At 37.6% G+C, this 288,358-nt stretch overlaps 2 protein-coding genes across 4 annotated transcripts; one reads left to right on the top strand and one right to left on the bottom strand.

Annotated features, from left to right (window-relative positions):
• Positions 1-28,769: 28,769 nt before the first annotated feature.
• CERK (ceramide kinase) lies at positions 28,770-70,168 on the bottom strand. Of its 2 annotated transcripts, none has more exons than XM_065858681.2 (13): positions 69,952-70,168; positions 61,671-61,784; positions 60,530-60,652; positions 58,637-58,762; positions 58,051-58,114; positions 54,413-54,558; positions 44,660-44,734; positions 42,758-42,910; positions 41,662-41,767; positions 38,925-38,995; positions 34,370-34,575; positions 32,417-32,625; positions 28,770-31,499 (listed from the first exon to the last, which is right to left on the bottom strand). In XM_065858681.2, exons 1-13 carry the CDS (start codon positions 70,088-70,090, stop codon positions 31,400-31,402), a joined length of 1,632 nt encoding a protein of 543 aa, XP_065714753.2. In that variant the 5' UTR covers positions 70,091-70,168; the 3' UTR covers positions 28,770-31,399. The 2 variants fall into 2 exon arrangements, with proteins under 2 accessions (XP_065714753.2, XP_071659512.1); XM_071803411.1 differs by lacking the exon at positions 69,952-70,168 and adding an exon at positions 68,591-68,701.
• A 28,195-nt stretch (positions 70,169-98,363) lies between these two features.
• Positions 98,364-262,315, top strand: TBC1D22A (TBC1 domain family member 22A). 2 transcript variants are annotated; one of them, XM_065854259.2, is made up of 13 exons: positions 98,365-98,550; positions 100,286-100,342; positions 102,451-102,791; positions 104,256-104,435; positions 121,754-121,824; positions 127,160-127,288; positions 128,637-128,699; positions 136,680-136,794; positions 163,599-163,708; positions 175,103-175,178; positions 190,478-190,605; positions 225,467-225,562; positions 259,048-262,315. In XM_065854259.2, exons 1-13 carry the CDS (start codon positions 98,489-98,491, stop codon positions 259,174-259,176), a joined length of 1,557 nt encoding a protein of 518 aa, XP_065710331.1. In that variant the 5' UTR covers positions 98,365-98,488; the 3' UTR covers positions 259,177-262,315. The 2 variants fall into 2 exon arrangements, with proteins under 2 accessions (XP_065710340.1, XP_065710331.1); XM_065854268.2 differs by lacking the exon at positions 225,467-225,562 and having other exon boundaries at positions 98,364-98,550.
• The last annotated feature ends 26,043 nt before the right edge of the window (positions 262,316-288,358 follow it).

Raw genomic sequence — 288,358 nt, 5'->3', positions numbered from 1 at the left:
AAACAGGTACAAGAAATGATGATTGGGAACTGGGAAGGCCATCACAAATGAAGATCACATAAAGAAAATGAGAAGAAACATATACTATCATCAGTAGTACAAGACTAGTAGAAAGTTTCGTGTCAGTGGTATGTACTGTTGCAAATGAGAATGTATACAAAGATGAAGGTGCCAGGCTCATAGCTCAGTAAGAGCAAATACACGACAAAAACATCTCCAATGACAGTGGGAGCAGACAGCATGGGTTTGCCAAGGGGAAGTCATACTTGACCAATTTGATAACCTTCTGTGATGACATGACTGGCCTGGTAGAGGAGGGAAGAGCATTGGATATTGTCTACCTGGACTTCAGTGAGGCTTTGAACACTGTCTGCTGTAAGATCCTCCTAAAGAAGCTGATGAGGTACGGGCTGGATAAGCACAGCACAGTACTTAATCTCTGGGAAGATAATAATTGGTGGTCATACACACATTGCTACGGATATAACTTCAATACTCAGTCACAAGAGATGATCCATGGTTGGCTGATTATAAGATAATTCGGTTAAAACTTCTATTAAAAAAGATGGGTTTGTATGTGTTTTGAATTTAAAATTTTAAATCACGCAAATCAGCAAGAACAACACAATCTTTCTTTTCCAGGATATGAGGAACAAATCAGTGAAGCAAAAGTCCTGCATTTATTCGAAGCACAACACCCAAGCAATTTTTAAGGATTATTCAAGTAATCTCAGATACATTCTCAATACATATAGGAAAGCAGGATCCATTCAGATTAGTGTATTTTGCTACTGTATCATTTTTCTCATACACAGATAGCTATCATCCCCATAAATGCCTGAAAATAGTTTTATTTAAACCTGTGCATATCCAGTTTCACCAAGAAGTTCTGCCCTCTGATAAACTTTGTCCAACCTGCATTCCATATCTATTAAAGAAAGATTGTAATATATCCATCTTTCGGAGGAAAAAATAGGTTTCATTTTCTACACTGTACCATGAAGTGCCGTAAGTTTCTTCTGCTGACTGCAACTGCAGTACAGATGGATTTTCCATTCTGTGTCCAAAGGACCCCATACCTCCAGGCTTGATCTGCTGTATTTGGGGAGATGATGGCTGGCCAGGCTGACACCCTACTTACATAAACATCCATCTTCTCAGCCTCTGTTGCGTCTGCAGCTTGTGCTGCAGGTTCCCAGCAACGGGCTTTGCTCCGGAGATCCCTGTTGGCTTTACATGCCCTTGGCCCAGCTCTGTGTCCTGCCCTGGAACTCCAGCAGTGCCCATGCCTGTACTGGGTGCCAAGATGCTCCCTGATCTGCACCCTGACTTCGGCTTTACACGCTGAGCTGGGGAGCACCAAAGCCTCAGTAATTTCATTGCTTCTTAAATAGCAGCCATTTATTGCTCACTTTTCTCCCTGCCTGGTATTTTAAAAAGCAGGAATGAGGCGAGCTATAGAGTTTTATAGCATTAAGTAAATGGAAAGACAGATTGATTTACTTTTCCTACAATACAATGTTTTAGTCTTTTCAAATCAGAATGAATTTCCCTCTTAAAAACTGTTTTAAGTTGTCAAGCAGGAGTAGGGTAGGAAAGCCTTCTTCAGAAAATTTAGATATTGAAATTATTATCTCTTTGTACTGTCTGGCATATATAATTTAATTGTTTATGAATAGTAGAAACATATAAATAGACCTCATACCTGAAAGTCTTCGGATTGCCTTGCAAAATATAACTGCAGAATACACCAGAAACTAAAGTTATAAACCAAAATATGTGTAGAGCTGGAAAACACTTCAGCAAAATCCTAAACTTCCTCAGAACAGAAATCTCTAAACACACAAAATTGCACCTAGATTTATACTTATTCATGAAAGGCATATTCACTGAGTTTCCATTTGGAGTGGAGATGTAAAAACAAACAAACAAACAAAACCAAAAAACAACCAGACAAAAAAAACCCCAAAAACCAAACCCAACAAAACCACCGAGAAAGTTGACTTCTTAAGAAATGTTACAGGAGTTGCACCTGTACAGCTCAGAGTGCCTCGGTGCTGTGCCCAGAAGTGGCTGTTGCCACTGCAGACCCCAGGAGACAGTCGCGGTCCCGGTGGCCCCCACCACCAGGCATCTCCGAGAGCAGGCACAGCAACTTGGGCAGCCAGGAGAGCCAGAGCTGGGCACATCCCAGCCTGGAAGGACATGAGAATACATTACACCTTCCCACATCTGTGTGTTCACCACCTCTCTTCACAGTTTAACAAACCTGATGGGGAGGGTTTTTTTTTATTTTGAGAGATTTCTAACATAGCCTCATGGAAAGCAGCATTGCAAGCTCCCTGAGACGAGGGGGGCAGAGCAGTGCCAGGGGTGTTCAGGGCAGCACATCTCTTGCAGGAACCAGGCAAAGGACATTCAGTTAGGGTGAATTATATTCCAGACGCAAATGGTCTCACTGAAGGACGAGCACCTTCTCACAGCAGTGCTGTTGCTGAGATGCATGCATCAAACCTGACTGCATAAAACCCTCCTCAGAGATTTGTCTGACTTAAGCCTCCCAGTGAACCTGCTGGGTTTTGTTCATTCCCAGTTTCTATAAATGAAACTACTGCTCTTGCAATCGAAGACATGCGGGTGTCAGACAGTGTGTCTCATCTCTGCAGGGGGAACAGACAGACAAGAACAATCCTTAAGCGTTTGTGGAAATTATGTACATACATCATCCATGCGCCAGTGGGACAAAACACCTCACCTTCCTCCTTCCTGCAATTGCTCATACTAATGCTTCCCAAGACTGATGTTCACTGTAATTACCATTAAGGCATCACCAATGTAAGAACAACTGAAAAGTGTACATGACCCTTCAAATAAAGACGGGTTTGAGATATGGCAGGACATTATGGAACTAATTTTCACAGAAAGAATTAAAAAAAAAACATAAACAAAAACTAGGAATATTTTTGCTACAAGACTGGACAGTCGCACGACATAAATCTTTGCTTTTGGTAAGTAACCTGGAGTAAAATAGCAGAATGGGCAAAGTGTGGATCGCCCATGTTTTGGTACATCACTGAGTTGTAATCACTTCACCCAGGCTGTTAAAGCCAGTCCTGCAGATTGCCATGTCTCAGAATGGAGAACAGATCGCCATTATCAGCAGACAACTTTATTTTTTCAGAATTAGATTCTACATGGGTGAACAGAGAATAGCAGGAGGGGAAGACAGTCATTTTTACAGATGTCATTTTTGGAATATGCCTGCTGACACTTCAATAGAGGTTTGAGGCAGTGCAGCCTTAATTTAAAGAAACAGCAAGTTCAACTCCCCTTTGAGGCTGGAAGTGGATTTGTTCATTTCATTAAGCAGCAGAGCTTGTTTGACAAGTAAGTGAAGTCTGTCTGCAGTAACAACTAATCAGGATTATCGTGTTCCTGGGGAGAAGATCCAGGTTGTGCTGAAAGCTATTTTCCTGGTGTTTGTGTCCACATGCACTTAAAGACATATGTTAGGTAATAGGCTGGACCTTTGAGACAACCCCATGGATGACAATAATGAGAAGTACTTTATTGCTTTGCCACACGTCAGACTCAGGGTAGGAATTACAGTTTTCTAAATCACAGTAGTTACCCTGCAGGGCAAAGAATAAGTGGAGCCACAGTGCGCTGCTGTTAAACACGCGGGTGGCACAGGGCAGATCAGGGTTCAGCAGAGACAAAAGGCGTGAGGACAATAGCTCTGCAGCGTGGAGAGACGCTGCCCTCGAAGTAAACCCAGAGAATGCTGGATTAGGCACCATTAATCATCCTGCACCCTCTCTACGCTCCTGTGATACCCTGCAAGCAAGTCAGAGGGCAGCTGGATAAGTAAGGAAGATTTTGCGTTTCATGTGCATGGGTCTGATTGTCCTTTCTCAGAGAGACTGGCCAAACACACAGTGGCTTTCTTGACCTTCCTCCAGCACCAAGTGGCTAAATCATCTCCTTCAAGCCAAACATGGGCTCAGCACAGGCTGGTGGATACAGAGGTGGACAGCTGGCAAAACCTTGTGAAGCATTTTCCTGCGCTGCACAGCACCACTGGCCACACTGGATATCAGAGATACGGACTGCTCTGTGCTTTTGGTAGTTGGTGTGTATCCGGTCTAGTTCTCACTGCTGTGGGGGACATCACCACCTCTTCTGCACAGTTTGACCATGCTTTTAACCCACAGCAGCTGCCTTTCTGCAGCACAGAGAAGTTACTTTCTGAAGATGCTGAAAGCACAGCCTGGACTATCCAGGCTTTATTCCAGCCCTGTGACTTCCTGGGGGCTGTTGGCTCCAGCACTTTGTTCTTCCAGCTCAGGGCAGCCCTGATCATTAGCAGTGACAACATTATCTGTCAAGCATTTCTGCATCTCTTTCTCCAAGCAACTGCAGTTCCAAAAGGAGCAAGTGTTTAAATTTGTGTTAGCTTCATGTTAGCCGCTGGGAGGTGAAAACCTACTGGCAATCTGGTTCTATTCCATCTTGATCACTTTCATGAATGCAGTTAGAGAGTAAATTTACATTAAAATATAGGGTATTGCACCACCCATTGATGCTGATTGCTCCTAGAAACTTGTCATGCTGTGTACGTTTGAAATATAGTGTGTGTTTGATGAGAGTTGGGCCTTGCTCCTTGCTGGCAGCCCCAGTCGCCCATGGATGCTGCGGGAAGTGCACCAGCCCCGGGCTTATCAGCGCTGTGCACATCCCATCAAACAGCAACAACATCAGCCTTTCTGTGCACGTGCCTTAATGACTGCCACCAGCATGGTCCTGTGATAGAATCTGGAAAACAGCTCTATACTGTGAAAACTAGCACAAACTTGGATCCTTTTTCCCTGTCCTATCCATTCTTTGGTCCCGTGGCGTACTGGAATTGAATCACAGAATATTTTTGAGGACCGATAAAATCCTGGTAGCCAGATTTAATCCAAATCATAAGCTAAGGCAGGGAGAAAAAACACAGTTAGGATTTATATATATATAGATATATATGTGTGTGTGTGTGTGTGTATATGTGTGTATATATATATATAGGATGTATAAATAGAATTTATATATATATATATAGGATTTATATATAGGATATAGAATATATAGGATATAGGATATATATATATATTTTGTTTCTAGATCAGCAAAAAGTACATATGAAAAAGGCCACCTCTCAGAAGTGGAGGACGAACAGTCAAGTATTCAAATTAAAATGCACAGTCACGCTAGCAAAGCTAATTATAGGAGAGCTCCTGGCCATTATGGGTCACACGAGGAGTCATGTACGTAAGGCATCCACTCTGCTAAACACAACCTGAAGGTTTTGAAGGGAAATAAAACTGAATTTAGTGAAAACTAAGGAGAAAAAAAAAAGCGGGGGACTGAGAGTACAGTCTCCTCTTAACTAGCTTAAAGTTATAGTGAATTACAGGCTAGTTCATTTCCTGAATTAATGGTTTTTATTTTCTGAGTGTCCATCTCGATGGATCATGAGGCTTTTCTCCAATGCTAATTTTTCTATGGTAAAGATTAGGATGTATGCAGCGTTGGAAAGTATACAAAATGTGTATTTGACAAAAATCTTAGCATGAGAGCAATTTCATCTTAGTTCTCACATATAGATTCACCTTTTCCACAACTTGTTAGTTAATGTAAAACAACGTTCAGGTTACTTTAATTCCAACCTTGCCAAAATGAAAGCAGTCGAGCCATCACAGACTTTTCAGAGGAGGATATTTCCTTCTATTCTAAGTATTTGAACATTTAAGATGTTCCTTTTAAGTACTTTTTAGCTGTAATTGATGCACTACTTTGGAGGAGTTGTTCACTGCTGACCATAATGCTGGTTCTGATCCATCCAGCATACAGTTTTGTTCACAAAAATGTTGCTGTCAACTAGTATTTAGTATCTCAGATTCAGTGAAATTTGGATTGATATGAGGATGTGGAACTGAAGCCAGTGCTGAGATGCTGACAGAAGGTCTCTTCCTCCCAATGTATGGGGAAGGGACACCCACTCCCATCCTCTGGGCCCTCCCCAGGCCTTGGCACTGCCAGATACAACATATCCCACTGGCAGCATGGGTGTGTTGTGTGTGCGCAAGTATCAATATTATGTGCTGCACTGTAGACATCTTTCTCTGAAGAAAGATGGACATAGCAAATGTGACAGACAGATACTCCTCAAGTTGCTTCATGCATTGTGGGAAGGCTTTTGGGTTTCACACTGCTGAGTGACATATAAGACCTGATATAGAGCAAAACAGATACTGAAATGTACTGTCTGTGAACACCCACATCAGATTTAATAACTGGAGAGTTTACAGAAAGCACAAGGAAGGGGGAATTTTGCCAAAGTAAATTCACTAGAACATGACATAAAGACTTTCCATAGGAAAGAATAACACTTCAATATTTTCTATCTGTAGAAATGGCTGAATCTTCATCCCATCCAAATTAGCGAACCCAAGTACTAAGGAACACCAGATCCTGACAGAATCCAGCCTTATGCCGCATCACTTAGGAAAAGTAGTGGCCTTGCATTGCTGTCACTTCCAGCCCTATGCCAGGAGCTGTCTGCAGATTTCTGTCTACGCTGCACACTGAGGATAAGTCATGTTAAGGAGTTTCTTTTGGCATTCAGAAGTTTTCGACACAAACAGGAGGAGCAGGGCCTCCAATAAGTGCGATTCAGAAGAGGTCCATGTGGGACCATACAGATGTTTATCTTGTCGTGTACAGGTTCTGGCAGTTTGTAAGCAGGTATGACCCACGGGTGACAGTAATACAAATGGAAGAGCTGTCGGTGGGTCTCTTTTGTAACATACTTTGAAGACGTGACTTCCATGCATCTCATCTTCAGCTTGTGTGTTGTGGTCCCATGTCAATATTTTGTCCGTCTCTTTAAAAAAAAATAAAATAAAAAAAAATCAAAGCTTATTTTCCTCCATTTGAAAGAATAATAAAAAAATAGATTCTCTTTTGTCTTTAAACTCATCCTTATCTCCCACTTTAGAGGTGTTTGGGTCTCTTTTGTGCAGATGCTTTCCACAGTAGTCTGGTGCATCATGATCTAAGAGCCAGCATCCAAACAGAGATGAAAGGCTCATCCGCTTTAATCAGACCATCTCCCGAAATTGCAGCCCCGTTCACTCTCTGGCAGAAACAGCAGGGATCACGACGTGATCTGCAGCCAGTTCCCATTGCGTAGCACACGGCTAACCTAAGGGACTGCTGCAGAAAGCTGCAGCCTTCCCCTGCGACCTGCTTCATCCGGATGAAGAAGAGCTTGGGGGAAGGAGGGAAGGTCACCACGTTAACACAGTTCAGTAGCTCTAAATGAACTGGAATTTGCAAGCAGTGTTTTAGATTTTGGGGTGTCAATCAGCAACAAGATGGAAACCAGACACCAGGAAATTAATATTGAGGAGACTAAATTTTTTCTGAAAAGATCAGAGGTGGAAATATCCTCAGTTAAAGTACAGGAGGAAGAGGTAATAAAGCGATGTCTTTCAAAGGTTGGATTCTACCCTACTATTCATAAAAAGATGTCATCTATGGTTTTCATATATTTTTTCCTTACATGTTTATTCATAATTTTTATCTTATTGTACTGAATGAGGAGAGAAGATGAACATGATACCAGCTGTGCACAGAGCACTTAAAAAATGTTGCTTACCTGAAGAAAAAAAATAGCTATCCTTCAGTCTGCTTTGTATTTGTTTAGCACTCTGGAGCCCAGGTCCTGACTGGAGTTTCTATATAATTTTGTTCTGATTATTACTATTACTGTATTCATTGAAATTATTAATAATAACTACACAGAATCATCCCAGGTTGTTTTCATCCCAATCCTGCCATAACCATCCTGAATTCCATAGGGTATTTGTGTTTCTCATTTTTAACACAATTAGGTTCATTTCCAAAATTTGGATCTGGAACTACTTCCTTTTTCATACAGTTTCTCACATTAAAAGTAGGCCTATTAAGAAATGGGAATCAGGCGTTGTTATCAATTCATGTACATATATTTTTTTTCAAATTAAATGCATCATTTATATATTCACAGACAGAATTTTCTACCAAAATATTACAAGTAGCATCTACAGAGTCCTTACACATTTTGTTATGCATAAAGCACTCCTACCATGCAGTGACACTGAATGTTTTGGGTACCAACAGAAAGCATCTTGCCCATGACACCTGACTGTCATGTTGTCGTGAAAAATATCCGCATGGTACTATGAATATATTTATGCGTGGTTTATTTTAGGAGCTAGGGTGACAAACTGATGTTCTTATTTTGCACTCTAAAATGAGGAGTTCTGTGCTTTAAGAAAACAAAGAGAGGAAAATATTTTTATATCCCATATAGCATTGCTTCCGTTTTATAAGCAAAATGTGTTTATTTTTCATTGCAGTTCTATGGACCCCAGGAAAATCTTTTAACCTTGCAGCTCTTTACAGTATTGCACATTAAAGCTGTCAGAAACCAAACTAATTAAACTGAAAAGCTGCTCACTTCTCTTTCTGTGTAAGGTTAAAAAAAATACAATTACTGGTGAAATTAGGGCACTGAGCAGAATTTAAAACTATGTGCAGCCTAGAAGCATTATGAATATGAAATCTTTGTTGTACAAATTATAGTTTGCACGCAGACCTAGGCGCCAACCTACCTAGGAAGATGATGACAAATTATAAAGAACTTCAAGGAGAAAAAAATGCCGAACATAAGGGGTATAGCAGATGATTCACAGAGAAACACCGTTAGAGCTAAATATTTTAAAATGCCCCACACAGTGTCCAGAACTGCTATAACTGTCTACACGTGCTTGAAAGGTACAAACAATGAGGCATTAGGAAGATTGTTTAGAGCTCTTCTGAGGGGTATAATTGCATATAAAGGTAGGAAACTGAGCAAACAGAGATTTGAGTTGACTATCTAGCCAAAATTTTAACAAGAGTGTCTAATAGACTGTGAAATACCTTCCCAAGAAAAGTGTTAGAAGTCAAATCCCTAAAATGATTTAAAGCAGACCAGACACATCACATGGTAGTATAATGGATGGAGAATATAGAAGCAGCTCGCTGTGTAATTCTAGGTTTTGGTTTACATCATCCCTCTGCTCCTGGCCGATTTTGGCCGCCTCCCTCACCGCGGTCGTGCTGTGGGTGCAGCACCCACTGCCGGCCCTGAGCTGCACCCTGCCGCACCGGTGGGGAAGGGGAGGCACATCGAACATACCGGCCAAAGAAGATGACTCTGTTGCTTAAGTATTAGCTAATTGAGTGGAATATGTGTAAGGGCAGCCTGTGTACTTCACTGTAGGCTGAGCATTGGTAGCGTAGTCCTTACACTGCCAAGTAGAGTCGTGCCTGAGAGGCGCTGAGGATTTGGCCCCCCCGGCTCACCAGGTACTCTGTGGTTGATGGACACCCCTCAGCTGTCAGCTGTGCTGCTGTGGCTTCTGCTTTCTTCTTATGGTCTCCCCCACCTATTAACATGGGGTTACATATGCGCAAAGCAAACAACAAGGCTCACGAAATCAGTGTAAAAATGTCAATCTGAAGTTTACCAGGAGTTCTCTGTGTTAATAGTTCCTGTGCTCTATTCCTGCAGTCTGCTGCACAGAAAGTTTTTCAGTGGAAATACATGGTGTGATATTGCATGCATTGCATGTTACAGAAATTAAAGTTTGTATTTGTGAATGCCCCAAGGATTTGGTTATACCTATTCCTAGATGGCTTTTTTTTCTTTTTCCCCAAGAATGTTCTTTCCATTGAAATGTACGGGACAGAGGGGGAAAGATTTGGAGACAGAGCACCCTGGAATCCTCCATCAGTTAAGCAGGACTTCTGCTGGAACAGTGGCATTAGTAGCAGCAGCAACAGTGCAAATAGATCTTTGCGATAAATGGAAACCATTAATCTATGGTTAAGAGACAGAGTAAGGAGACCATGAGATGGACTCATGGTTTCCCCTCAGGTTATTCAATGAGGTTTTGAGTTAATTTCTTATTTCCCTCTAATTTTGTGCTCTTTTATCTGTGAAACAGGGTAGTAATATATATTTGCTGTATGAGACTGACATGGGTCTGCAGCAATTTCACAACTCTTTAAAACCCTCTGGCAATAAGGTTCTCAGCAGCACAGGCTGAAGAGCAGCGCCAGCACTGGCTGGCAGCACCGGTGTGATGCTGGACCTGGCAAACCATGCTGGGAAGTAAATTTTCATCCTTGAAAGCAGCAGGATACACCTGGCAAGAGCTGTTTAGCCAACAAAAATTTGATGTGGTTGAGTTAGCTGACATGCAGCTAAAAAGACATGAACCAAAAAATGTATTAAGTACTTAGTCTTGAACCTTAGGATAATCTTTGTCATACAAAGTAGTTATCTCCTTTTGCACTAACTCTTTTGATCTAAGCTTGATAAAAACATGATGTGTCAAATTCGAAACAGAACAGCCAAATAAATCAGTGACAGCAGCTGTGAAAAGCAGGCAGTATGACTGGGTTTCATTATGAACCTCCAATCACAAGACCTGATCAATTTTGTCTAAAACCAGGAATACAAACCCAACTTTCAAGTCACTCATAAGAATGAACTTCCTCGTGACCCTGTCAGCCAGAAAATGTGTAGGAATGCTGAGACCTTCTCTACAGATGATCGATACTTGATAAATATGCACAGACATTGGAAATAATTGCCTAGGCTCTAGTGTGCCATTATGTATTTGCAAAACTAGCTATAGGAAATGTAAACCAGTGGGAGAACAAATTAGGGAGAACATTATCATGAAAAGCAGTCTGTTCACATAGATAAAGCAAAGGTACCAAGGGTTGGGCTATGCTTACACGTGCAAAAAATCTGGAGAAATGACTGTTCAATATTACATTCTACATCTTTACTTTTTTAATATTATAACAACTTAGTAGTTTCATTACCCAAAGTTAAAAACCTAGATGTATTCTATATGCATTTAGCACTCAGAATAAAAGCTACCACAAAAAGGAATTTCTCCCATTTCACCCTGACCATCGGTGGGAATCTGCCTCAGCCGATGAGTAAGAGAGCCAGTGGGTATCCCAAGCTCCGCAGTAGAAGCACATACTAGCAGGGTAAACAAATAACAAATACAGCAATTGAGCTCTATTGGGTGTGATTTGGGGTGGGGATTGTGTTGTCCAGCCTCATGAAGTCCTGACCCACTGAAATCCTTTTGGCACTGCTGTAATGACTAATTAATAGTTATTCAAACCCTGCCTGACTGCTAAATCTATCAGCAAAAATTAGCAAAGTGACTGGAGGAAGAAAGTGAGTGTTTTTAGAAATGAAAACCATTTTTTTGCTGAGTGCCCTGGGACCTGTGTGCTGAAGGGAGAGACCAAGCATCGGCTCGGCCATGGTTCTGCACCCCACGAGTTCAGCATCACAGATGGAGTGACCCTGGGGACATGGGACATAGGGAGGGAAGACGTGCTGCTCAACTGCTTCAGATCAGTCTGCCCAGAACTGTCCTCTGTTGAGGTTGTATTTGCTACCTCTCCCAGTTCTTCGAAATTCCATTGACAGAGCTCACACACAGACCTGTGAGTTGTGATATAGAGAGGTGAATTTTGGGATGGGATGTTAAATTACAGTGATACATTATATTTGAATTTATCATACACCTTTGACCATTTTATCTGCTTCTGAAACAAAATCACCTAGCATTTAATTCAACAGTCCCCAAATCAGAACAGCTCCCTATAGTTAATATTTCGGCTTTCTCGTTTCAGATGTGGGGTTTCTCCTAAAATGACACCTATGTGAGCTATTGGAAAGGTAAAAATCAGTGCTACTACAGTGACAAATTTTGCCTAGAAATGTCAGAGCTTTAATGCCCCATACATACTATATTGGGTATGACTAGAAATGGAAACCTTTATGCCAATGGAAAGGAAAAATGCCCAGTCTCCCAGATCTAGAAGGCTTTGAGATGTCTGACCGTTAAAGTATGAATTATTTCAGAGCATATAAAACCTATTTTTGAAATGTTACGGCTACTTCTGGTCTCAAAATATCCAGACTAGTATTCATGAGATCTGTTGGCTTTGAGAGGGGAAGATATGAAAAATATACCTCCAAAACTTTTAAGTAGGTTGTTTAAAGTTTGCTTTCTCATTGGTTGGTTGTTTCACTGTAACAAGCTCATGGACTGACTCAGTTCTCAGAACCACAGGAACAAAACTGAGGAGGAATGTCCTGATTTTTGCCTGAAGCAAAGAAATAACAGAAGATGCACTGATGTTGCTTCCCCAGATAGCACAAAATTGCTGAGCTGTTCTTCTAGACTTCCGAAATATGCATTCTGTATAAAGTAGAACAGCCCATAATGCTCTAGAATTAAATTCCAATTTTTGTATTTTGAGTATGGTTTGTCTCAGGTTTATTAGGAAGAAGGAAAGAAGATAAGGGAATATTGCCCCTCCATTAGCACCCGCACATGTGCCTCTTCCCCAATTAGATTATGGTGAATTTCTACTCACATAAACATGGGCAAACTTGCTGTAAAGATCTGCATGTCTCAGTGCTTTTCAGAATTCATCAGTAAGCACAAGCAGTAGATAGCAGGTCGAACAAGTAGAAAATATTTCACAATGGTGTATGTTAGTATCAACTAGAGATGAATTAATCAGCTGGTGAGGTGTTGCTTGTTTTTTTCCAAATAATGTGACATTTTAACTTGCCAGTGTCTTGCTACCAACCTCCTTATGAATGTATGGCCATTTCTTGTTCTTACAATCTTGCTCCACATCAGGAATATTGTTCCAGGATCTTTGAAATATGGTGTGTTTCTTTTCCTCTGCTGAACAATTTTATTGCTCTGTCTGCCCTGTGCCCAGCAGCAAAAATTAGGTCAGTTCCTTCTATACACTGAGGGCAAACTAATGCGATATTAAACAAAATTCATACACCAAAGAAAAACGGGAAAACATAACTGTACATGGTGGCAGACTGTTATGTTGTGATTTATCTGGACTAGAACCATCAAGCCAGTCTACCTTGCAGTATCATACCACAGCAGCTGTCAGATCACCCTGTCTGCCTCCGCTACTTAATCAAGCATGAGTCAGTGAGACCATTTGGATGGTTAAGGCACAGACATGACTGTGTGAAGATCAGAGGAGCACATCAGGCCTAAAGGGTTTGGACAGGGATGCACCCTGATGCCTTTTTGGATGCAACCCCTGGCTGTCTCTGCTGCAGAACCATCACTTCACCTTAGCGACAAGCATCTACCCCATGTAACTCCTCGCTTTCGAAGGTAGTCTTCTGTGACAGAGAGAGGCTGTGTATAATGGCATTTCTGCTGCACATTGCTGCACTTTACATGTCTTCCCAGATATTTGTGATGTCCCAAATGACAGGTGTGTGTCCTAATGAGTTCTACCAGGGGCATGAATTAGTGGATGAGGAAGCCTGCAGCAGTGGAAGCATCTGGTAGGAAGAAAAAACACTGCCTTGTACTCTGTCAAGTGTAATTAGAGTTGCCAGTTGTCATTGCTGCTAGCATTTCATTAAGTAAGCTTCTCTGATGAGAAACTATCTGACAAAAGTCAAAGCCACATAAACTTATGAACAACATAATTAGAAAATAGTCTTATTATTGAACAAGCATGTTGGAGTCCAATATGATCTCACCATCTTCTTTTAGATATACCACAGATGGAGGGTGCAATGCTTTGTGTCGAAGGTAGGTATTTGAAGATGTTTCTGATTTAGTAGAGTGATACAAAATATATTGAAAACACAATACAAATGTAAACTGCATTTAGCAAAATATAGCAATTGCTATACACAGTTCAGTCACAATACCAATGTAATTCCCATTACCAGTCTCTATAGTCTGCTCACTGTCATGATGGGGGACGTTCCCAGCCACCGAGAAGGAATGTGTGGGCTGAAGCTAGTTCAAAGCTATTTCTCTCTTTGAAATGCTTGTGCTAGATGTCTATTTTGTATACCCTGTGTGAGCCTTTTTCCACTGGTGGGGCCTGTTGTTCAGTCTCAAGCCATCAGCCTTATTAAAGAAGAGGAAAGGATTTCAGCAAGTTGCAAAAAAGTCACATTAACAATGCACTCAGAATAATTTGCTTTCAACAGCAAGTATTGGGGGAGGTTGGCGATAAGTGTTCTGCAGTCTAATTAAGAAGGATAAACATTTGTTGTCTTTAATTGTGTCTGGCAACATATTTAATTTCCCCCTCCCAGAGCGCAGCACAGAGGGGCCCTCGCAATCCGCACCCCAGCACTCTGAAGAGCTCACGCTGGGAGAGGAGCAGCGCAACACATCCAGCTGCTGCAAACTGCATCTCAGCTGCTGTTTTAAATTATTCCAGTGTCATAATCCTTCCTTTAATTAATTATATGTGTTGCTTTGTTATTACAATAGTGTGTCATTTTATAATTTTTTTTCCATGACCTACCACTTGAAAGTGTTTAGAAAAAAAACCCCACAACAAAACGAAACAAACAAACAAAAAAACCAACCCAACCTGAAAAGAAAATATTATGTGTTTTCTTGACTAATTTAAATGGCAATTCTCACAAAACACAGCTCACAGCTGGACACCTGCATGCCCAGTACAGCCTATGTCCAATGAGGTGCTTGTCTTCATTTTGAAAAGTGGCTTAAACATCCAGTGGGAGACAGAAAGCATAAGCAAAAACCTTTGAGCACAGGGTTTAAGGAAGGGGAACAAATTAAAAAGATGCTTTGAAAGAGATGGCTGTGGAGAAAATGCGCATTAGCCAGACACAAACTGTACTCAAGTAATAGACTCCCATAATAATCACAGAAAACAGCAGCACTCCACACCCCCGTGAAGCTGTGGGAAGTAACACCGACATCTGGCTTGTGAGGTCAAAACATGCACATGAAATGGTTTTTTAAGAACAGGAATAGAGTAGTGAAAATTGATGAGCTGAAATGACATAATATATCCTAAAACAAGGAGTAAAATCCTGACCCTTTTGCCTTTAAGTGGCCAAGTCCCCTCAAGACATCATAGACTGTCATAGAAAGAATTATTTGCCCAATTTGTAAGACCTCACGGAATCAATAAAAGCCTGTGATATTTGTAATATTTTTGAGAGACTATAATTCTGCTGTGCTCCTCCTAAGGGCAGACTTGTCCCAGGCGGGGTATGTGCCAGGCTGATGCTGATACCTTCCTATGGTACAGCTGGGGCTGGCAGCACCTCTGAGCTGCACCCTTCGGCCTCATGCAGCTCTTTGAGCTATGGGCAAGTTTTCACAGCCATTCCATCAAGCCATATTGGCAGTGAAAAAAATAACACAAGCATTCTACTCTGTACATTAATTACTTTTTAAAGTAATATAAGCAAATTAATACACTAGTAAAGACTGTCTTTTCTGGAATAAAAGACACAGAGAAAAACGGCCTAAGTATATTGAGAGTATTATTCATTGTGTATGGACCCAGTGACTGATTTTCATCTGCCTTAGTTTAGGTTCCTAAAGTAGACTAAACTTGTCCCTCTGGGCATGACTCTAGATTTAGTTACGATGTGATTGCTGAAGACCACAGATGTAATTCCCCTGGATTGCTGACTCCCAAGATGTCTCGGCACTCATTTCAGGCAACTCAGACCCATTTAGGCTCATTTGCCCGCCAGCACCCTCATGCCCAAGGGGCCATCACAAGAGGTCCCATCCATCACCCGCACTCTCCCCGCTGCCTTTCCCCAGCCTGACGCACAGACCTGCTCCTCCCCACCACGAGTGCCCAACAGGCAGCAGAGGGGCACAGCGCAATGGAAATGGGGCTGACCACAGACCTGAAAGCCGAGCTGTAGTTGTCCTATGTTGGAAAGCCCATTGATGTTGACTCTAGCCAGTACTCATACGTTTTGTCTGAAAACCTGTAAGAACCTTGGAGTCACCCTGCTTAACAGTATCATTAGTTTTTTGCTTCGTCATTGTTCACCATTCTGATTTTGGGGGTTGGTTTTTCTTGCTTGTTTTAGATGTTGGCATGAGAAGATGACAATAATATAGTCTTATGTATTTAATAACATTTTGTAGATGATTTATTTCATGTACATTATTTACTTCTAGCTCAAAGAATATATTCATTATTTAGTGTGGCAAGAATTGAGTGTCAAAATGCCTGCGGTAAGCATGAATTATAAATTGATCTGGATATATACAGATTTTGTCCTTATGAGTTGCGCTTTTAAGACTTTCCCTCAGTGAGTTGTTTGTCAATACGATCCTGATTCACATCAGTAATCAACTATCAGTCCAGGTCGATGCTCTCCCAATGACAGGGCATCTTGCTTTCAGTTCTGTGGTTCTGCTTTCCTTGCTCCAGCATCAGGGACCAGCTCCATCCAGGAATATATGTACTACCTGTCCAGGGGCCATGGCCATGCACAGCAGCCACCAATGGTCTCATTTCTTACCTACTTGCTCTGGAAAGTGCAGCACCAAAGCTTGTGGTCCGTGCTGACTGCTAGGAGGGGAGCTGCTGTCGTCACTCTCTGCTGAAAAGGTGCAGGGGCTCTCACAGATGTTCCAGAGCCCTGCCAGTGCAGGGGTCCCCTAGCAGCCTACCCAAGCGTAGGGGAAACTGTCTGGTAGAAATTTGGCAGAGGTGGGAGATGTTACCTCTCGGAGAGACAAGCTGCTGGTCAGTCAGGCATATCTTGCCCTTGTGCAAGGCAGAAGCTCTATAGTTCCTGTTGAACTTGTAATTTCTCTGTCTGTTGCTCTCCTGCACGCTCTGTGACTCCCTCCAACAGTTGTCAGACCACACCTGGAGTACCATGTCCACTTCTGCTCCCCACAATTCATGAAAGATGTGGACAGACTGGAGAGGGTCCCAAGGAGGGCCGTGAAGATGATGAAAGGTCTGGAGAACCTGCCTTTTGAGGAACAACTGAAGGAGTTGATTTTTTTCTACCCAGAGAAGGCTCATGAGGCTCATCACAGTATTCCAGTACTTAAAGGGCAGCTACAAAGAGGATGAAGGTTCTCTCTTCACTTGGAGAAGACAGGGAGCAACAGGTACAAGCTTCACCAGGAGAGGTTTCACCTCAACATATGAAATACATTTTTTACAGTGAGAACAATCATTCACTGTAACAACCTTCACAGAGACATGGTAAAGTCCCTATCACTGGAGGTTTTCAAGTTATGATTGGACAGGATGACAGATAATCTTATGGGCTCCCTTTCCCAAAAAAGGCTGGATCAGATGATCTTTCAAGGTCACTTCCAACCTGAGCTGTTCTATGACTCTGTGATGATTGTCCTGTATGACAACAGCTTTTCCAGACAAAGTTCTGCTGTCTTAATGATAGGATCATAATCATATGCATTCATGTCCTGCTTCAACTTTGAATATAACCATCTAGCTGTTGCGTTTGTATTTTCTCACAAATGGTGAATGGTAAGGGAGTGTTGGCCAGGTGATGCAGCTGCTTCTGAGATGGTGGGACTGGTGAGAGCCACAGAAAAAACAGCTTAGCACTCCTTAAGAGGAGGCATTTTTCAAACCCAGGAAACCACACAGACTTTTAAACATCGGTCGCTTGATACAGCTCAAAGTAATTGCTCTGTTGCTGAAACACAAAATTGTTCTCTAGGGATGATAGTGTTCTTTAGTTAAAATCCCAGCAAAATAAATAATTCACTTTTCTAGAAGAAAGCCAAAATGTCATTTAGAGCTGAGCAATCATTCTTTAAAGGCAGCACTTGACTGGTATGGCTACAGAAACAACACTCTTCTCAGGAAGGAGCTTCTGTGGTTATTATCGTAATTCGTGCGGGTCCAGCTGCCTTGCCAGCAGAATGCGGAACAGCTTTAATCACAGGTTTACACTAATGTGGCAGATATTTACGACAAGAACAGCGGTGTCAACTGTGTCACATGCTGTTAAAAAAAACTCAAAAAACCTCAAAAAAAAAGCTGACAGATGGATTTAAAAAAACACAAAAACCTCACAATAAAAACTGCACAAAACAAACAAACAAAGAAAAAAAGAGTTTCCTCTGAAGGTGCTGAAGTAATTTCAGAAAAAAAATAAAAAGAGCAAAATTAAATTTAATCCAACTATTTGAATGAAAAATTGCAGCTAGGGAAGCCTCCTGGGGTTGCAAAGAACATGATTATATTGTCAGGTGTGTCAAAGGGAGATTAGATGGAGACACTGTAATGGCAGGGAAGAAGCAGGGAAGATCCTTCCTTTCTGTTCTCTGTTGTTATAGCATCCCAGCAATGTCATCTCCCACTCGACGGGGCCAAGTGACATCCCCTGACTGGTTTCTGCCACCCTCAGGTTTACATCGATGAGAACACTAGATTCCTCAGAAAGAGGGAAAATACTCAGAAATGGTAAGAAGCCACCTAATGACTTCATCTTCTGAACCTGCTCCTAAAACAACAGCTCTGGGTGTGATGAAGGGACATGGGCTGGCACTGGCTGTCCCCGTGGGGTGGTGTGATGGGGGCCACAGGGGGCTGCGCTTGGCTGTTGTGTCTCCCCTTGTCTCCTTGCCTTGGTCCTGGGGGTGGGATCACCTCACCCTCCAGGTGCTGGCAGGGACAGTTGGTGTCCGAGGGGCAGGGCTACAGCGAGGACATCTCTCACAGGGAAATACATCCTGTTCCTCTGTGTCTGCTCTACAAAACGTTAAGGCTAACGTGCATCGGGTGAAGGCGGGGCTAACCAGTTTGACTTATACGATATATGCAGTCATAATCCATGCTAAAAGACTTAGCACATTAAAAGGGACAGGTAGAGAGATGATCAGACAGCCTGTGTTAATCTTAAATTACAAAAAAAAATAATAACTTGTCTCCTTTGTTGTTTCTGTATTTTTAATGGCAAAATTAATATGGGGAAGCAGGAAAATGAAAGAGGCTCATCACTTAGTGCCATGCATTAAATGTTATCATTCAAGAGTGTTGTACACAGAAGACAGCAAATATTGTAGATATGTCAGGGATGATTCAATGTAACTGAAATAACTTGAGAACATAAGCTCTCCTTCACCACTGACAGAATAGCTAGACGTCTTTGATTTAGTTCATGCTGCTGTGCTGTGTCGCTCTGCTTTGTAAGTCTGCACTTTTTCTGTTAACTCCTCAATTCAACCTTACAATTGGGAATTCAGATAACACAGCCTTTCACTTCTGATCTTAGCTGAATACCAATGCCATAATTTTATGCTTCCTTGCTTTCTCTACTCCCTGACCTTTCATGTTTCTTGAGGGACATCTCATTTCCTCTAGCTTTCAAACACCTTAACACTTACTTCTTCATATTGGTGATACAATTAAGTACACATCCTTAATTGAGTTACAAGCAAATACATAGAATAATAACAGGGTGTTTATCTTTGTCAACCCTAGACAGGTAATTAAATAGTCTCCTTCACACTCTTCTAGGCAAACACAACCCTTTAAACTGATATGCCACCTTTACATAATGTCAATAGACCATCCTCTCCTCTGTTTAGCTGGGCTTGTGTATTCAATAAAAAATGCAAATTTGCTTTACTCAAGACCCATCTGGAAATGAACCTAAGCCTCCTATTAGTGTAGTTCCTCTGGTTCAGAGTATACTGAAGTAGAATAAAAAGTTACTTCTCTGCTAGAGCTGAGAGAAAATGGCTCCAGAGGTCACACCAGGGTTGCACAGCCTGTTCATAGTTTTGGTGAAATCCTTCCCGCTATGTGCTTGGATTAAGCATGTATATCAGCTAAGCGGAACAGCAGATCTTCACCTCTGATAAACTGATGTGGTTCTGTTTAAAATCAAAGGAGCTACATCCTCAGCTGACTGAGGATGTAGCTGACCTGCCACTTGTGTCTTGGCCCTTCGCCCTTCAGAAGAGGAGGAAACCCTCTGGTCTTCAGCATGGCACCTCCAAAGGCTCTGTGGGACAGCAGCTGAATTTCAAAACCTTTACGTAAGGTTGTTGAAGAGGAATGGTGACATATCAAAGGCTCCAAAGTGCAGTCAGTTTGGATTTTGTAATCAACATGCCACCGGTCGAGCTTCCAGTATGCCCTGGAATACACAACAGGCAGAGGTCTGGCTTCGGTTTATGCTTTGTCGTGTATCATTCTCCTGCTGTGCACCCCAGGGCAGAGGGATCGGTGCTTGCTCCTGCCACCTTTTTGGTAGCACCGTATTTTCTATCATCATTTTCCACTGCAGACCCCAGGGATCTTAATACTCCCAAACTTAAAAGATGTCCATGTGCAGCGCAGACTACACAGCCCTTCTGGCCATAGGAACAGCCATTTTCCTTTTTAGAGCTTATGGTTTCTGATGAAATCCGGTTACAAACATTAGGATGCCCTTCAATCAAGTGTTGTGTGGATTATGGATCCCCTTGTAAACAAGCCAGCTCATAGCAATAAATGCTATGAACATTTGCACTGAAATCACTCTATCCTATTTTCTGCAAAATTGCTTTTACACATATATCATTGGTCTGTTATACAGGAGAAAACATGTAGAGCATAAATACTGACCTTTATATTGTCCATACTTGTACATGCTAAAGAAATCATTATTTTTTAGAGGCTTTCAATAAAGATGGCTGTTGGAAGGTTAAAAGTGGGAACAAACATCTTAGCAGCGCCACATAGTACTTCTGTTTCCTTGGAGATTCCTTTAAATGTAGAAATAAGTAAGAAAAGCTCACTGTTCAGAGCAACTTGCTTTTTTTAACCCAGTCTTTTAGACAGAAAATAACTATGAATACAACAGTGCCTTACCCCAACTGTGATGTTACGTAGCCTCATGTAAGCGATACTCGGCATTTATACGTTCCCTTGGAGAATATGCACTTATTTGTAATTTAATTCCATATAACGAATAGTAATTTCCTATTGCGATTGTCATTCATTTATTATGCATCAATATTTCCCCTTGATAAAAGGAGTTTTGAAGAATTTTCAAATAGGCAGAAAAGCAGTCACAAAACCGCAAACCCAGAGCTGATTAGTATGGCTTGAATATACAGTAACGTAAAACACTTGGGTGCCCAAGGACGTGTCCAGATGCCAAACATCTCTTCTACAGAAATGTATACGGAAATCCCTAGTTTCAAGTGCAAGTCTGCATCCCAAAATCAAGCAGAAAAATTCCAGAAGAGAAATAACATAGAGAAGAACTTGAAAGCACATGTGCTGGAGCAGTAGGCAGCCAGACCAAGGGACTACCAAAGGTGGAACAAAGGAGATCAAAGGAACAGAGAGAAATGTCATTGGGTCAGTACTACAGGTACCACACCTGAACTCCAGACAGACTCACTGAAAGAAAGCAATGGGAATAGTAAGAGGTCAGGACAGCAATGAGGAAGGGAGGAAGAGAAAATCTGGCAGAGCTGAGGGCATGTGTCGGGGTACACTGGCTAAGGCAGGGGAAACGCTGGAGGAGAAGAGGAGCACCCAGAAATGCTCTGCAGCCATAAACGGAGCAAACAGGGCTGAGTGCAAGAGCCAGGAACTGGCAGGGAGGGGAAAACCCACACCAGATCTTGTCACGTTTGCCCCAGCCTCCCATGTGCCGTGTGGCACTGACTGGAAATGATACCTGATACGGTCTGTCCTTGCAGGCTATCACCTAAGAGATACGGAAGCTTATTTTCTTTATTTATGACATCCTTCCACTCTTGCTTAGAGCAGAGTACAGTGTACTCTTGTTCACTAAGAACTAGAACTACCTGAGACCTGTTGGAATCAAATATTTACGCCACCTTTACTCATTGTGCACAACTCAGGCAAATTCTTCTGAGCTGAGAAACTGGTACATGAACAGATTCTAAGGGTCCCAGTTGCTAAAATTTGCAACTATTCTTTTCCTCTATTTGACCCATGTTTCCACCCTTTTTAATGAAGATATTGTTCAAATTGTTCTGTTTGAGACAAAAAACAACTGTGTGGCATCTGTCACTGTTTGACCACCATGAATCCTGTAAAGGAAATTAAAAGCAGGAATTACCAGTCTGAAGCAACACACACTTTGAGCTGCAGCATGTTGCCGCAGATCTCATCTGTAGAGAACCAGAGGTAATGGATTTGCCAGACCACCTTAAAAATGAATGCTGTATTCTGAAATGTAGAGTTCTTTTCAGGAGAAACAATTTTCAGTAGAGGGAGCTGCAGGACCAAGCCAGACTTAAAACACTGAATAGCAGTTACTGCAGTAAGGCAGATAAAAAAAATATTTACATTTACATGCAGAATTATTAAACAGTTTACCAGAGAGCTTATTATCATAAAACGATTTAAACTTTAGAACTCACCACTGCAGCTTAGGATATGGAGAAAACAAGTGGCGTATGTAACTATATGTAAAGGCATGTTTGATGTTTCACTGAAAAATAATTTTCTGTTTTCCTGAATTAATAGGCACTGATTTGTGATACAAAGACTCCAAAACCAAAACAAAGCTATATTTCTTTCCTTACTGGAAGTTAGTGGCAATATGCCCGATATGGTAACTGTAGACTGCAGGTTGAGAGATTTAATCAACGTGCACATCACAGAGCAACAGGCAGAGTTATCTGTGCTGTCTCCATCCTGCTGTATTTGTATGCAAAATGATCTACTTCTACCCAAAGGCAAATCTTGTGCGTGTGCAATTTTCTTTAGATGTGTCATTTTCAAGCATTATCGTTTAGACTCAACATACACTAACCCTTTTTTCTCGACACTGCTCTACCAACACTGTGCCCTTTACAGATGTTTAGCATCCCTCCGTGTTGGTGACCCGTCTCTGTACCGACACCACTGTGTCACCAGTGTCAGCCAAGATTGAAAAACCAAGACTTTGACAGGTGCCTGAACAGAAGAAAATTAAGTTACAACAAAATATCTGATGTTATTTACAGGTCTCAGACTACATCCAAGAATGTGTCTGAGATTTCTATTTAGAGTTGAGCACCTCCTCTGGTGGACCTGCATGAACAGGCCTTGAAAACACAGTTTTGTCAGAATTCATCAGGTCAAATTACTCCAAAATACAGGCGAAAACATGCTGCAATACTGGGACAGCACCAGGAGGGCTGCTCTTCACTCCCTCCTGACAGCTGCTTCATCGCAATGGGCCTCTCCATGCCACCTGGCATGTGACACAAACCCAAAGAACAAGACTCTGTTCCTCCATCTCAACTCTTCTGCACCACATAGACCCTACGGCCCTATATAAAAGATTCTAACATGGTAAACTCTCAGTATTGATATTCTTCCCATTCATCAGTAAATTGTAACAAGCTGGTACTCACGTGAGGAAACGCAAAAGAGCAAATAGGAGGCTGGAGAGAACTTTAGGTAGGAGATCCACCACACTGAGTGCCCCAGCGCATCTCAGGAGTCGAGCTGCCTTAGCCGTTTCTTAAACAAGGAAGGATGGCTTAGGGGCTGTAGGCCATCACTCACAAGATCAGGCTTGCTGTGTCTTAGAGATCTGGGACCTGAATTAGGACCTCTCGGTTTTCTGACACAGCGTAACCACCCACAAGTGGTTAATTTTCAGACCTTCGGCCAAGAGCTGTCACAAGATCTGGAGTGTCAGTGCACTCTGCCGTCTCCTCTAATTTGTATAACCTGTTCTGTTTGTTCCTTGTTGATTGTTGCTCCCAGTGGCATTTCTGCATTCTGGAGGTGCAGCATGACTTGTGTCAGAGCCATCAATGAGACACACATCCTAACCTAAGGTTCTTTGCGAGGCATACTCCACAGCAGTGCTCCTGATGGCTACAGGCCACTTCTGCTCATCAGTGTTGGCTGCACAGCCATGGCGGACACATCTTTCTTCTGCTACATACCAGGGCTTCCCAGCACATATTTCACACAGAATCACACAATGTTAGGGATTGGAAGTGACCTCAAAAGATCATCTGGTCCGTATGAGAGACAACACCTGCATGGCTATTAACACCACCTCCTCTTCTGCTAAAATGTTTGTGGCCTTAGCTCAACGATAGCAGCAACCTCGTTTCCTGACAGACATCTTCTGATTGTACCTTCACTCAGCCCCCAGCCCGTTGGTACTGCCATCAGTTCAATATCAATAGAAAGGGCACTGCAGGGCTCATTGTGATCTGACGTGTGCTTCCCAGTCTTTACAAAGACAGCAGAGATGCATTCCCACCTAAGTGGCTTTAGCACAAACCTTAAAACCACAGGCACTGTAATTCCTTTCAGACACTACCTTGCACTGAGAGCACAGGGAGGCATTTGTCGCTCTACAGGAAGCTCTGGCCAGCCCTGACAGGTGTGTGCTGTGTCCTGGGACCACAAGGAATTCTAATACAACCATATGAGCTTTTGAAAGGATTCAGCATTCATTTCCTTAGTCCCAACCCATGCCAAGCAGAGGAAGGGCTTCTGGTATCTCAGTAGCCTTTGTTGAAAGGCAGGAATCAGAAACCCTGGCAGAAATCAGTACAAACAGCAGCAACCTCTTGCATGTATAATATCAGATGCATTGTGTCAGGCTCTTCCTGTAAGGGACAGGGTGAATGAACAACACTTTCCTCACCTCTTTTTTCCTCCTGCTCCAATGGAAAAAATGGAGCACAGTCTACTTTGGTAATAAATTCCTGCTTTGCTTTTTTTTCACAGTAGCGTTACAGGACAGATTTATCCCAGACTGGTGAAATTTCCTACAACAAAGGAAGGCAGGGCAGACAGCCATGGCCTTCAGTCCCAACACTGGTAATTTACACAAGGTGCAGTACAATGTTTTGTTGAGTAGGAGGGTGAGTGTGGACTGCCGAGTCTGCACAGCCACAGCTCTCGTGATATCCCTGTTCTCCTCATCCCCCTTCTGCACTGGTCCATCCAGAGGAAGCATCACTCACTGCCTGCTCTTCCCACTGAAACCACCCCAGGACGGACTCCTCTGAGCAGGGACAGCAGCAGCCCTGTGCTTCCTCCCGCTCTCAGCTTCCTCCATTCTGTAAACACTTTCATATCTGTAAACCCTTTCATGTAGGAAAAAATACAAACTCTTTTGTTAGCTCTGTGCCCACACACAGAGAAGAGCAAACACCACAATCTGTCCTTTTCATGAGGGAATACACCTGTGTTTACTCTTTCTTTATCCTGCTACAAATGTATTGAGGATTTTTTAAATAATTTTACTGGGAAATTGCAACTAAAGCAACACCTGAGTGTCCAGGTTTTGCCTGCTTTCCCTATAAAATTCGAGAATTACAAGACAAAATGGAAATGACAGACTCCAACCACCTGAGAGCTACTTATTGAGTTGATTCTTGGGCTAGGGGCAGGGCAGCAGTGGAACCCTCAGAGTAATTACTTATCTGATAGGTATCGCTAAGGGGAAATATCTCCTCCAAATGCATTCATCAGAGCTTCAGAGAACACTCTGTGAAAACATGATATCTCAGAACTACCAGTATCTGATTTGATTGAAGACTTTATGCAGATGCATATTCCTTTTTCAGAGTAATCCTGTCAACACCACTCTATAGAGTCCCTTCTTCGGTGTAAACAGAAACCAGCTTCAAACAGTTTTTCTTTATATCGATATGTGCTCAAATATTGTGGGTTTTTTTCCTTCTCTGTCTGAATATTAATAATGTTCAGTCAAAGAAGAGAAAACTGAGAGGGAACACACACACAGAGGTAGGGAATTTCCCTGGAGGGAATGAGCCTTTCTCTGTGCCCGCTGTGGACAGAGCAAGCAAGCTTAGGCACAGCAAGGGAGATTCAGCTAAACAAGTAACCAAAGTTTTCTAACTCTAAAAACCTTTAAGCAATCTGTTTTGGTGGCTGAATTGCTATGCAGAATATGCATCACGGAGGGCTCGGAACAGGTTACACAAGCTGCTGCAGGCAATTGCTTTCTCCAGGAACACTCCCTGATGCAGCCAGGTCTGCGGGGCAGACCCTTCACTGGTGTGAATGACTGTCCCACCTCCTGAACCTCAGCAGCACTGAAGTATTAACCCAGCATTTCTTCTTACTGCCTAGTCTCCACTTTCCTAAAATACAGCTGCCAAATATTAACATGAAAAACAAATATTCTGCAGATTAAATTGAACAGCCATTCCGGAATACCATGCATTGCTACAAGAAGTTGCTTTTACAGTTGTTCTGTAACACCTCTCCTAGTGATGCTGCTATTTCGGCAAAGTTTGGGAGTAGTGATACGGAACAGGACCCAATATTTCTTCCAGAAATACGTTTTCACAGCAGTAATAAAGCTTTTATTGTCTGCCAGCTGTTAAAAGTCAAACATCTAGCAATCTACTCAAGCCTTTAGTGCCAGCTTTTCTGTGCAGTTAAGTACGACTGGATGATGCTTTCCAGCAAAATAATAATAATTAAAAAAAAAAATCTGTATTTCGTTTTCCTATTTCTTCTTTTTCTTCTTTTTGAAATTTGTTTTGCAGTTGTTCTCTTTCATCTTTTTCAGGATTTGGTCTCCGTGGATTTTTTTAATTCGCATCACTTCTGTTATTTTTGTACTTTTCCTTTATGAATAATTATTTTTCCTCTTCTATTTTTTCCTGTTCTACACTATTGAAGCAACACTACATGCAAAAATTAAAAGAGAAAAAAACCTCTCTTTTGATTTTATTCCTATGAAATAAAACACAAAGCTGCAGTCCAGGTGAAATAGCTGCCAACAAGAGCAAGTTACCCTTTCAGACATGTGGGAGTCTTAAAGGAGCAAAGACCTTTTGAGAACCACCTCTTGTTGGCAATTTCAGTAGGTACATGTTAGAAATTGTTGCTAAATAGCAGGGAATGGAATAAAAAAAATTGTTAATCCTCTCATTGCAGAGGATTTGGAAGGCATGACTGATTGCAGAATAAGTGCCCCACTCCCTTCCAATTAACAGGACTAGTCACACATTCATTAAGAGCAGGCATAAGGCTTTGCAAGATGTATGTCGTGTGCATGTCAGTGAGCACGACAGAAGTCTGGGGAGACTGGCACTTCATTATGGACAGGATTAATTTACTGAAACTTAAAACACCAGTTAGAATCTATTAAATTTACTTAACTATCCTGTTGAAAATTTGAAATAAGAGCAATGTGACTAATGAGAATAAAAATGATTAATTCCTATTATTCATTTACTTCATAGGGATTAAGGCAGCAGTTCAGGGAAATAACAGTGGAATTGCAAGACCGGTTTCTGGGGAAATTTCTGATTCTACATTCCATACTCCTGTTTATGAAGAACCATCATTTTCTTATAAGAAGCCATCAGGTGTCTACCCAGCTTATCTGTCTCTCTGCAGCAGCAGCAGGATGGGGGAGAAAATATGGTGAAAAACCCATGGGTCAAATAAGGACAGGGAGATCACTCAGCAACTGCAGTCAGGGGCAAAATAGACTCAACTTGGTGAAGATTAATTTATTGCTGATTAATGACAGAGAAGACAGACAGAATTAAAACCAAAACTAAACTCACCTCCTCCGCTCAACCCTGGTTTCTTCCCAGGTCCAACTTCACTCCTGACTCTTCTGCCTCCTCTCTCCATTTTGATCCGTGCAGACGATTGGGAAATTGGGTTTGTGGTCAGTTCATAACACTTGGTCTCCCCCTACTCCCTTCTCCTTCATGAACTTCACTCCCTTTGTTCCCCCATGGGCCACAGCTCCTGCCAGAAAATCTGCTTCTGCACACTCTCCCCTCATCTGCAGCTCCTGCCAGGAAACTTGCTCCAGCATAGGATCTCCATGAACTGCAGCTTCCTTCAGGGAACCCTCACCTGCTCTGCCATGGTGTCCTCCATTGGCTACAGGGCAGGTAGCTGCTCCACCATGGACCTCCATGGGCTACAGGGGGACAACCTACTTCACCATGGTCCTCTCCACAAGCTTCTCTGCGATGGTGCTTAGAGCATTTCCTCCTCCTTCACTGACCTTGGTGTCTGCAGGGCTGTTTCTCTCTTCCCTCCCCTCCCCTCACTCCTCTCTCACAGCTGCTGTGCAGCATTTTTTACCCTTTCTTGAACATCGCAGAAGTGCTACCAACCCTCACTGATGGGCTTGGCCTCAGCCAGCAGCAGGTCAGTCTCAGAGCCAGCTGGAACTGGCTCTGTCTGACATGGGGCAGCTTTTAGCTTCTTCTCACAGAAGCCATCCCTGCAGCCCCCCAGCTATCAAGCTACTGGCCACACAAACCCAACACACACCCAAGGAAAGTATCTTCAGTGATGAAAAGCGTTTCTCCTGCTGCACCCACAGTTCATCTATAACTGACATGTTTTATTTCTTATTGGAATACGTACTGCATCCATAGTAACTATTGCAGTGAAATTCTAAAGACCCATCTATTTAATATCTACTACCTAGAATATATTATATATTCATGCTTCTTAGAATGTTAGCTTTGACTTTTTGTAGTTTAGGTTTTTCCATAATCAGTAACTCTAAATACTTACATTATAACCAAGTTTCTTCTCCTCCCTTCAATCTTTATCTTGGTAGAGTAGCTTAGTTTTCGTGGAAATCCAGCTTCACTGGTTGCTTTCCTTCAACCCTGAGTGTTTGTCCACACTCACACTTGCAACAAAGTTGAGCTTCCATTTGCGTTGACCACATGGACTACTTCACCCAATTTCAATCTGTCCACATTGACTACACTAAGCCAATTACCTTTGTTTGGTAGAAATCTGACAACAGATATTTTCCAAATCAAGTAGCGAAAAGAAGAAAACCACCGTAATGTTGTACAATGTAATTTTATTTTTTCAATGAAATGCCCTAGCGTCATAAAACAAACACGTTTTCTAATCTTGAAGCCAGCAAGATTGTGAAAAAAAGAAAAATCGAACTTGGTTTTCCTATACATAATTTCCATACTGAGACTACATTTAGAGAAAAAAAAAATAGAATTAAAATGTAAGCAGACATTACTTATGCAGCTCTCGCCTTAAAAATAAACTGGACATCATACAACTCACATATGGTGCTTTGCTAGTATAATATGCTACAAATAGAATTATTCAAATGCAACTATGCAGCTTTTCTATTTTGTTATGTTGCAACACCTTTGTTATTTTCTTCACACTTCATTACCATACTATAGAACAATCTTTTCTCCTTTTCCAGTGGCTCGTTTCTTGGAAAGGGGGCATTCACTGAGGTTGTCTTTGGAAATGCCAAGCACTCAGTTTTAGATGTTAAAAATATTCAAAGCATTTCAACATACATCCATAACTAGATTAAGCCTCCATTTTTCAAGTAAGGCTCTCGGGACTTGCTAGTAAGCTAATGGAAAGAGCTGGTCAGTATTTACTCCTGTTCTCATTTATGAGAATGAGATGTGGACAGCTGTAATGCCTCCGAAATGCCCTCACCTGCTGGAGAGCTGAGGCTGCACCATCGGATCCTGCACAAGATTTACAGCACCTTGAAGCCTGGGTTGTCTCACAGTATTCATGGACAGACCAAAATAACTGTAGAACATCTTAAACAAATGACACGTTCAAAAAAATATTTGCCTTTGTAGAACTGCATAATCTCATTTTCAATGAGGTTCTTAGGTCAGAGGTACTATTGCACTTATTAAACATGGCTTTAAAAATACAGTATATATAACACTTATGTTACAAAAGTTTGAAAAACATTGGATCAATCAACACTTCATTGCATTAATATGGAAAGTAAAAGCAGTACTTTTGGAAAAGTATTTAAGTATTTCCCTGAAATACCATATAACCAAAAACAGATCCGAAACTTTTTATGACTGTACTTTAAGCAAATATAATTTGCAAGTGCTTTTTGTCATATAGAGCAGTATGAATAACACTTTGTAGCAAAGATACCGCACACCACTTTGATTTTACACAAAACTGGAATGTAAATAATTTAAATTAAACAAAAAAAATTGGCCACGTATAACAATTTTCAAGTGCTTCAGTAATAAACTGGCCAATCACCACAGTTTACATAAAGCAAATACGAGAGACATGAAATTAATACAAGCTGAATGACAGAAATGCCCATACATATGCATGAACAGAGAATCATTAGCTGTTCAGACACAAAAACCCCTCTGATGCAATGAGTTTTAAAGTGAACTGCACACTTAAGAAAAGACAGAAGAGAGCAGGGGCTAACTTCACATCCTTAAACAAGCATAAATACATATGAGAAAAGCGAAACTTAGCCCCAAGCCTACACAGAGAATGTGTGTGTCACAACACACAAATCCATACACAAATAATCATTGCACAGCTACACATGATAGTCTGAAGTTTTTTTTGCTATAAAAACAAGTCAGCACAGTGAATTTGTGATTTATCAGATGCCAGTTTCTTCCCTTGACTTCACAAAATAATTTTTTTTCATATTTAGTTAAACATTATTCAAAAAACTGTCAATCATCAAATCATATTTTTAAACTTAATATTCCGACAACTTATTTTGCAAAGACATTTTAACATATGTAGTGTAACCTGCAAAGACTTGTGTACTGAAGAGGGAAGCTTTTCATATGTTAATTTTAGATATTTTGAAAAATTTAAAAGTTGCTGGTGTTTCAGAAGATATTTATGTTTTCCTTTGCCTGAGCCTTCCTGGTATTATAAGCATCCCTGCAAGTTGCTTGCAAGACATTTCTGTTTCTGTGTGTGGTATTTGGTATCATCCCAACAGTCATAAAACCCTTTAGAATCCCAAAAAGCATCATGCAAGGAAGCCTTTATAAAGAGAATGTACAGGATAAGGTATGATCTGTATACAGATGTGCTTTTATTTTTCAAAGTACTTCTAAACTCTTACTGTTATTACTTAAAGCCAGGAATGTGTGTTTGAATTGCATTGATAAGTTGCAAGGAATAGTTAGAACTACAAAATGAAGGTATTTTAAAAAAAAAGAAGATGCAAATGACAACACTGTTGTGATCCAGCATTTAAGCCACATGCAACTACGTAACACTCCCAGGAGATAATACCTTCTCAGACACTGAAAATACCTTGTCTTAATATGTTGGTTTGATGACAACGCGAAGTCCGATGTTTTATAACATTTAGATATTATTGTAACACCTGCTAAATTAGCTCTCTAGAAAAGCACAGAGAATTTATCAGTCATTGTGAATACATATATACATACAGCAATACTCTCTTCTAATATAACTTAGATTACACTGCTCCAAGATATATTTTAATGACTACAATGTTTTTTTTTTTTAAAAAAGAGACACAATGCAATAAGATGTCTAAAATGATACTGAAGCCATTAAAAAAAAAAATCTAAAATTTTAAAATACTTGTCAATTTGACCAAAATGCATATTTACTCAAATTCCTTGAGCTTCTTTTTTAGTTCTCCCCATTGGAGGAACAATGTCTATAGTAACTGTTCAACACTACTCTGGCTGCAGGCAGCTTCATCTTTACAGTTTTCCTCGATTCCCCTTGCAAATAGTTTCATTAGCTGGCAGTGAACCCTGAAAAATATGGGAATCAGTTAATAAGAAATAAATTACTTCTACATGTTTAATTCTAATAATCCATGAATTTCAATCAGTTGAACAAAGTTCCTTGCTCCAGACTGCAGAAACTGTGTTCTCAATCTTGATACAATCTTCCCCTGCAAAGAATGCTGGATACTTTCACACATCCATCACTCCTGGTCTTTTCCACACGGAAGTTCTACGGGGCACTGAGATGTTATACAGCTGATGATACACAATATAAAATATTTATAAAAATCGCTTTGGACTGCCAAGTGATTATGTCTTAACAGAATACACTTGCATGTAAATATTTTGTATTGTGTTTCTGGTTCCGTTTGTTTTAAAAACAAGATATAAAAACAATCAACCAAAAAAAAAACCAAAGGGACAAAAAGCCCTTCAAATTTCACAAACCTCTATTCAGTTCTAATTTGATTATCCACACAACTGCAAACCTCTTTCTCCATATGCCAAGACTGGAGATAAGACTCTGTTCTGTGTGGCAAAAACACAAACTATGGGACATACTCAGTATTTCTTTAAGACAAAAATGCTTAGTTAAGCTTAAATTTAAGAGGAAAAGCTATTGCTCAGAGTACTGAGGTAGTCCACTCAAAAAAGAATTCTCCCAACACCACCTTCACTTTCAATACTTCAAGCACATAATATCAGTACCTAAGAAGTAAGTAGGACTTCAAAGGTGAGGCCACCCACCTATCTCAGTCAGAGTGACCATTTACAATATACATGGTTGCAGTATTCTCTGGAAAGGACTCAAAATTAACAAACAAACAAAAAAAATTATTATCAGAAGACTCAAATTTGCTATGGGGAGGCATCTTTTGGGGATGTCTTTATAAGCATCTTAATATATTTTATGGTACATGGAGAGAAATATCAATGCTTACCTCACTTCAATAGCTGAACTGTCCAGAGTTTCTCCATCACAATTCCAGGTGCTATTAGCAATATTACAGCAACAGGCTGGATGATCTCTGCAGAACTGGCCAAAACGTTTCTTTCCTATGTCTGTGACACTGCTCTCGTTGTCATCCGAAAGCTTAGATGTAAATTGAAAACTCTTCACCCGATGAACATCTACAAATGAGAAGTCAAACTACAACGAAAAAATAAATCAAACCAGGCAATTACAACTAGTTCAATACATTTAATGTGTAAAGCAACTCAGCATGCAGCATTTTGTATTCAAGAAAGTCTGTCTACTCCAATTTTCTAGAGAAGCTTACCTGCGATATAGAGTGAGTTTTGTTTTAAAAAACTGCAGAAGTCAGAAATAACAAAGCAAAACCAGAACTTAACTTTTCAATGGTCCTCTTCAACTAGCTGCAATAATGCCACTTCACGGATAATTACATAACATGTTCTGAGATTACGAGTAAAGGGGTACAAAAACTATTACAAATACCCTAGAAAAACTATTATAACATGGAATAAAAGTCAAAAAGGTTTGGATTGGATCTTGGTACCATCCTCAGGACCTGTTCAACTACAGTCCTTAAGACACATGGGCTTTTTTGAAAGCTTTCTGCTTCTGCATTTGGAACAATGCCCTGAAGGTGAGAATTCCATGGCAATGTGATCACATTACAGAGCTGGCTGTACACAAAAATAAGAGTAGAAGGCAATATCATTATATTCCAACAAAATTAAAAATATAGGTGTCAATCTCCACACTTGGAAGCAGTGGTTCACAGGTACGAGGAGGCTCACTAAGCAGCGTGTCAGTCCAAACAGCTTCATTGCCAACTGGTATCCACAGCTGCACAGAGCCACCTATGAACGCTCTCATGTCTCAAATCTCAGCAGAATGTAGTCTCTTGATAGATGTTAAAGCCAATTTGAAAGGTACCTAGGGAAGGCTTCATATAATCAAAAATATCAAGAGAACAGTGAGCGTGAGTGAGAACGGGTGAAGGGAAGGAGACTGAGAATAGCAGGAAGGAGGAATACAGACACACACATGGTGTCCCAGGGAATGGTCATGAGGAAATACAGGAAAGAGAGTCTATACTAATTCTTCTACAGAGGAGGAAGGATAGCATCATAAACAAGTGAGATTTATTATTGCTTCTATAACTAGATATGACATTAGCCCATTGTTCAGATAATTTCCAGAACATTTTAATAATATCAGGTTGTGACAAATATTAAATGTGTATATTCACAGCCATAGCTCTGGTTTCAACAGATACTCCAATCCAAAGCAGACAGCAATCTCCCCTCGTAGTTTATCCTGACAGCTACAACATATGCAAGGAATAATTTTGAAGCTCAATGTATAAAGCTCATATATCCTGGTCACATATATGTATTACCATTCTGCTAAAAGCCTTCAGTCTACAATCAACCCGCAGTTCTGGTAATTTTCTTATAAACCGCATTTTTATAGAGTTGACAAAAAGTGATTTATTATTCTTCACTACATCTTCTACCTCAGCTGCATTATACTGCCATGAGCAGTTTTTCCTGACAAATACATGGGAGCACAGCTGTATTTGAATCACTTTGAATACTGTCCAAACAGTAAATATATAGAAAATGTTATGAAACAGAATTCAATTAGCAAAAGCGGAATTTTGTTAGAATGCCATGGCCAGAGACATGACTTAGCTGTCTTTTTTTTTTAAATGGCACACATGCTGAGATTTTATTACCCAGAATGTATAAACTTAAAAACCAAAACCAAACAAGCCCAGAACCAAACCAAAACACAAACTAAAAACCCATACACAAATAAAAAAACTCAAAACTGCTTTGTAGATGTTCTTTTTGTCATATAAGAATATCAATATGTACAACAGTTTGACTCTGGAGAATTCAGTGTCAAAGGGAATACACACCTGATCATCTTGGTTTGTATGTCTGACAAGATACCGTAGAAAATCAAATCTGGAGCATTTACGAACTAGAATGAGGTCAGCTGAACCATCTGCCAGATGAGCTGCTGGTGAAAGACCTTTTGGACTTCGTGGACAGGCACAGCTCATATTCACTGCATTGATGGCCAGAAATTTCCCTTTAATAACCTTCCATTCTTCTTCATCTTCTGAAACAGATCAATAAAAGTGTGGAGATACATTATTATTCGATCCACTCAAACAAGAGAACATTAAAAAGCAATAATTCTTGGCAACTTCAAAGTTTTTATTGGGCATATCCAGGCACTGTCAATAAATATCTAAAATAAACTGCATTTTAAAAAAAAATTTTAAAAATCTATTTTTCATATCCTAACAGAGAAAGTTGTTTTCTCTCTTCACAGACTGTGATTGTTCACAAAGGTGTTCACCATTTCTGACATACATAGGTAAAATTCAGGATTGATGCTATTTGGGTAAAGCCACAAAGCCTTAGGTAGGGTAAAGTCAGAGGCAAGTTACAACTCTTGAAGTGTGAAAGTTCAGGGGGATTTTAAACTTTGAATTTCATTCTTGCTCTTCAACACGTTAATCTCAAACAATGACGCAGAGCTATTAGGATTTGGTTTTCCAACCAATATTCCTCTTCTGCCTTAATGCCACAATTTATATTTGAAAAAAAAAAAAAAAGACAAAAAGGGAAGAGATAACTCAGGGTTCAGCAAAGACCAGCAGGCAGCAGATCAGGAGTCTGTTTCCACTGCAACCTCAAATGTCTGAAGATTAATAATATTAACAGAGTTGAACTTTCCTGTGTGTAAATTTTCAGAGATTTCTGGAAAATAGTACAAAAGTCTGCTTTCAACAACGTGAAACCTGTCTGCTAGAGTTTAGACATAGAATGAGCTTAAATGTGTGATGGTATAAATACAACCAACAGGCAGAGGAATTTTCTGGAACACAAACACTGGCAGGCACTGCACAGAGTTTTCATCTAAACTGTATTTCCTTGAACATGGACAAAAACAGATAAATGCCTTTGCATTTTTAGATTACACATAATCACCTTCCTGACTACAATAAGAAAAAGCCATAAAGTAGCCGTAACGCTCCTTTTCTCCTGCCAATACAAGTGGACTCAGACATTTCAAATGAACAACTTCACAGAAGTTAGGATTGCAGAACAGTCTACGGAGATACACATGATTGTAAGACTGGAGTTCAGGAGTGAAATGCTGCTGTTGATAAAAGGGGTACAATTAAGGAATGAACAAAAATTAATAAAGTTTGTTTATACAAGCTTGTTAAAGTTTGATCATCAAACCACAGCAACATAGAGATTGAGGCATATTAACTTAAAAATCTAATATTATTCAGTTCCCCACATTTGGCTTAAATGTAGTTATTTTCAAGGTGCTTCTTTGGCGGAACAATAGGTGACATATAAGTCTGAAATTCTGATATCCTTTACTATCTTAGTTCTAGAAACTTCATGTTTACTTTAGAGAATCATTATTACAATCGTCCAGGTAATTCTGGACCTGAAGTCCATGAAGTATAAATTTTCAATTGAACTCCTCCAAGCTTTATACATCAGAAAAAAAAAAAAAAAAAAAAAGGAAAAAGAAGAAAAAGGTATTTGGAAAATATTCTATAGTTCTTTTTTGCTTTTTGAACTTTTCTAGCTTCCTTGAATTTTTATTCATTGGAACTTATTATCCACTCTTCCAGTAACAGAACCAAGAAAAACAGATATCCAAGAAAAATTGGGTAGGACTATAATGTGACAAAAGACCTAAAGGAGAATTTAAAAATTGTTATTTTTTTCCATCCAGACTATCCTCTCTATATCCTGATAAACAAAACAGTAATAATAAGAAAAAAAGCAGCTCTTAAATTCAACATTTTCACATCATTTACCAGAGTGGTTATTGTTTGCTTTACAGCTGATCTTTTTATGTTGCTTTCAAACACGGCATTACAGAAAGAAATAATTTAAATCAGGTTCAAAATGTGTATTTTAAGAGATATGAGAAAGACTTAAATGTCAAACTGCAGAATGACTTTGTTCAGGCTGGAGGGAAATTATGAGGCCCTGCTCCTAGATGAAGGTACCTGAACACAACATAGAAACTACTGGAACTGGAAACATCTGTGTCCAGAACTATACAAGTTCTTATTTACAAGAAAACCAGGCATCTTCGAGTACGTAAAGAACAAAATAAAACCAACACCCTTTACCACTAAATCTTTTCATTGTTTATCTGAGAAGCATTAATAATTTTGTCTATAGTGTGTGTAGATGTATGTTAACTTTTGACATATGCTCACTGTAATAAGACTCGAATCACTTAAGGTAGAATGCTTATATATGTTACTATTACAGACTGTTTTCACCTGGTGGAAAAGTACTATCCAGTACAAACTTCAGCATGTTACTCAAAAAAGCTTCATTGTTCAAGCAAGAACGAAGTCAGGGTCTTCATCACATTTTAAATGACCAACTGTTTTCATAACCATTCTGCAGGGTGTATCACTGTAATAGCACAAATTATTTGCCCAAAATGTCTTTCATACAGAGCGACTAGAAGCACAGAGAGCATAAAGAGCATTTATTTCAACTGTCTGTTGTATATATACACACTGCAAGTTGCTGAAATCAGCATAAAGTACCAACACTCAAAGTTTACTGAGCACATGCACACAGACTACTGCACAACACAAATAAACATGTTCAGCCACAGTCAGTGCAAGCATCCTTCTAAACTCATCTGAACTATATACAAACCAAGTAGGCACAGAGAAAGAGTCAGCCAACGAACCCTGCTGAGTTAAAAGCTTATCTGAGATGGTGATATAAAATCCTTTTTCTTGCAAAGCGAGAGTAGCTGATTGTCATCATTTGCTTACCAGTAGTGCATGGAAAAGAGACTGGACTGTAAAGAAAGCCAGCTACCAGAAGTAAAATGGATTGAAGTAAACAATATCCTATATAATCAGCTGCTTAATGTCTTGTGCAATGCTGGCTAAAGCAGTCTTGATTGCTCACTAACCTGTGGCTTTCTTCTGCTTTTGCTCCTTTGCTGGATCAAAGCTAATAAAATGGCAGATTAAAACAAACAAACAACCCACCCAAACACACACACACAAAACTAAAAAAACCCCATCAAACAAACAAAAAATAACACAAAAGAAAAGAGTTGGCGATTTCTAACTACAGCTTTTTCTTACTAAACAAAAAAAACCAAACCACTTACTATCAGATTTAGCTCCTAAGAAAATACTATGTAAACCAATTTCTTTAGCTGAATCTGGGCATAAATTAAAACAACTCAAGAAATACTTCAATCTGGCCATCTGTTGATAGTATCAAAGATCAGAGAGCAGTATCTGGGATGAAAGCACTAGGTATAAACATGTGTAACAGGAACTGAAGTTGTCACAGAAATCTATACACAGCCTTTATGCTACCAATTAATCTCTATAGTATGATGATACTCCTTTTGCTAACAAATGTCTAGAAACTGGCAGAGATACTGTGCAAAATAATTGTAATTATAAAATAATCTAGGAACAGTGCTTGTGTCAAGAAAATTATGGTTTTATGCACTGGTATCTACAAGAAGGAAAAGAAAAGGAAAGCACAAGCAGAAACACCCAGAAGCAGGCAGCCCGGGAAGGATGAAGGCTGCCTGGTGTTTAAGAGGGTTTTTTCCAAGACCATGAACTGAGACCAGAGGCAAAACTCGGCCAAATGAATCTGTATATCTTACTCCAGCAAGGCCTCCAGCCAATCAATAGCAGTGCTTCCCATTGGGATGTGGTCATTTGACATGAAGAGATGTAACTAGGAGGAAGACTGCACAGGATCCACAATACTAACAGTTGTTTTAACTAAAGGAAGGAAAAGTTATGCCCATTAAAATGAAAAAAAAAATCCATGGAAGTGTGCTCAGGGGATGGAATAAGGAAGAAAAAGAGTATAAGGAGAGCTTAACTTGAGAAAGAGGAGAAAAATCTCATGTATTATATCATTTATAGTGAGTATTAGTGGGGTATTGTAAAGAAATACTGAAGTCCACTAGACAGGTTATTAGTTGTCCTAGTTCGCTGCCTCATAAGTATTTAATAAACAGCTTTACCTAGGGTGACTTTTGTCCTAACAAAGACAGATTTTTAATCCTGATCTATTCTGAAAGTTATCTTAATGAACTCTTCCCTTCTGTACTACCTCACAGCTTATCAGTTAAGTACTTCTCACAATAAAAACCACAGAGTCCTAGTTCACAGAATATATCTTTCTCAAAGAAACACAACATATTGAAATATACAAATAATTAGTATAATTTTATCAGAATTTTCTGAGGTTTGGGTGGAGACATCTTAAATATTTTTCACATATTTACATGTATTTGCCTTAAAGAAACAATAAATGATCTAGTAACTTTTAAAAAACCTCACACACTTAAACAAATATATTCTGAAAACTTAGTATTTTGTATAACACTACACCATCTTCCTTTTTATGACAAATTACCTTCATATTTTAATCCACATTCCTTCTGTTGTTCTGCCAGCTGTTGCTCGCTTTTCTTGCAAATGTAACACCTGAAAACAAAAATACCACTCAGTTCCTGAAAACCAAACCATTATTCACTTAAACATTTTTGTTTTACCCAATCATTACAGGACCTTCCGCCACCACAAGATGCAGCACAGCACTGACAGCCCTGACGAGGGAGGAATCATGAGAGCCCTGCAGACAGCACAGGTACTGCTGTACGGTGCTGACGATGACTGGATCTCAGAAATAACAGCATCACAGAGCCATAAGTTCACATGGGTTGGAAGGGACCTCTAATATAGTCCAAGTATCTGCTCAAAGCAGGTATTGTAGGATCAGGATGTCTGGACTCTTGTTCACTCAAGTTCTGAGTATCTGCAAGGGTAGAGTCCAGAAGACCTCTGGGCAACCTGCTCCTATATTTGACTGCTGAAACAGTGAGAGACACTGACATAGTGGTGCCAGTCCTTCATCTCAAAAGTGCTGAGTACAGGGGGAAAATCGCTTCTCTTGACCTGTTGGCTTCTCTTTTGCATAGAAAGCCCAATATATGGTTGGCCTTCTTTCCTCAACGACATACTGCTGATTCAGGTGCAGCTGCTGTTCATCAGGCAGAGCTGCCTTCTAGCCAGTCAGTGTCCAGTCAGTACTGCTGCATGGGACTACTCCACCCCATGTACATGACATTTGCCTCTCCTAAACTTCAGGAGGTTCCTATCAGCCATTTCTTCAGCCAGCCAAGGTCCCTCTGAATAGCAGCCCTGACTTTCAACATGTAACCCACTCCTCAAAGTCTGGTATCATCTATAAAACCACTGTGAGGGAACTCTCTGCCACCATCCTAGTCATTAATAAACATGTCGCACAGTATTAGCCCCAGTATTGATCCCTTAGGGACACCATTAGTAATTGGTTGCCAGCGGGACTCAGTACAACCTTTCTAGGGAGTCTAGCCAGTTTTCCACTATGCATTTATTTTGTTTATACCTAATCAATTTGGTTTTAAGAATACTACAAGAAACAGTACCAGAGGCCTTGCTAAAGTATGTAGCATCCACTGTTTCCCCCTTATACACGGGCCTGGGGACATGTAAGGCCTGGAAGCAGACTGCGTCAGTGAAAACTGGGGAAAAGGAGGCATGTCCCAGCCTTTTCCATATCTTTTTATCACTGGGTTCCCCATACCACTAAGCAGCAGGACCACAGTTCCTTTGGCATTTTTGGCATAACGATCTAACCCCTTCGTAAGAAGTAACACCTTTCACATCCCTCACGGATTTCAGCTCCATCTGAGCTTTGGCTTTCTCGGTTCCACCCCTGAACAGTTAGGCAATGTCTCCGTACTCCTCCAAAGTAACCCATTCCACTTCCACCTTCGCTACTTATCCTTGCTCATCCATGTTGGCTTTCTATCATGCTTACTCAAAGCTTCTGTATATCAGAATGGACTGCTCCTGTGATCTGAGGAGGTACCAACCAAGTCTCCTGGGCCTCTGTCCTCCAGGGAAGTCTCCCAGGGATCTTCCCATTCCCAAGATTCCAGAATAAACCAAAATCTGCTCTCAAAGTACATTGCAATTCTAATTTTTGTCTTGCTCACTTCTCTCAGGATTTTAAATTCTGTAAGCTCACAGTCACTGCTGCCAAGACTGCCCTCAACCGTCACATCCTTCATTTTCCTTTTCTGTAACAAGACCAGCAGAGCATTTCTGCTCGTCAACTTGTCAATCAACTGCATGATCACTGTCATCACCACACTCCAGGATTCTCCTGAACTGCTTGTGCCCAGCCTTATTGCCCTTCCAGCAATTATCAGGATGTATAAAATCCCCCATGAGGCTCCAGGCACTCTTTCCTCCCTGAGTGAGACCTGGATGACAGCTTTCTCCCTCTGGAGCTTTGCCTGCATCAAGGCACCTGATGGATCAGGATAGTTGCTCCAGCTAGTGCTGAAGACTGTGATCTGTAGCATGTCACAGCAGTATTACAGTAGAGCCTTAATAAATTCCATGTAGTTCCTGGCCAAATTTTCTGGCTCCTCTGTATCCTGCTGTGACAACTACTATATCTCTGACAGCTTCATATATAAAGAAGAAAAAGAATAAATAATGGTGCATAACTTCAAGCAGGTGAAAGCAAAGAGAAAAGAAGGAACCTTGGAGATTAAGGTAGGCCCTCTGAAGAAATAAGTGAAGAATATCACAGAATTTATATAACATAGTTATAATCTATCGAAAAGGACTAAATAGGTTGGTTCCTGAAAGGACCTATCCTCAGGACAAGCCATGCCAGCTGTTGTCATGGCACTAAAATAATTTCTAACATTGCTAGGTCCAATTACAATGTGAACATTTGAGATTTTTTGAATAATTATTCCCATTTGTAGAAGTTATGAGGTATCCGGACTTTTCATGTATCAGTAGTAACACAGCATAGTACCCTCAGCATCTTGTAACTGGCTATTATGCTGTTATACTTTGTTTCATTTCAAATTGGGGGAGAGGAGACATAAGCTCACAAAATTTTATTACATTTTTGTTTACTAACCTGATGAGGTGTTCTTTTTAATGAGTAAATAAACTTTTTAAAAAGCTCATCTCCTTCAGCGTAAGCGTTTTGATGTTAAAACAAACATTTCTGTGACTTCAGTTCATGTACAGGCCTTTTCAAATAGTTCACATCAAATATCTGGAGATAATCATTAGCCTACCCTGTTCTGCAGCTATCTTTATCTCGTGGAGATCCCAATGCGTGTTTTGCTGGTTGAAAAGAAATTGTTCCTTCATAGTAATGATGAGAAAGAAAAGTCTTGAAGCCTACATAAGAAAAAAAAGGAATAGGTAGCATTAAGTCATTATAAATCCACATTGCTTAACAGCTCTGCATACACCCATGGATTGTTCCTCTCCTTCCTTCTCTAAGGATTGCAAAACCATAGTTGCTCTCCTCAAGCTCACAGCTCTTTGTGTTATGATGTCTTAGTCAGTAGAAGACAAGGAAATAACCCCCCCAACTGTAACATTTGCAATAGTGCCATTACTTGGCTTGACATCTTTAAGACACAACTAAAAATTTTAGCTGTATGTCAATGCTGAATCTTAATATTAGTCTACAGCACCCTGCTTTTTTATCTTCTTTCCCTAACACAAAACAAATCAAAGGTGGCAAAAAATACCTTCCAGTAACATAGCATTTGTCCAAATACTAGCTCACTACAATAAACCACTCAGTACTTTCTACAATCAGTGCTGGAAAAAGGACAAAATTGACAATTCACTCCATCAGTTGAATGTCCAGGAGAAAGGAGTGCCTATCACTGACTGAAAATAAAGTAAAAATTACTATCACAGAAAAAAATATTACTTTTTAGAAAGCTAAAACTAGTTGACATAACATGACACATTTCTATTAACAGAACAGCACTAGCAATTTTAGTAATAAAAAAAACCTTATTAAACAAATTTGAATTAGGGTTGCTTTCAACATAATTTATAACAGTTAAATATAAACTTCTTAGCTCTTTATATAGCCCATAAAATAATTAAAATATTAACTATCAGTTAATTTGTTAACTGTGCTATGTAGTCAAATTCAACACAACTTTAATAAGCTTGTTATGTTATCCCCCAAGTCATGGAGCTTTACATAATGTGATCCACTGTACCTGGTACCACAAGGAGTTTAAAATCAGGTTCAGTTTGCCTCTTATGTTCAAAAGCGTCAGAGCAGCTTGGTTTGGAGAAAGTATATCAACTGCTCCAATACATCTACATGCTGACAAAATAATTTAATAATTACATAATTACCTGAGTAGTCGTATCTCATGGGACCCATCCACCGTTTTTTTTCACTATCTTTTAATATATCACCATAAAAACCGTAACCCAGCAATGATACAGAGTACTTCAAAAATGTATTCTTATGATGTACTGAAGAGACATCCAGAGGCTGACAGTCACCTATGAAGATTAGAAGAGTAAGGTTTTTTTAAGGCTTGTTTTATTTGCAGTTGGAAACTTGAAAGTGCCTTTGCCATTACAGAATCTTTAAAAATGAAATTTAAAAATATATGTTGTATTTATGTCATAATATGTCATATATCCATATATATTTCATATACATGCAGAAAGGGGATTTTTTTCTTTAATACTAATTTCATTTAATATTTAAAAAGCATTAAGCACTACCTGAAAAGTCTGTATGCTAAATATAAATAATGAAGAATTTACACTCATTTACCGTGTAGCAGTAGGAGGGGATGTTATAGAACAGATCAATGTAGTATCTGTACATCTGCCAGATACTACTTAATCCTATGTGAGTGTATGTCACACTACCAGAGGATAATCCCAGGTGAAAGGAGTCTTAGGATGTTTCTCATCAAATTTTCCACTCAAAGTAAGTTCAGCTATGAGATCAGATCAAGTTACTCAGAGCTTATTCAGTCAAGTCCTGAAAATCCAGAAGAACAGAGAGCGCACCACCTCTCTGATGTCCTCATAGTGTAAGCTTTGGAGCAGCTGTAGGTTTGGGGAGGTTTGGGGTGGTGGTGTTCTTTTTTGCTTGTTTGGTTTTTCGTATGGTTTGCCTTTTTTTTCCCTTTCACTTTTTGCCCATTGTCTCTCATCCTTCCACCACAGACTACTGTGAAGAACCCTTTACGTGAGAAACACTCATAAAAATCTAAACACATGTGTATATATGCACATTTAATAATCCAGCTTAAATACTGTAATGTACTAAATTCATATCTCTCTCTAATCCTAGTCCAATGGCCTACACTCTACATATGATGAGCAGATCTAACCAAAGGTTAGCAAGCAAGAAGCACATCTGTAAACCTCTGCAACACCAGCTCCTAAAACTGAAAATGTTAAGCTCTCAGTAACAAGTCATAGTGAAATAATTGTCCCTTGGAAATTCTATCCTTTATGCTTACACAACATCATTATAACTGAGGAGTATCTTGCACAATTTTCCAAATTCAGTATTAAGAACTGGGTGACAGATTCTTCAGTGTGTGGCAAGATAGGATGGACATCACAAATCACAATGCACTGAACATGCCAAGCTGTCTCCTTCAGCCCCCATGCAGTTCAGGGACTCCATTACCAGAGGACTTAGAGAAGCGGCAATGCCATCATCCCTACTGATGGCAACATATCAAAAAGCACCTGTTGAAGAGTAGTTATTTTCTTCCCTAGTTTCTCCTCAAATATATGACTTAGAGATAGTAAAAATGGGGAATTATAGGCTAATTCCAGTCAAGCAGAAGTCTTACCTCTAATTGGGCATGCAAGTATTGAATTGCACAGGACAATTGGGCAAGTACTACAAAATACTGCTATTCAGGTGTACATGTGCTCATCATAGCTGTCTCTGAGGGAGAGATATATGGTCCAACAACTTACGCTGCTTATTGTATTTTACTGCTATCTTCAAAAGCATGTCAGAATGCATGAAAACTTAAGCACCAGATATAAAATTTCAAAACATTATGATCCCTTGAAAACAATGAATTACAGTAAACAATTTTAACCTCCTGGATTTCAACCAGAGATTTAAACCCCAGACAAAAACTCCATATTTCAACTCAATCATTATCTTTAAATTATATTTCACAAACATATAGAAAGAACTAAATGGAATTACTGTGTTGGGCTGTTTTAATAATTTTCATAACAAAAGAGCAAACTATGACCACCCACCTACAATAATATGAAGAGCTGATGTTACTGGATCAGAAATGCCAACCGTTGAATAGCATATGCAATCTGTTGATCCTGAAAAATAAAAAAACCCCACGCTAATTTATATCTTTTCAAAACAAGTATTACTGGCACGGTCCTGCAAATAAAAGCCTTATGTTCCTTTGGCCCACCCCCTTCTATTTTATGGAATAAAGTAAATGTAAGGATAAAAATATTGTTATTTAAATTCTAACATTTCTCCTTACCAGCAACAAGCAGAATTTCTGTCTCTCCATACAAAGTACAAAAATTTTCACTATATAAGCGATAAATATATATTAGTTAGTGAAGGGAAATAAGTTAATTCACATGAAAAATTTCAGAATTACATTACAGCTTTTATACAAATTAATGATGAAAGAGAAGGAAGGCATACACTGATTCTCCTTTGCTCAAGATTTCTTACTCATTAACATCTCACAAAAGGAAGTTGACTGATTTCTTGCTTTTTGGGGCACTGATCTAAATTCCAGACTACCAATATTGCCTGCTCGTCCAGCTGCATCTTAAACCAGAAACTCCTGCTTAGTTCTATTATTTGAAAATTAGTAAACACTTACTTTGAGGAATTAGTTTATAGACAGGGATCAAAGTGAATAGAAACATGCCCTTGCAGTTTTGAGCAAAATATCTACCAGAAGAAAGAGAAGCTTTAGGTTTCACCTATATTCTGTCTTTGTTACTAACTGCCTTCAGCCCATTCCTTACTCAGTATGTCCACTCAGAATTTTAAGTGCTGTTTATAGACAGGCAATTCTCCCTGATACCTCTTAAGAATAAATAAATAAATGAATAAAAATCTAAGAGCCTAATGTAGGATTCTGAATCCCACTCTGCAGCAGGGACTTGAAAGTTAGAGCGAGACATACCAAAGCATTTTGTTGCAGCACCTAACTCCACATTTATCTTGTAGTTTCTTCCATCCTTTCCCTGAAATTGAATTCCTTTAAAGTCAAGGCTAGATATCTGAAAACAAAAACTTAACTTTGTCCACATATGTTCTCAGTTTTCCTACTGATACACTAGATTTAGTGTATCAGATACAGAGTACTTCATTTCTCAGGCCTAATCAAATTGAAATAAGACAACTAAAAATGGATGAATGAGCAACCACTATTTGAAATCCCATTTTGGTTCTTTCGCACTTTGAAAGCATTGATGGTATGTCAACAGGATCCAAGAAAATCCTTTCCCCTCCAACTCGCTTCTCAGGAAATGGACACCGCCTCCCTTACCAGTGAAGGACATGAGAGAAGCTTCTACCAAGTAAACACTACACAGAAGCCTGTCACAGTGAACAAGCAGCAGCTCTGGAAGCCAATTAAAGAGAATATAAATATAACAGAACTGCAGAACAAAAGAACGTGACTAGACAGATCTGTCTCTGCAAGGCCAAGGTTCAAGATGGCAGAAGCGTACCATTGCAAGCACATGCCATTGCACAGGCAACGGGACTCCAGTTTCTCTCAGTATCATAACAAAGATACACAAATGATGTTACCAAGCCACATTTGGAGTTCTATAGCAGAAAATACTAAGTTGAGTTCAGATACTTAAGCTATGCTCTACTGCCAGTTTTTTTCAGCTTAATTTTGCCCCCTACACTCATGAATTTCAGTTAGGTAGAAAATTCTCACTACTTTTGAAAAGAAAAACAAACAAAAAATAGCCACTAAAAGATCTGACCTTAACTTTTACTGCTGAATGTATGAGCTCAACATTCCATGCAACCTTTCTCATTTCTTCAAGACTTGTTTACATTCTGCTGCTAGAATTACCTTTGTCCCACTTGCCCTGATGTAAACAGAGCTTCCAAGTAGTCTTAGACTATAGTGGGAGAAGAAGAGGGGCATTCACAAGCTACATTTTAACACCAGAGGCTTATCTCCTAGTACTCTTCTGTAGTCAATTAAAGGCTGATTTATCTGTTGGGCAATTTTATAGAACTCATTTTCATTTCCATTCATTACTAGCAAGGGAGGGCTAAAATTAGATCTGAAGTCTGAAATTAATTCTGAGATTCTAAAACAGGAGACTGGGGAAGACACCAACAGTGTTTACCAAATGTCAAATCATCCCTTTCTCATACATGCCAGTGGAGTGCTAACTAAAACAGTGTAATAGTGTTGGATTTTTTTCTCTCTCAGAGATAGTAGTATGGAGCAACAAAACCAGTATCATTCCTTCATACATTGCAAGGGAATATAACTGGGCATAACACCACACCGAGCATGAACCTAATGGTAGTAGTTTAAAGGTCACAAAAATGTTCATGATGCCTAAGGATTTGAACCACTTTGAATACTTCACAACCAAACAAGAATTCTAGACTATTAAGTGGGTCTTGAATAGACTTGGCATCTACTACTGACAAAACAGCACTCCAAGTAGATACACACGCAAACCCCACCAAAATCAGGCTTATTTCCTCAGTATAAATCTGATATGGAAATCAGGATTAGAATGTAAATATAGCTTGACTAATATCCCTTGATTAACAGCTTAGAACTGCCAGAGCACTCAATTTGGGCAAGCAGTTTCCCTAGAATATGACTCTTAACTAATGTTATGTGGTGGATACTGTTTGTTCTGGTTAAACCAACAGAAAAATTATACACATACTCTGCCAGATTTTCTTTGGGGATTTTTAAGGGCAATGGCCTGAGTGAAAGAAAATAAAAGAGGCTTTTATGGGTTGCACAGAACTACATGCAAACATGACGAAAGTAGCAGACTGCTTCTTAACTGAGCCCAAATTCATTAAAAAAGAAAGATCTTTAGCATAGAAACTAATCTTTACATCGGTGTGCTGGAAGAGAAGATCAGCATGTAAGGGAATAATTAAGTTTCAGGTTAAGACACTTAGAAGTAGCTACATAGTTTGCAGTGTTACATGTACATATGTCAAAGCTTCCACTCAAGCAGATCTTGCCAGGAATGGTGACAGCAGCCCAAGCTGGATTCAAGGTACTCACACACAGGCCCCATTTGAAGGGCCTTAGGAAAGAAGACAGGCAGATGCAACACAAGATCTACAGGCTTTACTGACCATATTGACCAAATGCATCCTGGCTATAACTTGAGTTTACATGCCCATCTCACCCACAGACACCACAAAAGAAGCATGAACTTTCAAATATCAAATTGAAACTTACCTGAAGGAGACTAACTTTGTTAACTAAACTGGCACCAAACACCAGTGTTCAAGTGCTGCAGATCGCTCTGCCTGGTTTCCACCTGCTGCTCTAGCACTACAGCTGCCTTGCACAGGGGTCACACGTCTCTGCGCTGGTGACACCACACCACCACCTGCAGACAGCTGAATCCCAAACTAAATGTCTGAAATCTCCCAGCTAAAGAAAGCTCTCACACCAGATATGTTGATACTGAGAGCCTACTGAAAATATGATGTGTGTAGAGGGCACATCAACCAGTCTTTGCTAAAATAATTACTTTGAATCTTTACCATACATTATGCACACTAGAGCTCTGTTTCCTCACCCATTTCCCCCAAAGTCTGTTTGCTATTAGGAGGTACCTCACAGCCATATAGTTGTTATATAGGTAAGTTCTTCTATGGTCTTTCCCTACCCAAATTTACACACTCTCACTTTGTAAATACATAAATTTAATGATTTAAAATTTATCAAGGAAATCCTTTTAATTAATCACAAGGAGAAATGATCAAGATATGTATTTAAATATTAAAGAGTATGTGCTCCCCATAAAACATATTTGCTAAAACAAGATTAAATAAACCAAAGTGATGGACTGCACTAGATAGAACACAATGCAGCTAAATCACCAGATTTCCCCTTCGCAGGCAAATATTGCTGGATATTTGTGAGTAGACAAGTCATGCAGAGAAGTGCTCAGACACCGCCTCACAAGTTTTAAATTGGTCACAGAATCACCAAAGCAATAAGCAAAACCAGCTGTTTCTCTGGTTGTATGGAAGAGTTCATGCCATTGATTCCAAGGACCAAAAAAAAGTGCTAGAAAAATGCTTCGATTACTAACTTACAACTAAGTTTTCTTAAACCAAAACACATATGCCTTGCCCAATAAGTATTCACTTTTGTGCTTCTACTGCTGGAAAACTAAACTCCTAAGAACTGGAAGTACTAAACTAAGCAGATGACAGAAGCAACAATCAGCTAGATGTTGATCCAACAGAAAAGAGTGAATTTAACAAAGAAACTTTTAGTGCTCAAGAGCACTGTTCCATGTGAGATAACCTTGACGGGCAGGTGCTCCCACAGCACACATAAAATCCTCAGGAACAATTAGTATGGCAACAGGATTCTGTACTGCAAACAGGCAGAATAACAACTTCAGTGGGGATCCCATAAGTTTGTAGTATTTTTGTGAAGTCACAATTCATGCAGTCACCAAGAATCACATAAAAGTTTGGGTTGGAAGGGATCTTCAAATGTCACCTAGTCCAACCCCTCTGCAATGAGCAGGGACATCTTCAACCAGATCAGGTTGCTCAGAGCCTCAGCCAGCCTGGCCTTGAATGTCCTTCCACCTCTCTGGGCAACCTGGGCCAGTGTTTCACCACCCCCATTGTAAAAAATTTCTTCCTCATGTCTAGCCTGAATCTCCTGTCTTTTAGTTTAAGACCATTACCCCTTGTCCTATCACAACAGACCCTGCTAAAATGTTTGTCCCCATCTCTCTTATAGGCCCCTTTGAAGTATTGAAAGGCCATAATAAGGTCTCCCTGGAACTTTCTCCAGGCTGAACAACCCCAACTCTCTCAGCTTGTCCTCATAGGAGAGCTGTTCAGGTCCTCTGATCATCTTTGGAGACCCTCCTCTGGACCTTCTCCAACAGCTCCATGTCTTCCCTGTACTAAGGGCTCCAGACCTTGACACAATACTCCAGGTGGGGCTTCAGGAGAGCAGAGTACAGGGGCAGAATCACCTCCCTTGACCTGATGGTCACACTCCTTCTGATGCAGTCCAAGTTAATTGGCCTTCTGGGCTTCAAGTGCACATTGCTGGGTCATGTCCAATCTCTCATCCACCAGTGACTCCAAGTCCTTCTCCACAAGGCTGCTCTCAATCCATTCATTCACCAGCCTGTATTGGATACTGGGGGTTCCTGCAACCCAGGTGGAGGACCTTGTACTTGGCCTTGTTGAACCTTATGAGCTTCACATGGGCCCACTTCAAGCTTGTCCAAGTCCCTCTGGATGGCATCCCCTCTCCTCAGGTGTGTAAACTGCACCATTCAGCTTGGTGTCATCTGCAACCTTGCTGAGGGTACATTTGATACCACTGTCTATGTCACTGGAATCAAGTTTAACATCTGCACAGACTGGCTTAAAAAGGAACAGTTCAGAAATAATTTGGTCTGGGTTTTCTTGGTAGATAAACACTTCAGCATAAGTTCAGTACTACAGTACAACACAAATGGATTAATACAATAATGGGAAATCTAAGAGATGAGATTAACATCACAGGAAAAAATAATCTTGACTTAGTTGTCTTCATAGCAGACCCACCAAAGTAAATGCAATGTTTAGCTCCTAGACTGTCATTTCCAGAAGTATAACGGATTTAAAATGCTGAAGAAGGAACACAAAATGTTGCACTTCAGATTTCAAACTGGGCATACTGAACCTTGAAATGAGATACTAACTAAACCACAAAGATCATTATATAGTACAAACATTTTAACAGAGAAGGTTGTGGACATATCACTTGGAATCATTAAAAAAGAATTAGATAGCTTTTAATGTGATGCTTTAACACATTTTCTAAGAGAAATTTTACAGCCTAGATGACAGTAGCATAAAAGTCCAGTCACGCTTCATGATTTTACTTGTATCTGTTTTTTAAGTTTGTGAATGAATCCTCCACCTTTTTTCTATACCACTTTCACATAAGCAGCCTGTGCAGTCTTTAGGATTCTCAACTTCTACAGCTGCACACCAACAAATATAACCATACTGCATCCTTCATGACTAGACATTACAGAGTTCATACCTTGATCACAACAGTGAGAGGGATCTGGACACATTAGAAGCCTAAATCACTATAGCAATTAACACTTTGTATCTACACTTCATCTTCCTCAGGGCTTGGAAGATGCTTCCCCTATCCCCAGGGTAAGCTGGTGGCCTTGGTTTTTAAAAGAATACATACATTAATTTTATGCCACAGTGCAGAGTGAAGTAGGATTTTTTTTTTCTACCTGCTGAGATGATAAGAGTATTTAATCTAATCCATTCCTTTTCACTAAAGAGTCCTCCGACAGCAGTTGACAGCTTTGAACTCCTGTTATATGCCAAGTTTCGTATGAAGAACAAATTACTTTGGCTTACTCCAGAGGGTATAATTTTAAATCTAAAACATCTGGATGAAACCTCAGTGCCACATGTCATGAGAGAAATCATTCTCTTATTCACTTCTGTGGAGGCATACTACCACTGAATACAGGGAGAAACCACGCTGAACGCACTTTTAAGGCTACGTGGCACTAGGAGGAAGTAATATAATAACTGATCAGAAGCTTTTGTAGGTACGCTGACTTGTAGTCACCGCATTGCAGTAGAAAACTTTGTCAGGTTGCTACAACCTCTAAGTATGCTATTTTAAATGGATTTGCTGTTAAGAAATCAGTCAGTTTACACTGGCAGATATGAAGAATGGCTGCAACTAAGAGAAATTCAGAAGTTAAAACTGTCTTTTGAGTAGAATCACCTGTATTCATGTTAATAAAAACACAAGTTATTCCATAAAAATGTACCATAAAGCATAAAATATATTTTTAACCAGAAGACACTAAGAAAAATGACTGGAAATATACTGGAAACAGACACATCTGCTCAGAAACAAAAACCAAAACAGGGGGTAAAGCAAAGGCTTGCTCCAGAAAGTTACAATCATGATTTACAAGTAGCATCCAACATTAAAAAACAAAGGAGCCTGTACAATGGGATTCTTCTACCTATGAAACAAAACTGATTACTCAAAAATGGTCATATAGATGAGTGTTTTAACATTAAATCTTTCATTTGCAATTTCAAAGGTTTGTACAATTAAATTGAGAGTTTCTAAGCAAAGATAAGTCTGCCGAATTGAGTATTAGTTTGAATACAGACACTGTTTTATCACAACCACAAACCACAATCTGCCACATTTCTGTTAACGTAGCTTGGCATTAGGAACTAAATGATAAAAAAGGCAAAAAACCACTGATTCAGTGTCAACTATCCCCATGCCCCTGTCCTCACTGAGACAACTGTCTCCATGTATCAGAGGACAGAATGAGCTTTAAAACTTTTTCTCTAGACTATGGGTAGTATATGTTTTCAGTATCTATTAACGAGTTCCTAGGATTTAAAGAAAAAGGTTAGTGATAAATAACTAAAAAGAGCATAATGGATGAAGCTTTCTAGATGCATGATTTATATTTCATTATTCCTTGTGACTTGCTGTATTTCAAGACCGTAAGTTTAGTTTAAAAAAGTATCTTTAAGGATCTCACTTATTTCAGAATAAAGTTCTCACACTAGTCTGGGAACTAGGGAATCTGTTGGGGTCAATATATGGTCAGAGCTCCACTACATCAAGCAAAAATGAACAGAGAACTGCTTCACCCAGGGCTGGAAAAAACCCCTCTTGCTGCCTTCCTGACCACCCTGAGATGCATGGATTCGGCTGTTTCATACACAAGTTAAGGTCCCTGTGATGTCTACCTGTGTTAAGAAAGTGTTAAGATTTGTTCAGTGATTTGACACTCTTTTTCAGGAAGTAATCACTTCTCCATATTTTCAGTAATGAATGATTTTAAACATTGTACAAAATACAAACAGATCAAGATATTTATTATCCTCTGCACTTCCAAAAACCTAATTTTTGGATATCAAGACCAGCTTCCTTATATACCATTGCAAATAACTTGAGGGATCTGAATAATGACTTGGAGAAAATGTTTGAATCAAAGCACTGATTACAAGGGTGTACCTTACATTAGTTCAAGGAATGGAGCATGCAGTATACATTCAAATAGTAAACAACTACAGCGGACAAAACAACAACCAAAACATTAAAGGATGTAAGAGAAAAAAATGACTTGACATGTTAGCAATACTAAAATAACAGTGAAGATCATACTTTTTGGTGGCAATTGGAAAAAATGCATTAAGAAATTGTCAAAAAAAGCAAGGTTAACCTTCCAGTTTTAACATGCTTACAGTTAATTGCCTAAGGACAAAGAAACAGCTCTTAATATGGAGATCCAGTCTTTTTAAATTGTATCTTCTTATGGTCACTAACATCACCAGAAGGGAAAAACTTCTGAAACCAACCAGGTAAGCAAAAACCTTCAGTCTGAGAAATTTGCCCAAATAAGGAAAACAAATGGTAAACCACTTCAAATTCTCTTCTGTGAAGTTCATTATACAAACTGATTTTAATGCAAAACTTTAACAAATAAAGGCACAATATACTTAAATATAGCAAGTCTGTTACACAGAACCCTTAATGCAATAGCTGAAGAGAATGCAAAACCATAAAGGGATATTCACACTGCAACTTCTAGATATCTGACCCTTATTGCACTGCAAGAAGAAAGGGTTAAGCTTCTTCCAAGCAACGAGGTTGTTTGGGTTTGGATGCATTCTTCAAAAAGATATAACGAGTATAAAAAGCCTGAGAGTAAAAATACATTATATCACTTGATGTATTTTTATAACCTGTGCTAAATTTTATCAAAGTCTGTGGTTTAGTTCTAGTCAGCAGCTCATAATGTTTACTTCATATTCCTGTTCTTTAATGCAAATTTCAAGCATTTGACAAGAGAAAGAGAACAGCACAGAAAAGACACTGAACTGTTCATTTGTCTTTTCACACAGTCCTCAACACTGCAGATGCTATTAAAGAGTCTCAACACTGAATCTAGCCTTGGAAGAAAGATTCATCTTGGAAGTCCACTTTTGAAAGAATCTTGGGGATCAACTGGGTCAGGTAGCAGCTGGAACACTAGATTTAACAGCAAGATTGATCCAAAGAGTGACTATGGTCAATAAAAAAAGTAAGTTTATGACCAAAGACCTGAATTCCAAGAAAAACTTATCTCAAATGTCTCTCAATGACAATAGTCAGGATTGCCTGAACAAGTGGCTGACTTTGAGAACCATGAAGATACAGCAGCTCTAAAAGGGGGCAGAAAGTGCAAATTGGTCTGGAACCTGAGGACTGTTCCTCAGTTGTAGGTACCCATGATGACAACTGGAGACAGAAGGAAAAAATATTTTTAAAGGAGAAATTTTAGCATTTATTTGGCGTTTGCCAGACCAGTGGGAGGTTACATTACAATTCTAACTATATTTGTGGAGCATGTGGAACTGGAAAAATATATATCAGGTATCTAAGTTTCACGCATTAATGTATTCAGATGGGCAAGATTATTACTGTCACCATCTTATCTGCTAGTAACACATAATAAGCCGCAACAGAAAAGTAATTAAATTCTGAAGTTGCACATTAAGATTTGATTTCCCTTACAATGTACCCTTCCCAAACAAAATCACATGTGATCAATAACTATACCGGGATATAAACAGCTTTATCCAGGTATCTTCATGGAATATTTTTGCTCATATCTTACACTTAAGCCTAAATTCAAGAAATTATGAGTCAGGAGAAGTTGCAAGAATAAATAAATAAAGTAAACTGAAAGTTAACCCTTTCTTACCAGCAGGAATTATGCCAATCCTTATATTGCATTGGACTAATGGTGCTTTGGGATTATTTTGGTCTATGCCAGAGTCCTTCTGCATTCTTCCAATGAGACCATGCATCACTTCACTGAACATGCCGTCCCCACCAACACAAACAACACTGCCAGGAAACACAAATTAGAATGCACACTAACAGTCAATAAACAACACAGCAAGTATTCTACTTAGGGTATGCACTGGGCACATCAAAAATAGTTGTTCTATTTTCCCCCTCTATTTTTACAGACTATAGTAGTCTACAGTAAACGTCACAATAAACAGAAGGAAATGAGAAAAAAAAAAAAAAATCAAGTTACACAACCGCAATTGCACCTAGACATACATGTCTGTAACATCAGAAAAGAAAAAAGTTGGAATGCAAAAAACCCCTCTTTATCCTCTATTGCTGTATGCAGACAAGACAAACAGCAGCAGAAATCTGCTATACAAGGAAAACACTAAACAGGACTTTACAAACATCTTTCTCAGTAAACAAAATGGAAGTAAGGTACCTTTACTGAAAAGGGAAAAGTTAATATTGGTGGCTTCAGGCAGAAGTATGCTTCACACTATTAATTTAATAGGGATATACATTATATGAAAGTCAAAAACCAGAAGAGTGCATGCTAGCATGCTCTTCCGAACATGCTGAGACCCCACGTAACAGACAGAAGTCACGTATATCTACATAATCATTCATAATGAAACACAGAGTTCTAAATGTTGCCAGATGCAAAACTTTGTTTTGCAAAGTTAATTCAGGTCAGAGTTGGTGCAGCAGCTGCACAGATCCTCAGCATGTTAAAGCTCAGCAGAGAGTCCACAGCCAAGCAAATACTAGGAAGAGACTGTTTTACAGCAGCGTACATTCCATGCACAATGATCAAATGCACAGCCTGAACTACAAATATAAATATTCTTTAACTGGAAAGCTAAACCGAATACACTTTAAAGGAACATATGACAAATCCAAAGTTATGCATGTGGTCCCAAGCATACATGTTCAGGACTGTTTACTGTTAATCTACATAAATCGTTTCGATTACATAAACTAATACTTACTCTTCCATATAGTCAGCAACAGATATTGCAGAATGACCACGTATTTCATAGGACAAGTTAGTTTATTTAATTTTTAAGTATTGATGATTTAAATTATTTATTATATTTTCATCAGAAGGAAGCTTGAAAAATAACATTAATTTTTCTATGAATGGAGAAGAGAGTCTTAAAAACATACATTGTCCAACTCTAAGTCAAGACCTAAGAGACTGGGAGAGAAGGGAGAAAGGGATGTTTGGTTTTCATTTTCTTAATGAATTTCTCAATAGTTTAACTACATAATTCAACTTCAGCCCATCTCATCTTTCTCTGCAGACTCTAAGAAAGAAGTGGACCAAAATTTCCACATCAGTTCAAGATCAATGTTGTCTCAGTAGTGTTCTATTTATAATAAATACTCAGAAACAACAATGACGTAAATGTCTATACCTATCATGGGTAAATATGGACAGATTAAGAAGTTCACATACACAATATCAGCATGATAAATTCATTGCAAACATCAGATGACCAATATTCGAGTCACAGTGAAGAATTACTGTAAGAGAGATCTTCTTAGAGCAATTCTTTTATTTGGGGTTTATTTTTCTAATGGACCAGCATTTAACTTTTTTGACAGACGATAACAGTGAACTATATATGCTAAAGGACTTCAGGAAAAGCAAGCCCACAAGACAAATGAATATTAAAAGAACTATGGTCCCTTCTAATCTCAACCATTCTATGAACTAATTCAAGAACTTGGGGGGAAAAAACAACTTGAAACAGTTTTACAAAGGTTTGTGCAACCAGTATATGGAAAAGGAACCACAGCGATCCATACACGTCAGACTTATTCTAAACACGGTCATTACCTGTACAGTATTACAGCATGCTCTAGTTGTTCTGCACAATAATGTAGAAAAATCTGCTATATGGTAAGTGACTAAATATTTTAAGTAAATGTATTGAAAGAGCAGCTGTTCTGTCACTGAGCTATTGCATTGGTACTCTCACCATAAGAAATTCTTATGAGGGGAAAAGGGAAGAACAAGCAGGAAACACGCACAAGAGAAGTTTAAACAAGCTGTCTCAAGTAAATACACTTGGAAAGCAGTGAAGCACTTATCACTGTGAAGCCTGTATCTAGTTCCAAAATCACAGGCATGGTTTTGCCAAATAGGGAGTCTGAAGATTAAATGAAGAAACTCAATGAATGGAGGAAAAGCCACTTATTAGAACCAATCTAAGAGGACAGGTGAACAATTAGATGTAGGAATCCAAAAAAGCTTTTCCTGTATATAAGGACAGTCAATCAAACTTGAAGAAACACATGAATTTTATGCAGTTCAACCATTTTAAAAAAATCTTCCATATAGCCATTGGATCTGTTATTTAAAATGCATTATTAATACAAGAACTGCCTTCTAGCATCACTGTTCATCAAAGAAACAGACTTGTATGCTTGCTTTGCTTTTCTGCTCTGTATCAGAATTTAACCAACTGTCAGTATTATCTCTTTCAATCACTTAAGTCAAATTAGAAGTAAAAAAATCTTCACTAATCAGGTTTTTCTAGGACCCCAGTTTCCCTTCCTCACACTTCTGCAAAACTCAGAAAAATCCCAATACAGACAAAACTCCTGATTTAAGGGTACCACATTTTAAAGCAGGTGATGTCTTGGAATTCGACCTGCAAATATAGTTTCTCACTACCACGATTTGTCAAAATGATGCCCTCACTCAACATATATAATGCATATAGATCTGCTCCTCAGCAAAAGTACTGTGAAGATATATGTTGTTTTTGTAACTCAGTTTAAATGTACCTGTCAACAAGCACAACAAGATGCTATTTTAAAATACTGTAGTTATGATTGTTTACCTCAAGAGGCTCTGCATACATTTTCGTCATTTTCCAGGTGTGTAACTTGTTTCATGTCATGAACTGGAAACTGGAATGACTAATTTATTAAAACATTCCGCTTCTACAGCAGAATTAATAATGGAATGTGATTTTACCATTCAGTTAGGTCGTCCTTTAAAACAGTAATTCCACAACAGAAGAAACACAAACGAAGCCAAATGATGTAGCCACTATTTGTACATTCCTACATAGCAAAAGGAACTATCTGAAACATTTCTAAACACTTAATGGTTTCTGTACACAGTCTGACTGCTACCAATGCAGTGTTCTGGACTCATGTATATTCAAGATCACCTATTTTACAAAACATTTCAGGGTTGCTTTCAAGCTATCACAGAATGCTCAGCTACTGGAGGAGCAGAAGTAATCTTACAGTCATCTTACGAACACAAATCTCATGCAGACATAGTTATGCTACACTTGAATATATTGTATATTGAATAGGTTTCCTGAAACGGTTTAGTTTTCCTTTGATAGTCCTAAATGTGGATCCCCTAGGAGAAGTAACATGCTCCAGAACTTTGAGCTGGTGCACAAAATGTACCAGCAACGAATGCTACTATTTTAAATTAGAGACAGGAACAGACAGATTACAGAATATATCAGCTAGAAAGGGGAAAAAAAACCCACAAGTGAAGCTACTTACCCATCGTATTTATTAATATTAACTTCCAATAAATTGTCCTTGGCATGATTAGCATGTTCAGTTACTATGAAGAAATAAACACATTAAAAATTACTACTACGACAATACTATTATAAAATGGTATATAATACACAATTTTAAAAGTGTTATTATTAATTCATTAGTAACCTTGATTCTATTACCAATATGACCATAAAACAGTCTGCCCGCAAAACTAATTTCAAAATATTTTATGCCAAGGAGAGAATTGAGAGAGCCATGCATTGCAGTATATATAGAAAAATATTTCACTAAAAAAATTGTACAAATGAACAATTTGTTTTAACAGCAAAACTGAAAAAGAAGAGAAGACAGTATCTAACAAAGGAAGAGCTCAAATAGCTCATAAGTAGCTGAAATTCTAATTTAGTAAGCAGAAAAATGATATAGGTAGCCAGATAACTGACCTTATGCCATTCCCTTTTTATCACTTAGTTTAATTTCCTTAGTTAGAAAAGGTGAGTAACAGAAAGAACTTAAGCTACTCAGATATGTTTTAAAGAGTTCATATTGTGTTTATTAAGAAATTAAAATACTCATTACTCACTAACAACATCAGTGGAGATAGAAGCCAGACTGAACAGTGGAGCAACTTTCTGTTCATAAATCCGTTTCCCTTGTCGTTTTCCTCCATATGGATTAATATACACAAGCAACTGCTTTGGTCTAGACTCTGCAGTAAGGAAAAATATTAGAGTACACTGCTTTTGTACACAACACAGAAATTCAAGAAGCTATACAAAAACAAACCTATAAACATCAAAGTGCATACAGCATACAAGCCTTTTATAACTCCATAACTCTTTATCAAAGAGCTATAAAAGCCTGCTTGATCCATCCTCTTTATTATACTGAATACACTGACAGCATTGAACAAACTGGTAGTAGGACAGTAGGTGAAATTCAGAATAATTTTATCTGACTCTATGTCTCACATTCTTATGTATACTATTCTCACAGTACCTTCCCACTAAATTACATTAGTACCACAGACACACAAGACAAAAGACACTACAGCCAGGAACAGTTGGAAAGGAACTTTTGAGTGAAGCATACATAGAAATACTATTACATTCATGTATTTAAACAATGTAACTGCTTTAGTAACACAGTTAAAATACATTTCCTTCCTGTGTTAAAGACACAATAAGAATACCTCACAAAACTACACGCTGCACAGCAAGTGCTTGCCTTTTAGTGTAACCCCTCCCCGCTAGAAAAAACTTGATATCGCTACCTCAATTTTCTTCAAATAGTCATGGATTTACACTGGTGATGGCAATGAAAACAACTGTTACATCTCTGTACTAACATATACGCAAACAGTAATGTTTACTGCACTTAGAGCCTTCCTTTTTCACATAGAACACAAAGACCTGTTATAACATTTGCACTTCCTCGGATGGCATTCTTTTAAAAGGAAATAATTAAAAGAATTACTAGATCAGCACAATTGCATTATAAATCCATCGAAGCTAGGCTGCTACCTTTTCTGAAATAGTTTGTTATCAACAGAATGAACACCTGCACTCAAACCCAGATGACTGCCCAGGCCACATCTCTCACAGGTGTAGTGAATGGGTCTAAAAACCCCAGTTTTTGAAATATGTTATTGGAAGCTACATACCTCCTGTAACATATATAAAACAAAAACATTAGTCAGATGCATGCTTCCAATGCCTGTTCAGAACTTTTTTTGTTAAATATCACCTGTGCTGTAAATAGGACCTGCTGTTATCCCCACCCCTGCTCAGACACAGTGGGATTGCACCCTGCAGGGTGAGGGCACCGCAGTGCTACGGTCATCCCTGACCTCCCTTCTGTCATGGAGCTGTTCTGCTCCTGCTGCTCCCTGACATCCATCAAGGCATCTCTTTCAGGAATAATTCCTGCAAAACTACTGCCAGCCTTCCAAGAGGAAGAGGTCTAGAGTCACAGAAATTATTAGTGGGAACTATTACTGTGCAAGGAACACTGCTGATAAGAGAGACTAGAAAGGTTAAACAGACACACAGAAAGCCACCCATAAATTTCACAATTGCTACTATCCTTGTCCTCAGACCTCCAGAGTATCTCAGATCTCTGAGCATGCATCTGCCCTTTACTTTCCCCAAAGCTACAGTCATTTAAAGCCTCTGCTAAGCTTCTAATGTGTCACTAATTTGTGAAAAGAATTTACATCTGGGCAAAATTTTAAGACACCTGTAGTCCTGAGTGATTAAACATTCAGTACAACTCAGTGAATACACAAGATACAAAAAGTACTGATAAGAAGGATGAGACACCTCATCTCTCAGTTCCCTCAACTTTTCAACATAAGCTGCTATTAACAGTTCAGAAAAACAAATACATTAAAACAACAGATATATCAAAATACTGTTAATTGATATACACGCCCGTAAAATGATGCTGCAAATGTTAGTAGTTTAGTCAAACTTACTCTGCATTTCAAGTAGTTCTTTCAGTGCCTGTATCCACTGATTACACAAGTGCTCATCAACACACCAAAATGTCACATCACTGCACCGCCAGCGGTGATTTCGGGCTTTCTTCACATAGTAGACTATTCAAATTAAAACAAAAAAAAAAAAAAAAAAGAAACATGAGACAGTTCTATGAAATGACAAATGCATTTCTGAGAGAGCTCCAAAATATCTACCTTTGGAAAAAAGTGGTAGTTAAGCCTCACTACACATTTCTGCAAATGACAGCAGCATTTGGAGCATGAACAGGACATTCGTAAAAAGTCAAAATTAAAACAAATGAAAACACTTGCTTCAGGTCATTACCTTACAGCAGATACCCAAACTTCTTTTCAAACTAAATACAATCCATTTTCCATAAGCTGATTGTAGACATATAGAAGTTCGCTAAACTTATATATTATTTCATCCATATTAAAGTCTGCAGCATCTACATAATATAAAAAGCCATAAGCTTACGAGGGTAAGCCAAACCTTTACATCATTTCCCCTGTAATCAGTGGGGTGAATTTAATTTCACACAGCTGAAATTTTAGAGTCTTCTTGTGCATTAAGAATGGTGATGGTAAGACAGAAGCATCGTTACCTTTCCATCTACAGTATCACCAATCATTGTTACTGAAGGACTAACATTGAGAAAAGTACTCCACAACATAAATGCACACATACTGATGGTTAAGGATAATTTTAATACAAACAAAGAAAAATGCCACAAACATTTAGAAGTAATTTTTCCAGTCTCTCTCAATTTTCTACTTGAGTAGTAGAAAGCAAGTGTCCTCCTGCAGTCATTCAGCAGCAGAAATGTAAGACATTAGTTAGACCTTCATTAAATAACTAAAACTAGCATATGTTCTTAAAGAAAGAGGTTTATTTTTCAAAATAAGTATATTTAAATGTAAACTGGCAGATCTCTGGTGGAGGTTTTTTGTTTGGTTGGTTTTGTGGGTTTTTTGTTTGGTTTTTGGTTTTGTTTGTTTGTTGTGGTGGGGGGGTGTTGTTTTTTAATGCATCATTTCTGTTAAAAAAATTCTGAAGATTCTTTTTGAGTCTGTCCTAAAGTACCTCCAAAAAAGTAATAAGCACAAGCATGCTTACCCGTGAAAGCATGTGGCTTTGCCATTTTTTGCCATTTGCCAGTATTACGTTGCTTCTTGTTTAGTTCAGTTTCTTCTACAGCAATGATCTCAGAGGTTGGCACAAAACAGTTTTCTGTATGAACACAAGATCTTACACATTAACATCTTAAAACAGCAGCAGAATAATTATTTCTACGTATAATAAGATATAGACATACAATCAGAGTAGGGGCTCAATAAGCACAACCAAGAACATATGTAGAAATAGTTTTCCTTTTCCCTTAAGTCAAAGCACATAATCCATAACCACCTATGAACTACCCAAAATACATTTTAAATGTCTCTGATCTCTCAGAAAATTAGGTATTACAAGTATGAAAACATTTTTGTATGAGCCAAAATTCAGCAACACTGATTTCAGAGTAATGAAATTGCCCCTTCAATGGCGCCTAGTCCAGATATTTGACAGTGAATAGCACAAGCTATTTCAAAGAACGTGCAACTAAATCTAGTGCAGAGAGACTACAGAGGCTATTTGTTACTCTCAAGTAAGTAGCTGCCTTATGAATGAAGAGCATTCACATGAATCCTTAAGCTTTCAAATCCCACATGTAGATGAGGTTCTTAGGGACATGGTTTAGCGTTGCATTAATGGTTGGACCCAATGATCTTGAGGGTCTCTTCCAAATAAAATGGTTCTATGATTGCCAAGTCAACCCCTAAACCATGTCCCTAAGAACCTCATCTAAATGCCTTTTAAACACCTCCAGGGACGGTGATTCCACCACTACCCTGGGCAGCCTGTTCCAATGCCCGACAATCCTTTCCATGATGAAATTTTTCATAATATACAACCTAGACCTCCCCTGGCACAACCTGAGGCCATTTCCTCTCATCCCATCACCTGTCACTTGGGAGAAGAGACCAACACCCTCCATGCTACACCCTCCTTTCAGGTAGTTGTAGACAGCAATAAGATCTCCCCTCAGCCTCCTGTTCTCCAGGCTGAACAGCCCCAGTTCCCTCAGCCGCTCCTCATCACACTTGTGCTCCAGGCCCCTCACCAGCTTCATTGACTTTCTCTGGACACACTCCAGCACCCCAATGTCTTTCTTGCAGTGGGAGGCCCACATATTAAATAGTTTATATTAACAACCTTAGACCTTTAGACCAATTCTATTAAGCTCTCCTAATTCTTCAGATGTATTCTCCCTCTGACAGTCACAAGACTGGAAGTTCTGCTTTTCCAGCAAATCTCTTCACAGACGCAGCAAAAAAAGCAAAGAGTATTTTAGTTAAACATATGCATTTTCTAATCTTAAGGCACAAAAGTTAAATACCTGGAAAAAAATCAACCAACAAAAAACCCAAAAACAAACAAACAAACAAAAAACAACAAAAAAATCACAACAACAAACAGATTCCTGTAAAAAAAAAAAAAAAAAAAAAAGAAATAAAAGCGAAAAACAGGGTGATCCCACCTTCCCTCTGTAAATCTTTGGGTTTGGTAAAAGTCTGATAAGTTTCTGAACTATGAATACCAGCTATGCTGATTGCAGCCCTCAGTACTACTTGGCACTGTACAAGTATCAAGTAACCCCACCCCCTGATAATATACTACAATCTTAAAGCAGCCAAAAAAATACACTACCTAATACCAGAATTGCTTAGGGCCAGAAAGATGCTAATCTGTCTCAAATACAAACATGTTATTCAGAACATTCCCTACAGCTTATAAAAACAAACCTAAATGCAGTGGTATTTGTGTTTGAATAGAACTCCAGAATATGTCCATCTAAATAGGACTATCACTATTTGACTTAGTGTTATACAGTGTACTACTTAATCAGAAAGCAAATCAACTACTTACTCCCACCCTTCCCCCTTTTTCCCAGAAGGAAGAAGTTTCCAATGTGAAGAAATCAAATAGAGACCTTCAATACAAGCAGCACAATCCTGCTACTATAAATATAATGCTGTCATCTGCCATTTAATCACCAATACTTACTCCATAAAAATAAGCAGAAAGACTATCCCACCCTCTTTTAAGAGGTCAACAGGGTTCACATATGTATTAATTACAGTCCTTTCATACACCTACTTTTGTACCATTTACCCTATTATCAAGTAGTATGAGCCATTTCTTCCACTGATGTAGCATAAAGGTGTTCCCTCATAAAGCCTTTTATGATTTCTCCAAAATTACTGAAAATCTTATTGCCACATACACAAAAAAAATAATGGTACTCACATGACCACTACTAGATCAACATCAATGAAAAAAACTTAACTACGGGCTCAGACCATACGAAACAAATAATTTTACTTTGCTCAGTGCAATATGCTCAACCGAGTAGCACAAAACAGCTCCTAGACAAAATTCCAGGTAAAATTTTTGAATGTACCCATCTAGATTCAAGAGACTGAATTTTGAGTTCAGAAATATTGAAGTAGTTATCAATTTTCTTAAGCTTAATCTCGAAGATCTTCGCATATTTATGTTTTCATGTCTCACCTTGTTCAATGTCTAGCATACATGACACACTAAAGACAATGAGTTGGCCATCCAGAGCAGCTGGACAAAGTGGCATGGCAAAAAAAAAAAAAAAAAGGAACAAACCAAAACCAAAGCAAACAACAAAACCAAACCAAACACCCAACCAAACAACAAAAAGGCAAGCCAAACACACAATGGACAGGAGACAGTCTCCCCAGCCCACTGGCTGTGCCAGTCAACACTCCTGGGTCACAGCACTCTTACAGCCTTAACAGATGCTCTTCTTGAAGTGCAAACTGACAAATCAGCAAAATACTGTGTTAGACACATACTACTTTTCCCCACATTAAGCAAGTGGGAGGAAGAAAAAAAAAAAATCCCAAACCACAAAAATCCACACAGCAACAAGGTAAGCATGCTAACAGCAGGCTTGCTTTGTGAAAAATGTAGCCAACAGCTGTGCAGTATGTTTTTCTGCGTTAAGAAAGGCTTTTTGATGCGTCATTGCTGTCTGCCACTCCCACATAACACTTCCTGAGTTTACAAGCAAACTCACTCAGAATTCAAGTCAAGATTTGTTCATTTATCACTGCCAGCTACATATCCTACATGTCAAATCCCCCTCTCAGTAATATGTTAGCTCAAACCAATAGCACACAAACATTGCTGGTCACATAATCTGGTTTATACTTAATTTTAAGCTCAGGCCCATGGATGCAGTGTCATTCAGAATTAATTTAAATTGCTAGTATACTCTTGTGACTGAAAAATATTAACAACTAAAAAGCTGCAGTTCAGATTTAAAGTATTTTTTCCAGCACTTTGAAAACTAGATTAATGTTACAGGCCACATGTACAGTAAGTTATCTTGTACTAAGTTTAAACTTTGCCTTCACCTAAAATCAAGAAAACAAGCATGTTTTCTATCAGAAAGTACACTGCGTTATATTGATCATGGACTACAGAAAGCTCTGTCAAATAAAGATCAGAATAAGAGAAGATGGTGGATAGGGATATAGAGCAGAATTGCAGAGAATTCATATCCTGGGGGAAGGGGATGAAAAAGGGCATCATGAATAAATTACTTAATTCAAAACTAGTAGAAGAGTCACAGAAACATCTGAAGGCCATGATCTCATAATACACACCTATGTATAGAAAAATTGGCTTTTTTTAAAAAAAGGAAATCTTCAAGTACTTCGTAAATCAACAGAAAATAGATCAGTTCCTCATATGATCAGACACACAGTTGTTACTTCACATTACATATCACCTTGGATCAATTTGCAGATTTAAGTCATACTATTGTTTTCCTTTTTTTTTTTAATTTCCAAATTAAAGCTTTTCAACTCAACTATGAATATTTCAGTGCTAAAGTAAGAAATAAGATGCACTTCTTCATCTTGAGGGGGTGAAAAAAACCACCACCACCAAAGAGGTGTATCCTGAAAAGCATGCATCGTTTAATGTAGTGTGCATCTATATTTGAATGTATGCATCTTCCAGAAGACACATTCCAAAGACACAATGCTTTATACAGCTGTTATGCACCACATCCTACTGATTCAATGCAGTCAGTGGAAATGTCTAGAGAAAAGCACGGTACAGCTTTCCATGCACGCCCACTGCCAATTGGGAATGACTGATGAAAAATGACCTTGACTAAGGATGCGCCAACACACTGCAGGTGCTGGACAGGCCTTGTTTCCAAACTGAGCATTCTTCAGAATCCACAACACCAAAATGGCATCAGTCTTGTGAACACTAGTACTGAGGCTTCCTCAGGAGGTTGTTTTGGGGAGAAAGCTGGAAAAGACACACTGAGGGAGGAGAATTCTGAAGGGAGAAACAGAAGGATTAAAAGAAAGTGCACACAGTATGTGAAGGCACACAGTTTGCTGTCTAGTTTGATCATGCTCCTTATACTTCTACTTTAAAAACTCAACAAACAAACAAACAAACAAAACCCAACAACAACAACAACAAAAACCCAACCACAACACCAAGAGAATCTCATTCTGTCTTTGTAATGCCTCAGTACCAGGCACAAAACAATCTTAGCCTATACTTCTAAAATACCTGTAAGTACATATGTACAATATATAATCTGGTAAGAAATTTGATACAGAAAGTTTTATCCTCTGTTACTAGAGAGAAACCTGATCAATATGAGGAAATGATAAAAAAAAAAATTACCTGCCCAGCTCTGCATACACTATTTATGACTAACAACTAAATCTCATGAAGAATGTTACAACGCTGAAAAATAATGTTCTTGAGAACATTTGAAGATGAAGACATGCCTAGGAAAAAAGGGACATAGCTAAAAGTAACCACGAAACACATGAAAAATTTCAGACAAAAATTTTCCCTCTAAATTCAAACAAGTCTAATGAACCAAAGAATGTGAAATGGGAACCTCATTACAATGAAGACAGAGCTTGAAAATATGGTGCCGTTAAACAAGGTCTAACAATAGGAAGGAAAGTCAACAGTATTTAAGATTTACTGTTTTAAAAACATGCCACAACTTGAACAAACATGTTGTTGTTGTTGGTATCTTTTTAATGATAGCATTAAAAACAATTATCCTGAATCAATACCACTTTATTCACAAAATGTATTTTGGCAGAATGGGGTTTAAAAATGTGTATATATTTTAATATCATTGTACAAAGATGATAAAACACAAAAATCTCACCATACTCTGGACAACTATATTTGCCTGGACAATAGGAAACAGTAGAGATTGTCCTATCTATTCCTGAATTTGGATACAACAGGGAGAGAGAGATATTTCAACACTACCTAGTTCCCTACCTGTCAAAATCTGAAAACCTTGACAAAGTCTATACCAAGCAATTTTTACTTATGTAACTAAATCCAAGACAGTAACAAATACTCAGAAAATAAGCAGCCCTCACTGAGTTTTTTCAGTTTAAAGACAATCATTCACTGGAATAACTATCTACAAAACAAAAAATATAGCACTTTTATACTGCATAATTAAGTCTGTATTTAGGCATAATGCAGAGTAGTCACGTAGTCACAGGCTAAATGGTAGAAAGATACCAATCTTGGTCAAGCAACTCCTCTGAAATTATATGCTTCTAACCATCTTCCATACTATAAAGTTTATTCATATCCTGTCATGTATGCTGTCATATTTCCAAAATAATTGTAGAGAACACCATGAGCCATCCCAGGTCTTAAAAGAACTTAAAGACAACAGGACAGCAGTAATACAAAACTGTCATGGTACTGAAGCACAAGTGCAGGCAACACACGAAATAATCAGTGTGTTAAGGTGGGGTACATCATCTACTGAATTGCTCTCTACATAAATTATACCTGTGCCTCCAGAATGCTTAGGTATGTATTTTTTTTTTCTCCCACCCTCCCTTTTCTCTTCTGATTCCATATCATATTCTCCAAAATCTTGTAAATAGTCATGCTACAGGATGGCAGCCACACTCAGGAACCAGATCTGTCTCCTCAGGAATCTCCAACTGGGTACTGCTTCAGAAACTGCCTCAAGAAGAGTTTGGTTTACTGTGTCCCGCTCTCCTTCCACAACTCCCAGAATTCTGACATTCACTTCGGAACATGCTTCAGGACATGTTCCTACTTGGTTTGGCCCACCAGGAGAAAGTCAAGAAAACTTTCAACTTAGAAGTTGTAAAAACAATTGTAAGAAGTTGTAAACTTTAGAGTGCTAGTAAAAGAGCTAGTGTAATTTTGTGGCACTCTTGCATGGTCTAAAAGAAGTCATCATACAGTCAAGTGAGCTCCCATTGAACTTGTTCCAGCCTACAGAGCAGTCAACTAGTAACCAGGCAAAGGCATTTTTAGAAGGATTTTACACAATTCAAAAAAAAAAACCAACCTCTCCAAAACAGGGGCTACTTTACCTAGTGGGAGCAATTGTCCCAAAAGGCTTTGAAAGTTTATATTTTAAATTTAAGATCCAGACACTTTTATCTAGATTGATTTTATTTCATTTTGAAAAGTATGCAGCTTATTTGTCACACCGATATCTTAATCTTTGCAGAATTAAAGAAATAATTTGTCTTCAATGTCTTAAGTACATTTATCTGCACATCTGAAGTAAGGGCAGGAATTTTCAAATACTTTTTTTCAGCAGTACTGCTGATAAAAACTGTATTATGTCAAATTGTATTCACACAATAACAGGGGAAGGATAACAAACTCTGGTTTTATGCTATCATGAATAAGAAGAGATGTACTTGAAACATGACCAGTTCTCAGTTATGCAAACTACATCAAATTCTTACCATTCTTTTTGAGTTCTCCTCACTCACCTTTTTTTTTTTTTTTCCAGAAAGCCTCAGGCCAATAAGATATTACGATAAAAATCAGGAAAATATTTAAAGAAAGGTAGATGGTAAGAAGGGAAGAACTATTTATGTTTGGGAACTTGCCTGGGACTGGAGACATCTCTATTCAAACCTTTCTCAGATAAACTTCTAGTCAACCTTTCTATTATCAGTTTTATTTGTCTCAGTTCCTCCAACCTCTAAAGTGAGGATGACAGCAGTTTTCCACTCTAACAGCAGCTGCTGTGAAAAGAAGGACATTACACATTTTCAGATGTTCACATACCATGCTAATAAGGCTATATTAAAAATGGGAATAATTACTATATAAAAACCCCAAGGTCAAAGACACTGATAAAGTATCACCTAAAGTGTAGGAGAAAGCTTAATATACTTCATGTACAGACATTTTTAGAAGTTACTCTGAAATTTTGTCAGGTATTTTCAGCAGTAACCTCTCCTGCTTGCAGTTTTGTAACTCATCACTATTCTAATTGCACAAAAGGTGAACTATAAACAGCTTTGTTACCCCATTACAAGCTAACTCGCAAAAGTTAAACTTTCTTTGGAAATATCCATGAAGCCCTTCAGAAAGCAAAGGGCTTTTAAAAAAAACCCTTTATTTGAAAAAAAAAAAAAAGCCAGAAACACTGCCTCAGTACAACAGTGGTTTTTAACCACAAGTCATGTAACCAAAAAAAAAGAAGCTGCTTTTAATGTTCTGCAAGTCTGTTATGTCTTGCTACGATTAATTTAAATACAGTGCGTCAAATTACATGTTGATACCTACTCACAGTGCCAAGAAACAATGGGGTTCATCTAAACAAATCAAGCTGCAGGGACGCTTTTCCTCCCTTTGTTATCAGAGGGACTCTCTCAAGAGATGCAATAGACAACTTGCTGCCCTCGCACGCAGTGTGTGCAGCTCTCTGTGAACAGCTTTCACCTTTGTTTCCAAACGCACAAGCCGATTACCGGCTGATAGTTCAGCACAGCCGCTGTCTGCCCGTGCCCGTCCCGGCACAGCTTCGGCTCCGGCTCCATCTGCCCCGCTCCCGAGGACCCGGCGCTCCCACACCGCCCGTACCTGTGTGTGACTGAACAGCCCTCCGCCTTCCACCCTCGGACTCTGAACCCCAGAGGCTGCTGCGCTCCCTTCTTAAGGTGAAACGGCGCTCGAGTACGGGAAATACTCAGCGCCGACAGCCGGCTCTGACCGCCCAGCGCACTCTAAGCCGAGAGCCGCCCGCCGCCGTGAGACCCGGCTCCGGCAGCGCCCGGCGGGCGCAGTGCCGGCTGCAGGCCGCCCCCGCCAGCATCCCCGCCGAGGCTGCCCTACCCCGCGCCGCAGCGAGCGCCTTTCCTCCGCCGCCGAGGACAAAAGGCCCCTCAGGCGGCCCCGGCCCGCCGCGATGCCGCGGCAGGTGCCTGCCCGCTCCGCCCAGCCCGGCCGCCGTTCCACTCACCGCTGCCGCGGCGCGGCGGGCGGGGGTCGCGCCAGGCGATTCCCCCCCGCTCCTCGTCTAAGGTGACCTCGCAGGAGCGCTGCCCCAGCCCCAGCGAGGAAACCAGCCGGGGCCGCCGGCCGCCTGGGAGCTGCTCCATGGCCGCCGAGAGCCCGGGCCCGCCGCAGCCCGCTACCGTATGGCCCAGCTGAGCGGGCGGGCGGCCGGCGCGGGGCGAGCCCGGCAGCGAACGGCGCGCGCCGCTACCCGGCCTGTGCCCCGCGCGGGGCGCAGCGTCACCGCCTACGCCAGCGCCGCCGGGGCGGGGCCTGCGGGGGCCGCGGCTCCCGGCGCGGCGCTGGGGGCGGGGACGTGACCGGGGCAGCCCGGGACAGCGAGGCTGGGCAGCGGGCGCCCTTGGCGGCCCCCGCGGACGGGCTGCCCGGGGCGCAGAGGGGGCGAAGGGTCCGCCCGCCCGGGCCGCTTTGTCCCCTCACTCCGCTGCGGGAGACACGTGCTCGGCCAGCGCGGGGAGACCCGGCAACACGGGCATGGTCCAGTGCAGGGAAACTGCGGTTCACACCGCGACGGGCGCGGGTTGCTTTCGTGGGTTGTTGGTTTGTTTGTTTTTCCGGGAGGATCGAGCACCCATCACAGTGGTGATGAACTCTTCCCTTATTAAGACAGTGAATATGTAATAAATACCTCTACCAGAAGTGTCTTGTACTACAAACCTCTTGCTCTAACCTTTCCTTATTTTCCATAAGAACATTTTGGGTTTGCCTTGAAGATACTGGCAATAATTCACTATAGGTAAACGTTTAATTCTTTACTGTCTTTATTCCATGGTGTCCCTGAACCTCATGACTATACAACCATCAGCATCCTACCCAAAGTACAGGCCAGAGAGAGCGGAAGTCACTTTGCTTCTGACCTTAGTCCAAACTTACCGGTTTTGAGTATTTCCAATAGAGCTTAGAGAAAATTGTCAGTGGTCTGTTCTTACCTGAGTCCAGCCTGGAGCCAGTTCACTGCTTCACAAAGGTGATACAGGAACACTCCAGCTGGCTTTGCTCAGAACCAGTGCAGGTCTAAAAATCTTCTGTACTTGAGCCCTGCTCTGAACCTTGTCGTGTTCTCACATTTCATTTTCTGAAAACAAATGAGCTGCGCGCTGTCCAGGTTATGCGTTCAAAACAGTCTTCCTGCACTGTGAGTACTTGTCATCATCTTGATTATGAAACATCCTTCCCTCTGGCCTTGAAAAACACGATGTTGCCACCTTTACTGTCGAAAGTATCCAGGTATGCTGCACTTCCACAATTCAAAGAACACTTTGCTTCTGTCACTTGTGTTGTCCTTTACATTTCTGAATCCTTCTCTCCACAAACACCTGTAAAGCTCTTTATATTGAGACTTAAAGTTTGTTGCAAAAGTCTGATTGTGAGCATTAGTCTGCCAAATCCACTGCTGAGCAGTGATTAGTGTTTGCAGTTCTTTGCATTTTGCCAGCTACATCATCTGTTATCATCCCTCTTACACTTGGATGGTAAGACCCCTGGGCCATGAACATCTCTTTGTTTTGGGTTGTACCATATCTAGCACTTTTCATTTCCACTGTTTGTAACCACTTCCGCAAGCCAAAAGAGCTGCATGGAAGCCGCAGCCCAGTGCTGGTACTGACAGTGCAACTGAGACTTTTGGTGTTGACCCCCTCAGACATGCTCCAGGAGCTAATGGATCACTGATATAAAGCTGTATTCTCAAAAATATTACACAAGGGTACTTATTTTTCATTCCTCCACTGGGAAAATTAGATCTGATCTTTTACAGCCTACAGTCACCTGAATCAATAATCTTATGCTGTCATCCCTGCTGGCTGAAGAAATAAAATGTTCATTCTTTTTACCACTCTTGCCTACCATTATTTCCTTTTATTCTTATTAATTTGACAAGTCTTTGGCTTAGCTAAGGCTAAGGCTTTCAACTGTAAAACACAGAATTGATAAAATATTCTCTGGTCTGTTAGAAGCCTATGAAGGTGTACTAGAACTACTAGCAGCAATGACATTTCCCCATCCACATTTCTTATTTGTTTGGATAAGGAGAAGCCACTTATTTCTTCCTTGCACAACATTTTAGCGTAACAGTGTTTTGGTCCATGGTTTGCGATCCTCCATGCTACTAAAGGAATGTCTTGCAGGAGTTCTTACCAGTGCTGCGTTCGATCTGCTCTAGCAATTTCTGGTAGTGCCCTGAATATCAACATGTAATTCTGTCCCTAGAAAGTTGAGATCAAATTTGAGCCAACACAGTATTTTTTTTCAGTCAGTATCAGTACTATATTATTTTCTTTCCTGACTCTAACAGAGAAAGAATTTCTAAAAGATGACTGACTTGGTAGGCTAAAGCACACACATGTCAATTACTGTTTTACTGCATATTACATAAACCTTTAATTACCACTGAGGGGACAGAACTGCAGATGCAGCAATGCCAGTAAACTGCAGGATTTATAGCCTAAAATCCTGGTGCTAAAGATGGCTGATGACAGGGCTCCACCCTCAGAAATGGCATGGTTGTAAAAGCACTTCACTTTGTTCACAGGTCCACAGAGGCCACAGGAAGGGTTGTAATTGTAGTTAACTTGGGAACAATAATTCATCATGTAACAAGTACAATCCACAATGTCAAATGGGAAGACTGCAGAAAGGTAACACAACTTAAAATGTTTATCTCTATGACTCATTTACTACCTATCTAGCAAACAATATAACTTTTAAAGGCAACTTTCTCTCCTCACTGTCTGATTTTATAATAGGTCATTCATCTCAAATGCCATCAAGCCAAGTGGTGCAGCTGATACTCTGAGGGATGGGGTGCCATCCAGAGGGACTTGGACAAGCTCAAGAAGTGGGCTCATGTGAACCTCATGAGGTTCAAGAAGGCCAAGAGCAAGGTCTTGCACCTGAGTTGGGGCCACCGCCAGTATCAGTACAGGCTGGGGGATGAAGGGACTGAGAGCAGCCCTGCTGAAAAGGACTTGGGGGTGCTGGTGGACAAAAGATTTGACATTACCCAGCAATGGGCACTTTGCAGCCCAGAAGGCCAATCGTGTCTTGGATTGCATCAAAAGGAGCATAGCCAGAAGGTTAAGGAAAGTGATTCTGCACCTCTGCTCCGCTCTGGTGAGACCCCACTTGGAATGTTGTGTCCAGCTCTGAAGCCCTCAGCACAGCAAAGACATGGGCCTGTTGGAGAGGGGCCAGAGGTGGCCACAAAAATGACCAGAGGGCTGAACAGCTCTCCTGTGAGGACAGGCTGAGAGAGTTGAGGTTGTTCAGCCTGGAGAAGAGAAAGCTCCAGGGAGACCTTATTGTGGCCTTTCAAAACTTCAAAGGGCCCTATAAGAAGGATGGGAACAGACGTTTTAGAAGGATCTGTTATGACAGGACAAGGGGTAATGCTTTTAAACTGGAAGAGAGGAGATTCAGGCTAGACATGAGGAAGAAATTTATTACAATGAGGGTGGTGAAACACTGGCCCAGGTTGCCCAGAGAGGTGGCAGATGACCCATCCCTGGAGACATTCAAGGCCAGGCTGGACGGGGCTCTGAGCAACCTGATCTAGTTGAAGATGTCCCTGCTCATTGCAGGGGGTTGGACTAGATGACATTTGAAGATTCCTTCCAACCCAAGCTATTCTATGATTCTATGAAAAAGTACTTCCAGGAACTTTATGTTGTAGTGAACAGGATCATTACATGATAATGTAGGCAATCAGTTAAGGAAGACATCTAAACAGGTACATCTTTTTAACCAACAGCATCACCTGTATTACCAAAATATTGTTTTAAATCATTACAAACTTGAGCCATCTCTCTTCCAAATCTTTTGCAGGTGTACTTCTTCATTAGAACCCTACAACTAACTTTTTCCACAGTAAAAATCAAGCATGCACTTGTAGTACCTTAGCAGAAGTAGAAAGTATTGTGTATCCCAACTTGTCTAAGAGAGTAAATCTAAAGTGAAAAAAATTAAAATATCTCAACCAAAGTGAAAGCAGGATAATACCCACATAAATACTCTGAAGAACAAAGAAGAATTATATTCCACCATATTTTTGCCACCCTACTCAGTGCTGTGTTGGAAGTTTAGAGTGAACCACAGATTTTTACCAAGAACTCTGGAAAACACAGGTAGTCACAGAGACAGGATGGAGTCCTTCAGCTGCTATGCCCTGTGCTTCCAGGGAGATGGCTCCAGGCTGAAGGACTCCTCCATGTCCCAAGGAACATCTGCAGTGGTGCTCAGTCCCACCAAGGGAAGAGAAGGAAGTTCAAGATCAGTGAAGATGTTCCTAATATTGTCCCTTGAACATGTATGTGAGAACCAGCTGTGGTCTTGTCCACATGACAGCTAGTGCAGAACTGAAACTTTAAAATCATTGCTTAGGAATTTAAAACTGGAAGTAAAGTCAAGAAAAGGGTTTTACTTCCCTCCCTCCCTCCCTCTCCCCATCTTTTTTTACTACCCTTTGATAACTACAAAGTATTTATGTTCTTCCACAGAAAAAATGCCCCAAGAAAATTTATAGACAGCTGCTCGGGAATTATAAAAAAAGAATATCTCAGTGCATCTCAGGCAAACTGAAGTACTTACACATGAATCAAATTCTTTTCTCAAGTACACACACACAAGTCCCATTAGAACAGTGTAAATACACTCTGAGGCCAAATTTGGCAACAGAAATACTTTTGGAAAATGGAAACTAACTGACAAAGATAATAGAACAGAGGAAAATAATTCATTTTAAATATCAAAATACTGACTAATGTTTTAATTCCTTTTCCACTTATCAGCAAACAAAGACGAAAGTATGAGTGGAATATTCTTGCTGCTGATGGAAAGAATTACATCACCTTCTCTAGAAAAATACCTGAGCTATTTTAAAACATTTCTTTTACCATAAAAGTTTAAATTACAGTTATTGTTGGAAATGATCTGGAAAAAACCCAAAAACAAAACAGTTTAAAGACCTGTCAGAAAGGATGATTGCAGACCTTTCTTTATTCACTTGAGCCAAATGGTAATTGAGAGAAAGTTGTCGATATACTGGAGAGTGAGGGAATGGATGCAGAAGATACTTCGTTTTCTTGTGAGGAGAAATGTTTTGTATTGTTCCTGAACCACTGAAGTTTACAGAATCCTTCCTTTCTTCCAAAGTTCTAACCTACCTCCATTTTCTCTCTATAAACTCCTTCTCACTTGGAAAAATACTGAGTATGATGTGTTTCAAGCTGTCATAGCTGTGGCTCCCACCTACAGATATACACAGAACTATTGATTTGTATTTCTTTGTTTAGATTCTTATTCCTATTTTAATTTTTAGCCTCAACTGGAGTCCCTGAGGAGCTGTGAGACTCCCCTCTCATGCAACTGCATCCTTTTGAGAAACAACAAAATTAAAAGTTTCCCATCCAACAGAATGATAAAGTTCTCTGGCAGTGTGCAACTTTGGTCTTAAATTGATAAGTTGTTGTAATTAGTTGAAAAGGCCAGGAACCACTGTTCTTTCTTCTACTTTAAGAGATCAGTTCAGGAATCTGAGATTTGTTGTCTTGATGGTCTTGAGTGGAACAGGGTGTGTAGGGGGGTGTATGAAAAATGTTGGCTCAACTCTGGTAAGAATTCTTGAATAGGTCTTTCCCTGCAGTACTTATAGGCAGAACTGCTGGAAACATCCAGAAGTCTCTCTCTTCTGTCCACCATTCAACTACATCATTTGTTCTAATAAAATAATATATTTTTATCTGCAAGCTATGCTTTGCTGATATTTTCAGCTCAAAGCTGCTGAAAAATTGTATTTTACTAGGCCCGTGCAGACCTTGCCTGGAGCATGCCCACGTGTTTGGGGTTTTTTTGTTTGGGTTTTTTATTTGTTTGGGTTTTTGTTTGGTTGGTTTGATTTTGGTTTGGGTTTTTTGTTTGTTTGGGGTTTTGTTTGTTGGGGATTTGTTTGTTTGTTTGTTTGTGGTTTTTTGTTTAGTTTGATTTTGGTTTGGTTTTGGTTTGGGTTGGTTTTTTGTTTGTTTGGGTTTTTGTTTGGTGTTTTTTGTGGGTTTTTGTTTTGTTTTGTTTTTGCAAAAGGATGCATATGGATGAGTTCTGAAGAAGAGTTCTAAGAGACAGTAACACTGGGTACGCAGACAGTTTTTTTCAGTTCAAACTACGTATAGTGCTCAATAGTGACCTCCATCATCTATACTAACTCTTATACTTACTGAGTGTAAGAACAGTTAGATTTTTCTGAAGGTTTAGAACTCTGCCTGGAGGGTTTTTTTACACAATTTCATGGCTGGTGCTAGCCACCAGCATGACCCTATTGACAAATTCCAAGCTATGCAATAAAAGAGCTTCAGGATGAAAGAACTGTTAACATAGAAATTCTTACCATCAACAAAGCAACATTTTTTTCCTAACTCATTTTTATACCCCTAAGTGGAGCCATTTTAACTGGACTGTTTATTCCCAGAGTGGTTCACTGATGCTCTGCTTCACCAGGCAGAGCTCCAATCTATACCAGGGCTCTTCTAACTTATTCCAGACAGTGTGGCCTTCATCACCCAAAGAATAAAGTAAGGTTATTCTTCTATTTAAGACGGAGAGACATATTTTAATGCTACTTTTAGCAGAACGCACTGTAAAACTACTAATCAATGCTCAAGGTAAAAGAAGAGGAAAGCATAGAAAAAAAAATCACATAGACTATGGAGGCAGTAGAAACAGTCCCTTTCCAAAGAGAATATAAACCAAATCAGCAGTGAGATTCTCTGAAACAGAAGAGGGAAATCTGGAGAGTATATTTATCAGACTTAATCAACTAATGAAATAATTTAAAAATAAAACAACCTCATAGAATTGTAGAATATCCTGAGTTGGAAGGGGCCCACAAGGATCATCGAGTCCAGCTCCTGTCCCTGCATATGACAACCCCACAGTTCACACCATGTGTCTGAGGGTGTTGTCCAGTCTCTTCTTGAACACTGTCAGGCCTGGGGCTGTGACACCTCCCTGGGGAGTCTGTTCCAGTGCTCCAGCACCCTCTGGGGGAAGAACCTTTTCCTCATGTCCAACCTAAACCTCCCCTGGCACATCTTCCTGCCATTCCCTCGGGTCCTATCTGTGGTCACCAGAGAGAAGAGATCAGTGCTTACCCTTCCTCCTCCCCTTGTGAGGAAGCTGTAGACCATGATCAGGTCTCCCCTTAGTTTTCTCTTCTCTAGGCTGAGCAAACCAAGTGACTTAAACCACTCATCATATGGCTTCCCCTCAAAACCTTTCACCAACTTCGTAGCCCTGTTCTGGACACTCTCCAACAGCTTTATATCCTTTTTATCCTGTGGTGCCCAGACCTGCACCCAGTGCTGCAGGTGAGGCTGCACCAGTGCAGAGCTGAGCGGGACAATCCCCTCCCTGCCCAGCTGGCAATGCTGTGCTGGATGCACCCAGGACACTGTTGACCCTCTTGGCTGCCAGGGCTGCTGTTGGCTTATGTTCAACTTGCCATTGACCAGAACACACAGATCCCTCCCCAAAGAGCTGCTTTCCAGCATCTCATCCCCAGTCTGTACATACAGCCAGGGCTGCCGTGTTCCAGGTGCAAAATCCAGCACTTGCCTTGTTGAACTTCATGTGGTTGGTGATTGCCCAGTTCTCCAATTTGTCCAGATCCCTCTGCAGGGCCTCTCTGCCCTCAAGAGTGTCAACAGCTCCCTCCAGTTTCGTGTCATCAGTGAACTTCCTAAGCAATCCCTCACGTCCTGAGTCTAAGTCATTTATAAAGACATTGAAGACTGCGAGTCCTAAGACAGATCCCTGCGGAACACACTAGTGACTGGTCACCAACCTGACGTAACCCCATTTACTAGGACCCTTTGAGCCCAGCCTGCAAGCCACTTGCTCACCCACAGTATCTCAACACAGAAACCATTACACTGGAAAATAAAATTTACTTCCTTCAGTTCTAGATATCCTTATAAATGACAGAGGAACTAAATAAAAATACAGATAACCAGATTATTAACATAAACAAATAAGGACATATGAGATGCACAGCCCAATTATTTATCGTGACACTCCAGCTATTACTTAAGATATGCTTAGTTAGACTAATTAAGCTAGCACAATAAAATAGATAAAGTACCTGCTTATACAATCATAGAAGTGTCTCTGTAAGTACTAACTATGGTCATTATCTTCTTACATAAAATAAAATAAAATAAAATAAAATAAAATAAAATAAAATAAAATAAAATAAAAAGAAATAGAAATAGAAATTATCTGAGCAGCAATATCATCCAAGAAACTAAAATCACTTCTTTGTTTCCCAGAATCAGTGAACATATCTGTAGTCTCCCAATGTTAATAACTTGAAAAAACAGAAACAACATGAAAATCAGAATGTATCTGTGAAGATAGCTACTAGGATTAAATCTCTAGCTGATATACATTGAATCAGATGAAACAGAAACGTAGTTTATATTATTATTTTAAATATATTCTGTTTATTTTTTTTCTTATCGCTGAGGAAATGACACTGATATGTGATTTCTGACTAAAAAGATAATCACGTCTGTAATCACAGGTAGATTGAGCTCACATAGAAGCTAGTGAAATATCTAATTGACAGTTACCAAAAAGTCCTCCTGGTCCTTTAATTACATTTGGAAGGTTCTTCAATTTTGTAATCAATTTTTGTCTTTGGGAAATTTTCACCTATCAAATGTACCCTCAAACAGAAACATTCACACCAGTCTTCTTGGAAGACATCTACTTTTGACCTGATATTCATAAGCTCATGGGTTTTTTTAGTACCTCTACAAAACTATGAATTACTGCAGTTAAAGATAGATCTTGAGGTTCATCCTTTTAGAATAGCAAGAGATGTTCTAAGACACAGCCACTTTTTACAAGATAGCAGAGTTATTATCTGAGGAAGAAGGATGCTCAAAAGGGCAAAGACATTTGACTAAACTAAACTAAATTGAAGCATTAAACTCTCTCTTTCTTGTGAATACTGTCTTTTTAAAGTCAAGTAGCATTAGATCATGGATCTGACTTTCCTGAAAGTCCATGTTGAAAAATTCATGATTTATACTTGAGAATTATGGTTTCATATTTTCATTCAAACTATTCCACCAATTCAGTTTCAGTAGGAAAAAATCCACAACGTCCTACACAACAACTTTATCAGTACAAAAATAACTCAGAAAAGATAAAAGTATATGAAATAAAAAAAAAGTATAGATTTTTTCAGTCTTATCAATCTTTGGACACAGTCTCATCAGTCTTGTTATTCATTCACTATATAATTGGAAAGTTCACAGGAGCGTAAATTTATATTTTAATAATTTCTGCCTTTACAAAGACAAAGATCCTGGTTGTAGATTATTTTAAAGTTGGATTTGTCAATTTAAGGTAGAAGAAGGAAGGTTTTTTTGGTCTTTAAATGTCAGTTAATTGTTTCCTTGAAACTGTTTTAATTAGCTCATGTGATTTAATTAACAATGCTGCTCTCCATGGTTAGTACAATATTTTAAAAGTACAATATAAAACTAAAGTAAATGCTTACAAATGCAGGTGAAGTTCTCTTTCAAAAACTGAGACTCTGAATGATCAGATCAAAGATGGATTGAAGCAGTTTGTCTGAATAGAGTAATTTTCACTTTGATTGTTTTGCAGCTGACTGCTGTAGTAGAGATGATGACAGCTGGTATGAAGCTGTCTGAATCAGTGATACTAGAATGCAAATACATGCCAATACTTTGCATAAAATCCACAACGCAGAGCTATTTCTGCACTATGCCTTTTGACATCTCAGCATGCGTGTTGACTTGAATTGGCGTCTTTCCTTTTTGATTTTCTGGTATCAAAATTAAATGGAACACTAAGAACAGAATGTAAAATCAGACAGAGATACCCAAAAAAAGAGGGCAATGGTGAACAAAGCGGATCTTTTCATAACTGAAGTTAAACATTTAAGTCTAGCAAACAAATATATTTAAGGAAATTTGTTGTGAATGTCTTCATAGTTGTTCAAAGGGATGCCAGTCATCCTGGGGATAGTTCTGAATATGCTGAAAAGAAAATTCAAAGACTGAGGAGTAGCCTGATAAACACTTGCAAACTATTTGTCCTGCTAGGTGGCAGTGACTGAATAATTTAGAGCACACCATTTTATGGGATGCACACTCAGAGTTGACTAGTCGACATGTCATTCTAAATACAACTCGTAGAATTTGTAGATTTTGATGAAAGTGATACATTTTCAAAAGATTGCATAGGGTTTCAGTCAAACAGCTCATTTAGTCAGAACTATGAATCAAACTTCACTGCAGTGCTTTGAAAAATCAATCACCTCCAAACCATCTCCAGACAGTTTAATGCAGATAGTTTTGTGAAAATCATGACTCTGAAAGACATAATTCTACATCACTCTGGCTACAAAATGACAATAAGGAGTAATCAATGTTTTGTAAAAGAACCTGAGTGCAAAGGAACCATTCAAACCTATTGCTTTTATGGTTGTGTCTGTAAGAGGAAAAAGGATTACATTGTTAGTTACATTGTTAGTGGCAGATTCTTTGCCTTGATTAGAAAAGGAAATGCAATAATAAGACTTGAACTAATAACACATCCATACTAGATTTAGCTGTGAGAAACTTCCTCCTCTGTCACCGTGGGATGGGTGTACAATAAACCTACGAAGGGCTGGAACAGCAACTGTAAAGGAAACCAGAGAAGTAGTATTGAGTTGAAATAATAATTCTGTCAAAAATGGACATGTAGGAAATTTCATTCCTCTTGCTTTTTTGAGCAAATTTGAAGATTGTGACTAAAATTCTTAGGACAGAAGCTAATGTAATGGTTTGTGTATCTTTCACAGTCAGCAATCACTGGCTACTGAGAAAACATGTGTGTTACTCACTATACCATATGGTTGGTAATCTCAACATCACAAATCGTTCTGGTTTTGGAAGGAAGCAGTTTGAAACACTGTGGGATAGAACATGAAGTGGGGAGAGAGAAATAGAGAAGTGTGCTATGGATTGTCTCAGTAAAAAACAGAAGCACAACTAAGGCTTAACAGAAGCTACCAGCACCTAAGTACAAACAGGACAAGCATGGGAGGAGACAAAAACCTACATTTTCCCTTTTATACCTGCACAAAAGCCCCTACTCACAATGCCCTCTTTCAGAAAACAAGCAACGTTGGATGCGGTGGTTTAGAGAAACACATAGCAGGCTCGACAGCAACATAGCTCGAAGTTGGGTTAAAACACAGAAACTGTTCCTATGTAACTGAATCAATGCTAACACGGTGCTCTGAAAACTATCAGATAAAAAGCAACAGGAGTAATGGCAAAATAAAACTGAAGAAGAACATCAGTTCCTTTCACTCTCTGAAGACACCATAACTACAAAGTATACAGGTATGCATGCAGCTATGCATGTACAGCCAGGTGAAATACATTTACCTGAATGTCCAAATCACTGGGTAATAATGATGCTAACACCTTTTCCACTGCTACACACCTCAGAGTAATTAAAGTATAGTGCAGCTAGTCTTCTTCATCTTTGCAACTTAACTTACTACTCCGAAAAATCTTAAAAATTTCTCTTTCCTATGTTCTTCTATCTGGTAACCCATGTAGCTGTATAGAGAGTATGATACATGAGTATAAATAACGCTTGCTCCACAGAAAGTGAGATACAGCCTAAAAAGACTTGTAGAGTATTGCCTCTTAAGATTAGTTTCAAACGTATGAATAAGTAGCTTCTGCTTTGGGAAGGCACAGACGCCTGTGGGTAAAGCAGACTTAAAGTCACCACCATCACTCCCTATCCCTGTTCCACATTCTGGACAAAAAAAATGGCATGTTTGCATCCAAGCCATGGAAGCCATTAGATTTCTGTCCTAGTCTGATCTGTGGAGTTTGTTGTTCAAAGCTCTATTTTTTCATATTTTTTTTTTTTGTTGTTTAGCAGACAGCTGGGTGCTGAAAGCTCATTGTTATCCAGTTGCTGAAAATGAAGTGCCAAGAGCCAATCGAGAGGCCTTTGGGTAGCCAAAATGTTTGTCTGGGACAGACAGATATGACACAGGGCTTCAGAAAAGAACCACATCCTCTGAAGCAGCAGCTGGTAGCTAGGGTGGATACCCTGCAGCTAATCTACATCTAAAATATCACTAAATGACTAGGTTTAGGCAATTGAATGTCACTCCCCATGTCTAATAACACTCTCTGGCATGGAGACCTCAGCATTTTGTCACCTAAATCCAGGGATTAATGTCTTAGCCAAGGGAACTTCTAATAATTTAGGCACGTATTCTCCCCTACTAGAAGTGCAGTCAGTAGATAGAAGCGAGTGGTGCTAAGGGTCCTTATCTCTCCATTATATGAGGCTCAGGAGGTTCACCCTGATTTAGATGTCAACTAGTTTGTCTATCTTTAAGAAGTCATGGAGATTGGGGGATATCCCAGAAGGCTGGAAAAAAGCTAATGCCACCTCCATCTACAAGAAGGCCTTAAAGGGGGTCTATCACAAGTCAAATGAAGCACATGGCTGGGAAAAGCCAACGCAGATTCACCAAGGACAAATCGTGCTTGACAAACCTGATCATCTTCTACAACAAAGTTGCCTTCTTGGTTGATGTGGGGTGAATGGTGGACATTGTCTACCTGGACTTCTCCAAGGCTTTTGGTATGGTTTTCCATGACCTCCTCCTAGAGAAACCATTATATTATGATCTAAACATATGGTCTGTGCCGTGTGTGGGGAACTGGCTGGTGGGCTGTAGCCATAGAGTTGTGGTAAATGTCTCCTTTTCAAACCAGCAACCTATCATGAATGGGGTCCCCCAGGGATCAATATTGGACCCAACACTGTCTAATGTCTACATAAGTGACCTGGATGGTGGGATCAAATGTACCCTGATTAATTTGTAGATGACACCACACTGAGTGAGGAAGCAGACACTTCAGAAGAAAGAGCCACCTTGCAGGAAAACCTGTATAGGCTGGAAGAGTGGGATAGCAAGAACCTTATGAAGTTCAACAAGGACAAGTGTAAGGTCTTGCACCTGGGAAAACATAATCCAGAAGTGCAACACTGACTAACATCTACTCGGCTGGGGAGTAGATTTCTGGAAAACTGCCTGGGGGTTTTGGTGGTCAGCAAGCTCGACATAAGTGAACAGAGTGCTGCTGTGTTTCAATAGTTTTGCGATGATGCAGCTATTACCATGCCTCAGTAAATCTTGTATTAACCCATTTGGGATTTAATCTACAGAGACAGCCCCTACAGCATCAGTATTTGGCTGGGTAACTTATTATTTGTTCTCCTCCAATCCACCAGTAATATAACACATACTACTTATTTGTTCACTTCTACAAATGATCTCTAACAACACCGTATTTAAATAGCATAGAATCTCTGATTCCCTTAATAACTATTTTTGATTGAAAAATATAATTGACAGCTAGTGAAATGGCAGTTCTGTGAAATCAGAATCATGTTCATCATTATCATGGTTCGGGGTCAAAGATGTTGTTGCCATAAGGAGGGAGGTGTTAACACACCAACACCTGTAACTACTTTTAACCCTGTGTGGAAGACTCCTCTTTTTGGTTTAGGAATCCAGGAGCATTAGCTGGCAGGGTGTGTTCAGTCCAATGTTCTTCTAAAACATCTCTGAAGTATGATCTTACCATTCATCCTCCCTTTTATGTGTTCCAGCTCACTGTATGGGAATTGCTTGGTCACTTAGGCATAGCCTATCCAAACCACATCTATCACCCAGTGCTGCCAGGACGTGGTTATTAAGGTCTCAATAAGCATTCAATCAATTTGACTAAAACCAAGAAGGTAGAATATTATTTCATTACAAGCAGGCAGTTTTCCATAAGCAGAAATCCATGGGTGGATGCATCTTCTGTGGAAAATCTCTGACACATTCAGGAGCACGGTAAGCAGAGAAGTACTGTGTCACTTTAATTTGGTGAAGGAGCTACTTTCATGCTGATGCAATAGCTAAACTGCATCAGCACATCAAATTTCCAGTTTATTTCTACCCATGAATTTGGAAGGCATAATGTATTTTCCTCTTCAGCACATAATCTTTTGTTTTTCTTGCAGTCATCAATATTTGAAAGCTGACAGCAGAAAATCAGCTTGCAAACTAAATATCTTGTTTAGAGCAGGCTACTAGCGAATGATCAAATCCTACATGAGTTTTTGTAGCCTGGAATAGTTCAGAAGTAAATGCTGTTGATTGTTTTAGGGCACCGCCTAGCACAAATGCACGAAACAGCACGAACAATGCAGTCCCCAAGATATAATCTTATTTGTTACTATTTGTTGTGGGGAAATGGTTGGCTCAGAATTCCATTGACCTTTACAGCACCTGAGGGAAGCTCTCTCCGACAGCCAGGTCCTTCCATCATGCTTCAAAATCCAGCTCACTTCTGAGTGTTCAAAAGCTTTCATCAAATTAATCAATGTTCAACAGACTGTAAGATTTTTCTCTTGGGTGCAAAATGATGCAACTTTAAGAACAGTTTCATGGCTTGTTGGAACATGTTTCAATTACAGAAGCTTTTTTACTACAATATTCCAGGACATTGAATGTAAATATTTTTTGATCATTATACTTCTTCATTCCTCAGGCTGCAGTGCAGTTGACCTCTCTATATGGTTGGGCACTAGTTTGAATGACAGCACTGCAGTTGCCATGAGAAGTTGGGGGGAATCCTACCTTTGACAGCCATAATTATTTTGAACAAATGTAGAAAGTGCTGGGCCTAACAACTTTGCAGTTTACAATCAACTTTTCCACCCTTTACTGGCTTTGTCATGCGTTAACCCCTATAACGCCCTGCGCTCTGCTTAGAAGAAACATATTAGAAGCACCAAACTGGTGAAAAATTACTAATCAGGAAAGAAAGTTGGTTTTACTTGATTAACACTTTTTTATTAATTATGTATTAATCTACATGTAGTATGTGCTGTTTAAAGAGATTAAAATCTGCCTCTTACATTAAAATACAATTTTCAGCTACAGATTTTTCAGCCTGCTTCTGTAGGGCCACTGGAATAAAAAGAGGAATGTAAGAGATGATATTTCTGAAAATTCTATTGTGAAAAACCAATCATTTGCTGCCTTGATATTAAAAATGTAGCAAAGAGGAACAGAAGCACTGCATGTCACTCAGTGAAGATGACTTCTATATTAAAGCCTTGGGAAGAAATTAATCATTGCTGTAAGTGGGCAGAACACAGCTGGGAGTGGCTGAATTGTGTTTGCAACCAAGGCAAGCTGAACAGCACTCTGTGAAGCAGCTCAGCTGGATTCCCGAGCAGTGAGAGGCTGCTAACCATCAGCCTTTAAAAACACCGCAGTCGTGAAATCCCACCAAATGGCTGCAAGAAAGTGTTTGGTCTCAGGCCCAGTGGGAATTTCCTCAGATTTCAAATAGTGGGGCCATATGCCAAGATCCCTGCAGCACTGCTTAGCTCAAAAGTAAACAGCTGAATATATTTGGCACAGTTTTTACAACTGCTGCTCAAGTAGCTTCATAGGGGTTTGTATGGGAGCAGTATCATAGCACTGGAATTAGGAAGAATCCTTTTTTAAGCCAATATTCTTTTGCTAAAACTCCAGAAGGTGTGTACAGGGAAGATATGAATTGACAAAAAAAGGCAGAATTTTTTTACTTAAGCAGAAATCAGCCCTAAAATTGTCCACTTATTCATAAGGGCAATACTTCTGAGTGTGGGTTAGAGTAGGAAGTGCTTTTCAAAATTTGAGGACTGTTTTTCTCCTTTTCCAGATTATCATTTTTCAACAATAATCTTAATGTTGTCAGTGTTACAGTTACTTTAATACACAGACTTAGCCTCCTAATACACTGCTACTGTCAGAGTACGTAGGTTCCAAAAACACAGATTCACATCAACATCCCAGTGGTTGTGCTGACATGAAAATCATCAGGTTCAAACATCATGCCAGAACTGTTTGGTTTTCAGCTGACTGACACCTGGACATGCTGCAAATGATAATTTACTTGATCTTCAAGAATGAGATTGCCAGAACATTACAGCACTGAGTAATACCAACTCACCTGCTCCAACAGCTGTTTGGCTGGCGGACTCCAGGGAGACCTCTTATCATAATCTCATAATGAGGTATTAATAGCAACCTCAGAGGAAGCTGCTTGTTCTTTCTTGAAGAGAAATTATCAGTAACTGCAAAACCGCCTTTATTGTAGTGTACAGGATGGAAATGCTGGTGACAAGGAGAACATTCCCTGGATCCTCCTCTGCAGGTGGGAAGGCACTCCTGAGCTATGTGCTTCCTTTGACAGGAAAAGTCGTATGTTGAAAGTTCAATACTTTGCCAACAGAAAAGTGAAACCAAGACAGTGGGCTTTGATGATACTTTCATACGAGGGATAGTAAGAAGAAATTTTACTTTTGCCTGCTTAAGTGAGAAAAAGCATTGATCCTGTACAAAATGATAGTGAGAGCCACTTACATGATGATGCTACAATGATTTATTTTAATTGAATAATAGAGGACAAAGGAAATAGACTAATTGTACCAGAAAAGGACCAAGTCACAGAGTCCACTCCTCTCTCAAAAGCACACAAGGCTGTTCTCTCTTGTAGCTGCTATAAAAGTTCTTAAGAGTATTTCAAAGAAAAAAAAGTCTTTGTTCAAGTCTTAGAAACCGTAATATCTGCATCTGGACTGTTTATAAATATAAGTATTTCTCAGAGCAGTGTGAAACCTTACCACCTAGGTTCAGTGCCTCTCAGACATTTTATATGTATATACTGAGACCTACCTGCCAGGGAAAAATCTATAGCAATGCAGTTAGATGAGCAGGTGGCAACAGAAAAAAAGGCTCCATGGAAGAATAAACATTCAGAGAACCACAGATGCCTCTTGCTGGCTGACTTCTCCAGGACTTCTAGGCCTACAAAAGATCTCTGAGATATTGATCCTTTTTGCTTGGTATGAAAGAGCTGAACAATCCCACTGAAGTTCACGGGAGCTGACGGATGCTATGAAAGGCTTTTCACAACAGCACTGACAAAGTTGTTTGCCTGTTTCTTCCAAGAGAGGAAAAGATCATATGGCTTCACTGTTGAAAGAAACAGCAAACAAACACTGAGCAATTCTTTTAAGGTGAAATAAGTATTCAGCTGCTCTTGCCTTCCAGACATAGAGAACTCCATCGTTTCCATATGAAAAGCAAGTTCTGCATTGTTTAGGTTTGAAGAAAATAAGATGAAGCAACATTTTTGTTAATAAATCTGAAGCTTTACAATCCAAATGTTATAATCAATGTTTCAGTAGTGGTATATAATAGTTAAATTAAACAAGAATGGACATGAATTCTTCAAGATTTTCAGCACCCCAGAACACAAGGAAGAATCAGGGAGCATTTTTGACAAATTAGACCTAAACAAGTATGATAGAAATGATTTGACATTGCTAAGCTTGCCCTCTGTTAAGGTAAATGTCTGTTTATATGCTAACACCAATGAGCAACTTCTCTCTATTAAAACAATTTGAAGTCATTAAATAATACACTAGGTACTGTGTTTTTACCAACCAGCATACAAACAGAAAACTAATGTCAAAAGTGATGTGCACATCCATATACCATGAAAAGATGCTGACCCCTCCCTTCTTCCTCTTCCTTATTTCTTAAGATTATTAGATTAATTATTTTCCCTTTCAATGTAAAAAGGAAAAACCTTCACAACAATAATGATTTGTCTTTGGGCATCTAAATCCTCAAAGTGATTTACTTAGGACTTGAGCATCAGGAAGGTTAAATGAAGCTGCAGTTTCTGGTAAGGTAGTGTTTTCCCCTTAAATGCCAGGCTGTTCATATGGAGCTACAGGACTTCCATACAGCCTTCCTGCTAAAGCCATCTCTGGCTGCATGAAGAGGATAGAAAGAGTCCGGTTTGGCCAGCTCTTTTAAAAAAATCCATTTTATTCACCAGTTGCATAATCCTTGACTGTTATATGCTGGTTGTGATATTATCCAAAGCAATGTTGGTTTAGCACCCTGAACAACACTTGTTTCTCAGTGGAGAGCTGAGCTTGTTTCAGCAGAGACCCCTTTAGCTCTGACTGTCCCACCTGTCTCACGAGTTGACCCAGAGGCATGGGCCTGTCCTGGTTTGTCTCTCTGGAGATGCTGGGGCAGCTGGGCTGATGGCACTGCCGCCTGGCTGGGCGCGGATGGAAGGACGGCAGCACCACGTCCTTCAGCAGTCAAGCCCCCGTGGGGCTGCCAGCCCTCACACCCCAACGCAACGCAGTGCTCCCAGGGCTGTGCCATCATATGGACTACATGCTAGAGATCTCTGGTGTCAGCAGCTGGAAGAAAGCGAAAATCCTTTCCTTCCCTACTGAATTAATTGTTGGTATGTGGAGTAGTTCTTTCTCAACGAGAGTATGCTATTCAAATGGCTGAAAGGCTGAAGCCTAATGTGGGCAGAAGGTGCAATTTTTCTTGTTATCTGAGGTTGGCAGACACGTATTTACAGATGAATCAACTCAGTTTCCTAGGCAGAGAGACAAATCAAGTCCCTAGAGCTTCATACCATGGGATATGCTTTATAAAGTGTTCCAAGTAGTCCTTTATCAAATAACACCGTGGTTTTGAGCCAGTAGCTCCTCATCAAAGTATTGATCCTTTCCTGGCATCGCAACAACTTGTTGAGCTGATGACACAAGGTTTCCAGTGGAGCCAAGGGCATCTCAGCCCCTCTCCAGACATGCTGGAGCACATTGAAAAGAGCAACGAGATGCTGAGTGCTGATGAATAGCCCTTTGCTGTCAAGAAAGGAGAACCTGAATACAAACAAGGATTTATTAACATAAATTCTTTTTTTTTTTTCACATTTTGAGATGAGTGAAAACAAAAGCACATAAGCTTCAAGCTTCAACCCAGCTTATAAAACACAACAGAAGATTTCCTAAGGTAAATTAGATACTGAAAGGTTACTGAACAACAAGGGCGCTGTGGGAAACCTCATGGCCAAACCCAGAGCCTACTGAAAGCAGTTTTATCCTGGATCCATAATTTCTAAGCACTAGATGAAAACTGACTGCTGTTTCTCTACCATAACAATTTTCTCATTAATTTTACTGGTTTTGAACATACTGCCAACTATTAGCACTGAAATAAAGTGCATTTTTTCTTCTATTGCATAGTGCGTAAAGACAGAAAACTGGAATACTATAAAGAAGTCATATAGGTGCTGCCATGGTGATTTATTCCTTCACTGCTCCCAGATGTTCATACTTCAACTGGCTAATTATTCAAGAGCTATGTAGAAATTGCCTGAGTTAGTTTTTCCTAAGGAAAATACCCTAATTCAGACCCCCTCTCACAAGGCATGTTACAGGAGCCAACCCTCCTGACTTTTTAATGAATAGAGACACATTTCCAGTTTAGATCTCAGCCAGACTGAAAACTATGCAGAGTTGGCTCTTTTTGTTCACATACACAACCATAGGAAAGTTCATTTTTAGGCAGAGCAATTTAATACATTTGTTCCATTAAATTCTCTCTTGCCACAAGGAAAAAAAGATCACCATTCTTCATGATACTCCAACAAAACCACATTTTAATTTGATTTTTTATATAAGACTAAACATTTGTATCTAATGTGCATCCATATATTATAGACACATGGTATGTCTAAAGCAATGTAATGTAACTGTATCTCTATTGCAGAGAGTTTAAGTAATACAAGCCAAAAAATACATGAATAATAAAATCAATTTGGAAGGGAGTAGCTTGAGAACAATCCATGGGTTGCATAGCCCAAGGTACTGTTATGATCATCTGCTCTGATTTGGTGTACAAAGAACACAGATTTTTCACACAGTAAAAACCTCAATCAACCCAAATGAATTGCAGCTGAAGTACAGCATATTTTTCAGCAAGACATTCTGTCTTGATTTAAAGAAATACATTTATGGGCAAGCTCCTATATCCTCTACCCAATGATGGAATTCCTTATCTTCACTCTTCGGATAGTATTTCCCCTTAACTTCTAGCATTAATTTCGAATCATTAAATCATTAACTGGGAACTGGTACAAACAGAAGAGTACCACATATAAATTGATTTAAATCAAAGACAATAAAAATGGTATGGTATCAGCTTGATAATAATAATATTAATAATTCTAGTATTATTATAAATGTTAGAACAAGAATACAGTATGACATGAACCACAAATTTAAAGTAGTTGTCATGCAGTACTAAAAAAACTTGGTTTTTTTCTTCAGTATAATTAGTTTTCTTTTGTTGTGTTTTAAAAAAAAAAGACAGGTTTGTCTGGTAGAAACTGATCCATTCTTCTCTCGGCTATATTAGCTGGTCTAATATAAAACACTATCTCCTTGTACAAATGCTTCCTCTCACAAAACACAGCCATAAAGGAGAAAACACAGAAGTTTTCTAGCTTCTTCAGTATTTCAATATTGTTCCTGCTTTGCAGCCCATGGTTGATTTTGAGTTAGAGGCATTTTTGAAAAATTACGCATAACATATTTATTTCCTCTGGCTACTTGTGAAATCTTATTTTAATGACCATGCATACTAGAATTATTACCACTAGACTTCAGGATTTCAGTAGAAGAGATTAATCCTTTGAGCTCTTTCTATTTAAAATGGCTTCCACTTCCAAGGAGCTGCCTGTGATTGCCTTATCATTTTCTCTTCAAAACTCAGGGACTCTAGTGGTTTGACATCAGTATTCTTAGTTCATTTCTGGCACTAAGATTGCCAGTTCTGAAACAACTGTCAGGACCATTCAAGTGAAATTGCAAATTTTCATTTCAAGGTTTAGAAGCTAAGCTGTTCTTTTTTTTTATTACTTTACAACACGATGCTCCATGCTGTGTTATAAAAGAAAGTGATCTGAATAGCGAAATACTTCATTCTCACTTTTTAGCCTGAGTTTTCTTTTTTTTCCCCTTAGTTGAAAAACTTGTACTATTTCTACCCCTTTCCCAAAAGTGACAAGGTCTAAAAAGAACAAAACTATGCAAGTTTTGATTTTTTTCCAAATGCATCAAAATTCTTACATTTGGGAAAATATTTATCGTCTTCACCGAATGAGTACTTCCTAAATCCAAATCACCAACAGACTATGACTCTTGGATAAGGAGCAGAAGCAGTTTAAATCAAATGTATATTAAAATTCTTTGTTATATCTATAGTATCTTTTTGCCCAAATATTTGGAGTGGTTCTCATTTCCTTTGCAATATAATTTTGCTTATGTCTCTGTGATCAAGATGCCAGCCCCTTTGTTGCTAAATCATAAGCCTTCCCTACACTCTCACCAGCAAAATGGGTAGCTCAGCCAACAGCATTGCCACAGGAACATTCACTCTTTTTGGCTGAAAATCGTGCTAAAAAGATCCCGTTACTAGAACTCCAACTGCAGTGTCTTCAATATACTCTTCACTCATTTACATTTGCTCTTATTCATATGAGAGCACACACAAACCACAGAAAGCGCAATATGAAAATTCAAGTACTAAAGAACGGTTAATGACATCTGATACAGACATACCTCTAAAGCAGCCAAATTACTTTCCTCTTAAAGAAAAAGAAAACATGATTTGATACAACTCACTTGAATAGTAATGATAATGTATTATACTGAAGATATTTTTGGAAATGATATCTATGCAAGAGTCTGCAAGGCCAAACATGAATTTATATTCTATCCTGTATCTGTCATTCACCTTACACTACCTGAACTCAGTCTGCCACTAATCCTTTTCTACAGAAACTGTATTAATAAGATTTCCAAATCGAAAATATGTGGAACACTAAAAGGGAAGGGAAGAAGGCTGTTTTCATTTTAAGGATACATTTCAACTGCCAGGCAGAGAAACTCAGAAACAGATTAAAAATCAAATAGTGAAACTTAATCACCTTCTAATATACATTTGGATCAAAGAGAAATGAATTGGGAGAGAAATGAGGTGGAATAGCATGGTAAAGGCTTTGCTGTCCTCAAGAAACACCAACAAAAACTAATCCCTCACACAGACACAAATGACATGAAAAAGACACTAATGGTGCTGTTAAGGCATGAAAAGGGAAGTCAGTGATAGACTTAAACTAGATACAGAGATACAAGGAGAAACCACTAATGGAATTTCAAAAAGCACTGGTGATGGAGCTGGATGGTCAAAGATATGACTAGAGCAAAAACAAACCAAAAAACAAACAAACAAATCAACCAACCCTGCAGCTGTCAGTCATGAAGATTGTCAGAAAAAAAATGTACGCTCTCAGGATAAACTGTAGATGCCAATTAACGCACCTCTTCATGTGTTCTAACACCTGAAAATATTTGCTGAAGATAATCTATCAAAATTTCTGTGTAGTGTCATGTCCCCAATCTTCTTACACAGGTGGGAGGACCTAAAGACTGACTTCTAAATAGCTTTTTTTGACCAAAAATGGAAGGCGCCAAGAACATGATTGATGCTAGTGGCATGCCAAATGGAATGTCTCTGTGCTGAATGTATCTACTGAGAAACTTTATTTAGAACAACGTATCTTTTATAGACTTTTATAAGTCTGGAGTTTCTAACACTGAAGAAGGCTCAAAGATCTACATACAAGTTTACCAGAGGTTGTTACAATCCAAAGGTCAAAGCAAGTCAGAATCACAGTCACAGCAGAAGCAGGATAAGTCAAAAGTAAATAATGCTGAGAAATACAACTCCCCATGTCTGGTGCATTGCCTGAAATTTGAGATCAGCTTGTCCTGTAGAAACGAAATGGCCAGAACAGAGAGGCTGGACCAAACCACTTAAATCTGCTGTTCAGTTCTGTTTCAGAGTAACAAGACACTTCGTTTCAAGTATTTTCTCTGAAAAATTCAGTAATACAAACTTTGAAAAGAAGATGAGTATGGCTGTTCTAAAAAGAAACCTGGGGGATCTGAGAGCCCTACTCACTCTTGTATTACGTGCCCAAATCTGGTTTAGCACTCCAGTTAATTACAGATTTTTTTAATGCCAAGTTGTGGATTCAGAAGGTCCAGACACCTATCTTTTCAATTCTGTCAAATTTCATGACCAGTTTTGAGATAAAAGCAATAGTAGACACTTTTACTATTTGTTATGACTGATAAACAAGTGGTTCTGTGTCTGTTCCAAGAAATTGCCTACCCTTGCTGACTTCAGATAAATGGTATTACCTACTTTCTCATCATGCCACAACTTGATGTAGGTTTTCTGGCACCTCTAAAGCTTTCCCAGTAACTCAAGAAGAACTTTTAGCCTCAGGAAAAATCAACTAATGCTACAATGACTTTTGTCTGCACCTTGTTCTGATGGCAAGTGAAGTTTAGAAACTTATACAAATTGTATAAAGAAAATGTCTATCAGCAATGAACAGAAGACAATTATCATTGTTCAGAGCCAAACATGCACTGATTTATTTCTCCATGTTTGAAGTGCTGTCATGCTGCAATGCTATGTTTAAACCTTCCCCGTGTGTGCTGAAAGCCTAATAACATGGAATTTCAAGGAACTAGAAGTGTGTTAGAAAGAGGACCTGTTGCTTTTGCCAACTTCCCTGTCTTCTACCCAAGACTTTCACTTGGAAAATGTCCCTCTTCCTCTGAGTCATTTAAGTCTCAACTGCATATTGTATCAGACTTCAGGAAAGAGCAGTTCCCTCCACTGGACGGCTGGTAAGCCGCGCTCCTCAGACGCAGAGTGTTTGCTGCAGGCTACACCCAACAGACAGTGCCAGATGGTCAGTTGAGGCTGTGATGCAGATAAAAATAAAACTAAAAACTTTCATCTAAAAATGCATGAAATACAAACATTAGTGCTGTTACTAATATTTAAGTGAAAGACAACTTTCGAAAACTACCCACATTGATCACTCTTCTAAAAAGAGAAACAAGAGACAAATACATTTACCCAGAAACAACACATATTTATTTATGCTCTTTTCTGTTTCACAGTTTTCTTTCATGTTACTGAATACAGAGCGTGAGTGTGCACAATTCCACGCATATGCACTACCAGTATAGGTGCATTTTGGCAAGTCTGCTGTTATTTTCAAAATCTTGTTCGATTCATGTGCAATAGAGAAGGCCACTTACAGAGAAAAAGTTACAAAATGCTATGATGACTGTTCATCTGCAATGATGACTCCTCCTGGTCATTACTCTCTCATGTTGATTCCTTCCTCACTTTTTTCTCTCAAATTTTCTGGACAAAAATGCCCTGCACTGCAAGAGCCGTTGTGACTATGTGATTTGCTGAACCATGTATAACCTCTTTCAATCTAGCTATTGGCTGTCTCTCTTTTTTAACATCCCTTTGTTCTTTTTTCCATTTTTCTACATGACTGCTTCTCCCATTTATCTTACCTTGCCTTGTATCTTTTTGTCACCAAGTACAGTATCTTCAGGGATTCTTGTCTTCCCTAGTAGAAGTGGCTCTCTGTTTGTACTACCCTTTTCTTTTTTTATAGAAAGCTGGTTTTGGACTAGCTTGCTTTGCAACGTCACTCGCTTTGCTCAATTTTATTTTATTGCTTCTTCTATGATATTTACAATAAAGTAGATGGATGCGATGGCTCGGTAGAAAAGCATGTGCATGGTCCAAACAGAAACAGTGATCAGCCACCAGAGAAAGCCCTGTATGCTACATTGAGAAGCATTTCTATCAGTTTGTTAAATCAGTGAAAATGTGCAGAAACTAATACTTTAAAATGGAAGTGGCTCATTGCAAGTTTTTTCCCTATTAATTAAAGCAAACAAAAAAAATGCATATAGAGAAATGTAGTCTTGTCAGCTTGTAGAATAAGTCAGTTTAAACCACACCTCACAGTTGCATCTACATTACAGTGTGTTGCTGACACTGCGATGTAAGGATAAGCATGAAAAAGCACACTCCCTCCCCAGCTTACACAACTATATCAGCACATCCTCCTGGTGTGAGTGTAGCTGTTAGCAGGGGAGTGATGTTGTCAGCTTAGTTAATTATGTTTAGTATCGGTCTATAGTTCCCTATGCATCAGGAAACCTTTTCCCAAAATACACTGCACCTCCACAGAAAAGTCTACCTGTGTAACCATAGCAGCACAGCTATAATAGAAGAAGCTCTCTAGAGAAGATGAGCTAAAAAACAACTTGGTATAACTGAATGTCCAGTGAAACATATGGCATATAGAGCTTGCCAGCTATCACACTATATAAACATCTCAGTGTCTACTGTGTTCAAAACATTGCCCGTGCAAGCTATAACACTCCTAATTTTGATCAGCCAAGAACATGGCTACATTTCTACAGAAACTTTCTGGGCATCCTCAGTAGCTTTTACCAACTGTACACACTGTCTCTATTCTGAAAAATGCCCAAGAAAAATAAAAGCCAAGAGAAAAGAAAAAAGAAAATCTCACAGCTCACAAACTTCTCATCAGCTCAATACATTATTTGTCCATTCTGGCAAAGGACCTCTTCCTAACTATAAATTCTTGCACACAACTTTGCATGGAACAAAACAAATACTACGGTATGCCTTTCAATGTTTCTTGTTGCTCCAAACTAACAAAAATTCATATGCAATTCGTAACTGAAATATTATTGCAAGTTTATACTGCAATCCCAGTAGGGCAGAGCTTTGTTAATACAACTGCGTGGGCTCTGAAATAGCTGGTTTGGGTATTTGAAGCAGCGAAACCACAGTCAAGCACAACTCAAGATCATTAACCAATTTCCCAAGTGCTTATTTAGATTACTGGGAGTGTCTGAAGCCTGTACTAATCAGCTGCAGGAGGCGGGTCCCAGTGGTGACTGCAGGTCCTCACGCTCGCACCTGAACACTTGCAGGACTTCTCAAGCACAACAGAGAGGCTGACAGTGGGACCTGTGCATGTCCTCAGCTGCCCATGTTACGTGTCTGTAACCAGAAAAGTTCATCAGGAACACTGCAAAAACACATATTCAGACCACCTTTTTCTTCCAAGTACTGTACAGCTGTGAACATACCTTCTTACAAAATGCTATTAATATAATTTTATAAGTCCTTTTTGAGGACACGCTCTTTGTGTTTGGATCCTCTTAAGCAATAGGCATAAATAATTGTACCTAAATTACCTGATGAGGTCTTGAAAAGTTCCTCCTACCAAATCGTTTCCATCTCCAGAACCTTGTCAACACAGGTTTGTGCCAGGGATAAAATAAAACACAGAAGAAGTAAAAAATATAAAATTGAATGGAAAGGGAATTAAGATAGTGTCCTTGCCTCCTCGAATGTTGACAACAGAGTGGGCCCAGTCCAGCTCCTGGTGACTTCACCAAGAGCACTGGCAGCAGCACTGACAGAGATTGGGTGACTGTGCACTTCCAGTTCTTCTTCATACAAATGTAGCCCCATTTGCAGGTCAGCCTTATTGACGTGAATGAATCAATGCAAGAGTTATTTGTTTTTGGAATAAAATTCTGCACCACACTAAGGCTTAAGCATAATAGAACATATGCTGAATATCATGAAAACTAAATCAAACAGTTAAGTCTGTACTGACTTTATTACGTTATTCAATGAACCCTCCACTTCTAAAATGAACCAGAAGTTCCACACAGCTGCATGAGGCTGACACAAAAGTTAAATGGTGTTAGTTCAGGGTTAAGCCAACTTCTACAAGGATGACAGATGTCTTAGGCTATCTAGCCTAAAGCTAATTGTTTCCCTTTGATGATTATCAACAATGAACAAATAAAAAGAACAAATATAGTTCCAACATCCACATTAATGCTAATGATAGAATATATATTTACATTTCCATTTAATCTCTTTTTTGACTCTCGCAAAAGCAAGTACCTCCTTTTTTGTATTCTAAGAGCATCAGGTGTAATTTAAACTTACCTAGCTAAGACCAATCAAAGTTCCACTCATGACCTCGCAGGTTTCATTTTCACTTTAGCTAATAGATTCAGCTCATACTACTTTATGTTTCTTGTGTATTCTATTAAAGTTGCTGATATTCAAGGTCACAATGCCTTACAACAAGCTTATAGGCCCAGAATCCGTAAGAGGGATCCTCTTTAAAGGACATAAGTAGAGAAGATTATACCATCTATAGCATATTTATCTAAAGGTAGCATTGAAACTACTGGGACATGCAGCTTGCACTCACGGACTGCGATCTGTGAAATATTTTATTTTTGTCACTTCTCAGAAGGTAACTGCTAAAGGAAATCACAAAGCAGGCAGAAAACGTCATTCTTTTTTATTGTTAATAAATAACTTACAGATGAAATACATACTAAAAAACGTTGAATTGCAGGTCAGGTATTGTACCACATGCTATTTTTTGAGTTAATTGTAGCAGAATAATCAATGAACAATCTTTTTACATATTTAGTCTTGCATTAGGATGCAGCAAAACCACTCTGTAAGTCAGCATTGTCTTCTCAGGAGCCATACTCCAAAGAGTAAGGCAAAACCATAACTATTTTGTTTGTAGAAGTGATGTATCCTTGGATCAGAATTGCTGAGAACGCTACAGACACATATGAAGACCCTCAATCTTATGTAATTTCAAAGCAAATAAACAAAGTGGATACAATGATAGGATGAGCTCAACCTTCAGGAGAAACTTAAAGCTGACAGAGATTAAAGTTTACCCTCCCCCCACCCCCCCGCCCCAAGTAACCGGGTAAATAATTGTAAAAAAAAATAAAGTGAAAAAATCCAATGTATTTTGTTATAAAACTATTTTAGTTCTAATTTGAGTGAAGTCTGTCCTCTTCAGTTGTCACCTTCCACTGACACGGCAAGTTCTGCATTTCTTTCTGAAGAGTACTCTGAATTACCCTTTATGGTCAAACGAAAACGGATTAAAGCCTGAAAACATCACACCCAGAGCACCATAAAGTAAAAACTGGCTTTACAGGAATACTTCAGTTAAGCACAGACAGGAACCAAGAGTGTGTCTCTGTACCACTCCAGGCTGGCACCTCACACGTCACAGCCCGGCCAGAGAAGGCCGAGATTCCGGCAGCCTCAGCCGGGGCTCACACAGCGCCCACAGGTCCCGACCGAGGCTCCGGGCACCGCCCCTGCCAGCCACTTCCTCGCCGCCCCGCTGCCCACCCCACGTTCCCGTGTCCACAGCGGGACGAGCGTAAGGAGCCGCCGCCGGCACCACAGCCCGCTCCATTCCGAGCTCCCGCCCCATCCAACACTCCCGCGCCGCGATTGGTCCAACCTGACCCACCCGGCAGGACTCTCACTTCTGGTTGGCTAAACTCTCCGGGCCATCTGAGGGGCGAATAAGGAGCGGCGTTGTTTCTTGGTGCCAAGATGGCGGCGCTCAGTCCCGTTCCTGTGGAAGGGAATGGGGGGAGTGAAGCCTGAGGGAGCGGGCTGGGGCCGCGGGTAAGGGGATGAGGTGACGACCGCCATGGCGAGCGACGGGGCCAGGAAGCAGTTCTGGAAGCGGAGCGGCGCGAAAGTGCCGGGCAGGTGAGAGGAGCTGAGGCCCGCGGAAGGAGGACGCTCCGCGGGCCCGTCCCGCCGCCGGCCGGGGCGCAGGACGGTGGGGTGAGCGTCCGGTTGCTGGTGCCTCTCTGCAGGGAGCGGCTCTGCCCGGGCCCGCCGGCGCCGTGGGGCCTGTCTCGCTTCAGGGGTCTCTCCAACACCGTGTTCCTGCCGCTGAGTTCAGTGGATCCTCGTCGGTCCGGCCCGTGCCCCGCTCAGGGAGCGTGTCCGGCCGGTCAGTGCTCGCAGTCAGGAGATCGGTGCGGGGTCTCCCAGTCCCGCCCTCGGTTGTGCCTCATTAACGCGGTGCCCGGAGCACTTCGGTGCCTCCAGCCGAAGGTGTCTGGTGGTCTCAGTTAGTTATAACTTCTATCAGAAAAGCTGTTAAGTAATGATCTGAACGTGCGTTAGCCAGTGTGATGTCATCATCAAAAGAGTTAATGTGATTTTGGGGATGTGTTCCCTGAAAAATTTGGGATGGGAGAATGTGTTTGTAGCTCTTAGCAATGATACTGGTTGTGAAGTTTTGTGACTTGATGTAACTTATGATATTTTTCAAATACTATGCAGGAAACGGCATTTTATAGGCATGTAACATATTTTAATTTCTGCTTGATATTTCAAAATATTATTAATTTCTCAACTGTTTTCCTGAAGTGTGAACAGCAAACCCAGTCATTGGATCATTGCTTTGAGCTACAAACACGTTCTCCAATCAAAATATTCTATGGAATATATCCTCCAGGTTACATTAAGGTTCTTGATCATTACGTCAGATGATTATTTAACAATGAAATTCTCTGCTCCCATCCCTATACTGTTTTCACAAAACAGTAGTTCCATTCCTTATGTGTTTTTTTTTTTTTTTTTTTTTTTTTGTAAGAATAATGCATATCCTAGTTCTCGGAGAACAGTAACTCTGTACTTAATCCATTTACTGTAATCTGGCAAAATAATTTTGCTCATCATTTAAATTCTTCCATTCTCAGTTAACCATAAGCACTAATTAGTGATGGTTTTGTGGCTCTAGTTATAAACTCTGTCAGTCCACCTGTTGTCTTTCTGAACTTCTCATTTTGTAACTTTGCTGAGTCCTTTGGGGGTAAAATGCTTTTGAACTTCCTTGATTACACTGGGTCTATGAATAGTTGTGGTTAATTAACTTGGAGGCAACTGTGGGCCTGTGGAAAAACAAGGACACTGTGGAGAATGTGCTTTGGATTCTTTTTTTTTTTCTTTTAATGTCATGGAGAGGATTGTTGTTGCTTTGTGTTTGCGTGGATTCCTATAGTGATAATTTGTCGAGTGTTGGAAGGAAAAGGCAGATTCTGCCCATATGCCAAAACAGAAAGTGACACCTGACCCTCACGTGAGCGTGGAGCAGGACAGTGCATAGACTTGACTGTGGAGCATATGGCGTACAGGCATGTAGAAAGACTGGTGGTGGACTGACTGCTTGATTTGCTTGGAATTGTATAAATATTGATAGAGTTTATAAATCATCACTCTTATCTTTAGGGCTAATTTAACTGCTGTTAGTACTGTCCTAGTAGTATAACTCCAAGTCTGCTTCAGCTTTGTTATTTTTAGTGGTATGTAGAATTCTTTGAAATGAAAAACTGCTGGAACATTTCAGCTCTGTTTATTACTGACTATGTATTTGAAACACAGAAAAACCCCAAATGTATTATTTTTGTAATAACTCTTTCTTTTCCTTTAGTATTCAACATGTGTATGGAGCTCAGCATCCGCCTTTTGATCCATTATTACATGGAACGTAAGTTAACCTAATATTTGAATATTCCAGAGAATTTGGATCTCTTCTGCCTTCTCTCACTTCTTTCTTTCCTGTTGGCTCTACAGCTTATTGTTAGTCTTCCTTTTACAATTTTTTGTCATAATCTTGACTTCTCTATTATAATGTCTCTTTTGTGACTTCCTGATGCTTACCATGTTGGGAGAAATGGATCTGCTGTTCAGATGTAGATTGCCAACCTTTATAATCTGTTTGCAGTGCCTTATAAATTGGAAATTGTGTGATAAATACTAAACTTAATTTAGCAGATGAAGCTTACCATTCAGGTGTAAGTGGCTTTCCTGCCTGCATCATTCTATTGATGGGCTGCCTTTATTTGTCTGTCTAAAAGAGAAGCAGGTCAGGTTGTGGTATAGATCATTTTGAGGGAAAGGTGGGCACTTTGCTTATGAGTGAGAAGACAATAAATAGGGTAGATTTTACAGTGATTTAAGAGTTAGGTAATGGTTACTGGATATCAGAAAACAATGTACATGAAACTGGCAGCGTTGTTAAACATCATTAGTAAACAAATAAATTTCATGGTGAGAACCCACAACTAATGCAAATGAATGATTTCAATCTCCTTCCAGCTGGGGTGTTTAGAAAAATGCTGCATTCTTATGAATAGTGCTTTTTGTATCTTGCTTTTTTTTTTTTTGAGTTTGTTTTAAGTATTGTCAAGGACAAAGTTGTTTCTGGTTTCCTGGTAGATTTCAAAGCTGCTTTGAAACCAGCTTTGCTGTTACAATGTTGGGGTATGTGAGAATTTTGGTAATATTGTATGACTAGTGAAATCAATGGCCCAAAGTGATAGTGATAGGGACAGAAAATAATGGTGGAAGGAAAAATATTGGCTTGAAAGGAGGTCATACTTTGGGTGGATTTTTTTTATCCAAGGGTGGTTTGAAATGGCACCAGAAGTAAACATGTGCTAGTTAATTTTCAGTTGATAGTGAGTTGAGGGGAGTTGGAATGTGTGACTTGAAGGAAAAGGGATGGGATGAATTGGTTCAAAATGAGGAGTTGAAAAGAGAGACCCTGTAACAAAGGCTAGAAGCTTATTGCTTGTAATTATGACAAAAGAGGAAAAATACCTTGATGTTTTAGACAATGATAAGTTGGGCAAATGTGTTAATGTTGTAGCATCTGTTAGGAAGGATGCTCCCTGTAATGCATGACAGAAACATTAATGACATTGTATGAAGACTGTATGGGAACGTTTTCTGATTTCTAATTCTGACTGCCTTAACAGAACAAAATTAAACTAGTACAGGTGGAAAGACAGGGATGGTCAGAAAGGGCAATTAACTTAATGGCATTAACTATTTTTGTTTTGGGAACAGGCTGGGAAACCTAATTTAACTGAAATCTGAAGGGAGATGTGATTGCTCTGCAGATACTTGCTTCATCTCTCATACTGCATGTTGGCAGGGACAAAAGGTTAGGAGCTGATCAGGGTACAAATAGACCAGTAACTACAGAAAATATCTTGTCTATGAGAAGGTTGAAGTTCTGAAGCTGATATGTGCTTGAGTGCCTGAATGGTGAGGGATTATACATCTAATGAGTTTTAAGGTGAGACTTGATTTGTTTATGATGGTGATGGTATTATGTGATTGCTTATGATGACTTGGGAGTAGACCTGATGGCTTGATTACTGCTTGTGTGTTGTTATGCAGGAATTACATTGAAAGGCCTGAAATCTCTACAGAAGTACATTCAGCAAGAGAAGTGCAATGTGTCCTGTCTATCTTATAAAGTATTCCAGTAGTATTAATTTTATTTTTATTTGTGTTTTTTTTTTTTTTTAAACTTGAAGACAAGGGGAGGAAGGATTTGTTCAGCTTCTATTCAAAGCCAAGAAGAGTCAGTGTTTGCCTGCCCTTTTTCTCAGACATTCAGCTGTATGTTGCCAGAGTGGATGTAGCAGTAACATGAGTAGAGGGAGAAAAATATTTGCTACCTATATAATGTCAAGCATGGACTGTTGTTTTTTGGCTCTATCCATAGCATTTTACTTACTCTATTATTAGTTCTATTAATATAATTTGTGTGGTGTTTTTTGGTGTTGTTTTTTTTTTTAACAGCTTGATAAAACCAGGTTCAAAGCCACCTACAACTCCAGTGAAACTAAAGAAAGTCAGCACCTTCCAAGAATTCGAAAGTAACACAAGTGATGCTTGGGATCTTGGGGATGATGATGATGAACTCTTAGCAATAGCCGCTGAAAACTTAAATACAGAAGTGGTCATGGAAACGGCTCACAAAGTAATTCAAAATCACAGCAAGTTACAGGAACAGCATAAATTTCAGGAAGAGCATCTACAGGAAGAAAAACAAGTAGAATCTGCAGAGCTGACTTCGATTAAGTATGTTGATAATAGGCTTGTTAAATCAGTCAGTGAAGGTCATACATCAGGTTCATCAGGTATGTTAAAAGCTGAAAAAGATGTTGAAAGTCAAATGAGTAGAGCCATAATATTTGTCCTTTAAGACACTAACCCCTTCCCAACCTTTTCTTAATACCACAGGAAAATATTATTGATACTGATTTATTTGAGACAGAGACTGCGTGCTAGGTTAAACTGTCACAGGTGTGTGAGGGAAGAATAATTAAACTTTTTTGTTTTCAACCTGAGTGTATATGTAGTTTTGGAAAAACGTTGCATTATTGAATGTGTTTTAATGGTTAAGTGCACCAAGATGTATGCAATTAACAGTATTCCTACTATTGTGAAAAATTGTTATTAAAATGCTACTACGTAAAGTATATTGAAAAACTGAATAAAACAATGAGTGTTGACAGGGAAATTCATCCACATGTCATCTGGTTTGTGGTTTATGCGTGAACTTTAACCAAGAAACCAATTGCAGTGATTTTTTCAGTCCATTTTTGTTTTCTTATGAATGGTGAGAGAGATTGAAACAGCCTGCAGTAGCACAGAGATTTTAGAAATCAATTTGCTTTGTTGATATGATCTGTAATTGATGTGTTTTAATTGTGTGTCATGGTTTAACCCGGGCTAGCAGTACAACCGTGATAGCTGCTCGCTTTTCCCCTTCCCCGGCCCACCCCGCAACAGGGAAGAGAATCAAAAGGGAAGTGAGAAACTAGGATTGAGAGAAACACAGTTTATTAAAGTGGAAAAATACCAATATACTACTAGTAAATACATATAAAAAATAGAAATAAAAGATACTCAAGGCAATTCCTCATGAACTCTGTCCACAACTGAGCAGCCAGTCCTAGCAAGCCACACCTGGTCCTAAAGCCGATCCCAGAGAGAAAAAAAGGGAGGAAAAAGGCAGAAGAGCCCAGAGGCCTCTGTAGGATGGCAAAAGGCCAGGCTAAACATCCTGACTGAACTCCTCCGGCTTGACAGCAAGAGCAAACCAGAAGACCTCACTCTTATATCTGAAACATGATGTTAATGGAATGGAATACTCTCATTGATCAGGCTGGGTGTCAGTCAAGCTCTGCCCTGTCCATGCCCCCCCTTCCTTGATGCCTCACACCTGTTAGCAGAGTGCTCAGAATGTCCTTGGCTCTTGGACCAGGGCAATTAAAAACATTAACTCTGTGCTGGGGTGCTATCTGCTTGTTCTCAAACTAAGTCCAAATAATGAGCATACTAGCTATGAAAAAGAAAGGTTTTGAACTGCATGAACAAAATTAACCGATTTTCAGTCAAACCAGCACATTGTGGAATAGTGCTTGGAAGAGAGATGGTCCTCCTGCTAAATCCAAATCATTTGAAGTCCAAACTTGTGCTATGCTTGAGCTTACGTTTCTCTAAAACATCACTCTATTTTAAATTTACGAATGAAATTCAAGGTATTAGCAGCCTTCTGGCTAGTTGAGGCTAACTGTTCTGCGGCTTTTTCTTTTCAGATAATGTCAGTGAAAGTTCTTCCATGCAGAGATCACAGTCCCTTCCACAAACTTGCACGCCTCCCTTGGTGAGTGGAACGGTGGACTTCAATGCCTCAGTTACTCCTGCATTAACTGAAAGAGAAGCATCCCGATTAGACAAATTTAAGCAGCTACTTGCTGGCCCCAATACAGATCTTGGTGAGTATTTCTTATAGGAGCTATGAATTACATCTAAATTATTCTGTAACTGGAAAATTGCCCTGTTTGGTGTATTCTTCTGCCTGATAGTTTGGATAGGATCTTGCAAAAGAAAGACAAAATATAGTTGAATACTTGCAGTATTCATGCTTGTAATTGCAATCTGCATACATGCTACTAATAAATAGTGTTAGATGGCTTTTTGTTCTTTTCTCACATTATTTCTTCCTACTGGACTAGTCTCTAGAGGAAAAAAAAAAACAAAGTATAATTAGCTGTGTTTAGTGTTAATGCTTCATAAATGTAACAGCATGCAGTATAAGAATTACTCTCATGCTTAAAAATGTGAATGTGAAAAAAGATGAGGCGTGGAAATATTACTGCTTCTCAGTGAGTGTTCTTCATGTTCACAGGCTGATACAGTAGTTCTGTGCCTCATCCGTGAAAGCTGACAACATGTTAATGTGAAAACAAATGTATTGTCAGATAACTTGACTGTTCCCTTTGTGCACTGGATTGTAACTGCTGAATAGTAAATACAAGTGCTGAGAGGGTATCGCAGAATCAAATGGCTTTGTATCTCAAGTGAAAATCTGGAGCAAGTAGAAATAGTACACTGCGTTTGGAGAACTTGGCTGGTCACTTACAAGGAGGAGTTTATGTCAAAATAATTATTAAACAAAATCAGCTTTGAGTTAGACTGTTCTGGTAGATATCTACAGGAAATGCATGGAAGGAAGTAGAAACTGCATGTTTTCACTTCTTGAATTGATGCTTTCCTGCCTTGCGGTGGTCATGAGACTTCTTCAGTATAATATGGTCCAAGTTGTGGCTTTTTTTTTTTTTTAACTTCTGAGCTGTGTCTTGCTGTGAGATTGATTTTTAACAAAGTAGAACCACGGAAACAGTACTAACTGGATAATACTTAACACTTCAATGTCTTATAGGACTTTTCTTATACACCTGTGAATAAACTCTGAGGTGCTAAAACAAATTACATGTTTTATAGAAGTTTGAAAATGGCAATCAAATATCACTTTTTTTTCCCTTTGATCCAACATATGTTATTAGCTTTGTGATTATGACTGACTTGAAAGCTCACATTACACTTAAGAATGTTGTAATGGCAGAATCTGTGTTGCGTAGGATTGCAAAGTCAGAGGGAAGACAAAGTTTAGTTTAAACCTGCCCTTTTCATTTTTGCTGTCTAATTAGATGAGAATTAATTTTCCAGTGAATCAAATGTAAAAATTCACATAAAATATTTTGGGAGTGAAAGAAAATTTCTACTCTTATTGGAAGTGCAGTCACCCTGACTCTTCTGAGAGTTTACTCAATATTATTTAAACAAACTGTTTTTTTTCTCTGTTGAATTTTCTAAATCTCACATTGAAATATACATAGGAATACAAAATTTGAGTATGCTGCTCATATCTAACAAGCTTTCAATATTATTTCTTGTAGATGTCACTAAATAATACCTCTCTACAGGAAGCTTGTTTTTGTCTCGCATTGTAAACTGTAATGAGTATGGAATTGGGAGTTGTGTGAATTAGAATTTTAAGTTCTTTTTTTGACTTTTGTATCTGGGGTATATTCAGTAGCATTTCCTAATAAATATTTAAGTAATTAATAATTTTTTCTGAGCGAAAGAAACAATTCGGTCACATGCAAATTCTTGCTGATCGTGAAGCTATTAGTAGTAGAACATGTGTGATGGTAGGGCTCGGACTACATTATATGTATATTTAAGGAATATGTGTGTATATGCATATAATGTAGACAAACTTATTTATGCAGATGACCATATTTACAGATCATCAGAATTTGGTGTGTGCATGTGTGTATACATTTTTGTGAGTGCTTTGGTATAGCTCCATGTTACAGTGGAGACAGTTTAAAAAGGAATAATGATTTAATGACAGCAGTATCTTGGGAAACTGGTGTGTTTTCTGTGTGGTGTTTGTTGTTGGTGTGTGGTGTTTTTGTTGTTGTTATCATTTAGAGTAATACTGAAAATTGACTAATGTGGAAGTAGCTAACAGGGTCCAAGTAGTAGTGATTGGTAGTGAGTAAAGAAGGGACAGGTAGCTGTTCTGTTGCAACTGGCTTGTTGCGTGTGATGTGGGGTGCGTGGATCTTTGTTCTGTGTTAGATCCACAGATAGTTGGATCTTGTTTGTCATGGTGAATTTATGTAGTGGGTAGTAGTCTTGGAGACATTTTAGCAAATATTTGTTCATTTCTGTAGTGTTGGTTTTGCTCAGAAGTAATAGTAGCAGGAATATTGCTGTTGACTTTGTTTTCTTGATATAGTTTTGCGTATTGTTGAAAGGGATTATGTAACAGGTCCTTTCAAGCAATATAAAAATAAGTTAATCTGTGGAACTGAAACAATGTCATGCACATTTTCAACTCGAGGCTTTTCTATTATCATAATATGAGAAATCAACATAGGCTGAAACCACAAAGTAATACAAATAACCTTGAAATCCTTTCAGTCACACTTGAATAATGATTATCCTATTAAGACAGTGTAAAATGCAATGTTAGTCTTGTCTCTCAACTAGAGTTGAAAGAGTGTGTTCTTTCCAAAGAAAACTGCTCAAAAGTTTATGTATATAAATTTGGAAGGGAAAGTTATTTTAGCTATTGAAATCCACTAGTGGATTTTGGAGTTGGGTTTGGGCGATAGGTTGGATATTGTGAAGTTGTGGAAAATCGGTAGGTTCTGTCAACCCCATCAAATTATACACTGAGCAAAATAACATACTCGCTATTGTCTGCAATTGGTATATGAATCCACTGGTAAACATGACATAAATATATAATGACAGAACCATTCTTGAGGTTTCTGTGAGCAGTTTTATCCAGCAGATGCTTATATACACAAATAGTTGTTGGAGCAAGGCACAATCTAAGAACACAAACTAGGAAAGATAAAAAAACCAAACCCTAGAATTCTCAGAATATGAAAGAATTAATTGTTTTAGGTTACTTAACTCTTATTTATGAATAAAGAGCCTATTTCCATTGCTCAAAAGTGCCCCTAACTAATTTTTTTAATGCTTTGTAGAGGTGAACTATTAAACCCACTCTTGTAATTTGTAATTGCCCTTGTAGTTTTTTCTGAGTCTTCCCTTGAGCACTCCTAACACACTTTACTTTTCCATCCTGCAGGCATTTTTGTTGTTTGCCTGATAAACAGATGCAAATAATATGCCTTATTTCCATTTGGCACTTTTTATTTGACTATTGCTATGCTGTTATTACCTCTAATATAAATGCAGAAAGTATAATGTGAATTGGATGTCAAGAGTAGTTAGCTATATGAAAAAAAACCCAGTTGCTATAGAAATGTTACTTCTAGGTACGTGATTTGTGCTGCAGGAGACAGGTATTCAAGAGTAGTAATATTTTCAATATATATTCAAGTAGTAATATAATGCAAAGAATGGGGAGATAATCTCATAGAGTTAAAATTGCATAATGAAGGCTGCTAAACAAGCTGAACCATGTCATGGCAAGAAATGTGGGAACAAACTGTTGTAAGAAGCAGTTTTGGTTGGAGAGGGGCTGACCCCTGTCGATTAGATGATATTGCGGAATACTGGGCGCCCATTCAGGAGGTGGGACACGACTGGAGGCCGTGGTACAGCTGCCTTTGGTGGATAACTCTAGAGCAGACTGTGTGGCCCCTGTGTCTGCATAGCCTCCTGCTTCTGGTACTGCATGCCAGGTTTTTTGGAGAGGACAATTTATACCAGTAGTTTTGTGCAATCAACCTGTGCTTGCGCTTGCCTTGCAGTCAATTTGGCATAGGTTTACTTCGTTTCAGACCTTGTCTTTCCTTGTAATGGACCTTGGGTTATGGGATGAAGATGGGCTCTGTGCTTGCAGAGTGCTTTGCAAACAACTGGTTGCTTGAAGAGGAGGGGACGGGACTTAAAGCAGTGTAGGGAGAGTGTCTCTCAACAGATTGCTGTTTGCTTATTTAAAAGGACCAGTAATCTGATGGCAAAAAATATTTCTGTAATTTTATAGGAATTACAAACGGTGTAATTGATTATTTTATAACAATAGCTGGTTGACTCTGTGTGCTATATAGAAGAATTCTAGGGTGGTTCTCTAGAAATGAAACTTAGAAAAAAAAACTTATTAGATGTGTCCCTTTTTTTCCACCACAGTGGTGACCCCTATTGTTACAGCAACTTGAAAAGCAGGATTTTCTGGTTTGTGCTAAGTTTATACATTCTAGATGTATATTAAACCTGATTAACATAGTAATTATCTTTTATTTATGGTTCATAAAAACAGTAGTCTGTAACAGCAATCTGTTACATATTTTAAAACTGTTTGTCAAAATGGTGTTATTGACAATTTTCAGTAACTTTACAAAATGTACTAATTAAATCAACTTGATTAATTTTGTTCCAAGCCTCATTAATTTGTCGGCACTGAACGGCATAGTGATTTATCTCTATGGTCCTAGTCCATCCGTGTCATTTAAAATTTTACTGTCCCCTACAGTTTTGAATTGTCTGTAGTTGATCATGGTGGTGCTCATTTTTCCAATTTGCTGATATATAGTATACAGCGAACGTGTCCTACTGCTGCTTCATGTGACGTGCCATTAGTCATATCTATCTTTTCGACTATTATCACTGAAAGGTGTCCTCTCTGATTCCTGTTCTGCTCTGGTTAGCTTGTTATCTGCAAAGCATGCTTGCCTTTTCTGCTAATAAACAAGACTAACAAAAAAAGGTCAATACCAGTAGGCTTTGTAACATTTGTTAACATTAAAAATCTTCTGGAAGAAGTCAGTGCTAGATATCCATAAGTTATTCCTTATATTAATTGCTTTTTGCTGCATTAGTATTTTGTCTTCCTCTTTTCTATGGCTTGGTCTCATAACATGTGGTTTCAAGTAATACTTGGTATTTTTCTGATTTTAGTAGGATTTTTCAATTTAAAGGTATTAATGTATTATTTGTCATTGTAACTGGGTGCTAATAGGTTCTTGAAACAATTTTGAGAGGGAGGATTTTGCGTAGTCTCTGGAGCATGTATTTCTTTTGTAAAGATATTTGATATAGTAGTTGTTGCATTACATAAGTGTTGACAGTTTTAACTAGTGTGCTCTGTAGTGGACCAGTCTTTAAATTTACTTTTTAGTAAATTTTTTGTTTTCTCCTGCTTTTTTTTTTTTTCTCTGTTTTCTGCACCTTCTTTGATTTCAAACTTTTTTCAGTTCCCCTTTTATGCCCTTATTTCCTAGTATTTAAAATACCAGTTTAAATAAGTGATTTAGTAATTTGGGACTGTAGCTCCTGAAAGGCGCACTTGTTGTTAGCATAGGTATTAGTGGAAAGTATTTTTTTTTTTTGCTAAGTTTACATTTTCAAAGAAAAAAAGTAGGAAGTGTTATTACAGAAATTATAGAAATTACAAAGCACGTAATATCATACTATATCATAACAGTAGCTGTTTGCCTCTGTGCGTTATAGTAGCATTCTAGGTGTTTTTTTAAGAAATGAAATTAATTTTATTTTCTGAATGAAGATTAGAAAGAAAACATATGTTGCAAAAGTTGCAAAAAAGTTGTAGCTATTTGCTATACTGTTGATGCTGGGTAGATAGATGGCAAACTTTTATTAAAATGTGTCTGTCAAAAATGAATCGCGGGAAGTTAGAAGAATTCCATGATTGGAGACTGGTTACGGTACAGGGTCATATTAAAGGTACTAAATATGGCAGTAATTGTAACTTTTTTCTTTCCTTCAACTTTATTTTCAAGATTATCCATGCAAACAAACCAGAGTAAAACCCCTTTTGTATTATGGTACTTGTAGTTTAATTTGAGTCATTTACATCTTATGCTTTTTCAGTGACTTTAATTTTTACATCCATGGCTAGAGAAGAATATAGATCAATATAAATTGCAGCAGCATAGCTGAAGTCCGTAGAGAGCATTCTAGGTTAAAACTGTTGATCTGAACACCACTCAAAAAGAAATGTGCTGTTATTACAGTCTTTAAACTCCCGTGCTATAGTCATGACAGTAGGTTCCTTTCAACAAGATGTGAAGTTCTAAACTAATTCTGTTTCCAACCAGGTCTGGATGTAGAGCATTACACTGGGACTGTAACTTCAGATGATTGAGGGATCACTGTTTAAAAAAACCAAAAAACCAAACAAACCAAACAAACAAAAAAAAAAGCAAACCTAAAATTATCATAAATTCCCGTGTACACATGAGATTACCTTGGTAGCTACCACTAACTGATCATTGAAAAAACTGATAATTGGACAACATTCTACTACAAACTGCAAGATTAATTTATTTATTTTTAATGTTGGATAAACTTTTAGCAGAGTTTTTTGGTGACCCCATACTGCTTATTATATTGATTTGTGATCAGCTGTTCAAAAATAGTCTTTAAGCCTTAGCCACATGATGAACAATACACTTCAGAGGAGGGATATCTAATCTGGGTGAGCTGGGGGAAGGAAAGGTACTATATGATCAAGTATTCTTGCAGTTTTTCCATTTTGTGGTTGCAGTGGGGGGGAGCGGGTGGTGTCTGTGGTGTGTGTGGTTTTTTTTGTGTTGTTTTTTTTTTTTTCTTCAGTGTGCTGTCTCTTGTTCTTTCCTCATAGCATCATGGAAGCTGAATTTACGCAGACACTATATGCAAGCTGCAGTATTATAGTAGAAGAGATTTGGATGAGAAGTTTAGTGCTCACTGTGGTTGCTGTAGACTCCGAGGGCGCAGCCTCACCTGCTGCCCTGCACCATTGTGCAGGTGATGCAGCAGGGAGGAACTTGGCTGGTAATGTCACCAACAAGGCTGTTGAGAACTTTGAACTTTGTAGGGGCCCTGGAGCTTTGGAGCATCAAGATTAACAGATTGCGTGTTGTAATGAGTGGCACGTCCTGCTTGGAAGGCAGTTAATCAAGACTCTAGGAAGTATAAGTCATCATGTCTTATTGCCACCATCTCTTCCACTGTTAAACTGGAAAGTCTTTTGCCATGAAGTGTGTCAAATTCAAACATAGCTCTAAAGAGGCATCCTTTGAAATTGTAACTTGAAAGTTCAGATTTAGAAAATGCCTAGAAGACAGAATTGTTATTAATTTTCCTGATTGCAAGATATAACTGAAGAATTGCCTTAAAAAATACTTTTATTGCAATCAAGTCTTGCATATAAATTTTTTTAGTATGTGCACTGCTTTTTCAATATGAAAGCCTAATGCCTGTTAGGATAGTTACGTTATGCTGCTGTAGATTAAAGGTAGAACCACTGTAGTGGTTTAAGTTTGAGAAGTACATGGAAGAGAGCTTATATATGAGAAGTTTTTTCTGTGAAAACGTACTTCCAAAGTTTGAGTCTTGCGTTTATATTTAGAAGGAAGTCCAGAACTGGAAGGTGTATGTACTTATTGCCTGGGAAGATAATCATAGTGGAGCACTTTTAGCAAGTGATAGGACGAGAGGAAATGGCCTCAAGTTGCACCAGGGGAGATTTAGATAGACTATTAGGAAAAAATTCTTCACAGAAAGGGTTGTCAGGCACTGGAACAGGCTACCCAGGGAAGTGGTGGAGTCACTATCCCTGGAGGTGTTTAAAAGGTGTTTAGATGAGGTTCTTAGGGATATGGCTTAGTGCTGGAGATTGGTTATGGTTGGACTCCGTGATACTGAGGGTCTCTTCCAACCAAAATGATTCTATGATTCTATATTTTGCTGTGTCTGTTTGTGCTGTGCTGCCTTCCTGATACTGATTATTGGTTAGATAGGCACTTGTGTGTATTTCAACAACACTGGACATTTGGAGATGTAATGCATGCTCACAGTTAACCAAGAAAACCTTATGTGGGTTAGAAGTTATGGGCTAACCATTCATGGGATTTTGATGTAATGGTGGGAAATTAGGGAAAACTTTTTAAACCTTATTTTGAATGTTTAAAAACATGTAGCCCTTACTGTTATAATTATGAGTCTTTACTCTGATGACTGTGGTGGAAATATTCTGGTCAGACATAGATGAGGTTCTTTCACAGCCAAGTGTTTGTTCCTTCTTAATTCTGACAAATAAAATGAAAGTAAAAGGAATTTGCATTGTACAACCTGCAGTTTTTCATTTTTTGTGAACCGTGAGCTATGTTCAGCTTCTTCACCTCCCTAAGTGCTTGATGACAAACTGAAATTCAGCTTTGTGTTCTGTCATTTTCAAATCCATGAAACATTTAGGAGGAATGCGCTCCAGTCCCAGTAGCCTTCTTGCTTTGAGTTGCTTGGCAGACTTTAACTCTCCTTGGAGGCAGGAAACACTGAAATGTCAGATGCTTGAAAGTGACAAAGAGTTATTTGTGTTAATATGAACAGAAAGATCCAAATTCAGTAATTGAATGGCAATCTGTAAACTATTTTGGATGACCAATTCAATTCACTCACTTTACAAGATTGCCTGATTTTTGACTTTATTTTTTTAATTTTATTTTTCCCAAGCTCAACTTTGCTTATGGAGGAAATGATCCAAGAGCAGAACTGTAGTTCTTTACATGCATTCCATGTGAAATTCTTTGCTGGATCAGGATCCTCTTTATTCTGTATCTTATCATGGAGTTTATCAGCACCTTTCCTCCTAAGCCAAAGATACTGAGGGAAACTATAAAAAGAAAGGAAATATTTGCTTTACTTATGTGCTAAATCAACATACATTGTAGGTAGATTTACTGTGGTGTGGTGCTGTGTGTGTTTTGTTTGGTTTTGTGGTCTTGTGTGTGTGTGGGTTTTTTGTTGTTTGTGGTTGTGTGTTGTTTTGTTTTTTAATAGGGCAAGCTCTCTAGCGGTAGCTCTTGTGAATAACTGCATGAATTTTGTTTCTGGGTAATCTAGGCATGTATCTATTAATCCTCATGATTTTAGTTGTGTGTTTCTTGTACTATAGCTATACAATGAAGGACCAATGTCATATTGCATTTTTGAATGTAGATATTGCAATGTTGTTTTTTTTTTGAAGTCTGCTTATTTAGTATGTTTTGTAGGAGGCTTTTCTTAATAATATCAAGCTTTAATATTAAGTAAATTTTTGCCTTGCTTATTTGTTTCAAATGCATGTGATTTTTTTTGTTCTTTAAAAAGGTATGACGAGATGCAACACAGCTGATATTGTCCAAAAGTAAATAATTATTACTTGGCTGTTGGCTTAAAAATTGGTCAACAGACTGCAAAATTCCATCTTCTCCCTAAACAGGAGAAATAAATACTGTCTGTTATTTCTCAATAGGTGGGGAAAATTCTGTCCTTTTATTGGTACTATGTTATTTCCTAATTTCTCTATTTCTGTATAGAGAGAGACCTTTGTTCTTCTTGGAAAGTTTGTTAGAGGCTGTTTCAATAGCTTTAAGGTAAAAATAAAAACAGTTGATGGTGCACAGAACTGAATGTTGTGGAAGAACTGTGAAGAACTATAATACCATTTAAAATCTTCTGCTGGCATATGTGTTCTCCATAACTTACTTTCCGAATTTACATTGGTAACTTCACTTATTGCAATTTTTTTCTTAGTGGTTTTGTTAATCTTCCTTTTTGCCTTAGTTTTCCTAATCTTCTGTTCACTTGCTTTCTCACACCTTCCAACAGCCACCTCATCTACTTGTGCTTCTCCAGCTTTCTGTGTGAGTTGCGGACAAGGTGAATTTCCTGCTCTTTTCTAGCAAAGGTCCTCAAAAGTGTCTTACCCTGTGTTTACAACATTGGATTGGACTTTCTGTTTTCTGCATGCATTCCAAATAACTCTTCGTTCCATTGAGAAGATTAAGGGCAGTGTTTGCTTGGAAAAAAAAAAAAAAATTGATGAAGTGCCTAACAGAGCTATTATTCATTTTGGAAACCAGTTGCTGTGGTTGCCATAGTAATACCAAGCTCTGTATTAAAGTGATTTTCTATACGTACTGCCTGCATTGTAACGTGCTGTTGGGGGAGCTGCAGTTCTATGAATCTATGCTCTTGAAAGAGTTTTCCAGCTTTATATAGTTAAATTATCCAAGGAATTTGTTATAGGAACATAAACCACGTAAATCTAGTTTATCATATCTATCGTGGAGTTGTTCATGCAGCCCATCACTTCGTGTAGCCATTTATAGTAATCTCAATGAAATAACAGCTGTATTAAAAATGAATAATGCATACAGAGAAGTTTTGAACTCGTTTAATATTTCTTGACTTATTTTTTATTTATTTGTAACTGATAGAATGATGAGCTTGTAGTTGCAAGAAAAATACTTGTAGACTCGGTTGTTTCCCCTCATGTGTTTTAGGTGTAATGGGTAATAGCTCATGGGGTTAGAAAGCTGGTAATTTAATGGCATGTTTTCTTTGTAGAAAGCCCCATGAAATATTTATGGAATATGAAGAATCTACTACAGTAAAAGGATACTATACTAAGATTTCTTTTAGAAATAGCTTTAAAATTCTTCAGAGAGAAGAAAAGTATAACAATGTATTGTAGTAAACCAGATAAAACATATTTTTCCAAAATTAAATATATTATTTTGAAGCATTTGCATACCACATTGTTCCTTCATAATATCATTCTAACCCAACAGTAAATGCAAAAATAAACACTGTCTGCCAAGCAGAAGTGACAGGTGGCTAGTGCTATCAAATGGAGAAATTTGTGATCTAACATCTATGGAAATTTATAAATATTCTGATACTTCTTGATCACAGAATTAGGTAAAATAGTGAGACATCTGAAAGACAGAGTAGCAATTGGGGTTCAAAGTGTTACTTTAGAAAGTATCCTTTCAATCTGGGACAAGGTTTGTAGACAAGTTTTTACAAATACTGTTCTTGGATCTGGCTGATTTCAGTTCTGAATCAGTAGGTTAAATTTAGTTCTGTGTTTGCATTTCAGCAAGTGATCATCTCTGTGATAAGAATGTTTTAGAACTGCTCATATTCAAAATAATTGTTCTGGAATCTTAAGAAAAAACTAATTAAGTTGAAGCAAGGATATTTTTGAAGTACTGTCTTGATTGAAAATGTGCGTCTGATTTGTAGGTGGCATTAAAACTCCTTTGTAGAAATCCTGTGCTGGGGAGCATGTTTTCCAGCTCTTAACTAGGACATTAATTCCTTGGGAAATCCACAAGGGGAAAGAGTTAGTAGAATGACAATAAATTGAAATTATGCTTTGACTAGGGAAAATGTAACATTTCAACCAATGACAACTGGTTTAATGGTTAATTAGGTATTAAATAGAGGACAAGTTTCAAATATAAGTGCAAATATATTTCCTTGGTATTCCTGAAGTCTTTGAGGATGGGTTTCCTCTGATGTCTTGATTTAAAGTGTTGCAAACTATAGGGTAGACACATGTAGTCCAACAGATTCTTACAAGACAGATTTCTATGTACTATTACATTTGATGCAGTAAAAATTAATAAACTTACTGTGTGGTTGTATTTGTAACCTGCACAGCAGAAATGTTCTAGCCTTGGATGTTTACTTACCCTTAATTTCATTCTTTCCTCTTTGGCTTTATTAAAAACAAAATCAAGAACACTGTGGTAGCCAAGGACTAATTGGGGGGAAATAAGACATGTCCACAGCATTACAGGTGAATATTAAAAAAAAAAAAAGACAAACAAAACAACCACACAAAAAACCCCAAAAACCAAAACCACAAGAAAATAAACAAAACGCAAAGCAAACAAAACCAAAAATCCCATACCTCCCCCCCCAAAAAAAGACCCCAGCACTTCAATAATACAAGTCTTTTCTTCAGAATTGTTATCAAGGGGTATTGGCCAAGACAGTGTTGTGACTGACAACTAGGGAGAGCAAAGCTGGGAACTGCAGGTGAGCATTTATTTGGAATAAAAACTAAAATTCAACCTTTTTTGAATATAAAATATTAGCCATTCCTATTGCTGTGTAGGCATTCATAGTGATCAATGTAGAGGAAGTCAGGAGTCAACAAGAATTCTTCTATTTTCCCAATGCTAGTTGTATGTGGATAGGGTGCTCTAGGAATGTTCCCCTCAAAGAAGTAATATCAAGTAAATTGGGTTTTGTATTAATCCTTTGCCTTAATTATTAATAAGAATAGATGAGTCAAAAAACTATAGCCTACACCTAGACTCTTCATTTTGACCATTGGATACCTTTTCTTCAGTTGATGTTGTATATACAAATTTTTAATGGTTCTTTTATATTCTACTGATCTTCCTTACTAAAGATGACCTGGAGTAAGAATAAAGTGGTCTGGTGTTACTGATGAGCGAAAGGTGCTTGTAACACTTTCACTTGTTGGAAATGTGTCAGAGAGGCTTGTACATTGTGTGTTGACAGCAAGTAATAGATGTTAGGTTTATATACTGTAATATACAGTATATGGTTTCCCTTCTTTTGGATGTTATACTAAACTTTATACTAAAATAGAATAAAGAACTCAAAATGCAAGGGCAAGCAATAAGAGTCAAACAGCTGGGGTATTTTGGCATGCATACAGCTCCAGGTGCATCAGCTGCCTTTCAGTCTACCTGCTTCATCTTAGCAAGTTGTTTTTTGGCATCTCTTGCCATTAGTTGGCATTCACCCTTTTGTTTTGCGAATGTGTTGAAATAGTCATACGTGTTGGGGGGAAGACAAAAAACTTTCAGGAAAGGAAGGAAACTAAAACTTCTGCTGGTGGACAGGTTGAAGAGATGACAGATTTTTGCATATAGGAGGCTGACAGAAGTTGGAAAAGTAGTGTTGCTTTTTCCAGCTCCTCTCTGCTGCTTTTTGAAGATGCAGTATCTGTGGATGTAGATGAGAACTATCCAGTCTCTTTGAAGCTGTGAGATGAGTTCCAGCTTTGGAGTTTATGTGGGTTTCAGGAACCATGTGAGGCTGGTGACAACTTTTAAGGCCAGGTACTCAGGTGTGTACAGATAAACGTGAGGAATTCTTCCTTGGATGCCAGAAAGGGTTCTGTATCAGATGTTGTGTGAGCTGACATCTTGTCCTGATATTTTTTTTTTAATTTTATCATGGCAAGGCTGTTTATAAGAGCAGCGTGCCATACCTGTTATCTAACAGTGTTTTGTCAAGTGTCTCATTTGCTTCTGTTTCTTGGAAAGATGCTGTTTTTAGGGCTCTAATCTTAACTATTTCTTCTTTATGTGACATCTTTGTGCATTTATTTGCTCTTAAGTCAAGCTTCTGACCTCTGGCAGGCATTTCATATGTTTTTGCAGCTCTTCTGTGTTCTCAACAAATTCATGTCTACCTGCTTGCTCCCTTGAGCATGCTGTGTGTTTCATATTGGTCCAATATGAACCTTTTTAAAAAAAGTCTTATGTGTTATGTGGACAAGATTCAGCTTTAAATGGGTTTTCTCTTACAAGGTACTGTAGAATATGAACATATGTAGCACTTCTGAAAGCAAAAACAGAAACAAAAGCCTTGAGAAAGTTCAGAAGGATCCTTTATGACTTGACAACAGAGGAGGTTATTAAATACAATAGGAGGTTATTAAATACAATCTAAAAGGTCAAGTTCTGTGTCAAATAAGGAGAGTAGAACAGAATATGAATCCTTTTGGGCTAAATGCATAGAAGCACTTCTAAAAGACAGTTTGAGAAACAACTTGCCAAAGTATAAAAACTAGTGTTAAATGCTTATTATCAAATATCCTGGGAGAAGGAGCATTGCCGAAGGTTCTGTAGGCCAATCCAGCAGACAATTCACGTGTAAAAAGAGCACCCAGAGATAAGACTTCGGCAGAGAAACATAATTCATTATTTAGTTTGTGTTCACCATTCAATAATGTAGGGAGGTATTCATGCCCAAATCCTGCATTATGGAGAATTAGTCAATGGATCTGTTTCAAGTAAGTATTACGTTGTAAAACAAACATGTTTTGTCCTTGGTGTACATTTCCATGTCCAGTGCTGAGATTTTTTTTTTTTTCCAAAAAGAGCAGTTCTTTGAAACCCAGTCTTGTAAGGTATTATGTTATTGCTTGGAATTATAGGACAGCTGAAGCTATGCCTAATTAAAGGAAGTTTGTTAGTTGGAGAGTAGTGGCAGGAATGAAAACTGATTTCTCTTGAAACTTGCTGAAATAAAACATTATTCCTTCTATTTCTTTAATTTTCAAATAATGATTCCTTAGTTCAGTAAGTCCTACAAGTAGAGTTTTCATTTGAAATAGTGTCATAATTGAAGTTTTATTTGTCAAAACTGCCTGGTCCTGAATGTAGAAGGAAAGCTTGGCTCTATCACAGGATAGAAAACTTTCTTAGAATAAGGTATATTCCAATTTGATGGTTCCTGTCTTTGGCCTTAAATGAGTTACTTCAGAGTAAGTGGAAGTCTTGTCCTGTATGATTTGTTGCTGATTTAATTGTATGCTTCTCATTTCTGATTCTGACAATAAATTTGCATCTTTTCCTGTTTTATGCATGGGTGTGTGCTTTTCTGTCTTTTTTGTTTACATGAGTTGTTTTGTAGAGTTTGCTGGGTTCTGCAGTTGATGTTACTTGAAAGTAAAGAAAGTAGTTTGAGTTGTAACTTATTTTCTGTTTTCTGTGTATACTATGCTTATTACATAGATATAAATGGTGTGTTTTTGTGTAACAGTAGCCAAAACTTGAAGCTTTAGCAAAATGATTGTGTAGGGAAGTAATAAACTAGTGTGCAAGATGTCTCCTTTCAGCTGGATGATCAGTGACACAAGTAGATCAGACCCGGTAAACCAGACTTGTTCGTCAATCCTGCAGAAGGACTAGTGGAGCGGTATAGTGCACACTTGCCTTTGAAGACTTGAGGCCTTTGGTGTTATTAATCCAACACTGGAGCTGAGGTGGAGGAGAAATACATATATAATTTGTAGATGAGTTTACTTAAGGCGGATGTTATCTCTTTTTAAAAAACATATTCATTAACTATACAAAATACCATTTTTTTTTTCTGGTGTTGTTCATATTATATGCTTACTTTGCCTTTACTTGTTCTGACAGATTCCTGCCTTTTTGGCTTTTAGAAGAATATAACCAGTGATGTTCTTCTGATACAGTGCTTGCTAGCTTGGGGATTCACTTGACATGGAATCATGGGTGGAATTGAAGCTTGTTGCAGATGTGTCAGGGCTGCAGGCAAAAATCTAGGCTGCTGACTGCCCTGCTGGGAAGCTGAGTGAACTCCCCGGGGTGTGGAGAGCTACTAGAGGCGACTTGAGAAATCGCTGAACGTACCGAACAACAGCGTGAGGAGCTGACAGACGTTATAGACAGCAACTGATGCAATGCTTGGATTTCATGAGTAGTGAAGGGAGAGTTGTGTGGGAAATTCCAGGAGGTGCCCTTGCATGGGGGAGAGCACTGGGGCTGCTTAGGTAGGTGCTGCGTTACAAGCACAACAGCGCCTGGGTAAACATTTTGGAAATACCAAATTCGGATATAGTTTTAACATTAGAATATAGTTCTCATATTAGAATTGTATGTTGTCTGCTTTTGTACATTAGAAAACTGTAATTGCTTGTAAATCAGATAAATGGATCCATCTTCTGCTTGCTTTGGGAAAATTGCTGAAGTTTCTATGACCTAAAAATGTAACATATGAATGTATAAATTTACCTTTTAGTTGCAACAGTGTTGTTGATCTCAGATATGTATTATGAAGCTGGCTGTTGCTGTTCTTTGGAATGCAATGATTTTGTTTTAACTCAAACTCCTTGGATAAATGTCTAAGGCCAAATATCCAGATCTCTTATAGATGATCATTTAATGCCAGTATAACATAATTTCTGTGTTCTTCATTCTGTTGCTCACCATCTCTCTCCCCATCATGAAAAACTAGTTCCTCAAAGCTATTACTCTAGAGAACCAATTTTCAGGAGGCAAAAACCCCATTATAAATAGTAATGTACTCAGACTTTTGTTCTGTTTTGAAGTAGCAGACTGTTATTAATTTTTCTTGATGTAAAAAAAAATAATAAAAATCTTATTTCTTGGTTTTCACTTCAGCATCTGCTCTTCTTTGACACTCCTTAGTGAAACCTGTTCCTGTCCAGCTGTGTTCTGTACCTCAGCCTTGCACTGTGTCATGGCACAGCTGTTTGCATGTGGTTTTTGTCACAGATACTCTTGTGTCTTTTTTAGAATCCATTAGTGCCTTTTTTCCAGTGTTCATGACATCCTGTAGCTCTTTGGCTTTACAACTACTCTGTTTTCTGTCTTTGGTGTATCAGCAGCCAGTCTCTCTGCTGTTGCACTTAATGCATTTCGGTGTCCCAGACTGGGTTTTAATTGTGAGTGGGCAGTCCTGGGTGCCATTTTCTGTTTAGTGTCAATGAAATTCAGGAGTCAGTTATTTAATATTGGAGATTTTTAATTTCTTATTACATCTCTTTCCTGTTGAATCCCTCATGTTTACAGTGACAGCGCAGTCATGATGAAGCGTATTTGTTGTGCCAGCCTGATATGTAGTTCAATTGAAACTTCACCCTCTTTCTTATTCAGTGTTTTTAGTCTGCACAAGTTCTGTTTTCATTGCGTCGTTGAGACTTCACACTGGTCTCCAGTAGTATTGTATTTTTCTAACATTACCGATCTTTTGATCGTCCTATATTCTTCCAGTACTTATCAACTCTTCGAGATGACAAATAAGGGAGGAATTTATTGGGATATCACAGAGTTCTTTGGAGTTGTGTATAAGCATGTTTTTGTACTTCTCCCACCCAGGCTCCTTGAGTGTGCACAAGTACTGTGAGCTTCTGAATGTTTTTTGAAAGCACGTGCTTATGCTGCTGCTATTTTGCATAAACTCTAGTATATTACAACTGCTTTTCCAGACCTTGTATATTGTGTACCTTTCACATGTATCTCAAAAAGCCCTGGAAGCATAATATATTTCAGTAGTAAGTTGCCAAGTGAGAGAAAAATTCTGTAGCAATGAAGACAAAAAGGCAGGGGATTAAACTCTGAATTTAGACATAAAATATCATTCTGAATCTGTAACTCATTTTTAGTTAAGACCTGTGTAAGCGTATTTTACATTGTCTGAGCATCTCTTGCATGTTAATACAAGGCATGTATACTAAAAAGTAGTTACCTTGTTGCACTCAGTAGGTATTACCATATGTATAGTGATTATTCAGTATTTTATTAATTTGGTAGAATTGCTATGTAATTCTGATTCCATTGGAGTTTACAAGAAGAGACATCATTGTTGTAAACATCTGTGTGCTAATTTGAATCTGTGTATACTGGTTGATAGTAGTTTCCCTAGTTTTCACAAAATACTTCTCTTTTAATAGAAGAATTACGGAAATTGAGTTGGTCTGGCATTCCCAAACGGGTTCGTCCAGTTGCATGGAAGCTTCTTTCTGTAAGTTGTATTTTTTTTCTTCTTCCTTTGTATTTAGTAGTAATATTTTTTTCAAGCATTGCAAATAATTTTGCCTGAGTTCTAATCCATCAGTTATACTTGAAAACATTGTCTTGTTACTGAATTGTAATGAAAGATTTGTGTTGTTTTTTTCTTTTCCTTCAATTTCAAGATTAATTGTCAAACTGAAAGGAGGAGAATAAGTAGTAGTAGTAAATCATGTCAGCTGTATATCTTCATTTTTCAGCCTAGCTTTCTATGAAAGAAAGGCTTATGTGATAACACTGCCCTCTTTCAACCGGTTTTGATGGAATGGTGGAGAGTTCAAAGACAAGTACGTTCTTACAGTTTTCTGGAAAATAGGCACACAGTAGAGGAAATGCAGCCTCTTGGTGTCCTATGAAAGGCTTCATTCTAACTTCACATTACAGTGACTACAAGAAGGGATTAAGACTGTACTGAGGAAAAGCTGTGATAGGATCTCAGGGTTTTTTTGACCATTTTTTTCTGTAATGGTTAAAGACAAACAAATGTGAACCATCGTGGTGAGTTACTTTGTGGCATTGGCTCTCCTGATGTCAGATGGGTGAGTCGCTTCAGGGAGACAAGCTCATTATAAAGCTAATAGCTTTTTTAGTGTGAGCTTTTAGGCTGCCTGAGCTTTCTGAACTTTGCCTGGTGGTCAGAGGATTTTGCAGCAGCAGTAGTGTTGGGAGTAGGTTGACTGAGATATCATGGAACAGCACACGGAGATGTTTCAGTGGGGCAGCAGAGACAGGTTCACAGGAATATGGGTTTCACTGGGTTTGATGTTACGGAACTGGATTTTTGAAATTTTGGTGTTTACACTAAATTGAAAAAGGTATGTCTGCAAAAATAAAATGTATTCCTCACAGGAATATTTTTTTTATGTCAATCTTTTCAACTATAATAGTTGTGATGCAAATGGTTGCACGTTTTAGCTGTTGTTTGTCTGCCTGTGGTTCGCAGAAGAACTTGTGAAGATGTTTGTATTAAAAAGAAGCAAAAATCTCATGCTGTCTACTCTCCAGAGGCTGTGAAAGACACTTTATCAGCAAATCTTCATGCATTTAAGAACTGTTTAAAATTCTGAGTTATACACACAACAGTTTAACACTATTGAATTTTTCAGAGAGTAGACTTAAATAGCTTTGCTTTTTACAGAATAATCCAGCAGGGAATGTGAAGTATTTGCTTCAGATTGAGACTGATTTCCAGTGACTGAGAGTCTCTCTTGCTGATGAGTTCTACTAAATTTGCAGCTTAGTTACTTCTAATGCTAAATGCAGATGCAGCTTCTAAATATCTTACTGTAACTGAAATTACACATGCAGTGTACAATTTATTTTAGTTCTGTTTCCAAAGTTGTCTCAAATTTTTGTAATGAAAAGAGCATTTCTTTTTTTTTAATCTTGAAGTTTAAGTGTTTTAAAACAGGCATCCTAAAGTCAAAAAATTATGGCAAACTCAAAATTGAAACACAGTAAGTGATAGTATAAGGATAGGTTAAGTTCTGAATCAGAGGACTAAAACTGAGGTTAAGAGGATTGGAATTATGCAAAAGTTAACTGCAGTTCACTTCCCTGCTTTCAGGTAAGAGCATGCACTTTACATGAGCTTCAGCTTTGTTCCCTAAGTTGATATTAGTTTAGTTTTTCTGAGGTTCCCAGTCTAGAGAAATTCTTAAGTGTAGAGTTTCCTTAATCTGTTCTTGTAACCACTCCAGATTGGGATCCATTTCAGTTTAATTCTTATCTGTCCCTGTCTTGCCGTACCTCTGCAAAGAAACCATCTTCAGGTTATTTTGCTTTTACTTTAAGAATTAAGTGGCTTTTTTTTTTTTTTTTTTTACTTTGATGAGAGACTTTCAAAAGAGTGTGTGGCTTTCTTTTTTTCTTTTGTTACCAAATAGCAGTATTTTTAGAGTTTCTAGCTTTTCTTATGTAATTCTTACCATGATATTTCCATGATATTTTATCCCCAAGTGGTCCTCAGCATGTTTTGGAAACCCAAAGATGTGTCATTTAGCAATCAATACTTTTGTATACTGTAAGGCAGCAGCTTGTTTCACCTTCTTTCCGAAGTGGGGAAAAAGTGCTTTGAGTGTTTATGGTCATAAACTCTGAGGCTTTTTTCTAATGGCAGTTTTTAAGGCACATCAGTTTTTTTAAACATATTACCTACTGCTAATCTATGTCTCAGGCAAGAGGGGGTAATGTGATAATCTTTTGTGCTTTAAGGTCTGCTGGGAGCTATTGGGGAAATAAGTGTCTAAAAGCAAAACTATTTTGGTTAAAGATCAGTTGCAAAACCAAAAAAGACGAGAAACCTAAAGAAACCAAAGCACAGTTCAGAGCTAAACCGGGACTCAATGTTTTGGAATTGTTCAGCAGTCTTACTTAAAAAGCCCAAACTGTGACTTATTTGGGGAACTGAGTACAATTAGTAGTATTGGAGGTGGAAGGTGATTGTCTTGTTTGTAAAATCGGCAGTGAAGCTGTAATTTCTAAAATATTTAAAAAATTGAATAGTTGAGACTTATTATATCGTCAGAAGGTTAATAATTTTAACATGTTTGATGCGTACAGCTGGCAACTGAGCCCCACGCAGCTGCTCGCTCGTGCCCCCGGTGAGATGGGGAAGAGAATCAGAAGGGTAAAAGTGAGAAAACTTGTGGGTTGAGGTCAAGACAGTTTAATAAGCAAAACAAACACTGTGTGCATAAGCAAAGCAAAATAAGGAATTAATTCACTCTCTCCCACAGGCAGGCAGGTGCTCAGCATCCCCAGGACAGCAGGGCTTTATCACACGTAACAGTTACTTGGGAAGACAAATGCTACCACTCAGAATGTCTCCGCACTTCCTCCTTCTCCCCCCAGCTTTACATGCTGATCATGACATCATATGGTGTGGAATATCCGTTTGGTCACTGGGGTCACCTGTCCCAGCTGTGTCCCCTCCCAGCTTCTTGTGCACCCCCAGCCCATTTGCTGGTGGGGTGGTGTGAGGAGCAGAAAAGGCCTTGACCCTGTGTTAGTGCTGCTCAGCGGTAGCTGAAACATCCCTGTTATCAACATTGGTCTCATACCAAATCTGAACCACAGGACTATACCAGCTACAGTGAAGAAAATTAACTTTATCCCAGCCAAAGCCACAAGAGTATGTCTGCTGGTAACAGTACATTAAAAAATTACATGATTTATTTTTAAAACATAGCAAAAAAACATAGGTATACTTTACCTGAACAGCAAGCAGAATTTTTCTGGTTCACTTCTCTTTTGAATAACAGAACTAAAGATATGATTGCAAAAGCCTTTGGAGGAAATTAATGAGTAAATGGATTAAAGTCCCCACCAATTTATTTCCTGATGATATGTTCAAACCTTTCCAACTTTTAAAAAGAACCTAATTTATAAAGTGAACAGGAAACAAGACATGTCCAACTGAAAGATTACTTCAGTGGTTGAAACTGAGTAATGGCAAAAAGACTTGCTGAGAAAATATTGGTATCCTTTGAACAATCACATTTGATCTCACAAATGAATTCTTTTCTAATGGAACTAAGATATCCTACAGGAAAAAAAAAAGACAAAAACCTCGCAACTGTTGAGAATAAACGTGAGGCAGAATTCAATATTTAACTGAATACAAAACTGTAGGACAGGATATTAAATGTCAGACTGAGTCTTGAGGCAAAAGTTAAGCTGGTGCAATTAAAAGTAGCTGGAACCAGATGCAAGTCAGTACATCTTAAAAGAGATGGTTTTGCCAAAGCAAGTATGTGTTAAGGTATTTGGAATGCAATATGGTTTGTACTTATTCTGTTGTCATCTTACACTAAGAAATTAAAATATATGGGAGTAACACTTTAAATTGTTCTTATGTAGAGATATTTTCAAAAATCTCTTGATGTTTCAGTGTGGTGAGTATTTCTTATTTTTCCCTAAAAATTAAATAAAACAAGTTATAGAAATGGGATATGATGTTGGAGTATTGCAGGAGAGCAGTGAAACCTATGTACTTTTACTTTTATTCTGTAGTTAACAATTTTAACATATTAGGTTTATCCCTTACATTTTTGCTTGTAGTGCTTAGGAGTGAATAAGAAAGCTGTTTTTGTAGTTAAATGCACGGAATTTGGGTTAGTTATGGGATATTGGTGTAAATTATTTGAAATAAAGCTGCTTATAAAAATGCATTAACTATTTCTGAATGTTCAGGAAACTTTTTGGTAGCCAGATACTTGAATAATGCTGTTTCTAGTAAGTGTACCTTATATATAAACTCAACATTTCATAAAAATCTTTATTTCTTTCCATACTATTTCTGCATTTTATAACCTGAGCCGCTTTTTTTTTTTTAAATGGAAAGTAGCCTGAGATGCCAGAAATGGGGATCAAACTGGACAAAAGAAGGAAATGAGAATGGAATTTTTTTTGGGGGGTGGGGGGGTGGGGGAATGGGGATTTTCAGATCTATGAATGAGTTCAATGAAGAACCATTCAGATACCCTTTGTACTTAATACAACAGTGTACAATCCTGCATATCTGACACAGGACTTCCTTAGTATGTCCATACCATACGGAAAATAAGATAATATTCATAAATAGCTTTTGGGAAACAACTAAAGAAATGTGTAGTTAGTGTTCTTATATCTAAGATCACAGTCACTGCTGGTGTTGAGTCGTTTTCTATAATGAAACTTTTAATAACCTGTTGAGGTGAAATGAAAGCTTGAAATTATTTTTTCTCATTGGAAACAGTGAAATAAAGTAGCTGGAATATTTTTAAAGCTTTTGAATTAACACACCATTGTATTACAAGTTTAACCATAATTTAAATATATTTGCTCATGTATATCATTCCTACTTGAAGGTAACTGAAATAATATGCATTTTGTTTAAAAACTTAAGAAAATGGCTCCAATCATGGCCACATGGGAATGCAGTAATTAATGAACTTGTATAGAATTACATTTATCTGAACTTATTTGAGGTTTTCTCTCGGAAGGAATACAGAATCTTAGAATTCTGGGTGAGAAATTGCTTTTTAAAGGTGGAAAAGCGTCAAACTTTTTTTTTTTTTAAAAAAAGGTGATTTTAATAAGATGTTTGTATCTGAACTTTTGTATCAGTTGGAATGATTAGAAAACTGATTTACTAAAAAATTATTCAGATCCACGTAGGACTGCATGGCACTATGTCAGTTTATTAGGTTTTCTGTCACATGTAATCAAATGCCAGTGGTGCTTTTTGTAAAGCAGAGAGTAATATCCTTTATTTCATTGTTTGGTTTTTTTTTTTTTTTCCCCAGGGCTATCTTCCTGCAAATGTGGACCGAAGAGAAAGCACTTTAAAAAGAAAACGCAAAGAGTATTTTGCATTTGTTGAACAATACTATGACTCCAGAAATGATGAAAATCACCAAGACACCTATAGACAGGTAGAACACCTTTTGAAGTGACTTTTACGTACAGGTGCAGCAATTAGAAATGATGCACACTGAGACGCAAAGACGCACAGACACAGAGTTCTTATTAGCAGAGAGAGCAGAGCCAGGCAGAACTGAACCCTCTTTTATTAACAGTTCTCAGTTTATATGTTTACAGATACAGGGCTGGACTGAGAGGTTAGACAGTTTTTTCAAAAAATGTTATTCTAAACACACAACACTCATGTTGTGACTGTTTTCGGTCACGTTCCCATGTATATCTTGTGGCCGGTGTTCCAACTCAGTCATTCACATGCCCAGACCCAACATTCACACATCGTACGTAGGGTGGCGGTTTTCTGACCCAAGATACTATTCTCACTGGCCTGGGCTATCACTCCTTACACTCATAAAAAACATACTTCTGTATAATCTGTCCAAGGCCTGTTAGTTGGAACTGCTGTTCCCACAACAGGACATCTGCTAAAGAACTTGAATATATTATTTTTTAAGTTTGCTACGGTTTTTCTCTATTTCCTCAGTCATCTTTGGTAGATAGCTCTCCAGTCATTTTCCCACATTCCAGAAGTGAAAATATGAAATATTTTGGTCTGAAATGCAAAATTAGTGGATTTCTTTTAATATTGGCTTTAGTCATGCCATGTGACACTGCCATTTGGTGTTGCCATGATTTTCCATTTAAGAATAGTAGGGTTTTCAGGGTTTTCAAGTCTTTCATCTCCTGCTCAGACCCTCCTTCAGAGGAGTGAGGATGGTACAGGGCAAGTGTAGCAGTTACTGTTTCTTACAGGCTCCATACTTCTGCTGAAGAAGTCAAAACTTTGTCTGATGTGCAATAAACACAGGCATGTCAGACTTTCTTGCCCACCCAGATAAGCACATAACTTTTCTTCAAGTTTGTATTAAAATGAATAGTTTGTATCACCACGTGTAGACTAAGCAATCCTACTTTAGCCTTCCTTAGGGTAGAAGCAGCTGAGATCTTTCTTTCAGCATCAAGCATGGTCTTTAGTAGCAGGAAGTATATGTGATAGTGTCAACTGAATATGACTTTACAGAAGCAGTATTATATATTTACTCATAATTACCCTGAGGTAATGAGTATTGCCAATATGACTATAATTTGCAAACAATCAAAATGTTATATAAGGATCCTAAAATGTGAAAACAAAGTGTGTTAAAGATTTGGCTGTATGTTTTGAAATACAGTGAATCCATGTTATTCTAAAAATAGCAATACAATGGGATTGTAACTAATACTGTAAAACCATAGTGTAGTTTTAACTGTGTTGTTTAAAAAGTGTTGGTTCCTCTTACAGTGTTCTTTTTGTCTAATTAGATCCACATAGATATCCCACGCATGAGTCCTGAAGTTTTAAGGCTGCAGCCTAAAGTAACAGAGGTAAGAATATCTAAAGAATTTTTTTAGAAATATTTTTTTAATGAATCTGATATCATGGCATTGGTTATTAACGAATTTGACAAGACTTGCTATTTTGCCTTCAGAACTAGCTTTTGAAAGTCGGAAAACAAAGGATATTTAAGTATAGACTAAAAATGTGTTACTGTTCAGCTCAGGGCCTGCAGCTAAACAGGAAACAACCTCTTTCTTTTGCCTTTCCTGCCCTGGGGAGAAGGAAGGGAAAAGGAGGAAAGACTCATAGGTTGAAATGGAAACAGTTTTAATAGAACAATAATAGAAGAGTGAATAATCAGCTATAATAAAATACGCGAAGTTATATAAATGTCCAGAGCAATACTTGGCTGCTGGAATGTGTGCTCCCAGCACTAGAAGGTGGATGCTGTGAGCACAGCGAGTCCAGTAAAACACAAAGATCCCAGCGGGCATAGGAAAGTCATGGGAGTCAGACACTGGCAGCAAGAGCAGGAGCTGGACCCCTCACAGACAGTGGCCATTGAAGAAGGGCCATCCACAGCAATGTCCCACTTATATATGGAGCATAACATTGATGGTATGGAATAAATTGTTGATTAACCTGGATTTCAGTGTAGGTGCTGTCGTGTTACCTCACACCTGTAGCAGGACAATTGAGGAAGACCTTTGTCCCCTTGGCAACAACCAAGATAGGAATGAGTTCTTGCATTGTTTTCATGCTAAATCCCAAACACTGGAAAGCTACTGGAAGGAAACATCAACTATTTCCCAGGGTGCTCTCTCATTCTTCTTACAATAAATCCAAACCGAAAGACCATGCTAGATGCTAAAAAGAGGAGATACTAACTGCATGGAAAGGTACCCATTACAGTGTAAATATAAATAGTAAAAGGAAAGGCATCTCCTTCATTTCCTGCGTAGAGTCTGTCATTTTTTATTTGATTCTTAAGGTTGTTTTTTCCCTTTTTTACTTTTTATTTATGTTGTTAATATGTTTTTGAAGTAATCTAAGCATCGTTCCCATGGTTCTATGCATTTTTCAAAATTATTCAAGGTCTGGAAGTTCTAATCACAGTCTTCCACGTGGGAAATTCTCTTTTTGTGTAGTTATAGCATGACTGGCTTGTGTTCCTTACTTGATTTTGCTTCTTTGTAAGTTTTATATGTTGAGTACACTATTTTAATTCTTTTACCACTGTAGTAGGTACACATCAATTAATGATAAATATGTTAATCAAATTGGTCTATATTGTTGGGTAATTGAATCCCATGGGAACTTCTCTTTGTAAAGTATATAGGTTGTAAATAGGACAAATGATGTGAACCATCTTCTTTCAATTATGTCTCTTAATCCTTCAATTTATTCTTCTTTCTAACAACTCTAGTTAGATCTTCAAATATACTTCCATGTAGGTTCCCTTGGTATTGTGTTAAACACACAAAACATCTTCTGATAGTTGGTTAGATGGTATGAGAAGTTAAATTCAGTTAAAAATCTTTCATTTGTTTTTCTACTTTTGCAATTATTTGTTTAATGTGAATGTTTCTCCACGTGTGCTGGAGAAGTCAGTTTGGAGAAATAGCTTAGTACAGTTTTTTTGAAAGAAAATGGTATAAGAATACTGCTTTCCGTCTGTGTTCTGCACAGTGGTGGTTTACTTGGGCTTTTCTAGGGATGAATTGAAGAGTGAAGTAAGAAAAGTAAAGGGACAAGAAGGGAAACAATAGCAGCAAGAAATAAACTACTAAAGAAATTAATAAGATTGGTGTCAGCATTGTAGCTAAAAATGAGCCAGTAAATGAAATTAGAGATGAGTATTATTTAATGTAAAAATGGCTACAGAAAGAAGAACACTCAAATACCTGTAAGAGGAAAGAAATACTTGAACTGTATCAGCAATAGTCTCTTAAATAGTTTGAAGATGTATTTGCATTCAACATGAAGTGGTGGCTTTTGGGGGATGGATTTTTTTTACTTGCATTGCATGATTAAACTGTTGTTAAGGTTTCAATGTTGATCACCTGTTCTCAAATGAATATGACTGGTTCAGGTGTTGTCCTGGTTTCAACTGGGATATGGTTAATTTTCTTCCTACTAGTTGGTATAGTGCTGTACAATGATTGTGTTTTTGTAGTTCTTCGTTTGGGTGAATATACCCCTAAATGATGATTTTTTCCTCCTGTGTTTTAATGAAGGAGAAATTAGAAGCTGTTTAACTTCAAATGGTGTAAGAGTTCACGTATATTCTTTTTTTTTTAAAGGGAGATGGAAAAGTACAAAGCACTTAAGATTGAGTGCTAGGTGGTGTATTTAATTCAAAATTAGCTGAACAATTGTGAAAACAACTTTAAAATAGAAGTTCCAGGTAAACATCTTCGGTAGAACATGCTGAGTATCCTTTCTTTTAACCAAATCATTTGGATGAGATGTCAAGTAGCTTAATACAAGTGATATCAAGACAGACAATGTTTGGAGAATATTTTGAAGTGTTATTTAGTAAAATAATTGTCAGAAATAGAAATAGTAGGATCTCGGACTGGTTTTATATTTTATTGGGTTATGCATGAGGCAAGATACATTTATATGACTGCTTTTAAGAGATGGTTAATATGTTTCTTTAGGATAGATGCAAACTTGATAATAGTTTGTAGGAACATAACTTTGTATTTACCACAGATAATACAGTTAGAAATGCTATAGTAAACTTCTATTGATAAAGAAGATATAGCCAAGGTTTTCCAACATTTGAAATGTGTTTTTTGTTAAATACTTAGTGTATTGGGGAAACAGTCCTATAATAAGACATTGAAAAGAATTCAAGTTACAGGATAGTTACAGGCCCTTTTTGGTTCAATGATAAATTTAGAGCTAAAGAGTTTATTTGAGAATTTGGAGAGTATATGAATGTGAAAAAGATATTAATGCAGTATTTTAACAAGCATTCACAGTTGAAAGGAGATTAATTATAATTCAGCTATTAAAAAAAATCTGAAAATAGGCTGTTTTAATGAAAACGCTGACAATCAATGCTCCCAGAATAAAACACTTCCCTTATTATTGCTTGGGAATAATTAAAATGAAAAGGAAATACTGCGTCTAGGTAACTTGTTGCTTGGTAAAATCTGGTATGTCAGTAGAACTCCAGTAACAACTATTCAAGCTTGATTCTGGCATGCAGTTTCAGTGAGTTTTGTGGGATCATTAAACATGTGAAATTATTTACCTCTTTTGCCCTTTTAGTTATCTTTTGGCAGATAACGACATTGCTCAGGTACCATATTCATTTAATGTGATTTACTGAGATCTCATTTGGAAATATTTTTTTTATTATGTCAGCGTTGTCTTCTTTTCTAGTTATTTGTTAAACTTGTCCAAAGGTGTGTTTTTGTAATGCTTCATTAGAGAAGTGCATTTAAACATTGCCTTAAAATATACTTTAAATCCCCTCTTTTTAGAACCTTGCTCATGCAAATAACAGAGAATTACTCCTGAAATTAGTTTAGCCTGTTGCATACAGCTCAACATCACTGCTTACCAGTCATACTTATGTCTCTTTGGTTTGAATGTTTAGTATATTGGGGCACATAACAGTTGCAATTGAGCTACATGAAGCAGATGGACACGCTTCTCATCAGGGTGATCAAGGCATTGTACAGCTAGATTGCTGCTGCTTCCTGTTTAGAAAACAAACAAACAAAAAAACAATAACAGCAACAAAAAAACCCCGCAGAACTGAAAAACAACCCACCCAAAACCCCAACATGACAAAACCCAGTCTCCTACACCCCTTCCCCCAAATATCCATACTCTATCCTACCCATCTTTCCTACTCCAACCCCTTTTTTCTTCCCTAGTGAGTAGTAAGGAAATGGATGGAAAAATGATATAAAGGTTAGAGGGAGGACACATGACAGCTGATTAACACACACACACAAGAGTAAAACAAATGCATATTTTAATGATATTCTGTTAATTGAGAGGGGGTGGTCTTGAGTTACAGAAGAATAAGAATGTGAGTGGGTAGCAGCAGTAAGTGGGATAAGGGGAAATCTGGGAAGATCCATCAGTACCCTGAACTTTACAGAGTTGCAGGATCTTCATGTGTTAGGTGTTGGTAGAGCCCCACTGCTCTCCTGATGAGCCAGATGGGCTTCTGGGAGGGTGGGCTGCCATGTCATGCTTTCTGTTGATCTAAGAGAGCCAAACCCAGCTTCCTCAATGTCATCTTAGAAAGATGAGTGCAAATGGCATGGGAGGTTCGTAACATCCAACTTCTCCCATGTTTCTTCCTCTCGCTTTCTGAGTGTTTGAAGCCCTACCCTAGCACGGCCTCATCCTCCTGGGGCTCAATGCAGATGGGCCCTTGCTTTGTTCCTAGAGCTGACCCCTTTTAGGCAGTGGGAAGATGTCACTGGGTCCAGATGAACAAAGGTCACCTCCCTTTCTTGAGGTGAGATGGATCTAAGAGCTAAAGGGAATCAGCGTATGGGTCACAGGCAGGTTTCAAAAGGTGGCACAGTGTGCAAGACTGTTATGGTGGGTATTAAGATGTTTTTATGTACATATCTATTTTTGATGCTGCAGAGATTTAGAATGATAATACAGCTACTAGAAGAATGTTACTTAGAATGAGGTGAAGAGATTGTAGGTGACAGAGTTGAAAAAATTGCCAGTCAAAAGATCAGCAACATAATACGTGGATAAACCTCTCAAGGACTTCTGATTTTGATTTCCACACGTTGGTGTTCCAGGCTTTTTGTTCTTCTTGGTGGTATCTGAGTCTGTTCCCAAAGGGTTTTTCATTAGAGTTGATAAAGCTGCTTTAATTTCTTAACTGAACTTGGAATTTGATTTTTGTAATAAAATGCTTCATTTTAGATAAAGGTGTTTTGAACCTGAGGCAAAACAAGCTCATTATATGTTCCTTTTAAAAATCAGTTTAAAGTATTTAGTTATTTACGGAAGCGTTATAGATTTGAGGAGGGAGGAAGAAAAGTTGGCATGAAGACTTAAAGAACTGAGAATAAATAAATAGCGGCCCTCAAAGAGAAGGAAAGAGGAGTTGGAGTCAAATTCATTTTAAAGACTGATGACTGTAAATGTAGATTAATACATTTGATTAGTTGATGTGGAGTAGTCTGTAACTTATTAAAAATGTCTGCTTTTAACTGAGTTTTGTTGAAATGGTTAGTACATGGCTGTGTATTTCCCATCTAAACTTGCATTATATGGGAGAAATATCAAGGGAACAACACAATTTAAAAATAGTTCAAGTTTTTAATCTTTTTTTTTTTTCCTTGCTACTTAAAGAGACAAAAAACAGATTTTTCAAAAGCTTTCATGATTAAACCTTTGGAGGTTTTGAAGTTCCTCTGAGGTGGCTAAATTGCAAGAAATTGAGAATCTACATTTAAGCTAATGGATTCTTCTCTTTATATGAATATAGTTCTTACTATTAGCATGAATGAAAATTGAATCCAAAGAAGAATAATTGATTGGTAATGACATCTCATGAAATTTGGTGGTTCAAAGTAGAAAAGTAATTCCAGTTTCTGTTGCTGGTTTGGAAATCAAGAAGGAAACCTTTTGGGAAAGTGACCTTTTTAATGAGCCCTATTTGAACACAGCAATGAATGCTCTATAGAAACTTAAATCAGTCTGCCTTTCAGGTATTCAGTGCTCATTTTTTTTCAATTCAGAACAGTAAACGAAATTTTATGAAAATGGATATGAAATTGAAAGCGCTATTTCAGTGTGTATTCGTTGAACTTTTGATTAGATGCTTTTGGGAATATTCAATCTGATGTGCCAATCACTGAGTGATACTTCCAGCTCAATAATATTAAAAAAACCCCGATACCCAAACAAAAGACCCAACCACAACCCACCTCTGCATCTTAGCTTTTGTACCTGGATTTTTAAAGTACTCCAAAATCCATAGGCATCTCATTTTGCAGTGCAAACTATAGATATTACCAAGTTCTGAGGAAAGGGAAGGTGGGTGGTACAATTTTTGGGGTTATTTGGCTTGAGACATTCCTTGATAGAAAGAGCTATTTTTGTAGTTTTTACAGTGGGTATTTTGATAGCTGTTAAGTACTGAATTACTATTTTGTTTTCTCACTGTGCGTATTTTGTAAACCCATTGCACCAGGAGGTTTTTGTTTAGTCTAGTGCATAACAGTATTCTACCTTTGGCAATTACTATTTAAATAGGTTTTTCTGGTCACCTGATATGTGTTTTCAAGAAAGTTGTTTATATTTGCAGTGTGTTAAACATGTCTTTTATTTGAAGCTAAACACAGGAATGATAACTGATGATACTGAAACTCTAATGCTACTGAAACTAGAAATGGCAACGGACAGAAGCAGGAAGGATGGCTGTGTATTACCTAACCTAGATAGGTTTGCAGTTTTCCAATAATAGGAAAAATATGGCAAACAACTGTAATTTCATAAAGGTATAATTTTGTAAAATCTAAAAGCCAGCTGTAAATGGCAGAACTTAAGGTCTTTATCCAGTTGTTGATGATGAAACTCCACTGACTATTGCCGGATGGGCAGAGGTTGGTGTTTTTTCAGTTCAGTATGTGGTGCATATTTTAACACATGAGGTGACAGGACTAGCACGAAGAAGAATTTATAGATAAAAGAATAAGCATCTTGACTAATGAAATCAAGAGGGTTTTATGGAGAATTTGCTAGATTGGATACCTTCCTTCCTGCCTAATCTTTGCCACTAAACTGAAACAATACTGAGCAAAACCTGAATCTTAATTGTGGCTGTAACGGATCAGACATGAGCCAAATTAAGACTTGTGTTTCAGTGCCCACCAAAGCTTTTCATATTTATTGTTGCTGACAGTCTCTCTTGTGGTGTGAGTTTCCAGCATGCCATGGAAACAAATCCTGGAGATTAAGGAAAGCTGATACTCAGAAGAAGCCCATGGGAGAAGGGTGGATATTGATGTTTGGGACTCATTTTCAAAGCAGAATGTACAAATGTGTCTCAGGTTTGGGCAGCAAATGTGGAAGCCTGTGATGGGATTCTCAAGCACCCAGATGCGAGTTACATATGCTTAGACCTTTCCTTACTTGAAAATGACTGTAAGAGGGCTTTTGATCTGAAGATTTTATTTAAACTGGAATTAGAATAGCAAATTTCTTAATCTAGCAAAAACCTGAAGTCAGATTGAATAAAAATAGTACAGGCTTCAAAAACCAAACTTCCACTTCCCATTGTGTCCTTTCAGGGCTTTCTTGAAGCCTGAGCATTCATATACTTCTGGGGTTGCAGCAAGCTCTGCCATCTCCTTAGGTCCTTATAAAGTCTCTCTTTTTATATTATTACAGTATTGAGGTCCACTCTTAGGAGCAACATAGTCCTTTGATTTGAGCTGATGGTTGATAGTTACCTTGTTTCTGCATTTCCTCATCTATTTTTTTTCAGGTTTTTTTTAACCAGTATACATGCTTCTGAAGTGTAAACCCCCACACTGCAGCGTTAGGCAAGCTTAACTATTATGGAATGTCTTTTTATGGGCACCTTGTTACAAATTCTAAGCTATTTGAAGTACTATTTTCTGTTATTTAGGAATAAATAGAATACTGTATTGATAAAACAGTTCTTACGTAGAGGTGGAAAATCATAGGAAGGTTATTTAATATTTTGGTCTCTTGAGGAAAGGAATTTTATATTATTGGAAAAGATCCAGTGAATATGTGCTACTTTGCTGTAAAGACTGTAACTGAATTATATATTAGGTTGTTAATAGCCTGAAAATGCTTCTTTTTGAAGAAGCGAGAAGCTTACTTAGCACTGGAACTTAATTATGAATACCAGTGTTCATTTGTGCTTTCATATGCTTATTTTTGTTGTAGTAACTCTGATATTAATTTTATCCTTGTATAATTTTCAAGTGTCTTGTTTAAAATGTGTTCCTCATTTGATAAATTATCTGATAGTTTCTTTAACTCTTTTTCAGATCTTTGAAAGGATTTTGTTTATCTGGGCAATACGTCATCCAGCCAGTGGATATGTTCAGGGCATAAATGATCTTGTTACTCCTTTTTTTGTAGTCTTCGTTTGTGAATATATAGGTAAGATTTGTCTTAATACTAAATTATGGATTGGTACTGGTTTTGGAACAGCGTCGTGATTTTAATCTGAGTAACAATTTGGATTAGCTAATCAAAGCATGATTGAATACATGAATTTTGTAATTATAAATCTGTGTAGTTCTATTTAAGTATATGCTGAGAAGCGTTCAGACTGTAAGTAGTCAATGGAGTTAAGGAATCTTTCAGATTCTTATTCTAAACAAACTCCCTCACCAACAAAAAGCAACCAAACAAAACTCTCTGTAGAAGTTGCAGACAGCATTCCTGTTTGTCTGAGCTGAAAGCAGAGGAAAGAAGTACAATCTAGCACTTGGTTTCATCTTGATTTCTAGATAAGTGTTTACCGCTCCTGATGCTCTTTTCTTCATAGGTGGTTGTAGTCTCCCTTTCTCTCTTTTTTCCTTCTAATTCACCTTATTTTATGAAAACTTTAAATTGTACATATAAAATAAGTTGGGTTTGTTTGTTTTTAAACAGCTGCTCAACCCAATCAGCAACAATCAAAAAAAACCCCACACCAAAACGAGAGAAAAAACCAAAATGCGTCCAACAAGGAAAACTTTTACATGAGCTGTGAGGAAATTAGAGGGAACCTATTGAACTGGATCTGTGGCTGAAAAAATGGCAACCTTGAATTAGGGTCTGAAAATTAAGTCAGCAGTAATCAAGTTTCTCTGATTAAGAGCTTTGCTTTCCTGGGGCTCACAGCACTACTAACAATAGTAGCATGAACAGCTGTATTTTTGTTGTGTTTACGGCCTTATATGTGAATGTGCTTTTTGAGAACTTCTATTTGGCAAACTCTGTTAGTTAAATGCTTGTCTCTTACTACAATGCATTTAATATCTTTAATTTATATATTGGTATTTAAGTCTTAAACATTAAGAGTATGGTTTATCATTAACAATAATTTGTTAATAATTGGAGTATAACTATGGATATAAAAGGTAAGGTTAAATAGTAAAAATGGCAGTGTTAATCTGTCTTGAATTAAAACTATTTTCCTTGTGTTTCTGTTTGTCAAGCACACAGAAAATGGAAATGCACAATGCTTATATGTGAACTTGAACATTGTGTCGTCTGGCTACTTCAGTGCAGGTGTTGTATATAGTGGATTCTTCCTCCCTTCTCTATGCAAGACATGCATTGGTGTCTTAATCAATACTGACTAGATGTAGTGAAGGGCAGATTATCCTTGAGCAGATGATAGACTACCCATTTACTCATTTGCATGGCAACACCTCTGTTGCTTTGTTCATTTCTTGTTTCAGAGGGGGACATTTCATTGCTAAGCAACTAATGAGAACTGCTGTGTTCTCCCTAATCATCTCTTAAATAGGGTAGAGGCCTACTCCTGAGAGTACTTGCACTTTCTGCCTTTTACTCCCTCATTTGACAGATAATGAAAATCTTCTTAATGATCCTACAACAGTAGGGTCTCTAGTAGACTTTAGGGTTGTTAATTGAAATAAGAAGTTCAAATGAGATGTGATTAGAGAATTGATATTCCACGTTAAATAGACCATTTAATTAATATGGTAAATAAGTTTGTCTTTACCACCAACTTACATTTAGGGACCCTGGTGATCATTAATGTGTTTGTCAGTATTTTTTGTATTGGAGAGCTTAAGTGTTCCAGTAGGTGTCCAGTGAAGAAAGACAAAACTCAAAAACTAACCACCATAAAAGATATTTTCCAACTGAAAATCTATGAATCTCAAAAACCTGTATTTTAAAAACTCATTTTAAACCCAGTGTCTAAATAATAAGATAAATACTGAAATGAAGGTATTTTCTTCAGTATGTAGTAATGGTCCTGGCTAAGTGCTAACAGCAATTATTTTTCCCAGTGACACGTAAAGACTTCAAGATTTCTCTTTAAATAGATTTTTTTTTTTTAATTTGAGTCTGTCTAATAAATTGAAGTAACACTGGGTGATGCATTCAAGTTAGAATGAACAAGAGTGTCTATTTTACTTAAACTTGAAATAGGGATATTAAATTTGTGAACTACTTCAGAAATCCTGAGTTCTAAAATAAAATCATGGAGAGATTCAAAACTTGGTCTGTGAATTGTGCTTAAGCAATTTAGGTAGAAATAAATGCAGAATTGCAGAAGTTTCCTAGCAAAAATAATTAAGCTAATAGTGTATTTAATATTTACTCTACCAGTACTCTGTAATTAACTTGGATTTTTACTCCAGATCTTATTTCTTTCTCTGATTTTAAGTGAAAATTGGCTTGTACCGTAAGTTGTTTTAGCTATTGTTTTCTTTTAACTATTGATTTTTATATTTTTCTTAGTTTTTTTTGAAACCTTTGTGTTGCTGTTCTGAGTCACGTCCTGATTCATGCCATTGAATGCGATAATGCCTTTTATTTTAGGTTCTATAATAAAAGAGGTCTGAAAGGTTTATGAAAGAGTAATAATAAATTATTATCGTTAGCAGTGCCATTAATAATCTGTGCTGATTAGGTCATCTGACGGTAAATCCTGATAGTGATTACACACAGTTGCAGTTTTGTCAAATATTCTGATGGGGGATCAAGTACATCTGCCACAGAAAGCCATGTTTATTTTAGTTTTATGACAACTGAGAGAGCCCTTAATCCTTGATTTTGCATTACAAGTGTGTGACATGTTTGTCCTAGCGACAGGAGTGTTTGCGCTCTCCTAAAGATATCTAAAAACCTTTTGGAGTAGTGGTGTTAAAGAACTTTTGAAGATACAAATGGCATCTGAAGAAGTGATAATTTACTTGCGTGGTAACATTTTGTTTCATTCAAATCTGAATGTCGAAAAGTAGATTTGTGGGTCTTTTCTAAGTTCCAAAGTCGTGGATGTTTTGATGGTTTAGTATGGATCAAGGTACCTCATTTTAGCACATAGATTCACACATTTAGAATAGGTTGAGTGACTAAATGTAGGAATTGAATATGTTAAATGTTGAGAGCATTCTTTCAACCTTTCCAGCAGTGTAGGTATGATGAAAATGTAATTTGGTTATGTCTCATTAGTTCTCTACTCTGAAATAAAACCAGAATACTGTAACATTTACAGCAAGATAAAACTTGGTTGCCAAACCAAGCCAGGAGAGGCACAACCGCGATTAAAGAAAATTTTGGAGGGGGTAGGTACTGGCCCCTGCTCAAATACTGTAGACTCAGGTTAGGATTTTTGATCTAAATTAGGAAGAGGGGGAATTTAAACCTTGGGTTTCTCATACAAGGTGATTGTGTAGGTCAATATCAACTTTTTTTTTTCCTCCATGAAAAGTGCTGGATGTCTGTAATCTTATTCTGCCAGAATATAACTGCTTCTTTGGAATTTCAAATGGTAGTGTACAAGAGGACTATCTTGTGCTTATGTGTAACCTCCCACATGACATAGCACTGTTATAACGTGTTTTTAAAACAAATTCCTAATTCCTTGTGGGACAGTTTTCTTGAAAACTGTGTCCTTGTAGGATATTTATGTAGAAATTAATCTTGTCCATATAGATGAAATTCCAGAAGCATTTTTGGTGTTAAGATACACAGTGTGACTGTTTACTCTTTGCTGATTTTATATGGACAAGAACATTTTGCACTGAATCGCTAGTCCTATGTCAAGTTGCCACACACGTTACTCCCTGTTGCTCTGAGTTCCCGTTGATCTACATAATTTCCAAATATTAAGTTGTGCTGCACACTTTCTTGTGGTTTCTTGTTAATGGAGTTGGCTACACTTCTCTGCATCTGCATTTCAGTAATTCACCAGGCCTTATGTGTGTACTTAGAACTACAGAGCGGACTTGGATTTATTCACCATCCAGAGAGATGAAAGCTCAAGAAAAGCACCATCATAATAAAGCTGCATGTCCGCCCATGGCCAAGTGGGATCACCCCTGGCAGTGTTGGATCAAGAGGAAATTAGTAGTTAATAGGAAGTCAAGGTCAGAAAACTAACACTATAGCACTTCATCTTATGTTAGATAAAGAATGTCAAGAAAAATGAAGCTGCTGAAGATGGGAATGGTGATTGAGATACTGTCTGCAGCCTTCTTGCAGTAGAGGAGCTTGAGACAATTTGAGGATGCTTACAAGAACCCATGGACTATAAACTTTGGGAAGAGGGGTCTTACCCTTGTGAGTGTTTTTCTTGTGATCTTAAATTCTTTTGTAGAAGGCATTAAATGCAACTTCTATTACCTCTTGTTTTCATAAATTGATACTGCCATGGCTTTAAGGAATAGTTATTCCATGCTCAAATCTTAATAGGATTGGGATGAGATTAAGTCTCAGACCAGTGTTCGTGTGACAACAAAGTTTTTTGGTCCTGGAAAAGCTGGTCTGTCTGTAGCTCCCTCGCTTCCCTTTCTTTCCATTCCCTCACATGTCACAGGAAGTCTCCCTGTCCTTAAAGTGAAAATTCATATTGGTTATTGCCTTCTTTTCTTCCTTTTCAGCATATCTTCTGCAAATTCCATTTAAAACTATTTGAGGTCTTTTTTCGTTTGTTTTTTTTTTGTGTTTTTTTTTTCCTTTGTAGTTTGTTGAATGCTGTATCTAAAATTATTTCCGTTGTATAGCTGGAGTAATGTTTCAGAGCATTGTGTCATGGCTGTATCTGAGGTAATTCATCACTATTTATAAAAGATGAAAAAGTTATCCATTTAGTAGAGGTTTCTTCTTTAGAAAGAGTTGTAGTTTATATACAGTAAGTAGATTTGATTTCTGAATTTGTGAAATTCATTAAAATTGAATTTCAGAGTGATGAAGCATAAGCCAGAGAGCACAGAGTATTAACCCACTGACTCTCTCTAGAGAGCTGCTTGAAGACTTTTCTAATACTTCCAGGGTTAGAAGCTAAAATTTTGTGTAGTGTGCATTATTTCCTTTACAAGACCAAGGTGAAGTCTTGAGATTAGTCCTGCTATTAAATACCCAGGCCTTTCTTATTCAGTTCCACCAATTCAATTGAAGTCCTTGGAAAATTTTGAGTAGGGGTCATGCATGGGGCTTTTGAGGAGATAAAGTGGAAAAGATTTAACACGTTTGCAGTTCTTCTACTTAGAAGATACTGAGTGAAACTGAGGGAATGACAAATTGTTTTGAGAAAATGAAAGTTGAACAAGGAGCTATAACTAGATTAACTGGATGCTTCTCTGCTTCCCAGGGCCCTCATGTGGTTGGAGACTGATAAAATCATCCCTGTTGTCTTCTGGTTTAACAGGAAAGACACACTGGAAAATCTCCCAGGGTAGCATACCCAGGAATGTGAGGGATTTCTTCAGTTAGAGAGATACAAAGATTTTATTTGTGATTTTATGCTTTTGAACTTTTCTGATAGGTTTTTACAAAATATAATGCAAAGATTTTGTTTTAATGCTTTTTTGTTCAAATAAATACATGGTTTTGAACAATATTGTATTAATGATTTTACTTACAGATTTGTTTGAAATGATTCATGAAACTTCTACAAATCAAATCCACATAAAAGCACCAACATAAAGCATAGCTGACATTTTAATGTTTTCTGGCAAGTTGTAAAAGTATGAAGAAAATATTTGCCCAGTTTAAAAACCACTGTAAAAATTGCGTGAAAAAAATATTCAAAATAATTAAAATCAGTCTATCACATTAAAATTCAATGCCACAAGTTCCATTTGATCACAATAAATTTTTTCTCCTCAATGCAAATCAGCACTAATGCAATTTTCACATACAGAGGTTATATCAGTATTTCCATGATGCTTTACAGTAGTAGTACTCTTGACATTAGTGCAGTTGACCGAAATTCTGACAAACATGAACAAAGTTCATGAAATATTCTTTTGAGAACTGGAATATTATTATCTATGTGATTTGGGTGGACAAGAAATGAAGAAAGCTTAAACAAAAGTGTTTTGAATGAAAGTCTTGAAAATACTAAAGGCCCAATTCCATCTTCTACATAAGTCCAAAGACATGAAATGCATTCCTCTGTGAAAGTTCTGCAACAGAGATGGGCCACTCAGTGATCTGCAACTTTTGACTTACCTGTCAATTGCCTTTAAAGAACTCTTAGCTTTCTCATACTATGAAACCGTATACACGTACATATATGTAAAACTAGATCATGATGCGGTAATTTTTCAGAATTATCTTACCTTGCTGTGAAATAACCACTGTTCACTTTTTCATTTTCTAGAAGTGTTCCCCTGCACTCACCCTTTTGATGTGCCAATCTGTTGTCCAGTGGAAGTATTTTGACAGTTGTGCAGAGTAGCTGAGGAGAGGGAGGACTCTGAGTAAGAGTGTGTTAATTTGCTTTTACACATGGATGCCTGCTTTAGACCATGGAGAAAGTGAAGAAGGTCCACAAGTAAGTGAAGCTGTCTTGTGCCCATCCACAGTGCAGAGGACTCAGTACTTCTGTATCAGCCTTGTGTGCTGGGTGACAGTGTTGGTTCTAATCGCAGTAGGAAAGCAGCTGGAAATGATAGGCGCTTAAAGTCTGTTGAGGTGTTTCTTAACTCATTAGTAAATAGAGTCTGTGGAACTAAATGATTTTATCCTGTTTATTTCTTATGTTTTGCCTTGTTCTACTTTATTTAGGAGCTCCCTGAGACCCTCTTACAGGTCTCATTTCCTCCTTATGTCTATTGTTTTATACTACCTATCAGACTCCTCAGTTGGAATTCAAACATTCTTTTCATGTGGAAAGTACTAATTGCCCTATTTTTAAGTCACTGCAATTCTTAGACTCTGTTTATAGCCTTGATATAAGTGATCTTTGTGAAGAAGTGGTGGATTGTGAGAATTTGTAATGACTTTAAAATACGTGCATATCCCTCTGTAATTCAGAAGGCGTTCTTTCTTTTTCTGATTTAAATATTTTTTGATTGTTGTATTGATAAAAATGACAAAGCTCCAGATAAATTACATTGCATCAAAGGAGATAAAAATGCAGATCTAAATTTTGGTGCTTTAAAAAAACCCTTAGCACTCTTTTGAAGCATTTGACTAGATTGTATTTTTGAATTGTTCATTTGCTTTTATATATGTCTCACTTAAGAAAAACGAACCATTCACAATGTCTGAGTACTTTTCTTTATTAAAGTATAATGTAGTTTTTCAGGCCTAATTGGGCAAAGAAATCTTAGTATTTTACATCCTTCTATCCACTTTAATCAAGAAGGAGAATCCATGTGAGAATAACTAGCAGTGAATTGTTTGAATCGTTTGTCAGCTAGCAGTGCGTGCCATAGTGTACTCCTGTGTCTAAGGCTGGTTAATAAAGCAGTATATTTGGAGGCACTGCAAACAGAACTGTAAGGAAAACATGGAGAGTATTAAGAGGACATCTCGTGCTTAGTTTATGAAGGGTTAGGCAGAGAGCGTGAAGGAGGGCAAATGCCTGCAGGACTTGTGGGATGCGGGAGAATTGATTAATGGGGGCCAGTGAACTATAAATGACCTTTAATATTTTGATTTTTTTTTTGTGTGGTTGTTTTCATATTTATTTTAATTATCAACCTGGACAAATTTCATCCTTATCTTTGAGAATGACTTGTTGAAATATTAATTTTTTTAGTTTCAGTTTGGCTAATTCTGTAATCTAATACTTTGTTCTGGCTTAGAGTTATAGAACTATTTCAATTAAGGAAATATAGTTATAATAGTCAAAGCCCTAATGACTATCGCTGAGCTTTACCCAGGTATGCACTTAGTGTGTGGTTTGTCAGCAATAGAGTTTATTCCCTGCTGTTTTTCCCTAGTTGCTTAACCTACTGGAAGTCAGTGGTGGCATTCGGTATCAAACATATGAGTGAATTTGTCTGCATAAGCTCTCTCTTAACCTGCTTTGGTCAAAATGAGGTGATTTACTTATTTAATTAGCGGATTTTTAGCTAATTGTACCAACCCAATTAGTGCTACGGGTGTTTCTTGGAGTAAAGTAACCTTCAGAAGGTGTTAATAATGAGCAGCTGAGCACACATCTACAAGTAACTATTTGGTGTAATTGGGTGATGGTATATTGCTGCATATATTTGAGTCGTTAATGTATTTGATTCCCAGCAAGGGCCTGGAACTGTGGGAGCTGGATTACTCTGTGCTGTAGAATTCATCTTCTTTCAGATCCTATTTGCTGTTTGCAGAGGTCAGCGCACTCTGCCTGGCCTGGCTTCATTTCTCTGCTCTTTAACAGTGGAGCTGCATATCTGAGTATTTCCAAATCCATTTTAGTTGAAGAGAGGCATTTGCTTGAAGAGAGGGTTTGCTTGCCATGTGCTTAGATCACACAGCTGAACCAGGGCTTGCTGCTGTCAACATGGGTGGCTTTACTTTGTCATTCCCAACCCCAAACACACGTTCCTGTCCTCTCTCTTTGGCCAGCATTGGCTTTTCTCTGCCACAGCGGATCAGTTCAGCTAAACCGGCAGGAAATTAGTGCCATAATAAAATTAAAAAAGTAATTTTCAGCTCTGACCTCGGGGATCAGAGATGAATGTCAGTTCTGGTGTGGGGATAGGAGTGTGTTAGGGAGGGAGGGAGTAGTAAGGTCTAAGTCTAATACCAGGTAGCTCTTAGACTGCTTTAGCTGTATTATTAAACTGCACCCTTGTGATAAGTCTTTGTGGATTCCACCTTTTTTTCGCTTTGCAAGTTAGAGAACACTTACAAAAGCATCTCAACAGACAGAAGTAGGGTATGGTAACTTCCTTTTCTTGTACTTTTACTTTCTAATATCACCCTTTCTAATTGCCCTGATTTCTTATAATAGTACTGTTTTACAAAATCAATCCTTTACTACTTCTGTGTTTGAGTTTTGATTTCACTCTTTCCAATATACTGTCAAATTTCCAAGCTAATTATCTGAAATGTTGGATGCATGGTTGCAGCCAATAGACTTCTTGGAGAAAGATTCAAGACTAACTGAACAAGTTTTCATCAATGATTGTGGTAACCAAGCACTGTGAATATAAGTTTTCTAGTTACCAGTTTCAACTTTAATGGTAACTTCTTAAAAAAAAAAAAGCTGCACAAACTTTTTTAGGCTATGTTGCCTTTCTTTGCCTATCATATGTGTAATTGTTTTTAACGTTACTTCTGTCATGTTTTCTGTATTCTGAATGTTTTTTGAAGTAGTTCCATAGATCATTATAACCAAATTTGTATCATATTGATGGGCTGGAGAAAATAGCATCTTCATGACTGCCATTGAGACAAAATTAAGTTGTTGAAAATCCGTTTGCGTAACCACACAAATTGCAGATTGGAAATTCTTATTCTCATGAACTGGCACGTATTGCGTGTTTGAATAAAGTGTGGGCTGTGATAAAATGTTGTCTTTAGTTTCATTACAGGAGTAGAGCAATGATAGTGCTGAGCATTTAGCTCATAAACGTGTGTTAGTAGAGAAAGCAGGATGTATCCTCAGCTTCACTATCTGCTAGGGAAAAGATAAGTTATTTTAACTAAAATATTTCTGTGGATACTTTAAAAAAGGTTTCTATCTATTTGAAGTGGAAGACGTCTAATTAAAGTTAGGTTTCTCTGGCTGCCGCTAGCAATTGCTGTCACAAGTGAAAAAGAGATATTGAGATTATCCTAGTTAGTATATCTAACAGCTTAATTGCCTGTTATTTTTAATTCTCTGAGAGAAAATTAATATTTTGAGTAACGGTATTAATTGCTCGTAGGGTCTTATGAGTTTGTTTTTTTTTTTTTTTAAAGAAAAGGAAAGGAAAAAAATAACCCTGAAACTTTAGGTCTGTTAGACTTTCAGATGTTTTTAGGCTTTTAAATAGTCCTCAATGAAAGGACAATACGTAACTAAAGCATAGATTCTTGTGTGTTAATGCGGAATAGAAGAACAAAACCAAAATGGTACGTGAATTATATGCCTGTGGGGGAAGAAAAATCATTAACAGGGAGTCTGTTTTGTGTTGATATGAAGCTTAAAATATTTGCAATTCTATATGTTAGTAGAGTCAGGGATGTCAGGATTCAGCTCACAAAGCCAAAGCACCAGGTGTGTTTTAAGTGCTATAACATAGAGGAGGAAAAGCTCAAAACCCAGAACCTGTTGGAAAATAAAGTAATAATACTTCACTTTTACTAGTATATGAACTTCTCTGTTGTATTTATTCAATCTCTAGCTGTCACTGTTTGCATCTAATTTGGAACAGTTTGCTTTCTGTTTTCAAAGTGTAAAGTAGACTCTACTAAATCTTCATAAAATTGTTGCATCATTTTATAACATTACTATTTGCAATCTAGATATTCATGGTACTTTTTGACTAATCAAAAAAATTTTCAGGTAAAGCTTTCTCTGAGTTTTATGTTTCTGAGTTGTTATATAGTCAAGATACTTTTGTGGGCAAATTATCAAAATATAATTCAAGATGACAGTTTGGTTTAAATTTTTTCTCATGAGCTTTTGATAAATAAGAGAGGTACGTATTTGCTGAAATTGTTTTTCTTCTTACTTTGGAAAGTATTTGCTCTATTCTTTGGCATTATACTAATTTCACAGTGTCCTAGAGCAAACTAATATATTTGTTTAAAACCAGTCCTTCATTGTAATCTCCCTGATTTGTCTGATGCAATTTGAGCCAATTTTTATAAATATAGACAAGTAAAAGGAAAGATACTTTCAGCTATTGAAAGCTATTAGTGGCTTTTGTTGTTCAGAGTCAAATTAAATATGGTAATACGAGGAACAGAAAAGTTAGACAAAATGGTAAGTAATAGATTTGTACCAAGTGTATGCTTGAGGTTACTTGGGTAGTTCAGATTTAAAAAAGTAAATGGTTTCTTGCACATATACTTTCACAGGAAAACAATTTTACACTAATATGTAGCTTTTCCTTTCTCTGGGAGAAGAGATAATAAAATTCTGTGATCCCCTTCCCCTTCCCCTTCCCCTTCCCCTTCCCCTTCCCCTTCCCCTTCCCCTTCCCCTTCCCCTTCCCCTTCCCCTTCCCCTTCCCCTTCCCCTTCCCCTTCCCCTTCCCCTTCCCCTTCCCCTTCCCCTTCCCCTTCCCCTTCCCCTTCCCCTTCCCCTTCCCCTTCCCCTTCCCCTTCCCCTGAATAAAAGGAAGGGACTTTCATGTAATTAAGAAAAAAATATCTGAGTGGTTCAGACTTGTCATATTAGAAAATACTCTTCCTTTTTCAGAGCAGCATCAATGTACTAAGTTGGTGTGCTCTGAGTCCCAAAGCTGTCACTTTAACCTACCTAAACAAGTATTTCAAAGCAGTGATATATCTGATTATCATACTGCAGTATCTTCATTGGAAGTGGAGTAAGGAACAGTTTCTGTGTTTTTGATGTGTGTTCTGGTGACAAGCTTTAAAAAAAAGTATTTGAAGGAATTAAGAAAGATTGACTATGGATAAAAGCTGTAAGAGCGACTCTTGAAGAAGCAAACACTAGCTCAAAGATTAAAATAAGTGTCAGATGGAGGATTTATCAGACTTAACAATTTCTGTTGGCTGGAAGTAATTACTTCCAGGTACCACTGCTTGAATTCATTGTTTTTATCTTAAAAATGCTGCTGTATGTAACTGGCTTTCTTGTTAAATAGAGAATTAAAGAAAATATTTGATCTTTGTTAGCATAAGATAGTAACTGAAAAAATGACAATTACCATTCCATTTTTTTTGAATCATTTATGTCCACAGGCATAGAATTACCTTCATCTTCCTACTCTTCCTAACATAATATCTTGTTGTAGTACAAAAAGTTATTAGGGGCAGTCAGCATGGCTTTACTAAGGGTAAGTCATGCTTGACCAACCTCATAGCCTTTTATGAGAATGTAACAAGGTGGATGGATGATGGCAGAGCGGTGGATGTGGTCTACCTTGACTTCAATAAAGCCTTTGACACAGTCACAATCTCCCATAGCATCCTAGTTGCTAAATTGAGGACGTGTGGTCTGGACAATAGAGTAGTGAGGTGGGTTGCAAACTGGCTTAAGGAGAGAAGCCAGAGAGTGGTGGTCAATGGGACAGTTGGAGGCCAGTATCTAGTGGAGTGCCTCAGGGATCGGTACTGGGGCCAATATTATTCAATATATTCATTAACGATTTGAACAAGGGAATGGAGTGTACTATCAGCAAGTTTGCTGATGACACTAAGCTGGGAGGAGTGGCTGACACGCCAGAAGGCTGTGCTGCCATCCAGAGGGACCTGGACAGGCTGGAGAGTTGGGCGGGGAATAATCTGATGAAATTTAACAAGGGAAAGTGTAGAGTCCTGCATCTGGGCAGGAACAATCCCATGTTCCAGTATAGGCTGGGGAATGACCTATTAGAGAGCAGTGTAGGGGAAAGGGACCTGGTGGTCCTGGTGGACAGCAGGATGACCATGAACCAGCACTGTGCCCTTGTGGCCAGGAAGGCCAATGGCATCCTGTGGTGTATTAGAAGGGGGGTGGATAGTAGGTTGAGAGAGGTCTTCCTTCCCCTCTATTCTGCCCTGGTGAGACCCCATCTGGAGTATTGTGTCCAGTTTTGGGCCCCTCAGTTCCAGAAGGACAGGGAACTGCTGGAGAGAGTCCAGTGTAGGGCAACAAAGATGATGGAGTGGAGCATCTCCCTTATGAAGAAAGGCTGAGGGAGCTGGGTCTCTTTAGTTTGGAGGAGACTAAGGGGGGACCTTATTAATGTTTATAAGTATATAAAAGGTGAGTGCCATGAGGATGGAGCCAGGCTCTTTTTGGTGGCAAACAATGATAGGACAAGGGGTAATGGGATCAAGCTGGAACACGAGAGGTTCCACTTAAATTTGAGAAGAAACTTCTCAGTGAGGGTGACAGAACACTGGAACAGGCTGCCCAAGGAGGTTTTGGAGTCTCCTTCCCTGAAGACATTCAAAGCCTGCCTGGACATGTTCCTGTGCAACCTCATCTAGGTGTTCCTGCTCCAGCAGGAGGATTGGACTAGATGATCTTCTGAGGTCCCTTCCAATCCCAAACGTACTGTGATTTCTCTTGGCGCAAAAATAACCGGATTCTGTTTCCTTAATTTTAACATCTTCCTGTTATCTGTTCTTCTGTTCTGTACATTATTGTGGCTGGAGGTATCTGCAGGTGGGGTTTGAGGTTTTGGGTTTTGTGGTGTGTAGTTACGTTATGATGTATGGCCTCGCCTCCACTTATTGTTCATAATAAAACTGTGGTGTAAAGGCTTTTTTGAAAAGCAGAGTCAAAATATGAAAATAGAAAGGAATTTGAGCCCAGGAAGTTTCGGATGACTATTGTGGCTTTTCTCTTCAGAGGAATAGCAAGGTAGGGACTTAAAGGTTAGTAATAAAAATTTCTTCAATCATATCGGTGCGAGGAAGCCGATCAGAGTCAAAGTCTGAGAGGGGTGTGAAAGGAAAGCTCTGATGTGTCACTGTGAAGCGTAGGGGAGCTGTGTGGGTTCTTTCCTTAGATGTTTCCTGTGAAGAAATGTTCCAGACCCTCTCTTATGGACAGAATCAGAGGAATTCTTTTGAAGTTTTGCTATAAGAGATGTATGGAACAAATCCCTAAATTAATAAGAAATTTCTGAGGTAAATGGGACTAATAAAAAATTTAGAACAGAATTAATCTTTCTGTAATATGGCCATATCTCTTTGTAGACCATGAAAGCAGCTTTTGTGTCTGTAAACTTGTCTTGTGTTCTTCTCCCTAATAAATGAGCTCGTGTGACAAGGTACCTGTTCATCCTGCAAACCCTGCTTTGCTGCTTTAGACACACTGAGAGATTCATCCAGGTTGAGTTACTCAGTGTGCAACCTTCTGTGTTTTACTAGAGGAAGTCTTCAAGACTTCTAAGTTTCATTAATTTAATTTTATATGGTGTTTAAACACATGAGTTATAAATATGCTGAGGTAACTTAATTATACTATTTTGACCTCTATTTCTGCTGACTGGTGAGCAGAATTGCTTCTTAGACTGCAAGTTGTTTCTGCTGTCTCTGTTCTTCCTGAAAGTTTATTCCAGATCATTTTACTACTACCAGGCATTTCCGTTCTCTCCAAGAAAGAATGTGAGGCCATAACAATCGCTCAATTTTTCTATGCAATTTTTTATTTTAAAGCAATGTTTACTGTGAAGCTGGTGATACCCTGCAACAGGCTGCTCAGAGAAGCTGTGGATGCCCCATCCCTGACAGTGTTCAAGGTCAGGTTGGATAGGGCTGTGAGCAACCTGGTCTAGTGGAAGGTGTCCCTGGTCATTGCAGGGGGTTTAGAACTAGATGATCTTTAAAATCCCTTTCAACCTAAACCATCCTCCGATTCTATACTGTTGTTCAGGTGGAGATCCATGATTCTGCTTGTGTTCTGCTTTAAATACCTTGGGTAGTTTAGAGGCTTAATATGGATTTTTTTTTTTCCCCTGGCCTACAGTTATGGGTCTAACTGTACTCTATCTTAAATATTATTTTACATTTTCATAAGAAAAAACAAGCTCAAAAATTTGCTGGTAGTAGTCAGAATAAGTAAGTCAGAACTAGTCCTTTCTGTTGATTTCTAAGTATTTGAGGTTTTTAAATTTGTCTGCTAAATCACAGTATGTTTGTATTATTCAGGTATTTACTTCTAGCTCTTCTATTTGGTGGGGTTTTTTGTTGTTTTTGTTTGGTAGTTTTTGTGTGTGTTTTTTTTTTTCTTCTCTCTGAGGGGTGCTAAAGAGCACTTCAGGAAAAAGGATTTTTATTCCCTATGTATGCAACAAAAGAAAAAATCTGCTGCCAAAAGTCCTATTGTAATACATAGACCGATGTGTTTAAGTGTATAAATATGATTACTGATGAAGATTTTCAATATTTTAAAAGTTTGTTTTGCATTTGTATGTGTATTGCTATTTTTTTAAATGCATCTGTCTGAAGAAGACATGATGGTTAAAGCGCACTCTTATAATTAAAGAAATTAAATTAATTTGATAATATGGATGTTACCTTAATAATGTATTTCTGTTAAGTTTGACATACGTTTTGTGGTTTATATTGTCTCAGTTTTGAAGGCAATTAAGAAACTAATAGACTTGCATTGTGAGGAAGTCTGGAGAGATCAGTGAAAGGTGTTTTATTTGAAACTACGAGGTGAAAATCTTGAGTCACGGGAATAAATGGAAAACAAGATCTTGAATTATGGTAGGAACAGTAAAATGAAATTGAAGAGAAACCAAAAGATTTCTGCAGGTGTAAAAATGAACGAACTGTGAAGAAGGCAAAGCTTAATTACAATTAATGTAACTAGGGGAGAGACAAGTATTCCGAAGGGAGCTGCATATTTTAGTTCTGGCTTGTGCATTCGTTTTACTCTCCCCATGGTTTCCATACAGTTATAATGAATGTTCATCTTTCTATAGTGAAGCAGCACAGAGGTGGTTGTACTTTCAGATCTAAATCTCCTCGAGCATGCTTTCCAGCAGACTGGGAAATTACTTTAATGGCTTTTGGCATCCAAATATCATGACTATGTGTGTTTATTAGGAAGTAATTCACAGGAAGAAAAGCTAAAAGAGAAAAAATTACTTTAGTAATGATAACATGCTGTATAAATGTCAGGGCTGTAACATTCAAATACTGTTGTATAGATCAGTAGCATCTCAAGCTCTAAGAGAAGGTTTTTGACTTAGGTGTATCAGCACTTTAAACATAGTTGTAAACAGCTTTTTTGTCTTATTTTCAGGGAGGTATGTAGTTAGTTACAGATTTCAAACCAATTCAGATACAGTTGTCAGAAGCTTGTATGCTGAAACTTAAATTTGTATAGGCTTTGCTTGTAGTGGAAACGCAAACTTTTTTTAATCATAGTAGTTATAAAGGAATTGGGCCTTTTCATCAATATGGGATTTTTTTTGCTTGTTTTTAATTTGGAAATCTGAATTTTTAAATTTCAGCTTTAAGTTATGGGAAACTAATCACAAAGCAGAAGTAAAAAATTAATTACTTAAGCACAATAACCAAAAAAAAAGGAGAAAATGTATAGGTTTTTTGGCAAAACAGTTTTTCTTCTGTATATTTTAATTGCCTTATTTCATAGAAATTGAAAATATTTAATGCTTTTATAACACATTAGTTTTAATACAAACCAATACTTTCAAAAAATGTATTGACTTATGAGTTGTTTTGTCATCAAAGACATTTCTGAACTGATTTGCAAGCTCTGTCTTTAGTTAATATGACATAAGAGTTTATTACAGTGCATCTCCAATTTAAACACACTACCTTTATTACTGTAACATAAGGGAAGAAAAATAAAGAAACCATACACTTACTTTTGAGCAGATGGAGCAGGTTTTTTTTTCCGAGAGGTTCTACCACGTGATATGGTTATTTCTTTATCCTAATGATAAATATACTATGTGAAAATATGACAATCTTATGAATAAAGCAAGCTTTGTAGCTTTATTTGCCATGGGTGCATATATAGCTGTTTCATTGAGAAATTGTAAATCACAGCAGATTAAGATAGTTAAGGATTCCTCTCAACAGCTGAGCAATGTTAAGTAGTCTTGCCTGTGCAGTCACAGCCCATTCTCCTCAAAAATGCTTCTTTTAATTCAATATATGCAATTCAAGCCAAAAAGTGCAAAGAATGGATGATACTTCTGTTGTAAATAAGGCAAGAAGTCTGTAAAGTGCATTCCTTCCTTATTAGCTGTGAATGACATGGGAGGTTACAAAATAAGGAAGCATGTCATTTTGATTAAGAAATTTGACCAATATTGCGTAGTTTGGATTTGCATCAAACTGCCATGATCATAGGCTTGTGTGTACGATGTCCCTGAAGAACACTTCTTTCCCCTGCCATCCATTTTTCTTGGAGAATGTATTTAGTTATTCAGTTCAATGACAGTAATAGGTTCAAATAAAAATTTCTTCATGAGTGGATGATTTTATGCTTATACAGTTACTGTCATGTAAATGTTTGCTGAGCTTACTTGACAGTGGTGAATTTTTCAGTTTTTCATCACTGAAAAAATTAAATTTCTGGATTTTTTTTTTTACAATTCATTTATTTAACTACAATTTCCTGGATATTTTTTCTTTTATATTTATCGAAGTAAAAATTAAAACTTTTGCCAGGTTAACTTATGCATGTAATGTTTATTAAACATTACTGTTTATGGGATTGTTCAAGTGAGTTAATGCAAGACAATTTTTTTTTATTTGTAGTTTCAGGTAAGAAGTATTACTTTTTAGTACTTCTAAAATTCACCATTGTAGATACACAGACTTTTTTTAACCTTTTCAATTCATTTTTGCCTTTAATGCAGCTGTTTTTTTCCCCTGTCCAATAAATAATTCCTTTCAAAATCTACGTTCATTTATAGATTCATTTTGAAGGCTCTTCCATTTAAAAAAAACATACAGTGCCAGAGTGACTGTCTCTATAATAGCCCTGTTTTCAATCTCAGACCTTAACCCAGGCCAGGCCTGTGTTCCTGAGACTTGCTTTAGACTTGTTGGACCATCCCGTGGTTTGTTCTTACCTCATACTAGCTCTTTGTGCACTGCTTGTTTGTGTATATGCACATGCATGTGCTTGATGCTTTAAAAAAATTATATGATAAGCACAAACTAGATAATTAAAAAATGTGGTTTGGGAGACATCTTCAAGCTTTAATCTTCCATTTCCTATTCTCTGAGCACCTTTTGGATTTCTCAGGAAACTCACTTATCAGGCATTGGAAGAAAATGCTCATCAGCATCCTGTGTTCATCATGCACATTTGATGCTAATTACTACTCCTGTAATTTGGTATCACATGCACTACCTCACTCTGGCAATCTGTTTTGGATGAGAGCAGCAAACCTCTTGAAGTGATTACCCCGAGAAGAATTTGTGCTGAGTGTTGTGTTCTTCATTGTTGCTGAAATACATTTTTAAGAAGAGCTGTCATATGCTTTGAAGACTCCTGTTTCACAGTAGTGTCATACTCAAATATGTGGCTTGTACCTTTTTTTCCTAAATGTAAGCTGAATTTATTGGCCAGATTTCTCACCTGTGTAAGAGTTTACCAGTCTTGTGTTTGACATCGTGCGAATTCCATGGTTCAAAGACCTGTTGGTGCCAACTGGTTTACTTAGTTCTCTTTCCTACCGTATTTTGGTGGTAGAATTGTTGAAGTATTAAAGATATCTTTCATCTTTATCGTATCTGAGTTGTTGAACTGTAATCTCACTTGTCTGCTGCCCAGGGGGAACTGATGTCTTTTGTTTCAATTTACAACATGAGCTGAGAACTTGCCTATTTTTCAAGTAAATGTATCACTCTTAAAACCAGGCCTGTTTCTGTGTAGATATGTGCAGTGGGTTATTAATAGGAATTAAGGGCGAGTTCTGGACTGCTTAGTGTGTGGGGAGAAAAAAAAAAACATTAAAATCTAGTCTAGAAAAAGCCTGAGTAGAAAATATTACTGGTAAGCGTGTAGGCCTGATAAAGGAAGTCTCTCAATGATTTACTCATTACAGCTATGCAGAATCTGGAATTAGAGAATATGTATATGAAGTTTTTACTCTTTTGTGATAGAACAAATTGAGAGTACTTGCAGGGTCATAGATTAATTGTGAGGAACATAAAAATTAGGTCAAACTAATCAAGTTTACACTGTTTTTGTTGATGGTCATTTACCTTGTTCTTCAGGTCAAAGGAGATTATAACATTCTCATTGTGCAGTAAAATTATGTAGAGAATCAGTATTAATAAAATAAAATTAATAATGTTTAAAACATCATTCTTATACTTGATGTATAATGAAATATTTCTCGCTTCCTGTTGCATATTAAGGAAATTGTGGCAGATCAACTGAAAACAAGTGTAAGATTATTAACAGTGTTAGACAAGTCAACAATACATTGTGTGTGAGAGAACATGACTGGTAATAGGGGAATATTTGAATTGCAATAAGGTCATGTTTACCTAAGCCTGGGCTAATGAGATGATAGAGGGTTTTTTTTTGGTTTTGGTTTTTCAATTGTATGTTTGTGATTGCAGTATCACAATGAAAGGGTAGTTTTAATTTGGTGATTAATCCTTAACAGCTCAAAAGCTATTTCTGTCAGATAAATATCTAATTAGGAGTCTTTCATTGAGAGATATTGATGTGGTTATATACATATTTAATTAGGTATTTGTTATTGAAAGAATTTACATTCAAATGCTCTATTATGTTCTGATCTTCTTAGAAAAACATTGCCTTAGTGCAGCAGTGACTGAATACCTGTTTCACAGGGCTTTTTGAAAACTGAGTTTGAAGTGGAATATGTAACATCTTCTAGATGTGGAAATATTGCTGTGCACCACTGTGTGCAATCATTTGCTTATAGTTTCTATATTTAGCTGGTAGCTTTTCGGTTAGGTCTGTCTGAAGATACAACTTCTTAAGCAGATTACAACAAACTAAACTTTGTACGGACAAGTACCTGTGTCAGAATGGTTTCCTTGCACCTCTGCAAGAACTGACTTGAAATATGTGGTAATACTTTTTATATGTTAGATGAGAAATACATTTACACAAATTAGTGCTAATAAAAGAACAATTTTAAGATGTTCAGAGAATTAACCTTCCTAATATTTATATGTAATATTTTGTATATTGGATGTATGTAAGAACAATCATATTTTATAGATCATATTTCACTCTGTTTTGGGCTTCAGCCCAGGATCTTTTTTAGACCACCATTCCTTTCATCCCCTACCTCCCACTCCAGTGAATTCATACGAATTTTGTCTGATTCTGAGTGCTGAGAAACCATTTCAAGATAAAAAAACTAAAAACATGAATAAGCCAATTGAATGTCTATTTCTTTAAAAATTAGTTTTCTTTGAAAGAATGTAAGCTATATTTAACAGAGGTATTTTTGTATGAGCTTGCTTAGTGTAATGATGTAGTAGAACTATCAGTTTTTTTAAATTTAATTCCCACTTTATCAAGACTGAGAATTGATGTTGGTGTAATAAACAGGTTTAGCAAAATTCTGAATGCAGGTTGCCTTTTTCTTTGCATTTGAAAGCATAGTTGGACACAGGTGGGTATTTGGATGCATTGAGAGGGCTGCTGGTTACTGTAGCAATACCATTAACCTGTTTTAATAATGTAATGTGTTTTCAGTATTTTATTTTTATTTTAGGACATGATTTCTTCATAAATCATTTTTGAAATAAAAAATTTGCAGCTCTTTAGTGAAAAAAATGGTGTTGAATGATTCCATCTTTCTGTAATGGCAGATGTTTTTACCCATGATCTGTACTGAAAAGGTGAAATTCAAGTATTTTTGCAAGAAATCAAATGCATCTAAAAGAGCAGGTAGAAGCTTAATTTTGACGTTTTGAACAACTTCCACCAAAATCAACTAGGCTTAATCTCATATTAAAAGCTGTTTTTAATGGAGGCAAGCTGTTAGCTTCTGTTTATCGTGTTTATTTTCTACTGTCATTGGAAAAATAAATCTGTAAGTAGTTGTAAGTAATTTTTTTTTTTTTTTCAAGTTATCCTTATGTGTTTGCCTTTGGGAGTTGATCCAGTTAAAGCTGTTTAGAGAAAGTCGCTCATTCTTCTTGCACTGTGGGAAGCTGCAGCCCCTACACTGGGAATGAGCGAAGAGCAGCTCATACCTTGCTTACAGCAATGCACATATTCAGATCATCAAATCATTGACTCCATGCTACAGCAGTTTTCCTCTAGGCAACTATTTTGCTGTCTTCTACAATTACATAGATAACACGATAAAGATCTCCACAGGAAACTGAAGAAAATGAGAAACGTTGCTGTGAGACTTTGTAATCAGGAAATTTTATGCAGTGATCTTTTTTCCCCCAGATATTGAAACATGTACACACTGGCCTGCTGCTTTCCCCCATATTCTTGCTATTTAATCTTTATATCACTGTCCATTCAGATTTCATTCATTGGAAATAAATGTAAAGTTATCTAAAACCAGAATTTGCAATTCTGTTTTCAAGCACAAGTCTTAAATTGAAATAAGATCTAATGTACTTTTGAGACAGTTATTTTTGCTTCTTCTGTTGTTTGTCCTGAAATCCCTTCTGCTCTTTCTTTTCTAAATATCTCCAGTGTGTTTATTGCTTCATCTAAGTAAGAAAAAACGACAAAAAAAGAGTAACACAGAACTTGATTGATTTTTTTTTTTTTTTTTCTACATGGAAAAAGAAGCACTTTGCACTATGGCACTGTGTGCCTACACAAATAAATGAATAAACAGTAAAAAAGTAAACTATTATTTTCCACATTATTTTGCCAATCAGATGTTCCTTAATTGGAGCTTGTCATGAAAAGGGATGGCCTTTTTGTTATTTCAGCTGTAGTGTGGAAAAGGGTCATTCAGATATTCAGAGTCAATTTGGAACTTTCAATAAAGTGCAGCAAGTTTGGGTGAATTGATGCAGCGAAAACCATTGCACATCACTGAGCACTTGCTTGTTTGGTGGCTTTTGTACTGCTTTGCCTTCTTTATTAGATTTACTGTCTGGATGACTTGCACAGTGTAGCTCCTTTTTCAATGTATACCACATTTAAATCAAAAAATACCAGTTAATATAACATATACAAAAAAGTACTTCCTAGCTAATCTAATGAAAAATCTATTTTAATATATCTTGAAGTAATTAGATGTACTCTGAAATATTTGCTTGCAGAGTTTTAAGCTGAAGTTTGAGTTGTTTTATACAGGGTAAATACTACTAGTGTATAATTGAAATGCAGTTGAGTTGCTTTAGGCATTTAATTAGTTTTTTTTTCTTGTATTTCAAAACTTTATTATCTGACATTAGAAGAGATGACTTAGTGATGCATGAGAAGCACAATGGTAATGAAAATTGAACTAGAAGTAGCTTATATATTTAAAGAACATATTAAAAAACCACCTTTTTGTTTAAGAAGCTGATGAAAATGCTAGAGATTAGTCAGTATAAGGCACAGAAAAGCATGATTTTCTTGGATGCCTCTTCCAAAGGGAAAGACATAACAAGAAAGCTGGATGAGTGCTTCCTAATAGAGCTATTTTTATTTCTGTAATGTTTGAGCTTGCAGTTCTGTGACATTATATTTAGGACTATGGATTGTTTTAGTGGAAGAATTGGGTAGTTCTTAAATACTATCTATATCTTTTGATTTAAAGGATAACACAAACTAGAGCAGAAAGTACTTGATAATAGTTGCATTTCCATTTCTGATACTTTTTTTCCCCTTTGGAATAATGAGAATTCTACTTAGAACAGTGAATTTACCTGTCCTTACATCATTTTTGTGCTCGATGTACATACCTCTCGTGAAAAGTAGTTGGAACCATTGGAAGGTGTTTCTTAAAAGCTATATTCTACTTTCTGTGAAAAAAATAAAAGTTTGTATTTCTAATTTGTTCTAGTAAGGAAGGACTATCAATTAGAATCTAGATTTTTCCAAAATCTTAATTCTGGGATGTGTTTGCTGTCCAAGATGCTTCAGGCTTTTTTCTTGAACTGCTCTTTTCTTGCGGCTCGTCATCTGCACTTGATGCTGGTTGTTCAGTCACAGGCCAGGAAGTCTTCTGATGGACGTTTAATTTCAGCTAAATTTAGACTCCTGCAGTTTAGAGGTCTGCATTCTGATTTAATATTTTTAAATTCAAGTTAAACCTAATATTGAGAAACAGGAATTTCTTTGGATGTGACTCATCTGATACATTTTAGGTTTCAGTTTAGAACAAGACAGCTAATGCTCTGTCACTGCTTGTTTTTCTGTGTTGGCTGTGAAGGGAGGTGAAGGCACCCACCTGCAATGGTTGGGTGTATCTTCAGCTTTTTATTAGTTTAAATCCTGGTATGAGTGTGAAATAGTAGATTATGAAAGAGAAGGACAAAAGAGAGGTAAGATAAAAAAAGATGAGAAAGAGAAGATAAAGTCTATTTCATTCGTAATCTTTTCATGCTCACCTGTAGAAGAGTTATTGTGTTGTGCTACAGTTTATAACTTCCTTTTTGTTCTGAAATGTGATAGTGGTGTCATGGAAAGAAAAGGTGTTCAAAGGCAGGAAATTTGCAAAGCAACACACTAGCTAAGTAGTCGCAATCTCGTTCTTTCAGCAAGTATTTGGCGAAAGAGGGCTTGAAGGCTGTTTGTTTCAAGGAGAATAAAGTGTAATAGGTGTTTGTGTTTTATATAAATATAAGGAACTCTGGTTCTTTTTCTTTTCTGCAGAGAGAAAACAAGTTACTCCTGTTTTCACTGTTAAATATTTAAATGAAAATTAAAAATATTAACTAGACTTTTTTACCACTGTGGCACTCCCTTAGGAGTATATAATAAACATAAACTGTATAACCCTAAGATGTTTTAATGAGTTAACATGTATAGGATGTACTAAAGAATTTGTTCCTTTTGTAGAGGATACATCATCTTCTTTTCTGTTTGGAAAAGTATTTTTCTTTAAATTAATAGGAATATTCAGCCTTAAGTTTCATTTCTGATCTGTTAAGAAGGGCTTCTCTACTGAAAATTGCGGGGTTTTCACATTTGTTTTAAAATCTCAAAGTCCATCAGGTTGGAGGTAGATCGGCAAATATTTAATAATGTTTTCACAGGTTAATATGAAATTTATCTCCTTAAATTGACTTATTTTTCCATATTAAGTCAAATGGTTTTCAGTCTTTCTGTGAGTAAGTCTTGTGAGCACTTGTAGTAGTTTTTCTGTTAGTGGAGTTAGTCAAGGACAAGTTGACATTAATAAAAAATTGCTACCTTTTCTGGACTTTTTTGTACCTTGCTGTTGTCTTATTTTTGAGCTGTGAATCTGGCATTTCAATTTGGATTAGTTTTCCTAAATATACATCACTTTAGCTGCTTGTCGAATCTGAGTTAGGTTTCTTCATTCCAAGATACTTTGGGTTTTTCTTGGTGTTGGTCTGTTTACCTTCAATCCTTTCTTGTTATCTCCATTATATTCAACCATCTTTACCATGAAAAAAACTTCTTTGTTTTATTCTTGGCTTTTCTCTTAACATACTTTTTCTGAAAAGCTTATATTTAATAATTGAAATGAATCCAAGTTTGTTCTAGAAACTGTCTTCAATGAGAGGAGTCTAATAGAGAAAATGATGGGATCTGATCAGAAAGATGTTGGAGAGTTGCCTCCCAGTTACTGCTGATGTTACCCCGTTTTCCACAGAATCGACTGGGTTGGAAAAGACCTCAGAGATCATCAAGTCCAACCCTTGGTCCAACTCCAGTCCATTTACTAGATCGTGGCACTTAGTGCCATGTCCTATCTCAGTTTAAAAACCTCCAGGGACGGTGAGTCCACCCCCTCCCTGGGCAGCCATTCCAATGCCTGACCACTTTCTCTGTAAAGAATTTATTTCTAATATCCAGCCTAAATTTCCCCTGGCAGAATTTAAGCCCATGCCCCTTTGTCCTATTGCTGACTGCCTGGGAGAAGAGACCAATCCCCACCTGGCTATAACTTCCTTTCAGGTAGTTATAGAGAGTGATGAGGTCACCTCTAGGCCTCCACTTCTCCAGACTAAACAACCCCAACTCCCTCAGCCTCTCCCCATAGGTCTGGTGTTCAAGTCCCTTCACCAGTCCTGTTGCTCTTCTCTGGACCCGCTCCAGCACTTCAATATCTTTCCTGAACTGAACACAATACTCCAGGTGTGGCCTCACCAATGCAGAGTACAGGGGAAGGATCACTTCCCTTGTCCTCCTGACCACACTATTTTTGGTACAGGACAGGACACCATTGGCCTTCTTGGCCACCTGGGCACACTGTTGGCTCAGGTTGAGCTTCCTGTCCATTAGTCCCCCCAGGTCCCCTTCTGCCTGACTGCTCTCCAGCCACTCTGTGCCCAGCCTGTAGCGCTGCAGGGGGTTGTTGTGGCCAAAGTGCAGGACCCAGCACTTGGCCTTGTTGAACTGAGCATTGAGAGGATTTGCTGTCCGTTGCTGGGAGAGGAGCATGGTACTGGTTTCTATCCTGCTTTTTGCTGGGAGGTATGTGATGCTGACATTGGTTATGGTGTTTCTTCCTCCTCACAAAAGGATCTGGTATTAACAGTTTTGTTGTTGCAGTCTGCTGCTCGTGCTTTCTTCATTGTTTTGTAAGGCAGTGTTACAGAATCACAGAATGGTTGGGGTTGGAAGGGACCTCTGGAGATCAGTTAGTCCAACCCACCTGCTATATCTATTACATAGGGTATTTAAAATATGCTGGATACTTGTTTGTTGATCTTCTTTTAGAAACTGGGTTTTTAAAGCTGTAAACCAGTGCAAAGGTGCCATTCCTTTAATACCCAGTAGATGACTACTGGTGCATTGTTTACAGTCCTGCCACCTCTGAGATCAGCAAGTGCTTTTATTCTGTGGCTTCTGTGCTGCAATCCCCTGCTTTACTTACCAGATTTCTCAATATCTTAACTAATATTTTATTAGAATGACCAAAGCTCCTTGTCCTACAGCTATTAATATTTCACAATCCAAAACCAATGATCCCTTAGAAGATGCACATCCACATATGTAGACACTAGTGCAAACAAGAATGCTTTGATAACACCTTCTTACTGAAGTGTCCTAGTAGTGGTAAAATCACTCATATGTTAAAATTATTTTATAATGTGTAATATTCATGGTTATTACCAATTGAGCCTTTCAAGGTAGCATAATCAAATGTGACAACCTGAAGATGTACTTAGGCTTCTGTAATGGCATACTGCAAAGCTATGAGACAGATAACAGAGGAGTTTGAAGATATTACATATTCTTGATTTTTTTCTTCTATGCCACGTTGCAGTTGTGTAATGGAGGAGATTCCTTCTTTTCGTATATCATACTCTTAATTAAGTAGAATCAAACACCTCTCTCTTCTGCATCATCCCTTCTTGAGAAGAAGCCAGGGCTGGGAAGGATGCTGCTTTGATTCTTATCTTGGTACAGTAAGACAGTGTGAGCTGCTGCAACAGGGAGGCTGCAGCATGGACTCAGAACGATCCCAGCTTGCGCTGAACTCTCGTGTGGGACCGTGTGGGAGCTTTGGGAATGGGCTGGCAAGGCAGCACATTCTGTGTTCTTTTCAAAATGGATTCACTCAGATGCCATGCTTTAAAAAATAAAACGATATGGCTTAGGTGATAAAATTTCAGCTCATAGCAAAATGTGAATATCTTTTAACACACTTATGTGGAAGACTCTGTTTCCTTGAATTAGACATCATTTGGGTTCAGTGCTTTTCCAGTATTGAGAATCATGGGGTTTTTTGGGGTGGGAATAATCTATTTCCTTTTGTGTGATTTCCTTCCGATTCCAAATGCTTGCCCATAAAACAAATCCTACTTGAAAAGGTGTAGTTATCTTTCTAAGTAAATTCCTCTCATTTTCTAAAAAGTATTTTTCAGAGCTTTTTCTTCTGCCAAGATTGGAAAAATGCTTTGCTGTGCATAATGCAAGTGTAGGCATGTTCTGCAGAGATTGTTCATATGTGACTTGAGGGGGCTCAAAATGCTTCTGATGATCCTCTTTCAGGTGTGAAATGTTTAGAATGAAGTGATTTATTATATATTAATTCTGGTTAACCAGGCGTGATTTGAGGTTTTCACACTCTGCAAGGAATTAAGTATTCATTAACATTTAAAGCCATTAGATGACGCAATTGAGCAATAAATGATTCATTTAGTCTCCGTTAAAGTAAATGTGCGTTGAAGTTTCTGACTAGAAGATAAGTGGTGGTAGTCTTTGTTTTCAATTATTTGCCTCATCCTTGCTTTATTTATTCTGTGCACTTCATTGACTTGTCTTTTTCTCTCTTTTCCTGAAACAGAAGAAGAAGAAGTGGAAAATTTTGATGTTTCCAGTCTGCCTGAAGAAGTGCTGCAGAACATAGAAGCTGACAGTTACTGGTGCATGAGCAAGTTGCTTGATGGCATTCAGGTAAATTGATTTTTCTTGTCTGTAAGTAGTGGAGTTAACCGATTAATGTCATGGCTTTGAACTACTTTAAGAGAAAGAGTACATCTATGAAAAACGAGGGCGAAGTAGATTTTCCTGTTGGAGGAAGCTGCTACAAGTTTGGCGTAGTATCAAGAAAGGAAAGGGAAAAAAGAATGCGCAACCTAATTTCATCAGGATGGCTGCATGTTTCATTGTAGTATGATATTCTAGAGAAGAGTTGAAATCTCTGATTCTAGAGGCAAGTTGTGCATGAGTCACCAAGCATGGAGAATGTTTGCTCAAGTCTCCAACTAAAATGCTCTTACCGAAGTGATGAAAAGCTGACATACTTATTCGTTTTTAAGTCATTAATATAGCAACCCATAAGCAATTGCTGTCTTAATAGTTGCTGAAATTATCTTCATATTTTTAAAACATCAATTTAACACTTGATGCTTATGCTACTTCACTGAGCATCTAAACTTCTTCTGTGTAGAGAAGCTGTTGATGTGGGAATATATTCTGTTAAATGCAGCAAGTTACAGGCTAAGAATGGTGCATTTGTGTGTACGTGTTTGCATTCGTTGGTATATAAGCTCATCAAGATTAGAAGGATCTACAAGAAATACTAAATATGTAGCTGAATGTCTTGCATTTGGTTGAGAGAGGAATCCATATGATCTACTATAGATTAAATGGGAGTCTAAACATCTGTATTTGATATTTACCGTATTAAAGCACTTTATGCTGCAATGCTGATGCATGATGATGTAGAAACTTTGGACTTCCCACTTTATGAAAAAGTTACCTGAAATAAATTTTATAGGCTTTCTGTTGCAATAGGCATCAATTACTATCTATTTAATATCTGTTTTTCACATCTGTGTCGTTTGAGATAAAGAGCTTGAATTTTGCTAGAAAGTAAAAATAATGTGATTTTGTAATCTCAGAATATATACATTAAAGTAATTGTGATTTCCTGGGTTATGATGGGACCAAAACTGGTCTGTGCTAGAAAGGTGATGATTTCTATTTTGCACTGGCAACAAAGAATTGTTTTTAACGATGTTTGGTAGGGAAGTGTTTGCAGTCAGGTCAGGGTGCATTGGCTGCTTTCAGTGAGCTGATTAGAAAATAAATTACGGTTACAAATATTTAGCACATTGCTGCTGCTTTGCTTTTTTTATGTTTGTACCTCCTCGTTCTGATTATTTCCTGCTTTCAAGTGAGCTACTTGTGTACGCTAGAGGATCTTTGCTGTGAAATTGTTTCAGTATTATTTTGGTGACAACAGAAATAATCACAGGGACAGAAAAACTTTGGTTGATTTATTTCTAACATTCTCCGAGAAGATGAGGTGATAGACAAGTTTTTCTACTGTACTTATTAGAATCAGCCGATTGATAAGTCCCATGTAACTGTATTTGTTTTGAAATGGTTTGAACAAATGCTTGAAAATGAGAGGTTTTGTTTCTCTAAGTGGCTTTAAAGTAGCGAAGACCCTGGAGGTTGAATGTATGTGTATTGGAAAATGGCTATTCTCCAATAATTAGTAAATCATCATAAAATGTGAATAACCATAAAAATTCCTATGAATTGAAGCTGTAATTGTCAGTGAAAGTACATCAGTGTTTTCCAGATTCTTTATTTTGATTGCATTTTTTTGATAGGTATTTCTTTCCTTACGGTACTTGGCCTTATTAAAAGTGCCTTGACATATTCTTGCCTGTGACCTGTGTTTTAATATGAATGTTTCATTGGCAAAGGCATGCTGGCTAAAACATATTGTGAACTTAATATTGTAATGGAGTTAATTTTTAACAAAATTGTTATAAAATCATGTCGACAGAAGTCTTTAACTTCTTTGAAGGTATTTTAAGTGTACTTCTCCTGGTTACAAGTAAAATTAGAAGCTCTATGTTTTGTGCAGTACTGCTGAAATGCATAGTCATGCTGATTCCTATAAAAAATGCTGCTTTGCATGTTTCAGTTTCTCAGAACTATTATATTTTAAAATATTTGACCACATATCAAAAATATGTGAGAACTTATAAAGAAAAAAAAAGTGAGAACTTGAAATATATTTCAAAGGAAGAAATCCAGGTAAAGAAACCTCTTTCTGGAATACCTTCTGTCTTGGTTTTGCTGCTTTTTTTTTTTCCTAGAAAAGGAATTTCAGAGTTCACATAATTTCTCCTTAACATTCTGTTTTCATACAAAACCGTGAAGTACTGATAAACAAAATATTCAAACTAATTCTAGTGGAATTAAACTGCATCAATGAAAATTTAAGCTCTTATATAAATGGAATGGTTATCAATTTGATGTATTCAAGGATGCATTCATCTATCAAAAGCAGGCTTGAAAAATTATGCTGGTGGTGTGACTAATGATGTTACAGTTAATTCAGTGCAACTGCAGAGTACTATTGAAATGAAAGGGTTTGCTTGCTTTTTTTCTTCTGTTGTGATTTTTTTGGTTTACTTCTGTGTTGATGCCCCTGGTCTTGTCAGATAGAGGAGTCATGTAGTTGCAGGTTGAGTTGATTGGGAGAAGTAACTCAGCAAGAAATTAGCTCATTGAAGATATGGGAATAAAAAACCAAAACCAACCAAACATTAGAGAATTAAATTATTACTGAAGGGATGCCATCCAGAAGAACCTGAACAGCCTCAAGGAGTGGGCCCATGCAAATCTCATCAAGTACAGCAATTAGGGTCCTGTTGTGAAATTTTTGACTAATATGAGCTAGATACATATTTGTTTTTGTGTGTGTGTTTCTTTTTCCAACATATGAGACTGTAATGGAAAAATTGGTTTTGTATCCCTTTATTATTCTTAACAGAAAACTCATTTATTTTCCAGACTGTCTCATTTCCTTGACTCCAGAATTGTCAAAGGTGTTATTAAGAAATATGTATTGATTGGTTGAATTTTGATACACATAGTATCTATTATTTCTGCCTTCCTCACTCATGTTACTTCCATTCCTTCTTTGTCTAATGTGACTGTGTGTTTTATAACAGCACATCTTTGAACAAAAGGAACCTGTGGAATAAAGTTGTGTTGGCATTGAGCAGCATGGCTATTGCTTCCTGACATGCTTACAGTTTTTAGCCTAGAGAAGAAATAAAAAACTTGGTCAAATCATCTGTTGCTTTAACAGATTCACTCATGCTGTTTTTTGATGATCTGGGGGTTTCTATGCAAGTGCATCTTTGGCTCTAATTATAGAGAGGTTGTAGAGTCTTCATCTTTGGAGTTCAAATCCTGACTGAACTTGGCCCAGATCACCCTGCTTTGGGCAGGGGTTGGGTTTAGATGTTCTCCAGAGGTCCCTACCAACCTCAGCGCTGAGTGGGAGAGTCACTTCCCTTCCTCTCCTGGCCCCAGAGGTGGCCGGTCACCCTTGCTGCCAGGCCAGACTGCCGGCTTAGGCTGAGCTCGCTGTTGTGGGGACTTTCTGCCCTTTTCCACAGGGCTCCTCCCCAGCCAGTGCATTTCCAGCCTGTATTCTTGCTGATTTATAAAAACCTATTTCTGAGGGTTTATGGGGCAATGTGCAAAATATGTCTCAATAAGACCACCATTCTTGATTAATTTCAGCACATTAGTGGATAATTTCACATTTGTAATCTACATAACAGTATTTTGGTGGATTCCTATTGTGAATAAGAATCCTGTCTTCCTAGGCTTTTGAGGTTTTTTTATAGCTAGATCATTTCCAAAATGATTTTGTATTGCGTTACAAGTAGAACAATCAAAAGACAAAATGTTTCAGGTGTCAGTCTACTCTGCTTGTGACAAAGCTGGTTGTCATTAGAACATTCCTAACCTGTCGATGACAGATGAGTATTTTTGCATTTTCACCTGTAGGAATAATGGCAGTGCACAAGCGTAAACTACAACTTATCCCACAGTATTTTTTCCACTTAATTAAGTAGACATTCCCATATATATGTTGTAATTAGCTTTTATTATTAAATCATTCTTTGTAACATTTTCTTCAGGTGAGTGCTGTTAACATTCAAGTAAAAAGTTCATGCTGATCTATGCCACCTGAAACTGTAATGTTCCCATATAGAGTATAACTCTTCATTTTAACTTCAAGTATAATGGTAATAAAATAACCAAAGGGGAAGTATATGCATTTCATAGTGATCTAACCAGATGTATTAAAAATAGCAATAAAATATTAAACCCATTATTTATCAGGGCCTGGGAATTTTTAGATTAAAAGGGAGATAGTTAATTTTCAGGGTTGTGAATACACTGAGGTATAGGTTGTTGCAAAAGTAATTGCGGTTTTGGATGGTGAGTTTTAAATCATTATAACTAGGATCAAACACGTCTTTATTAATCAAAAGAGTAGCCATTACAATCAACACATCTTTGCCAACAAGAAATGTTTGTTTATTCCTATAGCATAAAAATCGGTGCTTCAGGATTTGATGAACACTTGGAAAGCATTTTCTGCATCCTGCTGGTTGTGGAAGTGTTTGCCTTGCAATAAGTAGTCAAGATGCCTGAAGAAATGGTAGTTGGTTGGCAAGAGGTCAGGTGAATATGGTCGATGAGGCAAAACCTGGCAGCGCAATTAGCAAAATTTTTCTGAATACTTATAAAAAAATGGTATTCTGTGTTTTAGATGGAATATACTGCGCTATCAGTATATGTTTCAGAATAAAAATATTTCATCTTCTACCTAAAATTTACAGCATCAGCTTTTGGGCTTTTAAGTATCTTTATTTATGATATCTAGCTCTTAGCCAGGTTTGAACTGTTGTTTGACCTACACCATAATCCAAAAATATACCCTTAGCAATTTTATTGCTACTTTAACAGTTTCAGTAATTTATGAGACATCCACTTGTGTAAAACAGGTTTGATTACATAGCCCAGTAGAAGATTTGGTCTTTGGTTCTGAGACTACAGATACTATTAGAACAGGAGAATCAGTACCTGCTTTTTGATAACAGGATGGAAAAAGTGAAATCTTATATAGGCAAAAGTAAGATACTGCTTTTCATGTAGAAAATTTTGGAGTGCAATGATCTGTAAATCTCTTTCCTACTGCTTAGGAAACTTTGTCAGGCTTAATAATTACAAAGGTTGAAAGATCTTTTATTTTAAAGGAAGTGTCCTGAACGTGCTGTGGAATACATGCGATCAGCATGCTCTGGTGCGCTTGTGTGTTTGTTTGTGCTGCGTGCATGCTCTCTCTCTCTCTCTCCAGAACTACATTTAAGATTGAACTTACACTGCGGTTTCCAGCTTCAAGAAACATTTTGGCTAAACTGTGCTTACTGTTGCTAGTATTAATATACATGTTGGCTCTCATCATTAAGTGCTGTGCTTTCCTCCCGCCTGCCCTTGCCTGTTCTGATAACTTTGAGAGCAAGGTGAACCAAGATTTTTAATAGGAGTTTGCCTAGAGTATTCACAAACATATGAATGAAGTAATTAAATGAGTTTAAAAAAATAAAGTTGAGAAGGTCCCTTTCTGACATAATGAGAAAAATATACAACTTCAGGGAAATTTTTTTCAGTTGTTTATTGCTCATATGATAATGTATTTTCACATACCTAAACTGATGTATAGGAATTCTTAAATATACATCAATAGAGAAAATCATCCTCTGGGTAGGCTATATACAGTTTGCTTAATTAATTCTCTACATGTAAAAGGTCTGATCTGATTGATAAAACCTTATTAAAAACAAACAAGCAACATGACTTGTGAAAACTTTTTATTTGTTTCCGTAAATGGTTCTGATATTTTCATCAGTACATTGTTGGTGAACAGCGTGAGTGACCTGAAAAGATGAGAGTCACTGTGCGTATACTTGTGCTTGGCTGCAGTCATTATTGTCAAATTATTGACTGGGTTTTTTTTAAGTTTGGCTGACTCTATTTCTACTTCATAGTATAAAAGGCGATTTTCCTTTTCAGTTTTCTTCTTCTCTTGAAGTTATCTCATCATCACCTATTTAATGAAAAAAAGATGTGGGGCTTTGTTTAGCTAAGTCCTGCCAAGTCAGAATTTTCCAAATAAAATATATTCCTGATACAATGATTATATACATATTGTGTGTTAAGTAGTGCAACAGGATTCTTTATAATTCATATGGCATTGTTTCCCCAAGGTTCTTAGCTTAGAGTGCTGCAAATTTGTTTCATTTTCTGGCCCCGGGAGACAATTTTTAATACTCTGAAATTCCTTCTGTATATTTTTAAATAATATAAATCAGTATGGAAGGGCAAAAGATCTAAAATGTTTAAGTACCTCATGTGTAGACAAGTAACGTTGTGTTTTGAAACTTGAAAATATTTCGTAAGGAATGAGTAGACAAAGTAATATAGTATGTTTTCATTTGTGTGTTAATATGTGAAGTGTATTTATTTATTTATTTATTTATACACAGAGTAGGATATATATGTATGTATATTGCTTATACTTACAAATTTATCATATATGTGATTAATAATACATGTTATTATGTTTATATATAATACTCAGTACGTATTTGATTCCTTCTGTATATACTTACAGCTGTCTTTGTGCTCATACACCAGATGGCATTCACAAATGCTGTTTATGTTCTTTTTTCCATGTGTAATTGAAATAATTGAAGAAGCCAGAAAGTAAGATTTTCAGATTTATTACGGACTCATCATTACAAAGTACCCGTAGTCTTTTGGAAGAAATTTAAAATTGAAGTAACATGAAGATATGTTGAGCTTACTGAACAGTTGCTTTGGAAGTACATTTAATATGCACTTAAAAAGCATCTGCGTTCTTTTTAGTACTCCATTGTGAGTTAGTAATATTTTGAATAGATAGCTGTCAGTACTCTGGGTGTGTGTGGTGTTTAGTAATGGAGTATATTTGTGACTAATAACAATCTCATTGATGTATATTATATATATTAGAAGTGGATGTTGTCTGCATTGACTTCAGCAAGCCTTTTGACACTTTCTCTCACAACATCCTGATAGGGAAGCTCAGGGAGTGTGGACTGGGTGAATGCATGGTGAGATGGATCATGAACTGGCTGGATGGCAGAGCTCAGAGTTGTGATCAATGGCGCAAAGTCTAGTTGGATGCCTATAGTTAGTGGGGCTCCTCAGTATCAGGTCCAGTCCTGTTCAACCTGGAGACCATCGAAATCCAACTCCTGCGCAAAGCAGGGTGACCTGGGCCAAGCTGCTTAAGGCCATGCTCAGTCAGGATTCGAACCTGATGAAATTCAGCAAGGACAAGTGTAGAGTCCTGCACCTGGGGAGGACTAATCCCAGGCACCAGTTCAGGTTAGGGGTGGACCTGCTGGAAAGCAGCACTGTCGAGAAGGACTTGGAAGTTCTGGTTGACAACAGGTTGACCATGAGTCAACAATATGCTCTTGTCTCCAAGAAGCCTGACGGTATCCTGGGGTGCATTAGCGAAAGTGTGGCCAGCAGTTTGAGGGAGGTTCTCCTCCTCCTCTACTCTGCCCTGGTGAGGCCACATCTGGATTACTGTGTCCTGTTCTGGGCTCCCCAATTTAAAAAGGACAAGGAATTAATGGAGGGAGTCCAGTGGCGGGCAATGAAGATGCTGAGGGGTCTGGAGCATCTTTTTTATGAGGAGAGACCAAGAGAGCTGGGTCTGTTAATCCTGGAAAAGAGAAGACTGAGAGGGGATCTCATCAATGTTTATAACTATCTCAAGGGTGGGTGTCAAGAGGTTGGGACCAGACTCCTTTTGGTGGTGTCCAATGATAGGATGAGGGACAGTGGGCACAGACTGAAGCATCCCAATATGAGGAGAAACATCTTTATTTTGAGGGTGCTAGAGCCCTGGAACAGGCTGCCCAGAGAGGTTGTGGAGTCTCCTTCTCTGGAGACATTCAAACCCACCTGGACACATTCCTGTGAGATCTGCTCTGGTGAACCTGCTTTAGCAGGTGGGTTGGACTGGATGATCTCCAGAGGTGCCTTCCAACCCCAACCCTTCCGCGATTCTGTGATATATGGTTAAAAATACTTGAATCTGCTGTGATATTTTGTTGCTGATAGACAAATAAAAAGTGCTAGCAATGTAGGGTGTTGAAACTCCAACGTTTGTAGGATATTAAGAATGCAAGTAGGACCATCTTTAGTTCACTCAATAACACTTTCTTAGTCTATCCACAGAAAAGGTTACTTTAGGACTTACTTTTCAAGGTAAATACATTTCCAAATTATATTTTACTGACAGCATTCAGAATGGAGCTAGCAAAGTGGATGGGAGTTGATACCCAGTGGCTAAACATGCTTTTAGAAACTGTAATCCCTTTCCCTTTCCCATCAGAGGATAGTCCCAGTTAATTGTTCAGTGCATTTATTCTTTATTTTCGCTTTCTAGTCAAGTTTCTTCCACTTAAAATTTCTCTAACCCTTAAAAACTGTAAGGAATTACCTAATCTGGTGGGTTTTTTTCGTGTTTAGTGAGGGCTATAATGGAAAAACTTTATTTCAAATTGCAATGATTATTTTTTGAGAAGTCTTGCCAGACGTAGTTGTAGTTGCAGTGCAGTGAGGTAGTTTTACTAGCCCCTGCAGAATAAGTACAGACTACTAACACAAAAACTGAAGCAAGTTTTGAGTCCTTGTGACATTATTAAGTCTTAACCTTCTGTTCTGTAAGGTGAAACTAATTACGTGTTGGAGTCTGAACTAGATATTATAACCATTCAGCTGTGAAGTAGGTTAGCATAGTTCACTGAAAATATGTTGGAAGCTGAGCAGAATGTCAAGGAATTTAGATATTGCAGCCAATGCGTGAATTTTTTATGTTTATCGTAGATTCTGTAGTGTATTCAGGCATACTTTACTTACTAGAGTACTTACTAGAAAGTGTCAAGAACAGTGGTTAGAAGTACGGGGTGTTTTATGTTAAGTGTTTGCTGAAGATCTGTTGAGGCAAGACAGTCCTGTTCTCAATTACTGAAGATTTTTCAGAATTTGTCTTTTGCTGAATTTCAGTGGTCAAAGTTACAGAAGGAGTAAATGAGGAAATACAACAAAATTTGCAGGTCTGCTTTGGGAGGGAAGGTAGAAGAGCTTGCAAGTAAAGTTGAGTCAGATTTTGAAGCTAGTGTTGCCAATTAAATTGCATGATAGAGCAATTAACATCTTAACCACTGTACTTCTACATTTCATTGAGAAATATTTCATGAATTTTGTGAGTTTTAAATTTTTTTTTTCTTTAGCTGTGTTACTAGCTTTTTCCTCCACCTATAAGCACAAAAGGAGCAAGAATAGTAGATAACAGAATACTTTTTATGTTTCCAAAGTCTTTCTCACAGTTTCACAAACTCCGGAAAGTCAATTACAAGTGTCATAAGAGGGAACACGGACAGTATGGTTTAATGAGAGGACTGGAGGAGCCAACAAAGAAAGATCTTCCCAGTTAGCTGAGTCAGCACAAGAGTGACTCCCAGCTATGTTCATTGCAGATGAAATAATGACTAGCAAAATAAATGAATAGGCAAAAGATCAAATATAATGGAGAGCAAACTTATCTGTTTTCAAATCCAAGGTGGCAGTTCTGGGTTGCATTTCCAGGTGTGTACAGAGTAAATGATAGCGTGAGAGAGAAGACAGTGTCAGATTCATAGATCACTGTCGGGAGCTGAACGACCTGAGGAGAGACTAATGATCGAAGTAGTGGTGTTTTAGCTCCGTCTTGGCTTTCAGTGTTAAATACGTGAAGATAATTATACAGTGGATCTGTTATAGATTAAATAACTCTGTACCATATTGCAGTACCTGGAGTACAGTACTACTTCTAGAAATACCAGTTAACTTTCTTTAAATAAATAAATATTACATAAAGATTTGAGAAAAAAATTGAATAGTTTTCATTGTTAGAGTAAGTTCTGTAAAGGAAATGAATATACTATTTCCTGTAGAAGCTTTACCCTGGATATGGTGCATGACTAATACAAGAGTGTGTCAGACTTGTATAAAAGGTAGTGTCTCAGTGCATGGAATAGTTCCCCTGTCCCCAAAATAAGTTTATAGTAGATTTGAATTCTGTGTAAGACTTTCCATTCTTTTAGTTTTGATGCTTTGTTGCGCTACTGAGAATGCTCATGTTCTATTTGAGAGACAAGGCCGACAAGATGAGAAGGTTGCCTATTTTAGTTGGTGATTCCTGTGGAAAACTCCAAAATTCAGAGAATTGTCCTTGCTTTCTAATCAAAACTGTTTTGGTTTATATATTGATTTCTAATGTTGAATACTGTAAAAGTGCTACTGCTAGGTCAGTAGAGAACTTTGCAATAATTTTTGAAATAGTTACTACTGTGGTCAGTTGCAGGTGATCAGACCGCATAATAGACTTTTTGATACAGTAAATCAGTGTTGTTGGCTGATGGACTATGATAAAGAATTACTATTGCATAATTTTCCCTTGTGAACTTTTAGATTTGACACAAAAAAACTTTTACCCTGGTTTTCTGTGTGGGTGGTGGTTACATGAAAACAATTTTACACAGCAACTTTCTTTTAAAATATATATTGGTAATTTTCTCTTCTTGAATATCTCTATATAGAAAACCATAACAAAATAGGCTGTGTGGAGGGATTGTTGACTAAATATTCAGAAACATTGCTGTGTATTTAAATAATATCTGTATTTAAAAAGATTTATCACTCTGGGGTTACAGTGGAGATCTCTTTCTCATTATTTCAAACTATAGTCTGTAATATAGAGCTGCAATCCAAAAATAAAAAATGCAGTTAATACATTCAAACAAATACATGCAAATACCGTGGCATTTTATCTATATAGCTTGTGTGTTAGATTTTGATTCATGATATTAAATATAACCTTGGGTTCAGAACAGTCGTGACACCAGTGAAATAGACTCTTGATTTCTTATGCTGCTGGAAGGTATCATTATGAACTCCTAAAGATCAAATTCTTGTCCTGTCACTGATTAGGGTCTAAATTGTCATATTTCTTACATCATTTGTGATGAAAATATAAATTTATGAGGAAAAAAAAAAAATCACCCTAAAAAATCTCTAGCGTGGCACATTTTGGCATTAAAGATGACAGCCTTTTAAAACTACTTGGACTTCTGCAATAAAGATGTGACTTCAGAGGCGTTAGATTAGCAAGTAGAGAACAATGGGTGCTATAATATATGTATACTGTTAGAGAGACGGACTTGAAGTAGAACTACACAATGTGATGTTTTACTACTTAACTGTAGAAACAGACCTAGACAATATAAAAACAAAACACAAACACCTTAAGAAAACACAGAAAAATACATGGGTTGAGATAAAAAAGTGTATTTTCCTTCAATTACTTCTTTTTTTCCCCCACAAACTTATACTTCTATATGATCTCTTCTTCAGGATAACTACACGTTTGCACAGCCAGGAATTCAGAAGAAAGTGAAAATGTTAGAAGAACTTGTTAGTCGGATCGATGGTAAGTGTTAAAAGTTAACCTGATTTCTAACTAGTGTTTCACTGAAAGTGTTTGCTTAAAATGTTTGAAAGAAGTCAAGCCAGCATTGCTGTACTTACCTACAGTGGTGGGTGACATCGCCTGCCTCAGATGAGGTGTCACACTCAATCAGCTTGTGACACACTGGCCTTTGCAAGATCACTGTCCTGTAGCGTTTAAAAGAAAACCACTAGAGCATGAACCACTTTCATTACTTTTTATTAAGGCAATATAATCAAAATTCAATGGCAATTTCTTTGCAGCAGAGTAATGACCACGTACAAAAGGCAGCCAGTATTCATTTCACATTAAACTCGATGATTGTTTTAATTCGGGCAAGTCACAATCGTTGTTTATGGTTGTCCTTCGGCACTGTGTTTTGTGCCTTTGTGCATCATTTTGCTATCTGGAATGCCTGAATAATTTCTCTGTGGAATCCAATTAATTATGAACTCTGGAAATAACATCTTTAATATTATAGATAAATTACAGTGTGTGCAGGGGTAATTTTAGATTATGCTTTCATGTTTTAGCAGGGCACTTTGAAATATTCTCTACCTTCATCCTTAAAATAATTCCCTTCATGAAATGCTGACTGTCAGATTGCTAGAGCAGAGTTTAATTAAATGAAATGCAAGAGATAATGCTTGCCCATTCTAAACATGCTCTCTTGATAGTTTGTTAAATTAATGAACAGAGCATTAAAAAAATCTTGCCAAGCAGAACCAGGCATATATTTGTGACACTAGCCTGTCAATGATGAGACAAAAAAAATATTTCTTGTGTACCTTAATATTTGATAATCTTCTTGGAAAGATTAATTCCATCTTTTCGTTACACGTTCTGTGAGTTTTTCTTGTGCCAGTGCTTACTGTAGCAGATTTTTGTTTGGCCTGCATGCGTTTACATCTGGAATATTGGATAATGCTCTTTGTGCCCTTTTAGAATGTTACAGTATATTTAATGATCAAAAACTAAGGACAGGAGAAGAAAGTTTATGTAAGATTATTGGTGTGAATGTACGTAAAACTTTTTGTTGTAGATGTATTTTATTTCTTAAAATGTAAATGAATATGAAAAATAGAAGGGGATACTTCTGTATATATGGTAGTAAAAATATGTATTAAAATATTTTAAAGCAGTGTATTGTTACATTGAAAATAATCTTAACTGCTTGCAGTGTGACTTTTTATGTCGTTTTATGCCTATATCAATATTAGTGTTTACGGTTCAATAATTTACAGAAGCAATTGATAGTATACTAAATGAAGTGCATAATTATAATGCCTATAAATAGACTTATTGAAGTTGATCAATTAACATTTGTATAAACAAATACTTTAACCAAGTTTTTAAAATGACAAATCCCATATTGATAATGAACCTTATTGTTTTGTTTATTAAAAGTATTAAATGTTATACAATGTATTATTGTTTAGATTATAAGAAAGAAATGCTGAAGTCTTATTTGTACCTTCGGTTTGTTAGGAATATTGTTAAATAACTTTTCTCAATGGTTGGGTTTGGGAAGCATTATATTTAAGGATTTATACTTAAATTAAAAAGAAAAGAGACAGTTGTAGCAAATAAATGTGTTTTCTTAAACTGTCCTTTACATGACAGTGTAACTGAAAGTGTGTGTTCCCTATTTTTATCTGATTTAAAATAATTTCGTGAGGTCTTTATAGGACTGTGTGTAATAGGATGTTGTTGAAGTAGTCCTGCATCAAAAACTGTATTTGTGTGTGTTTCTGTATGTGGATCAATTTTTTCCTTCAATGGTTTTTGATCAAAATGGTATAGTATTTAATAAAGGAGGCAACCAGTACAATGTATATTTTACTTTGAACTATACTTTGCGTGGATTGTGTATCAGTGTCTGTGACTGCAGATAACTGCCAAGTTTTTTTTAAAAAGTTGAGATGGTTACTGAACAATACCTTTCTACGCTAGAATTTTTTTCTGGTAGTTTTTAGTAGACATCATGAGTGTTTGCTGGTTAATGTTGATTTTAGTCTGTCCTAAATACTTCCAAAATAACATCTTGGATTAATCTTAACTCCAGATTGTTTATGAGGCTGAGTAGGAGAAGTTGGTTTCCTTGTTTTGAGCAGTGTGGTTGGAGAAAGCAAAGGAAAATACTGACTTTAAGGAATTGATCATCTTATAGCAGGTGTATTTTACAGGATGTGTTGTCCATATGACATACCTGTACTGTATGTAGAAAAGATGATAAAAATAATGGCGATTATAATGCTTCAGAGTGAGATAAATCTCATTACATGTGGTTCATTGTAGAAAGTATGACGTGTTTTTAAAAAGCTGTCATTGCTGTTTGAGAAGGAAGCCAGTAGGATTTGGATGTAATTGACATTGTGGAAACCTAAAACTCTGTAGGCTGAATGGGGCTGCTGGAAGACAGCATTCCAAACCTGTTCTCCCCTTCCTGTCTAAGGGGACAGAACCAACTTAGATCAGCCTGTGCACAGTCTTGCCCTGTTGAACTTTGAGTAACTCCAGGGATGGGGATTCTGCAGCCTCCTTGGGTATGGCTGGTCAAGGCTTTGACTACCGTCATTGTGAAATTATTTTTTTATATAAATAGTTAGAATTTTTCTTTGAACTGATGTAGCTGATGTCCTCTGCTTTTTTTTTTAATCTCTGTGTACATATAAAACAAACTGACTCCATCTTCTGAAACCCTTCCATTAGATAGCTGCAGCTGTTAATAGACTTTTCAAGGCTGAACAAATCCAGTTCTGTCAGCCTCCTTTCATGTGTAAAGTGCTCCAGCTGCCTAACTGCCTTGGGTGCCCTCCACTGGACTTACTCGTGCATGTCCATGTCCCAGAACCAAACATCATGCTGCAGACATGGTCTCACAAGTTGTGAATACAGAGTAAGAATCACTTCTTCTGGCCTGTTGGCTTCTCTCTTGCTTAGGAAGCCCAGTATAATGTTGACTTGCCTTTCTGCAAGGACACGCTGCTGACTTGGGTACAGCCTGGTGCCCACCAGGAACCTCGAGTCCTTCTTGGCAGAGCTGCTTTCCAGCCAGTTGGTGCCTGGTCAGTGCTGCTGAATGAGACTGGTCCATCCCAGATACAGGACATTGGCTTCTCCTGAACTTCAGGAGGTTGCTATCAGCCATTCCTTCAGCGTGCCAAGATCCCTCCAAATAGTAGCCTTGACTTTCAGGATATCAATCACTCCTTCCAATCTGGCATCATCCACAAACACAGATTCCACTTTATGCCATCATTAATTGTTAATGAGGTCTTGCATAGTACTGGCCCCGATATTGACCACTGAGGGATGCCATTAATAATTAGCTGTCAATTGGACTTCATACTGCTGATCACAATCCTTGTAATTCAGTGGTCTAGTTTAACTTTTGGATTTTTCAATATTCTTAAGGCTGTTTCTTTTTGTCTAGAAGACTGTCCTCTCAATTACTTTCTTTTGCCAGAAAAATGCATCCAAGTACACATAAGAATAAAATAAAGTTTTAGTTGTTAGACAGGCAATGGTGAATGGGTACTCCTATGATTTCATAAACTGGATGTCTCGGTTAATGGATCCTGACCTCATTGGCTTTTTGATGGAATCACAACATAATCTGATTAAATTATGTTATTGTGCTTTACTCTTCTCCATTTCTTTTTGTGTTTGTGTTTTTATCTATATACTGGGTCTACTATACTGTAGCTAAAGTGGAATGTATAGCTGATATGAATTCAGTAACTTTGTTTTTAAAAAGGAAATCTCACAATCTATATTTACTGTAAATATCCTAAGTGCTAATTAAACTTACTGTGGAAGAAAATAATATTCCTGTTGCTACTGTGTCACATTATTTTCTTGATGCTGCTTAGCTGCGTGTTGAAGAGAGTCTTAACATCATAAGTAGCTGCGTGAGTAGATGAAACTTGTACAGCTTGTTTGCTAATAGTAATAGATTACCAGTGTATGAAAAGTGATGCTTGCCCTTTGGAAAGCGCTAATGGATGATGTTAGTGATTCAAGCAACCTTCAGTAACCCAGCCTCATGGATCACAGCTCCTCTCAAAGTAACTGTCCTTGTGTGTACACTGCAGAACATTGCAGTAGACTTCAAGCAGTGCAGTTACTATGTTAATTTAATAATAATCTCAGTCTGCTTGAACTCCAGAAAATAATTTTGATGAATCATGAGTTTAATAGAATTTTTTAGTTTGTTAATTGAACGTTGTTATAGACCGGATGGAATTTGAAGATAAAGCATTATTCAGTCTCATTTATCTCCTTATCCTCATCGTCATTCAGATTGTTTTAGGAATTATACAAAAATATTGAAAGGGGGGATCAATAGATATGTCAATAATATAAGGAATTTGTTACAACTAATTACCTTGGCTGTTTCCTGTAATGTCAGTAGAGCTTTTCTTCTCTAAAATTACGAACCATCTCTCATGTTTTGTAGAAGGTCATGTCCACGTGGCATACGGTCTTCCACTTCTGCTTCATTTAGGCTTGAAAGCAAAGAAATGTGGTGTAGCAATGCCAAAATTAATTCAGGATTTGTGTTTCCAGAATTTACAAATGTCTACATCGGGTTGGTTTCATGCTTGGGAGAGTCTCAAGTTCTTCGGTTTTTTGTAAGGCATCTTGTAATTACATTAGAATTTGAGGTAGCTGTTTGGAGAAGTCTGAGCATTTGTAGCCAAAAGTGGTTTTGGGTTTCCATAAACATGGATAAAAAATGTAAAAATGTGTGGCATTTTCCCTAAATCAGCAAGAAGATGCTTCTAGAAGCCTATTATAAGTTTGTTTGTTTTAATGTCAGCTTCTCATTAGCATTACAATAAACTACAAAAGCAGATTGACAACTCAATATAAATATTCTGCATCTTCTGTGAGGGTTTTTTCTTTGTCTTTCATAGAAAAACTTCTAGGGTTTGCATCTGTGTTCTGCACACCCTGATCTGTGCTTATGTTTTCTTGTAGTTAAGTAAATTCTGTGTTATTAGTATTCCAGATAATCAGTAATCACCAATCTTACTGTAGAATTGGCCCTTGAATTTTAGTAATAAGAAACAGAAAAAAAAAAATGCAGAGAATTCCTAAAAAAAAAAAAAAAAAAATAAAAAAAAAGAAAAAGCTAAAAGCTCTTACTGTTACTGTGTATATTTTACCCCTTTTCTTTTGAAAATGGAGATGGTGGAAATATACGGAAGAACATGGAGTGCTGCATATTGACTTTCCCATGAGAAAATTTATTTAGAGTTCAGCTATATTTTCCAAAGGTTCAATAATATTTCAGTATTTCTGCTGTACCCACTGCGAATGCATCTTCTGATCATCTGTTTTGGAGGGTTACTACACATATTTTTACATATGATATTTTTAATTGGGACAATTTCTGGTTTATTTCCAGTTTAATATTGTAAAAAATAAAAATATTTATTTTTCAAGAGGAAAGGAAGGTATTTTGAGTACAAAATTAAAGTTGTTATATTTGAATTATTTTAAAGAATGATTGATTTATTAATTACTACATAGTATTGTTTGGCAAAATATTTTTACTTCTGCTTAGGTGCAGCTAATGTTTTTTCATCTTTTAAAAAACTGTCATTTTAAGGGTTTTGCAAGTCCTATTTCTTTTTATTGTTGCCATATTGTAAATGTGTTTGTTTCATTCACTTCAAATAAAACACAACTAGATAATGTGTTTTGGTTTAGTATTCTGAACAAATTAATCTTGGCTACACTAATCACACTTCACTTATTTCTGTCTTGGATTACAAATGTCATGTCTGCAGTTCTTTAAATAATCCCACAAATAAGGAGTTACATTAAAGTACTTCCATATTATGGCCTTAAATTTGTAGTTTGCATATATTTTATCTATTTATGCACATAGAAATTTGAAATATTAATTATTGAATGTATTTGTGTGTTGTGAGTATAGATGTGGAAATGAAGTTTAAAAATTGTTTTTGTTTTATATGTATTTTTGTTTATCCACAGTGAAAGAGCTTATTTAATTGAATCATTTTGTGTACTTCTCATGCTTTGAAATATTTGCTGTGGATGTGTCTAAGAGGTTCGTTGATATAATTCTTAGTATTTATGCATCTTGTGGTTTTGTATTTAATTGGAGATGTTTATAAAACATCCTTCATTAGAATCAGATTAGTGCTGCTGGAATGATTCTTTTTAATGCCTGACTGTTTTTTCTGGGCTGCTGAATTTTTAAATGTCCCCACTTCACTTGGGATTCCTACAGTTACTCCTCTGAGTGTTGAGTTGGTGTGTGGCATTCAGCAGGTTCTTGTCCCAAGAGACAAAAATACCTATTCCCATAAAACTGTCCAATGCTTCAAACACAAACGTTTCATGGTTATGCTCAAAATGGCGTTTCATTTGATGAGTTACACCCAAAAAGTACTTAAAGATAACTGTTAAGTAGCTTTGATACTTCCACAGTTGTTCAAGGACATTCAGTTTTTGTCCTGATAGAACTCTTTAACCTGCAGAGAAAAATTGTTTTGCTTTTATGTTTAGGAAAATCTGAATCTCAAAAAGGCACAATATCGACCAAGGCTAACATGTTTTCGTATTAAGCAACTAACTGTTGTTTAGTAAGAACTCACAGAAAAAGTGAGTTGTTCAATATACCGTGATAGATAAGATTAAGTAACTTGGTTTTTAATGTGAATCTTGGGTATTCATACAGTGAACTGAAGATGAAACTGTGGTAATAGGTGACATTTGATCAATCTTTGTTACGTGTTCAATCATGGTAATGATTTTTTTAAAATATGGTTAAAGAATGCTTAATTGTATGTGCAAAATTATGTTCCTGTTTAATTATGTTGTAAAGCATTTTACTGACACCTATAATTTTGAAGTAGGATTGCATTGAATTATCTGGAAAAAAGAACTCTAATTTAATAGTTCAAGGTATTATTTAACCATGCAGAAGTATTTTGAATTGGAAATTGAAATAGAATTTATTTAGATGGTGGTGCTGCTGTTGAAAATTAGTGATTAATAAGGACCACCTGTGTTGGTCCATCTTTATATGTCAGCTTGGTGCTGAAGTGATTAAAATCTTGCAAACATTTCATAATTGTTTTAATTTGTGCCATAAAGCTATTTTTCATTTTAACCAAGTCATCCTATTAGCTCACCAGTAGTTATTTTTTTATCTGATTTTATGGTTGTAATTACTGTATTGCACTTTAATCCACTCTGAAGAGCTGTTCACTGGGCATTATAATTACTTAATATATCTTTTAAATAATATTTTTCTGTTTTAGCATGGAGGTTATATTTGTGTTGCATTACAGAGTTCAGAAATCTTAGCGAGAGTTGAGACTGACTGTAAAATCATTTGTAAATTCCTGACATCTGTAAACACTTTAACTTTTCAATAGCCAAGATTTACTGTTTTCATGACAAATTAAAAACAAAAAAAAGGAAGTTTCGTGTAATGGTGAATTTAAAAAATATTAGACATAAACCCTGTTATGAATGCACACAGTTATGATTTAGAAAAAGAGGCTGTGGAAGTCCAGTCAATACTACCTGGCAGTGCAAGTGTCTCATCAAACGTATTTCTCACCATTTATAATACTTTGAATATTAAGTTAGAATTCCACCTGGAAACACAGGCCATATTTTTAACTTTTAGCTAGAATGGTAGATCTTCCTTGATTGCTGCTGGCTGTTTTTCCTAATAGTTTCCTCCGTTTTGCACTGGGTACCACAGAGTTGTTACTTGCATTTGGTTCCCTGAGGCAACCAGGTCTTCCCACCTTCTCTCCCTTCATCAGTATTTTCTTATTTTGCTTTGGGATCGGTGTCTTGGACTTTTTAGTATTGGAGTATCAGCCGTATCTGTTGTGTGTAAAGAAGTTATTTCTCAGTTATAGCTACCAGCTGTGCATTTAGTGAGCTAAATTCAAATAGATCATTGCCTCTAAGTTGTAGGCCGTAGGAGAATATAATTTGGTAATGCTTCTGTGTTTGCACCAGTCATACTTTTTCATATTTTTAAAATACTTTTATTATATTTCTTACAGTGGACGATGTTAGCCAGATATAAAAAGCAAACTAATTCTTTAGCAAGATATAATCAGCATGTAAATCTTTTATTTGGATCCTTGCTATTACTTGAAGCAGAGTTGTGTATCATAATGAGATCTTGTCTTCAAGTGCACATTTATGATCTTTTGAATGTCTTTTTCAGTCATCAGGAACTTCTGTTATTAATGTATATTAATAAAAATTAATATGCATAATTAGTAATAGTCATTGCTAAGGTGTAGTCTTGACAGAATTACTTTTGTTCAGACTTTCATTAGTTCAGATTGGGAAGTTGTAAACCTGACTCTGTGTCTGGCAACATGAGGTGCTGAGATTTTACTCCAAACTCTTACCTTTGTGTCCCATAAACATACTGGATTTGAAGAATGTAGAAATGATCTAGGAAGAGATTTGCTTTTGATAAGTAGGGTATTTGAAAATAAAGTTGTCATTTACTGATAACAAAGTCCCTTCTATTCGACAGCAAGTTTCAGTAGGTGAGAGCTATAATTTGAAGGAAATGGCAATGTTTAAAGGATCCAGGTGTAGCAGAAAAGACTTCAACTTTTTTTTACTCTCTTGACTGAATGGACAGTACAGATGAACTGGTGGTGATTATGTTGGTTATGGAGTCTGTAACTGAATGCAGCTGCGTGAACTGCTGCATGTTAATCAACAGTCTGTGAATCTAGACTGGAGCAAAAAGTGCTGCAAGATGACAGGAGATGAACATGGGTGACCATGGCCATACGAGGGCTGACGCGATCAAAGGGATGCTTGTTCTCTATGGACATCTGGGAGCTTGCAGGCAATAGTTATGAAACCCAGTTTTTTCAAATGTTTATGAACCTTTAGCAGTCACAGCTTTTCAGGAGGTTCTGTTCTCATGAGTGCAGGATGCAGGGACAACCCTTGTGGGTAACACTGTTTCTAGTAAGCAGTGTTCCTCTAGGTTATGTAGGTTTTTTGTGTTATAGTACTGTCTTTTTTAATAGCCACCCACACTTTTAGGAAATTCAGCTAAGTCGAAATAAATGCCTACTGTAATACTGCATTACAGAGAAGAAAATCTAGTGGTTGGTTGCTTTGCACAGTGAAGGAAACAGTACTAAAATTTTGTAGATGAAACTGGTACTTGGAAGCTGTCAGTCAAATATCAGGTCACAGCATTATGAAAAAACTGGAAAAGATATGTTACTTTACACTGTTCACTTAGATTGTACATAACATCTCATACTTGTAATGGGCTGTGCCATGAAAATTCTTCTGTAGTGAAGAATTTGTAAGATTGCACAAGGAGGGAAACATCATTGTACTCAACATCACACAAATTGTGACAGTGCAGTTTACTGGTTTTAATTGAATGATCCAACAAATTCCAGGCTTGCAAGCACATCCCTTGTGAATGAATTAGAGATTAAACCATTGCATGATAGTGTATTGGAGAAATCTGATCAACCATGAGGTAATGAATTGCCAAACGTTGTAATATTTTGACTGTTTGTCAGAGGACATTTTAAACGTTTAAATATGGATTTGCTATAACCTATGTTATGAAGCTTCATTATCACCATTGACTGACAAATTGAGAGAGTTAAGTAATAAATAATTTCTTACTACATTTGACCTAATATGGGAAGAAAGGTACCTGGATTTTAAATTCAACTGGTTAAATTATTTGCAAAACTGCTTCCTAAGGCAAAAAAAAAAAAATCTGCAGCTGAAAACTTGCAGGATTTTTATCTTTTTTACTGATGGAGAGAAAACAGGAGGGGAAATTTGAATCATACCGGTCTATTAATCAGTTTTTTAAAAGGTGTCTGGAAAGATGTTAACCTGAATTTAACAGCAAGATTGCCTTCTTATGATGTGTACCTGTGTTATTATTGTGAAGTTTATAGAAAGTTTATAGGTTACAATGCTTGTTTATTGATTTGCAATGTCAGTTGTTTTTGAAAATACCAAGGTGACTAATTAAAAAGTGAGATAATTAGTGGAAATTCTCATCTCTAGTAGACATGGAAATTGTTTTCTGAAGTGTATCAGTGATTCACCCCATTTGCTTTCTTCAGCTTGTCTTCTGTTATGTTAGTCTATGAATTAGTCTGGAATGCTTGCCTTTATAGGCGTGGTTGAGAAAGAAGAAAATCCTGCTATAGTGCCACTGGAAAATAGGAGCACGAGCTTATTTCTTTAGCACGTTTTTGTACATTAAGGAGCAATGTACAAACATCACTCCACGTGTAAATGGCAGTGCCAATAGACCTCTGTGGCAAAGGTTGGCTCATTATTTTACTGTTCATTTTGGATTGGTACCAGATGAGTTACTCTTGTAGCTATTGTACTCATTTCAAGAAGAATTGTGTAGCTCTTTTTGAATACACTTTTCTTCCTTTTGTTGAACTACAAGGCCTGTTTATCAGAGGTTTGTTAAAAATTATCTGAAATGCAGTTAAGTTACAATTAATGCTTTTTATATCTATAATGAAATATGTATAAAGTTTTGATAAAATGAAGTTAAAAATGACGTGCCCAGGGTATGAAACATGAGTAAAAACCAAACCTTAAGTGATTTTCAAAAGTGTCGAAACTATGCCTATAGTCCAACATCAGAAAAGATTGCTGGGCTTGATTGGAATCTTTCAGTAAAAGTCAACACCGAAAGGCTAATATTCTGAAGTAAAAAGTTATGCAGATGGATGCCATGGAACCACGCTCTACCACTGTAATTTGGCAATTCACGCATAATTTTACTATTATTTTGCTGTTCCTCTTTATTTATATGTACACTTCCCTAAGCACTCATTTTGTCAGTATCTGTGGACGGGACAGCAGTGCAGTGCTTTAGGACAAGTTATTTCTGTCCTCAGCCATGGCTTTAATTTGTGATTCTGTAGTCACATACAACTTTAATTCTGAAATCAATAACACAGTGTGAGGAGCTGACATTAAACATTGCCAGTGAATATTTTATATGTTTAGGTCATTCTGCACTAAGAAGCATCTGTTTACAGTGGCTAAATGCAATCATTCACACTAATATATCCAAGGAGTGTATTTATTAAAATTATAAATAGTTATTAATACTTTTTATGTACAAAGTACATATTATTGGCAGTATGCTACTTTGGAATGCATCTATATAACATATTTTCTAATCGGAAGACTTGCTTCACCAAAACTTTTATAGATCTATTGAAAGTATTAGGAAACTTAAATGTACTTTGTCTTTCTTTTGAAATTTGATAATAGAACCTTTTTAAAAACTGTAAAATAATTTTACTATCAGAAACTTCAGTAGAACTATTTTTTAGAAAATACTTGAAGTCTGAAAGCTGACAGTAATTATATATCTTGCTTGTTCATTGCACACATGTACTTATTTTCACTGAAATGGAAAATTTAAATTTAGATTATGACTGTCCAAATTACCTTTATCAGCAAAATAGCCTCTACTCACGATTACTTACAAAATAGGAAGAATTAGCTTTTTTAATCGATGCATCTTCCATTCTAGTCTTGCATCAATTGTATATAATGCACAGAGGTTAGTAGTCTATTTTTCAACTTGTTTAGACTGGAAAGCAACTTTCAAGAAATTCATTATGCCTATTAACAGCTGTAGTTGAAATTTTACAGCTAGCACAATTTATTGTTCTTCATCACATAGTTTCAATGACTGCAAGCAACCAAATGAAATTTGTTTCTGCAGTGTGAAGAACAAAAATGTTAGTGAGTTACTAACTTCAGTTAAATAGAAAACTGACTCTTTTCCATTCTGCTTGATGTAGTGGGTTATCTAATTATCATAGTCTGCAGTATAGGTATCTAAATGTGATATTTGAAAAATAAATTTAACATAGTATCTCACTGCAATATATTTAACTTGCAGCTAAATTTGTTGAGAGCAAGGGTAGATGCATGGTAATAATTCTGTACTTGTCTTGAAAAACTGACCTAACAATGGCATGCTGGGTGAAGACCCGGCTGAAGGGCAGGGTGCAGAGCATTGCAGCAATTGGGGCTACATCTGACTGGTGACTGGTCACCAGTGGTGTTCCTCATGGTACAGTTCTACAGCCAGTTCTGTTCAATATTTTTATCAATTTTTGGAATGCAAGAGGTGAATGCACCATTAGCAGGTTTGCTGATGATACCAAAATGGGAGGTGCTGTTGACTTTCTTGAGGGATGGGAGGCCTTGCAAAGGGATCTGCATAGATTGGAGCACTGGGCAATCATCAGTGATTTATTGAATATTTGAAAATGTAACAAGTGCAAGTGCTGGATTCTGCATCTGTAACTCCAGGTGCAAGTGTAATTTGGGAAAGGAGTGGCTGGAGAGCAGCCCTGCGGAAAGGGGTCTGGGGGTGCTGGTTGGCAGCAGCTCAGTAGGAGTCAGTGGTGAGTGCCCTGGCATCCAAGAGGGCAAACTGCACCCTGATGTACATCAAACACAGCACAACCAGCTGGTCAAAAGAGGTGTTTTTCCCAATATATTTGGCATCGGTGCAGCCTGACCTTGAGCACTGTGTGCAGTGTTGGGCCCCACAATTTAAGAAGGGTGTGAAGGTCTTTAAAGGTATCCAGAGGAGGGCAATGAATCTGGTGAAAGGGCTGGAAGAAATGTCCTATGAGGAGTGGCAAAGGACTTCAAACTTGTCTAGTTTGCAGAAAAGGAAGATGAGGGGTGAACCCATTGCTCTCTACAGCTTCCTGAGGAGGGGAAGTGGGGAGGGAGGTGCTGAACTTCTCTCCCTCTTATCCAGTGATAGAACACATGGGAATAGTTCCAAGTTGCTCCACCGGAGGTTTAGACTGGACATTTAGGAAGCATTTATTTACCAAGAGGGTGATCAAACACCAGAACAGGCTTCCTAGAGAGGTGGTCAGTGCCTCAAAGCTGTCAGTGTTTAGGAGGTATTTAGGCAATGCTTTCAGTTTTGGTCAGCCCTGAATTGGTCGGGCAGTTGGACTAGATGACCATTGTAGGTCCCTTCCAACTGAAATTTCTATGCTATTCCATTCCACTCCATCTGTTTAAAAGTTAGAGGCATGCAAGGCCTCTGTGTAGAAAATGAAAATACAGAGGCTTCTGAAGCTTACACTATGTTCAAAATGTGGATTTCTACATATAAGCTGCCCTCTTTCTTCTTTAAGCCTGTTTCTCTAAGTTTGCAGAACATAGGTGATTACCATATTTGTCTTCTCTTTCCAAAAACTTTTCAAGGTGAGCACTTGCTTCATCAGCATATTACAGAGGGAGAAAGGTCTTCACTGTGCAGAATCCTGTTACTTTTATAAAGCACATTTCTCGATTATTTGCCTGAGGAAGGGCTGCATAGTAAGCCCAACAGATAGCTGCTGTGTTTAGAGTGCTGAGTGGACACTTGTAGCACTTGTACAGGTTGCTCACTTTACGCAGATCTCAGCCCAAGCCTGGAGATTGACTGTCGTCTCTCCCCCAGCTGAGGCAGCTGACGAGCCTTGCAGAAAGGCTGGGAGAGAAGGTGGTTAAGGTGACAGGAGGATATTGGGTTTGTAGAGTTTTGGTCCCAGACTCTTGGGACTGGAAGGCTGAAACTGTCATGGGTAGTAGAAGATCCATTATAAAGTTCTCATGTGTTGTTAGAAATATCCACAATACGTAGGTATGGCATACATTGGTAATGCTGTCATACTTCTCCTGTACATGTAATGCCAGAGAAGGAAAGGGATTATCCAGGACATGATGAGGTGACTTAAAAGAGCATAAGATCATGACCTCTCCACCCTCATTCTCTACCTTTTTACATCCCGCAATAGCAGTTCAATAAGGTTGTATAGCAGAAGCGTCTAATTACCTGGTTAGTCCTCTACATAGAAATGAAATTAATAATTGAAAAACTCACACATCTTTATGTATAGCTACAACTTCTTAAAGTTCCCAGGAAAAGTAACATAGTTTTAAGATGTGCATAAACAGTTTTGTATATTTTTCTGTAATTATATTACAGAAGTATGTGACTTTAGGAACATGGATTCCAGGTCTGCTGAAGAGTGATTTATTCACAGATATACAGTGGCTGAGAAGTGCTGTGCGGAAATACCAGTGCTTTATGCATTTCCATGGGTATTTCTTTTTTGATGCCATTGGAGATAACCTTTGGTGTAATGTGTTGTGACTGGTCTAAATTTTAAAAAAGCTCACTATTGATAGTGTGGAAGATAACTATGTACTCGTTGTCTCTGCTACTAATACACCTCTGTGAATGTGGATGAAGGATGATGTGGATAGCAAAATTTCCCAGGGATGAAATTGTATAAAGAAAGTCAATGGGAATGTCTTACTTAGGTTTTAACAACGACTTATTGTCATACATTATGTCCAAGATAAGACATTAGCATTTCTGCAGTAGCTGTCATTTATACCATACCATTGTCATACTTGAGCCTGTGAGCTAAAACCTGTTAACTGCATGTCTGTGATCTTTTTTGGAGGAAATTCTGCTATAGTATACAAAAACAATGTAGGAGGTTAGTTCTGTTGGCTCTAGCAATAACCCGTGCAAGTGATTATCACAGCTTTCAAATAGGAAATGTGCTACAGTAAGCATAGTGCAAGTGAGTACTGATGTAGAAACCATTGATTTTTACTGGTTTTTCTTTGTTATGCTATGAAATTATTTAAGTTGCAAATTATTTAAATTTGTTCTCATTTTTTACCAGACTTTAATCTCACTTTTTAATTGCAAGTGAATGCAACCTTTATATGTATTTTCCTCTTATTTTTAATGTTGTCTTCTGTTTATTACCAACACTTTATTTTTTGAAGCGATTATGTTATTTGTAAACCTTGCTTCTTTTGGTATTGCCCCAAATAATTTATAGACTGAGAAATTAGTGAGGATATATGTACCTAATCATTTCACTGTATAACTTTGTATATTTTTCGTGGCATATTATAAAGCTCTGACCTTAATATTTTCTTATGATACAATAACTGAGACCAGTTGTTTAAGCTATCTAGAGGCAGAAAAAATAAATGCTATGTAATGTTTAGGTAGTCATTTCTATTTTGGGGATTTTCATTCATTGTAAGAGTTTGCCTGTACCACGACATTTTATTGGCTTGGGATCGAAGGAGGATTTTATTTTTTCAACCAGTGCATTTGATATTTAAGGACTTAAGAAAAGTTGCAGTAAAATGTCTGTTTATTCTGTCTTCAGAACAAGTTCATAGGCACTTGGATCAGCATGAGGTGAAATACCTGCAATTTGCTTTCCGTTGGATGAATAACTTGCTGATGAGAGAAGTCCCATTACATTGTACCATCAGGTTATGGGACACATACCAAGTAAGTACTTTTTTTAACCTTCATAACTCTGATAATGTGTTTTGGACATACCAGTTTGTTTGCCTGCATGTGGCTGTTCTTGAACCTTTTGTTTTAGCGTCATCTGAGAATCATCGTGATAAGGGAAAAAGCCATCAGTGATCATAAACACTTAGAAACACTTCAGTCTTCTTGCCCTTCGAAACCAAGCACTTGATATCATGATAATTTCTAGCACTAAAATGAACAGTCACTCAAAGCATGGGTTAATGCCAATGCTCCCTTCTGTCTCTTCCGAGAAGAAAAACATTGAATTGTGCATAATCAATCCCTTCCATTGATTCTGAGTTCCAGGCTTCTTACTGCCTGTCTGCTTAACTGCTTTGTCCAATACCAGTTTCTAGTCTTCTGTTCTCAGCATTCATCCTTCTGCCATGCCTTCTGTCTTATTGTTTGTCCAGACAACACTCCTTATGTTACTGACCTCTAGTTGAGGTAATAATTTTTCCTCAGTAATTCCTTGCCAGACCGTCAAGTGAAGGAATTGGTATCAGAGAAAAACTGTTCACCCAGTCTTAGTTCTGTTACTTGACATTCCAGTAGCTTTTCATTGCAATTTTTAACTATGTATTTAAAGAATATACTCAATAACTATCTTTCCTGTTGAAGTTAACAAAAAATAAAATTAAAAAAAATAAATTCCATAACAATTTTGAACTGAATTACTTTGTAAATATAATAACTCCTACTTTATATGTCATAGAGAGACATAACATCTTTAGACATCGGTGTCTTTACCTCTGCTTATGTAGGAATGTTTAGCTAGTTTCATACATTTTAAGGCCAGAATGCCCACTTGGACCATCTGTCCTGACCTCTACTAGAGTGTTAATAACTGCTGGTTATACATTTAATTAGTTCAGTAAGTCTTTTCAGTGAAGTTTATTTTGTAGTATGGTATCCAAATCTAATAAGAAAATGTTAAGAAATGAGGAATCTATCGCTTACACTATTAATCTGTCCTAAGAGGGGATATCATTGCAAGTTTTATTTGGTTTTTAATCTTAAACAAATTTCTGATTTGAATTAGCTGTTGTTTCCATGTGGGGTCCTTTTACCTCCTTTGTCTCATTATAACATCTGTTATTCATTTTAATATCTATTACTGCCTGGTATTTTCTTCCAGTGGATAATATTTATTCTTTATAAGACCTTTCTGATAAACGGAAAGATTGAGCTATTTACATGTTTCGCTATAATGAGTTTCTCTCAATTTGAATAACTTCTGTTGCTACAGCATTTCTAACTCCTGAAGGTTTGTTTTTTTTTTCCACCATGCTAACTCTGGCACTGTGTTTGGTGATTGGTGAATAGTCTCATCAATGTGCTAAAATTACGTGGAAGCTCTTCCTTGATGCAGCTAGCCACCCATATGTGTCCAAGAAATAGATATTTTTGGCTCATCTATGAGCTTTGATCCTACAGGAATGTTGAGAAATTTCTTTTGAAGCCCAGGTGTGTGGTTACATTCTCAATCTACCTGTTGCTGTCCTGGAAGGACAGCATTTCTTATCGTTAGTCCATAGGCACCTGGCAGGTTACACTTCAGTGGGATCTTTATGCGTAAGTGGTTCTGATTATTTAATTCCGATTTTGAGCAAATTCTGCTGTATTACAGTAGTTCTCTATAGTATTTGAAAGCTTAATACTTATCTATTTACAGGGGATTTCCAAGTGTATGTTTTAAGTGAAGATTTCTTATACCTAAATGGGATTCTTATACCTAAGTGGGATTATTTTTGTGTATTAAACATGCTGAAGGAGTAATTCTGTGTTTTGACTCAGTGAACCTACAAGAGCCGGTAAAGTTTGTGCAAAGTTTTTGCTGAAGTGTTAAACAATGTTACAGATTCATACACGAATAAATTGTCACTATGCCATTCCATGGCATATGATTTCTAGTTCAGTCATTTACAACCGTATCAGCAGTGCTGCTTTCCAAATGCAAAACACTTTAGAGATGGAATTTATTCAGTTAATTTTATCTCTCGATTCATGTTTTTAACTGAAAAGTCTGCTATAGGCCAAAATGTCATTTAGAGATGCATTGGTAAAGAAGTTTCTTGGAAGGGCTGGCTATGGATGGACCTGTGATGTTGGATTTGAAAGAGATTTCAAATTAGTAGAGGTAGAAATATAATATAGAATTTTACTCTTGAAAGAAATTTCACTTTAGATGGAAGGACCAGTTCTGCTAATAATAGAAAGATGTTTAACTGCTTTTCCTCACTGTAGCCAAAGGCTGATGATGCTGTTGTTTGGTTTGGTTTTGCTACCTCTTGTGTCCTAATGCAGGAAATTGAGAAAACTTGCATTACTATAAACAGAAATACCTTTAACTGCAGTACAAGTTCAGAGAGAAGGTGAACTAACCCTGTTGCAATGTAAGATGAGCAGGGACTGCAGCCTCCTCTGATCTGCTGACATGAGAGTTTTGCTCAGACTTTACCTACCTGGGAGGAGGTGGGGCATTTTCCAAGCTGCTGGGTACAGGCAGCTCTAGTCCCAGGACGCAGCAGGACTCAGGAATGGCCAAGGAGGAGGGTGAGTTTTAGCAGGTGGGACTGTCGGATTTCTTTGTATCTGCACCGGCAGTGCCTTCTGCCTCCCCCTTTTCCTGCAGAAATCCAAGGTGATGGTGGATGGCTTCCCCCCACTCCCAAGGATTAGAGATAAGTGGTCTCTCTTGAACAAGAGGATCCTACTGATGATGTCTTCACAGAAAAAAGCATTTTGTCTCCTTTCTCCTTCCCTCTCCCTATCAAAGTTGAAATAATGGCTTGTCTCACTGAGCTGTGTGTTTTCCTCTGTTTGGAGTGGAAAGATAAATATTGTGCTGCCGCTATCTTAAATTCCAGATTGGTCATTCTTAGAGCAGGTCCCATTTTCTCATGAATTGCAGCAGGGGTTTTTCAGGTGAATGACAGCACACTTAAATAGTCCACTGTTATATACTTCCTAGCGTGATAGATAACTGTTGTTGTCAGGAGTTGTTGGAACTGCATTCTGTCTCTCAAAATTTGTTGCAGTTCTGTTGACTTTGGTGAGAATAGGATTGGACACCTGTCTCTACCTCTGTCTTGGTCTGTATGGTAGCAGTGGTACTCTGCCTGGTGTCATATTTTCTATCTGGTTTAATTTAGGATTCATCAGTTGTTTGTTAGGCCCTGTGAAGTAAATAGTTGAATCTAAAATACCTGTTATTGAGCTAGTTAGAGTTTAGGGGAAGCGAAATTTGGCAAGGTTCCCAAACACTCACTTTGGCAGATACTCTGGTATTCTGTAAGTGTTATCTATGAAATCCACTAAAATATATATATATCACTGTCTTCTGTAGCAGAACTTTGAAAAGTAGAAAAAGGGAAGACATTATGCATCTTGCTTGCAAAGGATATGTTATGAAAACTTCTTATTCATAAATATTTAGTTTGGTTTATTCTTTAAACTGAATTGCATTTTAATGAGAGTAGGTTGTGCCTCCTCTTCACATTGTTTGGGCTTTGCTATTTTTTTCCTAAGATAAATGCTGTAAATATCTCATAAACTCTTTCAAAATAGAAATAGCTTGTTAAGTTATGCCCCAAACACTCAAATTTTAAAACTGTAGAACTGATTAATATGAATGTTCATAGGCTTTTTCTAGTGTGAAAGATTCCACAAACCAAAATAGTCTAACATAAGACCTCGGTTTTATCTTTTTTATTATCTCTTGCATTTTTATCTTACGTTTTGTGATCTTTTTTAGCATAAAGGATTAGTGAAATAAGATAGCATGATGGCTGAATTATTCAGAATATACAAGTGTTTAACATATTTCTATGGACTTACGAAATTCAAGTTAGTTTTATATTTATTCCTTGCCAGGTAGGCGTTTTGACACTAATTTGAAGATTCCATTGTGTGCTTGAAATTGACTTTTGTTGGCTTTGAACTCTCGCTTAAAAGATTCAACATATTGTGTTAGAAATGATGGGGGTATCTCCATGCTCGGTGTCTGTGCTGTTCTACTGTAGATAAATATTTTAAGTGTTTATCATCAAAAACCTCAGAAAGTATCCGTGCTTCAGGTTAAGACATTTTATTGAAGCTTGCATCAAGTTTTTCTTTTGGTTTATTTTGTTTCTTAAAATGTGCGTTGCCCTTGACGCACCTTTAAGATCTCTGTTAATGCAGCTGCATATTTCTCTGTTGGGGGGCAGAAGCAGTGTGCCAGTACAGGAATGGCAGCCAGTCTGCACTCTTCATCCGTGACTAGAAATGACAATACAGGTCTTGATCATCAGTTGTTGTACACCAATCCTTAAACAGAGTTTAGTTTCAGCTATCTATTTTTGAACTGCTTAAATATTGAGTTCAAAACTACACTTGATTTCTGGACAGTTTGGAGCTGGAAGGAAACTTGTAACAATGCCATCAAATCATTCTAATACAAGATAACGTGATGCTATACTGACTACTGTTTTAAAGAGGATGAGAATTTTCATTGGCATGTAAGTACTTAATTTTATTTACTTTTCATGTAGAATGGAATACATGTATTTTTCATTACAGTGCTTTCCTTCTGATCTGATGATATTACGTAAATTACCTTTTTGTGCTGTCTTTTGTGCAGTGATTTCTATGTGTAAGTAACTCTATAGAGGTACATAATTTGCAGAAGAGACACTGGTGCAAGTTCCATAGGTAAAATCTTGTTTAGGGAAAACAAAAAACAAAACAAACAAAAAACCAAACCAAAACAACAGCAACAACAACAAAAAACCCATGGTAGCAGCTGTGTACATTATTTTGATTTTAAATATGTGGTGGCAAGTGCCATCTGAGTGTTAACAGTTCAAGTGTACAGCTTAGTATTTTCTCCTGCCAGGAAACCTTTTTGTTCAGTTACCACTTAGCTGGCTGCTGTATTGTCAGCTCACCAGTTGGCTGATGTAGTTGAAGTGAGTCACACACTCAGTCTCATTGGATACACCGCAAACCAGGCAGGTGAGACAGGTACTGTTTACAGTGCCCTGGCATCCTATTTTACAGCTTTACCCTTTTCTTTTGTGAGGAAAACTTTAGTGTTATCAAGGTATCTTGAGGCTAACCATGGAAAATAAATGCAAATTAAAACATATAATCCTACCATGTAAAATGCAAAACAGTTACAAAATTATACAAAAAGCATAGGAAAAAGCAAATAATAACACTGATAGAATTTGACAGTACTGATGAGTTGATTTACTCTCTCACTGCTGAAATAGATTTTTCTCCTAGTTCCTGTTACCCCCTGCTCCTCAGCAGTATCTGTTAGTTTTCTTCAGATTAACCCAGTGGGGAGGCTGATGAGCACCACAGCCAGTGCGAGGGAGAGAGGATGAGAGTGCAGAGCTGTGATTTGAACCTAGTGTTAAATCAGAACAATTGCATGTCCTTTTCCAGCTTATTTGCCATCTTTTCTGAAGAAGATTTTCTTTCTCAGTAGAAAGTACATTTCTCAGGTTGCATCTGTTAGACAAACCTCAACAGAGCACCCAGTGTTGGTGGAAACTACTGGCTTATGCTTCTCTTCCCAAAGTCCTGCAGGTGGGTCCAGAAATATGTATTTTTTCCTCCTTTAAACAGAATCTTTCTTCTTCATCCAAGTGACTGATGCTTCCTTTGCTCAAAGTAAACATTATTTCATTTTTTTGGAAAATGCATGTCTTCATTAAACAACGTATTATCACATATACTTGACCAACCATTTATATCTTTTCTTTCTTCAAGGAAGGGTGAAGCTTATTTTCCCTCTCTTAGTGTTCATTTTAGTTGTCATGTATCTCATGTTGGACCTTATATACCCTATTAACTGCTATGGTAGCAGACATCTTTGTTTCCCATTTATTTGTTGATATAATTTATTTAGCTTATCACTAGCTTTTGATCAAGGGGATTTTGTTTAAAACAACAAAAAAAAAAAATCTAATGTTACATTTTAATAAACAGCATTGGTATGATTTTCCAGAAATGCTGAAGATCCCAAAATCTTATTGAAGCTCATGAAAAACTGCAGAAGTATACTGTTTATCCAAATGGAGAAGTACACATCTAACTCTAGAGACGTATTAAAATTCAAGTTTGGTCACAGGAAAAAGAAAAGAGAGAAAAGACTGAGTTATTTTTTTTAAGAGGTTAATTTAGCAGAAGTTAAGCTTCCTTGCATTCCAGCTTGTCCTCAGTATTTGCACTGAGGGCTGTGAGCGGCTGAGCTGAACTCCTGAGTGATACCAAATTATGCCAGATAACCTCAAGTCAGCACTATAAGTCTGATTGTGCTTGACAGCCAGTCTGGTGTTATGCTGAATTCACGTGATTACGGATTGGCTAATAGTGCGGATTCGGGTCATGGTCATTGAATTTACACACTTGCACGAATTCAGAAGTAGTATAAGATATATTGAGCACATCCAGTGAGAAATTTTCATTACTAGGTCCACAAATAATGAGGTTTATTAAAGCAACAGGTACAGATTCTTTTAGATTGCCATTGATATAATACACTGTCTGCAAAAAACACACTTTAATTTGAAGAAATATGTATTGGTACCAAACATATATACATTCTGAGATGACTGAATAGTGCTACTAATGTGATTACAAATACAAGCTTGAAGTCCAAGTGTCCTGGAAGAACACTTGGTATAACCAGGTATGCAAATCTTACCCAGCCAGTCGACTGATCCCAGGTACCTGTTGTGCTGTTTTCTTGACTTGTCAGTGATGGTGTCTTCCCCCCACCCTTCCTCTATTGTTAGCATATTTTATAGTTTCTTCTGAGTTTAGGTGGAGTTTGAGTGACTCTAGTCATACGTACCTTTGTTATTGATTGGTGTAAAAATTCTCACTTCGATTTTTAAGGTAAAAACTTCACAGTGCTTGCTCATTGGAGCATAGGAGCATGATGGAAGATAGCAGAGAAAGTCTGGCATAAGGAAGACTTTCCGTTGGTTGAGGAGGATCAGGTTAGAGATCATTTAGACAAACTGGACATCCACAAATCCATGGGCCCCGATGGGATACACCCATGAGTGCTGAGACAGTTGGTAGATGTTATCACAAAGCCACTCTCCATCTTTGAAAGGTGTTGGAGAGCAGGAGAGCTGCCTGAGGACTGGAAGAAAGCCCATGTCACTCCAGTCTTTGTGAAGGTCAAGAAGGATGACCCAGTAAACTACAGGCCAATTAGCCTCTCTTTGATCCCTGGAAAGGTGATGGAACAGCTTGTTCTGGGTGTCATCTCCAAGCATGTGGAGGAAAAGAAGGTTACCAGGAGTAGTCAGCATGGGTTCACCAAAGAAAAATCATGTTTGACCAATGTGATAGCCTTCTATGATGGTATGACTGGCTGGGTAGGCGAGGGGAGAACAGTGGACATTGTCTACCTTGACTTCATCAAAGCTTTTGACACCATCGCTCACAACGTCCTCATAGGCAAGCTCAGGAATTATGGGCTGGATGAAAGCATGGTGAGATGGATCATGAAGTCGCTGGAGGGCAGTGGTCAGAGATTGTGATTCTGTATATCTGTTGGGATGGCAATGTGTTTTGCTATTATAATGAGATTATAATGAGCGAAGTTCATCCATAGGACAAATTTTGACACATCTGCTGGCTCAGTAACTAGCATTTTGGACAGAATGGAACATTTATATTTTTAATTGACAGAAGCTATACCATCTGGTTCCTATACCTGCCTTGTACGTAGGACCTGGCCATGGTATCTCCACACTGCTCCACCCGCCATATTCCTTAGTGCCAGTACACTGGACTCCCAGCATCATGACCAACCAAGGATGCAGGCCAGGCTGGGATGGGGTGGGGTGAGCCATGCAGAGCAGATTCCTTGCGAGCTGCCTTGTATGCTGAAGATGTGGATATAACTTTATTCTCAATAAGTGTATCTTCAGTAATTAGTTTCAATAATTTGCCCTCTCAGTAATTATTCCACTGGAGGACAAGGGTTACATGTATTAATATTACTTGTCTGGCCGTTAGTCATTGAAGGTTAAGAAATGTTTAAAAACGCAGGTAGATGTGTTTTCTGTGTTTCCATTTCTTACATACAATGAATCAGAGATTTTAATTCCCTGAGCATGAGAATGATTGAAGTCTGTTTTTTGGTAGATTTGTCTCCTGTGATTAGTATTTATTTAAAAATAACAGTAGAATCTATTAAGTTGAAACAGGAGTTCATTTCTCAACAGATAGCAGGGAATCTACACAAGAAAGATATAATTACTACTCTAGTTGTGGTCAAAGCCTTAAGCCACCTGAGACAGAGACTCAAAAATACATCTACTGACAGCAGATATAATTTTTCATGGACAGGAATATTTTTTGTTTTGTGGGAGTTTGAATGTCTCTCTTCCATATTGAGTCCATGATACTAACTAGGCAATTGTTCTCATCCTTTTCTTCAGACTGCTCACTGTCCTAATGGTCTGGTCTGTTTTTTATACAAAGTGTAGTTTGGACCATAAAGATCCTTGAACCAGGTTAGGTGAAGTGGACAACAACAAACATTCAGAGTAAGAGCAAAGAGTGGGGAAGGTGTATACCCTCCTGTCTTCTGCTACTCAGAAGCTTTATATCTCTGTCCCATTGAGTAGTATTAAATATTTATCTAACTATTTTAAAATATACTGTTCAAAACATCCTGTGGCAATGACTTTCTGCAATTTCTTTGTTCAATGTGTGAAAAGAAATTCTGCTCTCTGATTTAATGAAGGATTCTTTTGAATTCACTTCCATCTCTTTCTTTGATTGTGAGAAATTGTGTCAAATCATTCTTTATTCACTTTTTCTCTATTACCTGTTTTAAAACTGTTTTCTATTTCTGTATACAATCACTCCTTTTTCAAGCTGCAAATATGTGTACATTTCATGCACTTTTTCTGCTTTTCTTTCTTCTCTGTAGTCTATAGTTTTACTGTAAAATTTATTTCTGTCATATATTAAATGGAAACATCTTCAAGAGATGAAGACATCAGAGATTCATAGTGTGAGATGAAGTTGTTTTCTGTTTCTTTATTTCTTTATTTATAATTTCTCATGCTTTTTCTGCTCTTGAATGTAGGTGCTTTCAGGTAACTGTTGGTAGTTAGTCCAGCTTGTCTGTCTTGGTGGTTAATGTCAAGAACTTGAACCAAGAAAAAAAACTACATCTTCATCACCTGTGTAGCTTTAGTACTACAGCATGCTTGTAGACACTTAAATTTAGAGATCTTAATCTCAAAGTAGAACCTCTCTGAATTTCTGCAAAAAGTGAGTTAAAATTCCTTTTATAATATTCAAAAGGACCGTTTTCATCCTGAAATTCTGGGCCACTAGATCAGCTGTTTTCAATGTAAATAAGTGTGGATTGCAAATCTGTTCGCATATTGCCCAAATTTTGTCCATTTTTGTTTGATAGTTTTCATTTACATCGGGGGGATTCGGTGTGGAAAATAAAAGAAGGAAAAAGATGTGTAGCCATGCTATTTTATGAGGAAGGTATTTAGACATGCAAAAAACATGCAAAATCAAGACTGATATTCATAGCGTAGCCTGCAGGTTTCTCTTGGTTCGAGTTCTTAAGGTAGCTTCCAGTACTATTGAAATAGATGGTATTTTTTCTTTGACTAAATCAAGTTGATTGCAAATGCAGAGAGGATGAGATAAAGTACTTTTACGTATGCTTAACTTAAAGAATGTGAGCAATCCCATTGACTTCAATAGAACAACTCATGAATTTAGTTAATTAAGCTTGTACTTTAATGTGCTTTATTGATCAGGATCTTGATGCATAACCCTATAGGATGATAATAGAATGTTAGATACGGTCTAGAAAATAGTTTGTTTTGCTTCTTAGCTGCTTTGAGGCAGTCAGTGTTTCTAGATGAAGGCTTTATTAAAACTAATATTGTTCTCAAAGACCAAAGTCTGAAAGACAATCCTGTTGCTGTACAAAAAGAGAAAGGAATATTGCCTTTCTCTCATCTATGTGCTCTTTAATTTTGTGCATCTTTTAGATTCTGTATACATCAGACCTTCATAACACTTTTCTGTGATTTCAAAGGTTGTTTTAAAATTAGTACCTCTAGTCCTGATGTATTTCCTTATTGTCTGGATTATATTTATATTTGTAAACGTTCTCAGCAGTGCCCAGTAACAGGACAAGAAGTAATGGACACAAATTGAAACACATGGAATTCTCTCTGAACACAAGAAAACATTTTGTCCTGTGAAGGTGATAAAACATTGGCATAGGTTGCCTAATTTATGGGCTTTCCATCCTTGGAGATATTCAGAAGCCAGCTGGACAGGGTGTTAGGCAACCTGGTTTAGGTGATCCTGCTTTGGCAGGGTGATTAGATTGAATGATCTTGGTTCTCAGGAGGTCCTTTCCAACTTAAATGATTCTGTGATTTATATTAGATGTAATTTAAGTGAGTATGTATTAAGAGTGGCTACTTCACATCTATTATGCCTATGCAGATTGGGAAGTCAGGAACTGACAATTTATCACATGCTTTTCAAAAAGGAGTTTTCTTGCAAGTGATTGGAACTTGCGTCCACATTTGCTACTTGAGATGTGTAAATGAAGCGACCACTAGCATGTACTTCTGCCTTTGCTTCCACATATGCCATTATCCATTATTGCAACTTTTGTTACGCTGATCCCGTGCTTTCCTGTCCCAGAATGAGCCGAATCATCCAGTGGGGGAAAGGTGAATTTCTGATAAGTGAGCTGTCAGAGGTTTCCAGGATGCTGAACTGTCCATCTTTGCTAGATTTCAAGGTTGCTTTGAGATTATATAACTCTTCTCTGTTGGGAAAATTTTTACCTAGATAAGTTTAATTATTTGACTACATGACCCTTTATTTTGGCATAAACAAAATTGCCTAAGTACAGGCAAGGCAGTGAGCAAGGGAAAACTACCTTTTCAGCAGCAACCTCTGCTTGTATTGTCAAAGAGCAGCTCTGGAACTCTATTCTGTCAAGTTTTCATAGAGCTGTCTTTGGACATGGATTATTTTTTTTCCCTCCCACCTCTGTAGGAAGTCTGCATACATGGGGGTTATATTCATAGTTGTATCTCCTCTTCATGTGAAGACGTCAGCAAAACCGTTTAGCTCATCTGCCTCACGCTATTGCTGCAGCAGCTCTTTGTCAGAACAGGGATGCCTGTGTAGAAGTGAAGTATTAACAAGCGCCGCTCACATAAAGACATTTTGAGTTCAGTGTGGCATTAAGTGGCTTCCCATAGCATAGCAAATAAATTATTTTAGGTGTTCCGTGAACTCATCAGTTGGTTCTACTTACAAATTTATTTTCCTGTTCCTCTAAACAAAGAGTTAATGGTTCTTCAATGAGGAAGCTCCTTTCCTAGTGCTACTCTTTTGAATAGGGTAACAGTTTCTAGATTGACTGACTTTTATCCTCTGGGTATTTTTTTTTTAATAAAATGGCATCGATAAAGGAAGAAATATACTTGGCTTAAGAAAGAAATACTTAAAATTTTGTTCAAAAAGCCTTGTGCGCTTTTGCTTTCCTAATGTGTTTTATTGTTATTCCACATATTCGTTAAAGTAGGCTAGGTTAGTTAAGTGTGTCAGATTGTAGTCTCCTTCAAATGTTCTTTCAGCTGCTGTTGAGTGTATGGCTGTTATCTGGAAATGGAACTCCAGAGTTTCTCTTGATATAATAGGTGTTCACTCAATTTACTTAGACCTAACTTAAGTTCTCTATATGATCACCTCTCTAAGTATCACTACCAGATATGACACTATCAGAACTTATTTCTGTTATTTTCATAATCTGAGTCAGACGGATTCTCATAAACCTGGTGCTAAAGTAAGATCAGTTGTTCCAAAAAGTAGGTCATTCTCTACATGCAGTATTTTAAATGTTGTACCCTGCTTTAGTTAAGTTATTCCTGGTTTATGTGAACAAAATAAAGCTACTATAAAATAGTCTTGAAATGCAGAAATTTACAGTTGATACTACTTCACAAAACATTCACTGCCTATGTAAAATAAATAGTACATATTCATGACAAGATTCATCTGTGTACTGCAAAACGTTCTACTATGCTGAAGATTAGTAGGGTGAAGTGTGTAGATTAACCTGATAGGCTTTGAAGCAGACTTTTTTAGTGACAAAGCTTTTAAACAGCCTGCACAGGAAATGTATGGAGCTTTCAAAATAATTTTAACTTTTTTCCATTGTGTGAGACACAGTAACAGAATTCAAACACAAACTTGTTGGGGGAACATAAACTAGTATGCAACAAATCCAGTTAAAGTCCAGTAAAAATAGCTTATTTATAGTAGCGTAGATACTTGTACAGGGATTATGAAATCGATATAATTACCGTTTGTTTCTGGAATGCACAACACCATTAGATCTACATGAAATATTAAGAACCTTATCTTCTTTTGTTTCTCCAGTGCTTTAGCTCCCAGTAATGATGATTTCTTCCTTAATATTCTAGCCTTTCTTGTTTTCCTGATACATGACAGTCTTGTGCTTTGCTCTGCCACTTGCATTGCCCTTGACTGTCTATTTTGAGAGCTATTCTGCCCTTTCTTCCAGTCTCACAGGGGTTCTTGGTCCTTTTTTACTTTTCTTTCTCCATCCTATTCATGGGTGATCTGAGACTTTCCTGGAACTTTGCTGTCAGCTTATGCTGATGATTTGCATATCTACTTCTTTTTTTTCCTGACCTGACTCCCTTAGTTAAGATGTGCATTTCATTTCAGACCATCCGGATGACAGTTCTCCCTAGATAGCTGATGGCAATTACTGATACCAAGAATTCTTCTTTTTCCTCCTGAAAGCTCATGGTTCTCTTATTTAGTAACTTTTTGTAGCAGATCCTGTATAGGATTTTTTTTGTTCAACATATTTTTCTCTTACATTTTCAAGACTATCTGTACTCTACTTTCCCCTCACAGAATTTCAAAAAGCCCAATTCTTATTCTTGTTTTGAACTTTTTGTCTAATTTGAATAATATGAATCTCTTTAAATCAGATAGAATATGTAATTTGCTTTTTCTGTCATTACTCTGATCTTCTGTCATTCAGTTCCTTCATTTTCTTGCCATTTTTCTATGTAAGTATTCTTCTGGTTATCCCAATTTAGGGCTTTTTCTCCCAGCAATAGTTCAGGAATTACTGATCAAAAAACTCCAGTTATTTCAAAGTGTATATAAACTTGTGCTAAATTTTGGCTGTTCTGTTCTTAGTTGGAATTAATATTTTTGTAATGTGCATATGAAGTAATGCTACATATGCTGCAGGATGGCGTTGAATATGAAGAGGTTCTAAAATTATGCCTAACATGGTGTCAGTTATGGACAGTGGTTTTCAAATGAAAACTGTCCTCTGGATTGTCATTAGTAAGCATTATTCCACTAGATCTTTGCCACCTTTAGCTGCTAGGATTCGTTTCAAAGCAACAAAGAATTTCAGTATAGGAATCCTCAGTTTGATACTGGTTTGCAAAGTAAGTTGTCCTTCTGGTTATGCAAATCTCTGGACAGAGTATAGAACATGCACTATGATTTCTGAAATAGTAGGTTCCTTTAGTGGTTATTCTGATTAAGAATACAGATCAATTATCACCAATAATAGCTGCACATCTTAAATTCATGAATTCATTTGATAGTACACTATATATATATATATAAAATTTATTTTTTAATTTATTTTAAATTTTGCCTAGTTTGTTCACCTATTTGAAAAGATAAGTCAATGAAAGAACATTCATTTCTATATTCAATATTTCTGGCTATACTGTAATACATTTTTGCTGTGTGTTTAATAAAGCAGTTAACAAACTTGTACATGGGAATCAGCGGGTAAGATTCATTTCAGGGAACTCAGTTGAATCAATAGTGTTCCACAGGGTAGTAATATCTTCCAATGAAGCTAAAAATTAAAATAAATCTCTCCAAAGCACTTATTCAAGACTAAGTATAATGTCTGAATCACAACATGAGCATCATTACTGTGCTGTGATACTGTCATGACTCTGTAAACAATGAGAGAGTTTACAAATCAAATTAAAACAGCAGTTGTGGGAAACATCTTTTGGAGACAGTGACTCCACTTCTGCTGTTGCAGTTTTTTAATACATTTCAATTCAAGGTGGAGGTGTTTGGGTTAAATGCTCCAACTGTATTTTTCCACAGTAGAGAGGGCAAAATAGGAGTTTATTTCTATTTATTTGAAAAGTTTATTGTAAGAAGGAATAGTGTTCTTTATATAGCTTTCTCAGTTTGTGTTAAACATGATGTTTGAGAAATACTGAGTTTAGACTTCATGCAATCAGACAGAAATTGAATTGTGTGTTGCCAGTGGCAGAAGTTTGTCATTCATGTATGCTGACACAGGTTGCCAAAAATGCCTTTGGGAACTTCATCTCAAGGTAGCTTACAAAATGAGTTAAGAAAATATTTTTGTGGGTTTTTTCTTCATTTTTATTTTTTCAGTTTTCTCCAACATTTACAGTGTGTTATATGCTGAATTTAGCTACTGTTATTTTGAATGGTTGGATATTATTACACTAAGGATACTTCAGCCCACTTTAGCAGAGTCATAAAGTATACTTGTATTCACTGATTACAGAGATTTCACTCTGGTTGCAGGGGTTCACAATGCTTGAATTTCACCCTGGCTAGCTTTTATTTCTCCACAGTCTCCATCAGCACTGATGATTCAGCAAACTTTCTGTCTTTGTTTCCAAGTCCTCTAATTGCAGCTTTCATGTTTTTCTTTTTTCCTTCCCCCTCCCCCCTTGAAATTCAAGGTGTTTTATCTTTCCAGAATGATGAAGATGTCGTTTAAAAGACATGTTTTTGCAGCACTTCCAACTCTTTTGAACAGTCTTGCGTTAATAGGTACGCTGCTCCTGTAGGCAGTATCCCTGTGCTCATGTGAGGTGACCTTGATTATATAAATTATCGTGTCCAACTCGTGAATTCTTCAGTTCCCATTTTGATATGCTGACATCGTCTAGGATGTTTGAATTCTGTGTTTATTTGGAACTTTTTTCCAAATTCTTCTTTTGACAAGCAAGTTTTAGATGCAAGTCTGTGTATACATGCAGCAAGTGCAGTCTGCAGTTTGATTTGGAATAGTAGTGCAGCTCTGAAGCAAAATCCTCTTTTGTCCTCAGCTGCCTTCTGTTGGTTAGACTGAGTATTTTGGTGTTAATTCCTTTCTGAGGGAATTTGAGTAACCTCCCTTTCAGCTCTGCACCAAAGAAGCTCCAACATGTCATGTTCCCTAAAGGGCACATACATGTCTCAAGGCAATAAGTTGGACAGCTTTGAACCGTGTAAATGGTGGGAAGGTTGTATTTGAGGGCTCAAGGCTAAATCTAGTCTGAAGTAAAATCCAAGACTTAACATGTCCATGTATGTAAACCAGTTACAAATTCCGTGTACATGTTTTAAATGTAAATGCATCTTCACAAGCAGGCATGCAGGTAGTTATGCTTCATGTTTGCTAATTTATTACTTTGGTGGGAGGAGGGTGTTCATAAATTCCATCATGCTGATTCAGTATGCTTCAGTTAATTTTCTGTGGAAATTTGCATTGGAAAGATGTGATATTGGTGGTTTTCAATTTACATGCAGTAACATCCACTCAGGGAAGTTGCAGTACCTGTATTTCTAAGGGTGGCGTATGATGTTGAAAATGATTGTGTTCATCTTATCAAACTGTCAAAGCAATCCTTCTTACAACATTCTTCTTCATAAACTCATTAAGCATTTGAACTTGTAAGCGTTTTATGCCTTTTCCTCAGCAGAAAGTAAGTCTGGATCACAGTCGAAGTGAAAAGGATTTAGAAATTAGAATATTCAGAAAGATTTAACTGTCAAGCTGATATGCAGCTGTGAGAAATGAACAGGAAACCCTGTATCATACCAGTTGCTCATCAACAATAAGTGAATTACAGTTCATAAACTTATAGCCGATACTTCAAAAAGAACTAAGGTATGTATTTTGTAGACTTTGTCAATTCTAGACATTTATATCAAGCTACTTTTATTTTTGAGGGTAGGTGGTTAACAGTGATTCATACGAAGTTATCATCCACGTTCTCTCCGAGTGTGATGATCTTTCAGTTTGCAGTTTAAGTTATATTTAAAAAGCTGAGGTTCATTCTAACAGGTTGATTTCTAATTTTGCTATGAGTCGGGTTTGTTTTTCCTTCTCGTGATAACAGAGAATTTTTTTTTTTTTGGAGGGAGTTTGGTAAGAATTCTAGAAAACTTTCTTATCTACTAGAAATAACTGGAAAATAATTAGAGCACCTGTAGCATCATTTGAGCTAATTCTGTTTAAAGATGAACTACAAAAGAACTATCTCTGGATACCTAAAAATGTCTTTTTTTTTAGTCTTGCTTGTTTGAAAATCTTGGGGTCTGGTATCGTCTTTCAGGAGATATTTTTTTGTATTAAAATTCAGCCTATTGTAATTAACATTAATTTCAATTGGAAAATTTAATTTTTTTTAAGTATTTCTGCAGCTGTCTTGGTGATATTAATGGTGAGGAAAAAACAGGAGGTAAGGGAAAAAGGCATGTTTAAGTGTAATTTTATCCTAGTGTGCTTTAAATATAATTGGTTACTTTATTTGTTGTTGCTTTCTTGTGAATTACGTTACTTCAGAGACAGTGACTGCAGGGGAAACATTAATATTTGTGGTGATCTATTAAAACATGAAGTTGAAGAGAAGTTGCTTAGAAATATTAGCGTTGGAGAGAAGACTAGAGGCTTTTTAAAAAAAACCCACTGAACGTTTCAGGATAGTGTGCATGTAAAGTATCTTTGAACTTTTTATTATTATTATTAATGTTGATATAGTACAGTTGTTGAATAGTTATCAATTCAGAGAGACAATGCAAGCCCATGGGAAATATTTGTGGGAAAACTTTTTGACATAACAGTATTTCTCCTTTTTTCACTGTGAAGGAGCTTACTCTGTTGATTATAAATGTAAAAAACAAACAAAAACCAAAAAAAGAACACCACCTCATTTTATTATTTCAAATGCAGAGTAGAGGAAGCTGAAATAAAACAGATTTTCCTTTATTTCATATCTCAGCAAAAGTTACCTAGTAACAGAAGTAGAAAGTTCTTAGAGTAAAGTATAATTTTTAAGTTGATCAACAGAAAGCACTGCAGATATTTGTGTATTTTTCCTTTATGTGCAGTGTGTACGTTATGTAAATGCTACATATTTAGCTTTGAACATGTCATTATTAAGTATCTTCACAAGTAACGGGGAAAATAAAGTGAATAACAGCATAAGAAAGCCTGCAGTTGATAGCGGCTCATTCAGAATAAACATAGAAGGGAACTTATGAACTAAGTAAAGCACAAAGACCTTCTGAGACAAAGTAACAACAATAAAAAGACACTTGAAATTCCCATTCATGTATAAGTAGAGTGACACGTAAAGATTTAGAGAGAAAAAGGAAATTATGTTTTTGCATAATCATTATTCATTAACTGTATTTTGCCACTTAGGAACAAGAACTTGAGGTCATAATACTTATGTGAAAATGTTAGAATGGAGAGTAACAGAGAGCCTAATTTTGTCGTTATATCAGTCCATGGTGTTCCATTGGAGTGGGGTTGAGGAAGTTAAGAATGAGTAAAAATGAAAAATTGCTGCTTCTGAAGACTCCTTAGCCTGGGGAAGAAAAAACCAAAAGATTGAGAGGGGAATGTAGTATAGGTGTATTACACAAAATATGCATGACATGTGGAAAAGTTTAGTCACAATTAAAAACAGGTATCAGGTTCAAACCTGAAAAGATGATGCTTTACATTGCACACAGTTTAGTTGTGGAACACTTTACCACAAGACTCTATGGCTCCTGAATTTTACAGGAATTAAAAAAGTGACTGAGCAAACTTGTGAGATAAAAATCTGTCATTGTTGAAACAGATTCCAGCATCTGTCTCAAGAAATCTCTTTCCCAAGTTGCTGGAGGATGGGAAAAAGCTGAAGTTTGCACTTTCTTAAATGTTCCCTTACTGATGACAACTGTCAAAGACAAGGCTTTCAACCTAGAGTCTTTTAGAGTGGCCCTACTAAGGCACTGAAGCCGTAATAAACTGGACACTTGTAAAGTTTCTCAGATGTATCATATGGGAGTTCCACAGGTTTTCCTAAAGAGCAGAAAGATAATTCTAGAAAAGGTTAAAAAGGTTGAAAAATATATTATTTTTAACATTTTTTTACAAACTCAGTGTAATAGGATATCTTTCTTCTGCAAGGCACGATGTTTTTTCATACCCACATCATATTTCGAATGTTTCTGTCTACATTTAGCATCTAAAACTATGCAAAGTGGACATGTGAAGTTCAGGAGTACTTTTTCATTCACATTATTTATTAACTTACAGTATTGATAAGGAAGGCTTTCTGCTAATTTACGTATTTAAATAGAAAAATGTAAAATATTGATTTGCTAGATATTGATACCCACGTTTTCATTTAAACTTTGTTTTGCTTTAAAAACTAAAATGTGCCATCCTTTGTTTTTCAAATACATATTTTTCTACATTTGGCAATATAACACAGTAAAGAACTGACTGTAAAATCAAGGAAAACTAAGGAAGTTCTTTCATCTTTTTGAGTCATTTAAAACCATTCTGAATTTGGTTTTCTTCCAGTTTCTTCCTTTATGTTGGAACTAAACACTGCATTATTGGGTGTTCCATCATACTGCAAAGTGTAGGTCATTAACAGAAGATTATGCAAAGTCAGAGTAATGTTGCAGGTGCTTTTATTGTAGACAATTTTAGTTTCTGCAAAGAACTTTTTAATGAGGAATTTAACCATTACTCATTACGGTATTAAAATGTAATAGATATCTGTTTTCTTTTAGATGTGTTTGATACTATATTTGTATGATTTAAGGTACTCTATGTATTTTATCACTTTAGCTTTTTCCAGATTAATCAATGTGTTGCTATGAACATTTTTTCCTAGTGTTATTTCCGAAAATTCTGCTAGTATCAGTAGAAAAGTAGACTTTGTGGAGTTAAATCTTCATTGAATGTTTTCATCCCTGTTGCAGTAATTTGGAGTTGAGCACATGTGGAAGAATGCTTCCTGCAGAAGTCTTTACTAAAGCACATGGTGTTAACTATGAGTATAATCTCATGCTTAACCCTGAAACTGATGCCCAGGAGGTCATTAATGCTGCGTAAAACCAGCATGTTAACAACCTTGACAGGACTTTAGCTCATCAGACATGTGTCTTCTTGCAGTCTACCTTTGGCACAACCAAGTTCTGTTGAATGATGTTATTTACTGAAACCAGGTGTGAGATGTGAGTGCTTTCTTGTTCTCCTGTCAGTGGGGGGTTTGGGCTTGTGGCATCTCAGTTGCCATTTATTTCCTTCCTTCTGCCCATGACTGTGAGGAGGATCGTGTTCTAAATTAGCTTTATTGTTTATTAGACATAATTAAGCTTAAGTAAGGCACAGGGAGCTGGGCAGTTCCGTATCGCACTGTTGTGAGAGGAGACAGGGGATGGCTCTCTGGTCTCAGTCAAAGCAATCATCTCTGGCCCCTTCCCACATCTGGTGTGGTTCAGTTTTACTGCCTGCATGGGCTAATAAGTATTTGTTAAGATATAATTAGAATAATAGTTATGATAAGCTTTTGTTGCTCACCTACACTAAAAGAAAAAAAAGTCTCTTTAGTGATTTGAATGGATTCCTTCTCTTCCTTATGTTACTGGAAAAGGCTGTCACCAAAACACTATGCACTGAAGTCTACAGCAGTGAAGGTGCAATTTTAGCTAGGGACTTTCACTGGGGAAGGTGTTTTGTAGAGCCCCATCCTGATTTCTCAACTATGATTGAGAGGTGCAGGAGACAATATTTAAAACATTCCTGCTGGGAAAGTTGCTGATTATATCACTGGACCATTGTAGCTCCTCAAGAAAACGTCATCAGTTGAGTCACTCATTAAGTTTTAATGTATCCTCAGTACGCCGAGATGTCAGTTCATGATCTCAAAACAGCGTTCAGAAACCCCATTCACTTCCCACATCGATGCTTGATTCCTGAGAAGGGGCACAAAGGTTGTGCTTAGCTTCTCCAAGTAGGAGCAGATGCTGACAAATACTTCACAGCAGAGAGATTTTACTGTATCCCTGTTTGCTCTGAAATAGACTGTAGAGTGTAGTGCGCTATTGAAATAATCTGCTTCTGGTCGAATAACACAAAGGCATTTCACAGTCTACAGCACCACCCTTTCTCTTCATCCTTAACTGAACAGCACAGGAATTCAAATAAGCTCACATGCAAGGAAGATTTTTTTTTTAACACAAAAATGGTAACTGAGCAGGAAAAAATCAGGATACCTTGGTGAATGTAAGGAAATAAAAGCCCAAACACATTGATTTTGATATTATGAAGTATAAGATTTGCAGAATTAATGGACTTGCAGCCTATTGGTATAAAAGAAAATGTCCTAAAAAAGAATGATTTTTCATAGGATAGTTGTTGCATTTTATTAGCGAGGCTTTCTGCTGTCTTTTTTTTTTTTCCAGCCACTCTGTCATACATGTGCAAGGTTGTGCTCATTTTTTAGTGTTATTATGAAAAAAAGTTTTGACTGAAATATTTTAAAAATATTTAGTAGAAATAGCCTTTATAGAGGAAAAACACTGTTTTATAGTTAGTCAGAAAGCAGAGTTTATCATGACTGTTGAAATATGAATTTTTGTAAAGCATTTTATAATATATTTATTATGGACAATCCACCAGTGTAGTTGAGCTAGAAAGACAGGCTTTTGTTTATTCTTCCTGCTGAAGTGACGCTTGCTTTCACGGTGGGGTGGGGATGGATTTGAAATTACGAAAATAAAAGCAAAAAAATGGAGTCGGCTCTAAAAAACTATAGTAAATTGTAAATGAGAGTTCAGTTTCCTGCCCTGGTAACTTTGTTGATATGATAGCCTTGATTCTGGGGACATCCTAGTAGAGATTTCACATCAGGCTAAACCCCTTATTTTGCCTAAAGCAATTGTGCACAACAGTCAGTGGTACAGGGACAGCTGAGCTACCAAAAGATTCTACTTAAAATATTTACAATCATTCATTTTTGGACCTGGATCTCTTGATTTCGTCTCTTTATTATAATGGGCAACAAAGAGTCCTTAGGTCCTTGCATCAGCAAAAATAAAGAGAGTTTAAGGAGAATTGAATATTAATAGATGAGATATTCTGTACTGAAATCTGAATATGTTTCTGAATAGTTGAATAATTATTCTGCTCATCCCTTCTGACAAACAGGACACAACTGCTGCCAGTTAAATCTATTAATTGCATCCTTTATATCAACTTCCAACTCGTTCTATTAAACTGTTATATGCTCTATTTAGTATATTATTCTGTAGATATGTTTCTTAGCATTTGTGCTCAACAGATATTTATTTTTGTGATGCATGCATTCCTGTGCAAGAGCGAGGGAGTGTGAAAGAACATGTTGAGCAGTGTCGGATGAAGCTCATTGCTATTCCAGCAGCGTGACTGCGCCTTGAGGAGGGCATTCAATCCTTGGCATTCATTCCCTCACACTGATGTGATAACAGAATAAAGGAGCTTTACAGCTGATTGAAGTCAAGTAGTAGGGCCATTGTAAAGGCTCACAAGAAGATTACTGATGAATACCATTACTGCTGGAGGTTGGGCTAGCAATTGTGCATGTCCATGCTTTCTTATAGTGAATAATGAAAGGAGTGTGTGTTAATAATTATGAATTAACTACACTTTCCTTTCTAGAGGGAAGATGGTGGTGTCCATTTGACTTCAAAGTGCTAAGAATTCCGTGATAAATATTTACCAGGTTCTGAGAAATCTTTATTTTTAAGTGCTAAATGGAACTGTGGCTGTATTATTTCTCTAGTTCTGAATATCAGAATAAAGAAAATTGGGCATGATATTCTGTTTTAGTCTAGAGTCAAAAGGTGTTTGACCAATTCAGGAATTAATGAAAATTCACAGTTTTTCCCATCTTTTGCACTGCAACATTCTCTTTTTTCTTGTGACAGGAGACAGATTGAAGGCTTTGAATTTATTGCAGGATATTGAACATTCTTTGCTTATAAACGAAGCAGATGGTTGAGATAAAATCGCAGACTCTTCTGTAGTTTAGTTTGACTGAACGTTTTTGAAACTAAAATGTTTTGTGTCTGATTGTCTTTTCTTGAGGAGAGAGAGTATATGGGGAAACGTTACATCAAATTCCTGGTCTGAGTCTCATATATTTTCTGTTGTGCTTTTAAGTGATGATGGAAATAGAAGATACAAAAACTTTGCAGGAAGTCTTAATAGTTCTTAACTAGCTGCACTACCTCTGACAGCACCCTGGATACTCCAGGATGACCTGAGCTTGGAGGTGGGTTAGCATAGCTCCTCTTCTTTCACTTGAAAGCATTCCAAAAGGGCTTTTTGAATTGTTTAAAGGTTGTTTTTTAGTAAGTAGAAGTTAGAATAATTAGTTTCCTTACTAGTAACAAAATTATTTTTGTGAGAGCTGAAGTAAAAGGAGCTTGTGGGCAATTCTATATCTATTTGGTGCATCTTTAGCAAGTTAGCTTCCAGGTTTGATTTCTAACTTTGGGTGCCTGCATTGACAAATAGTGCAGTGCAATAGGAGTCGATCTGCGGAGAGAAACTCTACAATGCAAACCATGATTCAGTATGTGGATGTACATGAGAATGTAAATGGGCAGGGACACCTTCCACAAGACCAGGTTGCTTCCACCTGGAAGGCTGCTATAAGGTCTCCCCAGAACCTTGTCTTGTCCTTTTCAAAGAATGTTTGCAATCCAAGCCAAAACACGGCATTATTTCTGCCCTTAATGACTTTCTGAATCCGAGCAAGCTCCTTGGAGCCCTCTCTGGCCTCTGCAAGATTTCTTTAGTCAAACTCTGCTTCCTGAGCCTCTGAACAGTCTTTGGCTTTGGTTGCTGCATACCCCCAGTTCTTTGCCATGATTTTTTTCTGGTCTTTACTGTGGTCACTGGAACTTTTCTTCCTAAGTGTCCTCAGCTGCAGAGATGGGAAGCGCTTAAGGTATCTCACTTTCCTCAGAGGCATCGTCCTGACACGCTGGTGTGTTTTTGAAGAGGAGTGTAACCCACACAAACTCAAACCTTGTATGTCCAACTGACAGTCTTTCATGATAGTCTTACACTGAATCGTCATAAATATCCATGTGATCATTGTATTATATGACTTTAATATATATTCCACTGCTTTTGATAGATGACAATAATTAGACACTATGCTGCGATTTGGTTTTTTGTCCTTCATCTGTCTTTGAGAACGATGGCAATATTTCCATAGATTGTGTTGATACCTATAAATGAAAAAGGTATTATGAAAAGTAATAAATGGAAATGGTGCCTTCAACTTATATTGCTCTGAATTTGTTTCTAATGGAACTTTTATGAAACACAATAAATAGTATTGAAAATGCAAGTTTTATGTAGTGACTTAGGAAATAATAATAATAGCTCGAATAACCTAAATAGATATAAAAAGTCATACAGCAGGGTTTATTTGCATTCTAGGCAGAAATAAATAGTTTATTTTGGAGAGAAAACATAGTCTATTAGATAGGGTGATAGAGAGAACACTTGAGATGCCTGTGCTTTCTTGCTTTTTCATTTAAATACTGTCAATATGGATGAAAATTTCCTAGTAACATCCACAGTCTGTTTTCTTTCCGTAAATGGAGAACAGATTTTTTTGAAAGTTTTGTATTAGTTATTAAATACAAGTCAGCTCAACAAAAACTGTATCTTCTGATTATCCTTTTAAGAGTTCTCATGTAGCTGAAAAAAAGTTCTTATTCGTTCTGCTCAAACACTTTTCACAAAATTAACAGTAGCATTTTCATGATTGAGTCTTTAAGTTCTAGTAGTCTACCTGTTTGTTAATAAACAGGTTTTTCTTCTTTCTAACTAGATTCTTTCTTTCTTTGTAGTAATTTATCAAACCTGTGGAAAAGCAGTGTGTTAGTGGAAAACAAATCAATCTGTCCTTTCTGAAAGGTATAAACAGCTTTCCTTAATGATACTTTTCAAAGCTTAGATTGCAGATAGAGGAAAGTCGTCTCTTAAACATTTTTTTAACTTCATTTTAGTATTTCAGGTAAAATTGCTTTTATGTGGGTTATGTGCTGCTGTTTTAGTTTTAAATAATCCAACACCTGCTTTTATTAAAACATTTTCATAATTTAAAACTTTGATTTTGTTGAGATTTTGATAAGATACAATTTGTAACGCGTTTTCAGATCACTTTTTAAAGTTAATTATTGAAGTGCAGACTATATGTTTGTGTGATTGCAGTATGTTTTTAAGTGTGATTATTAATATCATCTCTGAATACCAGCTGTGTTAATTAGGGGTGTGTTAGAGTTTTTCAGTTCTCTGACTTGTAGCTTCCCTTCCATTGTGGTGTTGAGTCCCACTTCATTACACTTGCGTTCTTCGTTTCTTCTATTCTAACTTGGCTAGTAATTTTTTTTTTTTCATTTTATTTAAATTCTGTTTGTCTCTGATCCTGTACCCTCTATGGAACCAGAACTCTGCAGTTCGGCTCCTTGTAGGCTCTCATTGACCAGTACGTGACAACCTTTGCTTCCCACCTATTTCCATAGTAGTGGCACCTTGTAGTTTTTCAGAAATTAGTATTAGTTTGGTTTATAGTTTAAGACCCTGGGGCTGCAGAGGCTTTTCACAGCCTTCACTTCACTAGCCACACTTGACTGCAGTAACACAAGAGATAACCCTAGAAATGTTCACCATTGAGTCCTGGTTGTCTGAAGGTTACATGGCAAATGCAGGTGCTTGGAAGCAAATGCAGGTGCTTGGAAGCAAATGCAGGTGCTTGGAAGGTGTCCAAGATCCATCTTGGGTAGCTCATTGCTAGTCCTGAGAATTGTAAAACTTCTGGAATAATGTAGTTGTTTGAAACTGCTATTTCTATCCCTGCCCATGGACAAGCAGTTTCTACATGACTCTGGGAGTCTCTTCTGTGTCTATCTCCAGTAGAACTTCACGTGAGCTGAGTTCTTTGTTTTGCAGCTCATTTTGTAATGCACCTTGGTTGGTTAGAGCACATTTCTTCAAACTAATGGCACTGTACTGCCTCCATTTTGACTGGAATGAGCTACAGACATGGTCAGTTTGTGATGAGCTTTCTCTTTCCACAAGCTGTTTCGTAGTAGCAGAGATTTTGTACTGGTTTTTAGTGCTACGCTGAAAAATAACATCTGCAGAAAACAGTTTTCCGGAAGGGTATTAGATGATCAGTATTGACCATTATAAAATCTCTCCATGCATCTTTTGTTGCAGGAAATTAATTGCAGTAAGTGTGTTTGTTTGTTTGTTTGTTTGTGGGTTTTTGATTTGTTTTCTTTGGGGTATTTGTGTGTTTTGTTTGTTGTTTTGTTGTTGTTGTTTTTTAATTTTATGCAACATTTGCCATTTTGATATTAATTTAAGGTTTTTGGGAGTCACAGAATACCAATATACAGGAAGTAACTGTGGATTAGTAGAGTGTGCGAAAATCTTGCAGCTACGTACCAATTGAAGCTGTATTTGCAGCTTAAATAATATCTGAGATGTTAAAACATTGGCCTTGACTTAAATTTATGTTTGAACAGACAGATTGGCATCCTTCTTTGCAACATTTTGTGGCATATCCCAGTCAGATTTTAAAGCCTAGAAGTTCAAAGTCTTCAGTCTTCGTCACTATAAGCAAAATCATGTGGGAAAAATCTGTGTGATGCATTTTAAAAATACAAAGCTGCAGGACAGATGCAGTAAAAAATTACATTTTGATGATACAACTATTACTAGATAAACCTATTATTTTAGCTCACAACATGGGCAGATAATATTTTGTTTGGATTCTGTTGTAATTTTTTGGAGTCTGAATTGTTATTTTGCTAAATAGTTGTTCCTTTCACATTCATTTTGTTGATAAAATTTGGCCTTAAGCCTGGTGGTATGATTTTTATTGTCATTTTTGTCGTATTGTTGCTTGTTGCAACTAAATAAAAGTGATTTGAAAAATAATTATATTGAAGTAGAATTTTTTATTTTATACTAGTAAAAAACAAATCCGGTAAGAGTAATTTATAACCTCAGTAGGTGCTCTTTTGAAGGCTTGAATAAAATAAATTGTAAAATCTTCTGAAATTTGGAGCAGTATTTAGAAATCTAATGCAGTATGTAGTGCCCAGGTTGTTTCAGTAAGACTAGCATTGTGCTTTTAAATTATTTTGTCAGTAGGTCTTGATTAAGAAAATTGCAGAAGTACTATACTAGATGTTAACAGTGAATTTCAACTGAAGATTCAGCCAAAAGGTTCAGCCAATAAACTTTTATTTGGATCAAAACTGTCGTCCCATTTTGTGCTGCTTAAGGCCGTGGAGGTCAGTGATCAAGACACTTGCTCACTTTTTAGTCTTTTGGAAGCATCTCGAGATACTGGTGCCGAGGACTCAGCCCTTTAGATGTCAATGTGGATTAGGGGAGAGGCTCTCACTAAAGCTGGTGAAAAGAAGAAAACAAGCTGTGTTTATTGGTAGCAATAAGAGATTTGAGTAACTGAAACTGCAAACTCTGGTGGAGTCACATCGCATGTGAAAAACATGAAGCTCTGCTTGTCACCTTGAGCTATCAGGGTGGAAGAAGCTGTTACGGCACAAGGCTTTTCAGGCTACTCAACTGTGCTGTATCTCTGGTGGAGTAAGATTGTCCAGAAAGAAACCCCTGTGTTATTGGTAATGTTAGAATTAATAAAGTTGGATACAGGTGATAATGTTGTAAAGTTTGCCTCACTTTCTCACACTTTTTTCTTTATTTATGCTGATATAGGATATTCTTGTAGAAGCTTTTCTCAACAAAGTGGTTGTAATCTATACACTTAGCAAAACACTGGTGATCAGTGTATGATACACCTGATCTGGAGAAAAGTATGAAAGCATTACTGTCTCATGATTGCTCAGGGCTCTTCAGGGTCAAGACAGATCTTTCAGTTCTCAGAGATAAGAGTAGTAGCATCAGAGTTAATGTCCAGGGAACCTTGATAAAGCAACGTGACAGCTCTGCAGGTGTTGCCATTGCCATTCCCACATAAGTCTTGTGTTTCATGCTGCTGTCGTCAGTGGTGTGAAGACTGTTTATTAGTGCAGACTTGGACTTGATTGCTTTGCTGTCTACCAGGTTTTGATTTACAGTATTGTGAGAAGCTTAGAATTAAAGAGCTTGCCTTGATTCAGTGTCCTGAGGGACACTTGAGTACTGGGCAGGTTGTGGCATCCACTGAGACATGTTGCATCTTCAGAACAATATTGTTATTCACAGAAATATTTTTGTCGAAGCTAACAAAGTCAATTATATTTAGCAGTATTTTCTCACTCTGATCAGAGATCAGCAAAGCTGCACCCCCTCTTCACTTGTTATTCGGTTTCTATACTAACCAGCTGGTGGATGGGAACAGAAGTGGCCTGAAGAGTGTGGGGTTTTTTATCAACTTGATGAGTCTTTTGTATTAACTGTTTAGGTAAGAAGCAGCTTATCTTATTTATCCAGATAAGATCTGGCACCTGGTGATAGCTATCAAGTATCTAATGAATTTAATTAAAATACATGCATTATTAGCATTTCCAGCTGTGATATTAACTAGCAATTTTCAGATACTTGGAATGAATAATGGTGTTAGCTTTTCTGTTGCTTTTGATATCAACCATTTTATAAACCTGCAGAATCATTACTATGGAGCCTGTCTGCTGGATGTAGCTGACAAGCAGCTGCATGATGTTTTCAGATGTTGTGCTTTTTCTTCTCTTTAATCAGTGAAGATGCTGCTGTATCCAGCAGCTGCCTACTTCAGTTTCTCTGGCGTTATTAGTATGTTAGTTGTAAAAGGAGCTGAATGAAGTCTAAAACATGCAGGCCAAGGAATGTTGTTAAGCTTGGTGCAGGTACATCGTCATCATGCAACAAGATTGAACATGCAGCCAAATTGTTATCCATTATTAAGAAGAAAATACGTCTGTCTTAGACTACACAAGGTTTTGGTATAAATGTCATGTCATGTTCAGAGTCTTAATAAGAAATCTTCACAAAACATTTACATATTAAATTGATGTAATCATCCCTTCTTTTTACAGATGTGGCAATTTGAGGATTGTAGAGTTTCTGTTCACTGGAAAAGAATTTAGTAATATCTTTGCTGGGTTACTTAGTACAGTTTACTCAAAAGACCAGTAATATTTCATTTAAGTGTTTATTGCAATCAGGATACCAACTTTTGTACAAAAAGACACACATGGAAGTCTCCCTATCTGATACTGATGTGAGGCCTAAAACATACTCGATGAGAGGATGTCTTTGAATTACATGTTGGTGGTGTGTCAGTAAGCATATTCTTGATATTTGCTCAGAATTTGGAATAGGTAATTATTGTGTTTTAACGGTGTTATTTAGATGTTGGTTTTGTCTTTCAGTGTAAGCATATGATATGTATTTGTACAGTCATTCAAATGATTTTTTTTCAGTTGTGAAGTGTTAACACATTTTACTTTTTGTAGGTCTGCTTTTAATAATTAATTTGGTAACTTCTATTAAAACTAATAATATGATAAAGATAAATCAAATTAATCAAATTTTTATACAACTATTATACAACTATTTCACTATCTTTGAAATCCGGGGCCTAAAAGTTCTCGTGGTTGTCTTGAGCGTGGATTATGTATTTCAGCAAAATGTGATAACTGATCAATATCAGTAGAAGAGGATATCATTATGCTCTTTTTAATGAACTAACGATTTCATACAAAAAATTCAGCAGCCCCATTGTTGAGAATAAAGGGATACATGTAAATGAGGCCAGTGCTGAAATTGTATTTAAACAATGCTGACAGTTCTTCTATTGTGTCCATTAATTAATTTCCCAGCATCAAGGATCTCTCGGAATGAACTGCAAAAATAATTAGAAGGATACATGAGGTAAATAGTTTAGAAACTAATGAGGTGAAATAGGGAATTAGTTTAGCAAATATTAGTCATACTACTTATTTGTGCTCATGTGCCTTTTAAAAGCAGGTTGAGGAAGTATGATTTGGTTTTGATTCACATGATCTTTTGAAGTTCTGCTCACAGGTGGAAAAGTTGCCGTATTATTTTTTAATCAATGGTGCCTGTCCTTGTTTCAAATCAGCAGTCTGCTTAAAGTAGTCTGCTTAAAATATTTTGCGTTAAGGCGAAGTTCTTCAAAATTAAATTAGTTGTAGCATATATTTACTAATGGTTTGGATTTAGTGTGTACTTTGTAAGGTAAGTCATACGTTTAAGTAGAATTCCATGAATAAAAACAGTTTTGGTTTTGGTGTGACACAGCTTTGCTTTTTTCCACGACATTTTTTGCCAACTAATTGGTGTCAAGTCACTACTTGGGGAGGAATTTACATGTTTAAGTCCAAATTAAATTGGTGATTTGAAATAGAATTAATAGAGTCTTAATTAGAAGGAAACTTCAAAACAAATTTCTTTCCAACTGGACAATTATGTCTGAATAATTGAAGTCCAACTTTTTAAGTGTAGCTTCAAATAAAAAAAGTCTTTGCAATAATGTCTTTATGTCATTGATTGTAGGTGAAATGAAGATGGGCTTTAAATTTTGGTATCTCAAATGTGCATGCCTTTGAAAATATTTTGTCCGGAGCTTTTCACTCAACACTGCCATATAAAGTGTTAAAAAAGAAACAGCCTACAGCTCTTAGAAAATGTTCTCATCAACTTTACCTGTGCTGGGGACAAGAGGGACAGCTAGTTGTTTGCTTCTGGTTTTATTCTGACCTTGCTGCTCTTCAGCCTTTCCACAACAACGCAGTCAGTGCTTCCATAACTTCTCTCATGCAAGAGGGATTTCATGTTACAGTGGGGGACACCTGAGTAAATTAAAGATGCTAAGTGAATTTTCTGGGAAATAGCAAGAGGCTTAGACTTTTCAAGTGTGTGCACATTTTTGAAAAGTGTTGGTAGTGTCATCTTCTCATATCTTCTTACAGCTTGTGTGATCAGGCTCCCTAAACCTTTTCTTGAGGAGACTACTCAGGACTGGGGGTGTAGGGACATGTATGCTTCAGCGTGATACTCATACAAGAAACAAAATATACTGTATGCTTGTGTTTTGTGCTGTTAGAGGAGGTGAAGGACACAGTGATGCTCAGTGTTAAGTACAGAGAGATGCTCTAAGTCGTTACACTGTGACATGGTTTGATAGGATAATTAGGTACCATATTAATGGCTCTAACCAAAATACTCTATTCTTTACTACATTAACGATGGTAAATGAAAGAAAATATAGCTGTAAGTAATCAACCACTTTCTAAAACCTAAACAGTGTAAATTATCCACTGTTGTTGATGAGGACTGAGAATGTGATTGGAAAAGGGATACAGAAGTGAGATGACAAGGTTTGCTGCCAGCACAGTGTTATTCTGAGTAGTAAAGCTGAGAGGTTGACAACAAGGAGTTGCAGAACTTCATGTTGCTGTAAACAACCAGGCAGTAAATAACAGGTGAAATTCCATGTGGACAAATATAAAGTGATATTGTGCATGTGCTTGGAATAATCCTGACTTTACCTGTACAGCTGTGGGCTTCAAGTTAGCTTTCTACACTCGAGCACCAGAGGAGAATATCAGCTCTGTAACAGTCGAGAAAGACAAAGGAAAAAAAAAACCCGGAGACTAAGAATTACTGGGAAGGGAAAGGAGAACAAAGTATCATTATACAGCTATATGAGTTATGTTCTCTCAGTATCTTGCATGCTGTATATGGTTTTGACTCCATTTCAAAACTGTAAAAGTACAGGCAAGGATGCTTAAGAAGACTGAGCAAAGATGGTGGGATCAGTATATGAGAAGTGGTGGAAGGCATCAAAAATTTCTAGTCTGCAAAAGAGAAGGAAAGGTGAAGGGACTACAGAAAGGGAATAGGAGGTGATTGTTCACTCTCTTTCAATACTGGGTTTAATACCTAAGCCTGGCACAATTTCGTAGCTTTAATAATTCTCAGTACTTAAAAAATAATATTTACTCTTTATCAACTAATATAATACCATGAGATATTGCCCTCCCTAAATGTTGACATATCCAGGGTATAGGAGGCAGGTTAAACTAATCATTGACTGGACAATAACCAGTGTAGTCATACATCAAAATTTGCATTCTCTCAGTGGTTGTCCAATTTCAAGAAGTTTGCGGAGTGCAGCATAAAAAACACCTTTAATTTCAGCTGCAGAGGAGATCCAGCATTTGCAGGGCAATGAGATATTTGTCATGTTAACCACCTAAATGATTTTTATTGATAATGACAGATGGTTCTTAGATAATGTGCTCTGAGTCGTCTGTAATATGTTCAGAATAAGTCTTCTGGAAGGTTGTACATCTGTCTTGAGATCTTTTGCTAAAATATTTAAATCAAGGTCATTGTTTATATTTGATTTTAAGTAGCTTTTAGCTGGTAGTCTGCATTTCTGTACATTTAGAGATCAAACTGTTTGTAACTTCAAAAGCTACAAATGGAAAAGTATAATAGGTAGCAGGTGTTAGAAAAGGGAATTATGCATTAGCTTTTTTACTCAATTTCCAAAACTGTCTAAAACTATCCATTGGAAATACTTTGTAGCCCAGGCTTATCTCTCAAGCATGATGAATTTTTAAATCTATAGGGGGATATGCATTTTTTCTCTAATGAATTGCATATTTAAACCTATTTGGTTTCATTTAAAAGAGCTGAAAAAAATTGTATTGGGAAAAAAAAGGTTTAACAGAAAAATCTCAAGAAAAAAGTACAGGTTCTTATACTTTTTTCCTGCAATTCCTGTAAACATTTTAATTTTCAATATTGCAGTTCTGGTTTGGTTTGGGTATTTGTTTGTGGTTTTTTTTGTTTGTTTGTTTTTTTGTTTGTGTTTTTAAGCCAATTATCTTTCTGCTTACAGAAGGATTTCCTATATTATGGGGTAGCAGAATGAATTTTTGGGCTTAAAATCAGAATCTTAGGTTGTTATCAGAAAAAGAGTACTCTGATCTAATTTGACTACCTAGGTAATATTGTTTTGTGAGTCAATGTAAGAGAGAGCAAAATGAACAATTTTGCCAACAGCTGCTGCAAGTTGACTTTGAAACTGAAAATGCTGCTTTCAGACATATTTCTTTAATCTTCCCCCCTTCTCCCCTATGCTTTTCAAGGGGGATTAGTATATGTTAACACTAAGGCAAGTTCCTTTCAGTTACCTCTTTCTTGCTCAAGTCATGTCATTAAAGAAATGTAAACATTTATTATATCCAGGTAAGATAACAAATAATCCAGTACATAAAATATCCGGATTAAAAACTATTATTTTAAGTGAAATTTTCCTGCCTACAGACTATTCAGTCTTCTTACTTCTTCATCTGCAAAAATAGTCTTCCTCTTTCTTTATCTACTTTCAGCAGCATTTCTGTACTTTTCTTTATCTGTTCAGCCATCTCAATCCAGCTTGATTTGCCTCCATCTCAGAACCATCATTTTCCTTCTTCCCCTTTCATGTTTGATTGCAAATGCTCAGGCTGGCGCAGTGCTCTTCAGGTGCCCGTTCTTTGAAGTAGATCTAAACCCAGATCGCAGGTCACCAGGTCACAAGGTGACCTGAGCTGGTTCATCCTCTGCCACAAAGTCTTCACCAGTGACAGCACGTACTTCAGAGTGGGCTTCTGGAAAATGTGCTGCTGTTTTCTTGTACAGACCGTTGACTTAGTCTCAAACACAATCTGTTTTCATTGGGCATTACCACCATTTTAGGGATGAAAATGTTATAAAAGATTACCAAAGGCTGAATTTTAAAAAATACTGCATGTTCTGTAAACTTATTTACACAACAAAGTAGGAAGAGGGTTGTTTCCTCAGCATTGGCTTTCTGCATTTTCTAGAGTTATGTTTGATTATTTAAATGCTGCCACAATTGTATCTGATAAGTGGTAGCAGCACTTTGCTTACAAGTATGTCTTCCTGAGATACCATTTGATGCTTTTATATATTTTAACTTTCCATCCCAAGAGACATGCCAACGCTAAAGTAAAAGGCTTGGATTTTTCATGAGGATGGTAGTGAGTACGTGATGCTGTAAATTGGACTTGACTTTAATTTTTCTGATTAAGATGAATTCTAGGGAGAAGTCTTGTTAAAGTTACCATATGCTTTCTCTGTACTGGGATTTTACAATGTTATCCAAGTGATGTTATTCAAGAGCAGTGTTTTTCTACAGCAGGAAAAATATCACAGGATCTTAGAATCAGAATCTTCCTTTTCGCATTCCAAAATTACCTAATTCCTGTTTTCAATTCCAGCTACACTTTTAAACGTAAAACTACCCTGCAAATAACTGGCATTATCTCTTTTCTTGATTCTTCCCTCTTTGTTGGACAAGATGGTCTGTAGAGTCTGTAGTTGCCAACATGGTATTTGTACCGCCATAGTTTGTATGCTGTGCATTTCTGTCAGTCAAAGGTAGTGGAGAAGGAAAAGCAGGACGAGCAGAATGTTTTTCCTTCTCCATTTGTGAGAGCAGTGAGGTTACTTGATTGCACTGTTAAAAAGGTCATGTGGAGTATTTTAAATACGGTGCTCTTCTGGGTTAAGCAGCAATAATGTAGATGTTTTATTATATTCTGGTTTACATACGATATTCTTTCATTTCACTTTCCTTGAGCAAAACGCTATATTTTTCTGAAGAGTAAACTGCAGTTTTGAAGTGACCAGTAGAGAATATGAAAAAGAAATTCCTATACTTTTAAAGCACTACAATTAGATCTTACAAATTATTTAGATACCAGCATTTGAGTGTCCCTACATTTGTCAGATTATGTAGCTTAATTTTATTATTATTATTTTAAAATGTTATTTTAATGAGATTTTACATAGAACTATTTCACAGCCATCACATTGATAATTAAATATCATAATTATTTTTTCAGTTCTCAGTGGTATAGGAAATAGAATCTAAATTAATTTGGTAATAGCGGAAAACTCAGTGAAGTCTTTTAAAAGTAGGAACACAAATTTTTCTAAACTCTTAGGTGTGCAGGTAAAATCTTAATTTCTAGAGGGAGTTTTATAAAGTGACTGAATCTGCTGACTTGAACTAGAACAGAAAGCTGCAGATCTGAATACAAATCTGAGTTGTAAATGTTTGTGTTACAAGTAAATATTTTTCCTTTAGTAAAAAACATTAATTCAGTCAAATATAGACCAAATTGTATATTTTAAAAATTTTTAATCATTTCCTGTAGCAGACTTTATAGTGAAAAAGCTACTAGTCTCAAATAAAACTACATATGCTTCATCTCCAATATTAATAATGGGGATGAAGCATGTGTTCACGCCACAGTACTGAGCGAGACAATACAGTATTTCATTGCAGATATAAGCTAATGGACAACATCAGAAATGCAAGAAACGCATCTGTAAAGAATGAATTCAAATATGAGAAGTGCATACCACACCTTAATTCCTCTTACGGATCCTGGGTATGAATAGGTTTGCTATAGTTTAAATGCATACATGTTTGTGATACGAAGGGATAGACATTTAGCTGACACTTGTAGTTAGTAGCAAATGCCACAAAATTGCCCTTGTGGTGTATGGTGATCAAAACTATTATTTGTCTATTGAAACGATGATTTATTTTTATTTTTCTAGTCTGAACCAGAGGGTTTTTCTCACTTCCACTTGTACGTCTGTGCTGCCTTCCTTGTCAGGTGGAGGAAAGAGATCCTGGAAGAGAAAGATTTTCAAGTAAGTGAAGGGGATATGTTTCAAGCACAGGGTGGTAGTTATTAAATAACGCTTCCTAGTGTTACTTGGGGATGAGTTTATGACAAAATAGTAGCAGCTGCAGCAAGACTGATGGTGTCTCACTGACTGTTAGAGTTGCTCCAGAACTGTTAGATCTGAAGTGATGGACTATAAGCCGTAGGAGATGTATTTTCTTTGTCTACTCTGGGAAAAAAAATGCTGTTTTCACTGAAACAGACTTTGAGAAGATGATTTCAGGAGGTGTTGTTACAAGTAAAGCCTTGGTATTTCACAAAAAGATTTTCTGAGAAGGTAGCTGGATTTTTTTTTAATCTCAAATGCATCACTGGCATTATTTATTTATAATTTCTCATTTGTATATAGAGCAGTACACTCTAACAAGGGGCTTTTCATTCTTCCAAAAAAAAGCTAAGCAAGCAGTCTTTTAAAATAAGGAGACTGGTTTTCAGTGGGAAATAAAAGGACTGTAAGAGTAATTATTTCGGGTGTCCCTACATTTCAAAACCTTTTTCCAGCAAAGAGCTTATCAGGAAATTGTTTGTAATTGGATTTGTATATGGTGAATTGGAGAATGATTGCATACCCCTATAGAAATTCAGTTATATTTGTGAATTGGTGACAGTTCGCTTTCATAGAAACATTTTATATTGGATTTTACCCTGTGATGCACATGCAATGCCTGAGAGGCTTTAAGGTCCTGTTTACAGGCTGTCCATGAACAAACCGCGCTGCAGCGCCGCACCAGTGCCTGCCCGGGGGAAATGGCCCCTTACCAGCTTGTTTTCTCTGCAGCTGACTGAACTCTGTTGCCCTGTACAAATGAACCATTGTGTAAATTTGGGTGTCACTTCAATCTGTTTTATCTTTTTCATAAAACAATTTATCCAGAGCACTTTAACTGTCGCTGCCTGTTTTTGCAATAAATAAATGCCTAAGGGCACAACATAACTAATTTATACTGCCTTCTAACACTGTCAGATTTTCTCAATTTATAGTATTTTGTCAAAAACAACCTTAATGTTGGCAGCCATGCCTCTCAACTACGACTGTTCACTGTTAATCCTTCCTATTAAAATTTTCCTGTTGATTTCCTGCACCAATGTTCATAACAATTTTCCCCTCTCTACCGAATCTACTACAACAGTGTTTAAGTAATAATCTCAAGGTATAGTACAATGAAGATTTGATTCTCTTACATATGTTCAGATTTGTTTACTTATTTAATAATTAACTTATTTACGGTTTAATTTCTTTATAGGCTCTTCAAACTGCACTATATAAAACATATAAATCAAGAGCACGCTGATCAGACTGCTTTAGATTGCTTACCATATAGAAATGCATTTAGCAATTTTGAGGTTCTGTAGACTAGTGCTAGTTTTACCACTACCATGTGTTATCACTAAAAGGCTTGGCCTTCTTTATTGTGTAACATGACCTTTTAAAATGACTGTAATAAAGTGTTATCAATTTTCCAAATTATACTTCTCTCCCACAGGCAAGAATAAAATCCATTATTCTTCCGCGTTGTTAATAATAGCTGTAGACAGTTGCCTGGTCTTCAAAGTAGTAGCTCAAGTAATAGGCATTTAAACTACCTTGGAAAATTGGGAGACTCAGTGTGTGCTGTTGAAGTACTCTGATCGCACTGAATACACATTATTTTGAAGTCATAGTAATAGTACATTTTGTACTGAAATTTTGTGTTCTGTAGACTGCATCAAGAAGCATCAAAACGTGCATCCAGTCGCTTCTCTTGCACGTATTGTGCTTTGTTTTTCTGCGTATGACATAGATGAGGCAACTCTCTCCTAACTGTCAGTTGGAGGGTCTGGTTCTTTAGTACTAGCTGTGAAAACTCAAGCTTTTCTCTTACGTGCCTCTTTGAACAGAATTAAAAATCTCACAGGATTTTTAAGGCAGAATAACCTTTCTCGTAAGGCAGAGTAACCTTTCTAGCAAGCTTTGATCCCTTTTTGAAATTTGCTATGTAATGCAATGAGCTATGTCTTGCAATGCTATGTAATGAGGGCAAAAATTATTAGATGCAATTTTAGAATTTCCTGGGGTCACTTTTTGATAGTGAAACAGTACTGATATCGTTGCAGATAGACATTTTAAATATTTTATGCCTATGTATAACATGAAGGTTAATCTTCCTGAAAAGAATGATAGTGTTTTAGTTAGAGGTTGTTATTCCACTTTACCCACATGGGATGCTGCACAAATCCAAGTACAGAAAGCTAGTTTGGGCAGCTCTGTAGCTCCATTAATGCTTCAGATCAGTAGTTTTTGCTGCACACGCTGGGGGACAGAGAACTCAATGAGTAGACAGTAAATAGAAGACCTTTTAATCCTGGCTCAGGTTTCCCTTTTTAATCAATGTGATGTTCTATAGGATCAAATGGATTTTTCTTGGCTTATGATATTTCTGTTGATGGTTCTGTGTTAATTCATGGGTTCCATACTACTGTCAGATTAAAAAAAAAAAAAAGGTATTAAGTTTAATATAGATAAAAATAAAAAGTTGTGGGTTTTTTTAATATGATAAAGTATGACTTGCGATATTAATGCAAAATGTGAAATTCATTTAATTTCTGTCTAAGCTTAAGTAATTAAAGATGCAAGTGATGAAGAGCTTTCTATTCATCAGCATGTCTTAAACTTTGACTTATTGTTATTAATTTTCCTAACTATAGCCATAATTCTAAATTTCTCCTGAATTCTTGGGAGATGTGAATGGTTGATGCCGTTAAGTAATAAAATATTCAAACATGATTTTGAGCGTATTTAGAATTAAAATACCAACGGAAAATGTCTTTTGAGTTAATGGTGTTGCGTACCGAATATCTGAAGGATTTGCAAAGAAACAGGACTTCAGGGACTAGATTCAGCTGTAAAATGGAATATAAGTTAATATTATGTTGGCCTGATACTGGTTTGACTGCTAGATGTTAGAGATTTAGTGTACATTTTCAGTTTAAGTTAGTTATCACTTTGTTGACATAGCTGAGCTATAAAAATATATTCAATATGTTGTGGTAAGGAAGCAGTTTTGCAGATTTTTTTTCTTTTCCATGATTTTAAGATACAGGCTTTTCTGTCTGTCTAACAGACATTTTCACCCATGTGTCATCAACCCACATCTTTATTACTGCAATATCCTTTTCTTTGGCTTTGACAAACGCATTTTTGGTTCATTTATATTCACCCAGACTGCAGTGAAGCTGTAAAGATCATTTTTCAGTCTATCACTTCTTCTTGCTTTGCATCTTCTTTAGCTCCCTTTCCTTTATAGCAGCAAGCAAAACTCAGATGCTTCCTCTTTTGAGGCCTTTAATGGACTAATCCCGACACCTTTCATGTCGTCTCATACTCGGTGTTGAGATGCCAGTTTATCAGCCAGTGGTGACAGCCTCATCTCGCACTTGTGCTTGCATCAAAATGTCTGTGCCAGCTCCCAGGTTGACTGCCTTATTTAGATGGAGCACCTAATGCAGATACTCAGTTACTTTCCTCTGAATCCTTATGTAGGTTCTGTTTTTCTGCAGTACCCAGAATAGATTTGACAGGTAGGCTTGAGTCTGTTAATAGCACTAAAATTCACATTGCGTTGCTTCTTTTTACTTTCCTGTGAATTTGTTGGATCTTGTTTTGTACTTATAAAACGGGATTTTATAGCTATAAAATCTTCAGGGTCGTGACTGTCCTTTATTCTGGTATATATATAATCTTTAAAATAATGATTCTTCAATGATTATTTTATATAAATACTAGGGAGTGACCCATATTGACCTCATGACCAAAATGAATGTGTGCACAATTGTCCGTCCCATTAAAATTTAGATAAATGTGCTTGATTTTTTTCAAATGTTTCATTATGGTGAAGTATTACGAGATAATGCTAGTTCAAATCATACAGTGAACCACCATCTTCTTATGTAATATGATTAATAAAATTCTAAGGAAATTAAGGTTATTACTACTTCTGTAAATGTTCATGCCTTTTGAAGTTGTTGTCAGGTTTACTCTTAGATTAAATCTTGGCTTTTGTATATATTTTAAGAAGGATGCCTGTTTCAGAGCATAGTGAAACATTTCACATTACCTACATTTGAATGAATGTCAGATACGGGGTGACTTCGAAGTGCACCCTTAGCTTAGTGATGGAGTGAGCATTGTCAACACATTTTGTTTGTTTTACCTTTCCTTTCCTCTATAATAATTACTTAATTAGAATCGGTGCAGGGTTTGAAGGTTCCCTGCTACTTACCACCCTTCCTAAATCTCGGCTCACTTGAATACTTTGCCTCCTCCTTTCATGTAAGAGTAGACAAGGCCCAGGTTAATATCTTCTGATTTATGGTAAGCATACACTGCTGATATTTCAAGTCTCATTTAGCACATGACCTTGCCCTTTTAGTAATTTTTCTCACATTTGTCAGCATTTTTGGTGTGTGAAAGCAGTTGTTACATCCGGTGGTCCTTTTTTCTGCCTATTAGATTCCAAAGTTCCTGAAGCTTTGTTATTCCCTGAAACAGAGGAATAATGCTCTAGTTTTATGAGTGAACCATTGGCATCTAAAAATTACTGACTTGTATTATTTCTGTTATTTAAAAATAAATCCATGTGCCCCCACCCCCCCAAAACAAACAAACAAACAAACAAACAACAACAAAAACCAGAAACAAACCCAAACCAAACAAACCCACAGAAATACAAACACACACAAAAAGGAACAAAACCCCAAAACAAACAAATAAAACCACGAACAACAAAACACAAAAAAAACACCACACACACAAAAAAACGAAACAAAAATACCCCCAAAACCAAGACCAGATTCTCTTTGTTGCAGAGAATTTTATACCTAAATGAAATTATATTAATATTAAACAAGAAATATGAAATAATCAGAGCAGTTTAAAAATAGAACTATTGAAAATGCTTGTTTTTCTTCCCTAGAAGTGTCTTTTAACAACATGTAAGTGATGAACATATTGCCTTCTTATTTAATTCTTGGACATGTCTGCCAGTTTTCTTCATTACAGTATTATAGACTTTGTACAACATTAACAAAGGAGTCCTTAGCTTGTTTTGTCAGCATTTGGACTGTTACATTTATTATGGGTATATTTTTTTAATTTCACTTTTTACATGGACTAAAATCACTTGAAAGAGTACATTTCAAAGGAAGACAAATCTGATTCTATACACCTGTCATAGTGTGTATTTTCAGCAGCTACACAAGTTAAATAATGCAACTTTATACCCTAAAAATGGGATTAATAGGAGGTTACAGAGGCGATGGAGTAACAAGATACTTGGAAGACAAATTTAATTCAGAGTGCTGTCTGCACTAAGAGGGTTTAGTTTAAAAAGTCACTAACCTTCCTAGTGATTACTACAGAAAGATGTAATATATCAGAAATATTATTTTATTAATATACCATCTATTTATGCTCAACTAGAGTAATATGGGTCTCCTTTAATCTTTTGTGACCTTGTTCTTAGTTTATGATGTGAGTTTTTAAATAGTTCCTTTTTCCCTGCTCATTGCATGGGGATTGGACTAGATGACCTTTGAAGGTCCCTTCCAAACCAAACCATTCTATGATTCCATGATTCTCCATTAAAGTACTGGCCTTCTTACTTTGTATGATACAAGGCATAACTAGTAAATCTGTTTTTAATTTAGCTTTTTGCTGCATACTATGGTAGAAATTTAGTTCCTATTGCTACTGCAGTAAAATAAATGTTTCTCAAATTAAAAAGAAAAAAAGTAATGATTGTGAACAGATCAGTCTTCTGAACAGAGGGTTTACCCCTCTTCTCTGTGAGATCTGTGATTAGATGGTTTTGTGGTTCTGGATCATGCACCATCACTCCTCCATGTATGGAAACTAACAGTGTCTTTTTCTGTGATTGTACCAAAACCAATAAAGAGTTAAGGACTCTGAATGTGGAAATCTTTCTAACTTTAAAGAGCCTGACTACTGGCAGTGCTGTCATTTTATTCCCTGCTGTGAAGGGAAGGCATTCAATATATTGTCTTGTGTTGCAAAAAAACTGGAAGCTCTGCTCTTTTAGACTTTGAACATCATAGCCAACAATCTAAAGAGGTTGTTCCTTAATTTCTGAGTACTGGTAGTAGATGACTGGAAGTTAGCACTGTTAAATCATTTCTGTTCAGAAGAGCCAACTTAAAATAATAACATTACTGACATCATTTTCGCATACAAAGACCTTACTCAACAAAGAATGAGGTGACTAGTGAAAGTTGTATCTCAATACAGTTTTATAGAGGAAAAACATAAGGTGTCCATTGATCCTGACTTCAGCTATTACTGTGCTGCTAACAAGCCTACTAAGTCAACAACATCTACGTCTTTTGATTATAATTAATATATTGACTTGGTCTCCACATTTAAGTCTATTGCAAATTAAACAGAGAGACATTTTATAATACAACCTTAGAAATGAAAGTTCTGTCCCACATGAATTATTATTCCAAATTTTTGATATGAAACTAAAATATAATGGATGGAACTGTGTACACCTGGAATATTGTGTCCAGTCCTGGGCCCCTCAGTTCAAGAGGGACAGGAAACTGCTGGAGAGAGTCCAGCGCAGGGCAACAAAGATGGTTAAGGGAGTGAAACATCTCCTTTATGAGGAAAGGCTGAGGGAGCTGGGTCTCTTTAGTTTGAAGAAGAGGAGACTGAGGGGTGACCTCATTCATGTTTACAGATATATAAAGGGTGAGTGTCATGAGGATGGAGCCAGGCTCTTCTCGGTGACAACCAGTGGTAGGACAAGGGGTAATGGGTTCAAAATGGAACACAAGAGGTTCCACTTAAAATTGAGAAGGAACTTATTCACAATGAGGGTGACAGAGCACTGGAACAGGCTGCCCAAGGGGATTGTAGAGTCTCCTACTCTGAGACATTCAAAACCCACTTGGACACCTTCCTGTGTAACCTCATCTGGGTGTTCCTGCTCCAGCAGGGGGATTGGACTGGATGATCTTTCAAGGTCCCTTCCAATCCCTAACATTCTGTGATTCTGTGTGATTCTCTATGTTATCATTTTATTACTTTGAGAAACTAGTGGTGCTTTCCTTGTACCAGGAGAAGTTGTTGCCCTCTGTCTAGAAAGTTAGTAGAAGATTCTGACCGGTTTCTCTAGTACAATAAAAATGGTTTGAGAAGCATGAAAAAGGTAATGAAACTTTTGATACTACCCTTTATCTCTGAAACTCCACTGTGACTTTTTGTGATCATATTACTACTGATGGGACAGTACTTTGGTTTTTCTGTAAAACTTTGGCTGTAAATGTGCGAAACTGAGAATAGAAGTCATAACAAATCAAAACAAGAGCACTTTTGATTAACACTTTATTCACCTAGCAATGTGCATATTTTTAGTTCTAAATTCATCTCTCTTTCTTTCTTTTGCTTTAGTTTATAGACCAAAAGTTCATGGTAATAATATATTACTCATGCCTGACATTTTAAAAATAATATTTAACTTACCTCCAGTAATATGCATAAGCTTTGGGTTCTGTATCTCAATTTCAAATCTACACACCTGTTTCTTTTTCCATTTTTTAATCTAGCTCCCTCTCTCAGAAGTCATAGTTACTTCTCAAAAATATCTGAAACACTGGTACATAGTAAAATTGCAAGTCACAATACTTCGATATTGAATTTTCAGGACCTTGCACTTGGCCTTGTTGAACTTCATGAAGTTTGCATGGGCCCACTTCTCAAACCTGTCAAGGTCCCTCTGGATGACGTCCCTTCCCTCCAGTGTGTCGATCACACCACACAACTCGGTGTCATCAGCAGACTAGCTAAGGGTGCGCTCAGTGCCACTGTCCGTGTCTCTGAATACCACTTGTTACGGGTCTCCACTTGGACATTGAGCTGTTGACTACAGCTCTTTGAGTGCAATCGTCTAGCCAATTCCTTATGCACCAAGTGGTCCATCCATCAGATCCATGTCTCTCCAATTTGGAGACAAGGATGATGTATGGAAAAGTGTCAAACGCTTTGCACAAGTCATGTAAGAGCCACTGACAACTAAGCTTTGCTCTCTCTGAAGTGATTTAGCAAAACCAGAAGTCCTTGGGTGGTAGATATAGCTGTTTATGGAAACAGGTAAATACATAGTGACTGCAACCATTACTTATCTTGTGATATCTGTCTAGTTTTTAATAGACCCATCTACTCTAGAGAATATTGTTTTTATTCATTTCTACTGAAATGGGATTGACAAAACAGAAATTTTCAAAATTCCTGCTGAAGGGCAAGGATGCTATATCAGTAGGACTTCTCTTGGGAATGCAGCATGAAAAGTAGAAAGGTGAAACCTTGATGATAAGAAACAGGACAGGTGTCTTCAGGTTTTTAGATTAAGTAGAATAAACATGTTTCCTTAATTATTCTATTTTTTATAGTATTTTTATCTGCATTCTTTATTATGAGCATAGATATTTAGAGACTTCCTCTTCATTTTTTACCTTAATCTATTTAAAGTGTAATTGCAAGTCATCTGATTGTTCACAAGTCATTTATTACTCGGCAGTTTGGCAAATCCAAAAATCAAGGTACTGTGACATGACAAGTGCCTCTTTCCCCAGCACATTAGTTGAGAACGTCTAAAAGGGAACAAGGCGCATCACTGTAAAAGCTGTGGTGGCCACTTCTAGAGGAAATGTCTAAGAGGTAGGAGGATGCAAAGGATTGGGTTTTGGTGACTGATAGCTGCCTTTTCTTGCCAGTAGGTAGGAAGTATGCCTGAAGAGCAAGGGTCGTAAGAAATCTTACATTACTCATCAGAGCAGTGTAGAGACATATTTTGACTCCACAGTTTTTCTTACTTTGCTATATTAGACTGTTACTTTTTTACTACTAGTAGGTAAGTTTAAAACTGTGTATAACATGCTAATGCCTCTCTGAGATGATGCAATAATTTGTAAAGATTTCAGTGTAACTAATATGTGAATATACAGGGAAGTAAATCATTTGTACTTGAGTGTAGAACACTTCTACATTTGCTTACTATTACAATAAATCTTAAGAAGAGATACAGTCATTTATAATACAGAATACTCTGTTTTTTCTCCATGTAAATGTTCATGCCTTTTGAAAAATTTCATTTAGTGTTTTTCTCCAGTTAGTTCCAAATTAAGTTACTTCTAGAATAGTTTGCTTTTGTGATAGTCAGGGAATATGTTCCAATTGTAAAGGCATCAAATTAAATAGTTTGAATGTGAGCACTGAATGTGCAGTTTTGTACTAGGATTTCATGTGCAATATACTGTAACTCATTAACTTCCACTCTTTTCATGCAGAGCAAAATCTTTGACAACAGATGTAGTGGAAGTAACAGCTGATATTGTAATACCATGTATTGGTAGGACTGAGTTGTAACTACTGTTTTTCTGTGTTCTTCAGAAAGAACAAAACAACTATATGACACAATTAGCAGTCATTTGTATTTGCTAAATCAATTATATGCAGTATTAGCTAATATTTATTTTCCATATTTTTCAAATATTAATCTGTTAAGTAACAAAAGAAAGATGTTAACTAGATCCGTAGTTCAGTACAAATATTATATGTAGATGTGATTCATGTTACGGAGACCAGTTAGATTGAAAATGGGTTATGTTATGTAGTTAGGCTTAAGGTTTAATGAAATAAAGCCAATCCTGTAAGCCAGGTCTAAATTAGAAATGAAGTCACTTTAAATTACGTTTGTAGTGAGTGGAAAGACTTGAGTGTGAATCAGTCACTTCTGATGTCACCCTACCCTCTGCAAATATTTATTTCACCTCTATTAATTACCAAGGATCATGGCAGTGGCAGAAATTAGAATTAATCTGTTAAATACCTTCATTTAGTGGTCTGAATATTGAAGATTCCATGAAGGCTTCCTTGAAGATTTAAATGTCTCTTCACAAACCCAAATACCATTCCCTGTACTGTTGCCAGAGACCTGGTCAGTCAGGAGGAGGCAGGAAAGCTCTGAAGATCCGGGAGCAAATCCAGTGGGGACTGTTGAATGGAGGGAGAGGGACATTGAACAGAATTCCACTTGTAAAAATGCTGTTGTATGGAGAAAAACTGTGGAGCACAGTGTTTATACAACTCGTATTGCTTGAAAGATACCTTTAAATTCCAAATGTTTTCATGGGAAGGAGAAGGTATGTGTTTCTGTAGCATACATCCCTTCTTTAAGGCTGAGTTACTTGGCTATGGGAGAGTCAAGAGCTCTCCCGCTTTGTGTGCAGCTCTGTTTTTTTGTTATTGTTTGAGTTTAAGGAATTTAGTACTATAGCTTTGAATATAATATGGTTTCGGTGGAAGACACATCCATGTGGTAGTAATAGGAAGATGATTTTCAAATGTACAAACAGTAAGATACCTACTTTCTACTTCTGAACATGTTAAATTTTAACTCTTGTTTAGTGATGAAATTTAGCCCTTTACAGTAAGTGAGGGAACCTGGAGTGCATTTTTGTTCTACTTATAGTTATTCTATTAAATCTTACTATGCGTTCTGCATCCTCTTGCCAATAACTGATTTAATGTATTTTATTGGATTGTTTTAAACCTTTCCATTACTACCCGTTTTGTGTAGTGACTAATTAAGAGAGCAGCCTAAAAAGAATACTGCCAACAAGTCACTTGGTCCCTGACTATCCACCATAATAGTCTGTTCAGAATCAGAGTTTCTCGAAGAAGGAAATATAAAGGATTACAAAAAACAGAGAGTGTGGAGAGTTACCTGAATGTAGAACTTTAGAGATCATTCCAGTAACAATGCCATAGTATAATTTCTTTCTTGCACTCTGTGTACCGTAAAAACTGTAGGATCCTAACACTTTAATCTTGTAAAGCTGACTACATAGTATCGGATATCTGCAAAGTTTCTGCAGTTTACCAAAAATCTTTAATTCATTATGCTCCCTGAAAATTGCATATTTCGAATGTGATTAGATTGATCTCATTAACCTTACAGTGCCATTGGTCAGCTTTTCCTATTTGCCCCAGGAATTAATTCTCATTTTTTTAATGGAAATTGCTTAGTGAAATTCATGCTAAGTGAAGTCCTTTTTTTCTCTATTGTTTTCATTAATGTTGTTTTAATTGCAGGAAAATGTTTAGTATGGCTTTATGTCCCTTACTTGATTGTTTTTGTTGAAGGTTGTCCTTGCAGAATGAACTGACACCCAATAAATAGGCCCAGATGTAGCAAAAAAAAAAAAGAATAAAAAATGCAACTTTTGGAGTGAATGAGAGTGACCTGGACTGAATGTAGTGTAATCGTTGTTTTAAAGGAGGTTTCTTTCTGAACAGTGTTACAGAAAACTAGTTTTTGGGTCCATATATTCTGATGAGTTCCTAAAGCATTCGTGCATAAGATATTTAATGATAAATAACAACATTTTCCTAAAATGAAGAGCAGTCCTTGGATTTTTTTTTTTTCCAAGTCTGTATGTTCCAAAAGTGTAGAAGGGTCAAAATGGTAGTGGTTAACTGATACTGGATTTTGTAGCATATGGTGCTGCTGTTGTTGGCGTAAACTACAAAGCAGAAATGATCCAAGTGTCACTTACTGAACTTACGACAACCAAATAAAGTGACTTCTTCAATCACTTTACCAGTATTTAATAGAAACTCTCTAAGTTTCTCTTTTGGTCATCTATATCTAATATATCTAATTTTAATCTATACTTCTCAATAAAAGACTCAGAAGGTATTACAACAAGTAAGATAAAATTCTGTAATGGTTATTTTACAACAGTGTAGCAGACATTGCAAGTGACTTATTGTCATCCAGCTAACTGAGATCAGAAAATGATTTTACAGTGCTGTTTCTATTATAGGTTACATGTTTTATTATTTTAGTGTGTGTGTTGGCTTTTTTTAATACAGTACTGTAGATGTTACAGCAGATATCACCCCTATGTATTTTGTTACTCCACATTATTGAGATATTACACAGGGTGATGATAGGTTTTTTAAAAAAACAACAACAAACTATAAAGTTCTTTCCAAGATGCAGAGGATCTGCAGTTTTGTTATGTTTATCTACAGAACATACAGGGTGAAATGCCTTAGCAAATCTGTAGTGTTCAGAGAAACACATATAATTAATGCTTCTAAGTGTGCGAACAGCACAATGAATCCAAATTCATGAAAATATTCATTTGTCCTATAATTTGTAAATCAGTAGCTTAATCAAAATCAAGTTGGTAAGAAACTTCTGCCTCCAACTCTTTAAGAAATAATCAAACACAGAGGGGGGGAAAACCTGTTCAATGTCAGAGGGGTCTTGACAATTTCTAACAAAACTACTCATTGTGTCAATAAGTTTATTTAAATAACTTTTGCTGAACTTTAAACATTATGCTTCAGGCAGTTTTGTAATTACATATAAGTGAGAAGCTGGAATGGTTAAGTAGTTCTGATAGCATCTGAAAATCACATTGAATGTCAGAATTGAAATAGAATTCTATTTCATTATTCTAGAAAAAAAAGAATGCATTTAAAAGGATATACATAAAATACAATGGGTATGAAGAATATAATTTGTCTAATAAGCCTTTGAGAAAGATGCAAGGATAAGGACTGATTTTTATTCACTTATCCATAAAGTAGCTCCTTGATAACTGTTTAGGTCTTTGGATGGCTTTAAGTGAACAAGAATCGTAATTCAGTTTTGACTTCACTTGAGCTATTTGACAAATTCAACTCACTATTTTTTGTAAATGCAACTGTTGAAGAGTTAAATTGCACAGAGAGAGGAAAATGCATAGTCTTTTGAATACTTTGAGTAGGGCCTCAGGGACCCAGAGCCATGCTGCTGTTACAGAAGTGCAATCATACTTCTTTTCAAAGTATATTCACTTGGGCACATTAAGAACCAATCTAAGTTCAATAAATAGGCTTCAAAACCAAAAATGTTTTCAAATATGTAGAGCAATTCAAGTATAATTTGCAGAGCATTTTTACCAAAATGTGAAGGTTTTACTCTCTCTGTTTTATAGCTGAAACTAATACATAACATTGTTAATATCACATAAGATGATCTTGGCAGAAAATGAGATAAAAAGCTGGGCTGAGGTTCTTACATCCATATTCTGTTACCATCCCTGTTTCATTCTGGGTGTGCTGCTGTTAACTGATCTTGAGGAGGAACAGAAAATTAAATTGCAACCGGAAGTTTTAGGACTGGCACAACTGAAACCCAACCAAAAACCTTCGAAGCAGAAAAGGCCACCTATGCTATGTGTTAGGTAAAATCAAACTAACAAAATGTGCTTTTAATGTATTCATCTATATACCTTCCAAATACAATTTGTGCATTGAAACAGCACGTAATATGGAAATTTCCATGACATTTGAATTATCACTTTTTAACAGAACAGTACACTTCTTGGAACTGGAAGGGATTTTTGATTCTTGCAAATTACATTGGATGTTCTTATCAGTCCAGATTTCATTTTGGCTACATTACAATCATGCTGTATCTTGAGTGGTTTCATCAAATTATGTATTTTCTTGGAGTAAACATTGAGTTTGTCTAAATTGCAGAATTATCCTATTTTGTCTTCAGTAAAGTTGCCTGTCTTAACAATTTGAGCCTTAGGAAAAAAATATCTATATAATAGAGGACATTTACTGTAGAAAAGCAATGCCAGACTATCAGTGCGTCAACAAATTATACTGAAACTAATTCAGCTAAAAGTGATGTGATGAATACCAATGGAATTGAGAAAGTTGACCAAGAGTAAATGACTAATGCTGGAAACGTGAAATCGGAAGGTGTTTTAACATTTATTTTGTAATGGCCATTTCTACAGATGTAATGCGGAGAGAATTAGACACAGAATAAATATAGATGTAACTTAAAGAAAAATGTCATGATCTAAAAATATATTAACTCATTTAATGGATATCATAAATATAAACAGATTGGAAAATATCCCAGTTTATTTTACAGCAGCTAAAGTCTAGATATTCAGCAAAGAAATTCAGTAACTAAAATTATACTCTCTAATGAAATGACTGAATTTCTTTAAAGATTTGATCAAAATTAGAAATTCAAATACAGAGTTTTTGATGGGAGAATTCTTAAAGTGATCAATGCACACTGTTATTTAGTGGTTGGAAAAAAGATCAACTGGAAAGTGCAATCTCAGCTCTTACTTCTTATTCTAATTTGGGAAATTTTTACATGCAAGCCTCTAAGTTTTAATTCTGTTTTGAGAGGTGACCACATACTAATGACACATTTTTATGCAGATGATTATTTATATTAAAGCATTATTTTAATGAAAGAAGATTAAAAGTTCGTCTCTCTAACTCAAAATACCTAGAAACTCAGTTCTGTGCTTCCTTATTACTGATGTCACTTAATCCATTAAAAACCTGTTTAAGAGGATGAGGGATTCCAAAGACATTAGTAGGATTGTACACGGAACACAACGTGTCTTCCATCTCTTGATTAGCTTGTATCTGTGATATCTGAATTACAAGAACAGGTTTTAAAAATCACGCGTGTAGCGTTGCGGCTTCCTTTGGCTATTTTTTTAATCTACTGTTTGTTACTAATTCTCTCATGCTGTGAATTTCAAAGAGCTTCCTGCCAGCGAACTTCCCAGTCCTTTAACTGGAATGATAAAATTTAGAGCAAAAATAAGATTTACATTACTTGCATGATTTTCACACATATCTACTGCTAAGAGTAGCAGTCGCTGTGTCCAAACTGCGGATGGGTCACGTTTGTAACTGATGCTTTGATGAGCTTTAATGCATCATCTTTCTTGGCACATTCACTGTGAGTTGAAAGCATAGTCATACTCGAGGATTTTGATGCTTTGCTAGAAGTCAAATTTGCGTACTGTGTTAAAACATACCCATTTTAAAATGTTTTACACTTTTAACAGTTTTTTTAGTCTTTCAAGTTATTTGATATGTCATCAATGTCTTATGTAGATGGCATCTCTCACTGTCAGATCAGGTATTAAAATCTAGAGGCTTCAAAGTTTTACCTTTTCAGGTAAAATCTTGTCAGTAGTCCAGGCTGACATTATAGAAGGGAAAGTTAATTATCTTTTCCTGCTATTCAGGTTCCCAGCTATCTTTTTCAAATCATTTAATTATAGTTGCTAAATACAGTTGCTGAAGAAGCACTGTAAGAAGTGCTAGAAAAGTCCAAACCAAAGAATTCCTGAAGCTATAAAGAACACAGCTAAAGACAGACTTTTTGGTTCAAAGAAAAATAAGAGCTCTGTTATAGTCTCAGCTTAACTGTTGTCCTCAGGTCATTAACAGCTGACTCTTTCAATTGGCAAAACACACCTGTTCTGTGTGACTGTATCTGAAACTTGTAGTTCTTCTTTATCACTAGAATTAATTTCACCTGATGTATAGACTTTATGTATTTTAATGCAGGCAAGCAAGTCTTGTTTCTTCTTGACATATAGTTCATCATCCGCCTTGCCTTTGACCATAATGAAGTCTCGCATCTAAAGTGGTGTGAATGCAGCACAGTCAGCAGTGGACTGTTGTGGCTTTCCAAATCTGTACTGCGACTTTGCTATCTCAACAGAATGTTAGAAAGTACACGAGGCGGTATTATGATTGGAGCGTAAGCTGGGGCTGCGAGGTTGCTGTCTCCTCTGATTTCAGTCTGGCTCAGCATCTTGTCATTCCCTTGTGGCAGCGTGATCACTTACCTATAAGTTATACTGTGTAAGTCATGATTGGGAAACTCTAATGAAATATTTTGACATAATTTGACATTTTCTTACCTTTCATTATATTTTTATTACTTTTCAGAATGAAATCCACTCCAGTTAAAATTATTTTGGATATTTTTAGCTGTTTGCATTGTATTAGATATTTGGTTTTGCTTCCATGAAGATTTTGAATACCAGAATATTTTGTTAATGTATCTACCACTTATAGCTTATCACAAATCTTCTTAGTGACGTATTTGTTCTCTTCATGGGTTGGCAGAAGTGTACACTTGAGAGTATTATCCAAAAGCTTTTCCTAATTTTCAGGAAGACTATAAATAGGGAAACTCCAAGGTATGAGAGGATAATATTGTAAAGAGACTGCAGTTTTCTAGTGACCACAGTGTGTCCAGCTAACAATAATAATAATAGGTATTAATATTGCTTGCAAAAATAGCTTTATCTTTAGTCTCCTTTACAGATTTTTAGTGGAAAGCTTGTAACATGTAAATTCTTCCTGTCTCTGTGACATTTTTACTTATCTCTCTCAAAAGACTCTGTGGGAAGAAAATGATATTGTTATGATCATGAAGGTAATAAAGAGATAGTTTTAATTATAAATATTAAATATTTTATCAGCTTTACTTAGCCAGGATTTTTCTAATCATTATTTAATCTAGTTACATATCCAGCTTTCTTACTATCTGTTAAGAACATATGAAACTTTTTTTCTTTTCTGTGGTGTCATTCCTAAGAGCTTCATTTCTACCTTTATTCCTGAAAACTGAATCTACATTAGAGACCAGACAGCAAAACTGGATTTTATTCTTTGGTGATATTGTGTATTTGGTTGATAGATGTATATATATATAAGATAATGATTTCATACTGGCGTTGTTTGTTTGGTTAGGGTTTTTTTCCACTTTTAGATAGTATTTAACTGTATCAGTGACAACGTAATATGACATCTGACCAGGAGGACTAAAAATAGTTATTATGTTCAAGAGGAGTTTTTTCTAGTGAGCTACTGTGGGAATCAGTAATTGGCATGATGGTTTTCAGCATTTCCACTAGGAAAACAGCAGATAATAATACTCTGTGGATGACACAGATACACCATTCTGACAGAGTGAGGAGAACAGAGCAGTTACATAAACCAGTCTTGAATCACTTGTTCAGTTGACCTCTTCAGGCAAGCTGTATTGTGATATAGTCAAATGAAAAATTTTGCAAATAGAGGGTAAGCAGAATAGGTCACATCTCTGGAGTGAAAGTCTGTATCCTGGGATGTGTGACTTCTGAAGAGATCCTGGGGCCATTGCTGACAGATACCTCAAAATGAGCTCCCAGAATAACGCTGTGGCACACGGGCATAACTGGATCCTAAAATTAATGAACGTAAGAGCTTGTTTTACCTTTTGGTGGGGTTCTTTTAAGTAATATTGCATCCAATTCTGATGTCTGAAGTCAAAGACATAGGGCTCAGAGAGGATGTTTGAAGTGCTCCAAATATCTGATTTGTCAAAAACAAAACCAACAGGTGAATTTGATTAATACATGAGAAATTTGATAGGAAAAAATCCTAAGTCACTAATAAAATAAATAATGAATTTCCGCAGCTCTTATGGATTTCAAATAGATATTTTTTTCTGAAAGAAAAAAAAAAAGGTTTAGGTTTAGTTCCTGTTATCTACACAAGAGGTCAGACCAAGATAAGTGATGATCTTTCCTGACTTTAACATCCATGACTCCAGGAACGAGCTCAAAAGTTCTGTTGTGGACCTGATAATTCATACTCCCACTGCCATATATGGTTGCTCTATCATGTATAGATACAGAAAACATCTGAAGTTCTCACAGTTGTTGAAACAATCAGAGAATGGATTTGCCATAGAATATAATCTTGAAATGGCAGTCCTCAGTTCTAAAACAAGTATAATGATCTTGCCTTCACACAATTACCTCCAAAATGTTTGGATATCTCCTAATTTTTAGTTATCCTTACTGACTAAGAAGCACACAGTGTTAGAACCACATTGCCATTGTAAAATATGTCTGTAATTGTGGATCGCTGTAAAGCGCTATTTTGTTTGTAAAGACTTCAGCACTTGTTGAGTAATCACTGCTTTGCTTTTTTTGTTTGGTTGCTTTTGGTTTTTGTCATCGTGTCAAGTAGCATAATTGAACTCTAGAAACAAGTTCATATTGTTCTGCCAGTAAATTGTGTCCTTTGTTATCTCCTTATCTTGGAAGCCTGTATGAAGTAAGAGAAAATATATGTATGTTTTCTGTTCAGAGCTGTGTAGCTCTAGAGATATGCTGAGACCAAACTCCATACAGGTCCAGCAATGTGTTTTGCAAGCTGGGAGGAACACACTGCAAAATCCAGGTCCCCTCTCATCTGAACATATTGTCAAGAGTAGAGTTTGATCAGACTCCTGCTAAAGGAAGGGCAGGATGTGATGCGGGCTGTCTGTAACCTGGAGAGATTTCCTATAAGCCTTGCTTTATCGCTTGTATTTTACAGAGATGCTGTTGCTATCCAAGTTTTAAATCAAATCTTCCACACAATGAAAATCTGATTTTGTTGTCCTTTAAGGTTCCAGAAAAAGCACTTTCTGATTACTATAAGGTGTTTTTCTCACATCAACCAATGTTTTTATTTATTTTCAGTAAATACCACAAAGGGATCTCTGTGTTTTCTCCATTTCAATGTATGAAAGATATTCTTGAACAGAGAAAAAGCTCTTGTTCTTCCTGAGCAATTTAAGTGACCTGCTAAACTAAATGCACTGGCAGGGCTTCCATTTAGTTAGTAATTCACAGCTGTCACTGGAGACATCTCTCTACAAAGAAAACTGTTTTCTTTCCATGTTTATTTCTGCAGCAGAAACTGCTGCATAACAATGTCAATTATTTGCCTTATCAGTGTGTAACCCTAGAGAAGGCTAAAATCACAGGAGCCTGTACACTTGACTACCAAACTCAATCAAAACTACTGATGAGATAACAAAGAGAAACTAAAAGCTTTTGGAGTATGAGCTGAATAATAGAATGAAGTGACATGTCCCTTTCTTTGAGACAAGAAGATGGAGGAGGATTAACTTTCTTTCAGTCTTCTGTTCTCTCCTATGGTTTCCTGAATGCTGGTGCATGCAGATTTAACTGTATTCCAATGAAATTGTCTCATTGCAACTGCGAGACAGTAAAAATAACAAGAGTTTAAATGCCCATTGTTTTGTCATCTACTTGTAAACAAATTGGATTGAAAGTTCTTCCAGAAATGCCATTATAGCAGATTTACTATTGCCTCATACCCTCCAAGCTGGCTCTTTCAGATGCCATAAAGAGCAAGATCTTTGCACATGGTAACTCATTTTCTCTCTCTAGTGTTTTTCACATTAGACATCCCTCTGAAAATATAGCACAGGCTCCCATTTATCCCATCCTAATTTGTTTTCTGCACAGTAGCACTTGCTTGCTGTGAGCTGCGTGAATAGCAATGGTTACATCCAGTCCTCAGGAAAGGATTCACCAAAGCTTGGTGTGAATTTTTGTTTTAATCACAATTCTTACACATGTGCTTAGTTTCAGGTGCTGATATGCATAGGACAACAGGTTAAACAGAGACATCTGAAATCCTTAATAGCAGTTGTTCTCTACCACATCCTCTCTTAAAGATTGCCACCCCAAGAAGAGGTGACAGGCTGTTGCACGTAGCTGCCTCTGAATTGCCAGCTCGCAACCCATTCCAGTGCATCAAAATTGCCACCAGCAATATACCCCTGAAAGTTATATTTCATGTAGCTGATGTCTTTACTCTCTTTGTGAAAAAGGGGGACATCTTCCAAGCTGTGCTATCATTTGCTCTCTTGGAGATCATTGTGATTAACACAGGAGTTCCTCCTCTCATCCGCCTGCTAAGGAACAGATGAGAGATGTAGTTACTGTGGGCAAACCAACTCATCAAATGCTTGTACTATACCACATAACGCACCACTAAAGTATTTTTCCATTAGAAATGTTATTAGAGTCTTGGTCCAACCCTTAAACACCTTTTGATCATGTTCATTTATTTAAACAAAGTGGATTTTTATTCGTAAGGTATGGTTTTATAAAAGAAAGAATATTGTCAAAAGCCCAGTTCTCCAAAGAAAATCAATTTGGTTATAATGTTTCCTCAAAACCTATTCGGTTTATGTGTGGGTTTGAGTCTTTAGATAAATGCTTCAGATTTTTCTTTTTTTGAGGCTTTTCTCTGAATCTGGGAAGGCTATAAGGCTACAGACCATTTCTTAATGTATAAGAACCCTACACCTGGAAGAAATACTGCAAGCTATTATTAATATTTAGTTTCCGTAATACTAGTGTTGGTCACGTGCTAAATTATTATGATGAAAACAGTATTTCTCTGTATTGATTGTCCATGTTTTTTTTTAAGACTTGTCTTTACAGAATGGAAAATTGAGGATTTTGACTTGCTTGATATTTGATGACCAGTTTGGAGCTGCTTTCAGAGTGCGCCTCTGCCAAACCTTTCTGTTGAGCATTGATACCGGGACGGGGGGGACTGCTTTCAACAGGCAGATTTTTGTGACGTTTTAGAGTGTAAACTTGATTAATCATTTCCTTACATGTATGGACTAGAATTACCAAGAAGAGGGACTCATGGCCTAAGCATTTTCAGGACTTTAATCTTGGAAATCTTAAAAATCAGCAGTGGGATAAGATTAACCCAGCCCATCATCACCCGCTGTGCTGGGAAAACCATTCAGTTTTTCTCTCACGTTTGTGTCTGGAGGCTGTTCTTTTGTAGATAAGCAAAGAATAAATCCTGCAGTTAGCTGCTGGTTTGCAGACTTGTATTTTCCACAAAAGCTGAGGAATTAATTTTCTTATATAGAAATTCGATCTCAAATTCCAGTTGGCCAAAGCCGAAGTTGTAGATTTCTATTTTAATGAGTATAGTGATATGTAAGAATAACGTGGAAAAATTATATAAGTAAAATGTGTTAGTATTTTAATTGTCTCAGAATCCGAGGCCTTGGGATATTTATAGGTAGCTTAGGGCTTTTGTGTGCTCCATTGAGAATTAATGTTTTTTTGTGATCCCAGTAATAAACTCTTTGTCTATATTCTTTTGAAAAATTGCATATCTCTGGGATTTGCATGAGAATTATGTGTTTGTTTTTTATGTAGTCTCCTCAGAATTATGTATAATAACAACATCAGTAAACTGAGAAATTAAGAACTTGCCCTAGCAGAGAGTATTAAAAAAATGTGGCTTATTTAACCTCGTAAAACAAAGCTTGAGAGAGAGTACAGTCATCTTAGGGATGCATATGGATAACTTTGTAATAAGGGTAAAGATTTAAATCATAATGTAATTTTGGCAAAAGATCAAAAGGATATAAATTGCTCCATTTTGATTTATAAATCATTAGATAAAGTGAAGCACCTTCTGTGTAAAATATTAGGGCAGTATATATTTTTTGACAAAGCTTGATAAATTTATGTGAGTTATTGTGTGATACAGGAAGATGAATCCTGGCTTGGGATTCTTGTTGTCCCCAAACAGAGGTTGAAAGATGTCTTGAGGACAGTTGTTAATCGTGTTTCTTGTGTAGTATTTATACTGGTTTAGAATATTTTTATTCTTTAGCTTATAATATGCAATTGAATGATATTGTGTTAATTTGAATTAATGCTTCAGTCTTTCTGTGAAAGCACTTCTGGCATCACCAGCTGATGCATCATTTTCTCTGAGAGGTACAAAGGAAATGCATTTTCATATATTTCTTTGCTAAGACATCCAGTAGATCTATGGGGGATGTTTTTGTACATTGAGAGAGTGTGTGTAGCTCCGATGATCCCTGGCTTGTGCTCTTATGCCTGCGTGCTTTACTCACCAAGGGAGCTTAAATGATTTCCTGATGTGAGCAGTGGTGTTCTCCTCTGAGCTGAGGGGGCTTTTGAATTAGTTGTTATTGGGTTTGTGGGGTTTCCTCAGTTAATTTGGAAATCTTCAGTTATCAGATTCCCCACCAATGTAGAGACAGAACTTTGGACAGGTTCTTTATCTGTCTTTTCCTTTAACTGTGATATCTTCATTAAAGTCGTATTATCTGACATCTGTATTAATGTCCTTAAGCTGGAGACTCCCAGATGTCCCATCTGTATTAATGTCCTTAAACTGGACACTCCCAGATGTTTCATGAATTTTGACATGGCAAGTGTGAAACTATTATTTATTATTCAGAACAAAACACCTGTATATGACTTCGTGTGGTGTGGGTGATCGAACAACATAATGGAAATGGCCTCTTTCAGTCTTACATCCCTACAATACTGACAGTATTCCATTTGAACCATGTTTAGGATGGTTTTTTTTAGTTCTAAAAAGATACTTGTTTAAGTAACCACTTCATTATGACTTATTTATTGGATATGAAAATTGCATATTGCAGACAGTACTACTTAAGTTATATATGCAAGCAATTTTTCATCAGTAACCCTTAATATATATTTTCTCTTAGAATAAGATGAGATTTTACTCAGAGAAACTTAGTATGAAATACCTTTTTGTCAAAATTTACTAGGTGCTTTAAGTCAGTTCATTATATTTCATTGGTATTTTATTATTTTCTTTCTTTTTCTTTTCTCTGAGCTTTTAGCTATTTATAGTACAGTGTTAAAACTTAGAAGACTTTGCAGAGAGGGGAATATGAAATTCTCCTGTAGTTGCTGCAGTCGTGATTGATACAGCAGGTCCTATGTTTGCGTGAGGTTTGTTTGGGGTTTGTTTTGTTTTTAATAGAATGACTTCTGATCTTAATTACTTCTTATACCACAGATATTTGCACCTCTTTTCTTTATGTGCTGCTTTTGCATGGAGCTAGTGACAAATGATGTGCTTTTTCATTTTATTTATTTATCTTTTCGTGCACAAGATGTACACATATCTCTAAACATCAGTAATATAGCAATATTTCATAAAACAGTATGTCAAAAAGTATAATCAGAGTGGTTCAGAACCATTCTGCTCTGTGCATTAGCAATTGGAACACTGAGAAATCTTCCTGGATGTTTCCTGGGATATTCAATTTTCATATGAGATTTTTAAAATGAAAGTTCTGTCTTCTCGTGCTTAAAAGGAAAAACCCAAGACTGTTTTTATTTGACTGTCTGATTTAAGTACAAGTTGACATCAGTGTCTGAGTAAGATGACTTCCTCTTCTGAATATTCTGTGTTAGTATCTTAACTACTTCTATTTCATATGCATTTAATTTTGAGGCAGTTCAGATTAGAAAGGTATTACAAAAATACAATGTTTGTTTATGGAGCTGAACATCTTTTAGGGTCAGTTGCAATGCTTGCTTTGTTTTAATGTCTATGTCCTTAACCTTGTCTTATAAACTTGTAGATAATAACATGGAGATGGAAAGATGCTTTAATAAAAAGATCTAACGTGCAAATTTGTTTCCTGTTTTAAGATTTAAGGATGGCGATTGTCTGTGGGTTTTTTTGTTTTCATTTGAGAGCAAGGACCTACAGTATCAGCTGTGATCCTTTAGTGTACTTTTTTTACCATATTAATTTATATATTTTCAGACCTTTGTCAGTGAAGTTGCAAATCTTCTCATCAGCTGACTACAACTTCTCTGACATTTTTCTTTAGAACCATATATTTTATGATGAGCAATTAAGGTTGCTAATGACTTGCGCAAGAGATCCATACTGGATGAAACAGGACTTTAATTGCTGGTTTAGTGGTTTTAATATACTGAGTCCAGAAATCTTTTTCAGTAGTCATGCAAAGAAAAACATGAAAGGGAAATGATAAGACCAACTTTTCATAAACTTTTGTTTTCAGAAAGTTAACATGTGTTTCTATGAAGTTCTTATTAAGAATATGAAATTAATTCCGAGAATAGCATACTTCTGTGTGTTTTCAGAAGACTAATGGGAGATTGTTCCATTGAAGTGAAAAAAAATGTAGATTTGAATCAAGAAATATGTATATATTATGTATTTAAATCAAATAATAAAAAATTATACTTGTTGAAAATCACTATGCTCTTGAGTTGCTGAAAGTAAGCTGATAGCAGGAAAAATTAACCTTTAAGCTCTTCAGATTTTTTTAAGTGACCACTTTAAGGTGCAGCAAATCTAGTTAGAACTCTGAATAACTTTTTGTTTCTGTATTTATTTCATACTATTCTGAGTTCTGTTAATTGTGGTCTGTTGCCTAAAATGTCATGTTCTATGAAAAAAATCTCAAAATTCAGATAAATTTAAATTTATTTGAAATAATTAATAACCCTTTCGAGAAATTCTAGATGCACAATTTAGGTAATGTGTAATGAAATGTACAAGAAAAAATTAAAATTTGCATTGAATTTACAAAGTTGAATGTTCACTATTTGAGCAAATATTGGTTGGTTTGTTTGGTTTTTTTTGTTGTTGTTTTGTTTGGTTGTTTTCTTCTGGTAAATTTTCACAGGGCAGGATGTGAACTTTCACATTTGAGGTGGGAGTTCTTGAGTGACACTGATTCTAAGAACAAACCTCTCCTAAGTCACTCAGACTGTGTCCAGTGCAGGCTTAAATGCCCCTGCCACTTAGCACAGATAAGCCAGTGTTTCCCCATCTTCTGCTTATCAAAGTCTTAAGTTCACCCGTAATCTCTGAAATAAGGAGAACAAGGAGGGCGTTATTGCAGCCAGTGTCGCACCGGCCTGCCCGGGGCTCCCTCAGCCAGTGCCGCCTGCTCTGTGCCGGGGACCTCAGCTCCCCCGCTGGAGGATCCTGCTCCGCTTACCCCTCTTAACCTGTATCTGCAGCAAATATTTATTGAACCACAGTAGATGACCTATTCCTACTATCTCTTTAATATTATATTTTGAAATCTTAGTTATCTCAGTTCCAGCTGTGCCCAATAGGAAAGAAATGTCTTCTCTGGCTCTGAGACGTAGGTAGTCAATAAGTTGCGCAGTGCTCCAGAAATACAGCTCATTATTTCTAGCTCTGTGTAGCAGGTTAGGACAGCTGGAGAAATAAGAAGTGGCAGCAGCATAGGGAATATTGCTGAGTGCACTGAAAGAGGGAAAACAGCACTCAAGAAAGAAAAGAGAACTTGTGTCAGAGTTAGAGCCCTACTTATTTGGCGCATTACGTATCAACAGCGAGGGGCAGACAGAAGGGGAAGGAAGCTCTGAGGCATCTGAACAAGGTCAGCTGTACTCTGTGGTCTGCGCTGGACCTGGGCTTTCATTCTCCCAGCCAGGGCATTTGTTGTGGCTTTGATAGCAAGCTGAGGGGGGAGGATTTGGACTGAGCTTGGCTGAGCCCCAGAGCAGCAGGTATCCGTCATCCTGAGTGTCTGGGAAGAGGATTAGAGGTTGGCTCTGCACAGCACATCACCAGCCTGGACACTGTGGCTATCGCTGAGACTCCAGCACGTCTGTCTGTCTGTCTGCTTTGCTGTGCAATGCAGGGGAGGGACTGAGAACACGGACAGGGTGCTCGCTTGGTAATGGCGATACTGCCCTTTCCTTCACACCCAATAACCTCAAATGTGAGCAAGTGAAAAATGATGTTGTAAAGGAAACAGGAATTAAATGGTTCCTCTGTTAAGTGTTTCTTTTGCCAGTATAGTAGTTACATCTGGTTGGAAAAAAATTTTTGAATCATTGTCCAGTTCTGGCTGTCTCTGACACCGCATTATACAATTTCTCATAAAAACATTTATAGTTCTTTGAATGTGTGCATATAGCTTGTTTCTGGTGTGTATTATCTGAAAAGATACATGGACATTTTTTCAGGCAATAACTGCTTTCCTCCTTAGCTTGTCTCAATAATTCCTCTAAATAAATTTTAGTGGTATTGCACTTCGTTAGTTCTTTAAAAGTAAGTGCTATGTTCTAAAATTTCAAGCACAACTTTTGAAAATACAAATAACTCTCATAAAGAAGCCGTTTGATCAAAATGGCAGCATAAATTTTGCGGTGTTTTATATTTGTGCATAACATAGTATGTAACAGATACAGCTTGTGTTCAAAATACAGCTGTTAGCAATTCCTTTGTAAATAATGGAAGATTATATATAAACTTAATTTACCTTTCAGTTAGTTATATGCAGTCCTAAATTAGTATTAAAAAGTTCATGATCATAAAATATTGTAAGGTTCTGCTTATCAGTACAAAATAGAGCTGTGGCAGACCAGGAGTACTCAGACCATAATTACACTGCAGTTAGCAGCAGGAAGGATTAACTACCCTAGTAGAAAAATACTGTATTTTAGCACTGCCTTTATTTGTTAAATTAATAGACCAGTTCTCAGTTTTGACATTAAAAACTAACTCTATTAATTTCCTCAGTATGTTCAAGTCTGATTTTAACTTTAGTTATTGCCATTTTTATATTCGCTAGAAATAAAAACACTGTTCTGTTACTGGGGTTTATGCTCTGTTAAGTTTATTCTGTTGAAAAAACCTGCAGTTGAACTTGGTCAATAATTCACACAGACAAAAAAGTCTGAACAGAGTTTTCAAATAAATAAATTACTTTGATTATCTCAGAAGAAACCTTTGTGCTCTACTCAGTAGAATAACATTTTTATGTTTTATTAACTATCACCATGTTGTTTGTTGTATAGTTGTGTTTGATGTTCCTTCCTTCAAGATCCACATATGGAGTCAGACAGAGGGGGGATGACAATAAATAGCATAAAAGCTGTAGATAACAATTGCCAAATAATCAATATTATTGCCAGATTTCAAAACATGATAAAATTTGCTTTCTTTTGCTTCTGTGTTTGGTGTTTGTTTGGCTTTTGTTTTGTTTTCATTTTTTAAGATTGTTTTAGTGGGCTGAGATTTCATTTGCTACAATCTCAGTGAAGAAAATTATATGGATGGCTTTGTAATAATTATTAAAAATGTGTTTTGTGAAGTTTTAGCAGTATTCAGGTTTGATTTAGTTTACAAGGAACAGACCTTGACCATTTTTATTTTAGAGGAAAATGAGGAATAAGTGCTTTGTAAATCATCTTCTTTTTGAGATATCTGTCTTGTAGACTGGTATTTTCTCTTAGATATAAGTATTGGATCTTGCATGGTAAGATTTTGTTTTTCTCAAGAAGTTTCATTTCTGACACCAAGCACTGCTTACCTGGCAGTGTTACTCTCAGATCTTGTCAACATGGTGTTTGAAACATAGACCTCATAGTTTTGTTTTCTGTATTTCTAAAGGTACTTCTGTACCACAGCACTTGTTTTGTCTTGACTACATGGTGAATAGGTTAGTTCTTGAATACGTGTTAATGTAGCTAAAGAAAATCACATTTCGAAAGTACAGGTACTTTAAAAGTACATTCTATACAGCTGCACTAAGTGTCCCTGGCAAGCTGCTCAAGCACCCTCATTGCAAAGGGCTTTCTTCTGATAACAGCTTAGCTTCCACTTGTTGCTATTGCCTCTTGGCTCCTCTTTCTTATTTGTAACCCTCACTGTATGTAATATAAAACTGATCTTAGACTCTGCCTTAGTCTTCTCCCAGCTAAAAAGACCCACAGTTTTCTCACAGTCTCATCTGCAGCAGCCCCCTCCCTGTGTCAGAGGTGCTGTGCTAAAATCTCTGCACTTTTTTTTGTGCATGGTGGGAGAATTGAACAAATCTTAGTAGTACCTTAATCTTCCTCTGCTGTTGGTAGTACCTCTTTCCCAGCTGTTGCTCCTGGGCACAGAGACTTGTCATTTCTGAGCAGATTTAGTCAGTCAAGACTGAGGCAGGAAAAGTATCACTGTCATTTCATTCCTACAATGTTAATGTTTTTACCACTTTCAAAATACTCTTATTTTTCTTATATTTTAAACAGAGGTGAATGTAAACAGGGATTAATTTGGGTGGGTGGGGAGTTGTAGTGGTGGTTTGGGTTTGTTTTATTTTTGGAGGGGGTAGGTGGTTGGTTGGTTAATTTAACAAAGTTATTCCATAGATGGAATAACTGAAATTAACTGCTGGTTGTACATACTTCAAGTACCTGTGACTCTTCCCCATCCACTCCTTGGATGGCGAAGGGGAGGGGAGGCTGGAAATGCTCTTGCACAGTGTGGTGTGAGGGGGCAAACACCACAGATAGGTGGAACTGAAGGTGTGCTGGCAACCTGGGCTGTGCAGCTGGGCTCTTGTTCAGGAGATGGATATGGCTGTTCAGTGCAGGAAGAGTCCAAAGAAACTAGGGTGCTCTCTTTGCCATATGCAAAGGGAGTGCTTTTGAATATATTTGTTGTAGATGCAACCAAAATATAAACACACATTGGACTGGATTTTGGAAGCCTCAGCTCTGCTGATGGTCTCCTGGCTGCCCTGATTCTTCAGCCACGTGGCATCACAATATCATTTAAATTAAGCAGAAAATACAGTTATTGCAAGAATGTTTTATAAATATTGCTTTTTGAACTCAGTTTTCTGAAATATACCAAGCAGTTTATCAGAAATGATTTTTTTACGGTAAATTCAAGTTCATGATTCATCAGATTTCAAAGAGGGTCCTCATATTTTAGTTCTGAATGTGGATAGGAAAATGAATTTTAGTAGTTAGCATGAATGCCTTGTTTATGCATGGATTCTAGTGGTTCCTGCTTTACCTGTTGGAGAAAAAATAGCACTAATGATTCAGAATAAGTGAATGCTCTTGGATCACTGTCGTTCTGGTCATCTTTCCCCTTTTTAAGTGTAAATACGAAATTGAGCAGTTTTAGGTAAACTTCATATGTGGTCTTGTAAATACTAATTACCACGTTTGTACATTTCTTCAAATACTGGAGGTTTTTTTGTTTCTTTTTTTTTTTTTTAGTGGGTTTTTTGGAGGGGGAGTGGGATGGTCGTTTGTTTGTTTGTTTCCAAATAATGCTCCATATTCAGACAGTGATAAATGTGGCATGGTTATTTTCTTCAACTGCTAAAGAAAAAATTTTCTTTATCAGGCTTTTTACCAAGTTCTACTTATTTTTAACAAGTTATAAGTTTTATTTCTATCAGAGTCAGTTTTGAAGCTCTTTGACAGATCACAGGAACATAAGTCTTATCTTTAAGATAAGTCATATCTTAAGAAAATCACTCCAGCAGTGTGTATTTGCCCAGTTACTTAACTTAAATTTCTCACACATATTCAGTAGTCAGTATCAGTCTTAGACTTTGATGAGCAGGTACAGAATGAAGCTTTTCCCTTGGTAACAGTGACAAAATGGCCACTTAAACAGAAATGAACAGTCAAGAGATTACTCGGCCATTTATTCACATATTTGATTCTGAATAAAATTATGGATAAGGTTGCAATTAACCATACAAGTATTAAACTAGTTTTTCACCAATAGTCCTATTTCAGATTTGAGCTGCGTGTTAAGTTTTGCAAGTATGGGTATTGAAGATGTAGTCTGTGTGTGTTCAACAAAGGTCGTGAAGTTGAATGATCTGAGTTTTCTAGCCTTAAACTTGGAGCACCTGATTTCTCCTGCTGTTCTGCTTTGTGTCCTGGGAGAAAAAGTTATATATTTTGTCTGGTTCTCTGCTCTCTTTATTTGAAAACAAACCTCTAAAATTGTAGGTTTATTTTAGAAATTGTGGTTTGTTCTGTAAGATCATAGAATTATTTAGGTTGGAAAAGACCTTTAAGAACATGAAGTCCAACTGTTAACACTACCAAGCACACCACTAAACCTTGTCCCAAAGTACCACATCTGCACATCTTTTAAACACCTCTAGGAATGGTGACTCGGTCACTTCCCTGGGCAGCCTGTTCCAATGCCTGACAACCCTTTCCATGAAGAAATTTTTCCTAATATCCAGTCCAAACCTCCCCTGGCACAACTTGAGGCCATTTCCTCTTGTCCCATCACTTGCTACTTGAGAGAAGAGACCAACCCCCTCCATGCTACAATCTCCTTTCAGGTAGCTGTAGACAGCGATAAGGTCTCCCCTCAGCCTCCTGTTCTCCAGGCTGAACAGCCCCGGTTCCCCCAGCTGCTCCTCTTCACACTTGTGCTCCAGGCCCCTCAACAGCTTTGTCACCTCCTCTGCACTCTCTCCAGCACCTCAATGTCTTGCTTGTAGTGAGGGGCCACAACAGAACACAGGGAGCAAGGTGCGGCCTCACCAATGTCAAGTGCAGGGGGTTGATCACTTTTCTAGTCCTACTGGCCACACTATTCCTGATACCAGCCAGGATGCTGTTGGCCTTTTTGGCCACCTGGGCACACTGCTGGCTCATGTTCAGCTGCTGTCAATCAACACCCCCAGGTCCTTTTCCCCCAGGTACTTTCCAGCCACTCTTCCCTGAGCCTGTAGCGCTGCCTGGGGTTGTTGTGACCCAAGTGCAGGACCCGGCACTTGGCCTTGTTGAACCTCATACAACTGGGCTCAGCCCAGTGATCCAGCTCATCCAGATCCCTCTGTAGGACCTTGCTACCCTCCAGCATGTAGCTAATATACCTTCAGTGCTTTGGAAATGTAAAGGAAACAAAATTGATATGGGTGACTGTTATTTTACTGCCTTTTTTTAATCATTGAGCAGACAGATGTTTGGAGAAGTGACTGCTGTGTAGAACTTTTGAAGAAATTCAATGATTTTTTGGGTAATCATTTTCTGATAAACATATCCAGTATGATAACCTTACTTTTAAAGCTGAATATATAAGCAGAATTAATTTATCTACAAGAATTATTTGTGTTTCACAAACCTGTAGCAACATTTTCTAGCTCGAAAAACATGCACAGTTGCCACAGAAGCAGTAGATCAGTGTGACCAGTGTCGACTCTTGCTTTCTAACCTCACACTGAAACAACTGAGCTGTAGTTCACTAGCTGTTGAATAGCTACTCATATTTGTACCTTCTATACAAACAGGTGTTGGTTGCCACAGGTGATGTTCTCCAGTGTCCCAAGTGCTGAGGTCTGCCAGAAAGCCCACGGTTCTCCAGTGGCTGGAGCACTGGTTAGGCCACCTTTGTTTGAACAGTAGCCAAATGAAAAACCAAAACACTACCCAAACAATACAAATCACTTTTACTAGTTTGCACCCGAAGTCTGATCCAGCAAAGTCTTGGCAGTGCAAACAGTAAAAGAACTAATTTCACAAAACTCATTAACTGCTGTGTCTTAAAGCTGGTTGGAAGTTATTTTGTAAAAGGAAAGTAAAAACTTGAATGGAAGCAGGCATTTATCATCCCTCCACACAATCTTCCTACTGTGCACTGCTAGTTTATTAATTACAGTTATCAGCAGAACTGTCAAATAAGTTGATAGAAATTTTTTAAAAGTGATATTTTGGCAGTTGTATAACACTTTATTAAAAATGTGCTCTCTCAAGTGTAATAGAGACATTCTCATGCTAACTCTGTTGTATTACTGCTTTTTATGCATAATTAAATATATAGTACTGCTCAACTTCTATCCTTTCTTCTTCCATATTACGAGAGCCACTATAGCAAGACCGTGAAACAGATGAGGCCAAAATAATTCTCTCATGGAAAAAGTAAAATATTTCATGTTAATTTTTGCTCCTCACTGCTTCGTGAAATCGCAGAACCCTTGCTAAGGGCTCCTTCAGCCATCTTCAATCAAAGCAAGTGCAGAGGAGGGAGAAGGGGGGGACAAGACCCCTGTGAAGAAGATTTTTGCTGTATACTTATGCGAATATTGCAGGAATCTCATTTATAAAATAGCAGGATAATTACTGTGGTTTTAATTGCACTCCTGCTTACTAATTTCTGCTCTTTAGAATAAACGTTAACGAACATTCATGCAAAAATATACATATGTGTATGCTGACAACTATATGCACATATATGAATGTGTACAAATTATTTGCATATTTTCTGCAAAAATAGAGCACCTAGAAGATACAAGCAGGCTTAACAACACTCATTTTGAAGATTGCCTCGTAACTCCTATAGTAAAATTCCACATCCAGTTTGTTGTGATCCAAAACCAGCGTAAATTTTAAGGAATGTTTTTGTCAAAGCAATTGAAAGCGTGAGACAAAGGATCTCCAGGTGATCTTGTCTTTGGAAAGTTTAAACCATTCACTTCATATTTGGCCTAGGATGACTTTTGCATCATGTTTCAGAGTTTGTGACCTTTTGGGTCAAAATTTATTATTTATTAGTGAATGGGAGGTTTTTGTCTAAAGTCCGAGACTTAGCAATCAACCATGATTTTAACAATTTATCCAATTATGTAACTCCATACCCTGCAGCGCAACACTGCTTTGCACAGGTAACTTCACATACAGATATAATGCCCTTTTGACCATTCATTCAGTCATGGGTTAGGAAGCATGTATTTTTCAAGTAACCCTTTCGAAGGATCCTTCAAAGAGCAGTCTGTGGGATTTGATTCTGTGCATCCCAGTTTAGCATAGAGCTACAATCCTGAGTTTTACTCAACTGGAAATTGGGTGTATTTGCTGATACCATGTTGCTACAATAAAACATAGGCCTTACAAAAGCAGGAATCCACATTTTAGGACCTTTTCAAAATCAAATTATCATTTGTAATTACTTTTATTGATTAACTTTATCAGTATTGCTATATAATTAAAGTTGAAAGAAATTGAACCATTTCTTGTTGTACTATATACAAGGCATACCTAGAAAGCAGCACGACCAGAAGTAGTTAGATATTCTTCTTGTTTATATGTGAAAAGACTAATTAGGGAAGAGAATTTTAGCACTTCTGCAATTCAGTCAGCAACTTTGCTTTATCTGTAGCTGTCTGCCTTTGCTTACCTGATAACGAGGTTATAAAAAACATGTAAGGTATTAAAATGAAATTAATGTTTTGTAGTTCCTTAAAGAGGAAGTGTAGGTATTCCTTTTGTTTACACCTAGCATGGGGATGTTAAAATGATCTGGTCAGCAGAAGTTACAAACTGAAAGTAGATCATAGATCTTAAATGTGGAGGATGCATATGGAATTTTTAAAGCACTGTATGCAAAACTATATGTGAAAACTTCTAGAGCTTGGTTGGAATTGACAAGTGTGGAAGATGTATCCCGGTGCTAAAATAATGTAGAAAATATGGAAAATCTATAAGAAGGCTGGTTCCTGTGAGAAACCATTTTGGATTTGCAGAGCTCAGAATTAGGTTTCTGGTAGTTTCTAGTGACTCCAATACCCAGGACCATTCTATCTCCATTACCAGCTATAAAGTGAATATGCTAACACTGTTTACCTCTTAGAAGTCTAATGGGATGGTTCTGGTACATGATGTGTGTGTGTTCTTGTTTTTCTGAGTACGACAAGGAGTCTCTACCTGTGATTGGGGGTGCCAGTAGTGATATAATCGTACAAGAGCAAGTGTGGGTACATAGAATTTACACACTTGGGCAGCATGGCTTGCTTTCACTCTTGCTATTTACAGAGCAAGTGAATTCACACCCTTTTTTTTTAATGTTATTTTTCTCAACATTAGAAAATAACCATGGTTAGCTACAATTACTAGCTGGTTTCTGAACTGGAATATTGAATAGCAAGTATTTCTTTAGAAGTTACAGGAAAATCCCTAAACTTCATGGGATCTCAGGTTTGTTTGGGATGCTGACGTACCGCATGAGCGATTGCTTATAAGTACTAATTGTGTAATTTATTGCTGTTACACTGGTATTTGAATTTCTTTTTTCTCATTCTCTCCATCTAGGAATTGCTGATATTTTTACAAAATTTGCCCACAGTACACTGGGGAGATGAAGAAATTAGTGTACTCCTAGCAGAGGCCTACAGACTGAAGTTTGCATTTGCAGATGCTCCCAATCATTACAAGAAATGAATACAGAGAGCCAGAAATCATTAAGATCAACGTGTTCTGCAGTATTATGGCATCTGTTGTTCTCATTCTGCTTTCAGCTCATTGATCTTTCGTTTGAATTAAGATGACCATTAAAATTCTGTTAGAATTTGCAAAATGAGAACAGAATACCAAAGAAATGGACAAAGCAGGATATCGAGCACTGAATAAACTTAAAAGTGAACTTTCTTGCTCAGCATGAAAAATGAGTTCAGCAGTCTATCACTTAATTTTCTTTTTTTTCCCCTTGTCTAATTAGGAGAACTGTAGTCTGTCGAATTTATGTTGAGCGATTTTTCTGTGTGCTTAAGACTTAAAACTATTTATGGAATGATTTTGTTGTTACGTCAGTGTCACCTGCCATGATTGTATCAGCCACTTTTGGTCAGTTAAAGTTATTTACTTCGAGTGGGAAAAAGAACTTTTCATAGTTATAAAGACCATATGAGCCAGCAAGACCTGATCATAGAGGACTGGTTATAACTCAGAGACACGGCTGTTCGCACACCATCTGTTGCTTTTGGTGGAATTCAGTTAGGATACTTCAGTAACATAAGAGTGTAGAAAGTTGCAATGGAATTGGTGGCATTTTCTAAACATTTCTCACTCTTGCAGAGTGCCGCAGAAGCTTTTTAGCCAGACAAAGGAGTTGCTTAAAGCTGGAGACTCATCTATAACACTAAAATAAATCCCTCCCTATGTATTTTGGAGCATTTTTAAAATATCAAATGAAATAGAAGACATGGTCCTGTCAAAGTAATTAAAGCTTTTCTTTCAGGACTTTCAATTTGTCATCATTAAAGTTCACTTTTAAGAAATGTATTAAGAAGCTTGGTTTACAAAGCAAGATATATTTTTATCTCAGTTGTTGCCTTATTCTCCATTTCTAGCAGGTTAGAAAAAGTTTTCCAAAGCTTATTTGTTAAATAATATAATACCTTTTTTCCTGAGTATTCAGAGGAAGTGAGAAGATAGTTCCCAATAACAATTACAGTAACTATATACTCAGATCACTCATGTCATTAACAGAATAAAAATTCTCTATTACTTTATAGAATGAAATTAATGTTTCTTCATATAATTATGGCATACTGAATAATTCCTTAAAACTTACATAATTTAAGTGCACTATTTATTTTCAAGAAATCTTTTCACATAAGGATTCTGATGTTGCTCTGTTGGATGTAAATAACTCACACTAATTTGTGCCTACCCTACACATACAGGTTATTAAGGGTGAGAGTTGCAATAAGCAATATACTGGAAGCTCAAAATTGTAATTCCTCTGTTCAGTTCTCAAGTTGCATGTTGTACAAAAAGCGTAGTGCGCTTTTAAGTTTGGGAAATAAAAGATCTTCAAGGGGTTTTCTCTTATGACTTGTTATTGGAAGATTATTTTCAAGTTCTTAGAAATATGCAGATAGGAATTTCGAAGAAAGCTTTTCTAGACATGTTAGTTACATTCCGTGTTTCAGGGGCCTTAGTTCTTGACACTGACTTTATAATAATTAGGTGTTTCAGGGTTGATAGAAATAAGTACATTTTAACCAACATGTGATTATGAGATCTGTATTTTAAAAATATATGAAATCTTTGGTAGAAGAGAAAAAAATGAATGAATTCGGAAGCAGGTGTGTTTGGTGATTAGGATGCAATTCTCCTCCGCTGGCATCAGCCAGGGTTTTCAGTTGCAGTGGAGACAAGTTCAGGCCTCCTGGATCGCTGTGTTTGTGCCCAGGGTGTGTAGTGGGTCTGTGTTTCTTAAATGTCCCTATACTGTGTTTTGTAACTTCAGTACATGTTCTAATGTGTCACAAATTATGTTTTATGTTTACAAAGAATGTCATATTGTGCCTAACAGAATATCTACCAGTAACAGAATAAAAGAAACCTGAAATTTATTACCATTTGCTTTAATCTTAGTATCTACAATCATTTGTTAATAGAAATGCGTATTATTGTAACTAGAGAAGACACACAGCATTAAGTGCACAATGTTGTAAGGGTTTTCTATAATTAACTCTTTTCTATTAAGATGTTATTTAGGTAGTTACATGTAACATGGAAAGTTGACCCAAAGTTGTCTACTGTGTCAGATGCTCCTGCATAGGATTTATGGGACTGGTTATATATCAAGTCTCCTCCATCGGGTCCACGGAAGTTGTCTGCCATGTCTTCCAAATTCAACAGGTACCTCTTACTTCCTTTGGAAGAAAGTATTACCATGAGAGATCGCACTGACTGTTGTGTCTGCGTCAGAAGTTGAATATTGTACTTGAGCACATTGCTTTTTAAGCATAGTGGGAAGTTTCCTGATATAATAGCAATGCTTATTTATGTAGATGTAGGCTTTTCTGGAAAATATGGTATAGATATATGAAGAACATATATCTATACAGATAGGAATAGTTTTCAGTAAATAGAAGGAAAACATTTATATAACATTTCAAATTTTCAATACTTTACATAAAATATTTCATTTTATTAAAAAAACCAAAACAAAACACCTTACATTTAACGATTCTACATCTCAGGTGAAATGTCATTCCAAACAAAATATTGCATAGAAAAGGAAATAACATTATGATTACATCCCATGTACTTTTTGTTTTTTTAAATTCAAGATTCTGAATATTATTAAATTCCTTTGTAATATGTATTTTCTTATGAAGGAGGCATCTTGACACATCACTAGTGAAACTAGGCAGTGATTTCCTAGAACTCATGTCAAATATTGAAATTTAAGTGTCTAAAATACGTGTTAAAGAATTTCTGTAATAAAAAATTAAACAATGTACAATATAAAATAAAGATTTATGACTGCAGTATTTGAAAAATGTAAATAATAAACAAACAGTTAACTATGTAAATACAGAACATGCAATAGGATAGGAATGTATTTGAAATCTTATGTGACTCTGTAATATGTTATAAGAAATGAGTTTCATTATTTTTTGGCTTGGTTCCTTATGGAAAGGCCCATTAATTTGGTTTTTCCTTCAGAACTACAGAAGGATCTGAAGTTCCATTGTATGCTTCTGACAAATATTAACACTGAGGCACTGGTTAAAACTGTAAAAGTGATGAAAGGTGAGGAAATAAATGCATATTTCTGAAGTACTATATAGAGTGGAAAGCTTTATTTCTTCTTTTCATCAAGCACATTGCATACTATATCAAAGTGTGGTTTTGGTGTACATGTTTTTTGGTCTCAAACCCCTGTACCACAAGAGCAAATGCAGTAGCAAAACCTCTGCGCTTTCTTACGTTTCTGAAACTATCTGCCCTTGTATCTTGTAGATTTTGCAAGTTAATAAGACAGACAACTTCCAAAGGAATGTATCTGCGTATTTCATATACATACAGGATACTGAGCATTTTCTGCGAAAAACAGGTGAAGCTAAATTGGGCACCACAGGAGAATTAACCTGGGGGAGAGGTGGAGCAGATCAGGGCAAAGCAAACGAAGGAGGTACAGAATTCTGTGTGTCTCTGGAGGTGAGGAACGAGAGGAATGTTCAGCTCTGGGTGGGGGAAAACGATGCAAGGTTATGATAGCATCAATGGGATCTGGAATCTGCAGGATTATTTAAGTGGATTAACAAGCAAGGAGAGATGTTCTGTACGTATGGGGAGTTCAAGTCCCTTATGTCAAGAAGGCCGGTAGGAGACTTCCAGTAATCCAGGTGAGTCTGGTAAGAAAATGTGCAAGTCTGGTTATGTGGAAGGCAAAATTAGTAACTTCTCTGTTTAAAACTACACACAGAATTCAGGGAAAAAAGAGACACAGTGATACAATGGGCAATATTTCTGTTACGTGCTTGAGAGATGATGAATTGTAATCGTTCTGGTTTTTCACTTTTAATGAGATTTCTGTTTCTTCATCTGCTATAGATCCTGCAGAAAATCAGTAAGGGGTGTTTTTTCACATGACTTTGTCAAAAGCAGAAGAGATCAAGAAGGTGGAGTAAGAGTCCTGAGCTCTCACAATGGATAGGCTAGGAGACATAGCTGTAAGCTCTTCATTTGTTGATTTTCTTGGACAAAAGCAGTCCTAGATATTTGTCTTATGTCCCGAGCAGGTATCCCCCACTTACCAATGTGAAATGTAACAGAAAGGACTTTCCAGAAATCTGATCCGCATTTCAGGTCACATCCTCCTTGAAAACTGTGAGCAGGAAGGTCAGTGTTCTGCGATGCTTTAAATTCTTGGGAGTTGGGAAAAGGATGTGCGGTGGAAAAGATCCCAAATCCAGTGGTCACTCAGGCTGGATGTTGTGCCATGGGCAAGGATTCCATAGTGAGTGCTTCTAATCACTGCACAATGGAGAGTGGAGTTTCTGAGCAATTCCAAATCATTTGCATTTTTGTAAGTTAAAGCTAGAATCTTGCATTCCATCTAATTCCTTAAGCTTGGTGTAGCTGAGGCGGCACTGGAATAAATAATTAAATTGCTATGGTACCATATCAAAGAACCTTGTAACATTCAATGTCTTCTGTGCGCATCCACATTTGTGTCAAGACCTGTGCCAGAAATTAAACTGAGATGTGTTACTGCAGAAAGCCTCTCAGAGACGGGTGCTCTGAAACTTAGACTTTTTTTGACCAAAATAATTTCCTACGAGCTTCCAAATCAGAGTTAATGTGCACTGTCCGTAAAGCATAGTTCTGTGAACTAGACTTCTGTATTTATGCTTATGATCAAGCTTCCTCAACATAGGCACAAGCTTAATTCTGAACTACAGTACAGGTACTCATTTTGTTCCTAATACAGAATTATCTAGAAAGGTAAGTCAAAAAAAGCCCAAATTTCTTACAGAAGTCTACTGCAATGTGTGTTGGTCTGCCTTTGTTGTCAGATTAATAAAGATTTAGTGTACATATTTGCTTTGATTTTGCTGTTATGTATCCTTCACAACTGAGATTTCATTTCTGTGAGACCTGGATTTTGGGGGCAAATCCACTTTATTCCAGAAATTTCTTATCCAACAATCACTCACCTCTACCTACTCAGAGATCGTTCTCATGGGAAGAACAATTCTGAATTTCAGAGCTATGGAAGAAAATAATTAAAAGAAAGGGGGAGAATAGGAGAGCATTACTCCCATTAATTTCTGATTTCCAGAAAGGATGAAGGCAATGCACCTATTGGACTGTTTGGACAACTTCATCCTCAAACTCGGGATGCAGAGTCTGATATTGAGCTTGTGGCAGAATGCAAAACCCCCTCTCTCCCCCCCTCCTCTTTCAGTATGGAGGGAGTAGGCACATCTCCCTCTCTCTGCTACTTGAGGCTGACAGCCTCTTTTGTTTGGCCCAGAGCACCCTGGCCAGGGCCATTAGGGGAAGGGATTGCCGAGGCACCAGTGAGCCGTGAGCCGCTGGGCGCCTGTGACCAGTGTGGGGGATGTTTGGAGGCTTCAGGGGCACCCCACACACGGTGTGGGGGTGCAGAGAAGCTTCTAGAATGCCTACAGTCAGGTCTGATCAGCCAGTATAAAAACGGGACTCTCGTCGAGACTGGGCCCATTGTCACCGGTCTCTCGGAGCACGAGTTGAAGATACTGCTGCCGAGACCCCCCCGGGATGGAGACCCCGCTTGCCTTGCCGCCACGTGTGTGAGTAAAACCCCTCGCAGGATTGCGAGTATATTTATCTTTTCCGTGCACATATGCACGTGTAACTTCCCGTGCTTAATACAAGCACGTATAAAATTATTTCCTCGCACAATCGCGAGTGTAACTTTATTCCGTGCACATTTGCACGCGTACTTTAAATTATTTCCTCGCACAATCGCGAGTGTATTTTCCTCCCATGCTTCCACATAAGCATGTGTAGTATTCCGTGCACATTCGCACGTGTAAGTAAATTTACCCTCGCGGAATCGCGAGCGTACGCTTTACCTATATCTCTTTAAGAATAATCCCGCACCGTGTTCAGGCAAGTGTGTACTCCTCTGGGACTCGGGGGTGGTTCCGGCATTGTTTTGGGTGAAGCCACGTGCATGCACTCTGTGGACCGCCTCTTGTACCAGTTGCTGCCCCTTAATAATTTTCCTCAACTGATACCCGAACCTATATTTAAGTCACTTTTGGAGTGCTAAAACCCTGTTTCTCACTGGTTTAATAAAAGTTGTTTTGGACCCTGTTGTCCCTTAAATTAGCCTTGGGGTGCCTCCGTGACAGAGCTTTTGAAATTCAGGTTATTATTTTAATATATTTCCATCTTCTTACAGAAATAACTGAGATGTCCAGTGAACAGTTCCAGCTACCAGCCCATTTGATGAATGCTGTTCATTCTTTTAGCAGCAGCAGAAATGTAGAATACGTAGCTGTCATGAGAGCTCACAGGAGGTAACAAGATTCCCAGGCTTATCAATAGTTAGATGACTACCTCACTCATGAAATGTCATTTTGACAGCTAAGGCAACTCAACAGTCTTGGCAATTTTTCATCACTTTTGATCTAAAAATAAGTCAGTAGCTCCAGGTCAAAGTGGTGCTTGTAGAAGCACTTTTAGACTGTTGTTAACAGCAGGCTATATATCTGGAGAAAAAAAAATTTAGTACTATACCTACCTGATCAAGTTAAAATTTATCCTAGGACATCAATGAGTATTTGCTGCAACCTTACAGAATATATTATCTCATGCAAATAAATAATTCAGCTTTTGCATGCAGGAGTGAATAAAGTTGACACATCAGTAAAGAAAAGGTTTTGTTGTAATATTTTTTCCCAGATATTTTACCATTATTGCATCAGTGAGAAATTTTATGTAAGTTTGAAAAAGGAGTACATTTCTCTCCATTGCTGTCATCAAAATTCTGGGCAGCAGGCATCTTCTTGTGCAGGTGAAGCAGCTATTACATTCTCGGTACAGAGGGTACTCGAGAAACTTTATGTGAATGTTTTGATGGTAAGGACCAGCCGGTTGTTGAATTTACAGCCACTCTCTGTGATGTAAAAGTTGTGATAATTCAGATCATGCTGGCTGATACTATTTCTGTTATGCACAAAAGAATACAAAGAAAAAAGTTCATCTTTCCCTATGCAAGGACACCTGTTTATTTATGGAAACTTGTATTCATTATGAAAATGCTCTGAAAATAATAGCTAATAAACACTGTCAGATCAGTTCAAGTTAAAAGCAATTTTAGCCAGCAAAGGATACCCAAATCCAAGAAGCGTTCCACAGGTAGATTAGTAAGTACAAAATAACTGACCCGACAGGGGGATGTCTGTGGACAACAGAAGAGTGAGCATTGGTTAAGCAGTCACTTTGTTATATTTATACAAGTTATTATCTTCCCAGTTTAGATGTAAGCATTGTCGTTTACACATTTTGAAGTGGCTGTTACCAATTTTAATTTGAAACAGCATTACTGGACATACATCAGAAAGAATCATAAATTCTCTCAGACGCAATTTTAAAATGCACACTTGAGGTTCAAATTTTATGTTGCTCATGGCCCAAATAAGCTGTAATCTGAAGGACACATTGACTTGTTTGTTGCAGCTACTGTACTGTAACATCAACCTTACTTAGCTATGCTTTAGCTCCAGCTAGATAGCGGTTCAGCCCATTAGCTTGCTGTTTATATTTGCTATCTTTCCTGCTGTGAATAAACTATAGCCCTGTAGCACAGCCAGAGATAAAACTTAATATCCTTGCATACAAATTGAAATGAGTGGAAAAAGAAATGTTGACAAATTACTTCATTTTAAAATGGGATCTTTGCAATGGGATCTTCTTCCCACCACTTGTTAGGTAAATAAATATTACAGGCTGCTAAGTAAAATGTATGGGACACAATTTCCCATTCTGTCTCACCGAAAGTAATGGTAATGGTAGGATTTACACTTCCTACTTAAGTAGCATCCAAGCTATATCATCTGTTTTCCAGACAGTAAGGAAGATAAAGATCCTGCCTCACAGAATGGACCCTGTATTTGTTGGTGTCCTGGGCGAAAGTGCTGAACACTATAGGGAAGTCCTGCTTGGCTGACCAGATTCCCAAACCACAAATTAGTGTGAAACTGTGTTCACTTCATATACCTGCATATTTCTCTGGAAGACAGAAAAAGTGTGTCAGCAACGAAGTAGCTCAATTGTGCCCTGTGTTCTTTAAAAAATAACTTCATTATTGTGAACCTAAACTGTTGAAGAATACTGGTATCAAGTGACAGTATTAGCAGTTTAAAAATCGGACACTCTTGTTTAAGTTTAGCATGAGTCCAACAGCTATTTGAAATGTTCTTGCATAGGACAGAGGGTGACATGCAGTGTTTGCATATCAGAGGTTGGACTAGTTCTCAAAGCTTTTTTAAACTTTACATTAATCTCTATGAATGCGGTTGTGTTGGTTTTCCACATCAGGAGAAAAGGCTTTAGAACAGGTGGCTTTGGAAATGCCAAGTCTCTTTGTCGTCCTCTCTTTAGTTAGCTAGACCCATCTCTGTATCAAAGAGCCCAACTAAGCCACTTTAAGTCACCGTTCCTCAAGTAAATTAATAACATTAATCTTTTGTCTTGCCACTTGCATATATTGATTGTATCGTATACAACTTTCTTGTGGAATATTGATGTAGAAAGTTTCTGTAAGGCAGCAACGGTACTCTCTTAATTTCAAATTATCCAGTAGATCAAGAGAAAACTATTATATATCAATTTTTATTGAGCAAGAATATTGTGAAGGTTCATCTTTTCATTCTGAATTGCTTTCAGCTCATTAGACTGCTCTGAGCTCTTCATGTAGGTCCTGTTAGACTCCTTTCTGACAATCAGGACAACCCCAATTTGCATCTGATTTAGGAGATACCAGAAATGGTTGGAAGAAAACAATGGTTAGAGAGAATAGGCACTGTAATTGGTAACATACTGTGGAACTCACCTAAGGTACTTAGCCAGTATCTATAGAGGATGCATTAATATAGCTACAATATACAGAAGTTCGATTTCACGCAGCATAATTTTGGGGTCCTGAGGCCCAGCATATCTAAGAATACGTATCTTGGACAATCAGTGATTAGTAAATGCTACCAGCTATGTTTTAAACTCAGTTCAAAGAAAAACCTCTGGGAAACATTTGTGTGTACTTTTGGATTTTTTGGTTGAATCCAGTTTTGCACCTTAAATGTTAGAACTGTTAAAGCATCCTCCTAGTCTGTCGTATTATGTGGTAACTTTATATTGTATACAGTAAATATATTTGAGCATTTAGTAGTAGCACAAACTTCAGTCTCCACTTTTATAGCAGCTTTTTTTTTTTTCCTTTTGGCTTTTAAGGCATTCGAACAGGAGCTGCAGAACGGGGAAGTGATACAGCCTCAGCTTCTGGCTTATTGAAAAGCAAGTGATTTTAACTTCAGAAGTAATTGCTAGGTTTCTTTCTTGGTTTGCCTTAGTGAAAGGGAGTGTAATTTTAGGGTCCAAAATCAGGTTCCAGTACTGAGATTCCTTTTTATTAAAGAAAAGAAACAAATTGGGGTAAAAAGGAAAAAAAACCCAACTCTGATACATCTGAAGAAGTCCATGGTATAAGAGCTGCCAGTATCTGCATGGAGACTAAGTGTTGCTTATGTTTAAAGTGCAAATTAAATTCCTCTCTAGAGAAATGAAGTAGCTCAAAGCTATGAAAATCTCATACATGAACAAGGACTATTAATGAAACTGCCAGTTAAGACAACTGATGGAATAAATGTGGCAGAGGAAGAAGACTGAAATTTATGGTGACTAGGCAAAATAGATCAATGGAAACAAAATACATCTGGAATTTCCCAACCTACAACAGGAGATGAAGAGAAATAGCCTGAAAACCATCCAAAGACAAAAATACTACTCTGTTTTGAAGAAGAAAAGAGAAAATGAAGAAAAGACAATTAATCTGACTGGATAATCCATTGAAAGGAAAGCAGACCAATACATCTCTAACCCAAATAAAGATACTGGCATCATTTGTACTACCTTGGATAGCAGTACAAAGGAAGAGAGAAAGCAAAGCATATTTTGAGGCAGCTGTGTTGTCACTCAAAGAGGTATTATTCACACTTCCCAATTTTAAGCAGCTAGCTTGCTGCCTACGTTACTCAGCTGATGTCTTTAGGTTGCTTCCAGAGACCACGAAGAGGCAAATATACAGAGGGAGCTGACAGCCTCTAACCTACGTCCTGCTCCCAGTCACCCTGGGGAAGAAACGTGCTAAGAGTTGAGATGGACCCGTCAAGCTACATGAAAATGGGCAACAGGAACAGCCCCCCTTCCACTCCCTGCCATTTCTGTGGGAAAATTTAAAGAAACAGCTGGCATAACTCTTCTGCCTTTTGAATTAGTATTGTCTCCAGGAGCTTTTCCTTATCAGCAAAGCCACTCTCTTGTTCAGTTAGGGATTCCTGTATTATGGCTCTTACAATTCACTAATATGCTCTAATATTTCAGGAAAAAACACATACTTTTGAAAAATGCAGTAATTTACATTGTTGGACACAGGTACTTGTGGCCACTATTTTGATTCAGTGTTTTGAGGTGAATGTGTGCAGGTATGATGGTGTCAAAATCAAAGTATGTAAAAAAGAAGAGATTTCTCCATGGTTCTAGCTAAACCTTAATGATTCCCTGAAATTAAAATGTACGTCTGGCACTACACTCCTTCAAATAATTTTATGAGAAGTGACTGTTGCCTTGAAACATTTCTTTCTTTACCCTGCTCTGCTTGACAGGAATTTTACTGATTTTATGAAAGGTGGAGGTACAAAATCTTACCAGACCAGCCTTAGGAGTAGCAAAACCTCTTGGGGAATGTACTTCTTTGTTTCTTCTGACTTGTGTTCACTGCATAAGCAGAAAAGCCAGTTAGGAGGAGCCAGCCCCACTATTTTTATTGCTATCTGTTTTGCAAGTCTAAGCTTCTCCATTTCTTCCTAATTAAAAATGTTATCAATACATTCTGGATGACTGAAACAGAGTTTTGACAGAGTTGCTATTTGACAAAATTTTGTCAAAAATAATGATCTCCAAATCTCTGGAGACGTGTCTTCGGGCTCCAAATGCCAGGGCTGTTAAAAACACTTCGGAGCTGGTACACGGGGGGGCGCATCTATCCTACAGTTGCGAAGAGCTGGGAGCCGCACTCTCAGCAATCAGCTCCTGAGCAGTAACCCTTTATTTCTGAGCGTACAAAAGAAGACTTTAACAAACAAGTCTCCAGCTATAACAAAAGGATGGTAAAAATAACCGCAGTCCAAACCCTTGTGCCATGCAGGGAGAGTTAAATTACAAGCCAGTCTTCAGAAATTACTCACTTTCCTTCAGGATCAGGGTCAGTCAAAAGAAATTTGCTTAACCTGCCATGATGCTGTTTTCAGAACCAGGAAAATCTAGCATCGTTTCTGTTGCTGTCTGGGGACTGATCAGGTTTTACAAGACACAACTGCAGGGGAGCAGGGCTGGCAAAATGCGACCTTTAGTGTGCATCATGTTATGCTTTTGCATATGGGCTGCAACTCTATATGGGAAAATAGCATGCTGAAAACATCCACCATATGGTAAAATTAGTGAAATAACAGCAGCAGTAAAACCAGAATGACATAATTCTGCATACTAGTTCTGTATCTCATTTAAGCTGTATATTATTGGATATCCCTGTCAGAATTAGGGGCCTCTGTGTGAGGTATTTGACAATCACTTTACCTTGAGCAAACAAAGCTGGGAAAACAACAAAGACTGGGATTTAAAAATCCCAGCCTAAAGCAACAAACAGCACAAAGCAGAGTCTCATCGCTCGTTGTAAATGCCTCTGATCGTGGGATTTATCGCTTTCCCACCTGTACGCTCCTAATCTAGCTGCTTAGCCTCTGCAAGCTCATTCAGAGAGTGACTATCTGAATCCTTCAGCTGTTCACCTTGAATAATACCACAGGGCCAGATTTCGTCTCTGCAACTTGGTTCAATACTGAAATGGAAGGAGACAAAAAGAACACATGCGTAGCATAGGGATGAATCACAATTAAAGTTTCCGTGGTTTCTTGCTTACAAAGACGGATGTTGGCCAATGGTGTCATGAAGGAGAAGGGCAAAGTCATGCTCTTGCCTCTGTTTTTGCACAAGACAACAACACTGTGTCCCCGCTGCAGTGGGGACACTATGCAAACATCCTTACAGAGACACACCAACCCCTAAAAATTCAACCATGGGGCTTACATCACCTTTTAGAGTTTGAACTCACTTTTTCTTTGGAAGACAATCAGCTCCCATAGCACAACTTTCAGTGGTTCTCTCTCAGCCTCTGAATTCCGGGGAGCTCTGGAGCTGAATTATCAGCACAGTGTGATCTACTACTTGGGCATTGCTCCTAGCAACCATGGCACAACTCCTCCTAATAAACTAGACCTAACAAATAAAATGGCAGCAATGGCATGCACAACCTCCTGAAGCAAACTGACAGGTGAAGAAATACAACCAGATACTAGTAAGGCCCCAGACATGTTAAAATCTGCAAACTAATTGTTTCCTTAATGGGATAATGCTTCTGAAGACTGCTGTTTGGAAATGCAATGGCCTGGAAAATGGAGGTCAATAAAACAACAAAAGGACAACCAGCATAGCTGAAAGAGAGCATTTGATGGCAATAATTTAATCACCGAACTAATTCCTTATTTGTTAAGTAGGGAGTGACAGTTGGAAATGCAGTGAAGCACGGTAAGTCTTACAGCTGAAGTCCTAACAACGTAGTTAGTTGTGCTTTGGTGTAGCAACACATAGCCTTTGGGATGGAGCACCTCCTCTTATGTTGTTTTTCTCTGAAAAAAATATTAAAATGACCAAAACCAGTAATAATAGCTGATTTGTTGTTGTTGCTGAGGCCAGGATTATTCTGTATGTATGATACCGTACTTTCATATTTTATTTTCTTGCCAAGTTACCCTGCATACTCCATACTTGATACCAGGTCTACCATGGTGACTCTGTCCTGAAAGGTAATGACAGACTCGTGAATTCCTGCATGTTGCCGCTAAAGTCCTTAATTGCCCAGCACAATGACACTCTATTAAGGTGAAATTTAAGGCACTCAGATGAAAGACCATCCATTACAAAAGTTCCTCCGATTATAGCTTGTAACTAAGTCATCATCCTCTGATGCAGTTTATCCTGGCCTAGAAACTGCTTAAGTGGTAGCAGTTTACTACCTCTTACCATCATTACATGGTGTAATGTCAAGTAACACAGACCAGCTCTTGCAGAAAGTCAGGGAACAATAACTTGGTCAATTATAGCTTGTGTATGAAAAGTCTCAAATATCATCTAATATATCATCCGGTATATCATCCAATGCAAAAAAAAAAGGCAACGTGACGATACAAAAGCAGAAGACTATGTTGCCCATTGACCTGTACAATCTGTAGGAAGACAAGCTAATGTTACTTTAGATTTTTGAGCCAAAGCCCTTTCTAGTGTTAGTTCTTCTGTGCTTTTACATATTTTCCATAGATTTTTTTCAAAAGACTCACTATGAATTTGTATATAGCACTTAATCTTTCAGAAATACACAGTTGAAATTGAGCTAAGAAGTACAGCTGCAGCTGTCCCTCCAAGATAAGGGATGGGAGTATTCAGCTTTTTGTTTGCAGCAGGGAAAGGCTGGAGACCAGCCAGTGTTAAGCTATATGAACATTGTAAGGTAGACTCTGAGGGTACCGAGCAGTATCAAAAGTTTGGACGAAGTGGGTCAAGCAAAATGACCTGCACAAATTAAGCCAAGGATGTTAAGAGAAAACATAACCATCAGATATATAGCTAATCATGAGATATGAGGAGTCCAAAGAATCAAGAGTAAACAGTCAATAAATAATGAGATGCCATGCTTCAGAATTAAAAATGTTGCTGATCTAATATGATGTGATTTAACTGCATGTGTTTTTGATAACAGACCCTTTCCCAGCACAATCTGGGAAGTTTGATCATCATTTAGGTTTTCATGTTCTCTGCCAAATCATGCAAATACTATGTGTATAGAGAAATGCACTGGAATGTATAATAAAAGCAGAAAGAAGATCTATAGCAAAAGGTAGGCTGAATAACAAAAATACGAGATATAATCAAACCGTAATGGATTTTTTTTTCCTTTCTCTTATTAATATATTTTCTCAGCTTTGATGTAGCAAATCACCTTCAAATGCAGGCTGAGTCTTGAAAGCTGTGGCTCTGCCAGAGCTAATACTGTTTGCTAATGATTTGCTGCTGCTGCCTATGGGAGAGTACTCTCATTAAGCCTACAAGTCCTCTTTCGATCAGGGTGACAACCTGGGGAAGAGGAAACAAAAAACATCTTAGTTTATAAAAAGAGATATCTCTCTCTCTATTACCCAAGAGGGACAAATGTGTATCTGTGGGGTTGTGAAGCAGCTTGTGGTACCTGCTGAGAGGCACCATGGTGTGCTCCTGTGGCTGCTAAAGGTAATCTAGGACCAGGTAGCTGTAACCTGAGCTTTCCCTGCAGAGCGAGGCTGCGCACCTCCATCCTCTCTCTTGCATTAGCCCTGGTATCTCTCTGACTTCACACGGATCCCGTTCAGGGAACTGACCTGCCTGAAAGCTAATTATTTTATTTCATGGTAAGTTTTCAGTTTTTCCAGCTCCCTGAACCATTTCATTATGCAATCAAATGAGTGCCTGTGCTACAGTCACAGAGGAGAAGGCTGTAAAAAGCTGGAAACAGGCAGGATAGTGGGGCCAGAGCAACCTTATTTTAGATTAGCATAAACAAATGCTGAGAGCCCTCTCCTGAGGGTTATGAGTGGGAGAGGCCACATCGTCCGATCTGCCAGCGGCAAGCTAACCTGTACTCACATCTTGAGAGTGTGTTCAGGCCTTTTCTTTGCTTCTTCCTCTGCTGCTTTGTTCACACAGCTTAAAGAAAAGTGTTATTTCTTCTAGGCAGGCTGTCTTTCTGCTCGGTGTTTGCCAGTGGTCAGAAGAGAAGAAAAGCAGTGCTACTGTGCTGTTGGACCCATGGAAAGGGCACAGCCGGTATGTGGGCAAGGAGGATCTGCCCTCTCCATGCAGCAGACAGCAAAGATAGTTGGTATTCCCAGCATTTATTTCTTCAAGCTCTAATTTACAGATAGCAACACACTAATGTTCGCTTGATGAAAATCAGCAGCTTTGCCCAAGAGGATAGCAGAGATTACGTACAAGGTACTTTGGGGATGCCCACCACCCCTCACCCTGCTCTTTGTGTCTCTAGAGGGGCTTTTCTCTGCCTGCTCCCCCTGATACCTTTTCTGTGCTTTATTTGCTGTTTGTTGGCACTTTGCTTTTTCAACTACGACAATGTTTGCATGCTTCCTCTTTTTACTTATATGTAAATGTTCTTGTCTTTAGACTTTCAAAACCTGCTCTAAAGGAATCGTTTTCAAGACTTGGCTTGTGTGCTCATTTAAGTTGAGCCTCTTACATAAAATATTCCCTAGCAATCAGTCTCCTCTCTTCGGTTTGCACATCTCATATTAAAAATCTTGTTTAAAAATTCACACCATAATTCTTACTCCTCGCTTCCAAAGCCGGTGGATAAATCCTGCCACAAATGTGGACTCTCTTATATGACAGTACATTCATTATGTATAATTACAAAGCACACGAGATGTTATTCAGTGTGGTTAGCTTGGCTACACTGGAATTCCAGCACACATCTGTATACAATTTATAGTTGCTTATAACATATGCTGACACATAATGTGTGAACAGCTGGAATTTAAACTCAGATCCTGCATGAGACTCTTTACTCCCAGCTGCTGCCAGTAGTGCTCAGTCTTGGAAAAGAGGAAGAGTGGAATTCTGGTAAAGGAAAAGTGAAGATGGAGCATGCAGGCTGAGACTCTAGGAAAGGAACAGAGATTCATCTGACTCTAAAATAACTCCATTTTTCTTCAAATAAGGATATGGGGAACTGTGAATAGCTTTTAGAAGTTATTTCTGAACATTCTTTATTATTTTTTATTTTTTTATTTTTTTTTTAAGAGAAGAGATTAATGATTGCCTAACAAAACAGCAAATAAACTCTCAAAGCATGAGAAAAGGTAGTAATTATAGTGTAAGTTTAAATTTCAGAACCTATATTGGACTGACATGGAGATTCTCGGAATATGTTCAGGGGTCTTATATTAACATTAAGCAGCTGTTGAGATCTTGTCTTTAATAATGCACAATGTTATTACTCTGAAGAGTACCAGCACTGACATCTCAAAGCTCATATTAGAAGAAGAGCAGACTACTTTCATTGTATTATTCACTATTTCATATGTCAGCACTGCCACTTTAGCTCTCAGGCTCTGGAGACAGACTACATTTACCTCTGCATCTTATGCTCTGCAGTAAAAACTTTCAGACAATAGAAAATGCTATTTAAAAAGTAACCCTTCAGCTCTTCTAAATTTCATGGATTAAAGTACATTATTTCACCTAAATAGACTATAAAAATTGTTTTTCAGTAGGAAACAATGCAGATGTCTCTGTACCTTGTGAAAACCAAACGCTATAATTTCTCACTGTGTCTGAGTGAAAATTTTTCTTCTCTCAGCTACTTTAGAGAGCTTAGCTACAGATTTGTTGTCTTCCACGCCTTTGAGTTAGCTGCATCACTTCTACCCGTGCATGGTTTGAGAGGTGCTTCCTAGAAAACCCAGCCTTTGAGTGTCTTCTTCCAGAGTCTGGGAGATTTAACTGCCATCCTCCTATTGCCTTTTGATATTTTGAAAAACTATTTTCAGAATTGTGACAAAAGCCTCAAGTGAAAATATTAAAAATATGCCACTGAAATATTGCAATGTTTCATTGCAGCAGTGTGAAAACATGTGGTTTTCAAAGCAAAGTATCCCCGGTTATCTACAAAAGCTCCATGTGATTGTCTTCAAAGTCATCCTTTAAAATCAAGTTTGTAGGAGAGAGAATGATATGAAGATATGAAAATTCATACTCATCTCAGAGATCGTTACCATCCTATCTAAACTGACCAAACTGACCGTTGACAATCAACTACATGAATCAGTCTGGTTGTGACATTCTATTAAATATAATTAACAAATTGGACATATGTGTAGGGCTTGAAGTTTACTTGTGAAAAAGTTTATCTCTGCCTTTGCATAATATCCCTGGAAAAGACCTTATTATACGTGAACACTTCACTAAGGTTTAGCCAGCCATGGTTGCTTCTGGGCAGCAATGGCCACCTGAGAGCCACGCCAGGTTTTTCCTTTGCAAAGTGGTTGTAACAGGCAATGATTTTGTGTAAGGGAGTAAGGGATATTTCTGCTTGAGGTAATAAACAGCAAATCAGGGAGAGTTCTGAATTTGAGCTACACCCAAAGGTGGAGCTGGGTTGTAAAAGAAACCAGGACTCTCTAAATTCCCATTCTCCTCTAAAAGTGCAAAAAGAGGACATGAGGCTGGATGAAAGTGTCCTCAACAGAAGGGCTGGGAGTGGCTGGAAACTTCTCAGCTGGAGCATGCCGACAGAGCAGCCACGTGTGAGGCATGCTTCGTTTCCCTTCATTTCTGTCCGACTGTTACTGCAGACAGTGGACTTACTCTGCTTGAATTTGATATGTGAATTTGCTTTTGGCTTTTTCTGCCATTTGCTAAGAGTAGTTTCAGAGTAACTTGCAAAACTGCAGGGCTCCATCATTTTCTGTGTGGTGATCCCAAGAACAGGAGAGCAGGTTCAGCTGACCTAAACCCTCATGCTTCCCAGCAGTGAAGTGCAGAGGTCCCAGAGAAAGAATGATCCTTCAGTGGACAACACGGGCCAGGAAAAGCATCTGACATGCATCAGGAAAGCAGGAAGGATGAAGGAACAAGAAGTGTCTGTACCGCTAGGAACTGTCATTGCACTGAGCTGGTAGACTGTCCTCGGTGGCCCAGGTGGGAGCTGGCGCATGGGCTGCTCAGCCAGGGGACCTCCATCACTCCTGCCTCACCAGATCATGTGCTTCAAACAGTGTGTAGAGTCCAGTGGCTGTGGTACGTCACCTCTGGGGAGTCTGTCCTGCTGGAGGCTGAAGATTAGCTGGCTGAAAACCACAAATATTCCAGTCAGTCTGACTGACAAGTATCTATGGGGTCCTTTCTGCTCAGTGGAAAGAATCATTGATATTGCCATGTTTCCACAAGGAATTATGCTTTCATTTTCTGAATGTTTTCTGACACAATTTTTTTATAACAGAAAATTATCAACAGGCAATATAGTGTGCCAAAGTTATGCTCAACAGTTGATCTACTGTTCAATTGTTATTGTCAGAGTGTTATTGTCATGAGTGTCTTATTTGATCTGCTTTAAATAAATGCTTCTAGCCTCACCTCAAAGACCCAACAACTTCCCTGTAACTTCTGGTCCAGTCAGAATTTGAAATTCAAATATTTCAAGCACTGAAACATTATATTTTCTTTTTTCTGATCGCTCTAGCAATCAGAAGCATGATTTAAAAATTTTTATGACCCTGTTTGTTATGCACCGGGAAAAACTTCGCCCATGGATCTCAGTACTGTGAAATGAATTCAGTTTTATAGCTGATGTGTCTGTGAAACAGCTATTTGTGACATTATGTTGGTGGTTATAGAAATCACTGAAATAGCAAACTCTTTTGTTAATGCGCTGACCATCGGAAACCCGAGTTATGTATTTTTATCCCTTCCACTTTAGGAAGTGAGAGGTCTACTGGTTGGTGATGTCTGTCATCAATGAGTGCCCCAGAATTTGTATGTGAAACAAGGTGCCACATACTGCCATGAATGGACAAAAGTAGCAACCTCCAGCTTTTTCCAGCTCTGATGAAAACCCTTTTGCCATTTAAGCTAGCACTTGAGTTGGTGTTCATCACCAGTAGAGAAGGACTCATTTGGAGGCAACACATCTTTCTAAAAGATAGGCTAGTTTATTTTTCATAAGTACTGTGCTTTTCTGGTTTCTTCTTATGATAATTTGGTCTGCTTTTATTCAGACACTGAGAGAACCAAAATGTCCTGAATAAAAGCACCTGTGGTGAATGACAGAATTACATCCAAATCTCATCAAAATCCATGGCAGCCTTTCCACAGACCTCCAAGAGAGGTGGACCAGATGTGTTTGTGATCATATTTTATCTCCACTCCAAGGCTCCTCAGAGCACATATGTTTATTCATAACCAAACTGATTACAGGTCAAGATGGCTCCACATACAACCTGACCCTTAATCTGAACAGAATTAGTTTCTCCTTGGATAGTACTTAAGGTGAATGACAGACTTTCTTCCTCAGAGTGGACTTGCTTATCTTTAAAAGAAAAAAAAGTTTATTTTTTATCTAATCTCAGGACTCGCTCGAATCTCTTTCTTGAACAGTTGCAGTAAATCTTAGTAGGATTATCAGAGTTTTACAGGCTTTTGGAAGCTTTGGATTTGCTCTCATGCTGTGAGGCAGTGCAGGCATGAGAGGATGAATCTGCATCGCACCTAAACACCTGCCACTTCAAATCCTGCAGTGACAATGAGGGTGTCCCAGTAGGATCACCCAATTACTGCAGCCTACAAAACACATGATTTTTCCTGCAGCCATAAAACATTAATTCACATTTTGTTATAGGCTCACTGCACCGTACTATGATGCGGACATAATATGAGGAAGCTGGAGACTATGACAGAATAAAAATGAATCTGCTCTGAAATATGGTAGGAGAGACAAAGACAACTGAAACTAGCATGTTGTCCAAGGGAGAGGATTAGGTATTCTTCCATTTGAGTAGAAATGCCTTTGAAAGATGATTCTCAGGGCTCTGGAGAAGAGGAGGAGTGTGTTAATGAAGGCATGAACACTTTGAATGGTGAAGAGCAGGTTAAACAATGGTTTTGTAGGAAAGTGTATTCAAAAACTTGCAAATGACACCAGCATTTTAAAGGAATTGCTGTTCCTGCTGTCCTGAAGGAGAATCAGTGGGGTCTGTAGTGACACCAGTGAAGAAGAGTGAAATGTCATATATTTCTCTGCATTGTTTCCCAGATCTCTATCTGGGTGACAAGGAAACACAGATGCAACAATTCAGTGACAATTTGGGCTGTTATTTGTTTTGATGAATTTGTGCTCTTTACATAAAAAGCTGTTATACATTTTAATTAAGAAGCATGAAGAAGTCATTTGTGAAAAGGTTCAATTATGTAAAAAAACCCCACCACAGCAAGGCTCCAATTTCACACAAACCTTCACAGGATAAAAAAAAGGCCAAGTATGTCTTTTAATTATAAAGCTATTTGATTTATAATTGCAGATGGACATGTTTTATTAAAAACAGTCTTAAAGAAATACTTTATGCCAAGCTTTAAGAATATGCTAATATTTAATACTAGCAGCCAGACAAGAGAAGCTTGTTTTTCAGAAGTGTCTCTAATTATTGCTAGGCAGTAGGTAAGTCCAGATTCTTGAAATCAAGACCCAAAGAATTTGACCACAATTGAATATTACCTTGAAGGACTACTGACTGCAGAGTCATATCTCATTGAAAACAGCTTGAGGACATCCACTGAAAAGAACTTGAGTACCGAGTGTACGGCTTCATGTAGCATCATGAGCCAAAAAATGAGAACTTAAATGTGATGGTATCCACCGGAACTCCTCCTGTGGCTCCTAGTTATGCACTGCTTACTCTGTGCTGGACCTAGCATTCACCAGACCACCCTGTGATCCAATTAAATGTTCCTGGAAGAAGTCCAAACCTTAAAAATGTTAAAAATGTACTGGATTAGGGCATTTAAAACATCTCAAATGAAAATTAGCAGAATGTATGGAATAGATAGAAGTGAGCAGGATCATGGAGAAAGGAAAGGAGCAAAACAAGATGAATGACTAAAAAAGAAGGAAATGATTTCCCTCTTGGCAAGTGGTGTGCAATTCCACAACTTCAAATATTGATTGTAAGGGGGATATGGAGTCTAAGCACTTTTTCCTTTTACCTGGCTGCTTTACTGACAGTTTCTTGAGATAAAAAGTCTGAGGTAGCCAGTGCAAGCTACATCTACCTTTTTCAGTGACTTCCTAATTTTTTGTTTTTTTAAATTCATCTCTCTTTTCTCTGCAGTCCGTAATTCCTGTGTGCAAACGCTGCACCATGGAAAAACTTTGGAACAACAATTTCCATAGGCTAGACAGCTTACTAAAGATCCTGCTTCTCCTGCATGCCAACTGAAGTTTCCCCTTGTCCTTTGATATACTGCTGACGTCTTAATTTGTACTGTAGTGACATCCTCCAACACCTTCTTGTAGGACCTGACCAGGGTGGAAGAGAGGACAGATTGCTGAGCCCTCTGGAAGAGAGGGCTCCGTAGGCTAAGAGAATGGTCATCACTTGTGTTTTCAGGGTATATTTCCATGTAGATTTTATTTTAGGGTGCAAGATTTCCCACACCCAGCCTGCAGTTTAGGTCACCCTCAGTGTCACTAATGCAGTTACTTGTTGACCATGATCTAAACCACATGTGCAGTAACATCAAGCTTAATTATTTTAGAATACTAGTTATTGTGGGGGGCTTGTTGTTGTTGTTTTTAAAAACAGACGTTTTACTGGTCCAGTTTAGAACTTTTTACCAACAGATACTCGCACAACTGTCAGGTGCAAGAAATTGCAGTGAAAGGAGGATGGGAACTTATACTACCTCTGCTGTAAAGCACTGGCATCTAGTCACTGCCTGAGACTGTATGACTGACATTACTGCAATGTAATTCTAGTTCCCTCATCCGCTTTCTCCCTTTGGGATGAAAATGTTGCAGGTCACGCATTTCCACATGGAGAAAGAATTTTGCATCAATATTGCTCCTGTGGCATCTGCTCTGTGTACTAGGTGTTAAGAGGGGGTAGTTTACTGGCCTACATCAGGCTAAAAGTGACCTTTGAGGAATACCCTATCTAGCTCACTCTATGGGAGTTTAAATAATTGGCTGCAGCTGAAGAGGTTGCTCTGAGCATTGCTTTCTTTAGCTCTGGTACATCTCATGTCAGAGTATGAGAACAATTTTGGATACTGGATGTATTATTAAGTAGTGAGCTGCCTTGCTGAACCACTGCTAGATAGCAGTTGAGCTGATACTAGCAGAACAGCATTAGTCCAACACCATATCATCTGCATAGTGAGGACACGCTGGGGGGTGGGGGAGGGTTTTTGTTTAGGATGCCATGCACGAAGAAAACTACTGTTTATCAGTTATCAAGAATATCCTTGCTTTTCTCAAAAATACACAGAAATTGAAAATACTTCTGCAAAAATCTGTCACAATCATGTTAGGACAAGCTCACTATCTTGGTCTCAATGGAATTACATTAGCACCTTGTTAAATACTCCATTGATTTTGAATTGCTGTAATGGCCTATCAGTATTGCAGGGTTCTGAGTGACTGTATTGATCTCAGTGACTGGTCTTGCACTGAGTCTAAATGTTTACGCAGCAGGGCTTCTTTCAAAGTCATACCATAGGATATTTGAAAATACAGATGCAGGAGTGTGCCCTTTTACCTGCTGAGCATGACTCTTTAGACATTAATTTGCAACAGGAGTTTGAGACTTTGAGTCATATAAGCTGTAATCTTCCTATTTCTTTAATAAGAGTCTTTTCTTCTGGAAGTTCTTTAGAACATGTTAGTTTACTGTTAATACTTAGAGAGGCATTCAATTGCAAAATGATTCGTTATATTAATTATACTTTATTCTCTTTTTTTTAGAAGAGGACGGTAAACAGAAATGGTAAAACAAGATCTTCTTGTCTCTTCCCTTTCTTTGGCAGAATTTTTAATGTCACTCCAATGAAACACGGTTGAGCTCAGCCATTGTCTTGATGGCTGATGATCTTATTGTTTGCTTAAACAGTTACCAGTCAGTTAAATGCAGGGAGGCTAAAATCCAAATTGATTCCTTAATGCGCTCTCTCTGGGAAACCACACTAAATGGTCTCAACTTTGCACCACAAGTACCTGAATGTGCCACTGTTGGTGACAAACACACACACTTCAAAATGACCTTGACTATCCAACAGCCCCATCCCATGCTACTAACTTCCTGATTAGCAAGTTGACTGCCTTGAAATGCAGAGGGCTGGAAAAAGGCTACTGCAATAAATAAATTTCTTGTGTATTATTTTCCAGACTCTTTGGCTATTAGGTGCCATTGCTGATCCCTAGGAGAGGTTTGTTTCTGTGAGGAGCACGAGGCTCAGAACTCCGGACTTCTAAGGTTACTCAAGGTTTTCAGTCCTTGAGCAAATGATTCTTCTTTCAGTGAATAACCAGAGTTAAAGGACAAGAATTACTTCATTGTTTCTAAGAGAGAGAATAAATATGACTATTAGCTATTCTTTTGGAGGTAGGGATATGTTTCTATTCAGCTACAAATGACAACAGAAGCGGGGTTTCTGAGGTCCCTGCAGGACGCTGTTCTGTCCCATTCATTCTTGAGCGCATCTGTCTGAAGTGCCAGCGGGGCTTGCTGGCACAGGCAGCATGTTTGGATTGCTGGTTATCACTGGATACCAGGTAGCAGATATGGACAACAAGGGAATGGCTGAAAAAGACATTCCTTGAATATTCCAGAACTTACTGTCAAACACTATAACACTATAAAGTTCAGACTGGGGAAAAAATTATGTGTCTCAGAGGCACAGATGTTAGCATTTAATATCTGAAAACAAACAAAAAACAACAACAACAACAAAAAATAATTAAACAACAACAACAACAACAAAACAAACCAAACAGAAACTTCTGAGGCAGCCATAAGAAAAACCATTGTCATGGTGGAAAGATGATTAATAAAATGTGTGTGTGTATTTCTGGTCACTCCTGTTCAAGAAAGAGGATTTCTGTGTGGGGTGGATGCAGGAAAAGGCTACTAAGATGGAAGACCAGAAAGTCTTCTTTAGAAGACAGGACCTTAGCTTCTTTAATATAGCAGAAGGGAAGCTGAGAAAGGGTTTTCTCTCTGTGAATTCATCAAATACATATGAATAGTCCTAGGGCAAGCACTGAACAAACACTGAAAAATTGAAATGGCTGCTGAAAAGAATTTCAGATATGATTAGGGGCTGGAGAACAAGCCTAACAATACCAAGTTTCAAGAGATTGCTATGGTTATTTTTATCAAAAAGGACAGAGAGATGGCTTGTTCACACTGTGTAAGTACCTCCCAGGAAAAATACATTTCGTACCTAAGAGTTCTCTCCCGTAACACGGGAAGACCAGAGAAACCAGTGACTTCAACCAAAGCTGGAGAAGTTTGGGTAGGAAACAGAGTTCAGATCTTCAACAGTGGAATTGTTTCTTACAACAAACAACCAACGGGAGTGCTGAATGGTTCAGCTCATAATACTTATATAGAAGACATAGTTTTAGCCCAAAGCAGTTATTGCTCCATGCAAATGGATGTGTAGGGAAATTTCACAGACTGAAAGAGGGAAGGTCTGTTTTGACTTAGAGGTCTAAGAACATATGACAAAACACAGAACACATGACTCTACAGGAAGAAAAGTGTAGGTAAAAGAAACAAAGGCTTATAGTCAAGCACATGATCTTTCTCCTCCACTTCTGAATACACTTGATTCATTCATTCTGGCAGTTTGCTTCACCTATAGAGACTGTCCTGTACCTGAACTAGCTCATTGCCAGTCTCTTACTCCCCTGCTGCTTTCAGAATTGCTGGTACCCAGCCTCTCCCTGGCAGCCCTGCAGTTCAGCCCACCTGGTGCCACATTTTCCAGCTCTAAGTCACCTCCTCTGGTCCCTTCACCACTTTGCGCTACTGGAGATTATAGTCTCTTTTCCTCCTCGCCTGCATGACCCAAGCTTGTGAACGCTCAGACTGTGCCCACAATGAACAGACCTGCAAACAGGTAACTGTGAGGCTGGAGATCAGACATTCCAATGTTACAGTTTGCTGCATATGAAGTCCTTCCAGATAGCAGGGGACGTTCTAGTGCTAACACTTCATGTCTCCAACCACTTTCTAGGCCCCAAAATCAATTGCTAACAGCATTTCCTGACTAAGTTTTTAAAGTAGAAGAGTCCCGAATATACATAAATGCATACAAAATATTTTATGCTAAAAAGAAAAAAAAGGCAACAGTCCAGATCATTACCACTGAACTGATGCAACTGATTTGTTGTTATTTGCAAAACGATCAAATCACTGTGTGACATGGCATATTTGCAGACTGTCTTTCATGTGAAAAAACAATCATTCGGAGACAGTTTTGCTCAGAATTCATGCCCAACTATTCCCCTCTGCTATGTGGAAAAGAAAAACTGATGCTGACCCGTTATTCCCGCTAGCTCAGGATCTGAGCCATCTTTGTGAGGTGATGTCTGGTTTGCAGCGAGCTCTGCTCATAAGCCCTGCAGGTGGAGGATGCAACCAGCTACCCCATCTTTAAATCATGACAGGCAGGTGAGTGGCACTGCTCCTGCCTGGGGTCCACTGCCTCACACCTAAGAAGGTTCTGAAAAGCTCATGGCAGTATTGGGATCATCGCTTTTTCTTAAACATCATATTTCTTCCCACCCTTCCCAATTTCTCTGCAGGATGTAAGCATTCACCTGTCAGCTTCAGAAGCTGAAGATCTCTAGTGAGAGCCCAGTAAATTCTTTCTGCAGCTCCATGAAAGTTAGCTGCAGAAATGGACAGTTTTAGTCCTTCATTATGAACTTACCTCCATGAGATCACCACAGGCTCTGATTCACAATTTAATCTATTTTCTGGTAATAATGAGATGAACTGAAGTAACTGCGAAGAAACTCAATTAGTATTGTAGCTAATAAAAATTATAGTTGTGATAGAAAAATGATTCATAACTGCAGAGTGTGCTTCTGCATGTTTTTCATTGCTTAGCCTGCACTAACTCTTGCCGTCTAATATATCGCTGCACTTCTGAACCACACGTGGCTTCCCACTGAGTAACATCTCAAGTTTGTGTCTACACCAGAGTGTTTTTTACTGCCACTTCCCATTGCCAGTATCGTCTTCCACCAAAGGCAGTGCTGTAAGACACAATTCCAAGCACACAGTTTTTTGAGTAATCTGCTTCTGCATGCAATGAAGTCCATAGAAGAGGCCACATAACAGTCAATTAAAACTTATCTGCAGGCATGCTTCCTTCACTCTTCACCTGGCAACAGCCGGGGTGGGTTGTTTTAGTCATCAGTCTTTCACAAACTCATGGATGTCAGCTGCTACATATGTAGATCTGCCAGTTTTCTAGTGTTTTATTTTGCAAAATAGGTTCTAACCTACCTTAGTGCTAACAGGAGATGCTGAAGTACTTTTTCATGCAAGCTTTGATAGTGTTCAGTGACCATGGAGATTCCTGGAGAGGTTAGTATGTAATTGCCACTTGTGACTCTGAAAAGCTCTTTCTCTCCTGGTGTCTTTTACAAATAATACTTTGGTAATATTAATCTTCCACTTCTGTTAGCAGAAGGAATCATTCTGTGTTTCAAATTGCTTTTCATATTTCTATTTCTGTAATTAAAAAAAAAAAGCCCAATTTATTATATAAGCTTAATAGAAGATAATTGGAAACAAAATTGGTACTTTCAACTATATAGATAAGAAGGAAAAGGAGGTGTGTAAGCTCAAAGGGACAGATTCTTCTTCCCCTGAATTTGCCAGGAATTTTGTTGCTGGCTTTACTGGAGCTATGTTAAGTTCCATTGAGTTCAGTAAGTTGAGAGCTACAGTACTTAGGTTTGTATTTCAGAGTGGGTTTTTAGGTCCAGAAAGTGTTTCCCCAATAATCATGGCAATGCTTTTACAAGTTGAAGGTATGATTACTTAAGAACAATAACACATGCCAGCATGAACAGTTAACATTCAATGACACACCGTCTCTACTGTGAATACATGAACATTGTTCTTTTCTCCGTGTTGTAGAAGTACACATACATTCAGACTGGTAAGAAAGACAAGAGTCTGAAAGTTGATTCTGAATTTGTAGCAATGAGCTAGAACAACCACTGAACACTAGGATGCAACTTCTGAAATAATTGTATTAACATTTTGCTTATGCATTTAGATTAGTAGTCTGCATTTAGATTAGTAGTCTGTAAAAAAAAAGAAAAAAGCCTTCTTGTGGCACAGTTCATCACCAGTGTCACCCCACTGATTGGAGCCCAATGGGAATGATTAAAAAAAAAACAACAACAAACCAAAAAACCAACAAAAACCCTACTGTCTTCCATTAATAATTTATATTCTTTTAATTGAAAGTGATCTACTAAATGGAAATAGAAGAATCAGCTGGAAACGCCTCAGATATAAAACTAGGTGCACGATGTCTATATATCTCACTCCTAAGATTTTCAATTGCTTACAAGAGAAGATCTTTCTAGTCTGGGGATACATGGCCAGGTATTTGAGAAAACAGAGACATAAGGCAACAGCTGTAGAAACAGCATGATCTTTTCCTTGATCCTTTCTGATAAATCTCAACACATATGGAGCACATTATAACTACAGTGCAGAAATGTGATGACATTTCTAAGAGGTACAGATTTTATTGATTACATGAATACCAGTAAAATTTAAATGCCCGCCATTATTATAGTTTCCATACTCAAAATTCTAATTTCAGTGCGAAGTACAGATGATATTAACTCAAATTTTTAAATTATGGGAATAAAATATTGTCTCCACACACTCATGAAAGAACATGGGGGCACAAGGAAGGGCAGAAGACAGGAGCTCCAGTAACCCAGTGCGGGAAACAGCCCCCCCCCCTCCCAGTCTGGGATGGGCACTGGAGAGGCCAGAGGGTCTGAGAGCTGGCTACTGGAGAGACCAGGACATCTGGTGACCTCATCCCTGAAGCCCCATGGATCTCTACTAGGCAGCATGGACCACCAGGTCCTGTTGAGATGACCCCAGCAACAGGTAGTGGTGGGAACCTCACCCCTACCATGCTACAGGTCTTGGCAATTCCTAATGAACTCCCTCTGTTTCTGGCAGTTTCACAAACTAAACCATCCAAGGAGAAGAATCATATCAATCCATCACAGTCTCATGAAAGAGTGGCGAGTATGTGCTAAAGCTCTTCCCGTGGTTGGCAGTACTCAGGAGAAGAGCGAGCAGATGGTGGTGGGAGTGGAGCACCAGAGCCCCCCGAGACAGCTACCAAGCCTAAACCCCCTTCCTTTGGACAGAACTGGCTGGGGTGACGGAGCCCAGGCTTGGGGGATTCCAGCCCTGCAGCAGCTCTTGGTGCGGCAACCCTGGCATCGCCTGCATGCCAGAGAAGCACTGTTGCCTCCTCCGCTCCTGGGTCTCCATAGGGGATAGCAGGGAGGAACTGGAGATAACATGGTATTCCAAGACTGTAAAACCCATTACCTTGCTCCCTCCACAGGACCCTTGTCTGTTTTCAGTTCCTGATGCACCCTGAACTGTGAATGAAAGTGGCTGTAAGCAATGAAGGAATTAGTCATCCAGGCTGGCTGGTCTCCATTTACATAGTTTTAGCCAAGTTCTGTTTTCAAAGAAACTTGGCAAAATATTGCTTAAGTGCTTTCAAATGTGAACAACTTGGTCCCCATTTCTATTGCTGATGTTTGGTGCTGAGGAAGGTGCCCATGGCCAGGGACGGATGTCAGGCTCCTCTGTCTGTGCCACCTGCGTCACTGTGGCTGTGACAAGTGGCTGCCTCACCAGGCTGGCAGGTCTGCTGTGAACCCTGGCAACCACCTGAACATGAGGGCAAGGAAAAGCCCTCAGGAACGGACTGAACACCCTTCTCTCCACAACTAGTCCTGGTGAGGCTGAGAAGGCTTTTGTGAGGACAGTGCAGGCTAAAGGGAGCAGGGAAGCAACGTCCTCCCAGGCCGTGCTGTGCTTCTCCTGTGTGTGACTCCAAAGTTCTCTCCCCTTGCCTTACATGTTAAAGTATACTCTGCTCTTTTTTGGCATCTGGCTTTATGTGAACAGGTATTTTTACTGAGATAGAAGGCAGCACTTATTTGCAGAAAAATCATTTTAGGTTGTGTTTGAAGTGTTCCCCTTTTCTCCTTACAATGATTTTCTCTGTTTAGTTTTGCCTGAAGCATTTCTTAACAAGATTCTTCAGCTTGCCTTGCAATCTCGGCAGCTGGGCAGGCGGGCAGGGCCGCTGCTGCTATTTGATT

The sequence above is a fragment of the Patagioenas fasciata genome, chromosome 1 (assembly GCF_037038585.1).
Source record: "Patagioenas fasciata isolate bPatFas1 chromosome 1, bPatFas1.hap1, whole genome shotgun sequence".
Classification (NCBI taxonomy): domain Eukaryota; kingdom Metazoa; phylum Chordata; class Aves; order Columbiformes; family Columbidae; genus Patagioenas; species Patagioenas fasciata.
The sequence above is the reverse complement of the archived record's forward strand: the minus strand, read 5'-3'. Positions and strand labels throughout refer to the sequence as shown.

Excerpts from the sequence above, each read along its gene's own strand:
- CERK (XM_065858681.2), bottom strand. The coding sequence starts at position 70,090 with ATGGAGCAGCTCCCAGGCGGCCGGCGGCCCCGGCTGGTTTCCTCGCTG. Across the intron at positions 58,763-60,529 it reads AGAACTACTTGAAATGCAGA|AGTCTAGACCAAAGCAGTTG; the intron begins GTAAGTTTGACT and ends TCCTTACTGCAG. Across the intron at positions 32,626-34,369 it reads ATACAAACCAAGATGATCAG|TTTGACTTCTCATTTGTAGA; the intron begins GTGTGTATTCCC and ends TTTTCGTTGTAG.
- TBC1D22A (XM_065854259.2), top strand. The coding sequence starts at position 98,489 with ATGGCGAGCGACGGGGCCAGGAAGCAGTTCTGGAAGCGGAGCGGCGCG. Across the intron at positions 104,436-121,753 it reads TGGCCCCAATACAGATCTTG|AAGAATTACGGAAATTGAGT; the intron begins GTGAGTATTTCT and ends CTCTTTTAATAG. Across the intron at positions 127,289-128,636 it reads ACCAAGACACCTATAGACAG|ATCCACATAGATATCCCACG; the intron begins GTAGAACACCTT and ends TTGTCTAATTAG.